Genomic DNA, 288,358 nt, shown 5'->3' on the forward strand with positions numbered 1-288,358 from the left:
CTTCATCCAGGGTAGCTACACTTTTTGCCTATTTTACATATTGAGTTTAATTTTTAGAAAGAGTTTCATAGCTAAGAGATATGTGAAAACCACTGCCCTAGTGGAAGTCCCTGGCCATAGCAGTGATTTGAGGCTCAACTTTTCTAAAACCACCTTTTTGAAATGATAAAGGAAGAGTTTGTGTGTTCAGGATTTAGCGCAAACAAAGTTCCTCTCATCCTAAAAGTCTTCAGGGAAAGAGATTCTAGAAGACAAAGTCCCTGTCCCCTTGGATATCTGGTCATCAGAACCTTTCTGCCTTTGATAAGGGCAGGGGAAGGGGTTACAGGGAGAGATAAGGGCAGGGGAAGGGGCTACAGGGAGAACAGCCGTGTGGCCTCTGTCCCTAGCTGTGGGCCCCAGCCACAGGACCTACAGGAAGGAGATGTGGATTTTGCAGAGAATGGAATTTCCTGAGTGGTCATGCCACAGACACCAAGCTGATGCCTTCTCCCTGGCACCCCTCTTCCCTTCTCTGCCTTTATAAGTGAGATGGCAGAGAGAATCAGGAATGCAAACTCACCAAGGCCAAAATGTGGTTAATTCCACTGATGGCTGGAAGTCAAGACCAAAAGTTTTAATGCAGAATGGTGCCTGTTTTAGACTGCTTTGTTTAGATGGGGAGTGCAAATTAGAAAAAAATAAAAGGGGTCTGTGGAGACTGTGTTTGGAAGCATATGAAGCACACAGTGGGAAAACATCTCCCCCAAGAGCTGCCTTCTCCAAGATTGCATTACTTTGTTTGCTCTTAAGGGCAAATGTGGGAACAAAGAATTTGAATTTGATTGGCTGAGCAACCGCCTCCTTCCACGGCCATCTCACCCTAAGCCTTGGAGAAGGTCAGACTGTGATAGTGGCCCAGTCTGAGCGGTGAGGGATAAGATAGGTGAGGGTATAACAGGAGTGAGGCACAATGGTTGACACGTAGTAAGAAAAGAAGCAATGGCTTGCTCATTCATTCATTCATTTCCTGAGCATCAATTATGTGTCAGGTACTGTGTGAGGTGTTGGAAATACAAAGACACGGGCACAGTCTGCCATCTTGGAGCATGGAGAAGTTATCATAGCTTTGTAAATTTTAGTTTACTCATTTATAAAGTCAGGTTAATCTGAGTAGCTCCCTCATGGGGCTGTTAACAAGGACATAGTGGGTTAAAGCCCAAGTATGCTCAACTGAAATATTTTGTAGATTTTATATTAAGAGCAGATTTTTCTCTACTCACCTGCTTAAGAGTTTATAAATATTCTAGAGAAAAAGATGGATATGAGGAAATGCAGCAGGAGAGGTCCAGAAATTGTTACTATGGCTATGGAATCTCTCCATAAGGATTTGTCCTCAGGGGCATCATGTCTATACAATAACTCAGGTCCTGGCTTCACCCAGAAGCTGCAATATTAGTGGTATTTTTCCCAAGAATAAGGACCCTCTGATCCTAAGGTTCCTGGGTCCTCCTTTAGTCAGAGTTTGCCCAATAAGCGTCTCTGTTTTAGTGCCCTTACCTGCCCTGTTGAACTCAGGTATGGCCATGCAACTTGGTTTGACCAATGAAATTTGAGTAAAAATGGCACCTGTCACATTCAGGCAGAGGCTTTAAGAGCCAGTGTGAGCTTTGCCACATTCCCTTATCCCTCTTCCATGTCAACTGCAATGTCCCTGATAGAGGCTGATCTATTAGCCCAGGTCCTGGAGTGAAGATAACACGGACCAGAGGGTCAACCAAGCCATGATGGACACATAGCATGAGTGAGAAATAAACCTTTGTGGTTCACAGGTGAGATGTTTTTTACTTACAAATTTTAAGCTGTTTGCAATTATCTTTAAACGATATTCAGATTGATGTTAGAATTCCTGGGCCATTTCTTCAGAATCCTTGGAAGGAAACAAAAATATTTACCTACATCAGCATTTTCCAAGCATCACTCATTTATATGCCACCTTCACTATTTTTGCTATTTCCATAAACCACCTGTCCCATTATTCCCTTAATATCTATCATCAAACTGACCCACTTTAAAAAAAATGACCTCACCGTAAGCAATAATATTTCTGAAATAATGAGTCTAATATAATATTTGTATTTTTCAAACATATATAAGAATAAATACACAAATTTGGAAAAAAAAGTGTCTGTTTACCAGCTTTCACTTTGCATTTGCTATTGGCAATAAATACCACACTTACAGAAATACTGACCACAATCTAAAGCAATCTATTTGGCTGTGGGTTTTTTCATATGATATTGTGATCATTTTTTAAAACAATACTGAATTACTCTGATTTACATCTGGATTTAGTACCACGTAGAAACAGCCTAATATGTTAAATTTCATTCAAACTTTTCCTGAAAAAGAACCAGAGTGTAGAACCAGTTTTCACCGGAGTGTCAAAAGAACCAGGGGAACAGATTTTGTGTGTGGAATGGGGCATGAGAATTGTTAGGGTAACTGAGGGATGCCTACTAGGCTTTAGGCTACACGTCTAAAAGGAATTCACAAAGTATGTGGTAGCAGTAAAGGACTTAATCTAAGAAAGTAAGGATGTCTTAAGAATTTAAACTGTAGTTTTTTTCAGACCAGCCACAATGCAAGGATGTCATCTGTAGATAAAAGAGTTGCATTGGTTCCTTGAGTTTTTAAGGACAGTGGCATCAGATACTTCTGAAATAGAGGATGTAATGAATAGAGGCCAAAAAGTAGAAAGCATCTCCATTATAAATTGACTTCAGTGATAATATCCACTGATGCTTCAAGACTTTTTTTGCCTGCTTTAAACCCTGACAATTGACAGGCTCTAGGAGTAGCTCTATAAACGGGGCAAGTGTAAACACATTGAGAAACAGAAAATCTTTGGGAAATGTTCTGAGAGAAAATAAAAACAAACAAAATGGTCCACATTAATGTCCAAACTGGCGAGTTTCTCACTGACTTACAGCCTGAGTCCTCCTCAGAAGAAACTCATAAACATCAGATGCTCTTTTGTTGAGCTCTATAACAGGGCAACAGCAGGAAACACCTGGAGAACAACTTGGAAATCCAGGGGTTGGCTAGCTTTTTGATTACCTTCTGCCTTTGCACTGCGAGACAGCCTGGGTTTGACTCTACCATCAGGAAGTCTCCTGCCACATGTGATACTTGATGGAATGACACTGCAACCTTTTTTTTTTTTTATTTTATTTTTTTTTTAAACATCTTTATTGGGGTATAATTGCTTTACAATGGTGTGTTAGTTTCTGCTTTACAACAAAGTGAATCAGCTATACATATACATATGTTCCCATATGTCTTCCCTCTTGCGTCTCCCTCCCTCCCACTCTCCCCATCCCACCCTTCCAGGCTGTCACAAAGCACCGAGCTAATATCCCTGTGCCTTGCGGCTGCTTCCCCCCAGCTATCTACCTTACTACGTTTGTTAGTGTGTATATGTCCATGACTCTCTCTCGCCCTGTCAAAACTCACCCTTCCCCCTCCCCATATCCTTAAGTCCGTTCTCCAGTAGGTCTGCGTCTTTATTCCTATCTTACCCCTAGGTTCTTCATGACATTTTTTTCCCTTAAATTCCATATATATGTGTTAGCATACGGTATTTGTCTTTTTCTTTCTGACTTACTTCACTCTGTATGACAGATTCTAGGTCTATCCATCTCATTACAAATAGCTCAATTTCATTTCTTTTTAAGGCTGAGTAATATTCCATTGTGTATATGTGCCACATCTTCTTTATCCATTCATCCGATGATGGGCGCTTAGGTTGTTTCCATGTCCTGGCTATTGTAAATAGAGCTGCAATGAACATTTTGGTACATGACTCTCTTTGAATTTTGGTTTTCTCAGGGTATATGCCAAGTAGTGGGATTGCTGGGTCATATGGTAATTCTATTTGTAGTTTTTTAAGGAACCTCCATACTGTTCTCCACAGTGGCTGAACCAATTCACATTCCCACCAGCAGTGCAAGAGTGTCCCCTTTTCTCCACACCCTCTCCAGCATTTATTGTTTCTTGATTTTTTGATGATGGCCATTCTGACTGGTGTGAGATGATATCTCATTGTAGTTTTGATTTGCATTTCTCTAATGATTAATGATGTTGAGCATTCTTTCATGTGTTTGTTGGCATTCTGTATATCTTCTTTGGAGAAATGTCTATTTAGGTCTTCTGCCCATTTTTGGATGGGGTTGTTTGTTTTTTTGTTATTGAGCTGCATGAGCTGCTTGTAAATTTTGGAGATTAATCCTTTGTCAGTTGCTTCATTTGCAAATGTTTTCTCCCATTCTGAGGGTTGTCTTTTGGTCTTGGTTATGGTCTCCTTTGCTGTGCAAAAGCTTTGAAGTTTCATTAGGTCCCATTTGTTTATTTTTGTTTTTATTTCCATTACTCTAGGAGGTGGGTCAGAAAGGATCTTGCTGTGATTTATGTCATAGAGTGTTCTTCCTATGTTTTCTTCTAAGAGTTTGATAGTTTCTGGCCTTACATTTAGGTCTTTAATCCATTTTGAGCTTATTTTTGTGTATGGTGTTAGGGAGTGATCTAATCTCATACTTTTACATGTACCTGTCCAGTTTTCCCAGCACCATTTATTGAAGAGGCTGTCCTTTCTCCACTGTACATTCCTGCCTCCTTTATCAAAGATAAGGTGTCCATATGTGCGTGGGTTTATCTCTGGGCTTTCTATCCTGTTCCACTGATCTATCTTTCTGTTTTTGTGCCAGTACCATACTGTCTTGATTACTGTTGCTTTGTAATATAGTCTGAAGTCAGGGAGCCTTATTCCTCCAGCTCCTTTTTTCGTTCTCAAGATTGCTTTGGCTATTCGGGGTCTTTTGTGTTTCCATACAAATTGCGAAATTTTTTGTTCTAGTTCTGTGAAAAATGCCAGTGGTAGTTTGATAGGGATTGCATTGAATCTGTAGATTGCTTTGGGTAGTAGAGTCATTTTCACAATGTTGATTCTTCCCATCCAAGAACATGGTATATCTCTCCATCTATTTGTATCATCTTTAATTTCTTTCATCAGTGTCTTATAATTTTCTGCATACAGGTCTTTCGTATCCTTAGGTAGGTTTATTCCTAGATATTTTATTCTTTTTGTTGCAATGGTAAATGGGAGTGTTTTCTTGATTTCACTTTCAGATTTTTCATCATTAGTATATAGGAATGCCATAGATTTCTGTGCATTAATTTTGTATCCTGCTACTTTACCAAATTCATTGATTAGCTCTAGTAGTTTTCTGGTAGCATCTTTAGGATTCTCTATGTATAGTATCATGTCATCTGCAAACAGTGACAGCTTTACTTCTTCTTTTCCGATTTGGATTCCTTTTATTTCCTTTTCTTCTCTGATTGCTGTGGCTAAAACTTCCAAAACTATGTTGAATAAGAGTGGTGAGAGTGGGCAACCTTGTCTTGTTCCTGATCTTAGTGGAAATGCTTTCAGTTTTTCACCATTGAGGATGATGTTTGCTGTGGGCTTGTCATATATGGCTTTTATTATGTTTAGGAAAGTTCCCTCTATGCCTACTTTCTGGAGGGTTTTTATCATAAATGGGTGTTGAATTTTGTCGAAAGCTTTCTCTGCATCTATTGAGATGATCATATGGTTTTTCTCCTTCAATTTGTTAATATAGTTTATCACATTGATAGATTTGCGTATATTGAAGAATCCTTGCATTCCTGGAATAAACCCCACTTGATCATGGTGTATGATCCTTTTAATGTGCTGTTGGATTCTGTTTGCTAGTATTTTGTTGAGGATTTTTGCATCTATGTTCATCAGTGATATTGGCCTGTAGTTTTCTTTCTTTGTGACATCCTTGTCTGGTTTTGGTATCAAGGTGATGGTGGCTTCGTAGAAGGAATTTGGGAGTGTTCCTCCCTCTGCTATATTTTGGAAGAGTTTGAGAAGGATAGGTGTTAGCTCTTCTCTAAACGTTTGATAGAATTCACCTGTGAAGCCATCTGGTCCTGGGCTTTTGTTTGTTGGAAGGTTTTTAATCACAGTTTCAATTTCAGTGCTTGTGATTGGTCTGTTCATATTTTCTATTTCTTCCTGATTCAGTCTTGGCAGGTTGTGCATTTCTAAGAATTTGTCCATTTCTTCCAGATTGTCCATTTTATTGGCATAGAGTTGCTTGTAGTAATCTCTCATGATTTTTTTTATTTCTGCAGTGTCAGTTGTTACTTCTCCTTTTTCATTTCTAATTCTATTGATTTGAGTCTTCTCCCTTTTTTTCTTGATGAGTCTGGCTAGTGGTTTATCTATTTTGTTTATCTTCTCAAAGAACCAGCTTTTAGTTTTATTGATCTTTGCTATTGTTTCCTTCATTTCTTTTTCATTTATTTCTGATCTGATTTTTATGATTTCTTTCCTTCTGCTAGCTTTGGGGTTTTTTTGTTCTTCTTTCTCTAATTGCTTGAGGTGCAAGGTTAGGTTGTTTATTCGAGATGTTTCCTGCTTCTTAAGGTGGGCTTGTATTGCTATAAACTTCCCCCTTAGAACTGCTTTTGCTGCATCCCATAGGTTTTGGGTCGTTGTGTCTCCATTGTCATTTGTTTCTAGGTATTTTTTTATTTCCTCCTTGATTTCTTCAGTGATCACTTCATTATTAAGTAGTGTATTGTTTAGCCTCCATGTGTTTGTATTTTTTACAGATCTTTTCCTGTAATTGATATCTAGTCTCATGGCGTTGTGGTCGGAAAAGATACTTGATACAATTTCAGTTTTCTTAAATTTACCAAGGCTTGATTTGTGACCCAAGATATGATCTATCCTGGAGAATGTTCCATGAGCACTTGAGAAAAATGTGTATTCTGTTGTTTTTGGATGGAGTGTCCTATAAATATCAATTAAGTCCATCTTGTTTAATGTATCATTTAAAGCTTGTGTTTCCTTATTTATTTTCATTTTGGATGATCTGTCCATGGGTGAAAGTGGGGTGTTAAAGTCCCCTACTATGAATGTGTTACTGTTGATCTCCCCTTTTATGGTTGTTAGTATTTGCCTTATGTATTGAGGTGCTCCTATGTTGGGTGCATAAATATTTACAATTGTTATATCTTCTTCTTGGATCGATCCCTTGATCATTATGTAGTGTCCTTCTTTGTCCCTTTTAATAGTCCTTATTTTAAAGTCTATTTTGTCTGATATGAGAATTGCTACTCCAGCTTTCTTTTGGTTTCCATTTGCATGGAATATCTTTTTCCATCCCCTTACTTTCAGTCTGTATGTGTCTCTAGTTCTGAAGTGGGTCTCTTGTAGACAGCATATATAAGGGTCTTGTTTTTGTATCCATTCAGCCAATCTGTGTCTTTTGGTGGGAGCATTTAGTCCATTTACATTTAAGGTAATTATTGATATGTATGTTCCTATTTCCATTTTATATACTGTTTTGGGTTCGCTACTATAGGTCATTTCCTTCTCTTGTGTTTCGTGTCTAGAGAAGTTCCTTTAGCATTTGTTGTAAAGCTGGTTTGGTGGTGCTGAACTCTCTCAGCTTTTGCTTGTCTGTAAAGGTTTTAATTTCTCCATCAAATGTGAATGAGATCCTTGCTGGGTAGAGTAGTCTTGGTTTCAGGCTATTCTCCTTCATCACTTTCAGTATGTCCTGCCACTCCCTTCTGGCTTGTAGGGTTTCTGCTGAGAGATCAGCTGTTAACCTTATGGGGATTCCCTTGTGTGTTATTTGTTGTTTTTCCCTTGCTGCTTTTAATATGCTTTCTTTGTATTTAATTTTTGACAGTTTGATTAATATGTGTCTTGGCGTGTTTCTCCTTGTATTTATCCTGTATGGGACCCTCTGTGCTTCCTGGACTTGATTAACTATTTCCTTTCCCATATTAGGGAAGTTTTCAACTATAATCTCTTCAAATATTTTCTCAGTCCCTTTCTTTCTTTCTTCTTCTTCTGGAACCCCTATAATTCGAATGTTGGTGCGTTTCATGTTGTCCCAGAGGTCTCTGAGACTGTCCTCAGTTCTTTTCATTCTTTTTTCTTTATTCTGCTCTGCAGTAGTTATTTCCACTACTTTATCTTCCAGGTCACTTATCCGTTCTTCTGCCTCAGTTATTCTGCTATTGATCCTATCTAGAGTGATTTTAATTTCATTTATTGCATTGTTCATCGTTGCTTGTTTCATCTTTAGTTCTTGTAGGTCCTTGTTAACTGTTTCTTGCATTTTGTCCATTCTACTTCCAAGATTTCGGATCATCCTTACTATCATTATTCTGAATTCTTTTTCAGGTAGATTGCCTATTTCCTCTTCATTTGTTAGGTCTGGTGGGTTTTTATCTTGCTCCTTCATCTGCTGTGTGTTTTTCTGTCTTCTCATTTTGCTTATCTTACTGTGTTTGGGGTCTCCTTTTTGCAGGCTGCAGGTTCGTAGTTCCCGTTGTTTTTGATGTCTGTCTCCAGTGGCTAAGGTTGTTTCAGTGGGTTGTGTAGGCTTCCTGGTGGAGGGGACTAGTGCCTGTGTTGTGCTGGATGAGGCTGGATCTTGTCTCTCTAGTGGGCAGGTTCACGTCTGGTGGTGTGTTTTGGGGTGTCTGTGGCCTTATTATGATTTTAGGCAGCCTCTCTGCTAATGGGTGGGGTTGTGTTCCTGTTTTGCTAGTTGTTTGGCATAGGTTGTCCAGCACTGTGGCTTGCTGGTCGTTGAGTGAAGCTGGGTGCTGGTGTTAAGATGGAGGTCTCTGGGAGATTTCCGCTGTTTAATATTATGTGGAGCTGGGAGGTCTCTTGTTGCCCAGTGTCCTGAAGTTGGCTCTCCTACCTCAGAGGCAGAGCCCTGACTCCTGGCTGGAGCACCAAGAGCCTTTCATCCACACGGCTCAGAATAAAAGGGAGAAAAAGTAGAGAGAATTAGTAGAAGTATGAGGAAAGAAAGAAGGAAAGGAGGAAAGGAAGGAAGGAAGAAAGAAGCAAAGAAGGAAAGAAAGGAGGGAGGGGGGGAGGGAGGGAGGAAGGAAGGAAGGAGGGAAAGAAGGAAAAAAAGACAGAAAGAAAGATGATACAGTAAAAATAAAATAAAGTATAATATAGTTATTGAATTAAAAAATATTTAGAAAAAAAAAGGGACGGATAGAACCTTAGGACAAATGTTGGAAGCAAAGCTATACAGAGAAAATCTTTCACAGAAGCATACACATACACCTTCACAAAAAGAGGTAAAGGGGGAAAAATCATAAATCCTGCTCCCTGAGACCACCTCCTCAATTTGGGGTGATTCGTTGTCTAAAGGAGGGAGGGAAGGAAGGAAAGAAAGAAAGAACGAAGGTAAAGTATAATAAAGTTATTACAATTAAACTTAATTATTAAGAAAAAGAATTTTTTAAAAAAAGTCATGGACGGATATAGCCCTAGGACAAATGGTGGAAGCTAGAGTATACAGACTAGATGTCACACAGGAGCATACACGTACACCTTCACAAAAAGAGGAAAAGGGAAAAAAATCATAGATCTCACTCCTAAATTCCCCCTCTTCAATTTGGGATCATTCCTTGTCTATTCAGGTATTCCACAGATGCAGGGTATATCAAGTTGATTGTGGAGCTTTAATCCGCTGCTTCTGTGGCTGCTGGGAGAGATTTCCCTTTCTCTTCTTTGTTTTCACAGCTCTCAGGAGCTCAGCTTTGGATTTGGCCCTGCCTCTGCGTGTAGGTCGCTGGAGGGCGTCTGTTTTTTCGCTCAGACAGGACGGGGTTAAAGGAGCCGCTGATTCGGGGCCTCCGGCTCACTCAGGCCGGGGGTTGGGGGATGGGGGAAGGAGGGGCACTGCGTGCGGGGCCGGCCTGCGGGCGGCAGAGGCAGCGTGACGTTGCGGCAGAGGCCGGCATGACGTTGCACCAGCCTGAGACCCGCCGTGCGTACTCCCGGGGAAGTTGTCCCTGGATCCCGGGAACCTGGCAGTGGCGGGCTGCACAGGCTCCGCGGAAGAGGGGTGTGGAGAGTGACCTGTGCTCGCACACAGGCCCCTTGGTGGCGGCAGCAGCAGCCTTAGCGTCTCCCGCCCGTCTCTGGGGTCCGCGGTTTTAGCCGCGGCTCGCGCCCGTCTCTGGGGTTTGTGCTTTCAGCCGCGGCTCGCGCCCGTCTCGGGGGCTCGCGCCCTCAGCCGCGGCTCGCGCCCGTCTCTGGAGTTCCTTTAAGCAGCGCTCTTAAACCCCTCTCCTCGCGCACCAGGAAACAAAGAGGGAAGAAAAAGTCTCTTGCCTCTTCGGCCGGTGCAGGCTTTTCCCCGAACTCCCTCCCGGCTAGTCGTGGTGCACTAACCCCTTCAGGCTATGTTCAAGCCGCCAACCCCAGTCCTCTCCCTGAGCTCCGTCCAAAACCAAAACCCGAGCCTCAGCTCGCAGCCCCGCCCGCCCCGGCGGGTGAGCAGCAAGCCTCTCGGGTTGGTGAGTGCCGGTCGGCACCGATAGTCTGTGCAGGAATCTCCCCGCTTTGCCCTCCGCACCCGTCGCTGTGCACTACTCCGCGGTCCCGAAACTCCCCCCTCTGCCTCCCGCAGTCTCCGCCCGCGGAGGGGCTTCCTAGTGTGTGGAAACTTTTCCTCCTTCACAGCTCCCTCCCACTGGTGCAGGTGCCGTCCTTATTCTTTTGTCTCTGTTTTTTCTTTTGCCCTACCCAGTTACGTGGGGAGTTTCTTGCCTTTTGGGAGGTCTGAGGTCTTCTGCCAGCCTTCAGTAGTTCTGTAGGAGTTGTTCCACGTGTGGATGTATTTCTGGTGTATCCGTGGGGAGGAAGGCGATCTCCGCGTCTTACTCTTCCGCCATCTTCAAGGTCCCCCCTCGCAAAGGTGGTATTTTAACTCACCTCTGATCTCCTTTATCATTGTGCTGTAAGTTCTGGCTTTTGAATCTGGAGACATATGCTTATTTTCATTAGCATGATTTCCCCCGTTCAGTGGCCAGAGCACTGGGGGCCGCAGACAGTCCTCGCTGGCGGCTGAGGCTTGGTCTCCAGTGTGGAACTGCTGGGTGGGCACAGAGGGCACCTGCGCCTTCAGACGCGTCTGTGACCTCGGGTGCAGTAGCAGTGAGTTTGGGAGCTGGAGCAGGCCATCCACCCTGAAAGTCCCCCTCGGTCACAGCCTTCCCAGCAGCTGCCTGCTCTCCCCTTCCCGACACTGCAACCTTTTAGTGTTTTGGTCACTGGGTCTTCCAGGAGGGGACTTTGTTCTTCTACGTGTGCCATTCTTATGTAGAGTGGAGTTCTATGAACATTGTTGGTCTAGGAGCTGAGCAAAGTAGCAGCATTAAATCTCTCTCATATGGCACCAGGGGACTGAACCAAAATGTTCCTTGCAGCATTGTTTGAAATAGTGTAAAATTGGAATCAGCCTAAGAAATCATTGATTAGTGACTGGATAAATAAAGTGTGGTATATTCTTATAACGGAAGAATATATAGTAGTACAAATGAATGAACTTGAAGTACATGTGTCAACTATGGATCCCACTTGAAAAAAATTCATAGTATCATGTCATTGATACAAAGGTTATCAACATGCAAAGCAATAGTATATATTGTTTAGGAATATGTTCATATATATACATTCATATGTAGTAAAAGTACAAAGAAAGAACATAGTCATCTTCAAGATAAAGGTTACTTCTGGGAACAAAGGGAGGAAAATGAGATCAGGGAAGAGTATACAAAGGGCTTTGACTATGTTTATAATATTTTATTTATTAAGCTAGGTGAGTTCATTACATTTTTCTCGACATCTTTTTAATGTCTCATATCTTCATAAATAAAAAGCATTTTTCAAATATGCTCATTGCAACAGCTCATCTGACAGAGATCCACCAACTTCTAAGGATCACTCATGTGAGCTGAACTGTTCTATGTACTTAGAACTGGAAAATTGTACCAACAAATTTGTGCTGATCCCAAAAACGGACAGGCTATTTGGTGTTGCTTCCTCAAAAGTGGGCTTTGGATTGTAAACTTTCTGGGAGGGGGAAGCCATTAACAACATATAACTGGATTAGACAGTCACCTGGCAGGGCCCTGAGGGGGATAAGACCTGAGACATGTTGGTTGGCTTGGAGAGGACAGAGACAATTCTAGAGCAGTGGCCAATCACTTTTTTTAAAAAAATGAGGGTCATTTCAGGAAAAATTAAAATGCTTACGAGCCGTCTTTGTTTCCCCTTATTTGAAATGAAAAGAGCTTTATTGAGTTCTGACTTGGATTATTCACTTTGTAGAGTAAAACAATGCCAATGAGACCATTGGTTCTGTCACTAGAACATTAATATCCAGCCATATTGAGGAACAGCTACCCAGAGATGCCTTTCTAATATTTCACCTTGAAATTAGGTTGTGTGTTACAAGGTTGGATAGCTGTGTGAGGCCTGTGTTTCTGTGGGTAACTCATCACAAGTCTAGAGTTCAGGGGATGACAAACTGCAGCTCATGAGCCAAATCAGGTCATGGTCCACTTTTGAAAAGAGTTTCACTGGAGAACAGCTATGCTCATTAATTTCTCTACTGTCCATGACTGTTTTTGCACTACAATGGCAGAGTTGAGTAGCTGCAACAGAGACCAACTGGCCCACGCAGCCTGAAATATTTATTATCTGGCTCTTTACAGAAAGTTTATCAACTAGACTAGACATGAGAAACTGACCAAGCAGGATGCAGCTGAGTGGAGCAGCGGAGGCACTGGGTTGCGGGCAGCAGAAGGGAGAGGCAGAAGAAGGGTAGCTCAGGACCGGCTGGGTCTATTTCCCCAAATCACTGCCAACCAGCTCTATCTGCAACTGCACTGAGGTCGTTCTGATTTTCCTCTGTGACTCATCCAGTGCAGCCACCAGTGACTACCTTTTCTCCTGGTGCCTCCAGACCTGGGCAAACGAAAATCCAGTAATTATCAAACTCTGATGTCCTCCCACCTCTCAAATCTGCTCCTCTACTTGTCTTCCCCATCTCAGTGCTGGCAACTTGATCCTGCCAATTTCTTAGGCCAAAAATATTACGGTCATTCTTGACCTCTAACTTTCTTTACATCATCCACATACAATCCATCAGCAAATGCAGTCAGCTCTACTTTTGCAAGGGTATCAGAATTTTGACCACTTCTCATCTTTCTACCACTACTTCAGTGGCCCAATTCACCATACTCCCCTGCCTGGATCACTACAGTCTCTCCCTAATGATCTTCCCACTTCCACCCTTGCTTCCTTAGAGTCTATCCTCCAAGTAGCAGCTAGAATTTTATTATTATTTTTTATTGAGGTATAGTAGATTTATGATGTTGTGCTAATTTCTGCTGTACAGCAAAGTGATTCAGTTATACATACATATATGTTATTTTTCGTATGATTTTTCATTATAGTTTATTACAGGATATTGAATAGAGTTCCCTGTGCTATACAGTAGGACCTTGTTGATTATCTATTTTATATATAGTAGTTTGTATCTACTAATCCCAAACTCCTAATTTATCCCCCGCACCTTTCCCTTTGGTAACCATAAGTTTGTTTTCTCTGTCTGTGAGTCTGTTTCTGTTTTTAAAATAAGTTCATTTGTAACATATTTTAGATTCCACATATAAGTGATATCATGTGATATTTGTCTATCTCTGTCTGACTTATTTCACTTAGTATGATAATCTCTAGGTCCATCCATGTTGCTGCAAATGACATTATTTCCTTCTTTTTTATGGCTGAGTAATATTCCATTGTATATATGTACCACATCTTCTTTACCCATTCCTCTGTCGATGGACATTTAGGTTGATTCCATGTCTTGAATACTGTAAATAGTGCTGCTATGAACATTGGGGTACATGTATCTTTTCAAATTAGAGCTTCCTCTGGATATATGCCCAGGAGTGGGATTGCAGGATCATATGGTAACTCTATTTTTAGTTTTTTAAGGAACTTCCATGCTGTTCTCCACAGTGGCTGCACCAATTTACATTCCCACCAACAGTGATGGAGGGTTCCCTTTTCTCCAAATCCTCTCCAGCATTTATTGTTTGTGGACTTCTTTTTTTTTAAGATTTATTTTATTATTTATTTAATTTATTTGTGGCTGCATTGGGTCTTGGTTGCAGCACGCGGGATCATCATTGAGGCATGCGGGATCTTTCGCTGCAGCGCGCAGGATTCTCTCTAGTTGTGGCGTGCGGGTTTTCTCTCTCTAGTCGTGGCACACAGGCTCCGGAGTGCATGGGCTCTGTGGTTTGCGGCATGCAGGCTCTCTAGTTGAGCCGTGTGAGCTCACTAGTTGTGGTACGCGGGCTTAGTTGCCCCGCGGCATGCGGGATCTTAATTCCCTGACCAGGGATCGAACCTGTGTCTCCTGCATTGGACGGCAGATTCTTTACCACTGGACCACCAGGGAAGTCCCGTGGACTTCTTAATGATAGCCATTCTGACTGGTGTGAGGTGATACCTCATTATAGTTTTCACAGAATTATTTTTTAAGACATAAATACGATTATGATATTCATTTACTGAAAACCTTCCAGTGGCTTCCCACCTCGCTCATAATAAAATTCAATCCTTAGTTTATAGAAAAGTCCACCATTTGGCCCCCTGTTACCTCTTCAACCACCCTCTCCTCCATTTCAACCGTTCTAGCCTCCTTGCTATTCTTCAACCACGCCAGGCCTTAGCTCATGACCTTCCCTCTGCCTGGAACAATCGTCCCACAGATATTCCCATAACTCTTTGCCTCACTTCCTTCAAGTCTCTGCTCAAATATTCCCATCTCTATGAGACCTTCCTTGATCTAACATGGTGAACCCCCCACTACCAACTCTGGTATTTCTCATCTTTCCAAACTCTGCTTTTCATTTCTTCATTCATTGTCATTTGGCACGGTATTTATTTAATAAGTTATCTTGTTTGTGGTCTGCCACCCCCTATTAGGGTTTAAACTCCATGAGGGTAGAGATGTTTGTTTTGTTCATGGTTACATTCAATCGGCCTAAGAAAGTTCCCGGCATATAGTAGGCAAATTTTTTGTTGTTGAATGAGTTACTGGGAACTAGTTTCTAGTAGGGATCCATGGGTCTTGAAAATCTCTGAGAACCTTTGCTAACATTAATTACTATGTTTTTCCAAGATAGTTTCTTATCCTACACACCTCTAAAAGTGAGCATCCAAGAAGAAAGACCCAGGACTTCAGATCTCTGAGCCTAAGGCATGATGAACTTTTGGTATTAGATACCTCTGGTCAAATGTGACACTTTGCTTTGCTTCTGGAAAGATTAATTAGCTTTGGAGGGACCCTATCATCCTTATTCTCTACTCTCCTTCTCTCCAAGCAGGGAGGTTAGGACTTAGTTTTCTTACTTGGTACCCCTCTGCCTTGTTCAGAGTACGCAGGGTAGCTGCTTTCTTTTTCTTTTCTTAAATAAATTTATTTATTTTATTTATTTATTTTTGTCTGCATTAGGTCTTCGCTGCTGCACACGGGCCCTCTCCAGTTGTGGCGAGTGTGGGCCACTCTTCGTTGCGGTGCGTGGGCTTCTCATTGTGGTGGCCTCTTGTTGTGGAGCATGGGCTCTAGGCACGTGAGCTCAGTAGTTGTGGCATGCGGGCTCAGTAGTTGTGGCTCACGGGCTCAGTAGTTTTGGTACACGGGCTCAGCCACTCAGCAGCATGTGAGGTCTTCCCAGACCAGGGCTCAAACTCGTGTCCCCTGCACTGGAAGGTGGACTCCCAACCACTGCACCACCAGGGAAGTCCCAGTTGCTTTCTTTTTGATTCCATGTGAGCATGCCCCATCAAGTCAGCTGCCTGAGAACAGGAACAGCATATGGGCAGCTGTGGTGGCAAAGCAGTGACAGCAGCACCTCAGGCAGCTCATTAGGTCCAACACACCCTTTCCCCTGCAACCCCATCTTTCAGCCCCAGGTCCTCCTCTCTTCAAAGGAGCAGGCTCTCTTTTGTTCAGCCCAAGCCACAGTTCCTGGGGGATAAAAGAATCTGTGGCAGCTTGAAGTCGAGGCCAGCATCAAGCAATGGAACAGGCTTAAAATAGCTCTATGAGGCCATAAACTCAATGATCCAATCTTTCAGCAGCCCTGGGATGCTGGAGCAAATCCAGCTCTAAAACCCCACTCGCTGGTTGCCAACCCCACCAACAGTGGTCTCTTTGTTCCTCTTATCAGCCTGCAAAATTACACTGTGGCAATTGGGCCATTTCACTATTTCCTTCCTTTAAAGGGCTCCTCAGAGAATGAGTAGGTCAGATGGGCATGAAGTGTCCTCTCACACTTTTCCACCTCAGACCTGGCCTTGTCTTTCAGGAATGATTGATTTCCCACGATAGAGGCTCTGCTCAGGAGATGCTCTAGAGGCACTGGTCTCTCTCTAGCTGAAATTTTCTAGTCCCATGCTCATCGCTACCACTTGCCTAGGAGATTCGTTGGAGACACTAATATCTTTGAACACTGAGACCCAGAGAAAACATCAAGATACCATGCTGACCATTCTGCTTCCAGACCAAGGCAAGCAGGATGGGTAAGAATTTCTGCTATTTAGTAAAATTTAAAAAAAAAACAAACCTGTTTTGGCAAAAGTGATTGTACAGCCTGCTCTACCCCTGTGTTGATAATCAAAATGGTGTTTCCCTCCAAGAACAAGAATTTCAAGCCCATTAGATACAGCTGGCAGCGATGCTGTCCACTCTTCTCTAAACAAGTCAAGTATGAGGTCAGTTCCAAGCATGCGAATGTCTTTCTTTCCAATGAAATTTAACGTTTATCACCACCCCCCAGTTTTACTGAGCTGTAATTGACATATACTATTGTATAAGTTTAGGTTGTACAGCATAATGATTTGATATTTGTATATATTACAAAATGATTACCACAGTAAGTTTAGTTAACATTCATGACCTTACATAGTCATAATTTTTCTTGTGTGAGAACATTTAAAATCTACTCACTCAGAAATTTTCAAATATATAATAGATTATTGTTAACTATAGTCACCATGCTGTACATTACATCCCCAGAACTTATTTGTCTTATAACTAGAAGTTTGTACCTTTTGACCACCTTCACTCATTTCCCCTACCCTCCACCTGCCACCTCTGGCAATCATCAATCTGTTCTCTGCTTCCATGAGTTAAGCTTCTTTAAATTCTACATAGAAGTTAGTTAGATCATATAGTACTTGTCTTTCTCTGTCTGACTTACTTCACTTAGCATAATTCCCTCAGGTTTCATTCATGTTGTCATAAATGGCAAAATTTCCCCTTTTTATGGCTGAATAATATTACCTTATATATAATACCTATATACGTTAGAGAGAGAGAGGTAACATTTTCTTTATCCATTCATCTATTGATGGACACATAGGTTGTTTTCATGTCTTGTCTATTATAAATAATGCTGCAATGAATATGGGGATGCAGATATCAATTTGAGATAGTGATTTTATTTCCTTCTGATATATACCCAGAAGTAGAATTGCTGGATCATATGGTAGTTCTATTTCTAAATTTTTGAGGAAACTCCATACTGTTTTTCCATAATGGCGGTACCAATTTACTTTCCCACCAACAGTGTACAAGACTTCTTTTTCTCTACATCTTTGCCAACACTTATCTCTTGTCTTTTTGATAATAGTCATTCTAACAGGTGTGAGATGGTATCTCATTGTGGTTTTGATTTGCATTTCCCTGATGATTAGTGATGTTGAGCACCTTTTCATGTACCTGTTAGCCATTTGAATATCTTCTTTGGAAAAATGTCTATTCAAGTTCTTTGCCCAGTTTTAATTGGATTTTTGGGGTTTTTTTTTCCTTTTTTTTTTTTTTTTTTTTTGCTATTGAGCTGTATGTGGTCATTATATATTTTGGATATTAACCCCTTAACAAATATGTGATTTGCAAATATTTTTTTCCCATTCTGTGGGTTGCCTTTTCATTTTGTTGATCATTTCTTTCACTGTGCAGAAGCTTTTTAGTTTGATGTAGTTCTACTGGTTTATTTTTGCTTTTGTTGCTTTTGTTTTAGTCAGTATATTCAAAAAATCATTGCCAAGACCAATATCAGAGAGCTTTCTTCCACGTTTTCTTCTAGGAGTTTTATTGTTTCAGGTCTTACATTTAAGTCTTCAATACATTTCAAGTTAATTTTTGTGAGTAGTGTAAGATAAGGGGCTACTTTCATTCCTTTGCATGTGAATATCCAATTTTCCTAACACCACTTATTAAGAAGAGATTGTCTTTTCTCCATTGAGTATTCTTGACTCCCTTGTCAAATATTAGTTGACAGTATATTCATGGATTTACTTCTGGGTTCTTGATTCTGTTCCATTGGTCTACGTGTAAAATCTTAATTAAAAGCCCGAGTTCTGAACACTGTTGGATGACAATCATATAACAAAGTGAACTTGAAAGCAGATCCTCCCTCAGTTGAACCTTGAGATGACTGCAATTCCTACTAGCATCTTGATTGTAGCCTCAGGAGAAACCCTGAATCAGAACCACCCAGATAAGCTTCTCTCTTGGATTCCTAACCCCCAGAAATTGTAAGGTAACAAGCTTGTTGCTTACAGCCAAAAAGTTTTGGGGTAATTTGTTGTCTAGCAATGGACTAATTCAGGAGTTGAACAGGTAAGGACTTACAGGTAACAGTAAGGAGAAATTCTCTAGACGTGAGGTTGTAGATACTACCTCTTGTCCAGTAGGGAAGGTGCAAATTTGGCTGATAGTAGGATGTGGGTATCATCTGCCTTCTGGCTCCACTTGACTTTAGGTTGGTGTTATAAATGTCTATAGTACCATTAGGAAGTAATATGGTCAAGAGGAGATAGCTTGTCCAGGCTCTGGAAGTTTGGAATCGGTGTGTTGGGTTTTAGAAGGCAGTACATTGTTCCTAAGTTTTTCTCAGTCTTCTAAACTATTGCTTCAGGATAGTCCTCAAGACTTTGCAGATGACTTCATCAGATAATGCTGACATCTCATCATGTCAATAAATATATGGTTATTTTATTCCCTTTGGTTTCAATTAAATTGGGTGATTGATTTAACAAGAATTATGAACCATAAATAAAGCGTTTCTATGAAGTCTCTTGGTATAGCCATATACATCTATATCCAATATCAAAATTCCTGATTTTTTAAGGCCATTTTTAGGTAACTCAAAAATCTTTTGGGTCACAGAGCAGATGGAAACCAAGTCATAGTACATTATCATTATCTTTGCCTCTTCTAAATTCTTTACTCAAGAGTTTGCTTTTTACAAAAAACACATAAAACACAAGCCTTGGTTTAACAATATAAAATCACCTGTGAAAAAGGTTTTTTTTTAAATGCTTTCTCCCAAAGCAATCTACAGATCCAATGCAATCCCCAAAACGTTTTTTGCGGAAATAGAAAAAATTCCTAAAATTCATATGGAATCTCAAGAGACCCACAAATATCCAAAATAATCTTGAAAAAGAAGAACAAAGTTGGATGTCTCATACTTCCTGATTTCAAAGTTAGCTACAAACCTACAGTAGTCAAATTAGTGTGATACTGGCAGAAAAAGAAACATACAAACCAATGCCATATAATAGACAACCCAGAAATGAACCCTAGTAATTATGGTCAAATGATATTTGACAAGGGTGCCAAGACCATTTAATGGGGAAAGAACAATCTCTTTAACCAATGGTGCTAGGAAAACTGGATAGTCACATGCAAAAGAATGAAGATGGAGTCTTACCTTACACAATATACAAAAATTAACTTAAAATCAATCAAAGACCTAACATAAGAGCTAACAATATAAAACTGTTGGAAGAAAACATAAGAGAAATGCTTCATGACATTGGACTTGGTAATGTTTTCTTGGATATAATAGCAAAAACACAGACAACAGAAGAAAAAATGAATTTGACTTCATCAAAATTAAAAAATTTTTACTACAAAGAGCAGAGTGAAAGGGCAACCCATGAAATAAGAGAAAATGTTTGCAAATCATATATCTCATAAGGGGTTAATATTCAGAATATATAAAGAACTCCAACAACTTAACAACAAAAAACAAACAACCCAATTCAAAAACGGGCAAAGGACGTCAACAGATATTTCTCTAAAGAAATTATAACGATGGCCAATGAACACATGAAAAGATGCTCAACACCCGTAATTATTAGAGCAATGGAAACCAAATCATGAGTTTCCACTTTGCACCCATTAGAAAGGCTCTTTTAAAAAAAACAAAAATAGAAAAAAAAAACACAAAACAGGTGTTGGTAAGTACGTGGAGAGATTGGAACCATTGTGCCTTGCTGGTGGGGATGTAAAATGGTGCAGCCATTGTGGAAAATAGTATAATGGCTCCTCAAAAAAATAAATATAGAATTACCATAGGATGCAGCAATTCCACTTCCAAGCATATGCCTAAAATAATTGAAAGCAAGGGCTCGAACAGATATTTGTACATTAATGTTCTTAGTAGCATTATTCACAATAGCCAAAAGGTAGAAGCCACCTAAATGTCCATCAATGGATGAGTGGCTAAACAAAATGTAGTATATACATACAATGGAGTATTATTCATATAGCCTGAAAAAGGAATGAAAATCTGATAATGCTACAACATGGATGAACCCTAAAGACATTATGCTAAGTGAAATAAGCCAAACAGAGAAGAACAAATAATGTATGATTCCACTTACATAAGGTACCTAGAATAGTCAAATTCATAGAGACAGAAAGTAGAATAGTGGGTGCCAGGGTCTAGGGGGAGGGGTAATGAGGAGTTGTTTAACAGATACAGAGTTTCAGTTTAGGATAATGAAGTAATTCTGGAGATGGCTACTGGTGATGGTTGCTTAGCAATGTGAATGTACTTAATGCCACTGAACTGTACATTTTAAAATGTTTAAAATGGTAAATTTTATGTTATATATATTTTACCACAATAAAAAACAAATTTAAAAATGCTTTCTGTCTACAGAAATGTTTCCCAGCCTGCCACATTTACACTGGCCTCATCCCAATTTCCCACTGCCCAGGATTAAGCAGCCTTCCTCCAAATCCCCCACCCCTGGCCCAAATCAGCTAAATCGCCATGACACCAACCCACTGGAAATAATTTCTTTGTTGGGATAAGTTTCCCAGAGATTGGAATGTCCCTGGTGATGCCACCGTGAACCAGACAGAGCCCTGCAGTTGCTCTGCAGGCCAAATAAGTCCTGAATGTCCCCGGACAGATCTCCCCTCCTCCCTACATCCATTTTGTTCCCCACGAAAATATTTATTATTACCATTTATTTGGCATTTTAAAATTTACATCATACCTTCTCACGTAAACTCTTACTTTTTTTTTTGCGGTACGCGGGCCTCTCACTGTTGTGGCCTCTCCCGTTGCGGATCACAGGCTCCGGACGCGCAGGCTCAGCGGCCATGGCTCACGGGCCCAGCCGCTCCGCGGCATGTGGGATCTTCCCGGACTGGGGCACGAACCCATGTTCCCTGCATCGGCAGGCGGACTCTCAACCACTGCGCCACCAGGGAAGCCCTGTAAACTCTTACTTTTGATAAAACCATCTTGACTAGCCCAAATTCTCATAGCTACTAAGTGGTAGAACCAGGACTTCCTGAACCCAGACCTCTCCCGTGAGACTCCTCCCTCCTTGATTGTCTCACAGGTATGTGGCAACATGTTCGAAACTGAGCTCATCAGCTCCTCCTCCAACCTGCTTCTCCTCCTGTGCTTCCCATCTTAGTGAATGGTACCACTATTCTGTCCAAGGCAGAAACCTTGGAGTCATCATTGCTATCTTCCTCTGCCTCTTTAAATATATATATATATATTAAATAATCTTTAAATATATATTCACTTTCTCCACCCCACTGCCATCTCCCTAGTCCAATTCACCATCTTCTCTCATCCGGACTCCTGCAATAGCATCCTAAATGAGCTCCTTGCCTTCAGTCTTGCCTCTTCACAATTCATTTTCCAAAGAGTATCCAGAGCAATCTTTCTCAAGTCAAGTCTGATCATGATTCATCTGGGCGTTTTGTTCATTTTTGTTATTGTTGGCAGTGGAGCTTTTTTTAAAAAGAAATATTTAAATAAACCCAGATAGATTGATAGATAATAAATAGATAGATAGACGATAGATGATAGATAGATAGATAGATAAAAGCAGAAGTATCTTGTTGAAGTGAAGGTCAGAGGCCTAAATCCCTGAATATTTTATGTCTCCTACCTTCCCCGAGGCACCAAGGATTCTGCAGAGCAAGAGTTAACAACCACTAAACCACTAATTCTACAGGATAAAGAAGTTCATCAGATGAGGCTGTTGTTTACCTGTCTAGTTTCATTCCTCGTTTCCGCTACTCTTCTCTTCTGTATTAATTAGGATAGGCTAGGTTATGCCACATAACAAACAAACCCCAAATCTTAGTGGTGTATAAAATAACAAAAGTTATCTCTCACTCATCCTATTTGTCTGATGCAGGTCATCAGGGACCCTGCTCCACCTCATCTTTATTCTGGGAGAAATGCTCACGGAGCCTCCACCACTTGCAGCATTGCCTGTCACCATGGTAAAGGGAAGACAGCCTGGTGGCTCTTACTTTGGCAATTAAATGCTCAACCTGGATATGACAGGCATCACTTCTGCTCACAATTCATTGGTCATCCCTGGACACAAGGGGGGCTAGGAAGTGCTATCTTACCATGTACTCATGAGAATAGGGTAGGAGACAACTGTATTATTTGGCAAAAAGCACCAATGTCTACCACACCTTCATACCCTTACTCTGAGTCAGAGTGGGATATCTAGAAGTTTTTAGAATGTATGCATGCTGTTCTTTTTGACCTCCTCCCCCCAATCCTTCTGGGAAGATTCTACTCGATCTTGTAGTTTCAGTTCAAGCAATATGCCTCTGGGGAGCCTTCTCTCTGTCTTATCTGCTTCTGTTTCTCCCTTCCCAGTCCAGGGCAAGTGCCCTTTGGTTGTGCTCTCCAAAGCTCCTTGTTTCCTTCCAGCATAAATCTTATCACATTCTCTGAATGTGACTGTTTATATAATGTGGTTTTTTTACCCACAAAATTGTATATTGCCTGATGTCAAGAACTGTATCCCCAGTGCCTAGAGTGCTTCCTGGCACACTGTAGGTTCTCAATAAAGGTGGAATGAATGAATGTTTAGAGCTTTATCTCCTTGGTCCTAAGCCTTTGCCCATTTGGCACACCGAGCTGCCTGGATCAGAGGAGGAGTTGAAGCGGAAAACTGCTTTCCACTGTGAGTCGAGCGGATCTGGAACTGGCCTAGAAAGTAAGGGTATGGCATTTGAAACTTGAGCTTCATTTATGAGCTAATCCTGGGACACACACTTCCTTGGGTGTGTTAACTGGGGTTAATGAGGAAAACTTGGCTATTCAGACAATTTTATGTTCACTGAGTGACGAGTGTCATGGAATTTAGACTTCTTCCACAACAGACTCTGTTAAGGAGTTTCTAACAGCCAGAAGATATATGATTTGGGAGGTAGAGTTGAAGCTGATGTTCTGAACTCTTGTTGTTTTGGGTTTTAGAGTTTTCATTGCAAATTAGACATTCGACATCCTGACTGTGCTTGCTCTTACAGGTCATTTGTCTGAAAATCTTTATTAGAACTCGACTGGCCTCTTTAGTAACAAAGAGCTCACCTCCAAGGGCAGTACTTAGATAAAATAAAATCTTTGAAGACATGCTAAAACTCATCAGTAATTAGAGAAATACGAGTTTATCTAAGCAGTTCTCAGACTGGCAAACATTAAAAAGCTGATAATGTGTTGATGAAGATATGGGGTTATAAAAGCCCTTACGTTCTGCGTAATGTAGGTTGGTTCAGCTGTTCTGGCAAAACACCTCTCACTCAATGAATATTTACTGAGCACCATCCATGCATCAAGTGCTTAGGATATAAGCAGTGAACAAAACAGACAAAAATCTGTTAAAATCTTATGATAATCACTATTATAAGATAATAAAATAATGCATAAATTATTTAATTTATTAGATAGTTATAAGTGCTAAGCTGAGAAGTTAAAACAGGAAAGAGGGATATGAAATGCTACATGGGGATTGAAATCGAAGAAAAGGTGGCCAAGAGAGGCCTCACTGGCTTGGGCTGTCATATAGCTAACTTAGTCATATTAAATAATCACACTTACTATGACGCAACAATTGTGCTCCTGAGTATATGTATCTAGGAAAATCCCCCCACAAGCCCATAGGGGGATGAATGAAAAATGTAAGAAACAGAATAAGGTATATAACATAGGATCGCTTATGTAGATTAAGAATCCATGCACACAATACAATACATAGTTTGAAAGAATAGATTCAAACAAAAAAGCGACATGTTAAACATGTTAGAATGGCTATGGGGATGAGGAGAAAAAGGGGAATGGAAATGGGTTATGGGGTTTAAAAATAAGATAAAATGAACACAACTCAATACATTGATTTGGTGTTTAGAGAACCCATATTTCTACAGCCTGAGAGTCAGGTGTCTAATTCACTTGCCTCGTGTGAGCTTTCGTTTCCTCAGCTATACGGGAACAGTATTTCCAGTCTAAGCTACCTTCTGGGGCTGTCGCAAGACTAGTTTGCTGATGTAGGAAGGGACTTAGACAAGTTTAAAGTGAACACACTTACCTCACACAAACAATCATTATTGTTGCACGGAATGAGCATTTGCTGTTTGCCTTCCTATCATGCATTTCTACTTTGTTCCTTCCCACCAATCCTGATTCCTATTTGGGGAGTACATGTAGTTCTGAGGCAGCTGGCTATTCCCAGGTGGAACACATGGCTTAGGATAAACCAGTCACTCATTCCATCCCCTGGCCACAGTGATTGATTTGGGGGTGGGCATTTGACCCAAGCTATTGAAATCCCATTGAATCTCAAGACTTTGGCTGGGAACACTGGGCGTCTTCCTTGTTTGGCATGAATGGGGTAGTATGGGGCTCTGGAAGTAGCAGCTTGGGCATGAAACTTCTTAAAATACTGCAAAGCACAAAGAAAAATGGATGTGTCCTGAGGTTGGGTTGGTACATATCTCTACACCAGATGGAAATGTTCCCCAGAAAGTGCCCTGAAATGGATTGTTCAAGGTTTTCAGCAGTTCCACACTGCAAATGATGTCAGCTGCTCCAACTTGGAATGAGGAAAAAAGATATCCGCTTTCATACATTTGTTTCCTGATCTGTGGTTGACAAGAGAAAGAATCCTGGAAATAAAATTGTTGCAGGTGCCTGATGATTCCAATCCTTTTGCCACATGTGATGAAATAGAGACCTTGGTTTGTAAAGAATGCCCCTCCAGAGGGTCGTGGGCTTCCGAATTGAATGCCGCAAGGGAGCACGAATAGCCTCAGTCTGGGGTGTCCTCTGCTCAGCACAGCTTCTTAAGATTCTCAAGGCTGAGTCTATGGAGCAACTGCTTTTGAAATGATACAGCAGCCAAAATGCTAACGAAGAGTGTTACATTCATCATCCAAACTGCTGCTTCCCTTCAGTGGCCTTGCCTTCTAGACAGAGGACTTTGACACCCCCAAGCATTCTTCGTACAGTTGGTTTCCCAGATTTGGGGTAACCAGGCAGGAAAAGGGGAGAATAAGCCTCCAGAATGGCAGCTCTTTCTTGTCACACATAACATCAGACTTGTCCAGGACACCGATCATGCTTACTGGGCATGATGGAGAATACAGAAGTTTGAGGCATGGGTTATGCCCTCATTCAACAGTGTGCTTAGTTAGCAAGACAGGAAGTACAGAGTCACTCATCATGCTTCTTCCAAAAACAGATTTTTTTTGCCTAATTTACTCCTACTTATCCTTAGCTCAAATATCACTTCCCCAGAGATGCTTTCTCTGGTCAAATCCCTGTAATAAAAACTCTCATAGCTCCATGTAAATCTCCTTTGTAGCACTTATCACACATTTTACATTTACTTGTTTTTACAGTTGCTTTTTTTTTTTAAGATTAAAGGCAGTCTCTCTCACTAGACTCTAAGTTTCATAAGGGCAGAGATGGTCTAAGTCTCTGTTGTTTAACAAGCACATATACAACTTTTACTATGTGTCAGGCAATTTTCTCAATAGTTTACAAATATTAATTTATTTAATTCTCATAGTAAGTCCATCAGGCATTATTATTGTTATACATACGGAGGAAACTGAGACCCAGAGAGGCAGGGTAACTTGCCCAAGCTCACAAAACTAAGAAATAACAGAGCCAGGATTCAAACCCAGGGAGGCTGGTTCCAGAGTCAGTGCTCTTAACCAGCAGTCCCCAGCCTTTTTGGCACCAGGGACCGGTTTCATGGAAGACAATTTTTCCACAGATGGGGTTGGGGGGGTACTTCAGGCGGTAACGTGAGCGATGGGGAGCGACGGGGAGCGGCAGATGAAGCTTCGCTCGCTCACCCACCGCTCACCTCCTGCTGTGCGGCTCGGTTCCTAACAGGCTGCAGACGGGTACCGGTCCTTGGCCCGGCGGTTGGAGGCCCCTGCTCTTAACCATTATGCTCTGCAATGCCTGACTCGTATATGCTCAATAAACATTTGTCGGATGAATCAATGGCTCTTGTCCTTTGTAACCCTAAGTCAGGCAACCCCCCAAATTAGCCTAATAATCACACATTGCTCTATAACTCATATACCTCAAACTTACATTTCAGTATGACAAGATGATACAGCCCCCTTTGTGATTTTTCGGCATTAGTTTGGGTTTTTTTTTTCTTCTTTAAATTTTATTAATTTGAATTTCTTTCTATTTAACCAATTAACATGGAGTATCTGAAAATTAATTAACTAAAACAGAAAATATTACATAAAGAAGTTTCAACTACTGGTATGGTCAAGTAAGCTCCTGTTAGACTTGGCCCTCTTGCAAATTACAGACTAGGGTTTGGCAAACTATGGCCCATAGGTCAAATACAGTCTACCACTTGTCTTTGTAGATGTAGTTTTATTGGAACACAGCCACATCCATTGGTTTATATATATTCTATTTCTGCTTTCATGCTGTAATGGCAGAACTGATTAGTTGTGATAGACTATATGGCCCACAAAGCTTAAAATATTTATTATCTGGCCCTTTATAGAAAAAGTTTGCCATCACCTGCTCTGGAAAAAATACAACAAATAATGACAGGAAGGCACTGAAGAGCAAGCAAAATGTTTTGACACTTGGAAAGAGGGAAGGTAGGGAGCATATTTCCCATTTTTTTACTCCTTTTAACCTGAGGGTGGACTAAAGGTGGAATTGTGAGTAAGTTAACACTCTAATAGAAGGCCAGCAGCCTTTCTGATACGAAGAATTGAAGGACAGAGTTCTGGGCAACCATAACCATTGGAAAGTGAGGGGGAAATTCCAGAAAGGACAGAGCCAGAGATGAGGAGCATCAAATTATGCCCAAGTCTCTGATTTACTCCTGAAGCATGCATGTGTAGGACAGATGCAAAACAGCCCAGCTAAATAGCCTGAGTTGGCAGTTTGAGTTAATTTACTGCCAACACAAAAGTATCCATACTCTTAAGGGAAATATATCAGAATCTCAGAGCCTCCATAATTTAGCATTCAGAATCTTGAGGTTATAATACAAAACTGCTTGACATACATATGAAGAAACAGGAAAATGTGATCCAATCTCAAAAAAAAAAAAAGACAACAGTGGAAACCAGCCAAGAGATAACCACAATATTGGAACTAGTGGACAAGGATTATAAAACAACTATTATAACTATGCTTAATGAAGTGAAGAAAAATATGCTTGCAATCAATGAAATGTTACAAAATGTCAGCAGAAAATTAATATTCTCATTTTGTTAAAGAACAAAAAGGAAATTCTAGAATTGAGAAATACAATATATGAAATAAAAACTCACTGGAGGGGCTTAACAGCAGAATGGAGATGACGGGGAAAGAATCTGTAAACTTGAAGATAGAATAATAAGAATTATTTAATCTGAAGAGAAGAGAGAAATAAGATTGAAGAAACTCTACAGAGTTTTAGAGAACTATAGAGCAATACCTGAAAGGTCTAACACAAATGTAACTGCAGTCCTAGGAAGAGAGAAGAGAATGGAGTGTCAGAGGGTGGGAAATAAATTGATTAAAATTCAGTGCCTTCTACCTCAGCGAAATCCCTAAGGGTCCAGTGATACGGAGCATTTTGAGATACTCCTTCCAAGGTAAAGGATAAGTTGTGGCATCTGGCCCCTCCTACAATCAAGAAAGAGATATGATGCCTAGTCCTCGGCAGATTTTCAAAGAAACATATTTCTCATTTGTAGATTACTCTGTCCCACTTGCCGAGTGCCCCCAAAAGCTGGTAGTTTTGAATGAGGGGCCCAGAACAAGAGAAGGCTCTGCAACTGGTCCAGAGTGCTAGGCACACCGCTCTACCACTTGGACCATATGATCCAGCAACTCCAGTGGTACTTGAAGGGGCACTGGTAAGTAGGGATGCTCTTTGGAGCCTTTGACAGGTCCCTATATGTGAATGGCAGTGCAGGTCCTTAGGATTTTGAAGCAAAGCCTTTCCATCCTGCGGATAACTGCTCCTCTTTTGAGAAACAGCTCGTGGCCTGCTACTGGGCCTTAGTAGAGACTGAATGATTAGCCATGAGCCGCCAAGTCCCCATGCGACCTGAGATGCCAATAATGAGTTGGGTGTTGTCTGACCCACCAAGCCATAAAGCTGGGCATGCACAGCAGCGTTTTACACAGAAGTGATACATGCATGATCAGGTCCAAGCAGGCCCTGAAGGCACAAGTAAATTTACACAGAGAAGTAGCCCAAATGCGAATGGTCCTACTGCTGCTACTCTGATCTCATGGGGAAAAGAAGACTTGGGCTTCGTTTACAGATGGTTCTGTATGATGTGCAAGCACCACCCAAAAGTGGACAGCTGTGGCACTACAGTCCCTCTCTGGGACCTCCCTGAAGGACAGTGGTGAAGGGGAATCCACCCAGTCAAGCAGCGCATCTGGTTATTCACTTTGCCTGGAAAGAGAAATGGCCAGACAAGCGAATATACACCAATTAATGGGCTGTGGTCAATGGTTTAGCTGGATAGTCAGGGACTTGGAAGGAACATGATCAGAAAATTAATAAGAAAGAAATTTGCGGAAGAGGTATATAGATAGATCACTCTGAATGGGCAAAAAACATGAAGATATTTGTGTCCCATGTGAATGCTCACCAGTGACCTCAACAGTGAAGGATTTTAATAATCAAGTAAATAGAATGACCTGTTCTGTGGACACCAGTCAGCCTCTTTCCCCAGCTACTTTTGCCATGGCCATTTGGGCTCATGAACAAAGTGGCCATAGTAGCAGGGATGGAGGTTATGCCCAGGGTCCACAACATGGACTTCTACACACCAAGGTCAATCTGGTTATGACCACAGCTGAGTGCCCCATCTGCTAGCAGTAGAGATCAACCCTGAGCCCCCAGTATGGCACCATTCTCTGGGGTGATCAGCCAGCTACCTGGCAGCAAGTTGATGACATTGGACCACTTCCATCATGGAAAGGGGAGCATCTTGTTTTTACTGGAATAGACACTTACTCTGGATACAGATTTGCTTCCCCTGCATGCAATGCTTCCACCAAGACTACCATCCGTGGACTTATGAAATGCCTTATGCACCATGATGGTATGCCACACAGCATTGCTTCTGATCCAGGAACTCACTTCACAGCAAAAGAAGTACAGCAATGGGCCCATGCTCACGAAATTCACTGGTCTTAGCATGTCCCTCCTCCCCCATCCTGAAGCAGCTGGCTTGATAGAACAGTGGAATGGCCTTTTGTCGATGCAGATGCAGTGCCAGCTAGGTGGCAATATCTTGCAGGGCTGTGACAAGGTTCTCCAGAAGGCTGTATATGCTCTGAATCAGCATCCAATATATGGTGCAATTTTTCTGATCGCTAGGATTCCCAGGTTCAGGAATCAGGGGGTAGAAATGGGAGTGGCGCTGTTTACTATTACCCCTAGTGATCCACTAGCAAAATTTTTGCTTCCTGTTCCCCAAATTTTATGCTCTGCTAGCCTAGAGGACTTAGTCCCAGAGGGAAATGCTTCCACCAGGAGACACAACAATGAATCCATTGAACAGAAAGTGAAGACTGCTGCCCTACCACTTTGGGTTCCTCATGCCTCTGGGTCAACAGGCAAAGAAGAGAGGTATGGTGTTGGCTGAGGTGATTGATCCTGACTACCAGGGCGAAATTGGACTACTACTCCACAACGGAGGTAAGGAAGAGTATGTCTGGAGTATAGGAGATCCCTTAGGGTGTCTCTTAGTATAACCATGCCTTGTGATTAAGGTCAATGGAAAACTACAACTCAGTCCAGGCACGACTACAGTACTAACGGTCTGAACACTTCAGGAATGAAGGTTTGGGTCACCTCATGATGTAAAGAACCACGACCAACTGAGGTGCTTGCTGAAGGCAAAGGTACAGAATGGGTAGTGGGAGGAGGTAGTTATAAGTATAAGCTAGGACCCCGTGGCTAATTACAGAAACGAGGACTGTAACTGTCATGAGTATTTTTCCTCCTTATATCACGGAGAAGAGCTAACATCATTCAAGGACTTTACCTCCTCTTCTGGGGAAGGAATTAGTGTATCTTCAGTTGTGTGCAGGATGGTTGTTTCATGTTAGGCAGAATTATGACTTTGTTAATGTCTTTGTTTGGAGATTAAGTATGGTTAAAGGAGATGCATATGGATACCAAGTTGACAAAAGGTAGACTTGTGATTAAAGGTTAATGTTATGCATTAGCTTGGCTGGCCATCGGTGGTCAGATTAAACATTATTTCTGGGCGTGTCTGTGAGGGTGTTTCCACATGTGGTTAGTGTTTGAATCAGTGGACTCAGTAAACTGCCCTTCCCAATGTAAATGGGCATCATTCGATGTGGAGAAGGTCTGAATGAAACAAAAGGTGAAGGAAGGAGGAATTTGCCCCTTTTTTCTTGCCTCACTGCTTGAGCTGGGTCATTTCATCTCATCTTCTCTGGCTCTTGGACTGAGTTATACATAATCAGCTCCCTGGTTCTCAGGCCTTCAAGCTCAGACTGAATTATACCACCAGCTTTCCTGGGTCTCCAGTTTGCAGATAGAGATTCATCTATCTAGCTTCAAAAATTTGAGCAAAAAGGGCGTATATTTTCCTGAATACATATCCTGAATATATATTTTTATTTTCCTGAATATATATTTTTCCTGGATATATTCAGGAAAAAACGCATACGCCCTTTTTGGCCCTTTTTGTCCGACCAAGCAAGCGGGCAATGCAAATCTGCACTACAAAAAAGTCTCACTTCTCACTGGTCAAAAGGGCCATCCGAAAAAAGTGTAAAAACCAGAGAGGCAGGCCAGGCCATGGAGAACAGGGAGCCTTGAAACTAATGTTCTAGTATGATGAATGTTAGAAATGGGCTCTTCTTTGTAAAGTGAAAGGTATTCAATATATGTGGATTAGCTATAATAAATTGAAGACACTCCCTATCTTTGTACGAACAGAGTATACGAATCCACCAAGGCTTTTACCCTATTAAAACCTCCGTAGGCTGACATGAATGACTGAATCTCAAATGCGTCCTGTGCTCAGCCATTAGGTGAGGAGGATTTCTGACTGCATGGTGTCAACTAGAGGATATGTGCTGTGTCTTTCATAAGGATGTGCTCAGAGCACTTAAAAGGACAGAGACCTGGGGCTTCATCAGGTTTATGGAACAGGTTTCATGATGTGTTGTGCCTACTGTGCTAATAAATAAGGTCTGTATGAGGCACAATTTTATCTAAGCCCTTGTTTTATTAAAATCTGGCATGGAGGGCTTCCCTGGTGGCGCAGTGGTTGAGGGTCCGCCTGCTGATGCAGGGGACGCGGGTTCGTGCCCTGGTCCGGGAAGATCCCACATGCTGCGGAGCGGCTGGGCCCGTGAGCCATGACCACTGAGCCTGCATGTCCGGAGCCTGCGCTCCGCAACGGGAGAGGCCACAGCAGTGAGAGGTCCGCGTACCGCAAAAAAAAAAAAAAAAAAAAAAAAAAGTCTGGCATGGAGAGTGTAGAGGAATAGCTCGACTTCTCTGCCTCAAACTTCTTTGCCAGCTATCATTATTTACCAAATAATAGTTGTGCATTACCAAGCGACATAGGTCAGTTTGCATCAGCTAGGTAGTATTCTAACCATTTTGTGTTCATTAACTCATTTATTTCCCAAAGCAATGTTAGGAGACGGGAGCAAATAATATGATAAAGCAGTAAGATGAGATGCAGAGAGATGAAATGACTTACCCAAGGTCATACCGCAAGGCCAGGGACCCAGGCTGTCTGATTTCAGTGCTGGTGTTTGAACCACTTCATTCCACTTCACTACCTGTTGTTTTTTAATCATCATCTTGGAAGAATATACCAAGTCAGATAAATGATATCAATAGGAATCAGCTTTCTGTGAAGCTGAGGACACCTTAAATTCATAGGCTCTGGGTATTAGAGGTATAAGGGGCTCAGATATGGGGAGCTTAATATGGCAACTGTACTGACCTCAATACTCCTGATGACATTTGTGGTTATTTTTTTTCAAATAACACCTTTATTGAGACATAATTCACATACCATAAAATTCACCTTTTAAAGTGTACAATTAAGAAATTTCTATTATATTCTGAGCTGTGTGTCTCTTTTCTGTTAGCTCTGTTTGGGGAATTTGGTTCTTTTGGATTTGTGACAGTAGTCAGACTTTGATTCACAGCCTATTGTTTGGCCATCTTCGCTCCCAAAAGTCAAACCCTGGGTGTTCCACCAGCTTCCTCAAGCATTGATCTTCCTGGAAGTCATCCAAATGAGCATTTAGGGTGACTCCCTGAAACATACGCATTTAAACTTTTTTTCTTTTGTCAGCTATTAACTAGCCCTACCCAGACCTCCTATGGAAAATACACCTGTGAGGTAGATGGGAGAAGCTCCACCCTATCTTACTGGCCCAAAAATATCTTTGGTATGAAACTTTTAAAGAGATTAAACTTCCTGTTTCAATCATTTCTTCTGGTTCAGACAGTGGTTCTTCTGAGGCCACAATCCTTCAGTGAACCAGGGAGTTATCATGAGGGACCTGAAAATCTACCTGTGGATGAGGCATTGTCTTTATTTTGGATAAATATGTCTTACACGTATATTTACTACTTATTTATAAAACGTACATGGATGCTGTTGTGATTAATAAAGCACAGAACCTTCCAGACATGTAGCTGAATTCCTAGTAACTTTTCCTTGTATAGTTTCTCAATCAGCAGATATGAAAGTACAACCACCATCAAGAGATAATCAGAGAGTTTGGAGCCACAAAAGAAGTCATGTAGATTCAAAAGAGTTGAGGAATCGCTGAGTTAAATAATGAACCTACTTCATAGGATACAAAGTTTTCACTTAGTAGGACATCAACTTATCAGCGGTCATTAGTATGGTAGTCTGAATTCATTGGATTGCTTCAGGGCAGGCAACTGAACAACTCCACCATAAAATCAGAGTGGGGATCAGAAAACACCTCAGGCAGGTCTAGTGGGCTAAAAAGGTCAGCCTTCGGGGTACCATGTGTGCTTGGGGAAATTGATTCTTTTTGTATTTATGACAGCAGTCAAACTTTGATGGATTATTGTTTGGCTGGTACCACTCTAAAAAGCCAAACCCCAAATGTTCTCCAGCTTCTTCCAGTGTTGGAAGACACTAAAGGATGCTGAGCACCAAGGGTGGAAGCTAAAAGGGAGGAGGGAGCTGCCAAATACGTGACCAAGACCAAATCTGCCCACTTAGTTTGTTGGGAGTGCCAGGAGATAGTAGTGTCTACCCCCAAACCTTAGCAGACTACTTGAGACTTCTTTTGAACTTCTCCTTTCCCTTTTCTTTCCCAGAATCTCCTTCCCCTATACTTGCTTACAAACCTTTCCCATCCCATCCAACGCAGAGTCCCACTTTCTCTCCAAAGCCGTTTAATGAGCTTGAATTGTCTCGTGTTTTTCTGGAGGGGTTCCCTCTTCAACATTGCCAGACTGTCTCAATATTCTTGGAGCTTGTCCTCAGTTTCCAAAACTTCAGGGCATCCCATAGGGCACAGCTCTGACTTCAAATGCACACTGACCTTTTCCTCTCAACCAAACATCCTTCTCCTTCCCCTTTGCATTGCATTAGAGCCTCCTCAAGCCTGTTGTCTTGCTCCAGGCATGCCCCTGCCTGCGGCTTGGGGTTAATATCTGGTCCTTTCCAATCCCACCCCATGTGATTGTGTCTTTGTTTCAGATCCAGGAGAGTAATCATACTCAGACTGGGTCTCCACTAGCCAAAGCAAAAGAGACATTTGAGGAAACAGTTGGCCAGTTCCTGCAGAAGGGGGTTTTGGGTTGCCTGACAACCAACTGATTGCCTCAGTTCTCCTTTCTGCCTGACATGACCTCAGGGCCATAAATGGCTACTTTCCTTGGTGCTAACAAGGCAAGTGTACAATGACTTTAGTTGCTTGAGAAGAGGCTGTATCCCAAGAGGTACTCCTGAGAACTTATTTTCTTAGAATTGCGGAGTAAAAGGTTCCTGAGAACTGGGTTGAAAACTTTGTGTCTGCCTCTCTCCAACCTCCGTCTGACTGCCACCTAGTGGCATATGAGGGCGGGGGGTGAGGGGGTAGGAGTGGGAGTGGTCCACAGGGTGCAGTCAGTAAGTGGGTGTTTTGTCTCTGGAGAATTTGAAAACAATAATAGAATCGACTAAAGATTAGACTTATTATCACCATGCTCCAGCAATTCTAAACAATGTCAGTGATAAAATACTTCTCACTTTGGTATGTCACTTCCCCCACTCCAGCATCTAAGCAGTTCCCTTCTCCCCGCTGGAGAGCCATACTTAATGCTGACTTCGCAGCTAATCCTTCAGATTCACATCTATTCCCTTCATCAAAATTTCCCTGTCTTGATGAAGGGAATAGATGTGAATCTGAAGGATTACCTGAAAAGTCAGCATTACATGTAAAACTAACACAACATTGTAAATCAACTATACTTCAATAAAAATAAATAAATAAAAATTTTTTTTAAATTTCCGTCTCTTGTGTTCCATCCCTTTAGGGCTCTGCTATCTACTTTCCTTGGTGGAATTTCTTTATAGGGGAGGACTTCCAGTGGCTACCCCGCGAAGAATCAGTGCTTTAGTTCAATGCTTATTTAAATTCTTTTAAAGCAGTGAAACCTTGTTTGCAAACAAAATACTGTGTGGAACTCCAACTCCTAAGTCTTCTTTAAGCCTGTCCTTTAATATCATTTCCTCAGGGAAATTTTCTTTGCTCCTCCATGATAAAGACAAGCCCCCATGATCTACATTCTCGTAGCACGTTGGACTGATTCTTTCATCCCACCCATCACACCTGGAATTACGTGTTCTCAGGTAGACCTTAATCTCAGTGTGTGCAAATGCCAGGTTTCTCTTGTTCACTGTTGAAACCCCAGAACCAAGCATAGCACCTGGCCCTCTGCAGGTGTTCCATAAAGAGCTGATGAAAGAAGGAAGCCTACCTATTACTATAGCCTATAAGTAAATGAACACTGGAAATGGCCAAGTCGCATGTCACACTGTGGCTTTTATTGACATCATGGTCAACAACAACCTCCAGATCATTTTTCAGAACCGAAAAAGTGGTCAACCACGTTTTCCTACCTTGTAGTCACGTGATGACATTTTAAAACTAAATGCAGCAGCCCCAGCTCTCAGTTTCTAGTGGGTAAATTTATTCCTCCCCTCCTTGGCATTAAAATCAGGTTCTTGCTCTTACTAAGTCCTGGCTGAAGTCCTGTGGGGACATGCCCTCTCCTTTTCTATACCAGGACCTCCTTTTAGCAATCCCAGGTTGGCATTTCCTTTAAAACCAGGCTCTGATTCCACTTTCTTCCTGAAACAACCCAAGCCTAGACTGTTTCCCCCTCTCTCTGAACTACTAGAGTTCAAGAACAAATGGTTCATCTAACTTTAAAAACCCCGGAATTTACTGTGCCCTTGTTACATGCCGGTCACCATCATGAGCACTTTACATGATCTCATTCAGATGTCACCACAACCCTATGAGGTGAGGATGATTCTTCTCCCCATTGTACAGATAAGGAAACTGAGAGTAAGAGGTGTAGGAAGCAAGGAGAAAGGGAAAGAAATGTGAATCGTTTGCATGTATTAGCTCCCTGTCTCCTCCTGGTTTCCTGATGGGAGTGGACTCCCTGCAAGGTTTGACCCCAAAATTCTTATTTTACTTTTCATTTTGCTGAGCCTTTAAACAGAGGAGAACATCTGGATCACAGGACTGAAGATGGCTAAAGCCCTTCTGCAGTGTTTCCTCGGGCAGCTATTCGGACAGGAACAGTAGGAACGCCTTGCTTACTCGGTGCCGCCTACTTCCTCCAGCGCCCCCCCCCAAAAAAAAAATCAACCCTCCCAACACACACACACCTCCCTCCTACCGTCTCCATTGTCAGAAGGTTTTCGCTCACCCCAGCCCTCTGCCTGTCATCTTGTAATTGGGGAATTCATTTCAGGGTAATAAAGAGTAGTAAAGTCTTTAGAAGTGAAAAGGTATCTGAGGGTTAATCAACTCTCCTTCACTTCACTGAACCTGCTTCCTTCTGAAGGCCCAGACAGCTGCCCTGAAGGAACTCAGGTTCTGATTGTTGAGTGAGGTAGCTCATGGTGGAGTCCAAGGTTCTCTGAGGAGCAGGCAAGCCTGGGTCTGGGACGGCGGGATATGAAGAGGGGATGACAGCACGGGGGACCCAGAGAGCATGTGTGATGAAATGGAGAGACGAGGCTGGCAAGTACAAGCTTTGCCTTCTTTGAGATTTTTGCCTGGAGCCTGCTCTTCACCCCCTTTTCACCCGCCCCGCCCAGAAAAGTGAAAGGAAACTCCCTGCTTGCACATCTCTCCACCCCTCTGCCCGTGCCCCCAGGACCGAGCTTAAGCAGGTACTAATTAGTGCTCTATATAATTTGGCTACGTTCAAAGTTCAAGAGGCTTGTGTGGACTGGCCTGGAGATCTGAGCATCAAATAGAATGTTTCTATAAGAAAATGCATGCTGGATTCCAAATTTTGGGCCAATATTTCATTCCTAGATTGGGGACTGCTTATACTTGGAGGCAACTCAATTCCTCTTGTCTGCATTAACTTAAAGCCAGGCCTTGGGTCTTTTGTACTGCCCATTTTGTGAAGGCTCTAGATACACCATGTGGGAGTCTAATTATTCACTCATACACATATAGACATGTAAGTTTTGTAATATGTACTGTAGCTATTCTAAATCTTGCACTACGATATAGATAGTATATATAGAAATATAGACGCTATACTTATCCACAATATTGAAGGGTAAGCAAGAATCCTTCACAGCTGTGAGGCTGATACCACAAATGCAGGGACATCTTGCTTTAAGCACTAAAAAAAAAAAAACTCTATGTGTAAATCCAATATTTATCATTGATTTTAAAAGATACCTTATGCCATAATGGAAAAGAATATAAATATAAATATATATATATCTGAATCACTTTGCTGTACAGCAGAAATTAACATAACATTGTAAATCCACTATACTTCAATGAAAAAATATAGAGAGATAAAAGAAATAAAAGACACCTTACAGAAAATCATTTTTCAAGGCAAACAAACACTTTTTCATTTGTATTTGTTAACCCAGATTTTATTCGTTTTCCTTAGGTACAGAGAAAATGTCCTGAAGGCTGGCCTCACCCTTGGATATTTAAGTAATCCCTGGACTGCTTTCTTTCCCAGCTGGAGAAAGAATCTCATCACATTGACTATTCACTTGGCAAATATTTATTGAATGTCTGGAAGTGCTGGGCACTGAGTCCCTGCCCTCTCAGAGCTTTCCAGACTTATCAGGGAGACTGTGGCTGGGCAAATGCTTTAAATTTTAACACATGAAGGCATGTAAAAGGTGAATGCACTCAATGTCCTTATCTCTAAAATAGGTCAATAATGGGACCTATCACATTGGGCTGTGGTGAAGATGAACTGGGAAAACATACATGTCAATCGATGACTACAGTGGCTGGCACAGGGTAAGTGTTTTGGTTGTTATTTCCTAGGAGAAGAATGAACTGTGCCTGAAAGAGGTGGACAGTCTGAGATGAGCAACGTGAGTTTTAAAAAATGAGTATGTGTTCGTGAAGGAGAGACATCAGAGGCTGAATGTTCCAGGCAAATGGAGCTGTGTGCCAAGGCACAGAAGTACTAAGGACACAGTAGGTACCTGGAGAATGGATTTGGCATGTTGGAGGATAGAGTACATAGGGAGAAATGGAAAATGGTGGCAAACTCCGGGGAGGAGCAGGGAAGGCTCCAGAGAGGAGGTGGCATTTGGACTGGGTCTTGAAGGATAAGTAGGAGTTTGCCAGGCAAAGAAGAGGGAAGAACATACTAGTGGTGGGAAAACATACACAAAGGCACAAACTTGTAAAGGTGTATGAAATATTTGGGAGACGTCATGCTGTAGCTGGGGCTCTGCATTCAAGGACTTCTCTCTTCCGCTTGGAGGTTTCAGAGGTATCCGAACTTGTTTGGCAGACTGGTGGGGTTGGGCTCCCTGAAGTCAATTTGAACAAGGGATTCATTGGGGAATAAAAGCAGTACATGTGCACCGAAGGAAAGAGGGATGAGGGGAACAGACTCACATCTGTCTTACAGGCTTATACGTGCAGACCTCAGAGATATTGCAGGTTCAGTTCCAGACCACTGCAATAAAGCAAATATGGCAATAAAGCATATTACACAAATTTTTTGCTTCCCTAGTTCATATGAAAGTTATGTTTACACTATACTGTACTCTATTAAGTGTGCAACACCATTATGTCTAAAAAAACAATGTGCATACCTTAATTTAAAAAGACTTTATTGCTAAAAACTGCTAACGACCCTCTGAGCCTTTGGTGAGCTGTAATCTTTTTACCATAGTAACATCAAAGATCACTGATCACAGAGCACCATCATAAATAGAATAATAATGAAAAAGCTTGAAATATCACGAGAATTACCAAAATGTGACACAGAGACAAGGCATGAGCAAACGCTGTTGGAAAAGTGGCACCGAGAGACGTGTTTGAGGCAGGGTGGCCACAAACCTTTAATCTATAAAATACACAATAGCTGCAAAGCACAATAAAGTGAGGGTGCCTGTGTTCGGCAGAACCTCTCCATATTGGCAGCTGAGCCCTGAGAAGAGCTGAAAGTGGAACCTAAAGGGCTTGTTAAAGGCTTGTTTCCTTGAGAAACTCCAGGAGACTGAAGCACAAGAAGACTGTGCTTTGGTCCATATATTATGTACTCATCAACTACGTGTTAACTGTTTAATGTAAGGTGGCAAAGTTTAACATCACAGGGGGAGAGAGGAGGGCCTTCTCTCCACTTGTGCACGGGATACGGTGCCACTGTGGAACACTGAGGACTCCAGAGCAGCACCAATGTGTTCTGATGGAGGCAGCGGATGGCCATTTTTTCCAGCAGTACCTCTCACAGAGGATGACCAAAGCAAGAATGAACTAAAAGGGTGGGTAATGTGGTCGCAGGCAGGACTTGTCCTTGTGCCCTTATGAGATGATCTTGAGGGCTTTCTGGGAATTCCTTGCAGGGGTGGGTAAAGACTATACAGGGAGGAAAAGACCCTGCGACAGGAAGATAAGAGCAAAAAGCAAGAAACATGGGCTACATTGAGGAGACCAAATTGATAGGACTTGCTGAAATCTGGATGTGGGCGATCAGGAAAAGGGAAGCCTGCCAGATGGAGCCGAGGCGTCTGGTTTACATGGGGTTCCCCCAACGGAGGCGGAGCAATATTGGGATTTACAGCCCATCATTCCAGAAGAAAGTATGTCAGGCATAAAGAGAGACCAAGCCAACAGAGATGACGGGAATGAGGTGTAGCTAATTCACAGTAAGGGGATGGCAACCGAAGGCTAAAAAGCTGTCCAGGCTGTGGGTCAGGAATTGAGTTTCGAGGGCTCCTCATGGGGGCGTGGTTTCTCATGTAACCCACACAGCAGGCTCACCCTCCTTTCCCATCATCTTCCACCTGTTCCTCTCTATAGGACCCCTCCCTGCACTATTCACACATGGCCAAATATCTCCCATATTTAAGACAAAAACTTTCCTTTGACCTCATATCCTTCTCCAGCTACTTCCATCACCTTTTCTCTCCACTCTCCGTAATTGAGCATCTCTAAATTGTGACCTTGAGCTGCTGTCTCCAATTCCTCATCTCCTCACTCACTTCTGGCCTCTGCTCCTCTCACTTCTCCAATATTTCACCACCAATGACTTCTGTGCTGCTAACACCAAGGCGTCCTTTTCTGTCCTTACGTTGTTTGACGCTGCAGCTCTCATATCTTGGCTTCTGTGATAGCAGAGATTTAGCTGGTGTTAGGGGTTTGAGGGACTTTAGTTTGGATCAACATATGCGACAACACTTTTACCCTGCTCCCTGTGCCAATTTGCCACTAAGCAGCGACCCAAAGTGAGGCCCTCTTGAAGCCCAAATCAATGGCCTTCTGTCCCCAAGCTCTTAAAGTCTTAACCCAAATAGAAGCCATAAATCAATGGCTGTTTTCAGTGCCATGCCAGTTTTGAACATCCACGGTCATGAATGAATGCTCACTACGCACAAGACCCTGGTCCAATCACCTCACACGAACTGACCAAATTAAATCTCACTGCAAGATTGAAGGCAAAGGGCAACAGTGCTACTATTATCCCCATTTTATAGCTGGGAAGACTGATACGGCTGCTAAGTGCAGAGCTGGGATTAAAAACCAAGGTCAGCTGACCGCAAAGTTCTTACTCCTAACCACAAGGTGGTAGTGTGAGAGGGGCGTCAAGCTGAGTGTGCAAAAGCCGGGCCTGCCCCTCACCTGTTACCCAGTCCAAGGTCAGTACTGCCCAGACTCAATCACTCACACAACACTCCTGGACAGGATTTTTCCAAATTAAGTTTTTTATTAATTTAAAAATCCAGAAATACAGTGACTACATAAATAAGTACCATATTTAGGTACATGTCCTGTGAGAAGAGTGAAAGGGTAATAATACTGGTATGTTACTCTTACTTGTTTACATGAGTTAACTAGAAAATGGCTATAACTGCTAAATGGTGCTTATGGGCTTTGTTGTTCCGAGTGTTTATGGTATAAATAAATACACAAGAAGAACCACATCCATTCCTCTCTACTAACTGCAGGCGGTTTGGCCTCTTCTCTCTCCGTCCTACTCTGTACGCAACACTGAACACTGGAGGGATTCTACGTTGGCCTCACACAGCGCCCCAGCTCCTGCTTCACACAGAGCTTGGCAAAGGTGTGTCCCAGGGCCTGGGGGAAGGAGTCTATCTAGGGAAGCTCCCTGGGTGTTCCCTTAAGGTTGAGCTTTCAGAGAACACCTGGGTGGGAAGGCTTTGCGGTGAGTCATCTGCAAGGGGAAATCACTGCTTTGCTTCGGGATCCGGTGACTCGTTTCCACACTACGGGGATATTGTCACCTCTGGGAGGGAGGCAGCAGCTACTTAATCACGCCCCCAACCCCCTCCTCCACCAATAATGCTCTGTGGCCTTTCAGCCCTGGATGTCCTCCTTCCTTCCCTCCCCTCCCCAATCCCCCGCCCTAGGAGAATATGTCTAAGAGGCTCGTCCCCTGAAGGCCTGACCACCAGGCCCCTGCGTCTCTTTTATGAGAATAGACTCCTTTATGCCAGCTTGCCATAAAGACTGGATCTTTTACATTTTTCCCTATTGGTGTCAAATAAGGAAAAAAATTTTCCTCTTACCTATGGTCACAAAGTAGGAAACATGGGACTTCTCGGTCCTTAATATTTAAGTACTCACTAGAGTTCATCCATGCCCCTTCAGAGGAGATAAATCTAGAAGGCAGGCTTGAGATCCCTGCTGTGGAGAATTTATAGTTTTCCCACAAAGATGATTTCTAAAGCCAGGCCTCAGAATGGATCATCTGGGCTCTGGTATTAGGCTGCAAAGAGACATTTTCGGAGCAGCCTTCTCTGGGATCCATGATTCAGATCCATGCTTGGTGCATGAGAGGAGAATGGTAGGAAGGTTTAGATCATTATCAGAATCCCCATTTCCCCAAATAAGCAATAATTCTCCTAACTGAAGCTCCTGAGGACAGAACCCCTTTGCCAAGTAAAAACCAACTCCCATAAATGGAGAAGAAGGGAAACCGCCCTCTTAAGAAGCTTCTAGAATTTTGTCATCTAACCGAAATTTGTGGACTAGAGAACTACGACTTCAAGAGAATAAGTGAGGATTGAGCTGTTAATTGGTGAGTTTTGTTGACTTGAAAACATACGGCTGGCCCTGCTGACTTCTATCAACCAACTCCTCTCTTCAATAACTATTTTGTCTTATATGGATTCAGTTTCTGAAAAGTTTACCCAATTCTAACTTCTTTATGGAGGCCCCATAGGTTCAGGGAGAAAAGAGAAGTGTGTCATTATGGAAAAGTTATTTCCCACCTCAAAGTGAAGGCAGCCAGGAAATGGTGTTCCTGCTCTTTCCCAGGGTTGGTGCCATCAACAACCATACCACAGACCCAAGGGCACAGGCTTCTGTTCACAATTCCTTATTCATCCTCCAGGGTACCAACCGCCTCCAAGCTACTTGAGAGCCAGGCAAGGGAAAGAAGGGGAGAGCCTACACTGGCCTTGCCTCCGAATGAAGGCTGTAGTTCACTGTGCATGCGTGTGTGTGTGCGTGTGTGTGTACGTGTGTGTGTGAAGATGGGGAGTTAATTTTTTTAAAACACAAGACATTCTAAAATTTGAAGAGCAGAATTTCATACAAATATTTTCTCTGTACTAAAAAACTCCTACTAAGCAATTCCCTTCTCTTTCTTTCACTGGAATAACTTCCTAGATAGAAACCCGGGGGTCTTGTTTACTCTTTAACCCGTAAAGAAATGTGAAATGCGATTCTCCCAGAAACTAGAGCAGGGTTGCGGCGGCGTTCTAGCCCTCTTCCTACAGAGAATTCAAGACTCTTCCAGTCTCTTTGGAGGAGACGTTTAAGGGCTGACACACCACTCCAATAAAGGAGCAAGTTATGCTGTGCATGGCGTGAATAACTGACTGCATTTGAGTTTGGGGTTTTAGGGCACTGTTGATTTAAGCAAAGTAAGCCTGCAGGTCCAGCCGCAGCTTGAGTTTTCTTGCTTTACTCTATCCAATACTGTCTGTCTCATCTAACAGTGGCCCTTTTCAGACCTTTCCAGGTACAAAACTTTGACCAAATCTTCAAGCTCCGTTCGGCACACACGACTTGAACACATCTGGCTGATCTGGGCTTCTCCTTCAGTGAAGATCTTCCACTGGCCTAAAAGGCAAACACAGAGTGGCCCAGAGACGTGAGAGGAGGGCAGAGCCAACGAGGTGTAGAACCGATATACCCCACCCTTCCCCACGCACTCACGGACCTGCCAGGGGAGCTGGAAGATGAGCATCACGTGATTTCAGCAAAATAGCCCCTGAAACACTTTTCTGGGGACAGGTACGGAAAATGGGCCACGGAGTCTTCATTTCAACACACAGCATTTGTAAGAATCCCAAGAATAATACAGAACTGCCTCCTCAGAAAAACCCGAACAAACTTTTTCGCCAACCCAGTATTGTTCTTGGGATTTTTACAGTTTACTTAGCATTTGCGAATCGCTCCGCTATCAGGTCGTTAGCTATTAGGAGGCTCACCTGGCAGCAGGTCAAATAAGGCACTTTGGAGACCAGTACTTGGTGCATTACCGGGGCTTTGCTTACTCTTTGAGGCCTGAATATTAGTTTGGGTTGCTTGATCATTTACTGCTCTTTTCCCTATTCCTGCCGCCCTCTGTTAAAAACTGCTCCCCTCTGCTTTGTCTTCTGCCCACACGCTGGCCTCACACCACCTTTAGCAGCCCTTCCAGCCTCCTATGGCTCCGCAGAGAGTTCCAGCCTCACATCCGCCACGTGATCCCTCTCTGCTCTGGTTGAACACGGCCGCATCCCTTCCGTTCCTTGTCATCCCTGCTCCTGTCCCCCTCCACTCCCTGTTGTCTCTTCCCCCGCCCCCTGGAACTGTCCATACTTCCAGCGTGTCCTCACCAACTTCTCTATTCCCCCTCCTGCCATGCTAACTGAGCAAGCGATTTTGACTGCACACCCGTGCTGAGCACTGGAAACCACCTGATGTCTCTGGACCATCCCTTTCTAACTTTCCTGGTCCCTCAGTGGTAAGACCATCCTTCCCCGGCTATCATCTTGCTCTGTCGAATAGCGTTCCTAACAAAATGTCTACCCTGGACGCCCTCTTCGGCCTTTTCAATCCTGTGCTCGTGGTGCTGCAAGCTGGAGAATTCTGCGAGTCCAAGGTCGGCAAGCGCCTCTTAATCCAGAACCGTTGTTGAACCTCTTTTCTTTCTCTCGCCACAGAAGACCATGCCCCGCTTCCTTACGGCCTCCATTTCTCTGCTCCTTTCTCCCTTGGATTCTTCACTTTTCCCTATTCTCTTGGATTCGATGAGAAAGGAGAGATGGGTCGGGCAAGGAAGCAGCTTCTACCAAAGCCCTGCGGTGTGCCAGGATCTGACAGGCACACTATATACAGGAGTCAGGCTTGCTCTGCTCTGTCCCCAGGCGACCCTGTGGGATCATCTCATTACCTACGTCCTTCAGAGGCACACATCATCTACCTCCATTATGCACCCTAAATCCTAACTGTGACAGGAAGACTTTGTTTAAATCATCTTTCAAGTGCCCCAGTGCCTAGCACAGTGCCTGGCCCACAGTATGAACAAATATATGTTCTTTGAAATTAATTGGTAATTTCAAGCCACATTATTGATCCTATAGACTCTGCCTTCTTATTCCTTCCAAGAACTTCCAGCTCCTCCATTTGAATTCTCCTACTGTCCAGTTGTCTACCTGTCATTCTAAACTCATTTCTCTCTTTGATCCTGATCGTGATGGTTTACCCTCAGCCTCTCACAGGGACCCCTCCTCCCCTGTCTAACCGACTTAATACGGTCTAACAGCTTCCTGTTAGACTATCACCAGCTCTCTCACTAAAAGCCCACCTGCCACTGCATCCAGCAAGTACCACTTTCTAAAAAACAGATCTGAATGCATCGTTCGCTTGCTAAAACCCCCCACTGGGGTTCTCCGGTCTGGAGACCAAGTTCAACTTCTCAGCATGGCATACTGGGCTCTTTAGAATATGGCTTCTCAAAGTAGGTGCTTAATAAATGCATCTGACAGCCGAGAGACATCTTTCTAAAGCCCCATTTTGACGCCACTACACTGTGTGTGTAAGTTTGCAGCAAGCACCCATGCTCCTTCCGGGCCCTCTGACTACTTCCTACCTCCAACTCTTCTCAGATTTCTGTGCACCCTATGTGGCCTTTGTAATTCTTCCTCACCCACACCCATCCACCCACCTCCACATTTCTTGTTTGCTCCTGTCGAGTCTTCTCTTACGCTGCACCTTCTCCCTAGACTGATTTCCTGACCTGTTGCCCAGTCACACCCTTCTCTTTCAAAACCCACCTCCTCCCTGAAGCCTTCCCCGACTAAGCCCACCTGGCTCTCATCTCATTGTTCTTTGCAGATTCCCCTGAGCACTTAGGTATTTAACTCTTCAGAAGTATACTAATTCATAATGAAGGCATTTTCATGTTCTGTCTCGCCCATTAGAATTCCCTGTGGATAGAAATTCTGTGCCTTTTATTCCTTCAGAAGTGCTTACCCCCACCCCCCCCCACGCAGTGCCTAGCAGGATCTAGTCCCAGGCTCCACCTAGCGTAGAAAGTGGGAGAGCCGCAAGTATGCTTAAGTGTCTGAGTGCTTTTAAAGAAACACGACCAACCGGGGCAGTTCCAAACAGTCAAACAGAGCTTTGATACAACACAAGAATCGATATGCAGTCATCTTCTCTCTTTCTCTCTCATCCCCACCACTGAGGACATAGCCTTCCAGATGTGAAGTCTCCACAGATAGACCAGACCTCCCACCCTCTTGAGAGTCTGGGTTTAGTCACCCACAGGAGAGAGAGAGAGTATCCTCTAATGCTGACATGGACCATTGCTCCTGTTCAGTGAGAGCACGGTGGGTACTTTATTTGGGGCTATGTGACATTGAAAACTGGATGTGTTTTCCAGGGAGGAGTAAAGAGAGTCACGACTTACTCAGGGTTGTCCTGGTCACCAGCTTGAAGTGATGGAGCTCCTCAAACATCCTCTTGGAGATCTTCTCAATATGGAAGTGCTGGAGGATGCCTGGGGCCAAGCACAAAGTGGGGCAGGTGGTCAGGCGCTCTCTATCTGGAACCACCAACCCCTTTTTCTGCTTGGGCTGAGCATATCATCTCACTACTGGGGCTTAGGAGTCTCGAGCGGGGCTGTGTAATGTGCTTAACCAGGAACTTGGACGGCTCGAGGGTTATAACTGACTCCATTCGTTTCCTTGGCTCACTGACCTCCCCCCTGGTTCTCTAGAGGACAGAGATAAGGGAGACAGAGCTGCTGACCGTGGGACCCGCTCCTGGAGAAAGCCACAGAGAATCAAGCATGGATGCTGGATGGAGTTTCTGCAGCCAAAGGCAGTATTAGACATTCTGCCCTTGCCCCTGGTCTGGGTAGACTATGTCCCTGCCAAGCCACCGGGCTACCCTCCTGGCTCGGCAGCGAGAACCAGCAGTGGGTCTTGCAGACAGGTTGTGTAAATGGAGAAGCCATCCTTATTCCTGAACTCACCAGAAAGCATCTTTCCCTTTGGGAAACAGTCACAGCTCCTTTCACTTTCCCTTATAAAAATGGGCAGAGTGAAAATAAGGGGGCTCCCACAGTCTCAACCTTGCCTGAATAGCTTTTATCGGAATAACACGTGAACAACTGAAAACTGCCACTTAAATAATCCTCGAGAGGTCTACAAGGAGCAACGGACATGGAGCCTGGGTTTTCCTCTATCCACTATGCACATATCTTGATTACCCAGTGCTGTGAACAAGAGCTTACTTAGAGGCGACACTAGCAAGTTGAAAAGCATCCATGCATTTCTGTGAGGCGAGAGATGTGGGGCGATGGATGCGTAGTGAGGTCACCGCTAGGGAAGCCAACAGAACAGCGCTTAGTCCTGGTGACCAGTTACAGAGGAGCTAGGGAGTTAGGGATGGCAAATCAACATTCCTGGGTCTAGAGCAAAAACAAACAGGGATGAGTCTCATATGTGTGTTCTAGCATATTTTTAAAGGGGTAGAGAGGAACTTGTTCTTTTGAGAAAGAAAGAAGGGAGAGAAGAAAGGCCCACAAAATACTAGAGCAGTTGTTTCTCAAAGGATGGGTCCAAGTGCCACCTGTATCAGCATCACCTTGCTATTTGTTAGAAACACAAATGTTTAGACCCTACTGGAGGCTGACTGAATTCACACTTCTTGGATGGGGCCAGGTAACTGTTTGTTTGTTTGTTTGTTTTAAAATAAATTTATTTATTTATTTATCTTGGTTGCGTTGGGTCTTCATTGCTGTGCGCGGGCTTTCTCTAGTTGCGGTGAGCGGGGGCTACTCTTTGTTGCAGTGCGCGGGCTTCTCATTGTGGTGGCTTCTCTTGTAGCGGAGCACGGGCTCCAGGCGTGCGGGCTTCAGTAGTTGTGGCACAGCGGGCTCTAGAGCGCAGGTTCAGTAGTTGTGGCGCACGGGCTTAGTTGCTCCGCGGCATGTGGGATCCTCCCGGACCAGGGATCGAACCCATGTCCCCTGCATTGGCAGGCAGATTCTTAACCACTGTGCCACCAGGGAAGTCCCGGTAACTGTGTTTTAAACCAGCTCCTTGTGTGATGCTGAAACTTACTCAAGTTCAAGCACTCTCGAGCCTTATGCGGGAGCCAATTGAAAAAGGATGTGCGTTATTTCCCAATTCCTAGAAAACTTGACCAGACTAGATCAGCCCTAGTCTCGTAGCTATGGGATGGTTTGAATAGCTGCAGGGATGATGGTTTAAATTTGTCTTACTGCAGAGTCCCCAGCATGGTTCGAGAGACTCAGCTGTGCACTGAATGATTGCATTTTCATGTTTGTTGAGCTTCCTCTGGGAAACAATGGTAGACTACAGTTTGGGAGTTTAAAACCCTGGGTGTACATCAGAATCACCTGCGGAGCTTTCCGAACAAACCCTTAAGCCCAAGCCCCACCTGGCCAATTAGTCAGACCCTCTGCAGGTAGGCTCAGGGATTTGGTATTTAAAAACCTTCCCGGACGATTCTGGTGTGCAGCCAGGGTTAAGAAGCACTCCTCCAGCCTTGGTTGTGTGAGAAAGACAACAAAACCCAACAGTCAATACTTACCTTTTAGCCCACGTCCTGGTTAAAGCTAAAGGCCACAACAGCAACGGTGGGAGTCATATGTTAGTTTCTAAGCAATCGGGAAATCTTCTGACCCAGAGGAACAGGTTGAAGCAAAATGAAGGTGAGTCTTCCATTCCTTCCCTGTGTCCCCCTTACAAAAATATTGACAAGAAATTAACGTCATCTGGCTCACCCTTTCGAATGGTCCAAACGTGGACCTCTACCTGAGGCGGTCTCTCTGTCTCCAGTGCTATTTTTCTGGTGGTCTCCCCATCCTCCATGAACACAGACTCATACACGGGCATGGTTTCTTCTCCACAAAAGTAGCCTTTGCTGTCAAAGCTTTGGCCAGGAAGTTCTTCTGGAATCAGGAAGCAAGTAGAGATTTGTCATGGTTTTCCAAAACTAGGAGCGAACCTCTGTATTTATGCATCTCTTTGTTCATAGCACCACACAAGCATCAAAAGTGGACAATCTACAAGAACATTCCTACAGAGATAGAAATCCCACCCATATTTCACTGGCTCAGCTGAGGCTGCCCCTGTAACAGCCACGAAATCACAAAGAAGCACATGACTTTTAAGTCCGCGTGATGACAGAACACTGGCCCCAAAGCTACACTGGATCCACCACCACCGCATGAGAAGTGGATCTTCACAAAGAGGAAGAATGTGACGAGGTACAAATCTGCTGGGCGCTTAAGGGAACACAGGATTTTCGATGCTGGGTCAGGATCATGGTTGGGCTAGCTCAGCGTTGCCAACAGAGACCCAAGGAATGGGCTGACAGAACGCCTCGGTTAGCTTCCCTGACGTCAATTAGGTATACTTAGAAAACATTTATGACACTCATTGATGTGCATATACTTGCCCAAAGGATCTATCCAAATTGGCTTGACATTTCTGAACGCTCTTTGATTCGTTTGTAAGCGGAATGCTAATACCGGATCAACACCAGTGCCAAAACCTAGATGTCAGATTAGTCATATGTATGCTATGCCAAATGAACGGTTGGAAGACACAAAAAAATTGGTCAAATCCCTCAACTATGGATCATTTAAAGTATAAACTAACTTGTTGGTTTTCAGCTTCCAGGCATAAAGGTACCAGCCCCCTCTTACTCCCCATTCTGCTCCACCCTCCTCTTTCCTCAGCCCGCTACTGAAAGAAGTTTCCCTTGGTTGGTTATCCATGACTTAACTTGCTTTGCTGGCCTTGTAATCAGCACCCTCTTCAGCTGTGCACTTAAAGTATAACACTCAAATCGGGAACAACAAAGACAAGCTGAGGACACCCTGAAAAATTCTGAATATGCGCAGAAGCCACCTGTAAGCACATCTGATGAAAGCGGTGGGTGTTGAGTGCTTTGGGCCCGTGACTCTAATTAGGGGGACTCATTGTTAGCCAATCAGAGGCACTTGGACTAGAGGTTGTAATCAAATTGCTATCGCATGTCTCTTGCTGACCTGATTAGCTCTCCCATCCCCACCACCATTTTGGCACTGGAAGGACAAAATCCTAGTCCTCTCTGGATGATTCCAGGTTGGATTACTCAATTCGTAGATTATCCTAGAGTCAAGCTTTCTTTCTCCTTGTGTCTTTCTTTTTAGTTATTTAATTACTCGGTGGGCTGGTCTTTGTTGGCGATGCATTAGGTGATGAAGGGACTTGCACGAGCACTTTTCAGTAGGTGGAGGGGGGAGGAGGCCATGGAGTATACAGGAACCTCTATGTATTTAATTACCACCTTTAGAATGAGAACCGGATTCCTGTGTTAAATCTTGCCCACCAGCTTAATACTAGCTATAGCTATCACAGCCATAAGAAATCCGTGATGGCACTGGAAGTACCTATCATATACTACAAGTCCTCCCAGTGTCCTGAAGAGTTATCCTGCCCCACCACCCCTCCCCTCCAAGAACTTAATTTACTCACCAGAAGGGACCTATAAACAACAAGATCCATTAGTGACTCACCCCTGGCTGGCACATGAAAATATTAAGAGTAAATAAACAGAGCGTGTCTTTCAAACTACCTACTCGGCAACCTCTTCATTCCACATGGTCCACTTCAAGGTGCTTCCTGATCACTGCACGTGAACCTACTTTCATTTCCTTCTGGGGAAGTATGCCATACCTGAAGTAATTTCTGGGCATTTCCACTTCCCACGAGAATGCTCCTGTCCTGAGCCCTCCAGAACTAAGAAATTGAGAAACCACTCCATATGGAAGTGGGGATGACTGATGCAGGAGATGTAATATCCCAGCCCAGGAAACAAACTTGAAGTCTTACCAGGGGCTTTTTATGCTGTAACCCAAAAGGAGTGTGTCATTACGGGAATTCCAGGTATATTGGGGTGGTATGGTGGGGTGGAAAGGTGAGTTGGGGAACCTTCAGGGAGTAGAAGTCCTACACAACCCTGCAGATGGCCACTGACACATGAAGCAAGGCCAGCCTCCACCAGAGCAAAGACGAGAGAGAGAGAGAGAGAGAGAGAGAGAGAGAGAGAGAGAGAGAGAGAGAGAGAGAGAGAGAGAGAGGTGGGAGACTTTCAATTTGCAGACATCCATGTGTGGCTTGCTGAGGGCAGGTGACAGAATGGGAGAGACACTCTCTCCTTCCACGTTGCCCAGTAAGTCCTCTATCTCTACACGTCTGAGCAGCACGGGAAAGCGGGAAAAGCCACTCTTCCAGAGAAACACATTGTCAATGAGGCTCTTCAGTATATTGCCAATTGGGATTCTGAGGGCAGTTTTTAAAATAATAGCCTCTATTACTTTTTCTAATTACAAAAGTCATACGCGTTTATTGTTGAAAATTTAGAAAATACAGATAAACAAAAAAGAAGAAAATAACTACCCATCATTCAGTCACCCAAAGATGGCCACTGTTACATTTTGCCATATGCCCTTCCAGTCTTTTTGTTTTTGGCTAAGCATATTATCAACGTTTTCTCTATTAAAGAGAAGAAAACTGAGGTGTATAAAGTGAAGTGACTTGCCCAGAGTCACAGAAATAGATAAGAAAACCAAGGTTTGGAACCCAGGTCACTTCCAGCCCATTGTTTTTTCCAGGCCAGCAGAAAATGTTGACTGATATTTTTTTTTTAAAAAAAGGCAAATCAGTTACTTAAGTGTTGGTTTTGACACACGAGCTTGAGAAAAATACAGTCTGTAGTATTGGGGTGACAGAGTACTGGATTGATGGTCAAGAGTTCTAGCCCTGGCTCTGCCACTGGTTTTCTGTGTGACCTAGATCATAATATACATATTGTTTTCTAGCTTGAAGATTTTGTACTTAACAGACATATTGCAAGTATGTTTCTGTGCCATTAAATCTTGTTCTATAGTGATTTTTAGTGGCTATATAATATGCCACAGTACAGATATACCGTAATTTATTTAACCATTTCCATACTGGTAGACTTTCAGTTTGTTTCCAATAATTCACTATTGTAAACAGCACTGCAGCAAAAATCCTTGTTTGTATATCTCTGTACGTCTCTGATCACTTTCTTTGGATTTCTACAAGTAGAACTGCTTAGCCAAAGAGTATGAACATAAAGGTTTTAATAAATGCCACCGCCTGAAAGGCAGTGCCTGTCCTGTGTACTGGGCCCACACCTTTTTGATTCCTTCGCTCTTATTTGGATCACGTACAGCAACACAATCCTAACCACACAAAGAAATGGGATGTGGTCTGAAGGTGTGAGATTCAAATTGGAATATGATATAGTGGGAGGGTTTATCTTACCTGGGTAGTTTAGGTAACTATTAGTTTGTGTACGAAATTATCTTGTATTGCTTTTATGATGATAGGCATTAGACCCTTGACAGGAGAGAAAATTGTGCTGGTAGAACTACTTCCAGGTGACACTAAAAGGCCTGGGGATCCAGTGAGGTGGCAGACTTGGAAGTTACAATAGGTCCATGGCTGGGTGGCTGCCATGTTCATATCCTCAGAATGTGCTCTCTCCGTGCCCCTAGCGAGTACATTTCCTCAACAATTTTAATGCCCCGATTCTCCACTCCATATCAGATAGCTCCTGTCCGTCCTACCCACACTCTGGCCCTACTCTGGAAGACGAAGCTTGTTACATTAAGAAAGATTTTGTTCGTGCCATAAATCAGTGCTTCCCAAACTTTAATGTGCATTGCACTCACCTGGGGGACCTTGTTAAAATCCAGGTTCTGATGCGGCAGGTCTGGGGTGGGACCTGAGAGTCTGGTTTTCTCACTAGCTCCCAGGTGCTGCCGGTCCATAAACCACACTTTGATTAGCAAAACCATGAGCTACCCTGGGCCTACAGCAGTGGTTCCCAAACTTGTCTGCAAATTAATGTTATGTGGGGATCTTCTAAAATTCCAAACCCCAGGCCACAACTCAAATCAATTAAATCATAATCTCTGGGGATGAGACACAGGTATTTTTTTTTTTTTTTAGTTTTAAGAGTTTATTTGAGCAAAAATTGGTTCAAATTGGGCAGCATCTAGTCTAACAGATAGAAAGGAGCTCCAAGGAGCTGTACAAAATGAAAGACTTTTACAGGCAGAAGGGAACAGGAACAAGGAAGTTATATTTGGAAAAAAAGTGGATTGGTTATTGCCAGGGCACTTTCCTTTAAGGGATGGCATGGGTCTATCAGGCAGGCGACCTCACTAGTAGTGCTGATCAGGTGACTCCTGATTGATTGGTGTAGGATTTCATTTCTGGGAGAGTGAAAATTAATTGTCTCGATTTGGTGACATGGGGCTTAGCAAAACTGACTCCATGTTGGGCCTGTTGTCTTGTTTTTAGCAGAAGAGACCACCTGGTCCTCGTTTCCATCCTCCGTCCATCCTGGCATCCTTCCACACTGCCCTCTGGTCCTTGGTGGTTCAGCCACACTGACGGCCTACTCATCCCCGGGCCTGTCTAGTCCTCAGTTGTTGGTCCAAGAGACACAGGTATTTTTAGAAGCTCTCTGGGGGATTCCAATGTGCAGAGAAGTTTGGGAACCATTGGCCTACATGAAGATGCTCAAAATACATATATACTGAATACGCTGACGAAGTTCATGTCTGTCTGCTACTCATGAGGAATTGCTTAAATTGAATAAATGATTTAGCTCTCTGCCTACACTTAAAAACATTTTTTTAAAAAAAAAATATTTATTTATTTGGCTGTCCCGGGTCTTAGATGTGGCACACAGGATCTAGTTCCCTGACTAGGGATCGAACCCAGGGCCCCTGCCTTGGGAGCGTGGAGTCTTAACCACTGGACCACCAGGGCAGTCCCTAAAAACATTTGGTTTTTCATCTGTGTTTACAACAGTGCTTTGCAGGCAGATATAAGAAATGATAAACTCATGTGCCTGGAAGTGATTAATTCATTCAGTCCTTGAATGTTAGAGCTGGAAAGACCCTAAGAAATCTACTCTAACCCTCTCGTTTTGCAGAGAAGGAAACTGAGGCTCAGAGAGATGAAGTGACCTGTTCTAGGTCACACAGGAAACCAGTGGCAGCGCCAGGGCTAGAATGCTTAATTATCAAGCCAGTACTCTGTCACCCCAATACTACGGACTGTATTTTTCTCTAGCTCGTGTGTCAAAACCAACATTTAAGTAACTGATTTGTCTTTTTTTTTTTTTTTTATCAGTCAACATTTTCTGCTGGCCTGGAAAAAACAATGGGCTGGAAGTGACCTGGGTTCCAAACCTTGGTTTTATTATCTATTTCTGTGACTCTGGGCAAGTCACTTCACTTTATACACCTCCGTTTTCTTGTCTTTAATAGAGAAATGATAGTATCATTATAGCATTTTAGAATTGGAAGGAAGCTTAGATATCAACTATTCCAAACTTTTCATTGTATAGATGCAGCCTAGAGAAGATCTGGCACATTTCCAAGGTCACCCAGCAAGTTAGTTATTAGGACCGGAACCCACTCTCCTTCCACTATGCCTCACCTGTCTCTAGTCCTATCTGAAAGAGAAAACGAAGGTGATTGTGCTTTGATGAGTTAAACGGTGATATAAACGAAGGGTGCTATTGTCCTTCCTAATAATCACGATAACCTAATTTCTCTACTATTTAGAAAAGCAAGGCTTAAGTTCGGCCCTTAGGGCTACGTGGGACCAAAGGTGTGGTAGACACAAGCAAATCCCCAGCCTGTTTCTCAGAAGTCACTTTCTTCCAAGCAGCCATCTTATCAGCCCTTCAAGAGAGGAGCGAACGTAGCTTGTTGTCAGTTATTAGAACTATTACCATTACAATTATATGGCAGGTTGTGGTTATGTTTCTGATACTCAAAGAACATTGAGAATGACTATGTGGGGATCTCAGTCAACCAACGGCAGGGCTTCCAACCAACGCACCTTTTGCCTTTTTACCTGGACACACCTTGCAGCACTTTCCATCTATTTTTTGAGGATACTTGCAGGGGTATCGACTGGGGCAGTGGATTTTCTTGCACTCTTGCTTGGTGACATTACAGGTGCACAGCACACACTCCACAATGCCAAATGCCCGGAGGTTTGGGTGCCAGGACTCGCCGTGGGAATAGGTCTTTCCATTGGAAACACACACTGGAAGAGAACACAGGACTGGAAATTAAAGGCTAGGGAGCTGAAATGGGCCCCGGTGCTCAGAGCCCAAGCCCTGAACCCCTTAAGACATCAAGCATCCTTTGTTCTTGTTGTGCCCGTGGAGATGTGTTTACAGAGCAGCCTCTGTAACCGAAAAACAGCTTGTGCCTTGCTCTCCTGTCAGCAACTATTCAGGATCTTCAGCAGAGGCCTCTGGATGCCCACAAGGGCCTGACACATAGTAGGCCATCCAATAGTATGTTTTAAATGGAGGAATGAATGGATGCATGAAAGCAGAGTTCTAGCTGTCCAGGGTGTCTGATAAGGAACATCTGCTAGAATGTAGTGTTCAGACCTGTAGTTCCATAGAGGATTGGGATGGCCCAAGTGGATGTGCTTCTAGGCATGAAAATCTCCCAGGAAGGTTTGCTGTCCAGGGAGACTAGTTGCAAAAACTACTGGTCTTCTCAAAGGGCCAAGTTTTTTCCAGATTCTGAAGCAAATCCATTCAGAATGTCAAATGCTATGAGAATCTGATCTGCTAACACAGATGGGTACGGAGCTCAGTGGTGCTGGCTTACTCTCTGGAGCGGGAAGGAAGGTGCTGAGACAAGACTGAGAAGGAAAGGACCCACCCCTCCCGGGTAAGTGGTGAAAGGTAGCCTTTTACGCCTCTAATCTTCTGGCAATGTCCTGTATCCTCATAGTAGCTGCAGAGATTTGGCTACAGCGAATCACTGACTGCTCTAGAGATACCCTTTGGTGGTCTCACATTTGCTGGGTGGAAGAGAAGTCACCGGCTCCATGTTTTCTGGGGGAGAGGTGCGGTTTGCAAGAGCAAGCATCCGGGCTGCAGGCTGAGGGGCCTATGAAGGGAAGGAGTCACAGGAACATCCTTCAGTGCAAACCAACCAAAACCTATCCGGCTTTGACTGTGAGGCACGGAGCTAAGCTCCAGTATAAGACCTGCACAGAGCCGCAAATAGGGAGGTCTGAGAATGAGTTCTCTCTTTTTTGAAAGTGCTGAGACATTCTGGAGATTTCCAGCCATGACGGGGACTGGGTGTGTTTCTCATTATTCCCATCACCTCATCATGCCCAGGGAGACCTGTCGGTATCCCAATCAACAACATCTCTAGGGTGGGTTGTATCACTTAAGGCGGGGCGAGGGTGGGAGAAGTAGCTCCACTTGGGGCGTTTCTTAGGAACTGACTGATTTGGCTGCAAGACAATGGCCTCAGAAGGATGAATCATTGGGCTATTTCTCTCATCAAATCCACTGGGTCACATTAGGAAATATGGACGATGTCGGCTGCCTTTTCCTGTCCTCTGCAAGAGCTGCTAGAGTACTAGACACTCTAACAGGTCAATCCATGTAAAGATTTCCAAGAACCTAAGCCAGAGAAGCTCCTAATCGTACAGTGAGATAGAATAGGGGCTTGAAATCTAAACTGTTGATGGAATCACAGGACAAGATGGACCAGATGTGTTGTTCTCTCTCCCGCCAACCCCTCTTCTCTCTCCTCCCCAGACAGTGACACACCCTTCTAGACAACGAGATCGTGTGGGTGCAGACTCTGCTTCAAGAAAGTTTAGGCTGGACTCAAGAATGGTGGGGTCCTACTGCTTCTCCTCTTGAACTCTAGCAAGGGACAAAGTAGATGTATCACAGAAGAACACATTGTTAGCAGGAGGGCTAAGGAGCGGGGCAGGCAGGACCCCCAGGGTTATATAGCCAGGTCCCCTGTCCCCTAAACATTTGGACTAAGGGAATAATCCAGACTGGGTAAGAGCCTACACTCTGAAGTGCAATAGGGTGAGATCAGCTCTCTAGGGGGAAACACAGCCTTCTCCCCACCAACAAATTCTCAAGATGATTTCGATCATCCAGCTGGGGTGCTGGGATTCGGAGACAGGGACAAGTGACTCTCCAATGAACTATAATAGAGAAAGGTCAGGAGAGAACAGCTGCATTCAAATCAGTGGGGTCAATGAATAAATGTAAACCAGCTGGGGCTTTTGTAGGACATGGAGAAATCAAGGGATGAGCCTCTGCCCTGAAAATGAAGAGGCCTGTGGAAATTATGGGATTTAGGATTTTCAAAGACCATTTCCCCACACGTTTTTTAAGGCTTTAAAATACTTTCAGAGCAAATGGAATCTATTGAAGGCAATTTAGGATTGAAAATCAAACTGCATCCTTACCTAACTCCTCCTCCTCATTTCATAAATTCATATCAGAATGCCTTGGAATTTAAAAATAATAAATTTCAAATCAAACCCAGATCAATAGTAAATATTTCCAATTCTTCTAATACCTCACCATTTTTTATTAAGAGTTTTATTTTGAATGTTCTTTTTTTAAGCCTGTTAGTTTCAAAAGCAATTTAATTTTTTTATCTGTAATCTGAAATTTACATCTAACTAGTAACAGATGTGATCAACTGGCTTTGGCCTGACCAGCTTTGTTGAGATTTATAGTAGGAGTTCTTTGTAACGGATTGTTTTTCACCCATGTTATTCAATCATTTGGTTTAATAATTTATTACTTTTAACCCATTCAGAGAACTGCCTTTGATTTGTTTTTCCTTTAAAGGAAACAAAACATGTTTGTGGTTTCATAAAAAGGAACCAGCTGAGCTTTTGCTCTGAAGAGCTGGTTGACAGGATGCCTAAAGGAGTAAGAAGCAGTCAATTGTTTGATCGAATTTCTCCTCCCCCCACCACCCCCGACCCCCGCTACTGGCCGGGAGGCGGCGGGGGTGGGGTGCACGCAGTGGCTGGAGAGCTCTGTGCAGGAAGGAACAGGCGGTGGACGTGCTTGGCCGAGTGGGTGCTCAGCCAGGAGGTTTCTGGATTTCTCACTGGATTACTCACTTCTAAGCATAATCTCCTCCTATGAATTAGAATCTCTGAGTGGGAAGCCTGGAATAAGTGCCTTTAACAAGAGCGCCAGGAGAAGCTGGGGCAATGAGGGGTGAGAATTACTATCTCTACGGTTCAGATGAGAGCTTTAGAGGCGTTTAAAGCCAACTACCTCTGAATATTGGGTGTCCTGCTGGAAAACAAACCGCCTTTCGTTCTGTTAAAGCCCCAGCAAACTTTCCCAAATGACCTTCAACCCCCAGAGGCAACGGAGAAAATGCTGGAGGGGGCATCAGGTCCACGGCTTTCTCACCTTTGGTCCTTAATAAGGACAGATACTCCTGAAATATAAACTATGGTCTTTGGACTGTATTTAGGAAAGTCCTAACAGTCCTCTGGAGTCACTTGTCCACACTCGCTTGGTAGACCGGATGGTGAGTGATCCACATGGGAATGTCTGATATGTATGGGAGAAAGGGTCCTTTCCCAGCTCTCCAAAGACCAGGGCTGCTGAAGCCCCGACAGGGTGCAGTACCAAAGAAGCACATCCCTTACCCTGGCCATGCTTGTGTTTGTTATTGATGACGATCTGCACGATGGTTCCTGACGCTTGCTGCGAATCCATGAGCGCTCCCCGGTGACTTCTGGCTCCGGGAAAGCGGGGCAGACCTCCAGCCTGTCGGCTTGCTGGGGGATCATAGTGCGAGCGGTGGTAAGAATGTCTCTGTGAAATGACAAAGGACAAATTCAGCCCCCCCCCGAATCTACCAATGAGAAGACTGAGATGGACTTAGCTACCTCAGAAGCTGTTTGACCGTTTTTAGTGACGAGCTCTGATCTTAACTGCGTGTCCACCAAAACCAACAGAGAGACTGGGATGTGGCGGAAGAACAGCGCTGGCAGCATGCCGAGATTTCTCTCTCTTCTGGCAGGAGACTGGACTAGATTCACAGACAAGCTCCTGAGGGAGAAAAATAGCCCAAAAGGGTAAAGTATCTTTCCTGCTCCCAAGAATCTCACCTTCAGGTTTAGGAATTTACATAGTCACCTGCAAGGCAAGGCAGAGTGTGACAGAGGCCACAGAAGAAGGATAAAATGCTGTGCAAATTAGGACGAGACAGAGAGCTTCTAGTTGGGGAGGGTTTGTGACCTGGGCCATGAAGCATGAGTAGACTTTTTACAGGCAGACTTGGTGAAGAATATTCCAGGCAGAGATTTCCAAGTTGAGAAGGTGTAGCAGAGAACATAGAGTCCATAAAAGGGAAGAGCCGAAGGATAACATTCCAAAAGTGGGTTAGAGCCAGATCATGGAGGACTTGCAATGACAGGCTAAGAGGCGAGGACTTTATTTGGTAGGCAACAGAGGTGAGGGTGTAGAAGCCTTTCAGGGATTTATTTTTTTTAAGTATGTAAAAAAGTCAGAACTGTGTTTCAAAAGCATTGAGCCCTGACAATGTGTACGGTGAACTGGATAGGAGGAAGAGGTGGGAGGCGAGTCTGGTCTGGATAACAGATACTGAGACTCCAAACGCAGGCAACGGCATGAGGGCACAGAGCAGGGCACAGATACCCCAGACGTTTTATAGACAGAAGAATGGACTGTGCAGGATGGCACTAGAATGTCAGCTCCACAGAGGTGAGGACTTTTGTTGTGTTCACTGCTGTATCTCCAGTGCCTAGAACAGTGCCCAGCATCTAGAAGGTGCTCATCAAAGCCTTGTTGAATGGACGAAGGAAAGCTGCAGTCCCTCATGAAAGTTTAGAGTCTTGTAGTACAGACAACCCCATCATTGCTCTTTCAGCAAGGGTTCAAGACACACGATGAGCCCACTATTCTGCTACCCACCCCTCGCCCAGGAGATGAAGTAGAATGGGGTTACAGGAGGATGGAACGGATGAAGAATAGAACCTTAAGGCTTAAAGCCCAATAACACTGTGCGTTAGGGGTAAGGGAAGGGGGTGGTGGGTCCCACGAAAGAAGCTTTTGCAGCAATTACAAAGGAATATCCTTATATTCAGTGACAGAAATAGCAAGGAACACTGAGAAGGTAGTTATGGGATTCCCCTGACCCCACCATCCCCTAAAACATTTATTTTAGTTGTGTTCCATAGACACACATGTTGCAAACTTAGCTTTGGGGATTATTATTACTCTCCTGGTTAGGGGGTGGGGAGGCATGGGTGAGAGGAGGCGAGAGCGAACAGGAGCTGAAGTAAGAGAAAGAGAACATTATCCTATATCTAAGGAGAGCCCATGCTGGTGCGTTGCTATAAAAACTCACACAAATAAGAGTTTGCACCAATTTATTATCATGAGCACAGACAGGATTCTCAGTGCAAATATTTTTCATTCCCACAATGGCTCATATGTCTCTTTCTGCCACAGTCACTCACATTCCACAAAGGCCATTACAGATTGTTCTGTCCTTTCTGGAGTTTGGCAAAGTTTTGCCAAAGGAACACAGAGAGGGACAGTTTGGCTGGTGGGTGTCCTACTGATGCTGGAAGGAGGGGGTTCGATGGGGCTAGAACTTGAAGGGGAAGGTAGCTGACCCAGGATAAACTGCAAGTACAAGGAGTTCTCTGATTCATGAGGGTGAACACGAATTGAAAAGCTGTTCTTCGGTACCGGGGACTCTGATCCTGGACATATGATAAGGGGAGAAAAATGATTCAAGACGCACAAAAAAGGAACACAGGGCTTTTGATCAGAGGCCAACCCAGCCCTCCCCAAATCTCATCTAAGTCTTTTATTTTACAGACAGAGAAACTGAGGCCAAGAAGAAAAGGGGTTTTATTTGGGGTGAGAGTGATAGTTGAGCTTTTGGAGACGGCAGGAGAGTGGGAGAGCGGGAAAGGAGAGAGGAAGGGGACGACGTGGGAGAGATCACATATGCTTAAGCTCAGGGATCCCCAAACATTTGCTTAAAAGCTGCTCCAAAGAAAAATTGTCTCCCATATAGAAGTCTGCTACAGTGTTCACAATCACACACGCCACTGGTCGCCATCTCGGCTGCACACAGAATCACCTGGGGAGCCATAAAAACACTAATCCCACCCCCAGGGATTCCGATGGAATTGGTCTGGGGTAAGCCCTGGGCATCAGGATTTTTATATACTCCTCAGGGGACCCTAATTTGAAGCCAAGGTTGAGAATAACTGACATAAAGGATCTTCTGTTTCAGCCCCAGGGTTGGGGTGGTGGTGTGGGATTTTGATTTAGGAGTAATGGCTCTTTCAGAGTTGCTCCCCTGAACGGTCAGGGGCTGTTCTGACCTTGGAACTTATAGCGAAGGAGAAAAAGGCATTAACGCCTTGGAGTTGTAAGTGAAATTGGAGCTTATCTTTAAAACCAGCTGTGAATAGGCTGTTTGAGAGAGCAGGTCAAAACCAGTTAGGTAGAAGCGATCACATGTCTAGGCTTTGTTTTCTTCTGCTCAATATTTTGGTATTATTTGATTTACTGACTTGAAGGACTGACAAATATCTCGGGCTTCTGAGATGGCTGTTACACAGTTCTTTCCTGGTGTTGGAAAATCTCCGCCATTGAAGAAGTTACCCAGGAGTTTCTCTTTACTTGTTCTAAGGTCTAAGATATAAGGGTTTTAATGGCAGAAACAGGAAAACATGGAAGTTTAGAAATGGCCTCAGAAGTGCCTTCCTCGTTCTGATCCTATGCTACAGTTTTGCAAGATGTTACCATTGGGGGAAACTGGGTAAAGGGTACATGCCATCTCTCTGTGTTCTCTCTTACAATTGCAAGTGAATCTACATTTACTCACAAAATTAAAAGTTTAATTTAAAAAATGTCTTCAGAATTCATTCGAATCCACACAGCCATGAGCACATTACACCTTAGTCATGAGTAACCTAGGACTATCCCTGTCTGGGAGATACTTAGGCCAGTTTCCTATCCAGAGCATTGTTCTGAAAATGTGAATGAGACATGGATTTTTATGTGTTTCATATTGTTTCTATGCCAAATTCTTTCACTCTTCTAATGGTAAATCTCTGAGTAATCTATTGGGGGCAAAATCGGAGTTTGGCTGTTGTCCAAAACAAAAGTATGCTTGCTTTCATGTTTTGGCTTTCCACCCTGTGCCTATTTCTCTCTCCTCACATTCCTCCCCCCCACCCCACCCCCCACATACACTTCCCCCGATGGTACAGGGACCCAGTTCATATGAAGTTATGATCTGGAAATCAAACAGAAGCCATTTCAGGTTTTTACAAAGTAGTCATCATTAAACCACTGGTTCTCCTTTCTGTGCACTTCGTAAAACTTGGTTAAAATGATGGTTTTGAGCCCACTTGGCAAAATAAACCAATCAGCTGTGTTTCTGTTGACCCAAGGTTGTGATGGTTCCCTAGGAATAGGAACAGTCTACTAAAAGGGACACTCTACTGAATCAGAAATGTGTTTTTTTCTCCCATATGGAAAGTTGGGCCTGCAAATGCTTTTCAGAAGGGATTCTCCTACCTTCTAATAAGTTGGAAGAATTTCTCTCTGATTTGGGACAAAGTCCTATGCATTAACATTAAGGAGAAGCCCCCCCACCCCCTGCCTTTGCAACACACACACATACATTTCACTCTACCTTCCACGCCCATTCATTCAACACATATTTATTGGGTGCCAACTATGTGCCAGGTACATACTTTTCTGTTACTACAGATGCTATTTATTATTTAAATCATATCCCGCAATATCTATCCCTTGTAGAACAAAGGAAAATATTTATTTATAATAAAGTGGAACCATCTGGACATTTTGGCCTACCAGGCGCAAATGTTCATTTCTAAAGATAAGTCTTGAACTGCTTTGAAAATCTATAACTCTTTCAAGGCCCTGCCTTCTATATCTGACCTCTTTTGCTACGGGAAGTATCAGATTAAGTCCAGCCCTATGACCAGCAGTTTAGGAAGAACAACGAGGCTGAAAGACAATGATGGAGGTGGGGACAGCATGAGACAAAGTCAAGAAGAAAGACTAATTAATGGCATTACCAGCAAGACCACTGAGGGGCCATAGTGCTTAGTGTTGGGGGCTAAGGCACCCAGCTTAAGGTGACTGAGACCTAACTTTGGCTTAGAATGGCATCTGGTTGACAGCTACTAATTTAGCCACTCTCGACTTCCTACCATGATTAAAAAAGAAAAAATTGGGGCTGAGGAAATTCACAACACAGAACAGGGAGACTGACATCATCTCCCATCAGGATCTGGAAGGAATCTCACTTAGTATAAAGCAGATACACTGCTGGATGGAGAAAGTCTTTCCTCGGGGTCTATGTAACCCACAAACTGGGAAGCCCACGCTCTCTTGCAGGAGTGCTGCTTTTTTGAGATATCCAGAGTATTATTCTCCACTCCACTCACAAATCTTTCTCCATTCATTTGGAAACAAGAATGTCTAGAAAAGAATATGACTAGACAATAAAACAAATACAAATCCTTTCATCTCCTTGCCGAGGGTGTTGGCAAGCTGGGGGCATGCAGGTCAGAAGTGGCATATGTGATGGCCTTAGCCACACTGTAATGTTGGTATTGATCATTTTATTAGGTCCTGGATCAACACCTTCTTCCATACCCTCATGATTCTTGGGCCTGACCTATGATTCCATAGACTCTTGCCCTAATATCCAATGTTTGCTGAGAACTAATTTCCAAGGTTTTAAAAATCATTTAAATTTGATTTATTACAAAACTAATTCATGCTCATTGAAAAATATCAAATAATACATAAGATACAAAATTAAAAATCAAACGTTACCTTTCCTCCTGCCCACTTGCACCCCTCTGAGAGTATCACAATTAATATATGGGTATGTGACCTTCTAGATCTTTTCATATGCATTTACTCACAAGCACACACAATTTTTACATAAGGAAATGATAGTATAAATTGTATCCTGCACCTTGTTTTGTTTACATACTATATCTTGGCGATCCCTCCACTTTACTACATTTTGACGTACCACATTCTTTTTAACAAATATATGGTGTCTTATAGATTGGGTGTGTTTAACCAAGCCCCTATAGATAGCATTTAGGTTGTCTCCATTTGTCTTGCTTTTATGAAAATAATTCTACGTTGAATGCCCTGTATGCTTCTTTTGTATGAGGGTATGATGAATACCCATTTATTTGCAACGAATGCCTTGGTACGTTTTGTACTTTTTGTATACTCTTTTTATTGGATGAAAGATTCTTTAAATTCTATAGTGTTTTACCATTTTCAAAAGTTTCACACTCATGATTTCATACAATCCCATATGGACTCATATAAAGTCCCTTAATGTGATAGATCCTTTGAACTGGAACATCTTCTTTTTCTGATTTTTAGAGGTTTGAAGTGTTGCTCTACTTAGACATATATTTCTTGGAGGGATTCTCTTTTGTTAATTACTTCAAAATAAAAAGGAATAAGAGACGCTACTACTATACATAAAGAGATGCCCACTCATAAGGCTTATTCTGAGATTAGCACCAAGAAGAGAAATGAGAAGATGTTGCAGGTTGAGAAAGGGAATCTGGCTGCTACCTTTCCTTTCTTCCAGCTGTATGACTGAGAGCCTAAGGCTTAGGGGAGGTTTCTATGGACATGTCCAAGGTACCTGTGCCCAAAGGATGGGCTGACCTACCTTATGATCCCACAGAAGGTCCCCACTGTTGAGGCTGGGGGTGGTGACTTGCCTTCCTTACAGAAGACAAAGATTTGGCAAGTCATCCCGAAAGGGTACCAACTTCTAATCTAGATGAAGGGTGCCTAAGGGCTGGGCTATGACTTCTTCATGTTCATGTCCTGGCCCCAGTTACCAATTATACAATGCACTTAAATGGTTCCAGGTTGGTGATGATGGCATTCACACTTCTGAGGAAAGGGAAGAAAAATGGTGTTAGAGATGGACCCTTTTATGGCATTGCTGGGACAGTACCCATGGAGGGAGGGGAAGTCTGGCCTGATGCTGTGAAGTATTGAATTATTTGAGCTATTCACACTTACTGCTTCTCTGTTGGCAGGTTGCCTGACGATATCACCATCAGAGTGTTCCCACGACAATTCTCCATCCCCTGTTTATTAAAAAGAAATAAAGAATTATACATACATAGAAGGGGAAAACATTAACCTGTGACCCAGTTAACATTTTGGGTTCTATGATCCCAAGGTTCTTTACATATTTTAGCTGTTGTGGCTGTCCTTCAAACAGCAATGTTGAAAGATTTCTCCCTGGGTGTGCCTCATTTTTCAAGACAACTCCGAAGAAAGTTGCCACTTTCTAAAACAGACCATCCAGCAATATTACACAGAATTTGGAAAATAAAAGGGAAAATAATCACTTTCCACTGTAATATAGCCATCATTGTCACATTTGCTTATTTTATTCTGAAGATAGTTAAGTCTTTTACAGGTCATATTCAACTTGTGTTTAAACTACCCTTCAAAAGTGAGAGTTTTGAGGATTTAGTCTGTCATGGTTTGTTAAATTCACCATTATGCCTCTGAGAAGTTATGACTTGATCTGAAAGTTAAGGTAAAACTTGCTGTGGCTAAAGTGTTTACATAACCCATATCTTCTATTTTTGTCTGAGACACCTTTCTCTGGGTCTCCACAACCCACTTTTTGAACAGCGAATCCCTATCATTGCTGTCTTCCAGACTAACTGCTTTTAGGGGGAAGATTTTACTTTCAGCCTTGAGAAAAGCAAACTCACAACAGATATGGATATTCCTCAGCTGATTAAAGATAAAAAATAAGAGGATAATCTCCAAAAATACTGCCTTGTATTATCTATGACCAAACAAGCAGATGGGAAGAGCTCGGTCTTAGAGATATTTGCACCACTCTAAATGAGTACTATTTGTGTGTGTGTGTACGTGTGTGTGTGTGTGTGTGTGTGTGTGTACCTGGTTGAGGATAACCCAGTATCTATTCAACCATATATTTCATGGGATAACACGGAATACAAAAATGTATAAAGATTAAGAATTTTCTCTTCTAATTCATCTCCCAAGCTTTCAAAACCTAACTCTAACTAGTAATGTGTTACTGGTTCAAGTACTGTTACTGGTTTAGGGCTGGAAAAAGACCTCAAGATTAATTTGATACCAATATTATCATCGGGTAGCGACATAAAACATAGCATGGCTTTAACCTCCATGATTCAAAGATCATCTTATGGAAAAAAATTACGAATTTTGAAGATTTAACTATGATTGCTACATTCATCTTCCTAAAACACCAGTTTGATTATATAATCGTATCATTTCCTGATCAAAAAACCCTCAGTGGGTCCCCATCTAACACTATCTATTATCAGCCCCCACCTCATCTTTACTGAGCACCTACCTCTGACCCAACTATCTTAGCTACTCTACAATGGGAACCCTTTGACCTCTTTACTCTTCATTGAAACTGTGGCCCCCATTCTTGGTTCCATGTTTTTGCTCATGCTGTTTTTCTTCTGAAATTACTTTCCCAGCTCCCACACTCTGTAGCTCCTGTATGACTATAAAAACCATGAAGGTTTTCCTCCTCTGCAAAGTCTTCCTCAAGTTCTCTCACACATTTCTGATTGCCTAAAGGACTTAGCATTCTGTAGCCTTCGAGATGTACAGGACTTCAGGCATAATTTTGTCCAACTGTTCCATGTAACAGGTGGAGAAACCAAGGCTCAGAGAGAGCAAGGAGCCATTTACTCACATAGCGAGTTGATGAGAGCTTACAACCCAAATCTCAGATTTCCTGGTTCCCAAATAAGTATGTCTATTCTATAAGAGCAGGGTTTATTATTTGTGTTATTAATGGCTGTATCACCATGATCTATAACGGTGCCTGACACATAATAGTCACTCAATAAATACTCATCAAATGATAGGTTTGGGAGGCCTTCTCTTATCACCTATCTAAAATTTCAAATCCCCTCTGATACTTCTTATTCCCCCTCTTTGCTTTTTGATCTTAGGACTCAACAGTATCTTACAGTTTATATATTTTATTTGTTGTCTTCTTTCTCCCACTATAATTCCCCTATGAGAACGAGGATTTTTGTCTATCATGTTCACTGATGTAACCCGCAGCACCTAGAACAGTGCTGGGCACATAGTTAGTACTTATTCAAAATTTCTTGAATGAATGCTTAAACAGTTTACAATATTTTCTTCTGTTAAATGTTTCTTGAGCCTGCCTTGTCTCCCTAAAGAGACTGTAAATCCCTTGAAACCAAGGACCATGTCCTAGACCTCCTTCTGTGTCACCTATATCACTGGTTCTCAACGTGTGGTCTCCGGACCAGCAACATCAGCATCAATTGGGAACTTGTCAGAAATGCAAAATTTTGGACCCCACCCCATACCTAGTAAGTCAGAAACTCTGGGGTGGGGGGTCAGTGATCTGGGTACACATCAGGTGCTCAGTATATGTACTGAGTTGAACTTCAGTAAAAAATACAGAATTAAGTACTTAGCCAATAGCATACTTGCCTCTTCCTGGTTATTCCATGTCTGAGTAAAGATGGTAGACAGAGATTACACTCAGACTATCTGGAAACCCTGACTAACTTTGTAAGAGTGAAGATGCTTTCACCTTTGTTTATGTCAAAAAATAATGCCCAAGTCATAATGGCCATCATTAAAAAGTCCACAAATACTAAATGCTGGAGAGGGTGTGGAGAAAAGGGAACCCTCTTACACTGTTGATGGGGAATGTAAATTGGTGTAGCCACTACGAAGAACAGTATGGAGGTTCCTCAAAAAGCTAAAGACAGAGTTGCCATATGATCCAGAAATCCCACTTCTGGGTATATACCTAGACAAAACTATGATTCGAAAAGACACATGCACCCCAATGTTCACAGCAGGACTATTTACAATAGCCAAGACATGGAAACAAACTAAATGTCCATCAACAGATGAATGGATAAAAATGATGTGGTACATATATACAATGGAATATTACTCAGCCATAAAAAAGAAGGAAATCTGCAGCAACATGGATGGACCTAGAGATTATCATACTAAGTGAAGTAAGTCAGAAAGAGAAGTCTAGACAAATACCATATGATATCACTTATATGTGGAACCTAAAATACAACACGAAACAGAAACAGACTCACAGACACAGAGAACAGACTTGTGGTTGCCAAGAGGGAGGTGAGGTGGGGGAGGGAAAGATTGGGAGTTTGGGATTAGCAGATGCAAAACAGTATACACAGGATGGATAAACAACAAGATCCTACTGTATAGCACAGGGAACCATATTCAATATTCTGTGATAAACCATAATGGAAAGGAGTATGAAAAAGAATATATATATATATATATATATATATATATATATATATATATATATATAACTGAACTGCTTTGTTGCACAGCAGAAATTAACACAACATTGTAAATCAACTATACTTCAATAAAATATTTTTAAAAGAAAATAATAATGCCCAAAAGTCAGTTAACATACATTGAACACTTCTTGGGTGGAAAACCTGATACTAAGGCAGAAGGAGAAGAGAAATCAGGGCTGGACCCTTGCCCTCAAGACGTTTACAACCTGTTTGGAGGTGACAGGAAATCAATATAGAAAAGAGCCTAAAAAACACACGCACAGAGTAGCAACTGGAAACACAAATGGAATATACGTGCTTAGGAGATATTGAATGTGTGGAGTGAGCAGTCAGATGTAATCGTGGAAAGCATCCCCAAAGAACTGTTAAGTCATGTTTTTAGAAGTAGATACTGCAGGGTATAAACAGTCATATGGGCAGAAGGTATTGCCAACTGGAGGGAAAGGCATTTGCAAAGGACCAGACCTTTGGAAATAGCAAGTCACACAGTGGACACAGCAAGCAAGGTGTGGCTTGAGTGGAAACTTCAGAAGTGAAACAAGAGAAAGGGGGCTGGTGGAGAGATAGAAAGGAAAGGAAGGAGGGTGGGAGGGAGCAAGGGAGGGGGGGACGGGTTGTTGAGATAACAGGGTGGTAAATAATTCCTGTGTGGACTTCGAAAAGATGCTGAAGGATTCATATTTGATCCCGTTACCAATTTTTGGGTAGAGGTGCATATGGTATAAATGATATCTGTGGAAGCTTATCCCGGCAAGGGAGTGCTGACTGGTTGGGGAGTAATTGGAATCTGGGAGGCCAACCAGGAAGCTATTGTAGTAACATGTGATAGGCCATGAGAATCTAGATGGAGAAGAAGGGGTGAATCACATTACTGCAGATAACAAGAAAATGGTAAGACTCTGATGGAATATTTGATAAAGGAGGAGGAAGGCAGAGGAGAAAGTATAAAATGACTCTAGGGTTGCAATCTGGAGAGCTGGGGAATGGCGCTGCCCTCGACAGTGACTGAGTGGGTATGGACTTGGATTTACTTGTTCCGTTTTAGCTGGCAGTGATGGGTCTAAGCTATGTCCTGAGCCAAATGAAAATATGGCACCAGAGAGAAGATTTGAAACCAGACAAGATTTGCCAGCAAAATGGCAAAACAAAATGTAAAGGCTATAGTGTGTGGTTTCAGGCCTAATCAAAGTAGCCGAAAGAGAACAAATAACAAAAGAAAAATGAGACAATAGCTCTCCTCATGAAATGCCCTTTTTAAATGTAGACTTAATGATTGGTATTGACATGAAATGTTTATTCAGCATGACCTTCTAAGAAGCTCAATTTATTGCATTTAGACCCTAGAGTCTTAAAAGGGCTTTTAAAGAGTATCTTTAAATACTTAATAGTCCAGACAGAATCTTAAAGCAATACAGAAGCATACAGTCCCTGTTAAATAAGCAGAGAGGCAAGATAGCAAAGCAACGAGGCAAGTCAGTTACCACACAGACTATTAAATACCCTGTAATACAAGTTCAGATGAATGTGTCATAACCACCTAAGCATTTGCAGACAGTTATGTGTACCTAAATTTGAACTATTTCACTTCATCAAAAACTACTGGAGCCATTACTTCCGCGCGCGCGCGCGCGCGCGTGTGTGTGTGTGTGTTCTCTCAGTATTTTCATTGCCTTTGAGCTTTCAAAGTCTTCAAAATGGCATTCTCTAAGCTTGCACGTTCTATAAGCAGCCACTAAAGGTTTCAACATTTTAGTTATTTTATACATGAACCATAGTTAAACTTGAATTATCTTCTTAGATGTTCACATTAGTGGTTCTTTAGACTGGGGCAGGGTCTATCTGGAGAGCTGAAAATAGGTTGGTCCATTTACAATCTTATACCTTATACCTTAGATATTATAACTTAGATATACATACATAAAATACATAAAAGAAAAAAGTAGGCACCAAAGCCCTAAAAAAAACCTGTTTATGTGCTTTTTTTCCTGATTCACTGGACAAATTATCTTGAGTGAGAGGAAGCCTCTTTTTTCAGCCAAGTCATTAAAAAAAAAAAAAAAAGAAAAACAATGATTCTAATGGAGACAGATGGATTCTAGCTAATTCCGAGAAGCAACAAGATGTAATTTTAACCAATTTTTAAAACCAAAATGAAAAACAACTCTAGTGTACTGTATGTCAAACAATATTCATTTAACCTTAAAAGCCACATGTGTTGTTTATTCAAACCTCAATTATACTCTGAGTGGTACCCTATGGAGATGGAATGGCTTGGCTTTCTGGTAATGGGAGAAATGGAGAACAAGTATTTGAAAAATGGTCAAGAGCTAGGCTAAAATTCAGACTGTTTATAACTCCCATTGCTCCCATTAATCTCTGGTTGGCCGAAGCAGGTCACAGAAGTAAACCCTGTTCTCTCAAAAGGACTAAGTGTACAATGAGATTATGAGATACCATGAAGATAAACCTCAGACAGCAAAACTACGCCAGCATGTGGCCACTTCTGAACCACACACAACATCATAAATAGGGTGCCCATAGGTCCTGATTTATCTGGGACAGCCCAGTTTTATGCCTGTTTCTCTGACAGGCATAATTATTAAGATTGCCTCTCTCACTTTCAAAAGTGTCTCGCTTTGGACAATAAATTATATGGTTACTCTAATCATAAGGCAGATAGAAATTTTAAATGAATCCCCGAGACAGGGGGAAGTGATCTCCGTGACAAGGGAAACTGATCTCTGTATTTCAGAGGAACAAGTTGAAATCAGCAGAATCAAGGCAAATGGTTAAGGGTTTTCGAGGAAAAGTGGGAGAGGGCAGAGAGGAAGAAACTGATGGTGAAGTCTCCACCTACTACGTGCCAGGTTCCCTGGTGGGCCACTTTACAGCCAGTATTCAATACCCAAGCTGGAGACGAAAGAGGGGATGGAAGCAGATGGCTCTGGGGAGGCTTCCGTCAAATATCTACTTCTACAAATTCTGTGGAGAGGGATCAAGCATGCTGAAATTTGAGGGAAGCTTTAAAGAACACTGGTATAAGGATTCGGCATTGGTAGACATGTGAGCTCCCAATGATACATAGTATTGAAGACGCCCTCCAGTGTCTCATAAAGTGGACAATTTTTTTAGAAAATACCTTGTTGTCAAATAAAGCACTTTATTGCCTGGGCTGCCAATACAAGCTCTTAGCATTTTAAACAAAATATCTGCTTGAGAAATACTAAGACGCAGACAAGGGAGGTGGGGGGACTCCTGCCCACAGTGGCAAGCCAAATCCAAAGAAGAGTACTAAAATATCTAGAAAAATCAGAAATGTGTGTTTTTTTAAAAGTGCATTGTGAGAGTGCATATGTTTGCAGGAGGGCATCATGGGAGAGGGAATAAAGCAACTTAGCCAGTGCCCACGACCCACATTCTGCTCTTTCAATGGAGATGTGGTTAAACAGATCCAAGTTCATGGTTAGAAATGGGGTCTTTGCGTCCCAGAGTGGTCCCAATGAATCTGCTGGAAGTGTTAGCATATCTGGCCCCTGGGAGCACAGTCATCACAAAGTCTGCTCCTCCCGGTAGCCTCAGAGTTAAGAGTGCCGGAGGTTGCTTCACATCCCCAAGCTGAGAGGCATCATAGTAATAACGGCGAAGAAAACAGCCTGGAGCCAGACTGCGTGGGTCCAAATCCTGGCTCTTCCCCTTCTCACCTGTGTGGCTCTGGGCAAGTGAATGAACCTCTCTGTGCCTCAGTTGATAAAATGGAGACAATAATACATATCCCATAGGGTTGTGAAGATAAAATGAATTAGTATATGCAAAGAGCTTAGAACAGCGCCCGGTACACTGTTATGTCAGTGTTAGCTATCATTCCCCCTCCCTCTTCTTCCCATCCTTTCCCTCCACTTCTTCCTTCTTCTCAAGAGTAGCTTACAAAGGGGAAAACCCAACTTAAGGGACCCTCACAAGGGTACTATGCGTTTAACAAAGGAAAGCGTCTGTATTAAACAAACAAGTGAAGCCTAGCAGAAAGAGAAAAGGAGTTTGCGTTTTAATTAAACCCCTTTTTCTCTCTTGGCTTAAAGTAATGCTAGAGAGGACAGATGTCTGCTTCTTTGGGAGGCAGTGCAATTTACATACTCATAAAGTGGAGTGGTAAAACTCCAAGTACCCAAATAAAGTACAGTCCTGTGCTACCACATTCATAAATGGAAAAGAGCAAGCACGATGGAAAAGGGAAACTCAGTGATCCACCAATGTTTACTGCCTTGTCAACCTGGAAATGAAAAGCAGTCAGTTTAAGGTCCTTCTTCTTTCCACTTTGGCTTCCTGGCCCCATCCAAAGAGGACTGGACTACTTGGTGGGAGAAGGAGACGTGGGTCTGGTTTTAATAGCCAAAGCTAAGGGAAAAGTGGATGTAGCTATTCCAGCAATTTGCTTAAACCAACTGGATAGTTATATCAATTTTCCACTTTGCTTGCACCATGGAGACCTGGACTTTGTAAGTTCTTACAGTTATAATGTAGATAATATTCAAATATGATTCCTCCGCCTATCACTCTTCTTCCTCTTTTTCCTCTGTTTATACTGTCAGTCAAGAAATCAGATTAATTTCCACAAATGTTGCAGTCTAATTTCGTGAAAACTATTCTAATAAGAGTAATGGGCATACCCAGCAGTGTGTTTCTGGGCAGTCATGGTATCCCTTGAAGTAGTTAGAAGGACAAGGCTGAAAGAAGAGTGGCTTTAACCACCCGTGAAGAAATAATTGCTCTGAAATGCTTCACTGGGAATTTCTTATTTTTATTGTAGAGCCAGACTCATACACACATGAAAAACCCTCCAACCCAGCAACAGGATGGGGCATTATTGACCTTGACAGGATATCCCAGATGGCCAGTTAAGAATCATCACTCTTAATTTGTTAAACTCAGTATGAAAGTCAATGCTGTCCCATCCACCGTCTGAGGGGTTTTCTGTCCAAGAAGAAACATTCTAGACATAAAAGACATGCCAGGAAGGAACATGATGACCTCAGAGGGGTGGGAGTCCTGTGATAGTCAGCAAGCATGTGGAGGTGAATTCTGAGTGCAAGGGATGGAAAGAGAACAAAAACCACCTGCAAGTTTCCATAGAAGGAGAAAGCTTCCAGTTGCGGTTTAGAAGAAGAGGAGAGGTAGACAAGGATAGAAAATCCCTAAGATGAACATGAATGACTCACTTTTGAAAAGGAATTACTACTGGTAGTCAGACTCTTCTATAGCTATGAAAAGACTGGAGTGTTTCAATACATTTTGAAGTTTAGGTGACACATACAAAGTAGTGTTTCTCATTAGCAATGTTTCCTTCCTATCATTATGACCAGGAGATGGTAGTGTTTCTGTAGAAAATGTGGGCAAAACCAAAAAGAGCTCTAGACTGATATGTGAGGATCTATATTTGGAGTGTTATTTTCTCTAGTTTCCTGTGATTTTGAAAGCTTTGAAAAATTTGGTAGATTTTTGTGATGTTAAAAAAATCAAATATCTCACATACCACTTCCCTCGAGATCTCTGGGTTCCAGCCAAGATGGCGTCTGAGGTGTAATTTTGCTGCTTTTTGGAAAGAGAAATCAAGAGTCTTACATGAAATGGCAGTTGTCTTGAACACTGACAAATTGCCTTTAAACAGTTGCTTCCAGTTTCAGTCACCTTGAAGGAGTTAGCAAAAATATCTCAATTTCATAAAAAGAGATTCAATTGTCATGCTGGGCTCACTGGAGATGTTTTGGAGAAATGGGCTTGGGATGAGTAAACTGTGAGGTCAGTTATTTCTCCTGCCTCCCTCCCTAGCCAGCACTGCACTTGGAGTGCTTGTCAAAAGCTTTTCATAACTGTGGCTCTCTTTCCTTTTAACAAATCCATCACAAGCTATATACTTAATACTATGCTAGGGGATACAGAGGAAGAAGATGGTCCTTTCCTTATAGAGCTTCCCAGTTGAGGAGCCAAGATCCACAAAACAGTGAACAGTACAAGAAATATTTTTAAATGCTGTATTCTACAATCAGACCAAGCCCTGAAAGTGGTCAAACAAGGAGACCAATGAGGACTAGAGTGATCAGGTAAGGCTATTTAGAAGAGATGCAATGTCAGCTGGGGTCTTGAAAGATGGGTAGGATCCTAATTGGTAGAAGGGAGGTGGGAAACTATTCCAAGCTTGTGGGGAGTAAGAGTCAAGAGAGGCACATAACAGGAGGTAGGATCAAGATGGCAGCGTAAGAAGATCCTGAACTCACCTCCCATGGGCATACCAAAATTACAGCTACTTACAGAGCAACCATCTCTGAGAGTGACCTGAAGACTAGCAGAAAAGATTTTCCATAACTAAAGATATAAAGAAAGAACCACAACGAGACAGGTAAGGGGGTGGAGATTCTGTCTAGTTGGGACCCACGCTCCTGGCAAGGTGACCCATAAGTGGGAGGGATATAAACACAAATGTCCTACCCAAGGAGTGAGGGCTCCACATTGGACTCCCCAGCCCAGGGTTCCCACACCACACCAGGAAGACAAGCACTCAAAACATCTGGTTTTGAAAACCAGTGGGGCTTACATTTAGGAGAGCTGGAGGGCTGAAGGAAACTGAGACTCTGCTCTTAAAGGGTGTGTGCAAAAATTCATTCACTCCAAGTACCAGCACAGAGGCAGTAATTTGAAAGGCACCTGGGTCAGACCAACTTGCTGATCTTGGAGAGCCTCCCAGAGAAGCAGAAGGCAACTGGGACTCTCCTGGAGACATAGATGCTGGTGGTAGCCCTTACTGTAAGCTCATTCTACTGTGCTGATACTGGCACTGGCAGATACCATTCTGGAATCCTCCCTTTAGCCTCTTAGCGCTGGGGACCGCCCAACCCACCAGTGCACCCACAGCAGTTGTGAGCTACCGGGTTGCACAACCAGCCATGCCTGAGGCCTGCCCTACCCACCAGTGTACCTGCAGCATTAAACACCACCAGATTGCACAGCCAGCCTGGCCAGGGTCCAACCATGCCTACCAGCGCACCAGTAGCAGTTAGCTTTGCCACAACGGCATGTAGCCCATACAGGGGACACCCCTGCATCATCTGGCTCTGGAGACCAGAGAGAACCATGCTGTTGGGTCCCATAAGACATCTTTTACATAAGGTCATTTCTCCAAGATCAGGAGACATAAAGTCCCTACCTAATACATAGAAATAAACACAGATAATTAGGCAAAATGAGGAGACAAAGGAATATGTTTCAAACAAAAGAACAAGACAAAAACTCAGAAAAAGAGTTAAATAAAATAGAGATAAACAATCTACCTGATAAAGAGTTCAAGGCAATAATCATAAAGATGTGCACTGAACTTGGGAAAAGAATGGAAGAACGCAGTGAGAACGTCAACAAAGAGTTTTAAAATATTAAAGAAAAACTATCAGAGCTCAAAAATACTGTGACAAAGCAAGAGAGAGGCATGGACATATACACACTACCAAACGTAAGGTAGATAGCTAGTGGGAAGCAGCCACATAGCACAGGGAGATCAGCTCGGTGCTTTGTGACCACCTGGAGGGGTGGGATAGGGAGGGTGGGAGGGAGGGAGACACAAGAGGGAAGAGATATTGGAACATATGTATATGTATAACTGATTCACTTTGTTATAAAGCAGAAACTAACACACCATTGTAAAGAAATTATACCCCAATAAAGATGTTAAAAAAAATACAATGACTGAAATGAATAATACGCTAGAGGAAATCAAGGGTAAATTAGATGATACAGAAGGATCAGTGACCTGGAAGAAAGAGCAGTAGTAATCAACCTAGCAGAACAGAAAAAGAAAAAACAATTTTTATAAATGAGGATAGTTTAAGAGACCTTTGTTACAGCTTTAAGTGTACTAAAATTCACAATAGAGGGGTCCCAGGAGGAGAAGAGAGTGAGAAAGGGGCAGAAAACTTATTTGAAGACATAATGGCTGAAAACTTCCCTAACCTGGGAAAGGAAACAGATATCCCGGTCCAGGAATCACAGAGAATCTCAAAAAAGATGAATCCAATGAGAGCTACACCAAGACATATCATAATTAAAATGGAAAAAGTTAAAGAGAAAATTTTAAAGGTAGCAAAAGAAAAACAACTAGTCACATACAAGGGAAAGTTATCAGCTGAATTTTTAGCAAAATTTGCAACCCAGAAGTGGGTGGCAAGATATATTTAAAGTGCTGAAAGGAAAAACTTTACCACCAAAGAATACTCTTCCTGGCAAGGTTATCATTCAGAATTGAGAGATAAAGCATTTACCAGACAAGCAAAAACTAAGAGTTCATCATCACTAAACTGGACTTACAAGAAATGCTAAAGAGTCTTCTTTAAGTGGAAAAGAAAAGGCCACAACTAGAAATAAGAAAATACATAAAAGAAAAAAAAATCTCACTGGTAAAAGCAAATATATAGTAAAGACAGTGGATCAGCCACTTAGAAAGCTAGCATGAAGGTTAAAAGACAAAAGTTATAAAATCAACTATAACTAAAATAAGTAGTTAATGGATACACAAAGTAAAAAGATGTAAAATATGACATCAAGAACATAAAACATGGTGGGGGGACAGTAAAAATGTATTGCTTTTAGAATGCATTGAAACTTAAGTGACTATCAGCTTAAAACAATCTGCTGTACATCTAGATCAATATATAAACCTCATAGTAATGACAAACCAAAAACCTACAATAGATACACAAAAAATAAAGAAAAAGGAACCCAAACACCACACTAAAGAAAATCATCAAAGCACAAGGGAAGAGATTAAAAGAAGGAAGGAACAGAGAGAACTACAAAAACAACCAAAAAAACAATTAACAAAATGGCAATTAAGTACGTACCTATCGATAATTCCTTTAAATGTAAATGGCTTAAATGCTCCAATCAAAATACATAAGGTGTCTGAATGGATGAGAAAATAGAACTCATCTATATGCTTCCTATAAGAGACTCACTTCAAACCTAAAAACACATAGGCTGAAAGTGAAAGAATGGAAAAAAGATATTCCATCCAAATGGAAACAAAAAGAAAGCTGGGGTAGCAATACTCATATAAGATAAAATAGCCTTTAAAACCAAGACTGTAAGAAAAGGCATTACGTATTGATAAAGGGGTCAATCCAACAAGAGGATGTAACACCCACCAATATTTATGCTCCCAACATAGGAGCACCTGAACATGTAAAACAAATATTAACAGACAAAAAAGGGAGAAATTGACAGTAATACAATAATAGTAGAGGACTTTAACACCCAACTTACGTCAATGGATAGATCAACCAGACAGAAAATCAATAATGAAACACTAGTGTTAAATAACACTTTAGTCCAGATGCACCTAATAGATATATACAGAACATTTCATCCCACACCAGCAGAATGCACACTATTTTCAAATGCACATGGAACATTGTCCAAGAGTGATCACACGCTAGGACACAAAACAAGTCTCAATAAATTTAAGAGGACTGAAATTGTACCAAGCATCTTTTCTGACTAAGCGATATGAAACTAGAAATCAATTAGACAAAGAAAAGTGGAAAAAAACACAAACATGTCGAGGCTAGACAACATGCTGCTAAACAAAGAAAATCAAAGAGGAAATTTAAAAATACCTTGAGAAAATGAAACTGACAACACAACTTTCCAAAGTCTATGGGACATTTCAAAAGAAGTTCTAAGAGGGAACTTTATAGTGATACAGGCCTACCTCAAGAAACAAGAAAAATGTCAAACAATCTAAACTTACACCTAAAGGAACTAGAAAAAGAGGAACAAAGCCCAAAATTAGTAGAAGGAACGAATAAAGATCAGAGTGGAAATAAATGAAATAGAGACTTAAAAAAATAATAGAAAAGACCAATGAAACTAAGAGCTGGTTCCTTGAAAAGAAAAACAAAATTAATAAATCTTCAGCCAGACTCATCAAGGAAAAAAAAGAGAGGGCCCAAATAAATAAAATAAGAAAGAAAGAGGCGATGTTACAATTGACACCACAGAAATACAAAAGATCGTAAGAGATTACTATGAACAATTATATGCCAGCAAATTGGACAACCTAGAAAAAATGGATAAATTCCTAGAGACACAAATCTCCCAAGACTGAATCCGGAAGAAACGGAAAATCTGAACAGACCCATCACTAGCAGTGAAACTGAATCAGTAATCAAAAAACTCCCAACAAACAAAAGTCCAGGACCAGACAGTTTCACAGATGAATTCTACTAAACACGTAAAAAGACTTAATACCTATCTTCCTCAAACTATTCGAAAAAACTGAAGAGGAAGGAACACTCCCAACTTCATTCTATGAGGCTAGCATTAACCTGACACCAAAACCAGACAAAGACACCACAAAAAAAGAAAATTACAGGTCAATATCCCTGAGAAGCATAGATACAAAAATCCTCAACAAAATACAAAATGCCCACTCTTGCCACTTTTATTCAACATGGTAATGGAAGTCCTAACCACAGCAATAAGACAAGAAAGGGAGACTAAAAACATCCAAATTGGAAGGGAAGAAGTAAAACTGTCACTATTTCCAGATGACATGATACTATAAATAGAAAACCTTAAAGACTCCACCCAGAAACTCTTAGAACTATGGCATTTTTCACAGAACTAGAAAAAATAATCCTAAAACTTGTATGGAACCACAAAAGACCCAGTATAACCAAAGCAATCTTGAGAAAGAAGAACAAAGCTGGAGGCACCACACTCCCAGACTTGAGACTATATTACAAAGCTATAAGTAATCAAAATAGTATGGTACTGGCACAAAAACAGACACATAGATCAATGGAAAAAATAAAGAGTGCAGAAATAAACCCACACTTATATGGGCAATTAGTTTATGACAAAGGAGCCAACAATATACAGTGGGGAAAGAGAGTCTCTTCAATAAATGATGTTGGGAAAACTGGACAGCTACATGCATGAGAATGAAACTGGATCACTTTCTTACACCATATACAGAAGTAAACTCAAAATATATTAAAGACTTAAATTAAGACCTGATACCATAAAACTCTTAGAAGAAAACATAGGCAGTATGCTCTTTGACATCAGTCTTAGCAATATTTTTTGGATCAGGCAAGGGCAACAAAAGCAAAAATAAACAAATGGGACTACACCAAACTAAAAAGCTTTTGCATAGAGAAGGGAACCATCAACAAAAAGAAAAGGCAAAAAAAAAAAAAAGAAAAGGCAGCCTACTGAATGGGAGAAGATATTTGCAAATGATATATCTGATATGGGTTTAATATCCAAAATATATAAAGAACTCACATATCTCAATATCAAAAAAAATAATCTGATTAAGAAATGAGCAAGGGACCTGAACAGGCATTTTTCCAAGGAAGACATAGAGAAGGCCAACAGATACAGGAAAAGATGCTCAACATCACTAATCATCAGGGAAATGCAAATCAAACCACAACGAGATATTATCTGACACCTGTCAGAATAACTATTATGAAGAAGACAAGAAACAGTATGTGTCGGTGAGGATGTGGAGAAAAGGAAACCCTTGTGCACTGTTGGTGGGAACGTAAATTGGTGCAGCCACTATGGAAAACATACGGAGGTTCCTCAAAAAATTAAAAATAGAACTACCATACAATCCTGCAATTCCACTTGTGGGTATTTATCAGAAGAAAATGAAAACACTAATTAGAAAAGATACATGCCCCCTTATGTTCATTGCCGCATTATTTACAATAGCCAAGATATGGAAACAACTCAAATGTACATTGACAGGTGAAGAGATAATGAAAGCATGATACACACACACACACACACACACACACACACACACACACACACACACACACACTGGAATATTATTCAGCCATAAAAAAGAATGAAATCTTGCCATTTGTGACAACACGGATGGACCTTGAGGGCATTTTTCCAAGTGAAACAAGCCAGACAGAGAAAGACAAATGCCATATGATCTATTCTATGTGGAATCTAAAACACAAAACAAACAAACAAAACAAAACAGAAGCTGACCCATAGATACAGAGAATAAACTAGTGGTCACCAGAGTGGAGGTGGGGTGGGGTATGGGTGGAATGGACGAAAGGGATGAAGGGGTACAAACTTCCAGTTATAAAATAAATAAGTCAAGGAGATATAATATACAACATAGGGAATATAATCAATAATATTGTAATAACTTTGTATGGTGATAGATGGTTACTAAACTTATTGTGGTGATCAATTCATAAGGTACATAAATGTTGAATCGCTATGTTGTACACTTGAAACATATAATATTTCATGTGAATAAAAAAGAGAGGCACATAACAGGGCTAAAGGTGGGGAGGAACATGGCATATTATGAAAAGAGAAGTGTCAGCCTAGTGGAGAAGGTGTGTGTGTTGGTGTCAGAGAAATGAGGATGGGAAGTGGGTTAAGGAAGGGTCCGACTGTTTGACAGAGGGCCTTTAAAAACAAGCTGCAGAACTGAGATTGGATAATATGGTAAGAAATGGTAGACACTGGCCAACATGATCAAGCAGTTCCTTAAGAAGTGAAGTCTGAACTTGAGTATATGCAGCGGGTGCAGTGTAGGAAGGACAGTATAGATACTCCTGCAACATAGAGTGGCTGGTTTCATGGTGGGATCAGAAGTCGAGGATCCTGGGAGGATAGGACTGCCACCAGTTATCCCCCCAACTTTTTTTTTTTTAAACATCTTTATTGGGGTATAATTACTTTACAATGGTGTGTTAGTTTCTGCTTTATAACAAAGTGAATCAGCTATACATATACATATGTTCCCATATGTCTTCCCTCTTGCTCCCCCCAACTTTTGAGTCAATCCTCCTACACCCTGCGATGCAGAGAGCAAAGAGGAATATGGTGTGAGCTGAGGCCGGAGAGATGGTCGTCTTTAGAGTCCTCCTTCACCTCTCTGAGTAGATCGACCCCTGTCCATTACTGGCTTTTGTAACACCTTTCCTTTGCAGCATGTGGCACAGTTGCGATTTTATATTTACTTGTCTCGACATTTGATAAATGTCTGTCTTTCCCACTAAACTCCGCAAGGACTGGTTCCAGTCCCGGTCTGTTTTGTTTACCACTGTATCTCCGGTACCAGCACAGTGCCAGGTACTCAATGGTTGCTCGACAAATGTTTGCTGAATGAAAGAAGGTAGACATTTATACTCGGGCCTCTCTGAGCCTAGAAAGAGAGAGTGTTCCCCTATGGTTGGGAATGGGTAGGTTGAGACCTTGATGGGGAAAGATGGGCAGTGTGGTTACTCTCTTGGGATTATCTGCCTATACCAGTGTGCCACGCATGTCCTCTCTTTCCCTTTACCCCCCTGCAGGAGGAGGGGCTCTTGTCACACTCCTCTGGATGGCTCCCACCAAACAGCATAAGAACCTGGGACTCCAGAGCCAGGCCAACAATGTTAAAATTCTAGCTCTGCCACTTATTACCACGTATCCTTGGGCAAATCACTTAACTTCTCTGCCTCAGTTTCCTCACCTGTAAAATGAGGAAAATAATAGTCCCTACTTTGTTGTGAGGAGCAAATGAGCTGTTACACACATAAATGCTTAGACCACCACTTGGCACAGAGTAAGTGCCACATATGTACACTGTCTACCAAATGCAGGCTTGGCTCTCAATACAGCCGATAGCTTACCGAAATATGTCTCCCTTGCCGAGAGTCCAAGAACACAGCCTTCCCTTTGCTTTGGCAAGATAGGAAGAAGACAAGCAGAAATGATCAACGGTGGAGGGAAGCTGGGTGTGGGTTTGGGTGTGAGGCCTGCCTGCCCAGAATGTGGCCGTGGTACAGTCTCTGAAGAGATTTTCTTCTGATAAAGTTTCCCTTAAGGTTCCAGTGGCTGTTTGCACTATGCTTCCAGTCCAGATGAGGTTTGCTGAAATGCCAGCAATGACACACACCCTGCCAACACTCTCCTGACTGTCCTAGCCTCAAAGACATGTCTAAACAACTGAGGCTAGGGTTTTGATTCAACACATGGCTAAGATTGCTGCCTGACCCAGGAAGTGACAGTGTGGAGAGCCCGCTTCAATGGGGCCCTTTATATGAAGGTTTGCAAGTTCAGCACTCACAAAGGTTATTTCTTCTGTGGTATTTTGCCTGCAATTAGGGCAGCCAGCATAGGGGAGAAGTGTGTCTGGGTTGTCTGCTGTATGAGTAATACGCTTATACAAGGTATACCTTTGTTAGAAATGTCATTTCAACAGAAAAAAAAATAACTAGGTGCTTCAGAAATACGGACTTCAAAGGAGATTCAATCACACTATATACAACTGAAACATATAAAGAAATTAAAGACAGAGAAAAAAGCATCAATTTTATGAAAGTGTAGGATTTAGTCTTTAGAGGGAAAGATGAAAGAGAATGGTTTATTTAGGCTGGAGGAGAGAAGGCAAAGAGAGAACTTAATGAATTGTCAAGTATGTGAAGGGGCAATACATGATCAATAACAACTAGCTTTTACCCGTTGCTTCTGAAGACATAACAAAAATAAAAGAAATTTAAATTGTGACAAGAGAACCGTTGAGAAGATGGTTAGTCCCACGATGTGTTGCCATGAGAAGGACTAGAAATATAGTTCTTTATATGGAGATTAAGTAAGTAAAAAGGCAAGACTATGAGAGATAGAGAAGGTACAATTCTACTTAACCCCAGGGTAATAAATAGAGTCATTATTATATAAAATATAATAATGATCACTTGTTAAGCAATAACTCTGTATTGGACTTTCTCCTAGCTTCTATGTCATCTCAGTTAATTTTTATCACCTTTCCATAGGTTGTAGATATTATAATTATCATCTTCACACCTGAGAGAACCGAGGTCTTGAATGGTTCAGTGTCTTGCCCAAGGTCACATCACTAGCGGACAGTAGCTCTGCCAGGTCAAATCTATGTCCTTCTGGCTTCAGAGCCTATCTCCTTTGCATTATATTGCCGATTGGATGCAATAATATGTCTTTTTGCAGTTTCCTTTCTTTTATTAATTGCTCTTCAGTTTAGATTTCACATTATTTTTCCCCAAGCAAAATCACCTTAGCCCAACAAATGGATTGTAGCAATTATCTGCTTATATTAGTAACTACGTGCACACCTCTGCTAAGAATGAGCTCTCCTGGGTGTGGAGAAAAGGGAACCCTCGTGTACTGTGGATGGAAATGTAAATTGGTGCAGCCACTATGGAGAGCAGTATGGAGGTTCCTTAAAAATCTAAAATTAGAGCTACCATATGATTTAGCAATCCCACTCCTTGGTATATATCTGGAAAAGACAAAAACTCTAATTCGAAAAGACATGTGCACTCCAGTAGCCAAGACATGGAAACAACCCAAGTGCCCATCAACAGAGGATTGGTTTAAAAATATGTGGCATATATATATATATATATATATATATATATATATATACACACACACACACACACGTATATACAATTCCATTACGTATATATAATGGAATATTACCCAGCCATAAAAAAGAATGAAATATTGCCATTTGCAGCAACATGGATGGACCTAGAGATTATCATAATAAGTGAAGTAAGTCAGACAGAGAAAGACAAATATTATATGATATCACTTACCTGCAGAATCTAAAAAATAATACAAATGAATCTATATACAAAACAGAAACAGACTCACAGACATAAAAAACAAACTTACGGTTACCAGAGGGGAAAGGAGGTGGGGAGGGATAAATTAGGAGTATGAGATTAACAGATACAAACTACTAACATAAAATAGATAAGCAACAAGGATTTACTATATAGTACAGGAAACTATATTCAATATCTTTAATAATAGCCTATAAGGGAAAATAATCTGAAAATTATATATATATATATATATATATATATATATAAAATATATAACTGAATCACTTTGCTGTACACCTGAAACTAACACAATATTGTAAATCAACTATACTTCAATTTTAAAAACCGGACTCTCTTCCTTTTGGAACAGACTCAAATTAAGTTGGGGCAAAGATTGAGAAAGGAGGCAAGGAACAAAATACCCAGCTTTACTGGCAGAAATGTCACAGCTGTACTGAGGGACAGTATACACACTGTGAGAAACAGGTATGGGAAGATCCCGGGCTTTAGTGAAGCATAGATCAAATTAGGCTGCAACTAAATCCACAGTGACTTGTGAGGGCTGGTACAAACAGCATAGTAAAAAGGATGAGCATGTACGGGTACTACGAATAAGGTAATTTCTTTCTAAAAGAAATATTAATTAGAGTGTGCTAAAGTGAGGTAGGGAAGAAAAAACAATGTGGAGGATCGGGAATGACAACAGGTAATTTCCTACTGACCATGAACCAATGTATAGCCAGTACCATCTACCACATTCAATCAGTAATTCAGAGGAAGAAAAAACACAAACAATATCCTAATTCAAACCATGACTAACTTTCTGGCAATATTTCCAAGCTAGTGTGCATTCATTCAAATAACACCTACTCTGCGCCCGGTGCAGTGGGGGGAAAAAAGATGAGCCCAAAAGAGTTTCTGTCTTACGGAGCTTACACATTAGTAGCGATGATAAGACATGGGCACACATAATAAAAGACAAAATGTGCCCGGGTGATTAACTCTACTGAAGAAGCACAGGTGAGGCCCTGAAGAGTCAGAGAGATGAGGGAGTTTACTCCTAAATGATAGGGTTAAAAAAAAAAAAAGCTTCCTGGAGGAGGTGGCATTCGAACTGGCCTCTGAAGGAGAAGCAGGATTTAGGGGTGGAGAAACCGGAATGAAGGTGGGAATGCAGAGAAGAGACAAAGGCCTTCCGGCTAGTATTTATTCAAATGTAACCTGAGGACTACCTGTGTTAGGATCCGAGGAGGCTGCATTTCAGCTAGGTCTTCAAGAACTGGCAGGATTTCTACAGGCAGAGATGGAGGAAAAGGATTTTCCAGAGAAAGGCAACATTCCCTCCTCTCAGGGTTACTGTACATGTTAGATATAACCTAGAAAGCCGTTTTATCTCCTTTTCCTCCCAGCCTTATCATGAAATGGCTGCTGTTCATTCACCCCAAACTGGCTTGCCATATGGTTGGAATTAGATGTTCTGACCAGAGATTGACATTGGTTACTCTTCTATTGGCTTACTCAGGCTTCAGACTTTTAATAGGCTCAGTTTAAGTGTACTAAATTCAGATGTAAAGCCATCACTTCAGGCCACTCCCAGTCATCTATGTGGTCTTAGGAATGGTTTCTCAAAGTCAAAGTCTATGGACCACCTGCATCAGAATGGACAATGGGCCCTGTTTAAATGCACATCCCAGGGCCCCTTCCCAAGGCCACCAAAACAATCTCCGCAGTTGTGCTCCAGGGATCTGAATTTCAACAAGTTCTCCAGGTGATTCTGAAGCACACTAAAGTTTGAGAGATATTGAGGGGCAGAGGAGAGAGTAAAGGCACAAAGGTAAGAGAACACAAGAACAACGTGGGTAGAACCTGAGGCGCAAGAATGGAAGAACGTGGGCCTATAAAGGTAACTTGAGGCTAGAGCATGAAAGGCCTTTACTGTCAGAGTCGGGGGTTGACAAGTATGCTGCTGGCAACAGGGAACCACTCATTTTAGTGGCAGAGTGCAGTAGTTAAAAGAGCCTGGAGTCTGGAGCCAGACTTCCGGGGTTCAAATCTTAGCTCTTTGCCTCACCGGCTATATGACCTTGAACAAGGATCCTAACCTCTTTCTGCTTCAGTTTCATCATCTATAAAAAATGTGGATAACAATCATACTCCCCACACAGGGTTGTCATGGGATTAAATGAGTTCATATCTGTCAAGTGCACAGAATTGTGACTGGCATAGAGTAAGCACGATATGTGTCAGCATAAAGCCTTCTGAGTAGGGGTGTAGCACGCTTAAGGCTATCTCTTTGAAAGATTAAGCCGGCGGCAATGTATAGGAGTCAATTACCGATTTGCTACCAGCAAATCCTATAATCTTTTCCCTCTAACTCAGTGGCTCTCAACCTTGGTTGCACATTGGAATCACCTCCCTCACCACCACCCCCATCCCCAGTCTGGACATAAATTTACCAAAATAATTCCAATATTCACCCATAGCCGAGAACCAATGCTCTAAATATACAGTCTTCTCTCAGTATCTGCAAGGAGTTGGTTCCAGGACCTTCATGGATACCAAAATTTGAGGATGTTGTGTCTCTTATATAAAGTTGCATAGTATTTTCATATAGCTTACATGCATCCTCCCACATACTTAAATCATCTCTAGATTACTTATAATATCTAATAGAAAGTTAACGCTATATGCATAGTTGGGAATACAATGTAAACACCATGTAAACAGTTGCCATCACATGGCAAATTCAAGTTCTGCTTTTTGGAACTCTCTGGATTTATTTTTTTCTCCGATATGTTGGAACCATGGTTGGTTGAATCTGTGGACGTGGCACTTGCAGATATGGAGGGCCTACTGGATTTCAAATTTGTCCAATTTTCGTTACTAGTTCTCACTATATGCGAGACAGTGTCCTAGGTCCTTTTCCTGCATTATCTCATTTAAACCTCACAACCATTTGGAGGTAGGTGGTAACATTATTGTCACTGTGAAGATCGTTAGAAAGGTGAGTACATCCTGTCTCCTGATCACCCAGCTAGAAAGTAGCAGGGCTGGGATTAGAATCAAGGTAGCCTGGTTCCAGAGGCCCCCAGTCTGAACCACTACCCTACACTGTGTCCCCAGACCAGAATCCCACTCTCTCATACCAGAAAGACGGCTAAACCCATCCTCCTGGTCTCTCCACTTGTCTTATTTCCTCCCTCCAATCTAGTCTGGACACAAAAACAAGTGAGATCTTTTAACACATCAACTAGATCATGTCATGCCCTGCGCACAACCTTCCCGTGGGTTCCCAATGCACTTAAAAATGGAAATCCAAATTCCTTCCCACGGCCTTGAAGGTCCTGCATGGTCTGACTGCTTCCCGTTCACCTCTCCAGTCTCATCGCATGCCAGTTATGACCACAATCACTATATTCCTACCACACTGGTCCCTAGGCTCCTTGAATGCTATAAGCTCTTCCCTGCCTGGTCCTTTGAACTTTCTTTTCTTTCTGCCTGGAACGCTCTCCTCCCAGGACCTTTGCATGGATGACTCCTTTTCATCTTTCAAGTCTGAGCTTAAATGTCATCTCAGAGAGGCCTTTCCGACAATTCAACCTAAACGCCTTCACCTCTTATTTTCTATCTTGGTCCTTTGTTTATTTCCTTCACAGTACTCACACTGTTTATATTTAGGTATTTGTTTGCTTGTTTGTTTATTATTTGTCTTCTCAGGTAAAATGTGAATTCCATAAGAGCAAAGAACATATCCTGGCTGCTATGTATGCCACATATGGTTGTACAGGTTGTGTCCTGCACAAGGGTGCCTCAGCTAAGGAGGTACATTCACAAGGATTTTCTGGTGAAATGGCAGTCAAGTATCTTAAGTAAGGGGATCCTTTCTGTAATTCACATAAAGATGCCATATAGTCTAGCAGTGCCCTGTATGTCTACTATATTTACCATTATGCATCCAGCTTCTAGCACAGTGCCAAGCATATAGTAGACATTCAATAAGCACATTGGATGGAAGGAAAGAAGACAAAATTAGGAGGGAAAGGGGGAAAAGGGGGGGGATATAGAGGACTGCTGATAGATTTGGTAATTTGAGAAGAGGCAATAAAAGAGAAATTAAAGGTGATTATGTTTGATCTTGGAAACCTAAAGAAAAAAAAATTGGTACTGTCATCAAAGAAATGAAACCCAAAGAAGAGAAAACTGGCTTGAGAAGATGATGATTCCATTTTGGATATAATTTGAGAAGACGATGCTTTCCATTTTGCTTTTATTAAGCTTGTCACCACTTTACTGTGGGATTTAAAAAATACACCTACATCTGCCCTGCCTAATCTTCAAAATGGTCACATCAGTGCTTTGGGAGGCCCATTCTTCCTTCTAAGGCTGTGTATGGAAATGCCCTGTGTTTTACAATACAGTAATGTAGGGGCAAAGCTAGAAGGGATTAAGGAAGGAGAGACAAAGATACTTTCACATTAGATGACTCTCACCCCTCTCCCCCGGCTGCACTCCAGCCCAGTGCAGTTTCTTTCAGGGAGTGACCCTTAAAAGCAGTGCTTTTATTTTTTCCTTTTGTGATTGAAAGCATCCTTAGAATCTAAGGCTACCATAGAAAATTCCCTTTCCCTAGGACACTGGACAGGTATTTTCCTCTTCTCAATCTTGCTACTCAGGATGGCGGCACCTGGGGTCTTGGGAAACAGGATACCTACCTCTGCACACCCGGCAGCAGGAATCAGGAACAGAGACTGGGAATGCACAGGTTAACTTGGGGCAAGTCTTGAGACCACAGTACACGTTGCCCTCCTGCCAAAGAGGAACAGAATTAAGGTCAGAAGGAGCTGCAGTACATGTAAAGGCTTTAGCTCAGTACCTGGGATGAGTAGGGGCTCAAACGTCCTTCCCCCATGCTCTTCCATAGTCAGTTATATGCACTTCCTAACTTTTATGATGCGTTATATTTTTTCTATTTACTATTTCTCCATGCCAGAGACTAAGTCACAGGAGATGGCAATTCTCATCAGGCATGCTGGTCTAAGATGAAACAAAGTAGTCAGCGTGAGGGCTGCCGTGAGACTCCAAACCACCAAATACAGTCTTGCCCCTCTCTTCTCTGTCCATTCTGGTCCCTATCGTGCTTCAGCTGGATGTTGGGGCTTTGGGGGAATGCAGATTTGCACAATAGCTGCCTTCCGTAACACTCACTAGAGTTCTCCCTTCCAAAACAAGTAGACAAGCTCTTTGGGGTGATACAAAGCTATAAAAGATCATCTGAATGGACAGCTCAGTCCAGCACAAGGCGAGGGAGAGGATCAAATGCACTTGCTGGTTATGTTTGTCCTTGCATAATATCCATTCCCCAAAACTCTGTGTTCCAAACATCATTCCTTGAGCCTTGATCTTAGTTCTTAGAAGCATACTGTTCTGGAGCTAGGAGGGTTCCTGAAAGGTCATTAGGGAAGCATGGCTACGACCAAATTCTCCCGAGCTACTGAGATGCTATATTTTTACTAAAAATCCCTAAGCAAAGAGATTCTTTAGCTTCCCTTGTCAATCCAGTGTTTCATACCCTTTATAGGCGGAAAAGTTGTTTCTACATCTAACTTCATCCCCTCATACTTCAGCTTAAACACCCATTTTACTCCATTTTTCTGGTTCTGTTTATTACATTCTCCGGGCCACACAATTAGATGATGATGTAATCAGTATACCTCATTCATGAAGTATACAATTCTTTTGACAAATAATGTCATGGGAATCATCATAATCAAGCATTTGTCTAGAGACTTTTCTGGTTAGTGGACTATTTCAGAGATGGGAACCAAGAGACACCCCATTTTCTTGTGAATTGGACTGAGTGGCCCCAGATGGGCGCCAGTGGCTTTTCCACCCATGGCATTTCCAAGGCTTATCAAATAACTGAGTTCTTCAGATGAAGGCTCTGGTGGTGTAATTATTGTGAAAAGAAGTACAGATCAAGATTATCAGCTCATTTTTGTCCTTTTAAGCAGTGCTGAAGTTTTAAGACTGGTAGATGACTGGGTCTGACCTCTTCAACAGAGTTGATCAGGGTTGATTAAGGTCAGGAAGGTCATGATTTAGATGCGATTCATCTTCCAATCAAGCACCCTACAGTGTAGGCTTAAACTAAAAGTACAAGTATGGAAGCGCTCTTATTTGGGTAGGGGATAGCAGAGACATTAAGATACAGGGTCTTACCGAACAGCTGCACTGTGTGCATTGGTTGGGTTGCCGGTTCTGAAAGAGCCCTTCAGCCATGAACAGCTCACCGTGTTGGTAAGTGGTCCCGTTGTACTCACACGACTTGCTGGTCACCTTATTGTTCGCTGGGGGTAAGGAGTCTTCTGGGACAGGGTGGAGAAAAACCACACCGAGTATTGGCATCATTGCAAAGAATTTCACAAATCCCAACAGCAGATGGGGCTGTACCACACGGAGAGAGTTAAAAATACTCCCTAATTCAGTGGCTGATGACTTCGATAATATTCAAGCAGCCAGACAGGAAAAACAAGTGACATGTGACTATCCATCCATTCCTTCAAATTTGGGGCACTTATTGAGCACCTACTATGTACCAGGCACTGTGACAGGCACTAAAGAGATATCAGTGAAGAAGGACAAGGCCCCTGCCTTGATGGAGCTAACAGTGTTAGATGAATAAGGTATTAACTTGCCTGGAAAGAGGGAGTCTTTTCTGATAAGGAACCACCTATTATAACTACCCTGGTAACTTTAACCCCTCCCATGTTTTATAACACTTGGTATACGCTTGTATGCTTGTTCTAGCCTCTGGAGTCTTTGCTTCTTTTTAGTCTCTCCACCAAGATTGCCCCCTCCTTGCCACTCTTTTCCATCAGTCCTGTCTGATTCTGAAGGCTTACCAAAAGTCCACTTTCCTCCATGAAGTAGTCCCTAACAGCTCCAGCCCACGATCTGCACCTCTCAAAGCATCTGATGTCTGAGGCACACCATTTGGCACTTGAATATTACTGTAACTCATATTCGCGAATTACAGTCACCTAGCCAACAGTTTACAAAGAGCTTTCACATACGTTATTACAATGGAGCCTCATAAGAACACCGTGAAGCAAGTAAGGCAGATTCTTATCTTCATCTTTCATTTGAGGGTGACAAGTCTCTGATGTTGAATGACTTATCTGAAGTCACAAAGGTAGTGAGTGATGAAAAAGGGAATTGATATCTGGTCCTCTGTCTCTAAATTCCGTTTTTTCCTACCAACCCATATATACATTTGTATATATTGCTTTTTGAAGACTTGGGACTCCGCCTTACACGTGTCTTTCTCCATGGAGTCTGGCACAGGGTTGCCATGTAGCAAAGAGGTCGATGCACTTGGTGAGCTGACTCTAAGTGAATGGTTTCGAGAAGTCTTTTCATTGGGCTTCCTTAAAGTACGTGCTGTGCACACACATACACACACATATACACACACCAAATATCAATGAACAAGTGCCCAGGTTAAACTAACCATCAGTGTACAAATTAACAATAGATAATTGTTATTATCTACCAGCAGAGCTTCGAAAGTACATGCTGTGGGATAGTGGAAGAACAGAAATTAGCGGAGTTGTGGGTTTCATTAGAGGGAGGCTTAAAAAGTTAGACCATCCTGGTAACTCTTCTACATTGCTGGTGGGAATGTAAATTGGTGCAGCCACTAGGGAAAACAGTATGGAGGTTCCTTAAAAAATTAAAAATAGAGTTACCATATGATCCTGCAATCCCACTCCTGGGCAGATATCCAGAGAAAACTCTAATTTGAAAAGATACATGCACCCCACTGTTCACAGCAGCACTATTTACAATAGCCAAGACATGAAAACAACCCAAGTGCCCATCAACAGACAACTGGTTCAAGAAGATGTAGTATAGGGACTTCCCTGGTGGCACAGTGGTTAAGAATCTGCCTGATGGGTTCGAGCCCTAGCCCGGGAAGATCCCACATGCCACAGAGTTACTAAGCCCACGAGCCACAACTACTGAGCCCGCATGCCACAACTACTGAAGCCCATGCACCTAGTGCCCGTGCTCCGCAACAAGAGAAGCCACTGCAATGAGAAGCCCACTCACCATAACGAAGAGTAGCTCCCGCTCGCCACAACTTAGAGAAAACCGGTGTGCAACAACAAAGACCCAACGCAGCCAAAAATTAATTAATAATTAATTAATTTTAAAAAGATGTGGTATATATTTACAATGGAATATTACTCAGCCATAAAAAGAATGAAATATTGCCATTTGCAGCAAGATGGATGGACCTAGAGATTATCATACTAAGTGAAGTAAGTCAGGCAGAGAAAGACAAATATTATATGGTATTACTTATATGTGGAATCTAAAAAAAAATTACTGTACAAATGAATCTATATACAAAACAGGAACAGACTAACAGACATAGAAAACAAATTTATGGTTACCAAAAGGGAAAGGTGGGGGGGAGGGATAAATTAGGAATATGGGATTAACAGATACAAACTACTATACATAAAGTAGATAAACAACAGGAATTACGGTATAACACAAGGAACTATGTTCAATATCTTGTAATAACCTATAATGGAAAATAACCTGAAATATAAATATACACACACACACACACACACACACACACACACACACACACACATATAACTGAATCAATTTGCTGTATACCTGAAAATGACACAATATTGTAAATCAACTATACTTCAATAAAAATTTTTTTTAAAAAGAGACCATTCTTTCTTTCCCATCACTCAAAACTATGATGAAAATGAGTCCATTTTATGGTGGGTAAATTATACCTCAATAGAACTGTTTGAAAAAAAACAATGAAATTGTTCTCAGGATCTCACTGGAGTGCATTAATGTACTCAACAAGAGATGGAGAGAAAGCAAAAAAGAAGAAGACAAAACAGAATCAAAGAAAAGGAAACCAATTATGGTTATGCTTAATGCTAATTTTACACAAGAAATTTATCTTAACTTCTTCCTATTATTATTGCATTCTTCTAAGATCCCTAATGGGGTGAGGGGAGAATTATGAAAATGAGGCTGCTGATACCTCAAAAGGTTTGGTCCATGTCACACAGCTATTAATAGAAGAGCCAACTAAGAAGTATAGTTTTCCTGCCTTGAAGTTTCCTGTTCTTTTCACACAGTGGGTGTCAAAACTGGAGGGCAGAAAGGAAATGAAATCAGTCCCTGGAAGAGATATCTGCATTCTCATGTTTATTGTATCCTATGTTTATTGCAGCATTATTCACGGTAGCCAAGATATGGAGACAACTTAAGTGTCCATCCCATACCCTTAAAAGGACATCCTGCCATTTGCAACAACATGGTTGAACCTGAAGGACATTATGCTAAGTGAAATAAGCCAGTTACAGAAAGAAAAAAAAAACTGCATAATCTCACTTAAACGTGAAATCTAAAAAATTTGAATATATAGAAGCAGAGATTAGAATGGTGGTTACCAGGGGCAGGGAGGTGTGAGAAATGGGGAGATATTGGTCAAAAGGTACAAGGTTGCAATTATGTAGGATGAGTAAGTCTAGAGATCTAAAGTATAGCATGATGGCTATAGTTAATAATACTGCATTGTATACTGGAAATTTGCTAAGACAGTAGATTTCAGGCGCTCTCATCACAAAAATAGATGGTAACCAGGCGAGGAGGAGATGATGTTAATTAGCTTAACTGCAGTAATCATTTCAATCTGTGTATGTATATCAAATCAGCATGTTGTATACCTTAAATATATACAATTTTTACTAAAGAAAAGAAAGTTTTTAAAAACTGAGGAGGGCAGCATCACTGAGTCATAATCCCAGCTCGGGTACCCACCTCCCATAACCTTGAACAAGTCACTTTACCTCTTTGGGCCTTGACTTTTCTATCTAAGAATAGGATATGGAACTCAAATCTCCCCTTGCGTCTTTGGAGGGCTAACAGCATGCAAGGAACTCCAGAGGCAAGAAAAGCCACCTCAGACTCTACACGCTCCCTTCCCAGATTTTCCAAGGTGGCTGGGCTTCTAACCAACAATCCTTGGAACACATTCTGTGTTCCTGGCCGAAATCTGGCAGAAAATCAGTCTGAAGCAAGGCTGGCTTCAGGAGCCCTCAGGGGAATGCTACAACAGAAGTGACCAGGTTGCATGGCTTCTAGCCTCTGCCATTTCCCATTTCCCATCAAATCCCACACAGCACTCCGAGGAGGAGTGGGGGAAGGACGCTGTCGGGTAAGCAGACCAGCACTCAGCCATCTGACTACAATTGTGTTGCCAAAAGGAACTGTTCCTTCTCCCCCATGAGCGATGATCTTATATGTAAGCAGAACTATAATTTCTGGGGTGCTCAGAAAACACTCCCTTATCCTAAATGTCTCTTACCACCTCTTCTCTCATGGATGCCTAAAATGCCATCATTAGAAGTTCATTCTTTTGGATTAGTGATTGCCTTTCGGCAATCAGATTTTATAATCCCCAAACTTCTCTGAGAGGATACACATCGTCAGTAACATCTCAGTGTGAATAACCTTGTGACAGACTTTTTCCCCCCCTTCAGAGCAACTGGCAAGTTTTACCAAAAAGTCTGTGGTCCTTTCTCACTTCCTTTGATACACCGATCTCTCCCTCCTAGTACTACCCCTCCTCCCACCCTCTGGAACCCAACATCCTCATGCTGGTGGCTCTCTTCTCCACTCCCCCTACCCTCAAATTTCTACTTCCTTAGTGGGCCAGTTCTGGGCTAGTCAGAAAGGCCACTTGTAAGTCAGCTCCCAGTGTTAATGAGATAAATGCAAACCTGTCCAGAGCTCCCAAGTATGGTTGCTAATCTCCTTGACTCCGAGCCCTCCCTTCTTTTGCCATTGCTATTGTTACTCAGGTTCCTATTTTATTCTTGATGGCTGAGCCTGATGCCAGTGTTTCCAGTCTGGTTCTCTCTCATTCTAGTGGTGTAGTCCCAGCACAGCCACAGTCCATTCTGGAGGCGGTGGTGGAGAGGGTAATATGGAGATGAAGGTAGAGGGCTTGGAAGAAGAGGTTATGTTCCCTTTAATTTCCTTGAGACAGACAGACAGACAGACAGACACACACACACACACACACACACACACACACACACACACACGAATACTATTCAGCCATAAAAAAAGAGAATGAAATCTTGCCATTTGCGACAACATGGATGGACCTTGAGGGCATTATGCTAAGTGAAATAAGTCAGACTGAGAAAGACAAATACTATATGATCTCATTTATACACGGAATCTTAAAAAAAAAAAATCTTGCAGATATAGAGAACAGATTGGTGGTTGCCGGACGCAGGGGGGTGGGGGGGTGTTGGGAATGGAATGTACATCATGGTGAGTATACTTAATAATACTGTACTGCATATTTTAAAGTTGCTAAGAGAATAAACCTTAAAAGTCCCCATCACAAGAAAAAAATTTGTAACTATATATGGGGACAGATGTTAACTAGACTTATTGAGTTGATCATTTTGCAATATAAACAGATATTGAACCATTACGTTGTACACCTGAAACGAATATAATATGTCAATTATACCTCAATTAAAAAAAACGACGCCAAGATAACCATTTTTCTTATCAGATTTGCAAAAATCCTAAAGTTTGATTAATAAACTCTCTCAGCAAGGCTGTGGAGAATTGATACAAACACTATGGAGGCAATTTAGCAATATCAATCAATTTTAAAATATATGTATTTTCTGAATGTACATGTATATAACAAAAATTAAAAGGAGGTCCAAGGAAGAGTGTGAGGGATACACTTGTCTTTTAAATAAATGTTTCCAAAGCTTATCATTTCGTCTAAAGTGAAAGTAAAACAGTTACTCTTTTGACATGGATTCTGTCATAAATATGGCTTTAATATTCTCTCTGCTCGTTATATGTAGATATATTTTATTTCCCCAAACCAGTTATAAACTATTTGACGTTGTAGTTTATGGGCTCTGTTCTTTTGTCCATACCATAGTACCCAGCACAAAGCTAGGTGGAAAGAAGATATTTAACATAAGCCTTAAGAAGAACTAAGGTTTTGAAAACGAATCTACTTTTCATGCTTATACCTGAATTCTATGAGAGAAAATAAAGTTGTTGATGTGGCAAATAAAAAATATATATGTGTGTATTTCTGACCCAGCAATCCTACTTTTAAGAATTCACGCTACAGATATACTTGCGTGTGTGTGAAAAATCTAAAAGTTATTCACTGCACCATTATTCGTGATGGCACTAATACAGAAAAACAGATTATTAAATGAAAAAAATCACAAAGTGCAAAATGATTTGGATAATATACTGCCTTTTATGTAAAGAGAATATAATTTTTAAGAGTATGTATTCATATTTGCTTATATTTTCATAAAGAAAATCTGGAAGGATACATAGGAAACTACTAAAAGTTATAAGGGGAGACTATGTTTTGAGGAGAAAGGTAAGAATTGAATGGATGTGGGACAGGGGTGAATTAGACATCTTACTGCATACTTTTACATATACCTTTATGAGCGTAAACATATATAATCATATATACACATACACACATATGCATTCATATTCTTGAATGACACAAATGTATTTCCCACTGAAAAATTAAATTTGAAGAGTGTATGTTTAAAAAAAACTCTAACTCAAGGCGAGGGGCTGAACTTGACGACCATTTTGGGTCCCTTCCAACCGTGGAGAATCAATCCTACAGAGCTGGTCATAGAAGCCAGCTCTATTCCTACTAGTGGGACAGACCCTAGCTAGGACTCTTGTGTTCCCAGTGTGACTACAATGAGACGGTTTTCTCTTACAGACACTATTTAGCCCCTTTGGGGAGAGTGGGGGGCTATTACACTGCTCTCTGAAACAAATTGTTTTAAATGAAGTCTGTAAATTTGAGCTGACATCTGGGTCTTGGCCCAGCTAGGAAGAAAGCAGGCAAAGAAGGGTGCTAATGGGAAACCTCCTGTGCTCCTCCAAGGAGGGAAGAACAGCTGGGCACTGCATCCTGGTCAAGCTAGGTCACAGCATACAGCAAGGATGTGACACATCTTGCAGAATTAATGCATCCCAAACAGTGGGTATGTATAGTTTCCCTCCAAGAACCTTGCTCACCCTCTGAGGTCATGTGGGTTCTTCTTTGGGATGCTCACTGAAATCAAAGGTATTGCTTCAGATGGGTCCATGAGCTAAAGCAATGATGCCTACCATTTAGATTTCTTCCTGTCAGCGCTCCAAACACTATCACTTCTTTTCGCCCTGGGTTGCTCAAAATGATGGCTTATCTAGACCTGCTGTCCTTAGGCAGAGACCTATGATTTTCATATCTTCCCCAAACTCTCCTCCTCCATAAAAACTTAACTCCTCTGTGTCCCATCACATTGAGGCCTTGATAGGGGGGCTTAGCACTCATCTTATTGACTAATTCATATCACGGTGAGAATGGAAGACAGTGTTTGAAAATAGGTTTTTTTTCTAGATAATTAAATTGTAACTTAGGCCTTTGATGCTTTATCTATAATGAGGTTGTAGAGCACAGGGCAAGGAGTGTGAAACGTTCCAGAACTTAAGGCTCAATGTAGGGGCGTTTACTAAAAATACGGCCTCCGAGAGCTGTCCTAGTGGGAGGAAAGGCCTTATTTCAGGGTGTCCAAATTGCGTTCAAATTCCACCTCCACTATTAATTAGATCCCACTTATTAGCTGAGCAAGTCATTTAACATTCTTGAGCCTCGGTTCACACATCGATAAGATGGGGCTGATAATAGTACCTACCTCACAGGTTGTTGTGAGGATCAAATGAGGTGAGACCCATAACGTGCTCAGTATAGTACCAGACGCATATTAGTGCTCAATGAATGCTGTTATTGTTACGTTACTATTAGCTGTAAATGATAAGAGTTTATGGAAAGCAGAAAGCAGGTTGGGGCTGCCTATTCCTTACAGTGCCTGTTACAGGCTGAATGTTTGTGTCCCCTTCACCAAATTCATATGTTGAAAACCTAATCCCCAATGTGATGGTACTTTGAGGTGGGGGTCTTTGGGAGTTGGGGCCCTCGTGAATGGGATTAATGCCCTTATAAGAAGAGACAACGGGGAGATGACCTCTGCTCTCAGCCATATGAGGACACAGGATGAAGACGACTATCCACAAGCCAGGAAGTGGTCTCTCACCGGACACCAGATCTGCTGGCACCTTGATCTTGGACTTTCTAGTCCCTAGGACTGTGAGAAATACATGTTTGCTGTTTAAGCCATTAGTCTATGATAGTTTTGTTACAGCAGCCCAAACTGACTAAGACAACCGTCTTTCACTATCCTGTAGAACTTCTCAAATATTGCCGGATTCTGAGTGGTGACTAGAGAGTCACTTCTGAGCCCATCACGTTCACTAAGAATCCTTATATAGCTCAACTTCCAGCTGACTCCATTTGCCCTATCCCCCTATCTCAATGGGGAGCCCACCAGGAGTGATTTCTTTAGCCAAGCAGCTGAGTTCTGGCCAGAGCCATCTATCCAACCTACAGTCTCTGCTTTGGACTTCCTGAGGGTCCCAGAGAGGTGAATTTATGAGTCAAAAGGGTCACGAGTGTATTTGTGATTGAGTGGTCTTGAAGGGCAAAGAAACCACCTTTCCCACTGCATTTTGGCCATCATTTCCAGCCTCCTCTCCTGCTGCATGCTTTCTAGAGCTGCTAAACAAAAGTCACCGCTGACTGGTTTGAGTTTCATCTTTGTTTTGGTTCTGTATCTGAGCTGTTCTTTGGAAAGTAGTTCATATTTTTCAGTTTAGAATGCTTCTCCCTTTCTCCCCTTCATCTATTTTCCTTCTGTCCGCCCTTCATGGCCCAGCTGCAGTGTCACCTCTTCAGGGAAGACTTGTATAACTACTTCTGCACTCAAAGGTCGCTTTGGGGGAAGGGAAGATGATTGGTAGAGCAGACTGCTCGTGCCATGCTAGAGCTTCCAAAGGTGGCAAGTTCACTCTGTCCCTAAACTCTCTTCTTCTTTGCTCTGCCAGAGTGCCTGACACGGCCCCAACTTCAAGCATTAGTTAGAGTAGGGCCCTGCCTTTCCCAGAGGTTTAATAAGTTCATAGTAATGAATAATGAAGGTTGGAGCAGTTCCCCAATAAACAGCAACATCTTGGTAGCGGTGAGGAGAACAAAAACCACGGTGAGACACCACTTTGCACTCACTAGGACAGTTATAATAAAAAAGAAAATAATAATAAGTGTCGGCAAGGATGTGGAGAAAATGGAACCTTTGTACGCTGCTGGTAGGAATGTAAAAATGTCAAATGGTACAGCCGCTGTGCAAAAAAGCTTGGCGGTTCCTCCGAAGTTAAACCTAGAGTTACCATATGAACCAGTAATCCCACTTCTAGTATATACTCAAGAGAACTGAAAGCAGAGACTCAAACAGGTCCTTGTACACGAATCTTCAGAGCAGCGTTATTCACAATAGTCAAAAGGCAGAAAGCACCCAGTGTCCATGAGTGGAAGAATTGATAAACAAAATGTGGTGTATCGTACAATGCAATACAATTCAGTTAGAATGGATGAACCTTGAAAACATTATGCTTAGCGAAAGAAGCCAGACACAAAAGGTCACATACTGTATGATTCCATATTTATGAAATATCTACAATAGGCAAATCCCATAGAGACAGAAAGTAGCTCAGCGCCTGCCAGGGGCTGAGAGGAGGGGAAAATGGAGAGTTCACTCCTAGCAGGTATGAGACTTCTTTTTGGGGATGATGAAAATATTCTGGAATTAGATAGTGGTGGTAATGGCAATATCTTGCAAATGCACTGAAGCCAATTTAACCGTACTATTTAAAAGAATAAATAGGATGCCAATTATATCTCACGTAAAGCTGTTGCCAAAACTCCTGGACAAAACGAAGGTGCTGCGTACCCTGGTGACAGGGAGGCAGGAGACGAATAGAAAGGTAAATGACAAAGGGAGAACCACAGAGGGGTGGAGGGGGTCGATCCCAATTCATAATCTTGTCCATGGGGTATCCACCCTGGGAGATGGGGTAGGTCTGCCAGACAGCTGAGCTAAAGGAGGGGCGATGGGGGGAGGACCTTCCCGTTTTGAATCGTCAAGGAGACTCTTCAGCACGACTAGTGGCCTCCCTACTCCGACCCCCCGGCCCAACCCCTGGTGGGGTCCCGGGCCAGGAAATTCCTGCAGCAGATTCAACAGATCACTCTGCAGCTCAACAGACAGACACAACACTCTGTCCCAATGAAGAAGGTGCCGAGTGAGAGGAAACAGTCATCTGCCAGTCCAGCTGGACAGAAGAGAGGGGAAGAGGGCACTGAAAGCTCACACCCCCGGTGTGATCCCAGCTCGTCCCCTCCTCATCTAGAACCCCTCTGCAGGCTGGTTTTTTTTTTTTGCGGTACGCGGGCCTCTCACTGTTGTGGCCTCTCCCGTTGCAGAGCACAGGCTCCGGACGCGCAGGCTCAGCGGCCATGGCTCACGGGCCCAGCCGCTCCACGGCATGTGGGATCTTCCCGGACCGGGGCACGAACCCGTGTCCCCTGCATTGGCAGGCGGACTCTCAACCACTGCGCCACCAGGGAAGCCCTGCAGGCTGTTTTTCATCCCACTTCCTTTCACGTTTCAACTGCTGTCAGTCAGTAGCTGACCCTGCCTGGAAATGCCACCTTGTCAGGCAGATGGGGAGAAGGATGACTTGAGGAAAGGCTTTGTGCAAGAGGTGAGCATCCCTCCGTGAGGCAAGGGGTGACAGCAGGCCGGGCACTCGATCTGGGGGAGAAAGGGAGCACGTGTATTCTTGGCTGGGTCGGGCCATTGACTTGCTGTGTGATGGGACTGCTGTCCCTTTGCATCTCTGGGCCTCGGTTCCTAAAGAACTTTCTGCATTCGTGAGTACGTGTGTGTATGTTGGGGGTAATCATTTCACTTGCTTCTACTTTACAGGGACGTGGAAGGAACAAACCAGATTCTATTTTTTGAAAAGGCCTGGGGAGAGAAGAAGCTACATGCAACGTGGACAATTGATTCTGATTATCTCCAGCTTACCAAGTGCAGTCTGTCTGAAGGCCAAAAGAGATGTATAACTGAGTCTGCTCCAGCGGTTCGGCGTCCAGAGCCTAAAAATCCCATGAGGGTTCCGCCAACTCAGAAAAGACCCCTCAGCCTTTCAGGTAGGAGTTCCAGCCTGGCTGTGTTAGTCACCTGCCTGTGGGCAAGCACCTGGAGCTGAAGCTCTGGGTACGAAGCAGCATCACAGCACGGCCCAGCCAGGGTGATGAAGCACATCTCAGAGACGCATCCCTTCGGCTAAAGAACACTCTACTTTAGACCAGCCGGTCCCCATCCCCACTGTGCCCCTTGCCAGCTCTGCCCTGACTCACGCTAGACCCAACCACGCCCACAGACTACCCTCTGCTTACTCACATCCTACCCAGCCCTCACTATCCGTCAAACACACTCTGATTCCTTGCAGCAACTCTAATGGTCTGCCTGTCTGTACCCTACAGCCTAGCACCTGCTAACAGGTAGACTGCTTGCCGAGTGATCACCAAGTACAGAGCAGGTGGGGCTTCTGTCTTGACCTGTCTATCTCCTGCTGGCTCTAGCACTGGAACAAAGGGACAAACACCCAAATAGTGACATGTACTCGAATACTGAGGGTCTATTATTAATTTTGTTAAGCGATAAGTGTGCACCTCCAAGAGTGAGGTCCTTCTTCATTTAAGTCCTAGAGAGCTGGAGAGAAATAAATAGGATTCTCGAAAGTGATTCCGAAGTGCATTTTGAGTGTATGAGGGTACGTGCATTCTACTGGGAGGAGGGTCCGTGGGTCCCATTAGATTCTCAAAGCATTCCATGATCCAGAAGAGGTGCCCCCACTACTTTAATACAAGCGAGGAGCCTGTGGGTTCCACCTCAGCATCACCGGATATCTGCAGGCAACTCAGTCCAGTTTCTAGGGCTCTAGGGCTAGGCACGCTTATTTTCAGCTTTCTGTGGGCTCAGAACTGTTACTGGTGAAAGCTTCCCATAATCCAATCTTCATAGGGAACCTCTACGTTCTTTCCTGTCAGAATGTCTTCTTCCACTTTACTGAACAGCTTTATCATCAGCTCCACTATTCAGCTCATGGACCATTCCAATCTCATTACATAAGCCTTCTAGGGTTTCCCATGTATATCTCCAAGAGGAAACTGGAAATGGCCTTCTCTTTTGAGAGATGGAAATGAGGCCTAGAGTTTCCAAGGGGACACCGTTATTTAGTGCCAAAGCCAGGATTCAAACTTAGGTTTCCTAATTTTACACAGAGCCACAAAACCTGAGGGCAAGAGAAGCCTGCTAAAATCAAGTCCAACAATTGAGGAAGAAGGTAAAACACAAATCCCTTTGTTTTCAGGGGCTAATTCCCAAATCTCCTATGTTCATCTGAACTTGGGTGTGTAGCCGAACAAAAAGAACCCCTTCTGCAGTGGATCTGATAGGTTTCTCTTATTCTTTTGCTACTATATGATTTTTTTTAAATTTTTAATTATCCAACAATGTAATAAATGGACTTGCAGTTGAGATGAAAATGTTAAATCGATTCTTCTGCATGACGCCTAATTGTTAATGACAGGTTTTGTGGTAGCATGTGTGTCACTCACTGCCTTCCTCTTCTCCCTAAACAAAGAATGAGTTCTACTATTACTTGGTTAGTTCTAATCCTTTGGGAAACAGGCTTTTTTTTTTCTTTTTTGAAGGTCAATGACCCTTTGAAATGGACAAATTAGTCACTACCCTCAAGCAGCATTTACAGAAACAATGTGAGGCATCTGGCTGAGACAGTGGGGAGTGCGGTCAAGCATTCCTTTGTATCGCCTACACCAGCATTTCCCAAGTCCGCTCTGCAGAGCACTGCTCGTCCACAAGACGCTCTGTGAAAACAAAATTCTGTGCTTCAGATAAAGCTGGGAAAAGATCCACAGTCTCTGTTCACAATATTCCTTTCGGCATGTTAAAAAGGATCTCAGAAATCCCACAGTAAAGAAAGCTGTTTAACTACAACCCAACATTTTATCCAACTGACTTTCCTGAGCCACCAGACCTCTTTTTTCTCATCTGTTTAACAGCTACGAACATCCCAGGAACACCCTTTGGGAAGCACTGTCCTATACCACATCCAATAACTAGATATTTTGAGAATCTGGATATTTGCTAGAAAGTACTGAATTCAGGACGCCTCTCCCACTTCCGGTCACTCAACCTTCAGCTGAGACCCAGCTGAATGTTTCTCCTACCCGGCTGCATAGCATCTCCTGCATCTTTTGTTTTCTTTCACGTGCGAGCACTGCAAACCAAGAGAAAACGCCCCGTGTGAAATACTGTCGAGTGCTATTAACTTGAAACATAGTAGTCTGGCCCTAGGAGTTGGGATTGTTCCTGTATACCACGAGAAGCCAGAAGCCAGTGAAGTGATCTGAGCAGTGCAGTTATTCGATGAGATTTACATTTCTGTAAGACTGTTCCGGGATGACCGGAGGAGAGGCCGTGAGCTTGGAGGCAGGTCCTGTCAGGAGGCTAGTGAAAGAGCCTATTGCCATCATATTACAGACTAAAGGAAGAAAAGAGGCATTCAGTACTTGAGGATTAATTGAGAAAACTTATCCCCAAACACGCTTTTTGTTGTGTTTGGAAAAGTGTTAGCAGCAGGCTTCAGAAAGTGGTCCCTGGAGGCCATTGGCAGAGGCTGCAGGGAAGGCGGTGGCAGATGAAGCCTCGGGGCTGCTGGAACATCTGCCATGTCACCGAACTACTAGAGGAAAACAGAAAAGAGCATGTTTCTCCTCCTAGGAAATCTTTTAAGAGCCAAAGCCAAAGTCCCTGCTGGGCAAAGAGGAACTTAGGTAAGCGTACGCAATACAGACAACAGAAAGGACGTGTTAGGGAATCTAGATTCAAAAGGACTCCACTGCTGACTGCCATAAGGTGGTGACTGTCCCTCAGGAGACGGAGGCATGAATAGTAAAGAAATGTCAAGGATTCATGCAAATTTCCAGTTTGAAACTGGGATTCTTCTTTTGGCAGCCAGGTGCTCATACGATGGCCCCTCTCCTCACTGTAAAGTTATTAGTGGGAAAGGTGATCGCAGGGGTCAGGGATTAAAAAGTAAGGTTTGTTACTTCTCAAAAAAGCGTCCTCAATTCTCAAGCAGACCACGGTCTCTGGTGGGAGTAATTTCAAGCTCCACCCATCGGCCCACCCTAGATTGGGAATCACTGAACATAGTGAGAAATGTCATTGATGGGAGTGAGGCATATGTGGACAATTTAGAGGCAGAAAAGAACTGACAGCCACAGTTCCAACAGCTGCAGTAGTAGCACCTAATAACATTAGCAACTGATCATTGACTCGTGCTTAACACTGTATGTTCACGTTCGTTAGCTCTCTTTCCCCTACGGCCACCCTATGAGGTAGGGATTGTTCTTATCTCCCTTTACAGATGAGGAAACTGTTAGGAAGTGGTCAACCCAGAAGTAGAGCCAAGGTCTTGGGCCCAAGACATGGAGCTGCATGGCATTGCTCTCAAAATCTAGGTTGCATTGTCTGAAACTACAACTGGGATAAAATAGCCCCCCCACACAAGATCTTTTTTGTCACTCTAATTGCTTTTCCTAAGTTCTTCTCACGGTTGCCTCTGAAAAGGAAACCACTCTCTCTCTCGATCGCACATTCAGGCACACAGAAGGTCTAAAACAAATAGAAGGCGGCTGATCAAAAGGAAGTACGCGGCCACCTCACCTCATGTTAGCCTCAAACGGGTGGTCCCTTCTTGAGAATTATTGATCCAAAGCAGTGATTCAGCCTCATACTGCTTCTCTAGCCTTGGTAAATCCAAAGATGGTAACAAACCTTACTTACTTTTTAATCCCTGACCCCTACGATCACCTTTCCCACTAGTAACTTTACAGTGAGGAGAGGGGCCATCGTATGAGCACCTGGCTGCCAAAAGAAGAATCCCAGTTTCAAACTGGAAATTTGCATGAATCCTTGACATTTCTTTACTATTCATGCCTCCGTCTCCTGAGGGACAGTCACCACCTTATGGCAGTCAGCAGTGGAGTCCTTTTGAATCTAGATTCCCTAACACGTCCTTTCTGTTGTCTGTATTGCGTACGCTTACCTAAGTTCCTCTTTGCCCAGCAGGGATTTTTGGCTTCGGTGGGTGGGTGGGTGGCGCTGTAACCTTGGGTTGCGTCTGCTTGAGAATGGTAGAGAAAGGGAATGTTTAAAAACTGCAGGTGACCTTATTAGTTACTGGGCCAATGAAATCATCTTGGAACAGAACAATTCCCTCTACAGAACCTGAAAATGGCATCGGATGGCCAGTTCCTCTTCTCACAGACCACCAACCCTCTGCCGAGATGTGGTATGGGGACCAGCAGCGTTAGTGTCACCTGAGAGCTAGTTAGAAATGCAGAATCTCAGGACCCCCCCTCCCCCCGCCCAGACCTCCTTAATCAACATCTGCAAATTCCCAGGGATCATGTGTACATTAAAGTTTGAGAGGCACCGCTTTAGGGCTTCTGGTCCTAGAGCTCATTTTCTTCAGAACCTTCAATAAACGCCCTAGAAATGAGGTGCCTTCTCAAAGGTTAATGAGTATTGAGAAGGCTTTTCACTCCCACTTCTGAATGTTTGCAGACGGTGCTTGTTCCACGCTGCCTCAATCTATGGCCCATGGGGGTACAAATGCAAGCGACCTTAGAACTGTGTTCCCTGCCAACCATAACCTTTGTCTCCAAATCCCATGTCTACAAGAAATGGCAAAATACATATAATTAAAGACCAGGATCCTAAGGCAGTGAAGGTATCTACGCAAAATCACAAATACTTTGGGACTACAGCAGTGGTTCTCAACTGAGGGGAATTTTCCCCCAGGGGACGTTTGGTAATGTCGGGAGACATTTTTCACTGTCATGAGTTTGGGAGGTGCTACTGCATGGAGCAGAGCCCCCCTCCCCACAGCAACCGCCGCATTGTGTTTAGCCACTAAGATGTGGGGATTGTTAGGGCAATTAGCTTATCCTAATTCTTTTGTCTTTACTCCCTCCTCTAAAATCAGGAGCCATAAGTTTCACGTTAGCCCATAATTTTGCATTAATATCACCTACTATCACTACGTACAATTCACTTTCCACCTCCCTCTTCCATCTTGACAACTGCTCTCCATAGCACGAAGGGCAGGAACTGCCCAGAATCAATACGCCGAGAACATCCTCTCAGATTCAAATCCCCATTAAAGGCAAACCCAGAGGCCTGAGAGGCCCAACTGTTCTCAGACCCCCTGCCCAAGGGCAATCAATCCTTGGATCCAAAGGCCTGAAGAACCTGTCCTGACTTTATGCTCATGGCTGGTCTCCACAGCCTTTTAAGGAATGATTACTGTCCCAGTGCTTTAGTTCCTAAGCTATCTCCCCATGTGTCAGTGCCAATGACCAGCAGGATGGAGGGAAGCCAGGCAGGGTTGGGCAAAAGAGACCTTAGGCCAGATCACCTAAGGGCTAGGCAAGGAAGGACATGAAGAAGAAACCTGGGAAGGAGTTCCTGGAGTGTGTAGTAGACATTAGGGCTAGTTATCAATATTCCAGCTCTCCTCCTGCCAGGCACACGGCAGCGCTGTACTTCCCTGTGCCCTAGAAGTCAAAGCGTGGCCACGTGGCTTGCTCCAGCCAACGATCCATGAGCAGAAGTAATCTGTGTCACTTTTGAGCAGAAGCCCTTAAGATCCAGGGCACAACTTGCTCTGTTCCCTTCCCATGCCGCTGGAATTCATCTCCAGATGGCAAGGCTCTGTCAGCCAGGGTCTTCGGGTGAGAATGACATGTGCTAAGCTAAGACAGACATGCAGTGTGAGTAGGAACAGACCTTTGTTGGTTCAAGCCACTGAGATCTATAGGTTGTGACTGCATCATAATTCAGCCTGTTCTGATTGTTATAGGGTATCCAACACTTGATCAAGAATGGACTTTCATATTCAAACTGGGAAAGATGAAAAATACTCTGATTTTTATATCTCTTCCCCCAAAGAACTGAGGACAAAACAGTAGTCACTTCCCCAAAGTGATACTCATAGGCCCTCAAGCAGCTGAAACCAGCTCTCCCCTACTAACTGGACTTAGAGTAGGTCTCTCCCCTACTAACTGGACTTAGCCCATTGTGCCTAGAAAGGGGATCATGGGCCAAATCTGACCTGCAATTTGTCTTGTAAATAAAGTTTTAGTGGACCATACCCATTCATTTATATATTGTTTGTGGCTGCTTTCGCACTACAGTGGAAGAGTTGCTGTCACAGAGACTGTATGGTCTGCAAAGCCTGAAATATTTATTATCTGGCCCTTTGCAGAAAAAAAAAATTCCCGACCCCTGGACTAGAAGAAGTCAAATGAAAACGGATCCATGGAGTGTCTGGAAAAGAAATCCAACATGCATTGCCACTCGGAGTGAAGAGTACATACTCTTGGTAGCTACGTAGCCATGAGCATACACAGATCAAGAGTTGGTACTGGCAGGATTTTAATGAGTGCTTCAGGCCTTTTAGGAGATAGAGAAGCAAAGGAAGCCCCGATACAAATGACTTCCAATAAGCACATCTTTATAGTTCTGTTGTTTAGTACCCCCTCTCCCCTAGCACTGGAGTGGGGACAGGATCAGAACAAAGGATATACACAGTATATGTCAGGATTAGTGAACCTGACAGTCCTCAGGATGACTCAGTGGAAAGTTGCTTAAGTGCTGGCTCAAAATGATTCACTGCCTAGAGATTCCATGGCAAGTGAGATGCTTAGGCTAAACTGGGCGGTACGGTCTGTCCACCTCCCTGAACTCAGCACAGGGCAAGCAGGCCGGCCCTAAGTGAGGGAGCAGGCTCTGGGAGGGGTTGATGAGGGTCTCAGCCCACTGGACGCAGCGTCTGCTGTGGCCACTGGCTGCCCTCTGGGGGTGGGGGTGTATATGGTGTGGCTGGAATGCTAGGAATTCTGGGCTGGCTTAGCAGGCACTCCAACTGGCTTGGTGTTCTACATGCTCCAAAGACTTTCTCCAGTGTCCTTGGCATCCAATGACTATACTTGGGCTTAAGATTTTTAGGGCTGGGCGGGTCCCTGGAAGCCTTCTGTCTCAGCACTGGATCACTCCTTCTTTAGGTGGTACCAGCAAACGAGCTGGCCATTCCACTGCAGATGGGACGCAGGCCACTTGGCTCCCTTCCTTAGCCTGGCTCTGGGCAGGGCTGCCTGGAGGAGCCAGCTGCTTAGCTAAAACTCAGCTTTAGGTGGCTGTGAACAGGTTTTGCTTCAGTTCAGCTATTGCTGAGTTACTGTTGGTGGCTCTGGGTTGGGGGTAAAGGCCTGGGCTGGGAAACAGGGAGAGAAGAAGGGAGATGAGCAGATACTTTGCTTGGACCTATGAGTTAAATTGTCTTCCTTTTCAGCTGTTGATTCTGAAGTTAGTTTGGAGGGGTGTTTTCTCGCCATTTCTAAGGTGACCAGTAAGATATGGGGCCCAAGTCCTACTTGTGGTACCTTTAGTTCTTAGGTGATTGTGTTTGGCCAGAGGAAAAGTGGAGAAGGGACGGAGTCATGCCCGATGTTCCTGGTTACCATGAAGTCTACAGAATTCAGAATGCAGATGGGGCCTGGAGTGCAAGAGCTACATCATTTTCACGAGCCTGCTAGGCAGCTTTGCAAGGTTCTCTGGTCTATACCCGAACACCTGCATAAGCCATGGCCACATCCGCAGAGCAGAGGCCCCGTCTCCCTCGGCTGAGATAACGTGAGCTCTGGCTAACTCAAACACACTGACTGAGACAACAGATTTTCTTGGAAAATATAACATAAAAGATAATACATAACAGGAAAGGCTTAGAGAATTAATTCATTCCCCAAATATTTGTCCAGAGCCTACACTGTGTCTTGGCACATGAGGAGATAAAGATACTTGGGTTCCAGATTATTTTCAGTTATCAGGGGATTCATCTCAGTTACAAGCAGTGAAGAGAGTGGAAAGGAAGTGGTTATTTGTTCTTTTGAAACTTCTCTGCCAGGGAGATGGCGCAGAAGCACAGTCCAGGAAGCAAGGAGACCTGGGTTCCAGTCTCCCCTAATTATAATGAGCACTGTGGCTTCAGGTAAGTTATAGAGTCTTTCTCAGTCTCCCCGTTTGTCCAATGTGAGGGGAGGGGGCTGGACGAAAAAAAACCCTTCAAGATATAATTTTCTGTGGTCATAGAACATGATTCCTGCCCTCAAGAGGTTTAGTTGCAAGACACTGAACAGACAAACGGAAGGTACATACTTAAATTTAATGCAGCAGAAAAGTATGCAATAAATGGTCTAGAGTCATGCCATCTACTACAGAAGCCACTGGCCACATGTGTCTACTTACATTTAAACTCACTGACATTAAATAAAATTTAAAATGCAGTTCCTCAGTCATACCAGTCACATTTCAAGTGTCCAGCAACCAAATGCGCCAGTGGCTGCCATATTGGACAGTTCAGATGTAGAATATTTCCATCATTGCAAAAAGTCTTACTGAGCAGCACTGGTATAGACAACACGCCCCAAGGATGTCCAGAGAACACAGAACTTCCCCTCCGTGACTCCTAGGCCCTCGGCTCATTGCGTCTGTTTAGCCATGAGAAACGCTGACCATCGCAGACAGTGGGACTCTGCTCTGGCCACCATGATTGCCCCACTCAGGGTGCTCAGCCACTCCACACTTCCTCCACTGACTGCTCCTTTGATCTTTCCCCAGGGCCTTTGGGAGAGCCAGAGCCTCCCAGCCCTCTCATGAAAACTTCCCTATTAAACAGAACTATGAATAATCCAGATAATCCAGCAATTCATGCATCTTTTAGAGCTCCCTGGGCTATTTGCCCAAGAGGTATGGTATGCAGAGTCTGACAGAGCCAGTGTGATTGATCAGTGAAAGTCAGAATTGTATTTATTAGTTGGGAGAAGCAAGCAAGGCCAGCACTGAGGAGAAAGTCCTTACATGCTCCCTCCACAGCACTACTAATAACATGAAAAAAATTATCCAATTTAATCCCAAAGACTGATTTCAAATCAAAACAAAGCAAATAAAGCAAAGCAAAACAAAAGGAACAGTGAGAGAGGCACAAGGGCTCCCCAGGGTTCCTCTGGCTTGTGCGATGGGTGTGGGTGTGAGTGAGTGAGTGTGGTGGAGTGTGTATATGAGGGTCACGGCGGTGTGAGGGGGGATGGTGAGGAGGGTAGGCAGGCTTGGAGGCTTTGGGGGTGAGGGCTAGGCGAATGTGCTCTGACTCAGAGGAGGACTCTCCCTCCGCTTGCTTCTCTCAGCGGGGTGAGGAGAATTTCACTTGTGTCAACCTCATGCCCAATTCCTCTGAAGGGGGGCAGGGAGGACAGTGTCTAACACAGAGAGTGTTAATGGCTGCTATTTTAACAATCTAAACTCACTGCCCCAGGGCGCCAGGAGAAACTAAACAGTCTTAACTGCAAAGGGTGCAATTTGATAAAATCAAATAAATAGCTGAAGGCACACTCACACTGAACTTGTGCCCAACTCAGTGTCAATCAACAAGTTTCCACTGAATGCTGGACAAGCCACCCCCTCTTCCAAAGAGAACACAGAAAACATTGCAAGTTCAGTTTGGGGGCAGCTGGATGATCTTATGTATCCTGTCCTTCCCAGTTTTTCCCCCCCCCTTTTGCTCATTCCTTCTTCAGCTAAGACTTTCGTTCCCTCATCCAGCCCCTCCCAAGTTGATTTCTTTCTAGTGCATCTCCCTGGCTCTGGCCCGCAGTGCTATGCTGCTTCTAGTCTGTGTTCCTACACATGAGGACAGACCTGCTGGCCTGGGCCTCCAGGCAGGGCTGCCCCGTCTGCACAGCAACAGCTTCCCACCTGCCACGTGCCCCAAGTGGAGACCGAGAAAACAAACCCAAATGGACACCAAATTATGGCTCCATTTGCCAAAATTTACATTTTGATAAGGCACATGCTGAAAAATTCTATTGTTCTAGGCTTAGGATGTGGTCTAGGCACCTACTTGAAACTAGCCAAACACGGCCACTAAGTCTTAGCATAAAAGCCTCATCTCCATCTTGGCCAGTGTGTTCCTACTTCCCCAGACTGAACCCTGGCCCTGTATTCTAAGATAATGATGAGAGCTTGCATTTATGGAGGGCTTACTATGGGCTGGGCCCCATGCTAAGCGCCTTACATGTACTAATTCATCTAATCCTCACGACAGTCCCTTGAGGCGGGAACTACTTACCTACCCGCTGGCGCACACACACACAATCTCACCCACTCAGACACGCACCTCACACACGCGCACACTGGCACTGAATGCGTGTCCACTCAAGGAAGCCTCTCTGCTGTCTCCTCAATGCTCGGGTCTTCAAAGTCCCCTCCCCAAAGTCTCTCCACTGGCATCTAGAATTCTATCGGTTGTGATTTCTTTTAGTTAAGCATTCACCGTACCTGTTGATAAAGAGTGAAGCCCCCCCCTCCGGAAGGGGTAACCCAGCCTCCTTCCCACCAGGTGACAGTGACAATGGGAGAGCTGAGTGGCTGGGAGAGAGGGGAGCATGTGGAGGACTGAGAGAGAGGAAAGGGGGTGCAAAAAGATGTTTGGGAGTACTAAACACAAATGTCTCCTCCTCCCAATGTCTGCAGTGGGCTGGGTGTATGTCAAACTCTAGGACATATGAGGTCCTTTGAGACTAGGCCTCCATCAACCTGACCTTTCCAGCCTCTTCCTTCCCGCACAGTCCATATTCACTCCAGTCATGCCCCCCCCCAACATGCCTTTGTGCATGCCCTCCCCTTCCCCCTTCTCCAACTGGCAAAGTCCCATTCATCTCTCAGAACCCAGCTTGGATATCAAATATGGACTCCTCTCTTAGGAGCTTGGCTCCCAGCTCTTGTACAGGGTCTCTCTCTCCTGTCTCTGCCTGATGGGTTCTCATCCATACCTCTACTGGGGTACTCATCACACCGTGTTGTAATGATTTCGTTATGCCTGTCTCCTCCACTAGATTGTGAGCTCCTTGAGGCAGGGACTCTGAAACCTCAGCACCATACGTGGGACGTGGCCCCAAGCTTGTACTCAGTGAAACGAATGAATGAATGAATGAGTGAATGAATGAATGAGTAGACGTGCACCATCAACTCTGGCTGGGAGGAGACTCCCTTTCCTGGGCTTCTCTGGGTGAGGCTGCTATCCAGTGTTTCTCAATAGGGTCATCACTGGAATTTCGTTGTTCCTAGTCACTTCTTCACTGCACTGTGTTCCTACTCACCGTGAAACATTTAGCATCCCTGGTTCCTGCCCACGAAATGCCAAGGACATTCCCCAATCACTGTGATGACCAAACAGTTCCTCAACATTTCCAAAGCCACGAAGGTGGTAGGGTGATCCTCCCTGGTTGGGAAGCAGCACTACAGCAATGGTTTCTAGCCCTGATCCCGGTGGTCTGAGAGGCCCCCTGCAGTACAGTCTTGCTGTGCTCCTGAACAAGGTGCTGGATGACGGGCTCCAGCCAGAATGTGAATTAGTAAGAAAGTGGCGAGTGAAGCAGCCCTGGCCTGCTAACAGGAATTATGGCAGCCTAAACAGCACACAACAGTACAAAGAATCCTGCTCAACGTTTTTACGACTGGGGGCAGCGGGAGGGGTCAGACCTAGCCAAAAAACTGAAAAACCCGTAAAACTTTCAAGGCAGCCCAGAGATTGTTACCTTGTCTCTGAGTGCATTCTCAGCACTGCCCCCATGTCTCTGGCAAGGCTCACTCTACTTTGAAAACATCAGCATTACTGGGCATCACCTTCACTCAGGGCACCTCTGAAAATCTAATTAGAAAGAAATAGAAAAGAAAGGCAGAGGTGATGCCATTTATTTTATCCTTCTGCCTGACACTCATTAAACCAGTCACCTGTTTCCTTTAGACACTCCACAGCTTTCTCTTTTTTTTTTGCTTATTTTTTTTAGTTTTATTTTATAACCATTTTTTAAAAATTGAAGTATAGTTAATTTACAATGTTGTGCTAGTTTCAGGTGTACAGCAAAGTGATTCAGTTTATATATATATATATATATATATATATATATATATATATAGTCTTTTTCAGATTCTTTTCCCTGAGGCTGGAGACATATGGTCAGTGCCTGGGCACGCGGCTACTGTCATTGGGCTCTACGGGAACAAGTACCGAGTTTCAGGCTTTGCCCGCATTCTCTCTTAGAGTTGCAATCTGGGGACTCAGGATTTAAGTTCTTTCTCTCCCCTGCTGTACACTGCCTTGCATATATATACCTCTTTATACTTTTCAAAGCAATTTCACACATCCACTTGGTTTTCACTGTCAATGCAAACCTTCAGAGAAGGTAGGAATTATCACTCGCATTTTGCAAGTTGAGAAAACAAGCACAAAGACGCTAGCCGGCTCTGTGAAAGTCCCACACTGAATTAGGGGGAGAGCAGGGTTAGACCCCATCTCTTCACTGGCTGTGTGCCTTCCTGCCTCCCCCACCTTGATAGCAGCCTCACCTGGGGGGAGGGAAAGCCGTACCCATACAACTGGAGCTCTCTCTCCATCCCAAATGTGGTCCTGATTCTGGAAGCCAAATGGGCCCTCGAGTCAGTGACATAGACCTGAAGCCAGATGGCCTCATCCAGCTGCCAACACACTGGTGCGCTGTGCAGCTTGGAAGTCAAAGCCCCAAATGCCTTCTCCCTAGTTCCAAGGGCATACCTGAAGGACAGAGAGCACACCCTTCTCCGGACTTTGGTATTGCTCTGCTTTGTGCAAAAACAAGCAGACAAAACCCAGACCAAACCAAACCACACAACAAGAAGACCAAAATAATATAGACAAGTAAACAAAAACAGTAGTCCCCAAACGGCCATATGCACATACACAATTTTCTGCTCGATTGTAACATTTAAAGGTCTTCTGGTCACCTTTTGCCTCCAATCATAACCACCAAGACAAATGAAATGTAGTGCCATTTAAAAATATGTTATGCTGGGAAATACAACTGACACACCTAAAACATAAGTGTACGGTTGAATTGAGGATTATAAAGCCAACACCCTTGTAACTACCGCACAGGTCAAGAAGGCTCCATCCCTCCCCACTGGAGGTAACCACCATCCTGACTTTTGGGACAATCACTGCCTTGCTTTTCATTATAGTTTTATTACATTTATGCACCTCCCTTAACAGTATAGTTTAGTTTTGCCTGTTTGGAACCTCATGTTAATTGAATCTCATTACATGCATTTGTGCACGTCGGTGCATCTCGCTCTTACTCAGCGTTAAGCCTGAGGTATGATCTACTGACTTTCAAAAGACTTCTGCTCCCCTTATTTAAGCCTGGAAATCAATTTCTTCCTTGTACCTAACTTTTTATGCTGAAGCTCATTTCTGCCCACTCTCCCCATTTGGAGATGGAAGGAGAAAGCTGGTTAGCATCCTCTAAGACCCATTTATCTTTCTGACGTTTGTTGAAGTCCCTTTAGTCGTTCTTTCACCAGGCGCAGTAATCACACTTTTCCTTCAACATTGCCTCATAGGTTTGATACTCTAATCCTTTAATAACCTTTCTAATAAAACCATACTGAATAGTTCCAGACATGATTGCCCTCAGAAAGCAATCTCAGAGGAGGCCTTTTCGGAGATGTACTTCTCCAGGTAAAGGGAAACAGGGATACAGGTCTACCCCTATGGGTTTCTCCAAAAGATAACAAAAGCTGCCAGTAATCAGCTCCTAATACATGATGCTCTCTGAAATTCCCTGGGAAACATTAATAATGAATATGTCTGTCTTTCAAAACCCAGCATTTCACACAGTCATTACTGGCGGTTACTGCTTGTCAGACCTGTCACTGTCAAAGACAATGCGGTCTCTGCAGTCTTCCTCATCCTCTGAAAACTATGCTCAGAAAACCAACATTTGCTAGATTCTTCTAAGACCCCTTGGTTATCTCCTGACTTCGCTTTCTCATCTCTACCACCAGCCTCTTCTCAAATTTCTTTTCCATTCTTGTCCCCATTTAAAAAAGAGACATGCTACAACATGGATGAACCTGGAAGACATTCTGCTGAGTGAAATGAGCCAGGCACAAAAGGAAATACACCGTATGATTCCATTTACATGAGGTTCCTAGAGGAGTCAAATTCACAGAGACACAAAGTAGAATGGTGGTAGCCAGGAGCTGGGGGAGGGGGAAATGGGGAGTGGTTTATAAGAACGGAGTTTCAGTTTGGGAAGATGAAAAAATTCCCGAGATGGATGGTGGTGATGGCTGCCCAACAATGTATGCGTATTTAATGCCACAGAACTGTACAGTTGAAAGTGATTAAAATGGGAAATTTTGTTATATACACTTTGTTACCGTAAAATTTTTTTAAAATAAAAAAGAGATTTTTTAAAATGGAAGGAGGAGAGGGAGGGAAGAGGGAGGAAGGGAAATAGAGAAAGAAAGCGAGGAAAAAAGCAAGCCACATTTCCCTGCCCGTCTTGTTCCCTAACCCTAACCCCCATTTCTCTCCTATTAAAATAGTAAAGGAATACCGCTTATAAAAGGTAGGGTGGTGAGCGTGGACTCTGGTTTGGCCTTAGATCCCTGAAGGCAGGATCTCGTGAATGTGAAGAATTCAAAGCTGCATGAATTTGCTAAAGGAAAGAAAATCGAGCTTCCAGGGACACTCACCTTATCTCTCTGTTTTAAAAGTAACCTCTACCCCCAAGTTTGAAGTCTTTCCTTTTCTCCCCAATTAAAAAAATATCCAACCAACCTTCTTCCTCCCCCTCCTGCAGACAACTTTGATTTATCCCTTTCTTTAAAGATACAGTACATATACTTCATAGACTCTCTCCAATTGAGGGAGTATAGCCCTAAAAAAAAACAGAAAAAAAACCCCTGTTTCAGCAGTCACATATCTATTGCTGGACCACTTCCCACACTCTGGGTCTTAACGTGTATGTGGCGAAGACAAAAGACAACACACCATGATATCTCTAAAACAGACTACTTTATGGCCAAAAAGATGGAGTTCTGTGAGGAGGTAGGTTTTGGAACAGACTTTAATAACTGTCACCCCCAATCTACCAGTTTCTAAGATCACTTTTAGGGAATAGCTGACGGTGTAAAAAAATCTAGATACAAAAATCAGAGGAAAATCAGCCTAATAAAGACTGCTGTTTATCTTAGTGGCTGCAAGTAATCTGGTAAATCTTTTGGGCTATAGTTATTTTGCATTCAAAACCCTGAAGTGAAACCCTTTGGCTCTAGACAACAGATAGCAAGGATATTTGGTTACTTCTGAAACATATTGGTTTTAAGTTAAGAACCCCAAAGTGAAAAACTTGAGAGAGTTAGCAGCTCATCCTAGAAACCACTGTGTCTTCTGCCATGAATACAGAACTTATCCTTGATGTTACAGAGAGGCTCCTCCTTCATCCCTACCCACCCCCCGCCCCTGCCCCTGCATAACTCTTCCAGGTACCCAGGTTAGTGGCCTCAGGATCTTTCCCCACTCACCCCCCATTCACTACCATCAGATTCTGCTTTCTAGATCCTGTGTGCTAGTTAAATTAAAAATGATTAATAAGAGTTATCACCTCCAAAGACAGATGAATTCATCAAGAATCAAAGTCTGAATTCAAAAGATGAAGCTGTAAGATTTTAATAGCATTTCAGGTATCAGGCAACTTGGCAGGGAAGCAGGGTGGGGTGGGAGAAGGGGAGCCTGACACAATGCTGGCTGGACAGGTCACGGGAAACTAAGGTAATCATCTCCTGCTCTGCTTACTCAGAAAGCAGGCCCTGGTTTCTGGATCAGCCCTGCAACCAGGAAGAAAGCTCACTAAAGGACATTTTGCTAATCCTTCCCTTAAAATACCCTAGATGTGACTCTTATTTCAAACTAAGTTGAAAACAGACTAAGCTGAAAACACTGATTTTATTTCAAACTATGTTGATTGCTTTTCCCTTTGAGAGTTTCATTTGTTTATCAACAGAAATTCCTGGGCTAATTCCGAGAAATGCCATTCATTTCTCGCCAACAGCAAGTCACAGACAATGGGTGGGGTAGAGGGGTGAGCTCCCCACGGAGGGTCCTTCTTTCTGGACCTGACAGCCAGGGGCTCTGAATGTGGACGACGGCAGAAGAGAAAGGCTCTGGGTGGGAGCTCTGGGAAAGCAGGGAGACCAGCCAGAGGGAACAGTGAGTACATGTTACTGCAGGGTTGGTCCTGGAGGAGTGTCACATAGGCAAAGTACGTTTCTGGGGGTGCCTGTGCTCCCCATTATCAGAGAAACAATGTTGTCAAGTTGCCCCCGGCTCTCTGCAGATGCACAGGGCTTTGCCCAGGATCTTGCCCAGGACTGCTCTATGCAGGCAATGCTCTCACCTCAAGACCTCCCCTGGGCCCTGTTACCATAGTGCCGTCCCCCATGCAAGTGCAACAGAATTACTTGAGGTGTTTGTTTAAAATGCAGAATACCCCCTACAGCCCAGCTGAATCAGAATTTTTAGTGTAGGGCCCGGCAGTCTGCATTTTATTAAATCCCTTTAAGCACACTAAAGTTTAAGCAACATTCATTTAGGGTCTTGTTCTAAAACGGTTGCTACTCTAATGAACTTCTCCAAACTAAGATACTGTATTTACCAATAGCTTATTGCTGTAATATAAACAACTTTTAGAAATTGAATGGCATAATCCAAGACTTCCTAAAACATATACTAAAGAACACTAATCCCGCTAATAAGTACTCTACAAAAACCAGGTCCCATGGCTGAGTAAGTTTGGAAAATACTTCGTCCCATACACTCACTTATAGATTCATAGTGCTTACTAACATACTAAAGGCTTTGCGAAGTCCTGCATTGAAAGAAACCTGTCTAACTTTCTCTAATCCAGAAACCCTCAAGTTTATTTGACCATATAAATGTTTTCTCTAGTTAACCCTATTAATTGTCCCATAAAATTGTGTTCCTTGCAGCAAACTTTGGGAAACAATGTCTTAGCCAAGAAGAATGATTGTAATGGTGGAGGTTTCTTAAATATAGCAAGCACGTGGGAGATTTATTTGGGACAAATGGGGTTTTTCAGTATCCCTCAATGATGTGCCACCTTCTTCACCTTTACATGGGGCCAACTTTGATTAACGTCCATTGAAAGAGTTCTGCTCTACCATGACGGAAAGCCATAGTTTTCCTAAATGTCTTGTTCTTGTATGGCATAAGGGCTTCTAGAATGCTAACAGGAAATCACATTCTTTTTAAAAAAGGAACTAAATCCCCAGGGTTTACCAGAGACAAATATCACCTCACCTGGCAGAAGGCAAGTGGGATGCCACTTTCCTGGAGAAGTTTTAACCCTTTATACCCTGCAGTGTTCAAAGACCAAGTGTATGAGGAAAACAATGGAAATAAACCATGGAAGACAGTGAAAGAGGTCTAAATGGTAAGACGGCAGTTAGTATAGACATGGAGGATCTACTCATCAACAGTGAACGTCTCTGTGGCCACCTCTCAATAATCAGTATAAGAATGCTAACAGTGATAATAATAAAGTAAAACCTCTGCTATCCAGAGACCAACATTCTAGAATCCTCAGGCTTCTGGATAGCTCTAGACCCAGAAAGAGTTGTTATTAATATACCAATCTTTGGGGAATTGCCTGGCAGTCCAGTGGTTAGGACGCTGCGCTCTCACTGCCAAGGGCCTGGGTTCAATCCCTGGTCGGGGAACTAAGATCACTCAAACCATGTGGCACAGCCAACAAAAACAAAGAAATAAATACCAATCTTTGGCAGGCAAAGAAATGACACTTGATCAATCATCTTGTATACTATGGCTTTTGTAGTTCCCTCACAAAAAAAGGGAAAAGAATATGCTAATTAGCTGTTACTATGTAAAAGGAATTGATCTTTTTCAATCAAACCCAGGAGGCAAGTGAATACAGAATTCAGAAAAGAGCAAAAGGAACGAGCAGAGCACAGTGGCGATTAGACATGGATGATGGCAACAGCAGCAGTCAGCAGCAACCATGAGGATGGCAGCAGATACTCAAAGAGATTAATCAAAAGAAGATGGGATAGCTTTAAAATCTGGGAGCGATTCCTCAGTAAGTTAAACACAGAATTTCCATACGACTCAGAAGTTCCACTCCTAGGTATATACCCAAAATAATCGAAAACATATGCCCCACAAAAACTTGTACATGAATGCTCATAGCACTATTCACAATAGCCAGAAGGTGGAAACAACTCAAATGCCCGTCAACTGATGGATAAACAAAATGTGGTATATCCATACAATGAAATATTATTCAATCATAAAAAGGAATGAATTACTAATACGTGCTACAACGTGGATAAATCTTAAAAATATTATGTTAAGTGAAAGAAGCCAGATGATGCAAAAGACCACATATTTATGGTTTCATTTATGTGAAATGTCCAGAATAGTAAAATCCATAGAAACAGAAAGCAAAGTAGTGGTTGCCAGGGGGCTGGAGCAGGACAGGTAATGGGGAATGACTGTTTAATGGGCACAGCGTTTCGTTTTGGGGTGGTAAAAAAATTTCAGGAACTAGGCTAGTGGTGATGATTGCAGCAATATTGTGAATGTTCTTAATGCCACTGAATTGTACACTTTAAAATCATAAGTTTTATGTTAAGTGTACTTTACCACAACTAAAAATAGATGAACCTCCCCCTTGAACTTTTGCCCTTAAAAAAAAACAAACAATGGGCTTCCCTGGTGGCGCAGTGGTTGAGAGTCCGCCTGCCGATGCAGGGGACACGGGTTCGTGCCCCGGTGTGGGAGGATCCCACATGCCGCGGAGCGGCTGGGCCCGTGAGCCATGGCCGCTGAGCCTGCGCGTCCGGAGCCTGTTGCTCCGCAACGGGAGAGGCCACAGCAGTGAGAGGCCCGCGTACCGCAAAAAAAAAAAAAAAAAAAAAAAAAAACAAACAACTGGAGGGAGCAAAAAAGGCCTGTCTACCTGATTCCTAAAACACTGGAAGTCACAGACATGGAGACAGACATAGTCCTAAAACTAGACTCCCTTTTTATATAAATGTACCGGAACACAATGTGCAGACAGGCCAGCGATTACAGACCAAAAAACAGATTCAGAGTGGCTGAGTGACTTGCAGTCCTCACTCTAAACTGTCCAAGGCCAAATGCCATATAGCTACCTCCTATCTTATGTAGTCTGCTTCTGCTATAGTATAGATTTGTGTAATCCAAACTTGCTCATATGTGAGTGGTAGATAAGAGAAAGATGTTGGTATAAAACAGAAATTGCATTGGTTCATACATAATTTTCCTTAGCAAACTCATATTTTGTACCATCAAGTGACAGCAACTGAATGCCAAGTACACTAGCACAACCGAAATCAGCGAACCATGAAGGAACACAGTACTCTATCCTATTCCTGTTCACCTCACATTCTCCCTCTTGGCTCAGTTTGGCCGTACGCTCGGTCTTCTAAATGCTTATCACATGATTCTTTCTGATCTTGTGCATTTCTCTCTTGTCTCTATCACTCAGCGGTCTCAACCTTTCCTTATACCCCCCTTCCTTCAAGCTAAAGTCGCCATTTTAAAGGATGAAGTCTCTGCTGACTGTAACATTCTTTATTAGAAATCTAAGGTGACTTTTTAAACCACGCTAGTATTTTATTAGTTACAGAGTTGCGTAAGTTTAGAGTTGTTTGCTCCAATCCTGTTTTTTCCTTAAGCTTGTTATTTTTCAGCGTACAGTTTTGAAGAATGGGAGGATTTTCAGAAAAGCACATACCGCATTATAGCAGAAATGCCTGTATTCACTAGCTAGCTCACTACCCAACTCCTGTTGAGAAATGGCATAGGGCTTCCAGCACCTCCTTATGGGAGCACACAGACTATAGTGCATCTGTGGAAAGGTTATTTCCTTACCCTGCCTGAAATGTGAAAGACTGGGGTGAGGAGTGCCTCTCTTGGCAAAACCGCACTGTCACTCTCTCTATTAAAACCATATCATAGAACTAAACCTCTTCATACCTAGCTGAAAAGGAAACACTGGATTAGGTCTCTGGTAAGAGATCGAAGCAGATATTTTGGCAAATTTAGAACAGCTCTTTAATGACCTGGGAATGTTGGAATACCTCTAAGGGAACCCAAGTTTATTCATTCTGAATAGCAAATTCTTAATGGAATGGCCATTTCAGAAAACTGTTAGTGGGGCTTCCCTGGTGGCACAGTGGATAGGAATCTGCCTGCTGATGCAGAGGACACAGGTTCAATCCCTGGTCCGGGAAGATCCCACGTGCCGCGGAGCAACTAAGCCCGTGCGCCACAACTACTGAGCCTGTACTCTAAAGCCCACGTGCCACAACTACTGAGCCCGCGAGCCACAACTACTGAAGCCCACGGCCTACAGCCCATGCTCCGCAACAAGAGAAGCCACCGCAATGAAAAGCCCACGCACTGCAATGAAGAGTAGCCCCCCGCTCACCGCAGCTAGAGAAAGCCCGCATGCAGCAACAAAGACCCAACGCAGGCAAAAATAAATAAAATAAGAATAAAAATAAATTTTAAAAAAAGAAAGAAAACTGTTAGATAATATCGTGATTTAGGCTCCTGGTCACTATAAAAGTCGTCTTTTGGTGATAAAAATTATACATGAAGAACAGAAGGAAGCAAGTCATATTCTTTCTCTCCCCCTTGCCCCGTTACCATTCAACTCCACCAAAAGAGAAGATATGGAATTCCATTCCTACAAATCTTTCATCAAGGACAACAGAGAGTCCTGCTTAGAGACTGGGATGAATTTAATGACCTTTCTCACTCCTGTGCAGTCTTGACTTTTTCATTATGAACGTTCTACCTTCCACGTAGCACCAGCCTCTGGACCCAGCAGAGCCCTGTGGTATGTGACCAAGACTTGATCTCTGCCATGGAGGCCTGGGGAAGTGCTGGAGAAAAAGTTTTCACTTGCTCTTCATGGGAATCGGTATCGATTTCTCTCTGGTAATTCTGGAAAAGCAGTCTGCATACTCTGATTTCCACGGGTCAGCAGGAGCTACAGGAGACAACCTCAAATGCAGGTGAGAACCTTGGAAATTTCAGGGGGTAAGAAGTTTAGAAAGCTAGAGCCCTGGGACACACAGAAACAGATAGGGGGTGAAGTCTCCTCTGTTCCCTCCAATGGAAGATGGGCTCTAAGCATGGCAGGTAGACTCTTCCCACAAAGTCCATCACTACACAGTAAACACTCCCTGAAGTTGCTACTGCTGTAGGATAGTATGTAAAACCTTGCATATATGCCTTCCTTGTTTGTTTTCCCTTTTTGATATAGAACTTGTTCATCATCTCGGCTTTAAACATTCTATTTTTCAGTGAAGACGGTTTCATCACGGTGCCTTCCATTGGCTTAAGACAGAACAGTAGAGCCCTTTCCTTTGACCGAACATTCCTGTGGCCCTGAAGGCATGAGTTTCCTCATGTCTAATAATCATTGGGGTGGAAGGAATACAGAGGACTCATCACATCCATTGCCCTGTCTCAAAGCAAAACTGTGCCAACTCTCTCAAATGGGTGGGTAGCTTTTTATTTCCAGAAATATGCAGTAAAGAGACTAAAATCCTCCTTAGTCATTTATTCTAGGATTTAACAACCACTGTGTCCCAAAGTTCTTTCTTTTATCAAACTCCATTCTTCTCTGCTATGGTTTAAACCTGTTTATTCTTGTTTTATCTTCAACAGAAAAAAAAATAGCTGGTTTGCATTCCAGTTCCATATGGCATAGAGAGCACACGAGAAAACGCCCTGCTACTTTCTAAACAAAGAAGAGTGAGAGACGAAATATAAAAGTAAACATAAATAAATAAATAAAACTGCAAAATCATCCTCAGAAACAAAAGTGAACTCTCTATGAAATAAAACACAAGCAAAAGTACAGCAATAAATGGGGGCCAAAGTGATATGGTCCACCGGCAGCTGGGACCAGATATAGACAGTTATATCCAGACAGCTGAGTAAGAACTATGGCCTATAAATGGCTTCCTATGTAAAGATGGGGACTCGAGTCACACTCCTCACATGTAAACAGGGGCTGACATAGCTCTGCCCACCCAAGGTGGTTCCCTCACATGGACAGATTGCCCAAGGTGGGCAGCTGCAGCTGAGGTCCCAATCCAAGGTCATTATCAGGGACTAGCCCTGCATAAGAAAACAGAGGTAGAAACAGACCATCTAGATATGAGGAAGCCCAAGGTGGGACACCAACTTATGACCTGGTTTAGTGCTAAGTGAACTACAAGGCCTGAAACAATGCTACCACAAGAAAGGAAGGACTTATGCAAGACAAAAACCCCACGGATGATGAGTTTTTAAACAAAAATTTTAGAAAACAAGCGGAAATCTGGAACTAAGAAAAGCTATGAAGAAACCCAATGAAAGTGAGAATTCACAGCTGAAAAAAAATGGATATCTGAACAATCAGAAATGGACTTTAAATAAGTATTTAAATACCTTAAAGAAATAAATAAGAGAATAAGACCCCAAGAAACAATAACAGGGGTTTATAAAATGGCAATTTGTAGATTTTTATATATCAATAATTCAAAATACAGTTATTGGGGAAAATACAGTTATTAAAAATAAAACAACAAATAAAACCCAACAGATAGTCTATATAGTAGGCATGGAAAAGCTGGAGAAAGAATTCATGAATTGGAGGACAGAGTTGAAGTAATATATCATTATAGGGAGTATTCCAATATATCATTATGGGGAAAAATAAAGGAGACATTAAGAGACTCAGAGTGTAAATTAAATGAGCTGCAATGACATATACCAAAGACAAGATTAAGAATGAACAAAAAGAGAGAAGGAGGGCTTCCCTGGTGGCGCAGTGGTTGAGAGTCTGCCTGCCGATGCAGGGGACGCGGGTTCGTGTCCCGGTCTGGGAAGATCCCACATGCCACAGAGCGGCTGGGCCCGTGAGCCATGGCCGCTGAGCCTGCACGTCCGGAGCCTGTGCTCCACAACGGGAGAGGCCACAACAGTGAGAGGCCCGCGTATCGCAAAAAAAAAAGAGAGAAGGAGAGGTAATTTTCACAAAAATAATGACTTAAAATTGAAGAGAAATTTGAGTCCTTTGGCTGAAAAAAAATCACGTGCTGAGCAGGCTAAATACAAACAAATCATACATCAAAACACCTCATTGTGTGTGTCAAAGAAAACAGAATATCTTAAAAGCTAGAAGAAGAAGAAGACGGATTACCTATGAAAGAACTATAATCAAAGAGCAGACTTCTTATCCACAAACAAAGGAAGTCAAGAAACCATTTATTAATATCTTCAAAGTGCTGAGGGAAAATAAACGTGCACCTATAATTTTATACCCAGCCAAATTATCATTCAAAAATGAGGGCAAGGGACTTCCCTGGCAGTCCAGTGGTTAAGACTCTGCACTCCCAACAGGGGGCCCAGGTTCAATCCCTGATCGGGGAACTAGATCCCACACGCATGCCACAACTAAGAGTTCACATGCCACAACTAAGAAGTCTGCATGCCACAACTAAAAAAAAGATCCTGCCTGCTGCAACTAAAGATCCCGTGTGCCGCAACTAAGACCCAGCACAGCCTAAATAAATAAATAAATAAATAAATATTTTTAAAACATGAGGGCAAAATAAAAACATTTTTGCATATAAGGATTAGGGAACTTCAGTATCACTACCCACAGAAAGAACTGTTAAAGGCTACAGTTAACACGAAAAATGAACTCACAAGGAAGTGACCTGCAAGAACAAGAAGGCAAAGGAAATGAACAGCTGGTTTCTATACTCCATAAAATGGGCTTTTAAAGTCTTAAAGATAATGGTGTTTATTTCTTTCCATTTTATCTTTTCTGGGACTTATGACCTCAATTCTTTTAACACTTTCTTTTTCTCTCAAAAGAACTGCTAGCTTATACTTTCCGTTTTTCTCAGTAATTGCTTCCTGTTATGCAGCTGGGGTAGATGACAGCCATCTTCCACTCTGTGCGCTTCCACCCTATGCTCTGTGTCTGGGCCCTGCCCCAACCTCCTTCCCAGGAAAGAACAATTTCTGCACAGCCATTTAGGTCAATTCCTATGACATTAGACCACTTTTAGAGACTTCTGGGATAAGCAGCTTTTATAAGGCTATTTGACAGGCAACCTGCCAGATGAAAAAAAAAGAAAGAATCCTCCCATACTACACCCTTGTAATCCAGTTTAAATAGAAGAAGCAAATAAACACAGACAAGAATGGTACACTTCATTTAGGGATTTATTTTATTTCAAAGAACAACTTTTAGGTTGATGATATGCCAAGTCAGTCTCTCATATCCTGAAGCATATACTATGGTCACCAATACTCAGAATGATAAACCTGTGACATGGCATGACCTTTTGCCATCTGGGAAAGGATCCCAAAGAATCAGAGTGTATTTACCAATGTAAGAAAGTATACGTTATAAAGGTGGTGACAAAAAGGGCTTGGGAGTTTCTTCTCTATTCAACAAAATCTCCATTCCTGTAACATTTCAGTTAACCGAGTTGTCACTGAACCTCATTCCTAGCCTCATTCCTACCATTTTTGCCCTGACACTTTTGGTTTCTCTAGTGGTTCTTCATGTTTTTAGGGTCATGAACACCCCTTTAGGAATACCAATAAAGCTATGGCTCTTCTCTAAAGGAATTTACACACATACATTGTTACACCAAAAACTGCAAACAATTTTAAAAGGTTTGCTAACCCCCTCCAAAGTCCACCCATGGACCCCAACTCTGTCCTCAAGGGAAACAGAATCAACTCACAGGACTACAAAGCTTCTACTACCTAGATGGCAAGATGATCACTTACCTAGGACTGCTGTCAGGCCCATGGGCATTCTCTGAATCATTCTGTGCTTGCATGCCTCTGGTGTGGGAGCCAAGCCCCAGACGTGAACAAAGTGTCACTGAGACAGCCCCTGCCTCAAACACCCTAGCCACAAACCATGAAGGTAGACGTCCTAATAGCCTTGGAGAAAAGTCTCTGCCTGCCTTCCCCTTAGCCTTGCTCTGAACAATGTATACATAATAACTGTACAGTCTGGAGCAGGCAGGCAGCTTTATACTGTCATAAACCCCACTGGTTCAGCTCCTTTGATTTTTTGAATAGCCCCTCATCATTTAGAAGCTATGCTCAAATGCAATTCCAGCACTAACTGTGTAGGACACGTGCCTTCATGCTACAACTCCCCTGGTGTCTGCTGCCCACGGCAGGAAGAGGCTGGTTATGGAAGAAAAATCTCTGGGCCACAATTCCCTTCCCCCAGTTGACATCCACCTTCAAATGATTAAAAACCTATGAAAATCTGTTACTGGGTACCCAATAACTTATTAGAGCCTTGAAGAGCCCACTTGGGCTATAAACAGTATTTGGAGGCCGGTGCACGCGCTGCCTGAAAGTGTCCTATTGTTATTCCTGCCTGGAAGTTTCCCCTTCTGAGGAATTAGGGGAAAGGGGTGGGTTGGTGGAAGAGGGAGAGCCAGGAAAGAAAGAGGCGAACTGGTTTACCTGGGCAGCGCGGGCAGCAAAGATGAGGAATATGCACGGGAGAGAGGCAATGAAGGCTTGGACATCTGACTCGGCTGCAAAGCACATTCCCGTTCTGAAAGACAGAGGCAACAACAATAACAAAATAAATGTTTTTCAAGGTCACTGGGATCATGCCAGTTTGGGAAACAGTCATGCAGGGACTCACCCAGACAGTGAATAACACATTCCCGAGAAACTGAATGAAATCAGCATTTTCTTTCCTTTTCTCATCACTAGCACCTCCGCTGGGTTGGTTGATAGCTTACTGGCATATTTTTCTAAGGATCACTACTGCCACAGTTTTCAAAGCCTCCCACAATTACTGGGAGGCTTCTTCTGACTTGGCTCTGTGACGTTTCTACCACTCCCCAGTTCTTCACGTCTTTTCCAAGAGCCTAGTGTGATTTCATAATCACCTGTCCAATGTCATGGAAGGAAGGGATTAATGAGCAATGGGTCCCTTGAGCTGCTACCCACCCCTGCGCAAGGAGATAGCCCTAGCACATGGACCCTGGATTCCACATAACTCTTCCTTGGTCCCGAAGACTGAGTGCTCCCTCTTCTCATTTCCTTTTCAAGTCAGAATTTTACTGAGAACAAGCTAGAGTGTGGAATTGAACTGATTAGCTAGTATGACTGGGGGAGGGGGCGACTGGGTCCCTGCCTGATTTACAGTGACAAGATCCCTAGCTCTGACGGCTTTCAGCCATTGCTAGAACAAAGGAAGACTTTGGAAATCAATTTTGCATTAACATTTTCCATCTATAATTCATCGGAAGTATGGGCTACTTGTATCCATCAGGGTTTTGTGGGGGAAGAGGGTAATGAAGAGGATGTAGAGAGAAGATGCCTAACACTTGAGCCATTGGCATTGGGATCACAGTAACATTTTCACTGCCCTGCAGATAGCAAAGCCTCATCCCCCAAGGGTTAGCTGTCCATTTATAATGCGTTGCGTCAAGAATCTGACACATTCGTGCCATACCAGGCAGTTAATCAGTCTCCAGATGCTCTATTTAATAACTGCCCTAGCTATTTAAAGATGCAGGCTTCTTTTACCCCAATTTGAATCCCCTTACCACAAATCTTTTTCTTTTCTCATGTATTTTCTAGAATAAATTTTTGGAGCACTGCGTTTGGAAACACCACGGAGCCTCCTTACATGTCACGCTCCTCAGAGCCAGGTGGTGTCATCTTGAAGCGAGATCACCAAAGCATATCAGAAATCCCTGCACCTGGCTGAGGTCTCAACTGATTCCTCCTTAATGCCTTATACTGATTTCTGTTCTAGAGTTAATAGGTTAATAAAAATAATAACCACAATGATAGTGATGTTATGCAGTTAGCATTTCTCGAATATTGACTGTGACCAAGCACTGTTTTAGGTGACTGAGATGGATTAGTGAATTTAATCCTTACCATAACCCTATGAAATAGGTAATACCATTATACCATTTTAAAGGAGAAGAAGTTGAAGGAATCTCAGAGAGGTTAGATAACTTGCTGAACATAACACAGCTCAGAAGTGGCAGAGCCAGGCTTGGAAACTTGGTCTGTCTTGATTCTAGAGCCCTGTGGCCTGTTAAGACCACCTAATGTTGCCTGAAGGTTAGATTTCCACATGCTCAAAATTCTGAAAGCCCAAGTTTCTATTCAAATGGCAAAAGAATCAGGCTTGCAAGCGAGTGTTCCTGTTCTACCTGGGCGCTAGCGAGGAGTTGCAGTTCATCCATGAGGTCTCAAGTGAGAGGCTAGTCTTGAAAATTCTTTCTATATGTTCAGAATTCTCAATCCTCAAGGCCTAGTACAAGGCCTCCTTTCCCAATTGGCTTAATGCATTGGTTCTCTACCAGGGGCCACTTTGCTCCCCAAGTAACTTTGGCTATGTCTGGAGACATTTCTGGTTGTCACAGCTGGGGTTGGTGCTACTGGCTTCTAGTGGATAGAGGCCAGGGGTGCTGCTAAATATCCTACAATGCACAGGACAGCTCCCTACAACAAGAAATTATCTGTCCCCAGGAGTCAACAAGGGCTGAGGCTGAGAAACCCTGGCCTAGTATATGATGGTAGAGGCTTGTTTGGAAAGGTGCACCATAGCTGTGGTCCTGGGTCAGGGCCATGGAAAGATGGGACTACCTGCTTTGGCTATTGCAAAGATGGCATTTAAGCTGTCCAAATGCCTCTCTGAGTGACTGGACTGGAGCCAAGACCAAGCCAAGAGAACTCTAATCCTCACAAGGTACAGGCCAGGGTTTCACAACCTCAATCCTAATTACAGTTGTTGGCTGAAATAACGTAAAATACACTCTCCATATGAACCAGTTTATAATCTGTCCTAATCTCTTCTCTAAAGGCCAGGCTTGAAAGTGGTATTCAAAAATGATACTGTCTCACAATCCAGGCATTATATTGAGCTTTCTCCTCCACTCCACTTTTTCCATGTCCTATATCATTTGGCTAAGAGACCATTAAGTATCCATCTATAGCAAATACTCATCGAGAGCCCATGAAAATCAAGCCAAAAGGCAACAGAAGAAAAAGACAGGAAATGTGTATTTTTCCTTACAATCTGCTTCCTAACTTCTTTTACGTTTTTATCACTCATGCTCCCTGGCCATCTAGGCACTTGAAGGCATCTCTGCACGCTGAGGAGCAAAGTAGGAAGTCAAATGCCATCGGAGATTGTACCTCAGAGCAAATGCAGTTCACACAGTAAACCAACCCATAAGGTTCCAGGTAAGGATGCCATCTCTCACCCACTCTGTACTTCTTGTCTTGAAACACACAATATGTCTCTGAATCTGTGAGGGAGGAGACAGAATATGCCGGTTAGAAAACATGGACCAATCACAAAATCCAAAGGCAATCACAGGTTCCATCCACTTTAGTGTACATGAAGAGAAGAGGCATAGGGGATATTTCTAGAACCCCTATGATGGCTCAGTATTTTACATGCTTTCCTTATTTGATTCTACAATGACCCAGTAAGGTAGGCACTATTAGTCTCATTTTATAGGTGAAGGAACTCAAGAGTCATATAACTAGTTAGTAACTGACATGAGACTCAAACTCAGGTCTGCCTGACAGTGAAGCCAAAACCTTGACTACTGCTATTATAATGGTAAGATAAGGGAGCATGCCGTGTGTCTTTTTGGAAAAGGCTGTGCTACCTTGCTTTGGAAATGGAAGCTAATGTCTGAAATGCTGATCTATCAGAACATTCTCAGAGCTGCCTGGTGGTGGTGTAGAGTGATGAATTAAACACATTGTCTTAGGTCCCTATAAAAGGCTTTGCTCACACATGCTAACATCATTCCATCATTGAACAAATATTTGGGCACTTGATCTTTGTTAGGCACTATGCTAAGTGCTGGGGATAAAATGCTGAGCAGAAACACACACAGTCCTTGTTCTCATTTAACGTATAGACTTCTTGCTTAAACAATTCTCAATTAACTAAAAGTAATGTCTCCTTCCCCTTTGCTGGAATATAATTTTTGACAGCCACAGCTTATCTTGTACCATAGTTACTTGAGCACATACTGTGTTACTTGTCTTATTTTACATCTCTCATTTCTCCATTAAGGTAAAAGGTCCTTGAATGTAGAAAACATTTATTCTTCACTCTCCATCTATCACATGGCCCAGCACACTGTGGCCAATAAACGTAAGCAACTGACAAATGACTAGTAAATGAATTTCCAAATCATGTGGTTTGTCTTCCAATCCCACCCTCTTCTGTCTCCTGCTTCCCATCCTCCTTCCCATCATACAAGGTCAAAATAAACTGAGACACCTCTTGTTGCAAACACATTAATTTCCCCACACACTCCCCAGTAGATACTGCCTTGATGATCAAAATGGAAAGAATAAAGAAAAGACAGATAAGCAAGAAACAGGAAGAAGATATCTCCCACAAATAAATTATTAATATAAATACAATGTTAGCATCTGGAATATTTTCCATTCATTCAAATCGATAAGTAAAGGACCAACCAATCCAATAGAAAAATGATCTAAGCACATGAAGAGCAATTTAGAGAAGAAACGAGAGCAGGCAATAAACAGGAAAATATGTTCAACCTCATTAGTAATCAGAGATTCAAATTAAAACTACACTGAGGCTTCCCTAGTGGCGCAGTGGTTGAGAATCTGCCTGCCAATGCAGGGGACACGGGTTCGAGCCCTGGTCTGGGAAGATCCCACATGCCGCAGAGCAACTGGGTCCGTGAGCCACAATTACTGAGCCTGCGCGTCTAGAGCCTGTGCTCCGCAACAACAGGGGCCGCGATAGTGAGAGGCCCGCACACCGCGATGAAGAGTGGCCCCCGCTTGCCACAACTAGAGAAAGCCCATGCACAGAAACGAAGACCCAACACAGCCATAAATAAATAAATAAATACATTTAAAAAAAAAAAAAACTACACTGAGATAAATGCCTCAAGTGTTACTTATTGCTTCAAAGACCCTCTGTGGTTCTTTCCAGCTTCCCACAAGATAAATTCATTTTTACTTTTCAAATCTTTATTTCCAACTTCTTCAGGACGATGAACTGGGAGTCAGAAAATCTGGGTCTGAATCCTAACTAGCTCTAGTTGTGTGGCATCGAGCAAGTCATTTAACTCTGTCAATCTCAATTTTCAGCATCTATGAGACATGGATTATATGTTTCTCAAGCAAATGTTGAAGAATTAGATAAAGCTCTTTGTAAATTATAAAGTGCTACAAAACGTAGAGTGTTATTTTATACTAATTGATTATTTTCTAATTAGAAAGGTAATGGCTGCTCAGTGTAGAAAATTGGAAAACACAGAAAAAGAAAAAAGAAAAATGTAAAAGTATATAGAAAAAAAAGAAACATTCCATTCACACAATTCCAGCACAAGAAGAAACCACTTTTAATATGTTGGTAATTCATACATTGCCTGTGGATTGAAGGAAAAAATCAAAAGAGAAATTAGAAAGTATTTAATAATTTAATAATAATTATAATAATTTAAAGTATCTAGTAATTTAAAAGAAAATAAAAGCACAGCATATCAAAATTAGTGGGATTCAACTAAAGAAGTACTTAGAGGGAAATTTATATCACTAAGTACCTATATTAGAAAAGGGGAACAATCTCAAATCAGTGCCTTAAGAAACTAGAAAAATACAGAACAAAATAAACCAAAAGCAAATAGAAGGAATGAATAATAAAAAACAGAAGTCAGTGAAATTGAAAACAAAATCAATAGAAAAAAATGAATGAGACCAGAACCTGGTTCTCTAAGACAATCAATAAAATTGATAAACTTCTAGCAAGACTAACAAAAATAAAAAGAGAGAAGATGCAAATTACTAATACAGGGACAAAAGAGAGGTCTTTATTATAGATGCTACAGATACTAAAAGGATAAAAGGGAGATATTATGAATAATCTTACACCAGTTAACATCTTAGATGAAATGGATGAATTATTTGAAAGACACAATTACCAAAGCTTACTCAAGGAAAGATAATCTGAATAGTCCTACATCTTCTAAAGAAAGACAAAGAAGCAGCATATCCAAAACAATTTTGAAAAAGAAAGATGTTGGAAGACACACACTATGTTATTTCAAGGCAATATAAAACTAAAGTGTTCAAGATAGTGTGGTGTTGGAAAAAGGTTAGACAAATATGCCAATGGAATAGGATGGAGAGTCAAAAAACAGACAAGGACCCACACTTATGGGTCTACTGATTTTCAACAGAGGCTTACCAAAAAACTGAGTAGAAAGTACACAAAGTTCCCATGTATCCCCTCTTCACGTCACCCCCACTTTTTCCTGGCATTGAGGTCTTGCATTAGTGTGGTACATTTGTTACAATTAATGAACCGATACTGATATATTAATATTAAATAAAGTACATAGTTTACATGAGAACTCACTCTTTGCATAGTTCTGTGTGTTATGACAAATGTATAATGATATGTATCTACCATTATAGTATCATACAGAATAGTTTCACTGCCCTAAATATCCCCTACTCTGCCTATTCATCTTTCCCCCACTCCACTCCCACAACGCCCGAAAACCACTGACTTTTTACTGTCTCTATAGTTTTGTCTTTTCCAAGACGTCATATAGTTGGAATCATAGGGTATGCAGTCTTTATAGACTGGCTTCTTTCACTTAGCAGTATGCATTTAAGATTCCTCTAAGTCTTTTCGTGGCTTGACAGCTCATTTATCATTGAATAATATTCCGTTGTATGGATGTACAGCTTGTTTCTCAATTCACCTGTTGAAGGATGTCTTGGTTGCTTCCAATTTTTGGAAATTGTGAATAAAGCTGCTAAAAACACTTGTGTGCAGGTTTCTGTGTGGCATAAGTTTTCAACTCATTTGCATAATACCTGGGAGTGTGGTTGCTGGATTTTAGAGTAAGGCTACATCTAGCTTTTTAAGAAACTACCAAACTGTCTTCCAAAGTGACTGTACCATCTTGCACTCCCACGAGCAATGAATGAGAGTTCCTGCTGTCTCCACATTCTAACAGGTGTGCAGTGGTATCTCATTTGTTGTTTGAATTTGCAATTCCCTAATGACATTTGCAATTGAGCATCTTTTCATATACTTGTTTGCCAGGTATGTATCTTCTTTGGTGAGGTATCTGTTTAGCTCTTTTGCCCATTTATTACTTGCATTGTTAATTTTCTTATTGTTGAGTTTTAAGAGTTACTTGTATATTTTCAGTACAAGTCCTCTATCAGATATGCATTTTGCAAATATTTTCCCTCAGTCTGTGGCTTGTCTTTTTACTCTCTTAACAGTGTCTTTGGCACAGCAGAATTTTTCACTTGTAATAAAGTCCAGTTTATCAACTTTTTCTTTCATGGAGCATACTTTTGTTGTATCTGAAAACTCATTAACAAACCCAAGGTCACCTAGATTTTCTCCTATGTTACTTTCTGGAAGTTTTATAGCTTTGCATTTTAGGTCTTTGATCCACTTTGTAAGTTATTTTTTATGGTCATTTTTTGCATGCAGATGTCTAGTTGTTCCAGTACCATTTGTTGAAAAGAGTATCCTTTTTCCAATGAATTGTCCTTGATCCTTTTGTTGAAGATCAGTTGACTATATTTGTGTGGGTCTATTTCTGGGCTATGCTCCACTGATCCATTTGTCTATTCTTTCAATGACATCACATTGTCTAAATTACTATAGCTTCATAGCAAGTCTTGAAGTTGGGTAGTTTCAGTTCTCTAACTTTGCTGATGTTCTTCAATATTGTGTTGGCAATTTTGGGTCTTTTGCCTTTCCATATAAACTTCAGAGTTACTTTGTCGATTTCCACAAAGTAAATTGCTAGGATTTTGAATGGTATTGTATTGAATCTGTAGTTCAAGTCATGAATTACTGGTATCTTAACAATACTGAGTATTTCTGTCCATGAACATGGAATCTCTTTCCAGTTATTTGACTTCTTTCCTGAGAGTTTTGTAGTTTTCCTCATATAGATCTTATACACATTCTGCTAAATTTATATCTAAGTATTTCATTTTTGGGTGCTAATGTAAATGGTATTGTTTTTAATTACAAATTCCAATTGTTCATTGATAGTATACAGAAAAACAATTGACTTTCATATATTAACCTCATATCCTTAAACCTTCCTATAATTGCTTGTTAATTTTAGGAGGGTGTTTTGGTTGATTCTTTGGGATTTTTAAAATAATCATGTCATCTGCTAGCAAAGGTAGTTTTATTTCCTCCTTCCAAATATGTATACACTTTATTTCCATTTCCCACCTTATTGCATTAGTTAGGACTTCCAGTACAACAATGAATAGGAATGGTGAGAGAGGACACCACTGCCTTGTTCTTGATCTTAGGGGCAAAACATACAGCTTCTCTCCATTAAGTGTGGTATTAGCTGTAGATTTTTTTATAGATGGTCTTTATGAAGTTGAAGAAGTCCCCCTCTATTTCTCGTTTGCTGTATAGTGTTGGCTTTTGTCAAATGGCTTTTCTGCATCTATTGATATCATCCTGTAGTTTTTCTTTTTTAGCCTATTGATGAGATGGATTATATTAATTGATTTTTCAATGATGAAACAGCCTTGCACACCTGGAATAAATCCCACTTGACTGGATTTGTCCTACATTGTTTGATTCAATTTGCTAAAATTTTGTTGAGGATTTGGGCATGGGAGATATTACTCTGCAGTTTTCCTTTCTTATCATGTCTTTGTCTGCTTTTGGTATTAGGGTAATACTGGTCTCATAGAATGAGTCAGAGAATGTTCTCTCTGCTTCTATCTTCTGAAACCGATAGTAGAGTAGTACTGGTATTATTTCTTCCTTAAATGTTTGGTAAAATTCACCAGTACATCACAGCGTGGTGCTTTCTGTTTTGGAAGATTGTTAGTTTCTTTAACAGATATAAACCTATTCAGATTGTCTATTTCTTCTTGTGTGAGTTTTGGTTGGTTGTATCTTCCCAGGTACTGGTAAGTTTCTTCCTAAGTTATCACTATGATGGCATGGAGTTGTTCATAATATTTTTTATTATGCTTTTGGTAGTAGTGATGGCCTTTCTTTCATTTCTGATATTAGTAATTTGTGCCTTCTCTCTCTTTTTCTTAGTTAACCTGACTAGAGGTTTATCTATTTTATTGATCTTTTCAAAGAACCAGATTTTGGTTTCATTGATTTTTCTCTATTGTTTTCCTGGTTCACTTTCATTGATTTCTGCTTTAATTTTTAAAAATTTATTTTCTTCTGCTTACTTTGGGTTTGATTTGCTCTTCTTTTTCTAGTTTTCTAAGGTGGAAGCTTAGATTATTGATATTAGGTCCTGTTTTTTTCCCTAATATATTAATTCTATGCTATAAATTTCCCTCTAGGCACTGCTTTCACTATATCCCATGAATTTTTTTTTTTTTTTTTTTTTTTTTTTTTTTTTTTTTTTTTTTGCGGTACACGGGCCTCTCACTGTTGTGGCCTCTCCCGTCGCGGAGCACAGGCTCCGGACGCGCAGGCTCAGCGGCCATGGCTCACGGGCCCAGCTGCTCCGCGGCATGTGGGGTCTTCCCGGACCGGGGCACGAACCCGTGTCCCCTGCATCGGCAGGCGGACTCTCAACCACTGCGCCACCAGGGAAGCCCTATCCCATGAATTTTTATGAATTATATTTTTATTTTCATATAATACAAAATATTTTGAAACTTCACTTGAGACTTCTATGACCTATGTGCTATTTGGAAGTATATTGTTTAATCTCTAAATATTTTGAGATTTTACAGGTATCTTCCTGTTATTGATTTTTTAGTTTAATTCCAGTGTGTTCTGAGAGCATACTTCGTATAACTTATATTCTTATAAATTTGTTAAGGTGTGTTTTATGACCCATGAATGTGGTCTATTTCGGTGAATGTTTCATGTGAGCTTGAGAAGAATGTGTATTCTACTGTTGTTGGATGAAATACTCTGTAGATGACAATTAGATCCAGTTGATTGATGGTGTGGTTCAGTTTAACTATACCATTACTGATTTTCTGCCTGCTGGATCCTGTTAATTACTAATAGAGGGGTGTAAAAGTCTCTAATTATAATAGTGGATTTGTCTGTATCTTCTTGCAGTTCTGTCAGTTTTTGCGTCACATATTTTAATGCTCTGTTAGCTATACACATAATTTTCCTTGCTCTGAAGTCTACTTTGTCTGAAAGTAATATAGTTACTCCCACTTTCTTTAGATTAGTATGTGTTAGCATGCTATATCTTTTTCCATCCCTTTACTTTTTTTTTATCTATATATATCTGTACATCTAAAGTGTGTTTCTTGTAGACAACATATAGTTGGGTCTTGTATTTTTATAATCCACTTTGATAGTCTGTCTTTTAATTGGTGTATATAGACCATTCACATTTAAAGTGATTATTGATACAGTTGGATTAAAACTGATCATATTTGTAATTATTTTCTATTCATTTCCCTTGATTTTTTTTCTTTGTGTGTGTGTGTATTCCACTCTTTTCCTGCTTTCTCTGGCTTTATTTGAGCATTTTCTATTATTCTATTTTCTCTCCTCTCTTAGCATATCAATAATACTTATTTTTTCAATTTAGTAGTAGTCCTAGAGTTTACAGTACACATTTACACTAATCTAAATCCACTTTCAAATAACACTATACTGCTTCACAGTTACTGCAGGTACTTTATAGTAGAGTATTCCCAATTCCTCTCTCCCATCCTTTATAAAATCATTGTCATTCATTTCACTTTTCCATCAACTATAATCACTCAGTACACTGTTGCTATTATTATTTTGAACAAATTTTATTCTGTGAGATCAATAAAGAATGAGAAAAATAAAAGATTTTTTCTTACCTTCATTTATTCCTTCTCTAACACTCTTCCTTTCTTTATATAGATCTGAGTTTCTAACGTATATTATTTTCCTTTTTCCTGAAGAATTTCTTTTAATATTTCTTGCAAGGCAAGTTGATTGGTGAAAATTTCCTTCAATTTCTGTTTGTCTGAGAAAATCCGTATTTCTCATTGACTTTTTTTTTTTTTTTTTTTTTTTTTTTATTTTTTTGCTGTACGCGGGCCTCTCACTGTTGTGGCCTCTCCCGTTGCGGAACACAGGCACCAGACGCGCAGGCTGAGTGGCCATGGCTCACGGGCCCAGCCGCTCCGCGGCACGTGGGATCTTCCCAGACCGGGGCACGAACCCGTGTCCCCTGAATTGGCAGGCGGACTCTCAATCACTGCACCACCAGGGAAGCCCTCTCATTGACTTTTGAAGGACAGTGTTGCTGGATACAGAATTCTAGGTTGGTGGATTTTTTCTTTCAACAATTTATTTTTTTTTTAATAAATTTATTTATTTATTTTTGGCTGCATTGGGTCTATAGTTTTCTACAGTTTTAGAAGTTTTAGCCACAACAATCAGGGAAGAAAAAGAAATAAAAGGAATCCAAATCGGAAAAGAAGAAGTAAAGCTGTCACTGTTTGCAAATGACATGATACTATACGTAGAGAATCCTAAACATGCTACCAGAAAACTACCAGAGCTAATTAATGAATTTGGTAAAGTAGCAGGATACAAAATCAATGTACAGAAATCTCTTGCATTCCTATACACTAATGATGAAAAATCTGAAAGAGAAATTAAGGAAACACTCCCATTTACCACTGCAACAAAAAGAATAAAATACCTAGGAATAAACCTACCTAAGGAGACAAAAGACCTGTACGCAGAAAACTTTAAGACACTGATGAAAGAAATTAAAGATGATACAAACAGATGGAGAGATACACCATGTTCTTGGATTGGAAGAATCAACATTGTGAAAATGACTATACTACCCAAAGCAACCTACAGATTCAACGCAATCCCTATCAAACTACCAATGGCATTTTTCACAGAACTAGAACAAAAAAAATTTCACAATTTGTATGGAAACACAAAAGACCCCGAATAGCCAAAGCAATCTTGAGAAAGAAAAATGGAGCTGGAGGAATCAGCCTCCCAGACTTCAGTCTATACTACAAAGCTACAGTCATCAAGACAGTATGATACTGGCACAAAAACAGATATATAGATCAATGGAACAGGATAGAAGGCCTAGAGATAAACCCACACACATATGGTCCCCTTATTTTTGATAAAGGAGGCGAGAATATACAATGGAGAAAAGACAGCCTCTTCAATAAGTGGTGCTGGGAAAACTGGACAACTACATGTAAAAGAATGAAATTAGAACACTAACACCATACACAAAAATAAACTCAAAATGGATTACAAATATAAATGTAAGGCCAGACACTATAAAACTCTTAGAGGGAAACAAAGGCAGAACACTCTATGACATAAATTCTCTGGCATCTTTCAAGATGTTCTCTTTGTCTTTGATTTTCTGTAGTTTAAATATGATATGCTTAGGTGTAGGTTTTTTCATATTTATCTTGCTTTGTATTCTCTGAGCTCCCTGGATCTCTGCTTCGCTGTTTGTCATTGCTTTTGGAAAATTCTCAACCATTATTACTTCAAATATTTCTTTTGTTCCTTTCTCCTCTCCTTCTGGTATTCCTGTTACATACACGTTACACCTTTTGTAATTTTCCCACAGTTCTTGAATATTCTGTTGAATTTTTAAAATTATTTTTTTCAGCTTGGGAAGTTTCTCTTGGCATATTTTTAGCTCACTGATTCTTTCTTCAATCATGCCCAGTGTACTGATGAGCTCATCAAAAGAATTCTTGGGCTTCCCTGGTGGCGCAGTGGTTGAGAGTCCGCCTGCCGATGCAGGGGACACGGGTTCGTGCCCCGGTGTGGGAGGATCCCACGTGCCGCGGAGCGGCTGGGCCCGTGAGCCATGGCCGCTGAGCCTGCGCGTCCGGAGCCTGTTGCTCCGCAACGGGAGAGGCCACAACAGTGAGAGGCCCGTGTACCGCAAAAAAAAAAAAAAAAAAAAATTCTTCATTTTCATTTCTGTTACAGTGGTTTTGATTTCTTACATTTCTTTTTGATTGTTTCTTAAAGTTTTCATCTCTTTACATTGCCCATGTACTCTTACATTTTGCCTACTTCTTTCATTAGAGTTCTTAGTACCTTAATCTTATTTATTTTAAATTCCAAGTCTGATAATTTCAAAATGTCTGCCACATCTGAGCCTGGTTCTGACGCTTGATTTTTCTCTTCAGATTGAATTTTTTGTCTTTTAGCATGCCTCGTAATTTTTTGTTGAAAGTCAGACACGATGTACTGGGGAAAAGTAACTGAGGTAAGTAGAGCATTAGTGTGAGATTCTATGTTAATCTAGCTAGGAGTTAGGCTAATTTTACTGTTTTTTTGTAGCCATGGTGTCAGAGGCTAAAATTTGCCTAATGTCTTTGTTTATCCCCTCCCCACTGTTTTTGGGTTTCCCTAGTTCTCCTTCTTAAATAGTGTCTAAGGCTTGCAGTCCTTTCAATCTCCTGTTATTATACAGGACTCCAATTGATGTGGTAGTAAATTGTGGGGGAAGGAGAAGTGTTCTATAATCGTATAATTAGCTCTCAATCTTTTAGTGATCCATGTCCCTGAGCTGTGACCTTCAAAAGTGCTAATTAACTTTGCTCCTCCCCATCAATGTAGGTGAGACAGGATGGTTAGTGGAGTTGGGTATATATTCCTTCTTCCAGGTTGGTTAGGCTCTGATAAAACCCAAATCAGGGACTTCACTGGTGGTGCAGTGATTAAGAATCCACCTGCCAATGCAGGGGACATGGGTTTGAGCCCTGGGCTGGGAAGATCCCACATGCCAGGGAGCAACTAAGCCTGTGCACTACAACTACTGAGCCTGTGCTCTAGAGCCCACAAGACACAACTACTGAGTCCACATGGCACAACTACGGAGCCCACGTGCCACAACTACTGAAGCCCGTGTGCCTAGAGCCCGTGCTCTGCAACAAGAGAAGCCACTGCAAGGAGAAGCCCATGCACCGGAACAAAGAGTAGCCCCCACTTGCTGCAACTAGAGAAAGCCCCTGTGCAGCAACAAAGACCCAATGCAGTCAAAAAATAATAATAATAAATAAATAAATTTATTAAAGAAAAAAAAATCAGTTAGGCTCTGGTAAAATCACTTCCCTTGAGGCCAGGCCTTAGTTATGGAGAACAAAGAGCTCTGGGCTTATTTCAAAATGGTTACCTTTTCCCTCCTCTCCCGGAAACAGTTAGGAATTTTTCACCAAACCTGAGAACCTGATGGGGATTCTGGAGGTAAAACTCATGAAGAAAGAGTTTTTCTCTACCAAGCTAGAACATGCTCCTTTGCCAGCAATTAGTCAATTACCTGCTAAGTGCTCCTACCAGGATCCAGCAGTGGTAACTGTATTAGCCTGTCTTTCCAGTTTTCAGAGTAAAAAACACAAGGCAGTTTGCCCTGTGACCTCAATTTTCTGATTCATTTAAGAGGAGTTGTTGATTTTCACTTCCTTAAGCTTTTTGCTTATGGGAGTGACAACTTCGAAGCTCTTTACGTGTCAGACCAAAAACTGGAAGTTCCTTCTAGTCTCTAGTCTCTTTTCTGTGCATAAAGGTGTATAAAGTCTTTTATCATAAAATTAACAGCATATACAATATACTGGGTTGGCCAAAAAGTTTGTTCCGTTTTCCCATTAAAGTTTTCCCATTATGGGAAAACCCGAATGAACTATTTGGCCAACCCAGTACATTTTGTAAACTACATTCTAAAATTAACACATTGTGGACGTTTTTGTGCCATTAAATATTTCCCCCATACCACATGCCTAGTAACATGATTCTCCACTAACACAGCTGAACCATAATTTCTTAACCCATCCCCTATTTGGGGGTATCAAATTGTTTCCTTCTCTTTCTTTTTAAAAAAAGTCCATGAAAAATATCCTCGCATATAAGGGCTTCCCTGGCAGTCCAGTGGTTAAGGCTCTGCACTTCCACTGCAGGGGGCCCGGGTTCGATCCCTGGTCAGGGAACTAAGATCCCACATGCCATGCGGTGTGGCCAAAATATAAATAAATTTTAAAATATATATGTTCTTGGATATAAACCAGTGTATGCAATACTGGTTATTTTCTTAATATAAATCCTTAGAAGTAGATTTATTGGGTCAAAGGTTTTCAATGCTTTTAAACTCCTGATCTACATTGTCAAGCTGCCCTCCAGAGAAGCTACACTAATTTACTTTCCAATTGCAGTGTGTGAAAATGTCCAACACAGGATATTTTAATTGCTTAAAACTTTTCAAATTTGGTGAGGGAAGTGGAAACAATATTTCTTTTTTTCTTTATCAGGAAGGTTGAATACATATTCATGTCTAGTAAGTATTTTTATTTCCCCTTTTATGATATTACCATTATTATTATTAATATTGTCATATTAAGCTATATTCCTGGACCAAATGCAAGTGCTCAAAACCATTTATTAATTAAAAGAACTCAGAAAAATCAAAATTACTTTGCAGACATAACTTGTATATTTTTCAGCCAAATCTTAGGAATACAATTTTCTTGGTACACACACAAATTAGACTTCTGCTCCATGGTGTTCTAGAATGGAGTAGGAAAGATTTTTAACAATCCCTGCATCTTTAACTGAGGAGAGACAATCAAGAATTTTCCAAAACAAACATCGAAATGAGGCACCTTTTGCAAACTTCCACATGTTGGTGAGAGGAGAATGACTGTTCCTCTATAATAAATTTATAATGTAAATGACAAACACCTAAGTTATTTCTATTTCATGTATACAACTTATCTAGACATTTCAGAAAGAATCTGAATATATGCTTAGAAGCAAATCCATGAAGGAGCCTACTTAAGTGGCATTATTACGCTTGTATAAATTGCCTTACTTGTATGGTTCTTCAGCCACTTATCTTGGATGGAGGTAAGCTAGAAATTACTTTGTCGATTTAAATCCGCATCGCAAAGTAAGATGGAAGCTTGTGTATTATGTATTTGATTCTGGATTATTCTGTCAGAAATAATTAGCTCAATCAGAAGTTGACATCAGATCTACCTACTAAAAATATGAAGTTGGATGAGCTTTCATTATCAGCGATGTGATCTACATGGCTGTGTGATTTATTCCTTTCTTGACGAAAAAGAAATGGGATAATAAAAGATAAGGACCCCTGAAAGATTAAGCAAGCATTAAAATAAGACATGCTGTCAAAATATGGGTTTCAAGTGCATTTACATATTTTTAATACTCACATCCAAATTGTTAAAGATTCTAACTTGCAGGAAAGTCTGTTTCCAAAGGAGCAGTATACAGCGATGCCACAAGGAGGGTATTCTTTTATATATACCTTTTAAGCAAGTTGCTATCATTTCTCCGAAATATCTTTAAGACAGGTTATTTCATGGACACTATTAAATGGATCCTTTCAGTATACCTGAGCTCACCACTATTCATGAAAACCACAGATAGGGCTTCCCTGGTGGCACAGTGGTTGAGAGTCCGCCTGCCGATGCAGGGGACATGGGTTCATGCCCCGGTCCGGGAAGCTCCCATATGCCGCGGAGCGGCTGGGCCCGTGAGCCATGGCTGCTGAGCCTGCGCGTCCGGAGCCTGTGCTCCGCAACGGGAGAGGCCACAACAGTGACAGGCCCGCGTACCAAAAAAAAAAAAAAAAAAAACACCAACAGATAATTCGAATAACTTGCTTCAGCCAATAGATTCTGTTTGTCCCAAATTCAGCCTCTAAATAGTATTGGTAGACAATGTGTGAAACTGAGTGATCTAAATTTTCCTGCTCCAAATTTGGCTCAAAGGCTAAGGAAGTAGATGATAAATGTGAAAAGGAGCCAAGGAACCAGATCCTGAAAAACATAGAGCCAGATGAGAATGATGATAATAGTAATAATGAAAACAACAACAAAATTTGTTGAACACTTCCTATGAGCCAGGCTCTGCTCTAAGGGTTTTACATCCATAAATTCACTAAATTCTCACCACAACCCTACAAGGTAGATCGAATTATTAGCCCCATTTTACAGATGCGGAATCTGAGGCACAGGGAGGTTTGGTAACATGCCTAAGTTGACATGACTAGTCAATGTATGGAGCTGGAATTCAAACCTAAGTAGTCTGGCCTCAGGGCCAAGGACTGGAACCACTATAGCATTTTGCCTGTCCTGCTACATGGTTGTAAGGTGCGTGTCACCCACTTTTAGACCTTGAAAAATAATGGGCTTCCACACATTCTTGCCTTTTTCTCAAAATACCTTTCCACCCTACCTCTGAGACGCAGCTTTGCTCACCTTTTAAAGAATAAGGTGCTGTCTGTAGTGAAGTCAAGTCATGCTCAAATAGATTATATGAGATGGTACAGCTGGCAGACTGCATTTTGCATTTTTTTGGTATCCATCTCAATGATAAATCATAAAGTATGAAATAGTGCCCATGCTCTCAAAGGCTATGAAATCTAGTTGGGAAGCCAAGAGTACCCCAGCTAAAGGTTCTTTTTCATTCTCTTTATACGTATCAGCACTTTTTATCTCATATTACGATACTAGCGTCTTACAAACTATGCATCTTGAGGATGAAAATATCTTACTCAAACACTAACTTCGGAGAGAAACCCGACCATAAATGCAAATATAATGGTCTTCATCAAGTACGTTGGTCCTATTACCTCAGAAACATGGGATTTTGCCAATTATGCCCCAGACAGAAATCCACTTATTCCTGGAAGGAGCAAATTCAGGAACTGAAGGCAGAGACAAGGAGCTAAACAGTAACATCACTGGTGCTATTAAACAATGCTTCTGTAATTACTGACACTGTTTTTTTTCTATTACATAGCAAAAGTAAACACTATAATCTTTAAGACATATTTTTACCGTCGCTGTCCAAGATTGAGCAGTTAGCACAATTATAGTTGATCTCTCCGTGAGTACACCGAACAATGATCACTTTTCAGAAACTACGATAAAGTCCATTTCAGCACATGCTTATAAGTCTGAACTTTTAAAAACTTTTTGCCGTCACCCAGGAGTGAATTTCATGAGTTACACAGCATCATTGACCACACCTAAAGTTCCAGTATATCATCTTGGACAAGAAGCACAAGTGAGCTGATTTTACTGAAACAATGATGCCTCGCCAACTTTTAGGAGATATAGGCAAGAAAAGCAAGCTTATCACTTGCCAGTACCTGAGAGATACCAGCTGGAGAATTCATGACTTACCACTAACTCATGGTATCTGTTGAGTAGAACTTGATCCCAAAGGAATTCCAACTAACATTTGAGATGGACCTTCAACCTGCATCATCATAGCTATTTTTCAAATGGTTCAGCTGGCCCTAATTAAAAGTGGCAATCCCTGCTACTTTAGGGGGCCCTGTTAACAGAAACAATGACTACAAAAAGTAAACAACAGGGATGTGCCACTATGCCATCAATGTTTTGCCCAGCCATTACTGTCTAGCACCCAGGACTAGGTCAAAAGGTCAATAACTTCATCACCAGTCTAAAGGCAAGAAAACATTCCCATGAGCTGTTTTCAATAAGAGCTATTACCGTAGACACATCATCATGTAAGTATAACAATAATATTTATTTTATTATAACACATACAGTCAGTAGAAAGGGAGAGATGGATCTTTGCTCTTCATTATATGAGAGGACAAATCAAGTAAACAAATTCCTTAAGAATATATTTTTTTAAAAAAAGACTACAATAATAGTGAAGGAAAAATTAAAAGCCCAAGTACTTTCCTTCTGCCATTCATCAAACTTGAAGCAGAATGGAGGAAGGGCAGGATGTAGTAGTTACTACAGAAAAAAAGGGTCCTATTTCTCTAGAAATTGGGTTTCTAGAATTGAAGTCTCAGTCAGATTTCCTCAGGGCTTTAAGACTTCATTTCCAGGCTGTGGAAGCCAATGAAAAAGGAAAGCCAGGAAAAAGCCAAGTTCTTCACTTTGAGCATACAGCTTATTCCTCTTTATCTGGGGGTTAATTACCTTATTCCTATTTGTTGGATCATTCGTCCAAAATCAATTCAACTTAATATATATTGAGTGGCCTATGCACACCACGGCCTTCCCACTACCTGCCTTTTCTACTAGCTTTTCTATTAGCAGGTGGGCAGACTCAACGAGAAGAAAAGGGTCCATATTTCAAAGAGGTTTGACAGTTGAACAAGGCGACATTATTGGCTAAGTTGAGAAATGGAGATTTTCCATGAAATTTCAATTCATTGTGCCCTTCTATCTCCCATTAACATGGATAACTGGGACTTGATGGTATTCTCATTAGTCTTCACTATGAGGCCACAGGAGATCCTTTTACAGAAAGGCTGTTCAGCTGGTGAAACCTGATCTGAATAATTTTTCTGGCCAAAAATCATCTCTTACTTGTCATCTGGCATAGGACTTTGGGCAAAAATCAAAGCTGTTCTTCAAAAAAAACAAACTGTTTTTTCTATCAGCACCTCAGCTGCACACGTCTCTGATAAAAGGGGTTTACTTTCCGCTTGGTCAAGAATTCAAGTTGTGCTCTTGAACTTTTCACAACAGGATCAACTTTGCATGTTCTGCAACTGGCATCTAAAATATTCAGCTTTCGCTTTAGACAACATGAGTTATATCTCCACTGCAGGTGCATTTTAGAGAATCAGTCGTTAATTCACTACAAGACAGTGCTTCATTTTTATAAAACAATATGTATGTACAGCTGAGCACAGAAAAAAGCACTAGAAGCCTATATGCCAATTAACCATGATTAACGTAAATGTTGAGATTACCAATGACTTTTGTTTTCCTAATACTTTTATGTACTTCTGAATGTTAAAAAATGAGCATATGGGCCTTCCCTGGTGGCGCAATGGTTAAGAATCCGCCTGCCAGTGCAGGGAACACGGGTTCGAGCCCTGGTCCGGGAAGATCGCACGTGCCGCGAAGCAGCTAAGCCCGTGCGCCACAACTACTGAGCCTGCGCTCTAGAGCCCGCAAGCCACAGCTACTGAAGGCCATGCGCCACAGCTACTGAAGCCCGCGCGCCTAGAGCCCGTGCTCCGCGACAAGAGAAACCACTGCAATGAGAAGCCCGCGCATCGCAACGAAGAGTAGCCCCCACTCGCCACAACCAGAGAAAGCCCACGTGCAGCAACAAAGACCCAACAGCCAAAAATAAATAGAGTTGCCTCAGGTATATATATTTTTTAAATGAGCATCTGTTTTTAAATAGAAAAAATAACGTTAATATAAACTTTGCTTAGGGCATCTGAAAATCGACAATCCAGTCTAGTAGACATATTAAACAACCATTTGTATAACGTTTATATGTTCTAGCCTTCAATTAACTTATATCATCCAAAGTTAAAATATCTGGGCCACTTTTCCTTAGCACTTACAGAAAGACTTTTACTGAGTTAAAATTTAATACTTGCCCTCTTCCTTTACAGAGGGTTAATAAAGAAATGCCGAACACAATTCTTCTCTCTTCTATGAAATTAAGGTTACAGTCGGTGTCTTTGTACCACCCAGAATGTGCTTCATGCAAACATCCCATCATTAATACGGTTTGAGTAAGTGGGAGGTGGGAAATAAATCTCTATAGATGAAACTATAATTTTCTCTTGCCCACCAATGGAAACTTTCTCTTTTTGTCTTTTCAGGAATCATAAGCCAATTTAGAATGTGAATAATGTACCAAAGCAGGTGTTAAGAACATCTACCCTTTCTACTTTCCTCAGATTGCCTCCATTTTTTTTTCATCTTTTAGAAAGTCATCTTGCAACTATTGTTTCATGTATAACCTGTATCTAATCTTTTTAGAAGTAGGCAGGCTATAAATCTTAAATGCACAAAACACTCTTTGCAACAATCTTGCGTCAATGATAAAAGTCCGGGTGTGCTCCAAGTATCTAAAACCAGAGCCTTGGTTTCCCTTGTCCCACCTCCCCAACCCCTATTCTGGCATCCTTTAGTTTGCTGTCCAGAAAGCAAGAATTCCTCTCAGTTAGAGAGTAGAGAATCTTTAGTTCAGAGAGAGCATGAATGACTCAACCAATACCACACAGCAAGCAACAGAACTGACCAGAAACCAGGTCCCCTGACTTAAAGCACAGTCCACTCGCCATTAGACTACGAGGACATTCCAATCCTACTGAGAAGTCAGGGAAATCTAAGAAGCGTGGACATAAAGGCACATATTTTTAAGCTTCCTCACAAATTTCCTTTGGCTTAGCTTATTTAGGTTCCAGAATAACTTTAGTCCTAGTCTCTGTCTTTTAACTCCCAAATAGTATACTGCCTCTCTTAGGAATTCTGGCTACAAAGTTCTTTATTCACTTACTCGGATCATCTCATGTGCTAAGTGGCTGCCATGTGCAAAGGACTGGGCTTCTCTTCAAGAGAATGCACTGGCTTCCTCAGAGAACTGCTAGACACAAACTGGTGTAGTGAACAGAACACTGAATTTGGAGACCTGGGTTTTCATTCTGGCACTGCCTTGGACTTACTGTCTGGCCTTGTACAAAGTCACCTGACCTCACTGTGTTTCAAGTTTCTCATCTGAAGATTAAGGGGATAATATCATTTGGCTTGCAAGAGAGTTACTTGAATCGCTACCACTTATTAAAGACTGTGTGCCAGCCACTGTCACAAAGCACTCCATGTGAACAGTCTCATCAGTTCTTCAAATGACCATGTTGATGGTCAGTACACAACTGTACTGATAAGTACACAACTGTACTGATAAGACCACTAAAGCTGGAAAGATTAAGCAACGTTCCCAAGGTAAGTAAGAAAGTCATGGAGCTGGGGTTTGTATCTACGTGGACTCCAGAGCTTCCATACCCAACCCCACTGGCTCCCCCCCAGTATAAAAAATAATTATGAACATACTTTGAAAAGCATTAAGCTATCGAATTTTAAGGTATTCTTCATTTATTCTACTTCCATCTATTTAAACCCCTAAGATGTCAACAGGTCTACTCTTCTGCTAGCTTCTTTCTCTTGTCAAAAAAATCACCTCGAACGTCCAAGTGAGAATCTACAGGTGGAAAACTCAAGCCTTCTTTCTCTTGTCAAAAAATCACCTCGAACGTCCAAGTGAGAATCTACAGGTGGAAAACTCAAGCCTTCTTTCTCTTGTCAAAAAATCACCTCGAACGTCCAAGTGAGAATCTACAGGTGGAAAACTCAAGCCTTTCTGGTTGGCTTTCACAATAAAGAGGCTGGGTAGGCTCCATAAGGCCATGATCCCCATGTCTCAAATTTTCTAAGTATCCTCTTCCTTCCCTTCACTCTTCTGGGGACTCGCCCTTCCTGGGAAGTTCAGAGGCCCATTTTCAAACAAATACAAATGTTGGAAGCTTTTCTCCTGAGGAGAAAAATGAATGAGAATCTAGTCCCTTGGAAGATCCAGCTAACTCACCTTATAAAGCAGGAATGGACGCCATGAAATACACGAACAATTTCTCTCCCCAGGATGACTGCCAGCCTTGGCACAGGCTGGTCCATTTGAAATACATAATTGAATATTCTTAACAACTCAATTCTTCTACCTCACTTTGATCAATAGTTCATTACCTAAGTCAGAATTGCCAGAAGAGGCAAACCCTTCAGCCTGTTTGTCCTGTATTTGCATGAATATTAAGCACTGAATGTTATGCTTCTTTGAACTTCAAAAGAGCTTCCTGGCCTCTTTTGACTACAACTTTAACAACAGAGCATAATGGAGTTACACAAAGACCTTATCCCGGCTAAAGACCTCATCCCGGCTAAAGACCTCAAACCTTGCTGCTTCTGGACAGTAACAAACTTTTATATAAGCCATAAATGACTCATTCATCCACTGTGATGCACGTTCAGTATTTCCTGGGTTCCTGAACCTGTCTTCCCTCCTGTGAGAGCAAGGGAATTCTGGCTAATTAGCTACTAGTAAGTGGTAGCACCCACTTCTACTTTTCCTTGTGCAAACAGCTTTCTGCAATTAAAGCATTTTCTGCAGACCTCCTCAGATTCTACACCAACTGAGTGAGCATCTTTGACCATAACAGCATCCCCTCTCATTCCACCCTGATGCCTAAAACAGGAGAGCAAAACAGGCTACAGAGCATCTGCCTTGACCTAGAAACTTACACTCGAACCAGCCTGTGAAAAATCAAAAACCTTGGCTTCCTTGGGTAAAATGGTATCAGGGAACAAAGAGAGACGGGAAGCTTTATTAACTTTACACTTACATGTTTCCTGAAGTTTTTCTAGTGTTTTTTTAATTAAAAAAAAAACCCTCCTTTTACTCCTTCCACCTCCATACCTATACCCTTCTCTAGAACTCGACGGTAGAAATATGGGAAACAAGATGTCCTTTTACTTTAAAGGACTTTTACCTGTTGTAAAAGTAGTATTTGCCAATTGTGGAAACTTTGTAATAAAGAGAAGTACAAAAATGAACAAAAGTAACAGTCGTGCACCTACCACCCAGAGATAAAAAGCTAGTTCCCGGGGCTTCCCTGGTGGCGCAGTGGTTGAGAATCTGCCTGCTAATGCAGGGGACACGGGTTCGAGCTCTGGTCTGGGAAGATCCCACATGCCGCGGAGCAACTGGGCCCATGAGCCACAACTACTGAGCCTGCGCGTCTGGAGCCTGTGCTCCGCAACGAGAGAGGCCGCAACAGTGAGAGGCCCGCGCACCGTGATGAAGAGTGGCCCCCGCTTGCCACAACTAGAGAAAGCCCTCACACAGAAACGAAGACCCAACACAGCCAAAAATAAAAAAATAAATTAATTAAAAGAAGGCTCAACATTTAAAAAAAAATAGTTCCCTATTGCACACCATGCATGAATATAAATTTCAGATAGAACAGAGAATTATGGGTAAAACCCCCAATTATGGAAGCAGTAGAAGAAAATACAAGAATATGGAGTAGGAGGGAATTCCCTCATGGTCCAGTGGTTAGGACTCCTCGCTTCCACCGCAGGGGGCACGGGTTCAATCCCTGGTCAGGGAACTAAGATCCCGCATGCCGCACAGTACAGCCATAAAGGAAATGAATGACAGATCTGACTACAAGAAAATTTAAAACTTCTGTATGGGAAAATACAACTTATACAAAGCTTAAATCAAATGGCAGACTGGGAAAATAATACGTGAGATACAAAAGTTAATAAAAACATTTGATGTTATGTTAATAAATATGCTTTTGCAAATCAGTAAGACACACACCCAAATGAAAGCCAATTCAGTGAAGAAATACAACTGAATTAAAAGTAATTGAAAAGATACTCCAGTAATAGGAAAGTATCACAACAAAACTGAGATATTATTTCCCCTATTAAACTGGCCCTAAAATACAAAGCTTAATAATTCTTTCAGTGAAGGAATTAGAAATGGACATGCATACAAAGATGGTGGAAGCATAAATTGATACAACTTTTTTTGAAGGAAATTTGACAGTTCTTACCAAGATTAAAACTGAACATACACTTTGACCTAACAGTTACTCACAAATACTTGCCTAAGTGCCTTAAGGCATCCATTAATGCCTTACTTATAGTAATAGCAAAAACTGGATACAACCTAAATATCTACAAAAGGGACTGGTTAAACAAACCATGGCACACTCATATAATTGGGAACTATGTAGACATTAGAAAGAATATGGTACTGTTACACTGCAATGTTCTAACATGGAAAGACGTCCTGGACACACTGCTGAATAAAAGCAGGTTACAGTAAAAAGTATATATAATATCCAATTTTTGTAAAAGAAAAAACCCTACAGACATGTATATATGTTTTTATAACACACAGAGAAAAGAGTTTGGAAGAACACACAGCAAACTATTAGTAACGGTCATCCCTGGGGAGTGGGATGGGTGTTGAGAGATACAGGTTCTTTATGAAGTTCAGATACTTTCATATCATTTTGTACAATGAGTATTATTTTTATAATTTAAGAAATTTTAAAATAAGTTAATATAAGTATTTTCCCGGGCTATCAAATTTTCAATAAGCAGTGTTTGAATGGTAGCATAATAGTACATTACATGGATCATTTACGTGACCATTCCCCACTGCTTCTAACTTCTCTTAGAGCTGTAATATAAATCTCTGCGCATGTAGTGTGTGTGTGTCTGTGTGTGTGTGTGTGTGTGTGTGTGTGTGTATCAAGGCAACATACCTAGGGCATATGCTTTGAGAGTTTCCTTTTAGTGGAGGTAAATTTGCACATGTCTTCGAGACAGTTAGCTTGGGTGTGGCCACAAAGAATGATGCTGAGTGGCTCATTCAGGGAATGACCATGACCATAGCCTCATTATCTGACTATAAGCCTGAAACACTAGACCAGAACTGGTCCCCTAGGCCATCTGTTACATAATCATTTTGACACCAACTGAATATCAAAGGGGCTTGGGACAGATTCATAAGCAGTAGGAAATGTCAGCGTGATAGTTTTGGGAGTCTGTCAATCGTTTTTCAATCATATTTTTCTTTGGTTTGTCAGTTAAGTTCTATCTAAGTTGCATGGACAATATTCCTCAATTCTTCACGAATATGGAAGGCTTCCCAGAAGAGATGGTCTTCTAACAAACAGTTGCAAGCTTCCCCATGCTACCAGTAAGTCCATAAGGGAAGTTTCTTCCTGAGAGAGGAAGGATTTTTAAGCCCAGCTGCTTGTGAGTTTAGCTGAGAATGGATGGACAACTTTTCTATCATATCCACTTAAATCAAGGAGGACTTCTGGAAGAGGAGGGTTCTGAGGTCGATTACACATTCAAGTAGAAGGAGAAGGAGGTCCGTTGAGGACTGCAAGAGAAGAGGCTGATCCAAACTTCCTTAACGATACCGTGTCCTGCTAAACTTCCTGCTGTGCCTCGATCATACTAGATATCACCACGGATTACTCACGTTTAAAAGCCTAATCAAAAGCACTATTTCTCCCAGGAAGGAGACTCACTTTACTATGAAAATCGCAGTGGGGCAGAAACACAGGTAACAATGGAACAGGTTTGGCACTGTTCTCCCTGTCAGCAAGCCTCATGCCTGATATATTTAACTTATGCTGATAAAGGAGATAAATGTTTAAGTGATGGGCTTCAGATGCTGTTTCAGCTCCTACCAAGCATATTTGCACAGTTCCTTCTCATGAATAAGCTCAGTGGAGCAGAGAATGCCCCTCTTGGACCAGTTCCACTTTGTGCTTCTTTTGATGCAGCCAAAAAGGGGAACTAGAACGATGGCTTTTCCTTCAAATTTAGGGCCAGGGTCCACCTCAGAGGTGGCTGCAAGTGCCCAAAGAAGGTGAGGCTCACAGTGGGCAAAGGCAAGCAAAAAGCTCCTAACAAGAGCAGCGGTGTCAACGGTTACTCATAAATCTCCCAAATGTGGCTGCGAAGAGGGTTAATTACCCCCCTTTCCTGCCACTCTGCTTTCTCCAATGTGTCAGCCCATCACACGGATCGCTGACTTTCTAGAAATATTCCCTGGCTTTGCGGGGACGTTCCTTTCAATAAATGGCATCCAATTTGCTCACGGTCCCTGGAATCTCAATTTCCTCAAAGGATTTTTCATCTCAACCCAGTTCATGTGAAGGTTTTTTCCTTCTTCGTTTTTCAGCAGAAGGGAAGAGGCAGAGTCTGCTTTACATTTTTCTTTTTTTTTTTTCTTTTTCTTTTCGGTGTTATTCTTTTTCATAAACTGAAAACCTTTGCTGAAGAGTCTGAAATTTGGGAAAAAATCCAGCTCATCTGTCAGATATTTCAAGAATTACGTAAAATGGAATGAGATTTGTACAGTTTAGAACAGGTAAAGGAAAATAGGCTAATGTGTCATGTGTCCTATGAGATGAAAACTATATGATAATCAGAAAAACAGCCCCAAATTTAGTTAGCCCGAGTCAAAGCTCTCATTCTTTCACCAACTCAGGCAAAAACCAGTAACATTCACTTTCTTCTCTTAGAATAATGGCACGGCCACATTTGGGCTAAATCACAATCTCTTCAGATTATAATCACATTTTCAAAGAAATTACAAGAAAGTATCTTGTTTTTTAAACTCAAGACACTTACGTTTTACTTGCTCTGCTTTGCTTCCTTCTAGGAAAAGAAAGAACAGCAACAAGGAGAAGATGTATCTCACGCCTCCCATCTTCCACTTTTTTCTTATTCTGGCCACTGCAAAAGGCAACTTGAAACTTTCAGGGCCCTGGGTACTCAAGCTGTTGGGAAGAAAGCAGAAAAAAAGACTTAGAACAGATCCTCTGGAACTGATGGAGATCTCTGATGCTTAGGCTCCTAACTTGCTGGGGGAAAAGTGCTGGAGAATTTACACAAGTGAAAGCATTGTTTTTCTGCTAAGAAAAGAGAACTTGCCTCTCCTGTCTTGCAGAGACTGTGGGGAGAAATTCAAGCGGATGAACATACATTCCTATACAACGCTGAGGCTAAATCCTTGCAGGCAAGTCATAGGAAAGTAAAAATAAATTTTGAAATCCTCATTTCTAAGGGAATTAAAGTTGATTTCTCAAGAGATTTTCTTTGGGAGAAAAGGGAAACTGGGGTTTGCAAAATGGCCATTTTGGCAAACAAAAATAATAGGCAGTGACCCAAACAATTTCTGAAATGAAAGTTAACTGATCTTAGCTTCAAGACTACCGTTATTATTAATCCTTCAGGGATGAGGCACGACTCATCAATGTTTCTCCTGTGTCTCCTATGAGATCTATAAGGAAAAACTCTTCCAATGGGTGATTTGAAAATATTTAAATAATTCGAGAAACACCACATTTCAATCTGGGGTTAACATTGGATGGGAACTGAGCTCAACGATCTTTTCAGAGGGTCCAACCTAAATATTGAGTATAGAGAGCTGGATGGAATGCAAGATGATCATTCTGGAGAGCTGAATTGTCTTTGGGTCGTGATGTGGATGCCACAGCTCTTACTTTAAACGCTATGAAGCTGGCCAGGTAATTTAAAATCCATTGTTTCAAATTACGAGTATGTAAGTAACCAAAGAAAAACTGTCCATGGAGAATAAGTTATGCTATCAGCCAGGATTTGCAGAACTGGTCTGCCTCTCTACGTCCTCCCTGCTCCTTAAACAAGGATAAATTCTCCCGGGACATGTTCCTAGCCTTCCAAAGACCTGGGTTCTCATGTCTTGGTCCCCTCTGTGAGCTTTTGGCCCAGCTTCAATCACTGGAATGTCTACCTCTGTCCTCTGAGAGTTACCAGGTTCCACTGAAGCAAATCATTTCCACGAATGCTTTAACACAGCTACTCATCCCAGTGAGGTTTCTTCCTGAGCCTACTTTAATAAGCTTATCCCCCAAGCCTCCAAATGAGAAAGATTTTTTTTTAACCGCTGAAATCCAATTTATCACAATCACGTATGGGTCTCAGGGGGGATTTCTGAAACCACGGTTTTCGGGTCTCCCCATGCAAGAACCAACCGGGTTGTTTTTCTTGTACAATGGTTGGGTGATTCGGTGAACAGTAGCATTGCCTCATAATTCAAGCTGGCAAGAAAACAGATCTTAGAATTTTTTTGCTTTTCTTGGGTCTCAACTAATGGTATGAGCAAAGAGAAAAGTTGGTGACTAGAGAGCAATTAATCTCTTTTGGCGTTCCTGTCATCTGTGTGGCCTCCCCGGCTGGGATGTAGAACATCAGAAAACGAATCTCTTTATAAATAATCACTTTTGATTTACAAGATCCTGAAGTCCTGCCTTTGTATTCTGTGCGGAGCTAGAAACCTGGAAGAGTTCCCTCCCCAGGTCTCCGTTCAATTTCTCTTTATCGCTTTAACTTTTTCTTTTGGGGGAGGGGGGCTGTTCAAGACATTTGTTAGGGCTGCAGCAATAAACACCAGCAAGCATTGCTGAGCAAGCATGCCGACTCTTACACTTGCAAAGAGCCAAACTGTCCTTAATTTTTCAAATTACACTTTGACCCAGTTAACTGGAGTTATTTCGGTATTAACTCTCTGTCTGCTTCACACAGGCCGTTGTGCCATTGAACTTGCACTGGCTCTTTTACAGGTTACTTAGAAATGTAGCCATTGACATATTTTGGGGGCATCCAGGCCCCAACAAGAAAACAACAAAGAAAACAAAATTCTGGGACAAACACTGCAGAGTGGGAGAGGGTGAGTGCACTTTACAAGAGAACAAGAAACAGGTCAGAACCTAAAGAAATGTATCCATTAAGATGCCTCCATGAAACAAGCATTCACAAAGTTCATTTGCGTCAAGCAAAGGGACCAAGGCTGGGACTGCAAGGCAATCTGGGCCATCAAGTGTCAGGGGTCTGTCGGTTCACAGAAGAGGTCTCCTGGGTAGAACAGAATCAGAGACGTTCCCAAAGGAAGGCTAAGGGATGAGCACATGGGCCAGCTCTTCAGGACCCACAGTGTTTCTTTAATCCTGCCGAGAGGCTTCAATGCCCTTGCAATCTCACATTCACTGTCATCTGTGGGGCAGCCTCCAGGGTAGCAATCCTCTTTCCAACAAACAATAAGAAGACACTGGATTCTCAGGCCCGTGTCCATCAGCTAAAATCCTCTCCCCGGTCTACCACCCAACAAGAAAAGCTCGGTTCACTGGTGGCAGGTTGTCACTGAAAAATGGCAGCTTCAGGCCAGGGTGTCTCTGGTCTGAGTCGAGATGCCTTCATCGCTGCTATGACTGAAGAACAATGCCCCGCCATTTGGCTTGCAAAACACCTTTGCTATCTATCATTTCATTTTATTCCCCACAACAACTCCACCTTCAAAATGGGCATCCTGGAGCCCAGAGAACTCAATTGCCCATTCTCATAAAGTTAGTGGCAGGGCCGGCAGGCACCAGAAGCCAGGCTTTCCAGGCCCTAAGTTCTGGCAACACTGCGCTGCTCCCCGAGCCTAGCGTCTCCAACCCAGACGCCAGTGGTCCGGGCCGGAAAATGAGGCAGATGTCCAGAGGGAGCATAGAGGAGCCTCTCGCCCAGTCCGCCCTGTTTGGTAAACCTGAGCACGTATGAACTACCTACGGGTCCAGGGCACCTCAGCAAGCCAGCAAAAGGCTCGGGACACATGCGATCACTAAGGGGACCGTAGAAACCCGTTACGTAGCTACCCAAGTGGCCTCCCCGCAGCTCCAGAGCCTGGAACTACACAGGCCGAGCGAGAGTGGCGAGTGGTGAGTTCGAATCCGGGGGCCTCCGACCTGCCTTGGTCTGGCGCCCTGGGCTCCACCTCCAGCCGGGCCGCGGGCAGCTGTGGCGGAGAGCGGGTTAGGGTGGCAGGTCGGGGAAGTTCTGGGCGCCCTGGGGGAAGACGGCCCACCTGTGCAAAGGCTGGAAAGGAAGGGAGGGGAAACGGGCGCCGGACACCGCTCACTTACCTGGCCACCGGCCTCCTCCGTCTTCCACGCGTGCAAGCGCTCCGAGCTCCCCGGGGCGCTCCTCCGAGGACGAGGACTCGCAGGTTGTGGCGAGAACTGGAGTGCGCGCGAGGGGGGAGGGGGGACTCAAAAGTGGGTGGGAGGAAAAACATCACCGCCCTCACACCACGAGGAAACAGCGGCTCGCTCGGCTCCCGGGGGCAGAGACAAGGCGCGGGCGCGGCGGCCCGGGGCCACCTGCCCGCCCGCCGCCCGCTCCCCACTTGGCCCGAGAGGCCGGCCGCTCGGCGCGGGCGGGAATTCCGCGAGCAAGCAGCCGCTGCAAGCCCGCACCCTTTCTCCGCCCCGGCACCGCCGCTCTCTTCCCGCTCCCCCGACCCGAAAGTTAAGAAATCGGGAGAAAGTGTGAGGCTCAGCCGGCGACTTTCCCATCACGCAGCGCCCACAGGGCACCCCCCTCCTCTGGCTAAGCGAGCGTTGGGGTCTTAAAGGGACCGCACATCTCCTCCCGCCCCTCCACCCCCTCTGCGCTGGATGCACCTAGGAGCTGCCCGCCGCTAGCGCGCGGCCTGAAGACCCCGGCTACCCTCTGACTTCCCCGCTGGAAGCCCGCAACCCCCTCTCCTCCCGCACGACGGCCTCTCTGCGTGCACCTGGCCTGGTCCTGAGCCGGTGCGCGGGACGCAGGATGAGTTGGCCTCGAAAATTATGCCCTAGCAGGCTGCTTATCATTTCCGGGCATCTCCCAAACCCACGTCGCGGCTAATGAAGTGACCAAGCGTTGGTGCCCTTAAAGGCAGGATGGAGGTGGGTGTGTGTGTGGAGGGACAGGGGACAACTTAGAAACCTGCTTTCGCCCACAGAGGGCTCCTAAGCCCCACGGAAAGGGCCTCTGATAACTGTTAGGTGTCTTGAAGAAAACTTAAGAGTGGCTCATCACAGCCATCACTGTTCTAAGAGTCCTTAGGATTTTGAGTTGGGTCAAGAACCCATCCTTGAAATCACAATAGCACTGCTGATGCCTTGGTGAGCCTGGGACAGACTAGTCCAAATTTGTGTTTATTCGATGAAGTATAGTTACAAAGAATTACCAGAATCCTCTAAGGGCCTGAAAGCGTTGCCTTGAGAGACAGTACCCATTTATATTTAAGCCCCTAAATTTAGAGAGAGCTGCAGGGCTTTTTCGACATGAAACTGCATAATATGGATACTCCTAACATCTACATGCCATGTTATGGCTTACAGAGCACTTTCATATACATCTTCATTACTTTTTAAACTCTCACAACAAACTGAATGATCTCTGTGTGGCCTCAAGTGTTAGAGTTGGTGGGGACCCTCTGGACCATTCAGCTCAACCTCTTCCTGTCACAGAAGAAGAAATTGATGGAGGAGGTGGCCGGAGAGGTGATGTATCCAAGGTCACACAGCTAGTAAATGATAGATTTGAGATTCCAGTTCAGATTTCCTGACTTTCAATCTACTACTCTCTGGCTGTTATCTCCAGTCTATAGATGAGGAAACTGATGCTCAGGGAAACTGTAGCTTGCCAAAAAAAAATCATACATCAGGAAGAGAGAACAAAGGAAATTTAAAACAAGAATAATTGTCCCTGGAAGTTGCTTCCTTTTTCTTCCTTCACAAGTGTTAATATCACCCAACTAGCCGCTGAATTGCTGGAGATGATTATTTCACTGTTAACAAAGAAAGGGGGGCCCTTTCTGAAACGTTGCCTTCAGGGCCCAAAATGTCTAGCTCCATCCTGCTGCTTGGGTAGCCATACATTTACATTGCCACATGCGTTCAATCTGTGCTGTCCTATATTAGTTCGAACTTGCTGATTTGTTGCCTTATAACTGTTCTCAAGCCATTTAAGGCACTGATGTTTTGTCTCACTGCACTGAGTTCTTCAAGGCCAAGGACTGGTTGTTCAATTTCCTTTGTATCTACATCCCCCAACCCCCATCATCACTCCCAACGTGCTGAGAGAGTATTCAGGAAAATGGGTTTCAGGGAACAGCCCGGGACAAACATGGATCTTAGCATTTAAAATCAGTAGACTCACTGAGATTTAAGAGCTCGTCTATTTGGCTACAACCACTGGCTCCCCTTGCTTGATGTAATACTCTGATTACTGCATAACAAACCATCCCAAAACCTTAAAAGCTTAAAATGATTTATTACGATCGAATGGTTCTTTTCAACTGGGCAGTTTTTGCTCAGGATCTCTTGTACACTTGGCAACTGTGTAAGTGGGGTGCTGGAATTCTCTAAAAGGTTCTTCATTCGTGTAAATGCTGGTGGTCCTTGTATTAGTTCCAGTCTTGATTTCTGAATTGGGAACTCCAACATGGGTCCTAACCTAAACTTCCTACCAGATCTTATAAAAGCTAAACTGATGATTATCTCTATGCCTTATTTTTCTCTACTTATTAAATGGAGATTAGAGCATAGATCATCTCATATTCATTCTTTAAAAATGTTTTATTTTGAGATAATCATAGATTTATGTGCAACTGTAAGAAATTATTCAGAGGGATCTCAAATACCCTTCACTCCCAGTAGTAACATCATGCATAACTATAGTACAATATTACAAACAGGAAATTGACATCAGTGCAATCCATCCACCTTACTCCAATTTCACCAGTTTTATATGCACCCATCTGCCTGTGTGTATAGCTCTGTGAAATTTTTTCACGTGTGTAGGTTGATGTGATCATCACCATAGTCAAGATGCTAAACAGTGCCAACACTACAAGGGGCTCTGTTACTCATCACCTCTCCTCTTCTTCCTACTCCCTGGCAACCACCAAACTGTTCTCCGTCTCTATAATTTTGTCATTTAAGAATGTTACGTGTGGGCTTCCCTGGTGGCGCAGTGGTTGAGAGTCCACCTGCCGATGCAGGGGACGCAGGTTCGTGCCCCACATGCCGCGGAGCACGTGAGCCATGGCCGCTGAGTCTGCGCATCCGGAGCCTGTGCTCCGCAGCAGGAGACGCCACAACAGTGAGAGGCCCGCGTACAGAAAAAAAAAAATAATAATAATATTACATGGAATCATACATAGGTAACCTTTTGAAACTGGCTTTTTTCACTCAACATAAGTCTCTGGAGATCCATTCAAGATGTTCCAGTGTCAAGAGTTTGTTCCTTTTACCGCTGAGTAGTATTCCATGGCATGGCTATATCACAGCTTATGTAACCATTCATCTATTGCAGGACATCTGGATTGATTCCAGATTTCGGCAGTTACAAATAAAGGGGCTATGAACATTTGTCTACTGATTTTGCATGAACCTGAGTTTTCATTTCTCTGGAATAAATGCCCTAGAGTATAGTTCCTGGATTGTATGGTAAGTGCATGTTTAGTTTTGTAAGGACCGCCATATGCTTTTCAGAGTGGCTGTACTATTTATATTCCCCACCAGGAATGAATGAGAGATCCAGTTTCTCTACATACTTGTCTGCATTTCTTGTTGTCATTATTTTTTATTTTAGCCATTCTGATGGGGTATAGCGATATATCATTGTGGTTTTAAACTGTATTTCCCTAATGCTTAATGATAGCTACCATCTTTTTGTGTGTTTATTTAACATCTGTATATCCTTTTCAGTGAAATATCTCTTCATGTATTTTGACATCTTCTAATTGGATAGTTTTCTTACAGTTAAATTTTAGGAGTTCTTTATATATTTTAGGTACTAATCCTTTGTTGCATACATGGTTTGCAAACACTTTCCCCCAGACTGCAATTTGTCTTTTCATCCTCTTCCCATAGGATTTTATAAAACAAAGTTTTCAATTTTGATGAGGTCCAATTTGTCAGTTTTTCCTCCTATGGATTCTGTTTTGACATTAAGTCTAAGGATGCTTGGCTTAGCCCTAGATCCAAATTTTTTTCCTATAGTTTATAGTGCTATAGTTTTAAGTTTTACATTTAAACCTATGATCCATTTGGAGTTAATTTTTATATAAGGTGTGAGATTTAGATCGAGGTTCACTTTTTTGCCTATGGATGTCCAATTGCTCCAGCATCATTTTTTGAAAAACTATCCTTCCCTCGTTGAACTGCTTTTACACCTTGGTCAAACATCAGTTGGGTATTGTATGGGTCTGTTTCTGGTTTCTCTCTTTTGTTTCATCGATCTCTGTGTCTATCCCTCCAACAACAGCACCCAGTTTTTATCATTGTAGACATTAGTAGGATTAATATCAAGTAGAGTGGCTCCTCCCACTTTATTCTTCCTTTTCAAGATTGTTTTAGCTATTCTGGGTCCCGTACCTTTCTGTATAAATATTAGAATAAGCTCTTCTATGTCTACAATACACCCTTCTCAGATATGGATAGGAATTGCATTAAACCTATAGATCGATTTAGGAAGAATTGACAGCTCTAATCTGTTGAATCTTCCAATCCATGAACACAATATGTTTCTCCATTTCTGTAGGTCTTTTCTGATTTCATATAGCAATGCTTTCTAGTTTTCAGCGTATAGATTCTGTATGTGTTTTGTTAGATTCATACCTACGTATCTCATTTTCTTTGGAGCAATTGCAAATGTTATTGTGTTTTTAATTTTGGTTTCCAGGGTTCACTGCTAGTATATATTAATGCAGTTGATCGTTGTGTGTTGATCTTGTAATGCAGCGTGTTGCAGAATACAGTCATTTTATTTTTTTCCAGCTTTATTGTGATTTAATTGACATAGAACATTGTGTGAGTTTAAGGTGTACAACATGATGATTTGATATATGTATATATTGTGAAATGATTACCACAATAATGTTAGTTAACACGTCTATCACCTCACATAATTACATTTTTTTTGTCTGTGGAGAGAATATTTAAGATCTACTCTCTCAGAAACTTTTAAATATATAATACAATTATATTGTATATTTAACTATATGCTAACTATAGTCACCATGCTGTGCGTTAGATCCCCAGGACCTATTTGTCTTATAACTGGAAGTTTGTACCCTTTGACCAGCATCTCCTCATTTCCCTCATCCCCCAGTTCCTGGCAACCACCATTGTACTCTCTGTTTCAAAGTTTGCCTTTTTTTTTTTTTAAAGATACCACATATAAGTGAGATCATACAGTATTTGTCTTTCTCTATCTGACTTATTTCACTTAGCATAATGCCCTCAAGGTCCATCCATGTTGTCAAAAGTGGCAGAAATGAATGTGAAAATGGAGGCATTACAGAATGATTAATGCTGAACAATGTTTTGAGAATACATATTTTAGCCTTTTTAAATGCTTCTTATCCCATTTGAACCTGGAAAACTCTGGTTATTTGATTAACTTTCAAATAAAATAGCAGGACACATAAAGATTAATGAGGAGTATATTACGGTGTATGTTTATTTCTTTATACAGAAAATCAGACCAACCTAAAGTTTGTATTAATCAAATATTTGATTCAATATTTAGAAGTTGACCTTTTAGGACCCTTAAGCTGTATTTAATATGAGCCCCTTTATCACGTGTATGTATTCATGTTTGTTAACTGAGTTTTTGTCCTTGTTGTATTTTCTTCCTGTTGATCGTTTCTAAAAAGTGCTATAACACAGAATTGGTTGTCATTAGTGCGGTTCATCTAATATTTCCGTCTTTCTTCCTTTCAGGTTCATGGTAGAACTTTACCGCCCTTCCTGCTATGGGATTGAGCATGACCAACTGATTTGCTTTGGCCATTGAAATCTTAGGAAAAGCGATGCGTTACTTCAGGATGGAAACCAGGAGCTAGTGCGTAACAACCTGCCCCGTTCCCTGCCCACTACCACAGGAATCATGAATGCATATATTGAAATGAAGCCTGAGTTTCTGAGTGCCTAAGATGAGCAAAGCCCCCATCAGAATTATTTTGGGAGTCTAAAGTGAGTGGTAAATGGAACTTTGTGTATTAAGCTTGTGAGATTTGGAGGTTGCTTCTTTTTGCAGCATAATCTGACCAATCCTGACTGCTGATACCACCAGTAAAAACAATTCTGTTTCCTCATACTTTATAAAAACCAGAAAAGTAAACAGAGCAGCTTATAGAATCTTGGAAATAGAATTAATAGAAGCCATTATTTTTTGGTTCAATATGTTCCTTCTTAGTTAAGCTGTCATTTTTCCATTTATGCCTTTCAGTTACTGTACCAAACAAAAATAACCCAAGATATTTTTTAATTTGTGCTTTGTGGTATATCTGAATAGTATTTTAAGGAAATGATTTTCCTTTGAACTGATTTTAAGATATTTGCGGGAGCATTTTATGCGATTCTCTTCCCAAAGGAGCACATCTCCAGATTTATCATAAAGGCCCATGAAAAAGCAAAATTTGGTTTATGGAAAATTTCGGGAACATACTTATTTTAAAAATTGAGGTAAACTCATCATACTGTGCAGGATTATAGTAAATATCTAAAAGATGAAAGGAAGTGTATTCCTTGATTCAAAATTGTAGCGTGCTCACAATAACCGTGAATGAGTCAAATGGGCAGAGCGTAAAACACATTCACTTCTGACTGAGGATTTTTCACGTAGTTTTTGTTTGTTTGTTTGTTTGTTTTTTGCGGTACGCACGGACCCAGCCACTCCGCGGCATGTGGGATCTTCCTGGACCGGGGCACGAACCCGCGTCCCCTGCGTCGGCAGGTGGACTCTCAACCACTGCGCCACCAGGGAAGCCCTTTCACGTAGTTTAACTACATTTTCAAGCAGTCTCACAGAGGTATGTAAACTTTGTTAACTAGGGACATTGTAAAAACAAACTGGAGATCTAGTATGTCCAAGTGTTATACCGTGCGTAGAAAATGCAATATGGCGGAATAGAAACTGCTTCCCTAGAAGCTCTATTGCTATAGAGCATTTAATCACTTTAAATTGCCTCTGCTTAGATAGCTTACTATAGAACCTCAAGGTACCCACAGCTCTTTAGAACTGCCGTGAACTTCCCACAGTCTTTGCCTTTATTCCAAAGCTAGGTAGCAGAGCATCCACTATTATTCTTCAGCAGAACCAACAGAAGTGCCTATCTCATTGTCTTAACCACGGTTTTAGAATCAAGCATTCCTGAGTTTGAGTCCCAACAAGTCGTATAACTTTTCCGAGTCTGTTTCCTTCTATGTAAAAGGAGGATGATGATGCTGCTGCCGTGGAGGTTCAGTGGCCTAATATATGGGGAGGGTCTGGCTCAGCGCCTGACATATAGTAGACGCCTGCTAGTTCTTTCCAGCCTCACTTTTCCTTCCTGCCCCCATTCCTTAGGCCAAGTGTGAGAGCTTTTCCACACTCGGTAAAGTCCTTTATTAGCTACTCAAGCTTCAGTTTCCCTGTCTTTAGAAGAGAGTGGAGAGAAAAGCAGGAAGAGAAAACCAATAATTAGCCCAGTTTTCCACCCTTTTCTTCTAGGCAGGGAGTAAGTTGGGGAGTAGAGTGCCAACCTGCCTTTAAGTAGAACAGTCAAGAGACTGATGCCAAAATGGAAGTCACTCTGCTTTCACACACATGTGCATCAGCACCGGGTAAGGTCCTGGTGCCGGGAGAACATCATAAAATATTAGATGCAGATTTGGGCCTAACATCCTCTTCTCCATCTTCATGGCACATGGACTAGGAAACAAGACACAAGCCAGAGTAGAATCGTGAGAAGCCACCTGGATATTCTCACATTCAAATTCCCTGATCTTTCAGTTCTCAAGGAAAGAGAGTTTGTTTCTCATTAGGAAATGATGCTGACAACTCAGCATCAGCGTTATAACCCAGGGAATAAGAGCAGGAAACAGAGGATCTAGAGAGCAAAGATGGCAAACTGCTGACCCAAAGGCTGACAAGAGCCTGCACACGTTTTGCTTGGACTGAACAGGGATTTTTTTTCAAAATTTGAATTGGTTCCAAACAATCTTTAATGTTTATTATTAGGAGATTTCACACAAAAACCTTGATTTCCAGTTCCTCTTGAAAAATTAGAATTGCTGGCAACACTGGGCTGACATCTCTGCCTAGTAACATAGTCTGGAACAGAGGAGTGGCTGCTGCTTTTACATAGCATACGTGCCCATCAATTGCTACAGTCCCCACCACGCCTTACTGTGTCCCTTTTGTTACCCTCAGGCCTGCTTTACTCATTCAGATTACCTTTCTAGCTTCTAGGGCCATTTGAATTTGAACCGTGGTGTACAGTCATAACTGTCTAACAAGTGGCTCTCTAGGGAGAAAAATAATCCTGATTCATAGCAATTTCCAATTTCTGATATATAAATATCCCCAACATGGCTGATTTCAAGCTACCAGTATGTCGTCACTTAACGCAGAGCTGGTAAGAGATGCGCGCAATTGCCTCTCCCAAGCTGGTGAGACCTGGTACCAGAACACCACTCGAATCCGCTTTAAAAAGGTTCAGCAAAGTAAGTGGGATGGTCAGGGGTGTGAGCCAGGAGATCTTATTCACAGGCTAAGAGTCAGAAATCAATGAGAAAAAGTCAGATTCAACACCTGACATGGAACCCATCATTAAGTCAACACTACGTCCTTGTTCCCTACCTCTTTTTAAAAATCCCACAGGCCAATTATCCAGTTTGGGGGCATGGGTAATGTGCGAGGGAGGTGTGGACTGATGAAGGGTTGGCACTAGCTCGACGAGGTCAGATGACAAACTACAGGCCCCCTGACCGTGCTGCTGAGTCCTGCCTGTCAGTCGAATACTACGCTCCTTTTCTCCCTGTGAGAAGGGAGGGGACGAGGGAGAGCAGTGAGCTGCCTATTTAGAAGCCAAGTTGGGAGTGAAATGGAAATAGGCTGTGAATTACATCCAGAAATCTCTTCTCACACTAGAACTGCAGGGCTGCTGACCTCAAATGCAGATGGCAAAGACCACAAGTAGGGACATCCTCTTCTCACATCCCATACTGGAAAATGACTGAGTGTGCGTAGAACAGTATTCTAGAAGGTGAAAACTCTACAGCACCTTTGGGACAACTTAGTCCAAATCTGATTAACTTACACAGGGAGAAACTGAGGCCCGGGGAGGGGGCAGGGGGTGAGTAAGTTGCTCAACCGGGTCTGGAAGCCTGGCTTTCGGACAGCCAGTCTCAGACATTTTTTTCTACATCATACTGCGTCTCAAGGAGTTAAAAAGTGGACGCTTCAGTCCACAAATGGGTTGTGTTGCCAAACCAGCAACATGAATAATATTTTTTGACTGAATCAACTGTCTGTTTAGGCATCATGTAGACACAGTCAGACACTCATCTCCAGTTTTCCCTGTGTTTGGATGGTTTTAAAACCTAACAGAGAATCTGCACGCCCAGGGAGTTTTGCCAAGAAAATCTGAAAATCTAAACAGCCACTCTCACATTGGCCCTGTAACCAAGTGTCCGAATTTTTTTTTTTTCCTTTTTCATATTAGAGAAAGTATGTTCTTGCCACAAGAGAAGCAGCATCAGAACCTGGATGGATCCTTGAACTGAGAATTAGGATTCTTGGCTCTGGTCCTGACTTTGCTTTGGATGGGTCACATCCTGACCTCCCTGTGGGCCTCAGTTTCCCCATCTGTTCCTTCACGCTCTAGCAGTCTTTGATTGTAAAATCATATTCCAGGTGCCCAGTCACTAAGCTTGTTGGTCCCTTCCAACCTGTGTTTTTGTGGCCACAGAGCATTCTAGAACCCAAGTGCCAGAGACATTGCCGAGCCTCTGAAATCCTGCAGGACTTGCTTGTTGGGCTTATTCTCCACAGCAGCTAATTTACATACGCAGCCCCAATGTCTATACTCATTAGGGACCCCTCATCTCGCTGCCTTTGAATTTTCCTGGTAACCTCTCAGTCATAAAAGCTGCCTGTAATCGAAAAAAAAAAAATCTCCAAGAATCATATCTTTAAAAATAAAAAGCCTAAACCCAAATGAACCTTTTACTAGATTATGGGCTCCAGTGCTTATTCCTCGGGGGACTCTTGTGAAATCAGAGACAAAAACTTGAGAACAATCAGACAAAGAGAAATGTCAAATGAAGGTTTGGGTTTATTTAATTTTAGTGTTTTCAAATCCACCCTGGGTTGAGGGGAGGGTGGAAGAAGCACAGAGAAACCCCCTCCCAGCTGCAAAGTCCACGTGCTCAGCCATGCTTTTCTGTCACTTAGAGTTCAGCTTTCCCCAATATTAATGGAACTTAAGCCAAACAAGAGTTCCTTTTATGCTTTCTCCCCCCCCCCCAACTCCGTGCTTGCTAAGTCCTGTGCAAACTTGCCACAGTTCCCAAGCACACAGCTGTGAAATGATCAGGGCTGGACTAATGCCAGTACAAACCAATTTATTGGGGTCCTGAAATTAACTAAAACCTAGAAAGCCTGATTAATTGTGGCACAGCACAGCAAGGAGCATTCAGGGGGCCACAGCACACACGGGGACTCTGTCCTGCCCCTTGATTGACACGACGCATAAAGAGTTCCTTCTGTGGATGGGGCTGTGCTGCTCTCACTACTTATTCATCCATAACCAAAATGTCATTGAGTCCAGCAGGGAAAATGGTAGTTAGTGGGTCTTAGCTACCTATGGAATCAGCCAATCCCATAATGGTAGTGCTTGGGATTAATTTCATTTAATTTAATTATCATCTTCTGGCCGCCCATTTGACAAGCTCGACTTTTTTCAAAACAACAGGGACTAAATATGCCTTCGGAGAGTCATCGTCGACAGCTAGTGCTACTGCCATTTCTTGGAACACCTTACCACATAAGACAAGGAGAAGGAGAGTGAATCTAGGGCAAATCATCAAGGTCAAAAGATATTGGTGTCCCCTACAGACCAGTGCTTTTCTTCTCAGTTCCAGTGCAAAGCAATAGCAGACCAATGCATTGCAAAAAGAGTCCTCCTCTACTGGGGAGGAGGGATAAATTAGGAGTTTGGGGTGAGCAGATGCAAACTACTATATATCAAATACATAAACAACAAGTATCTTGTACAAGTATCTTGTACAAGATACTTGTTGTTTATGTATTTGATATATAGTAGTTATATAAACTATATATGTTATATAAACTATAATGGAAAAGAATCTGAAAAAATATATATATACACATACATAACTGAATATATATATATTATATATATATATATATAACTGAATCGCTTTACTGTACAGTAGAAACTAACACAATATTATAAATCAACTTCAATTAAAGTTGATTTAAATATAAAGTTCAGGGCTTCCCTGGTGGCACAGTGGTTGAGAGTCCGCCTGCCGATGCAGGGGACACGTGTTCGTGCCCCGGTCCGGGAAGATCCCACATGCCGCGGAGTGGCTGGGCCCGTGAACCACGGCCACTGAGCCTGCGCATCCAGAGCCTGTGCTCCGCAACGGGAGAGGCCACAACAGTGAGAGGCCCACGTACCGCAAAAATAAATAAATAAATAAATAAATAAATAAATAAATAAATAAATAAATAAAAATATATATATATATAAAGTTCAATTAAATATATTTCAATTAAAAATAAAAATGATAAAAGACTCCTTACCTAAAAGTAGTAAGTACAATGTCAAGACTCCTGAGGTGTTTGCGAGTGGAAGCTCTTGAAGGCAGAGGCAGTGGCAGCAAGGAGACTTCTCAACCTTGGGAACAAGGCATTGCTGTAAAGTGCTCACTTGTCAGCACGTAGGGGGTTTCCCCTTCTGCCCAGATGTCTTAGAGCCCTGGTGTGGGCACAGTTGTCTAACATGTAAGCTTCTAGAGTGCCAGACCCACCTCTGGCGGGTTCTCTTTGTCAGCCCCAGGCCTAAAGCCTGCCCTGAGTACATCCAGGCTGACTGAACAGTGCGCTCTGATGCAGTTGTGCCATTGTTAAGGCACTGAAAGAGTTCCTTGCCGTTGGGTAAAGTGCTGCTGTCTCAAGCTTCCCCAGGTGTCCCCTGCAGCCTCCACTGCTCCTGCCCCTCCCCTGGGACCCTCGGGCATTCCCCACGATCCATAGCTAAAGAGTTAATGGCTGGCACAGCAGAAGGCCTTCAGTACCCTGTGCCCATGGGCCTCTGGCATCTTTTCTAGTTGTTTATTACCCAAACTGGACCAGAAAGTAACTATTTTAGAAATCACCCTAAGTACATCACAAAACGATACCTTCATTGCTGGTGGTGATGAGGAGAAACTTACTGATAAAAGCACCCCAGGATCTTCATGAGAAAGACACCAAGCATCTGTTTCATTCCTCATGGCAGCCCTGAAGCCGTGAGCACTGGCGTTGCCGCAGGTTCCCTGGGTAGAGAGCATGGCATCTAGTACAAGGGCTGGCAGGAAGTGGGTGTGCAGGAAGTGTGCAGGGAAGCAGGTAATTCCGGCTGCTGACGAAGTTGCTCTTGCCACTCTCCTTGGCCGTGATCTTCCTTCAGGATAGGCCAGCTCTGGGAGATTGAAATCTCCCCATGGGAATAATCATCGTTATTAATAATCAGAACACTACCTACAATTTATTAGGTACTCACTGTGTGTGGACATGACGCCAAGCACTTTTCCATGTATTCTTTTGAATGTATTCAAAATGTATTTCGAATGATTTACATGGATTCGTTTACATGTATTATAAATGGCCTCAGAACAACACTGTGAGGTAGGTATTATTATTGTCATCCCATCTTTTACAAATCGGAAGGTCACATACATAGTAAGGAGTACAGCCAGGACTCAGATTCACGGCTGCTGAGTCTAAGACCCATGCCCTTACCCGCTCACTCTCCCACCAGTCTGTGGCTCCATGCGTTCAAGACTGCAGGCCATATGCCTACACAGGTCTTGGTTTGAATTACTGCCTCTATTTTCCTTTTCCCCACACTCTCTGATAGTGAATCCTCTGGCTCGCCTGTCCCTAGATTCCCCACTCACCACCTCCCCATCTTCATGGTGTTTCACAGGCAAATAAATAGAATAGGCAGGGAGCCAAAAATTATACACTGAGTCCTAAAAAAAATAAATAGACCCACCTTCTCTCTTTAGAGGTTGGATTAGAAGAAGAGGGCTGTCTGATTATGTTCATGACCCTAGAAACCATTCTCAAGCAGAGACAGCCAAGCCAATAATATTTAGAAAAATAACAAAAATTGACTGTATTTAGCTCTGCAGAGGAATCCTGCTGCTTATTCATGGTTAAATATTAACATCTCAGCTGTTTCTGGCCATCTGAGTGACGGGCCATAGATGTGGATAAATGACCTTCTACAAACTCAATCTGGCTGTCAGCTTCTTAGAAGAAAATAAGAGTTATCTTCATATTAAGAGTTAGTGAAACCAGGGGATATTAGCTGTACCTGGTGCATTCAAAGTCCAAAGAAGCCCATATGAAAGTTAAGTTATAGATGGTTGGAGCTAAAAGGAATGTATAGATTGCACCTCTTTCCCTTGTATTGCAGATGAGGAACTGCAGACCCAGAGAAGGAAAGAGACATGTCCAAAGTCACACAGTGAGTTACTGTCAGGGTCTAGCCATCACCCTTATTTTATATGAATGAGACTGAGGCCCAGAGATTTGTCAAAGGCCACAAGGCCAGTTATGGTGAAAAGGCTGGGCTAATCAATATGTTTTGCCTCCGTATCTCATATTCCCAGATATCCAAAGGGAGTGACTAGATAGCTTATACCTGCAGGGGTTTCTTATCTCAGGCCACGAGCTCAGTTGTGTAGGAAATGTAACTTAAATCTTCCATAACGAAACCTCATTTCTACATCAAGTCTTCCTTCAGGCAGGTAGTAGACTCTCAATCTTAGTCACTTCTGGTCCTCTAGATCATTTCTGGCCCCTCCTCTTTCTTCTGAGTTGTATGTAAGCTCTGAAGAGTTTCGAATTTGCCCAGAATGGCGTTGGAAAGATACGGGGGCTGGGGGCTGGCGGTGGAGATGCTGGCATCTACTTGCACCTGTAGCATCTTCTCTGGTCCTTGGCTGTAGATTCAAGCAGGCCACTGTTGCACTGGCCTTTCTTCTCCACCACAGGGCTTCCCCAGTTCCAGCTCTCCCTCAACCACTTCCATGCCCCTCGGGCCCATGGGACACAGGACATCCCCCCGTCTCTTTGGAGTTGCAAGAAATTCAATGGGGCTGCCTCAGACCCATCTGTAGACATTTTTTCCAATTCCACATAATCTGGACTATGGTGAGCTACAGGACCAGACTCCTCTCGGGTTCCCTAAACTAGCTCGGAAATTCATGGTTCCTCCTGCCCCCAGGATCCCTCCCAGTGAAGTGTCAGACACGGAACCCTCACTTGGGGCTCGTTATGCTGACTCATTCCCACTTTCCTTGCTGCCTCTCTGACTACCCCATTTGAAAGATCTTTACATCGATGTAGGAGTGCAGAAGACTCTTTTCCTCACATCCTCTGTTTGATGCCCAGAGACTCAGGCTAAGGGATAAGGAAACTCAAAGCCTGTCGCTCTCAAATGATTATCTCTGCTATAAGTTTGTTGCTGTTTAATATTTTTTAATGAGTCCTCAGGTTCACAGAGATGGAATCATCATCATACTTGCTTTAAGAGGATGTGTTCCACACATGACCCTCTTTGACTTAACTAGTTATTTAGTTTTAATAATTGTAATAGACACCCGAAACAACCCCACTCAAAACGAAAGCTAGAAATTTAGAACCTTAATAATAACCTACATCTAACCGTGTGTTCCTTCCCCCACCACACCCCTGCACCCCCCTGCCAACCCTACCCGATGTAATCATGATCCTGAATCCCATGCTCACCGTGCTTTCGCTTTCGTGTTGATTTAACGTTAATACATTTACATGTCTTACAGAAAGTACTTCTTAATCTTTAAAACCATGGTTGTCTTCAATTCTATGAAAAGGGTATCATGTCTTATGAAAATCGCCTTGGACTTTGTTTTTTTCACCTAATGTCATATTGTTGACTTCATCAACACTGTCGCGCATGACTCTAGATCATTTATTTTGACGGCTGTACAATGTTCCACCACATGAACATATCCCAGCTTACTCATCCAGACTCACATGGACAGGCATTTGGTTTGTTTCTATGTGAACTTTAAAAGCCAACAATTGACTCTTTCCTTTCTCCCGTTATTTATGCTGTGATGGCCCTACTCTGAAGCAATGGATGCTGATGCTGAGTGAATCAGCCTGAATAGGAGACAGGTAATGGAATAACAGGAAACGCCTAGAAGGAAAACGTAACTTTGGTTAATATATCAAAAATTATGTAGATGCAAACTCGAAGGCTTTTTACCTAATTAGACCCTAAGCATGGCATTCGTTGGTCAAAAGGAGCAGTCCGAGGGGGAGAGCAGGGTGGGGATGGTTCCTTGCAGCTGAGCCCAGGTACTGAAAGAGCATCTCAAAGAACTTGTTTTGTAGGAACAGAGTCTTTATAGTAAAAAAAAAAAACAGTCTATCACTTAGCCTATTTCCTCCTCCTCTTTCTCCTGATTAGTTTTGCTCAGAAGTCAGGATAGGTGGGGTGGAGAAAATTTAAGAGAGATTGTGGCTCCTGGCTCAGCAATACCATGAGTATCCTTTAGTCATGTTTTAGATTATCTCCCCATTTACTAAAGAACATTGACTCTGCTGAAGTTAACACCACCATTAGTGCCAAAGCGACCCAATCTAGATTTCTTAACATATTTCCCTTTCTCTGTCACAATTAAGTACCTCATGACACTGACAAGTGCCACTTAGAGGCAAAATGCTGAAAACGAAGAATTTTACTGGAGATTCAGGGTATGAAGTGTGTTTATAAGAAGAAGGAAGGTGGTTTATAAGTTTACAAAATTATTTAAAGGTGGGATTTGCTTTGAGGATCTTCTTTCCTCTCAGTCTATGGCTTATGAACTGATTTAGGGAAAAGATCAGGCAGCTTGTTGGTAGGGAGGGGTGCGTGATACTCACTGTTCATCTTCTTTAGCCAGTGGGTAGCCAGCTGCTGACTTCTACTCCTTTAATTTAACTTCTAATGTCAATACAAAGCTTATTCTTCAGACTGACACCATGTGCTTACAGCTCCAAGAATCATTTGCTGGCAACTATGATCGATGTTTCAAAGGAGAAAGAAAGGTTGAAAATTATTTGGGGATACTGTTTTTTATTCACCCCCCACCAACATGGGAGTTACCAAAAAAATATAGGAAAAAGTAGAAATATGCTACTGATAATGTTTAAAAAATACAAAAAAAAAGATTAAAAAATACATATGGTTCTGGGTGAGATATACTACAGATTAATTTCAGAGTTACTGTACCTTTTAAAAGCACAGTCTTTTAAACACTTTTTATTATTTTAAGTATATATATATATATATATATATATATTTTTTTTTTTTTTCTTTTTACTACCCCATTTCTCCAGGACTCACTTCTCCCGTTAGGTGTCACAAGAAAACAGATAATATATATTTCATGCCCTCCATGGACATCACTTATCTTTTTTTTTTTAACTTTAGTACAACTCTCTTTATTAGCTGTATTTTTGTATATTTCTTCCCATTGATATTTTAAGTATATTTTAATACACTTTTTATTTTGGAATAATTTTATATTTACAGAAGAGTTGCAAAGACAACGCAGAGAGTTCCCATATACCTTTCACTCAGTTTCCCCTAATGTCAACATCTTACACAACTATAGCACATTTTCCAAAATTAAGAGATTAATGTTATTGGTATATTACTCTTAACTAAACTCCAGCCTTTATTCGGATTTCACCAGTCTTTCCACTAATAGCCTTTTTGGGTTCCAGGCTTCCATCCAGGATACAACATCACAATTCAGAAACTGTATTTTAAATGGGAAGAACCAACCAATTAGAGAGACAGTTGAGAGAAAGCCCATCATGCCTAAAGCAATTAGTTATTAGATTTTGCAGTTGCATGAGTTTCTGAGGGAATGACAGTAGGGAAGGGCAGGTGGTGGGAGGCTGGGAAGAAGAATTAATTAATTAAAGGAGGCTTTTTTTCATATTTTATTTGTTATTATTAAAGAGCTCTAAGCCTCATGCAAATGGAGAAGGAGCCACAACTGCTATCAAGAATACAAAAGAACACAGAGACCCCCAAAATGAACCCAAACTGCACCTGACTTTCAGAGCACCCGTCTCTCATTTCTGCCTACCCTGACTCTACTCCCAAATCAGTTAACAATATTTTCTTAACAGCAAAAAGATTTCTTTTATTGGGATATATCCATCTTATCTTAGCAGGGAAATAAATATCAGGAAATCTCCATCTCAGTAGCCATGTGAGAGAGAAAAAAAATCACCATCAACTCAAGAATAAGAAACCAAAATATATGTATCTTTCAGTCTGTAACACCCCGGATTAGGCCCGAATACAGTTTCTTTTTTTCTCCCTCCCTCCCTCCCTCCCTCCCTCCCTCTCTTACCCACCTTCCCTTCTTTCCCTTTCTTCTATCCTTTTTCTCTTTTTTCCTTTCCCCTGTCTCTCATTTTCTTGTTCTTCCCTTCTATCTTTGGGTCTTTAAAGGAGGCTTTTAAAAAAATATTTATTTATTAAATAAATGTGCCGGGTCTCAACTGCGGCATGCAGGCGGGATCTAGTTCCCCGATCAGGGATCAAACCCAGGCCCCCTGCACTGGGAGCGTGGAATCTTAGCCACTGGACCACCAGGGAAGTCCCCTAAAGGAGGCTTTTATAAGAGTCAAATAATTTTGTACAGTTTTGTCAGAAAGACTTTTTATTTCCCTGAGGCTCACCATGATGGCCAGGTTCAGGAAAATGTGTAAAGTAGTCATGGTGTAAGGAGGCACTGTGGTTTAGAGAAATTTTCCTAATTTTAGCAGTTAGGAAATTTGGGCTCTAGTCTAAACACTATCACTAGACACTTCTGTGACCTTCTGGAATTCACTAACTGGCTCTCTGCCTCCGTTTCCTCATCTATAAAATGGGAGGAGAGTTTTACTTAACTCATCTCAAGGAGGTGTTTTGAGAAGCGAATGAGATAATGCGTGTGAAAATTCCTTTGGGGCAAAGGGGACAAAAAGCACTATTCATATGCAAGGTGCACTTATTAATAAGAATAAGAATGTGATTATGTGCAAATCAGAGTGAGCTGATTCTCCATCGAGAACGATTCTGAAAGCTGAAGGTTGGCATTCTTGGTTTCATTCAAAACGTCTCCAGCCTTCTGGGTTCTTTGCGCTTGGATGACAAATTGATTGTGACCTATTGAGACTCAGATGTTTCCATTTCCAAAAGTAAGGCATCAGATTTTTTAAAAAATGAAAAGAAAAGGAAAGCAAAATTGGGCTTCGTCTTCCCCGTCACCCAAGGAGCTGGCTGAGAAGTGAAAAATTAAATCAAAGACATGTTTTGACTATGTGTAACCAAGCAAAGAGCTCCAAGTGACTTTGTCATTGTATTGACTAGATCTTCTGGTTGTCTGGGCGTCATAAGGGCAGTCTCAGAAGCAATTTTATATCAATTTTCCTATTTGTGTACCAGTTGGGTTTTGACACATCAAGGACACTGCGCCCCCAAGAATTCCCACTGAAAGTGGACTCCCCGTAGCCAAAATATATTTGATGCCGGATAGATTTCAACTGAATTGAAAATACTCTAATTACAGTAAAACATTTGGTCTTTACTCTGTACTTCCTTGGTCTTATCTCTTTTCCAGAAATGTTAACAAATTGATCCATTTTTCAGCTGCTTCAGAAACATAAATAAAAATGCTGACTGTATTATTCTCACCATTTTCCTGCCCTCCAATGCTCCTGAGAAGTACGTGTGGTGTCTGTGTTACAGCTCATATGTGCCAAAGAAAAAAAAATTCTGCCGATGGGCTCTAGATATGTGTTAATAAGCAGCTCAACCTGGCTCAAATTGGAATTCCTTCGTACATTAAAAAATATTTACGCAGCATCTAATATTTATTAGGTAGTAGAGTTCCTTAAACCTCAAATAAATGCATATGTACTTGAATGATGGTTATTGAATAATGATAATTATAATAGTAATATGTGCCAACATTGAGCTAAGTATGCTTTATTTCGTTTACTCTCACAAGTCAAAGAAGTTGGCTTCTGATACTTCGTTCCAGTTAGGTCAGATGTTCATTCAACCTGGACATCTAAATTAGGAGCTCTTATCCTAATGGTTTTGAGCTACCTTGACTACTTTGTTTCTTCACATTTGCAAAGCACACCTTTTCTTCTTTGTTGGAAAGTTTAAATTAAGGAATCAATTTATTTTACAGTTATGGGGCTATTCAGTATTTGGGGTTTTTTGTTGGGTCTTTCTTTTAGTTTTTATTTTATTGTGATAAGAACACTTAGATGAGATCTACCTTCTTAACACATTTTTAAGTGCACAATACAATATTGTTAACTATAGACACAAAGTTGTACAACAAATCTCTAGAATGTGCTCATCTTGCATTACTAAAACTTTACACCCATAGATTAGGAAGTCCTAGGAACTCCCCATTTATTCCTCCCCACCACTCCTGTCAATCACTGTTCTGCTCTCTGCTTCTATGAGTTTGACTATTCTAGATAATTCATATAAGTTAAATCATACAAAGCATACTTTGACCCATTTTGCAGATAGTCTTATCACTTTAATGAATTATCTCACTTGAGGCTCATGAGTCCCATTAGGAAACTGAGGCTCAGGAAAGCTGAGTAGCTTGCCCAAAGTCATGCAGCTTGTAAATGGAGCCTGTTGTACTCCAGCACCCATGCCTTTAACCACTTTGATAACTGCCTTGATCCAAAAATAGAAGGAGATCCTAGGTTTGAGCTAGTTCATTCAGTAAAGATCAAATGTCGCCAATAAAAAACTCACCCTCTACTCTCTTTCATTCATTCATCCTTTCAACAAGTACTTATTGGGCACCAGCTATGTGCCAAGCATTGTTATAGGCTGTGGAGAGCATCAGTTAACAAAACAGGAAAGAATGGACAAAAATCTCTGCCTCCGTGAGGCACACATTTTAGTGGCAGGAGGGGAGATAAATAATAGACAAGATAAATAAGCAAATATGTACCATGCTGGATGGTAATATATACTGTATTAGATCAAGCAGAGAGGGAGATAGGGAATGCATATGAGGAGGGTGGGGTGAGGTTTGCAATTCTAGGATAACCTTATTGAGAAGGTGACAGTTGAAGAGGCCAAGAAAGTGAGCCATGCGGATATCTAGGAGAAGAGTGTTCCAAGTAGAAGGAGCAGCAAGTTCAAAGGCCCTAACATGGGGCAGTACCTTGTGTGGTCAAGGAACAGCAAGGAGACTGGTGTGGCTGGAGAGGATAGAGTGAGGGGGAGAGCAGTAGGGAGATGAGGTCAAAGAGGGAACAGGGCCAAATCCTGAAGGGCTTTGAATGTCATAACCAGGATGTTGGTTTTAACTATGAGGGAGATGGTGAACTGCTGGAGGATTTTGAGCAGAGTGTTATCTGATTCGTGTTTTCATAGGGTCACTATGGTTCCTATGTTAAGAATATACTTATGGTGGGCCAGGACAGAAGCAAGTACATCAGTTAGAATCCTACTGTAATAATTCATGAAAGATATGATGATGACTTGGGCCAATGTGGCAGAGTGGTAAGAAGTGGTCAGGTTCTCAATCAGCTTCGAAGGTAGAGTTGACATAACTTTCTGATAGATCGGATGTTAGGGGAAACCCCAAGGTTTTGGATCTTAGCAGAAGGAATAAAGAGTTGCCATTTACTGAGATGTGAAAGACTACAGTTAGAGCAGGGAGGAATATCAGCAACTGAGTTTGGACGTGTTAAGTTTAAAATACCTAACTGACATCTAAGTGTGGAAGTCAAATAGGTAGTTGGAGTCACCGCTGTTTTGATGGTATATAAAATTAACACCCTGGATGAGATCCTCTAAGGAACAAGTGTAGATAGAGAAGAGAAGAGGTACTAGGACTGAGCCCTGGGCACTCCAACATTTAGATGACAGGAAGATGAGGAGAAATCAACATAGGAGACTGAGAAGAAGTGGCCATAGCAGTAAAAGGATAAAGAAGTGAGTGTAGCATCCTCGAGCCCAAGTGAGAAAAGTATTTTAAGGAAGAGTGAGTGACCATCTGTGAAAAAGTGTGCTGAGGGGTCGAGTAAGATGAGAACTGAGAATTAATCCTTGGATTTAATAATATAGATGAGTGACATCACCAGTGAGTGATCTTGATCAGAGCAGTTTTGGAGAAGTAGTGGAAGCCAATGCCTTATTAGAACAGGAGGAAGAGAATGGGAGACTGAGAGTATATACGATCCTTTCCAAGGAGTTTTTCTATAAGGGGGAAAAATAGAGCCATAGCTGGAGGGAGAAGTGGAGTCATGAAGAGGTGTTTTGGTTTAAAGATGGGAGAAATAGCATGTCTTATGCTGTTAGGAAAGATCCAGTAGAGAGAAATTTCTTAGTGTCCTCATCTGTCAGGTGTTACTAGTTTGTGACATTTGTATCAAGCCATGTGCAGTGGTTCTCAAGCTTTGCTTTGTGTTAGAAAAAAATCCCAATGCCCAGACCAATTAAATCAGAACCTCTGGAGTTGGGGCTTAGCAATTAGCATGTGTGTTTGGGGAGCTAGGTCCTCTCTTAGGTGATTCAAGGGACTGTAGAAAAGCCATTTGCCCCCATCTAGCTTCTTTCCCATCCACTAGATCTTCAGGGTTAAGTCAATGTCCTGTACAGTTGCAAAGGAGATAAAATAATGTGGCATTATCAATCTTAACAGCTTAGAGGAAACTGTTCCAGACCCTTGCCAGTGTGACAGCTAGTGTAATACACGATCTGGCAGAGATGAGACAGCACAGATAATTTTTGCTTGGGGCTGGAAAGAATAATTCCTCATTTCTCATTCTTTTGATTGTACATTTTGATTTTAGTTGTTCTTTTTGAGTCAGAAATGCCCTTTGCTTTTGCAAGCAGAACATCGCATAGGTGGTAGAGCAGCAGGCACTGCTCACCCAAACTACAGTGCCTTCTCAGGGTTCAGGATAGGAAGCTGAGGCTTGAGGTCTCTGCCCTTTCCCCCTTGCTGCTAGGAATATGGACATACTAATAGATACACAGTCCTATAGCGTCCTTTAAAGAAACCACATTCAAGGCCCAATACGCTGTGTGACCTGAGAGATCTAAACCAGGTGCTATGGAAGCAAGGAGAAAGGAGCCATTAATTCTAACAGGGATACTTCATTCACGTATTAATTCAAGAAACCTTTACTAAGCACCTATTAGGTGTCAGGTACTATTCTAGGCATTAAGAATAATCAGTGAACAAAACATGCCTTTGTGAAACTTATATTCCAATTGAGGAAGACAGAAAATAAACAATAAACACAATTCGTGAGGTAAATTTAATTACTGTTTTCAAACTTTCACCCTCCTTCTATCTATACTTTTTGCCATGTAACTCTGTAGTTCCTCCTACTAGATATAAAGTATATTATTGGTCTATAGTATCCCATTTATGTTGATTTTGGCCATGAGACTTGCTTTTGCCAATGGGATATTGGTGGAGGTGATGTGAACAAAGGCTTGCGCAGTTGGGCTTGCTTTCTTGTGCTTTTGCCATAAGCTTGAGAAAGATAAGCTCCGGGTAGCCTGCTGGTCCAAAGATGAGAGGCAAGCGAAGGAGAATTAGACCCAAATTGCAGTTTGCAGCCAACCCACAGTCAACCAACAAATACATGATTGAGGGTAAATGATTGTTGTTTTAAGCCACTGAGATTTGGGATGGTTTGTTAACATACAATTATTTGGCAATACTTGACTGATATGTCATATATATAAAACTTCATATATACATATGAATACACACACATATATATATACACACACGCACATATGTATGTATAGGTATGTTAGAAGATGCTAAGTGCCATGGAAAAAAATTAAAAGTGGAAGTGGAAGGGAAACCAGTGCTGGGGTCAAGGGGTGATTTACATTATTAAATAGGGTGAGCGTGACAAAAGAAGAACGAGGGGTGGGGAAAGTAATGGAGCATAAGGACCACAGGGAGACCAGATCTTGCTGGGCCTTGCAGGCCATTGAAAAGGCTTTGATTAGCTCTTTCTTCAAGAAGTCCTATTTTCCAAATAAAGTGTTATTTCAAGACCACTTTCTGAGCACTAAAAATGCTTATTACTACTGGATTGGTCATTGTGTATTTTGTTTAAGTAAAATACCCTGTGAGTTTATACTGGTCATTCTAATTCATACTCAGGATGACATGGGGTTCTATTAACCTCTTCTACTTTACATCTATACCTCCCTTTTCCCACACCGGGTATCCTTGTTGTCAAGGACAGCAGTGTTGATAGAATTGGAATATCACTCAAATATTCATTTGCTTTGTCCCACATTACATTCAAAGCTGAAATGTACACATATTTTGGCCCAGCAATTCTAATTCTAGGTATTTATTCTTAGAATAAAGCTCTTCTGTGTGCATAAAATAGGCATGTATCAGGATATTCATTGTGGTCTATTTCATAAAAGAGGGGAAAGAGTGAAAACAACCTGAATGTCCATCAGTAGGGTAATAGGCAAAAAAATCTTGGTGCAGCCATAATATGTAATAATATGCAGCAGGATAAAAATATTCAGGGTATTATTAAGGGGGAAAAGTGAGTTGTAGAATAACAATAACGGCTAGCATTTACTGAGGGCTTAATATATGTTGGATGTTGTCCCAAGTACTTTATATGTATTAATTATTGCCATCATTGCAACCCTGCCTATGAGGTAGGCAATATCATTATCCCCACTTCACAGATAATAAAACTGAGGCACAGAATATTTGAGGAAATTCTCTAAGGTTACATAAGTGGTTAAGTGCTAAAATGGGGATTTGAATTCAGGCAGTTTGACACTAGAACCTATGCTCTTAACCTCCATATTATACCACCTATATCATTTACACAAGTAAGCCCCCAATTTTTATATTAGTATATATACATATATATTTTACTTCATAGAGAAATATTTGGAGGGACATGTATCAAACTGGTAGAGGTGGTTACCTTGGGGTAGTGTAGTGAGATGAGGAAGGCCAAGAGGGACCTTCGCTCTGTCTATATGATTTGAAATTTTAATAAGGAGAATAAAGAATATAGCCATGCATTATTTCTGTAACTTAAAATATTTTTGGAGAAACTAAGAGGTTCTACTTCTGGTAATGACCAACTAAACATCTATTGGACCAACCCTCCTGAAGATAAAAATATAAACTCTGGACAAAATTTGAGAAACAACTCCATCAAGAGACTAGAATGCAGTAGAATGCAGGCAGATTCTGGAGGGTGGGTCAACACTTGGTCCAAGAGAGTGGCAGAGGATGTTCCTTTTTTCAGCTTCTTGCTGAGGGCAGGCCATCGTCCTTGCTGTATTGAGCCAACTAATGCTCAGATAGAAAACTGGCAGGTTTTCTGGACTGAGTAACCACAAGGTAGAGTTTGGGGCATCCACAGCTGCTGGAAAGTGTGGGAAGACTCTCAGAAAGGAAAGCAGCAAAGAGGAGAAGGTACAAATTCTGTGTATAAATTCTTCCCAAATCTCTCGACCTCTGAACTTTAGAGGTGCAGAGTGGACTCCAAGAAGTTCAGCTAAGGATAAAAGAATTGATCTGAGATCAAGCTGCCACCCAGGAGTCAGAGTTTGTAGTTGAAGTCCAACCAATTTAACTGCCTGTTAAAACAAAAATATCAACATTCCTCAAGGAAATATAACATTAACCAGAGTTCCCACAATATAACATTCATGAAGCCCAGGTTACAATCCAAAACTATGTGATGGATGCAGTATCAGGAAAATATGACCCATTCTCTAGAGAAAAAACCTTCAGTGAAGACCGACTCTGAAATGACTCATACTGAAATTAGCAAGCAAGGGCTTTTAAGCAGCTATTGTAACTATGCTCAATGAAGGAAAATATACCTAAAATGAATGCCAAGATTGGGAATCTCAGCAGAGAAATAGAAACTATAAATGAAAAATTTTAAACTGAAAAATACAATACCAAACAATTTTTTAAAATAGTAAATGGGCTTAAGAGCAGAGTGTAGATGACAAAGGAAAGACTCAGTGAACTTGAAGATTGAGCCATAGAAACTATCCAGTCTGAAGAAAAAAGAAACAAATGAAGAAAAAAAAAACACCCAAACTAATATGTAACGCCAGGGGTCAGTAGGGTGATATCAAAAGGTCTAACTTGTGTGTAACTGGAGTTCCAGAAGGAAAGGAGAGGGAGAATGAAACAGGGAAAAAACTTTTTTGAAGAAATAAGGGCTTAAGGGGCTTCCCTGGTGGTGCAGTGGTTAAGAATCCACCTGCCAATGAAGGGGACAGGGGTTCGAGCCCTGGTCCGGGAAGATCCCACATGCCACGGAGCAACTAAGCCCGTGCACCACGGCTACTGAGCCTGTGCTTTAGAGCCTGCGAGTCACAACTACTGAGCCCGTGTGCCACAACTACTGAAGCACACATGCCTAGAGCCCATGCTCCACAATAAGAGAAGCCACTGCAATGAGAAGCCCACGCACCACAGCGAAGAATAGCTCCCCCTTGCTACAACTAGAGAAAGCCAGCATGCAGCAACGAAGACCCAACGCAGCCAAAAATAAATAAATAAAATTTTTTAAAAAAGAAAGAAGGGCTGAGAATATCTAAAGTTTGGTGAAGGATATACATTTACAGATTCAGGAATCTCAGTGAACCCAAGAAGGATATATACAAAGAAAGCCATGCCTAGGAAAATCATAGTCAAACTGATTGGGATCAAAGATAAAGAGAAAATCTTGAGAACAGGCAAAGAAAACGTTACATTATATAGGGCAGCGGTCCCCAACTGTTTTTGGCACCAGGAACCGGTTTTGTGGAAGACAATTTTTCCTCGGAAGGGGGAGCAGTGGGATGGTTCAGGTGGTAATGCAAGCGATGGGGAGCGATGGGGAGTAGCAGATGAAGCTGCTCACCTCTTGCTGTGCTGGCTCGGCTCCTAGCAGGCTGTGAACCGATAGTGGTCTACGGCCCAGGGGTGGGGGACTCCTGATATAGGGAACTAGTGATTCAAATAATCTAGAAATGATCCAGATGTTGAAATTAGCAGGAAAAAAATGGAGTGCAGCAGACAGTTGAATAATATCTTTAAAGTGCTAAAAGGAAAAAAGAACTCTTAACCTAGAATTCTATATCCAGAGAAATTATCCATCAAGAATGAAAGTGAAATGAAAATAGTTTTACATAGAAGAAAACTAAGAGACTTTGTGTCCAGCAAATCTGTACTACAAGAAATTATAAAAGGAGTCGCCTGAAGGGAAATGATACCAGATGAAAACTGGAATCTTCAGGAAGGAATGAAGAGTTTCAGAAATGCTAAATATCTAGTAAATGTGAAAACTATTTCCCTCTTAATTTCTTTAAAATACATATAATCGTTTAAAGCAAAGACTATAACATTATTGTGCTGGATTTAAAACGTATGGAGTAATTATCTGACAACTATAGCACACAGATGGGAATTGAGGTCAATTGACTTAAACAACTGAAACAGTTCTATATTTTATATGAAAAGATAAAAGATTAAGTGCACAATGAAAAGTTAAGGATGTATATTATAATCCCCAGAGCAATCACTAAATGAGTAATACAATGAAGTATAACTAAAATGCAAATAAGTGGATTTTAATTTAGAATGGAATTCTAAAAAAATATTCAGTGACACAGCAAACATAATCCCATCTGGCATTTTGTAGAAATGTACAAGCTAATTCTGAGAATTTATTTCAAAATTCAAAGGACCTAGATTTCCAAAGCAATCTTTAAAAGAACAAAGTCAGAAAACTTAATACACTTGACTTAAACATTTACTGTAAATACTGTAATCAAGACCATATGGTATCGACATAAGGATTGACAAATAGAGCAATGGAACAAAATACAGAGCCCAGAAATAGACCCACACTTACATAGTCATTTGATTTTTGGCAAAGATGCCAACACAATCAAAAAGAAAAGGTAAAGTCTCCTCCACAAACAGTGCTGGAAAACTGGATATCCAAATAGAAAAAAAATGGACTTCCATCTTGTCTCAAGCCATACACAAAAACTAATTTGAGTAGGAACATACATCTAATGTAAAAACGTAATCCATAAATCTTTTAGAAGAAAACACAGGAGTATACCTCTATGACCTGGGGGTAGTCAAAAGTTTCTTAGATAGGACACAGAGAGCAATAATCATACAATTTAAAAATTGATAAATTAAACTTCATCAAAATTAAAAACATTGTTTAGCAAAAGACACAACTAAGAAAATAAACATATAAGCCACATACTAGGAGAAAATATTCACAAAGTATGTATCTGATAAAGGACTGGTATCCAGGATATATAAAGACAAATAATCGAATAAAAATGGGAAAAATATTTTAACAGAATATTCACAAAATATGTGAATGGTCAATAAACACATGAATATGTAGTCAATATCATTAGTCATTAGGAAATTGTTAATTAAAATCACAATGAGATACCACTACACATCGATAAGAATAGCTAAAATTAAATAGACTGACAACACCAAATGCTGTCAAGAATTTGGAGCAACTGGAACTTGCATACATTTTTGGTGGGAGTGTAAAGTGGTATAACCACTTTGCAAAAACACCTTGCAGTTATTTATAAAACTAAATATGCTGCAACCCTAATACCTAAAAATTCTATTCCTCAGTATTTTCCCAAGAAAAATGAAATAATTAGTCCACACAAAAACTTGTATATTAATGGTCATAGCATTAGTATTCATAATACCTCCAAATTGGAAATAAATCATGGGTCCAGTAATAAGTGATGCGGGGGACAGGGGTTCGTGCCCCAGTCCGGGAAGATCCCACATGCCGCGGAGCGGCTGGGCCCATGAGCCATGGCCGCTGAGCCTGCACGTCCGGAGCCTGTGCTCCGCAACGGGAGAGGCCGCAACGGGAGAGGACACAACAGTGAGAGGCCCTCATACTGCAAAAAAAAAAACCAAACAAAAAAAAATTATGCTGAATGAAAGAATCCTAAAACAAAAGAGCATAAACTGTATTATTCCATTTACATAAAGTTCTAGAATAGGCAAAGTGAATCTATGATAAAAAAGAAAACAAAACAAACAAAAAACAGTGGTTGCCTGAGGCAGGGATAAAGGTAGGGATTGACCGCAAAAGGGCATGAGGAACTTTCTGAAGTTTTGGTAATGTTTTATATCTTGAAAGGGGCCTGGGTTACATGTGCATTAATTTTTCATATCTCACTGGTGGTTCAGTGAAGATGTATGCATCTTATTTTTATGTAACTGTAATCTCAAAAGAAAAAAATGACCCTAAACCAATGCTGAACTCTAGTTCATTACAGGCATGCTGAAGTATTTAGGGAGAAGTGTATTGTCATCTGCAATTGACTTCAACATGTATCAAAATAATAAGATGGATGATAAATGGATAGAGGGATAGGGAGATGAAGTGCTTGATAATGCAAAGTACAATGTAAATTGTAGAACCTAGGTGTTTGGTATATAGGTGTGCACTGTGAAATTCTTTCAACTTCTCTGGATGTTTTTAAATATTAATAAAATATTGGAGAAAAAAATAATGGTGGATGTGATTTATCAAGAAGTATCCCTTATCTCCCCACATCTCTTCCTGTGTCTGATTTTTTCATGCTCACCCATATTTAGTATCTGAATTTCCCCCTCCTATTTTGTTCCCTGGGTTATAACTTGTCCCCTCACACTTCTCCCCGCCACCCCCACCCCCCGCCATGTTTCCATAACTCCTATCTCTATCACTAACTCCACTTCAGAATATCCTCAGATAAGGGAGGTAATCAGCTTGTCCACTGGACCTTTTCAAGGGCCCTGCCCCATCGGATGGGACCTCCCATCCCAGGCTCCAACACCCCTCCCTGGCTCCCACTGAAAAGGATTAGCTTGCAGAGATCAAGCTCACAGTGAAGGGGAAATTGCAATGGACACACAAAGGCATCCATCCTGGCTTGTACGGTTGAAGATGGCCTTGTGTGGGGTTTTTGTTTTACCTTACATCCAGATCAAACGTGATGACCTCAGTTTATTACAGAGACAGTTTGCACAGAAAGCAGGCCCAGGCAGTGTCATCAGGGCCTTCCCAGACAAACCATGATATATTTGCTTAGGAACCAAGATGAAATTCAGAGGTCTTGGAAGAAGTCCAACAGGCTTGATCACTGGTTCTCATCTTAGTTATGTTCCTGAGTGATGGTTGTGAATTAAGCTTAAAAGGAAATAAGTCTCCAAAACCTCCAGAACTAGATGTCAGAACATCTAGTCCAATGGTTCTCACCCTTGGCTGTACATTAAAATTACCCGGGCACTGATATTTTTAAAGGCTCCTCAAATGATTCTAGTGTGCAGGTCGAGCAAGTTGGATTATCCAGTCAGGATTCACTGGGATAGGCATACCAGTTGTGAAGATATTGAGAAATACTTTCTTCTTTTTTTAAAAATTAATTTATTTATTTCTGGCTGCGTTGGGTCTTCGTTGCTGCGCGCAGGCTTTCTCTAGTTGCGGTGAGCGGGGGCTACTCTTCATTGCGGCACGTGGGCTTCTCATTGCAGTGGCTTCTCTTGTTGTAGGGCACGGGCTCTAGGCACGCAGGCTTCAGTAGTTGTGGTACGTGGGCTCAGTAGTTGTGGCTCGTGGGCTCTAGAGGGCAGGCTCAGTAGTTGTGGCGCACGGGTTTGGCTGCTCCGCGGCATGTGGGATCTTCCTGGACCAGGGCTCGAACCTGTGTCCCCTGCGTTGGCGGGTGGATTCTTAACCACTGCACCACCAGGGAAGCCCGAGAAACATTTTCAATGAAGTTGGTAAATGTCCTGATACCTGAGTGCCCAGGACACATCGTCTCTTCCAGTCCAGAAGCCCCAGACATCCCCACAATCAGTTACTAAACGCGTAATGTCTGCCCAGCAGGAGTCCTCCAGAACCCTGCTGCAGCATTTAGCCAGATTCCATTCTAATTAGTGCCCAGTACTGTACCCATTTTTAAATATTTCAAGTACCACTTCTGCAGCCAGTGTTGAGAACCACTGATCCGGTCAATTCAGACAAGCATCTGAATCTTTTATCTGTACCACACCAAATAACTGGTCTGACTACATTTCTACCTTTGTCCGCGCATATAACTCGCTTATGATCTTAAGCAAGTCATTTCCTCACTCTGAATGCCATCTGAAAAATGACAGGGTTGAACTAGATCCTCTTTAAGCATGCTTCCAACTCTGAATTGTGTGGCACTGTGATTCTATGACTCATGAGTTCAGCAAAACTAAAAAAGTCTCCAAGAGAAGTGAGAGCCAACCGGATCCAGCCTCCTGTACCCAAACCAACCAAAGAAAACCCACAGTGCGTGCTAAATGTATACTGCTCTTCTTAGCAGACGCGAATCTTTCTTAAAGCTGCACACTTCTCCCAGCCCACCAAGTTATGGGCTTGGAACTTGAAGCGTGGAGATGAATTCTACCTAACCTGAGCCAAAGATGCAAATGTTATTAGAGCCGATTATGAAGTCATCCCGTCCACGTTTAAAGCATGGTCCCAACAGTTCCATTTACAACTTCTTGCAGTAGTGACTTCCATAGAGGGTGACGTACTATAGGAAGACATAATCCATTTTACTTGTTCTATGTTTATTTGCCATCCATTTCATTGAGTAACCCCTTGTTTGTGGATTATAGGGAAGAGGAGAAGTCAGTTGGTTTTTATTGGTCCCTCCAGAAATTTAAACAGCTTCAAGCTGTCCTCTCCCAGTGTATGCCTCTTTTGGCCAAGCGTGCCTTTGATTTTACAATCTCACAGCAATCCTCAGGGCTATGGCTTTTCAAGCACAGCTCACTTTATCTGGATCTTTTCACTTTCCACTTGATCTTTCCCAAGGCAATGTTCCCAAGTGGTAACTGGAACCATGTTTATGATAATCTGAAGTGAGATGGTGAGTTGGCAATTATGTAGGCCATGCAATCATTGTGAATGGCCTGAACTATCCAGGTCACTTGTCTATACTAACAAATAAATAGCGTAGTTGCCAGATCATTTCATTTCATGTAGTGGAGGTATAACTTATCATCTATGCTAATATCTCTGAAATGTACATCTATAATACTGATCTCACCCCAAGTGAGACCAATATCTCTCAAAGTTCAATGCAAAACTCAGAGCCCTCATCTCCATCTCCATTCTAATTGCCCTTATCGCAATGCACCAAATACTCCCCTGTGCCTCAGTACTGATTATTCCCCATATCCCCCAAGCCAGATACCATCAAACAAAGATGAGACCATAATACAACAGTGCAAGGAAACATATGATTTATTTACCCAGTCAGGCCAGAGAAGACTGAATTGGAATGGAAGGAAGGGACTGGACCCACTTATCAACCAAAAGCCTGGTTGGCCTGGACTGGCTTGGTCGTTGACCCACTTCCCTTTACATCATCTTGGGACTCTACCCTCTTCCCGACATGAAATTCCCTCCACAGTGTGTATTTGAAATATTCAAAGTGTGCTCTGTGAAAAGACCACTGTGGCAGAGCCACTTGAAATACTATTTTATCTTTTTTTTTTTGCGGTACACGGGCCTCTCACTGCCGTGGCCTCTCCCGTTGCAGAGCACAGGCTCCGGACGCGTAGGCCCAGCCGCCATGGCCCATGAGCCCAGCCACTCCACGGCATGTGGGATCCTCCCGGACCGGGGCACGAACCCGCGTCCCCTGCATCGGCAGGCGGACTCCCAACCACTGCGCCACCAGGGAAGCCCTGAAATACTATTTTAAATGCAGATTCCTGAGTCCTATCACAACCAATGAATACAGCCTAAAATTGAAGAACCAATGCTATTTATTTTGACCGTATGACTTCATTTGCCTGATCCTTTATTTGCTCAACTAGCAAATGGAGCAATTACCTTCCTGCTTTACAGAGCTGCTTAGAGAGCGTTTTCATTTACATAGTCATTCACCATCTTCAGCTGAAAGTATCTAAACTTAGAGGCATCTTTCACTCTAAATTGTTTGCCTACATCAACTTCTTCATGTATATCAGTGGTACCACCATTACCCTCAGGATTCCAGAGTCAAACCTCGAAGCCCACGGCAACAAATTAGAATGAATCCGTTGTTTGTTTCTGTTTTTTGTTGTTCTTTGTGGTTGGTCTTTCCCCGCCACCCCAGGGGAGAAAAAGAGTGGTGGATTAAAAGCTTGCTTTGTTACCATTGCATAGACATTGTCACAGCGTCACCTTTTTACAGCACAACCTCCAAGCCCTCATCAGGAGTGTACTCTTAGATGGAAATTTGAAGGAGTCTGCAGAAGTTCTGTAGCAAGAATCAAATACCTTGTAAGATACAAATTGGAGTAAGGCAGGCCCCAGGCAACTCCTACTTGGGGTCAATTTCACCCAGATCCGTGAAATCTCTTCTCCTATTGGAGTCCCAGAGACTGCTGGCTATCTAGCTTAAGCCTCTTGGTTGATTTCAAAGTAAGAAGGCTTCCACCTTCATTATCTAGCAAGTGCTGTTCACTATTACTAATCAGAAGCTTACATTTATGGAGCACTTCTAGGCACCAGGTACTGTTCTGAAGACTTTACAAGCTTTCATAGCCAAGAAGTACAGCACTGGGATTCAGACCCAGTCAGCGTGGTTGCAGTGTCCATGCTCTTAACTACCACACTCTCTGCTAACCATTGGCAGGTTTCAGCATCTAGACTGTGGGTGAGGCTGAAAGCTGCCTGCCTCGAAGAATCATCAAAACTTCCTCTTTCTGTCACCTCTGCCCAACTGATGAGAACATGCTACTAAGGATTTGGCAAAGCCCTTAAAAAGGCTCCTGCAGCTACATACATATATAGTAAAAGGATAAAGAAATCCATGGAATGGTAACGACCCCATTTAGGATGGAGGTAGAGGAGGGGGTGTGATCGGAAAAAGGCACACTGAGAGCTCCAACTGCACTGATAACACTTGATTTCTTAAGCTGGGTATGTGTTTAAACACATACCTTTTGTACATCTGAAATATTTCACAATAGAGATTTTAAAAGGACTCCTAGGGGGACTTCCCTGGCAGTCCAGTGGTTAAGACTCAGCGCTTCCACCGCAGGGGGCACGGGTTCAATCCCTGGTTGGGGAACTAAGATCCCACATGCCGCTTGGCATGGCCAATACATAAATGAAATTTTTTAAATTAAAAAATAGATAAAAGGACTCCTAGGGATTGCACTGCCTTAGACAGAGGGGAGAGTTCAGCCTACAGCATTGCGTTTACTGTACTAAGGCCTGAAGAATCTAGAAGTGGGTGTGCATCATCCTTTCTCACAAGGGAGGATATAGTCTGTATAGTCTGTATTATAGTCTGTATTTCCTCTTGGCCATCCTAAATCCCTTTCAAGGTCTGGCAATGAGCAGTATCTTAATATTATAGATACTCATATTCCCAAATCCTGGAACTTCATATTTCTAAACCTGTGAGGGATTGGGGCCTGTATATATGGGGAGGTGGGAGAGCAAGGTAGGCAACCAGGCAGAGGGTAAGGAGGGAAGAAAGACTGGAAGAAGAGTAAATACTTGAATAAGCTCCAAAGATGGAGAGAAAGGGGAAGAAAGAGAATGAAAGGAAATAAGAGCAGAAAATAAGGAGAATGATAGAGCCTAAACACACACACACACACACACACACACACACACACACACACACACACACACAGAGACACAAATGGACAGAGAGGCCAGGGAGAGAAAAAGAAGGAATGGTATAAGGAAATGGAAAGAAGGGAGGCCGAAAAGCAGTGGAGAAGATGTAAATAAGAGCAGAAAGATAATAAGTATTATTAATTGAGGGCCTACTACGTTCCAGACACTGTGCTGCATCCTTTATAAACATTATCTCAAGTGACCATCGCCGTGCCCCCCCCCACCAGTAAACCCATGAGATAGGCATTAATAGGCCCATATTCCACAGACGAGAAAAGTGAGATTCAGAGAACTTAAGACATTTGCCCTAGGTCACACAGCTTGCTAAAATGCAGTTTGACCCCAGATCTGAGTGACCTCAAAGGTTGGGAGCTGAACAAGTGGGCTTACTGCCTCCCAGCAGAAGACATGAGAAAGAAAAAGAAAAGATGTTGGAGAAGGGAACTGAAATTCTCCTACGTACAGGGCCCCACCAGGGAGCAGATGTGCGGGAGGAGGCTGGCTGGGCCTGTGGCGCCCTGAAGGGTGTCCGCCTTGTCAACGGCGGCCCAGCTCAGCTCTAGCTGATCGCTGCTTTGCAGGAATGTGGACCAGCTTCACCAGATACTCTGTTTTTTAGGTAAAGTTCAAAATCCAGATTTTTTAAAAAGGAAGTCTCATGATTGTTTAATGTTAACAACAACAAAAAAATTATTAGGGGAAAAAAACCACCCTGTGGGCCAAATAAAACCCAATTATGGGCTGAATTTGGCTCACCGGCCACCAGTTTACAACCTCTGGATGAAGAATGGCAGATAAAACAGAAAGGAAGAAGAGAGAAATAAGGATCAGAGAACAAGAAAGAGAGGAAAAGAGAAAGTAGGAGAAAAGGAGAAAGATTAAAAAAAAAAAAAAGAAGTCGGGAATTCCCTGGCGCTCCACTGGTTGGGACTCTGTGCTTTCACTGCCCTGGGCCTGGGTTCCATCCCTGGTCATGGAACTAAGATCCTGCAAGCCCAGCAGCGCGGCCAAGTAAATAAATAAAAGTCAGAAAAGAGTGAAGGATCAAATAAAGGGCAGTGCAAGAGGGAAAGGAGCAGGGGGTCGAGGGAAGCCCAAGAAGTAGAGGGGAAGCAGAAAGCTAGCAGAGAAAGAAGCAAAGAGCTCAGAAGACAGAAGTAAGAGGAAGATCAAAGGATGAGAGGGGAAGAAGGACACGTAGAAGAGAGCAGCCTCCACCCAGCAATCCTGGGGGGACCCTGGACCAGTAGGTGGCAAGGGCGAGGTGAGGTGGGAGACCCAGCCAACCGCCTTTCTTGGGCTTGCTCTCTCCCATTGAAAGGTGGAGCTGTTTTCCTCTCTGGAAGCAATCGCTCCGCCTCCCCGAGACACAGGGTGGTAGCAGCTGCAGCATCGGCTACATGGCAGGGTGAGGCCCCTCAGGGCCGTCTCTGGGGCTGGACAGCAGGCCGAGTGGAGCCCTCTGCTGGCCAGCACTGTCTAGCCTATTAGGGAGCTTTCAAGGCGGGGTTAGAGCTGCAGGGAATGGGCCGGCCACACCCTTTCCTGGCATCTGTTGGGAGCTTGTACAATAGAGCAGTAGCCATGGTAACCCAGTGTGCCCGCTACCCTGTTTGGATTCACAGAAGGGGTTGAATTTTGCATCAGGACAGCCACATTCAGAAAAGACTGATCCAGTCTGTTCCAGCCCCCTGGGCCCCCTCCCTCTGGAAGCCCCAGACAAAACGTGGAGAGAGAAATATTGGGCAGAAGAGGTTCTACAGTCTCTAGTCCTTCCCCTTCCTGGGCCTCATATTTCTCCCCCAGGGGGCTTTATTGGGTCAGATGGTCCCTAGACCTCAAGGTTAGAAAGGAACTCAAAGATAATTCCTGCATCAAACTCCAACATTAAACTTAATGCCCCACGCGTCCCCAGATGATAGGTTTTACTACCACCTGTGGCTTCTCAGAGAGCCAAACTCACAGTGGCCATTTCCAGGTACTAAGACTCTTCATACATATACATTCTAAGTACCAAACAGGTTGCTCAAATTGGGCTATATTTTCAATGCTTACATGGCACACAATTACACTTTGAACTAAAAAAATGCACATCAGTTCGCTTCTGTCTGCTCACTAAGAGTTAACGATTCATGTATTTTTTGACAGATACCACAGTTTGGAATCTTTGCAGCTAAATAATGTCACAGAGTCTTTAATATACCAGTGACTATTATGTCAATTAGGAGTTTGGCTGATGACCATGAATCACTCATAATCTACAGCCTAATTCTAATTTAAATGTTCCGTGGCAGATGGCAGTGTTCTACAACATTATTGTGCTAGTCACAAGATAATTGCCAGATTTATTTTTAAAATGAACTCACAGTACAGTACAAGTAGTGGGCTGGGTGAAGAGACAGAAGTTCAAAGTTATGTGATGAATATCTTCTTTTCAGTGCACACTATACAGTGTACAGTCATGACTGTACACTGTATATCGAGAAATTCATTCAGTGATGACTTCAAAAGTCTAAAGTTGGAGCCTTTTGTGAATACACTGCCCAGGTCAAATGCCCTCCTTTCTTGTCCCCCATCTCCATGCCTTTGGAGGCATTATTTACTTTTCAGTAGTGGACTCTTGGAGGTAAAAGACTTCAAACATCTTGACTCGGGACATTTTAGACATTAGAATGGGGTAATGGGTTTTGGAGATTTAGTGCCCTTCAAATGACATCATGATATGGTTCCCTACTCCTACCTCTTGCAAAATCTGAATTGAGGTGGCAGCATGGTAGGGGGACTGGTCTTTTTAATGATCTTTCTTTTGAATTATGAAATAATAACAATTTTTAAAATGAGCTCCTAGATACAGAGAACATATAGGTAGTTGCCAGAGGCAGGAGGTGAGGGGTGGGTGGGCAAAATGGGTAAAGATGGTTAAAAAGGACAAACTTCCAGTTTAAAATAAATAAGTCCTGGGCATGTAATGTACAGCATGGTGACTATAGTTAATAATACTCTATTGCATATTTGAAAGTTGCTAAGAGAGTAGATTTTAAAAGTTCTCATCACAAGAAAAAAATTTTTGCGACTATGAATGATGACGGATGTTAACTAGACTTATTGTGGTAATCGTTTTGCAATACATGTAAATATCCAATCATTTTACTGCACATCTGAAACTAATATAATGTTATATGTCAATTATACCTCAATTTAAAAATAAATACAGACTGGAAAAAAATTACAAAATATTTCAAACATGCTGTTACAAATGACCACCCAATTTAGCAGCTTAAAACAACCATGATTTTATGCTCATGGAATCAGCAGGTCAGGAACTTAGAAAGGGCACAATGGGGAAAGATTTCTCTGCTCCATGATGTGGGAAAACTTGAAGTCTGGGAGTGACTTGATGGCCAGGGGCTGGAATCATCTAAAATCTTATTCACTCACATGCCTGGTGCCTGGACTAGGAAGACTCAAAGATTAGAAGTGCCAACCAAAGTGCCTACATGTGTCCTGTCCACACGACTGGCTTCCTCACTGTCCAGTGACTTCAAGGTAATCAAACTTCTTCCATGGTGACTCAGGGCTCCCAGAGTAAGCGTTCCCGCAAGCGAAGTGGAAATGAAAGCACCTTTTCTGATCTAGTCTCAGGACTCACATAGGGTCACTCCCACAACATCCTATGGGGTACAGTGAGCCTGCAAGATTCAACAAGAATCCTAAAATCCATATGGAACCACAAAAGACCTCAAATAGCCAAAGTGAGCTTGAGAAAGAAGAACAGAGTTGGAGGCATCACACTTCCTGACTTCAAACTATATTACAAAGCCATAGTAATCAAAACAGTATGGTTCTGGCACAAAAACCCACACATAGACCAATGGAACAGAATAGAGAGCCCAGAAATAAACCCATGCGTACGTGGTCAATGAATCTTTGACAAGGTGGCCAAGAACACACAATGGGGAAAGGATATTCTCTGCAATAAATGGTATTGGGAAAACTGGATATCCACATGCAAAAATAATGAAACTAGACCCCTAGCTTATACCACTCACAAAAGATTAACTTGAAATGAATTAAAGACTTAAATGTAAGACCTGAAACTATAAAACTTCTAGAAGAAAATATAGGGGAAAAGCTCCTTTATTGGCCTTGGCAATCATTTTTTGGATATGACACCAAAGCAGGGGCAATAAAAGCAAAAATAGACAAGTGAGGGCTTCCCTGGTGGCGCAGTGGTTGAGAGTCTGCCTGCCGACGCAGGGGACACGGGTTCGTGCCCCGGTCCGGGAAGATCCCACATGCCCACGGTGCGGCTGGGCCCGTGAGCCATGGCCGCTGAGCCTGCGTGTCCGGAACCTGTGCTCCGCAATGGGAGAGGCCACGACAGTGAGAGGCCCGCATACCGCAAAAAAAAAAAAAAAAAAAATAGACAAGTGAGATTACATCAAACTAAAAAGCCTCTGTACAGCAGAAGGAAACAATCAATAGTGTGAAGAAGCAATCTATGGGAGAAAATATCTGCAAACCATATATCTGATAAGAGGTTATAAGGAACTCCTACAATGAAATAGCAAAATAATAATCATCATAATCATCTAACTAAAAAAATGGGCAGAGGATCAAAATAGATATTTTCCCAAAGAAGACATACAAATGGCCAATAGGTACACAAAATGATGCTCAACATCACTAATAATCTGAGAAATGAAAATCAGTCACATCATAGCTCACACCTCACACCAAGAAAAAACAAGAGTTAGCGAGGATGCGGAGAAAAGGGACCCCTTGTGCACTGCTGGTGGGAATGTTAATTGATGTAGTCACTACGGAAAACAGTATGGCGGTTCCTCAAAATGTTAAAAATAGAACTACCATATGATCCAGCAATACCACTACTGGGTATTTATCTGAAGGCAAAGAAATCAGTATCTTAAATCAATTATACTCCAAAAAAATTAAAAGAAAAAAAGAAATCAGTATCTTGAAGAGATATCTGTACTCCCATGTTTCTTGCAGCATTATTCATGATAGCCAAGATATGGAAACAACCTGTAAACAGATGACTGGATAAAGAAACTGTGGTACACACACACACACATCATGTGTGTGTGTGCATATATAATTCTGCCGAAAAAATGAAATTCTGCCATTTACATGAATGAAACTAGAGAACATTATGCTAAGTAAAATAAGCCAGAGAAAGACAAATACACTTGCTAAGAGAGAAGATCTTAAGCATTCTCACCACACACACACACACACACACACACACATACATACACAGGTAAATATGTGAGGTGATGGATGTGCTAATTAACTTGATTGTGGTAGCCATTTCACAATGTGTACATACGTCAAATCATCACATTGTACACTTTAAATATACAGTGCAATGTTATTTGTCAATTATAACCCCATAAAGCCGGGAAAAAATAACCAAATGGCACAAATTCAAAATACCAACAACTAAAAAAATGCTGTAAGAGGGGACAGAGTCACCCCCCCCATCTATAGGAAAAGTGTCAAAGATTTACACATTTAGAAACTACTACACATATTAAAATATAGGGAATAATATAAAAATAAAACACCAAAGTATCCATGACCCAGAATTTATGCATTAACATTCTTGCTAGGGTTCTTTCGGATGATTTTTTTAAACAAATAAAATGCCGCTTTTAAAGAAAGGACTCCAGCCTATTGAATTTCCTGTTCCAGTATCTGCAGACTGTTGATATAGAAATTCTCCTTTATAATAATAGGGAGCATTTTTTGAGCTCCTGCTAGGTGCCAGGCACTGTACTTTTTATGTAGATTTCTCTCAACAACCTATTAAGAGGGTATGACAACCATCCCCAGTTGATAGAAAAAGACCCCAAGACTTAGAGAGGTAAGTTGCCCAAGGACACAAAGCTAAGGGTTCTAGTCAGTTCTACAAATATTTATTGAGTATCTACTATATGCCAAGCCAGACATGGCCCCTTGCCTTATCCATAGAACTTATAACCTAGTGGGAGCCAGGTCATAACAATAAAGATTAAAGAAAAGGCTATGAAAGAACTATATAGCTAATGTCTTAGAGAAGTCAGGAGAACACAGAACAGAGTCAATCTTTGAACCCAGGCAGCCTAGTTCTAAATCTGCATGCTCAACCCTTGTACTATACAGATTCGTAATTTTTAGTCTGGTTTAGAATTAAGACCTAACAAAATTAGGTGTGTGGCACGTGGCATCCTTTCCTCTAACCACTAGGCTGTACGTCCTCCCCTTTGCCTTCATTTAAATTACTCTTCCCAGCGTTTACTGCTTCGTGCTTATTTATTTTGCTTCTCGTCTCAGATTTTCCTGGTAGAACTCTCTTGGCAATAAGCAATCTTGTCACAGAGAGGTTCTATAAAGCAGACATGTTTAGACTATCTTTAATAAAATTAAGTGGCCTCCTCCACCACAATGAACGATGTTGAGCATATATTGAAACCTCAAAAGTCCCCAAGTCCAAATTCATCCATCCTATATTATAAAGGCATTAAGGCTGCTTTTATCATTCGGTAAAATAATCGTTGAATGATTTTCTTGGAAACTCTAAAAGCTGGGAGGGGAAGTTAAGTGCTTTGGGTCCTTTGGGGATATAATTAGATCTTCCAGGACTATTTGACTAGGTTATGTTGCCCGAGGCCTTTGGAGAGAAAAAAAAAAAGGTTGATATTTTCACCCACGTTGAACTCAAGCATGTGACACACATGTTTGTGAGATTCCCCATTATGTGCCAGTCTGGGGTTGCACTTTTATTACAATCAGGTTATGCTTTTCTCTTGCAATTTAATTTTATGCCATTGATATGGTGGGTCTTAATGAAAACGTCAGACTTTTTTTATGTTTAGAAATAATGACACAGGAAATGAGTTGGGTGCCCCCATGTAGCAAGTAAATAAATTAGAACAAAATCCAGCTACGAGATTCTTTCTTTCCTGATCTCAGTTCTGCACCTGCTCAGTGCCTGGTTTCCTGGGGCTTAATGGGAAAGAAAGGCAAAGGTCCTGACTTCTCTTTTCAGATTGACCAGGCTTATTTGTTTGTTTGTTTTTTTAACAGCTTAAAAAAATTGAGATACAATTGACATACCCTAACATGGACTCTTTTAAAGTATACAATTCAGTGGTTTTGAGTATATTCAAGGAGTTGTGAAAACATCACCACTATGTAATTCCAGAACACTTTCCCCACCCCAAAAGCAATCCCCATACCTACAAGCCGTCACACTCCACTCCCACCCACCAGCCACCAGCCACCCCTGGTGACCTACTTTCTGTTTCTATAGATCTCCCTCTCCTGGATAGTTCATGTAATGGAACCAGGCCTCTTTTTCCTCTTTCTCCTTTCCCCTTCTCTCTCTCTGACTCCCTGCAAAGTCAGGCTCCTAGAATGCTAGGATGGCCTGTAGGGCGGGGCTGGATCTGTCTGAAACGGGTTTTCTTTTCTTGTTTTCTCTGCCTTGCTAGCTCATCTGCCTTTTCATTCTCTCCTCTCTTTGTTTAAACCTACTCTCATTCAAACCATTCACGAGTATTGATTGGACATCAGGTACAACTAACTCATAATATATAAAACTGAGTACTTGAGTCAAGAAAGCTGTCCTAATAGCTTTATTTGCTTTAACTCTTTTGATACAGCTGAATGAGGTGGGTATTATTATTATCATCAGTCCCATTTTACAGTTGATTAAACTGGGGCATGGAAAGATTCAGGGACTTACACGCAGCGAGTCAGCGCCAGGGCTGGGATATGCATGGTGTTCCGTGCCAGGGGCAGGAGGTGGGGATGGCAGGCCGGGTGAGCAAAGAAAAGACATGGCTCCTGACCTCAAGGAGTTGGGGGAGGAAATGAATCACACACACATATGATATTGAAGCAACAGTGTAAGAGAGCGGTTTTCAAGTGTTAGTATGCCTCAGAATCACCTGGAGGCTTGTGGAAACCCAAATCGCCAGCCCCTCCCTCCAGAGTTCCTGGTTCGGTAGGTCCCGGATAGGGCTGGAGAAATTGCACTTCTAACAAGTTTCCAGCTGAGGACCTTTGTTGCTGCACGCGGGCTTTTCTCTGGTTGCGGTGAGTGGGGGGCTACTCTTCGTTGCGGTGCGCAGGCTTCTCATTGCAGTGGCTTCTCTTGTTGCTGAGCACGGGCTCTAGGCGCGTGGGCTTCAGTAGTTGTGGCACGTGGGCTCAGTAGTTGTGGCTCACGGGCTCTAGAGGGCAGGCTCAGTAGGTTGATCTTGCTGGGCCGGGGCCCTCACTGGGAGAACCACTGTCTTCGAGCATAGCTGTCATAGTTGCACCTGGAAATGTAGCAGCTACAAGTACAAGTATTTAGAAAAAGTATGAGCTTTGGCCTGATGTCGGTGTTGCAGGATGAGTTACCTGAAGATGTTGGCAAAAGGAAGAAAAACCTCAGGTCAGGAGGATTAGATCTCTTCCCTCTTACATGTCTCCTGTGTTTCCCTGCCTCTTGCTCCTTGCATGTCAAGTTCAAGCTGCACCCAAGGCCCTTCACAATATGGCTGCGGCGGGTCTCTCTAGCTTCACAGTCCCGACCTCTTAGCAGCCCCTTTACAGTTTAGCAATTCCAAGTTGCTCTGGGTTCCCAACCTTCCACGGCAGTTCATGCCCTGCTGTTGTTTCCTCTGCCTGAAATGTCCTCGCTCATGTCCCCTACTCACTGGAAGGCCTCCTGGCTCTACCAGGCTCTGCCACATACCGACCACGTGACCTTGAGCGACTTAGTTACCTTCTACGTGCCTCAGTGTCCTCATCTGTAAATGAAGATAATAATAGGGCTATTGTAAGGATTAAATAAGGTAATACTTATTAAACACTCAGGACAGAGTCTACGCATATTCAAAAATATTAAGTATTTTCACTACTACTATTATTATTATCCATTTTACTAAACCCAGCATAGGCATTACCTCCACCAGAAAGTCTTCCTTGTCATTCTCAGCCCACGCCTACTGATGTTATTAGTGATTCTCTCTCTCTCCTGTACTTCCTCTGTACCTAATACATGCTTCAGTTCAAATTCCTGCTCCGTCACTTGCTGGCTGTGTGATCCTGAGTAAGTCACTTAATCTCTCTGAACCTCGGTTTCCTCATCTGCAAAACGAAGATAATAATAGCACCACAGTATCCATCTCACAGGATTATTACATATATGAAAGAAGGCAACGCGTGAAGCAGCTCTAAGCACAGTGCTCAGTACTTAGTAGAGGCTCAATAAATGTTTGCCAGAGTTATTTTGAGTTGCACAGTGGGATTGTGAAAAATGAAGAGATTGTTCCTTCTCAAGGTAAGATTGTGATGCTCTTATCTCAGGAAGCAGTTGGGAGAAGCAGCTGGTTTTATGTATGTTCCCAGTTGTGACATTACTATTGCACTCCTAGACTGGACCTCTACCTACCCCACACCTCAAATCACGTTCTCTTATTGTGCCCACCAGCTCCCACCTGGTTCCTCAGCACACACCACACTGTTGCAAGCTTCCTGCTCGGTCTGTTTCCTCTTCCCCAAATCCCATTTCCCACATTCTTTCCTGGCCAATATCTGCCCATTCTTCAAGATTCAGCTTTCAGTGTTACCTGTTCCAGAAGGACTTCCCTGAGCCTCCGGATTGAGGTGGGTGCTGCATCTCTGCTTACCCCATCACAGAGCTTATGATAGACCGTGCCTGTTTTGGTCACGTTGTGCGGCTTGCGGGGTATTAGTTCCCCGAGCAGGGATCAAACCCAGGCCCCCCGGCAGAGAAAGTCCCGACTCCTCACCACTGGAATTCCTGACCATGCCTTTCTTAAGAGCCAAGCCTCTTCAGCTTCATCTCTGTACCCTCAGCATCTAGCACACCATTTGCAACATAGTATGTGCTCAATGAATATTTGCACTAAAACAGAGGAGACCCAGCTGTACTGGAACAGGCGTTATTGTTCAAATGTCAATAAGTTGCCAAAGGCAAGTTACCTTTCCTGGAACTGCAGCATGGAAAACATCCGGGCATTCTTCTGGTGGCAGGAAAGATGGTTCATTTGACCTATGACATTAAAAAATGGCATTAAACAAAACTGTCCTTTTTCTGCCACTCAAAGCTTGGAAAACGCTGCCATCTAGTGGTAGACTTCAGATATGCTGGAGCATGAGCTCTGCAGTTCCCCCTGGGGGCGTGGAGAAAACCACTGAGGCTGCACCTACACAGAGCACGATGAACGGCTAATTTCTCTGAATGAGGCAGACATGTGACATGCATTTTCACCCGGTATATCTTGTTAATTGAGAAAGATAAAGGTTTGGGTCTCCCATTTAGTAGTCCCCAAGTCCTATGAAGGTGGCTGGTTGCTGATGGGATAGGGATTTCAGAGTCCAGATGGAACCTCTTTGGTCCCTTTGCTACATTCAGTGCCAGATAATGCACCTTATTTTTTCAAATGGAAAGTATGGTTGGCAAAGAGCTGCTCTCAGGCCTTATACAATCTGATTGGATGCAAGAAGCAATTAAGGAATAAGACACCATTCAACTTGACTCAGGCCATTTGACTGGCTGTATGAGTGTCATGCAAACATACCCAGATGTATACACGAGTATTTGCCATCCTCCTGGGGCTCTCTGTACTTTTTCTAGGAACCTTCAAAGAATTTTGGAATAGATGATTGCCCTTAGAATTGCCCTGAGTCTAACACTAATAAGAAACATGACAGATAATCTACCACATATCCAGCAAGTGAATGCGCACTGCATTTGAAGTCAAACAGATTTGGGTTCGGGTTGCTGCTCTATCACTTACTACCTGTGTGACCTTGCTAAATTACTTCGCCTCTGTGTGTCTCAGTTTCTTCATCTGCAAAATAGAAGTGAAAAATAAGCCTCATCTCGCTTGGTTTTTGTGAGGATTAAGTGAGATATACATATAAAGAATTTGAAACAGTGTTGGGCACTTTAGTAAGTGCTTGCATTTTTAACAACTAATTCGCTATCCTGAAAAATGAAACTAGGAAAGTCATGGACAATGTAATGTACTTACTATATACACAATTTTATGTATCTGTGTGTGTGTGAGAGAGAGAGAGAGTGAGAGAGAGAGATAAAGGCCTAATTATAGTGTTAAGGAGAAATGAAAGGAAAGTGTTTGTAATTAATCCATCTGTAAAGGTTCAGGCCACACCATGTTAGAAGACCTAAGGAAACAGGCAGGAACTTGCACCTTTGTGTAGAAACCCCACAGGTGTAAATTATGCTACAAATGCAGACCCTTACAGGGCATTGCATTAATGACTCAATTACCATGAGCAGCATTGCTGTCAGCAATTTGATCTTCAAAAATGGTAAACTACTCTTGGGAGAGTTCCGAACAAAACAAAGTTCAATTTTCTTTCAATTTACATGGTAGTTGTCTTCCTGGAAATTTCAAGCATATACTAAAACCATGCAAATAAATATTTTGTGTTCATGTGTAAAGCAGAGTTATGTTCTAGGCACAGATGATTATGAATAGATTTCTCAAATCTACATGAATAACTGGGTAAGGGGAGGGGTGGCATTCAAAAGTTGGGCAGAATCCAGGGCATTCTTCACTGTGTGGGACTGTCCAGCAAAGTTGGGGACATCTGACCTCTGTCCACTAAATGCTAGTAGGGCTCCACACCTTGTGGAACCAATCTCTACACACTCGCATGCACCCAGAGCACGGAATTTGAGAATCCCCCGATACAAAGTTTCAAGGGGAAAGTGAGTCAGGGCCCTGCTATTCATTACAGGACGAGCCTGGAAGACAAGAATCCAGGGATGGAGACTCAGCATTGGGTGGGAAATAGAAAAGGGTCTTAAAACTTGTAGATTCGATTGAGTCGTGAGTCTGGATGAAGCATGCACGGGAAAAGGGTGGAGTTGGGGCTCGAGGGGGATGGGGCGGAGGCAGTTATCCAGACACTGCAGATTGAAGAAAGGATGGGAGTCATGGCCAGGTAGGCAGCCAGGGTCAGAGCCTAAGCCAAAATTAAGGCTCTAGAAAGGCAGCAAATCAGGAAGCATGAAGATAGACGGCAACCAGGGTTAAAGTAGCAGGCGGAGCAAGGGAAGGGGGTCTGAATACAGGCTGATGGCCTTCCATCCGACTGGTTAAAAGTGCAGACTTGGAGTCAGAGGTACCTGGGTTTAAATCCCGACCCTGCTACTCATTGTGTGACTTTGGGAAAGTTCCTTCAAATCTCAGAGGCTCACATTCCCTCGTTGGTAAAGCGGGCACAGTGATCAGTGCCTGCTATCTCCCTGGCATGGTGTGTGCATCATGAATGCCTGCTGTTATGACTACCGTCCCTGCCGAACTGCTCTTCCTTCTGTGCCCACATCTCAGTGAGTGGCATCACCACCCACATGCCCAGTCATCCAGGCCAGAAGATGATCCCTTGAAGAAGCCTGGAGATGCTCTTTGACCCCTGTATCTCCTGCCTCACAATCTCACTGATTTTTCCTTGGAAATTCCTCCTGTATCTGCTGTCTCTCCTCCTTTCCCGCTGCCAGGATATCATGGCCAGATATCATGCCACTTCAGCCTGTCACCACCCCTCACCTGTGTTTGGATCCCATCCAGGGGGCTTGGCTACACCTGGAGGAGGGGAGGGACTACCAGTTCTCCTGTGGTGATAGGCAGGACATTTATCCAGACTGGGTGGGAATAAATGAAACACAAGGGGGCGCTGTGGACTAGAACTTAAAAGGGGAGTCAAGTATATTATCAGAAGCATCGACTGGTGGGCAGTGTGGTGATTACGCCCTCGGACTGTGGCGCAAGTCTTCCTGGGTCTGAATTCTGACTCTGCCGTTTACCAGCTGTTGGACCCCAGGTGAGTTACTTAACCTCTCTGTGCCTCAGTTTCCTCATCGCTAAAATGGAAATTAAAATAGTATCTCTGTTAGAGAGTTGTGATAAAGACAAAATGATTAATTATATGTAAAGGGCTTAGAATGGTGCCTGGCACATAGTCATCATGAGAAGTATTTGTTAAAATACTTAAAAATTTTAAAGATAGGGTTAAGCACAGGTTCATCAGCTGTCTGAAAAGTTGAGATGTTGTGCAAGCTGCAGACTGTTATCAGATGCAGGAACTGTCTGGAACAGATCTGAAATAGAGGAGGTTTTTGGTCACCCTCTTGGATTTGATCAGGGGTGTCGATGACCTGGAAGTTTAACTTTGCATTGCCTTGGATCCCATGGGAGTGGTTTGTCCGGGAAGCTGGGAAGGGCTCCATATGGTTACAGAACTGACGCTGCAGAGTCCTGGCGGAGCTAGAGTTCTCGATTTTTCTTTCTACAAAGAATATCGAGTCCCTTCTGGGGAGCTAGGTGGTCTGGTGCAGCTTGGCCGAAATTCACGCTGGTACGTTTGTAGAGGAAAATGCAAGCAAAATCCTGAGATGTACAGGCTGCAGTTGCCCTGAGGATGGTAGGAGTATGACTTTATAGTCAGAAGAAGCCAGGGATCAAGAAGCAGGGTGACGCTGAGAGGTAAGGTTTGCAAGTGACATTATATCTGGCCAGAACATTTGCATAGTGCCATGTGTGGACTTTTACGTGTACCTCAGTGCTTATTCTTTTTCTGAATCACAGAGTGGGTTCATCCATGCTGGGGCTGGCTTAGGCCATGCAAATTGGCTGGGAAGGGCCCTCAGAGTTTTCAAAACCCCTTTAGTCTATCAGAAATCTGAAAGTAGTTACCGTATGTCCTGACAATTTGCCAGGGTCCAACACACAGTGCCTGGGGGGAGGGATGCTAGGGCTCAGTTGGGGTCCAGAGCAGGATTTGGTTTGGTTACCCCTTTACCAGCATGCCGCGCTGGGCTTCCTGACAGGCAGACTCACTACATCAAGGGCACAGGAAAGGTCAACTTCAAAGACCTTATCTGGAGTTTCACAGTCAGGAAAACTAGAAATGTCACAGGAAGGAAGTTCAGCAAAATCATCTACGGTTTAGTTTTGCTTTTGTTTTACATTACATATGAGGGAGACGTACATATAGTCTTTTCAGTGCTTTCAGGCCTCTGAGGGTCCTAACTGGGCCTTGACAACAAGCCCAGCAGCTTGGGAGCAGTGACTGTGTTAGACTGTATTACGGTTATGGGACCCTTTGGCGCTGAATCCCTTCCCGGCCGCTGGCTCCTACAATGGCGCCATCTGGTGGCATATGCCGTGCTGTGGGGAATGCGTTTTAACCTGCTGCAGACTGTTCCAGCCTCCCCGTGGAGGGAGGGTGGGCTTCTGTGGCAAAGGCGAGGAGGTGAGGCCTGGCCTCTTGGTGTGGTGCTCAGCTCCACATCTACGTTTCTGTTCTGCTCCGCCTGCGGTTTAGCAGCCAGACTCGTTCCTTTCATAGCATCCCAGCACTCAGCCTTCCCGCGTGGACCCTAGGCACAGATACACCCATCCAATTCCTGGGCCAGAGCCAGACAGAATTCCTAAGAGGTGGGATTTTGACCTTGGGGTGCCACAGAGCCCTTTAGTAGGCCTATGAAGCCGACAGAACCCCCTTTTAGAACCATTTAAAATTTTTATTTTATGGAAGTACAGTTGATTTACAGTGCTGTGTTAGTTTCTACCGTACAGCAAAGTGATTCAGTTATACATACATATACCTTCTTTTTCATATTTTTTTCCATTATCGTTTATCACAAGGTATTGAATATTGTTCCCTGTGCTATGCAGTAGCACCGTGTTGTTTATCCATTCCGTATATAATAGTTTGCATCTGCTAATCCCAAACCCCCAATCCATCCCTCTCCCAACACCCCCTCCCCCTTGGCAACCACAAGTCTGTCCTCTATGTCTCTGAGTCTGTTTCCGTTTTGTAGATAACTTCATTTGTGTCATATTTTAGATTCCACATATAAGTGACATCATATGGTATTTGTCCTTCTCTTTCTGACTTACTTCGCTTAGTATGATAATCTCTAGGTCCATGCGTGTTGCTGCAAATGGCATTAGTTCATTCTTCTTTGGCCGAGTAGTATTCCGTTGTATACATGTACCACAACTTCTTTATCCATTCATCTGTCGATGGACATTTAGGTTGCTTCCATGTCCTGGCTATTGTAAATAGCGCTGCAATGAACATAGGGGTGCATGTATCTTTTTGAATTAGAGTTTTGTCTGGGTATATGCCCAGGAATGGGATTGCAGGATCATATGGCAACTCTATTTTTAGTTTTGTGAGGAACCTCCATACTGTTTTCCATAGTGACTGCACCAATTTACATTCCCATCAGCCATGTAGGAGGGTAGAGCCATGTTTTAAAATGCATAAGGCAAACTATATAGAAATAAAAAGGGAACCTATTATACTGAAATACAGTTATAAAATATTAAAAAATGGAATCTGTGATATAGCAATATAGATGCTTTTTTATTACGCATGAAATAACAAGATCTAGTGGCAGGTCTCATTACCTCCATAATTTCGAAGCAGTGATGAGCATAAACATTACTTGAAGAGATCTGCAGCTGTTGAAATGTGATATGCAGCCATCTGTGACTTCCACTGACGACAAAGTCACAGGTACTGCTAATACCACCGAGGGTTGTTGCTTACGTTTATAATTGAAGGAGACGCTACATTGAATTAAAGGAAAATGAAGTTAGAGATTAGGAATGACAAACATGTGTTTTCTGCATTCAAATTCTCAGATCCTCTCTGTGGATGAACCCCACGTGTGGAGGCCAAGTTAAGAAGCCCCGCATTAGAACACGCCTGAGCCAGGGGGCGACAGATTGCAGCCCCGGCTAACCCCTCCTCTCAGTCAGGCTCTTAGAAGAGGGGGATCTGGAAATCCACAGAATGCCCTGAAAGGGAGCTTACCGGTTGCTACAGCAGCGCCCCCTCTCTGCTTCTTACTCCCTCGTGTTCAGGCTCCCACACAAAGCGGGAAAGTTGGGGCAGGGGGCCAGACATTGCTGCAGCTTTACATTCTCTCTCTCTCTCTTTTTTTTTTTTTTTTTTTTTTTCTGAGATCACTTCCTCTTTTCTCCAGAGGGTGGCGTAGGGGCAGGGTTGAGATCCCTTGGCTGCTGTACCCTGAGGCATCACAACCCACAGAGGAGCAGCTCTGGCCAATCCGCCGCCAACTTAGCTGCCAGAATGAGCACCTGTCAAGAGAAATCGGCCTTTTCTTCTCCCCAAACAGCAGGTGACAGCTCTGAAAAACACCCCTGAGTTGGAGGCGACTTGTTTGAGTCCCCGCTACAAGGGGTTTAGAGACTGAGACTGGCCCACCCAGGAAGAGGGGAACACAACCAGGGTTGAGGTTTGGTCCTGCAGTGCTAGAGGGAGAGCGGGTATTCCTACTGAGACAAGCTGGACCACAAAACCTCGAGGACCAGCCAAGGTGCATTCCTTTGGAGAACAATAAAGATGGGGTACTAGAAAGACTCGGTCCCAAACCCAAGTTTAAGGTCCAGAGGTTGCACAAGAAGCCAATCAAAGGATTGAAATGCCACAAGGCCATAGCCTGGCAGAGCTGGAGTGGAGCAGTCTGCAGAGTAATTACCGTGATGCGATCTGGGTCATGCGGCTGGCCGCTGAGGTTTAGCATGAGGGATTCTGGGGGTGCGGGAAAGCTCTCGGGGGTGTCAAACTTGCTGTGACAGGGGATGTTCCAGACAGGGGACACCAGGAGTGGTTATGTGTGAATTCAACAGTGGTGAGGTCTGAAACTTTAAGACTCTTATTTATGTGCTCCTTCTGCCTAAAGAAGCCGCGTACATTGTGTGTAAGCATGCCAGCACTGAAGCCACACTGCCCAGCTTTATATCCCAGCTTTGCTTGTTACCAGCTGTGTGATCTTGGGCAAGCTGCTTAAGCTCGCTGTGCCTCTGCTTCCTTATCTGTAAAATGGGGATAAAAATAATACCCTTTTTATCCCCTGGTTATGGTAAGAGTTAAAATTAGGCAATGCGGGTAGAGTGATTAAGGTAGTGTCTGTCACATAGTATAAATTTAATATATATTAGCTGCTATTATTACATGCTGCTAAGAGGCAGTAGGACTCACGGAAAGTTAAGTCCCAGCTCTGCCATGTGTTTTCTGAGTGACTTTGGGCAAATCAAATTATTTATTCTCTCTGAGCCTCCGTTTCCTTATCTGTAAAATGGGAAGAATAATACTACCTAGTCTCACAGGGTTGTTGTGAGGATTAAATGAGAGAATATGTATGAAGTGACTGGCACATATGTAAAGCTCACTCGGTATGAACTCTAATTATTGACCCATGGGCAGCAAACAGGTAGATTTGAAGAGTGCCCTCCAAAGTCAGTAGTTGACAAGGAAAAAAATATTGGAAGGCCATATAAGATATTATTGATGGGGGTGTCCTTTAGAGAGAATGAGTAGGGATAAGGGATGGGAGGTAAGAAAGAAGTCCCTACAATTAATTTTCTGCTCTTTTGAACTTTTTGTACTTTTTTTTTTTTTTTACCATGTGTGAATTACAAAATACTAATGGGTTATCAGTAACTATAGACCATCTATGATCAGTTTATACCTTTTTGTATTAAGGGGGGAAAGTCCAATATCCTGTGATAAACCATCATGGAAAAGAATATGAAAAAGAATATATGTATATGCATAACTGAGTCACTTTGCTGTACAGCAGAAATTAACACTACATTGTAAATCAACTATACTTCAGTAGAGTTAAAAAAAAAAAAAAGAGGGAAAAGCCCACGAGTCGGGGTCTTTGGATGGAAGCATTTGTTTCTGAATACTCTGAGCTGCAGCTGCCTTCTGGTGAACAGTGTGGTGGTGACCAGGCTGAAGACATCAGGGTGTCGGGCACAGCAGGCAAGGGGGATGTGGCTCGTCTTGGCATGGATGTTGACGGCGAACACTGTTTTGTGGCCTGGGAATGGTGTTGATCTGTTAGAATATCCAAGATAGTAAATCTCAGATTATGAGCCCTGGACCAGCTGCAGCAAAATCCCTCGGAGGGGCTGGTTGAACCTCACCCAGGACCCTCTGGATCTAAATGTCTGTGGGTTTGACCTGTATTTATAACTAGCCCTCCAGGCCATTCTGAGGCCCAGTAAATCACGAGAACACCGATGTAAAGTTAACAGCGGAAGCCTTAGCTTCAGACAGATGTGAGCTCGAGTCCATTTCAGCCACTCCTGAGCTGTGTTGAAACCCGCACCCCTCAAATGCATCACTGCCAACTTGCTGCTTGGGCCCCAGGACCCCCTGTTACTTAACCCTGTCCCAACTGCACACACACATACCCCCTTCTGGGCAGAGGAAAGCCTCCTTGGTGTGTGGGGTTGCCCCCTTCTCCCCCTTACTGCACATGTGCAGTTATCATGTGGGCAGCCATTTTCTCTCCTTTCCTCCCCAGGCCCCAGTCATGAAATGGCTGCCAATCTTCCTCCCCAAACATGGTTGCTAGGTGGCTGGAATTCAGTACTGTGACCAATCAGGGGGCTGATACTGTTTACTTGGCTATTGCTTTCTCCAGCTCACGCCCTGGTAGCAACCTCTACCCAAGTGTACACATACACCCGGGTGTAAAAACCTCTCTAGGTCTTAGGGTGGAAGGGGGATAACAGTAGTGCTTAGTTAATGAGACTGTTCTGATTATTACAGGAGGTAACGTATATAAAATGCTTAGCACACTACCTAGCTTCTAATATTAGATCACGTGCAGGACCCCTTTTCTGGCAAAGTTGTGGTCTTTTATTATCTCCTTAGTCCCTTTCTCTCTCTGGGCCTCAGCCTTCACATCCCTAATGCCATGAGGGGAAGCTAAGTGCATGATCTCTGAGGTTCCTCTCAATCCTGGCTTCTTAGAGTTCTCTATGAGGGATTGGACAAAAGACAACTTTGAGTTGGCCCTGGGGAAGCCACCAAGGTCAGTGTCAGGCAACAGATGCTTCAGAGCAGGGTCTTGAAGGATGAATAGGAGTCCTCCTGTATATACCACTATCAGAGCAGTTCTTGCCCAAGTGACTAAAAGTTGGCAGACCTTGCCTGGGCCTTGAAGCTACTTAACTACACCCTCCTCCCCACTACCTCTACCTGCACAATGGCCCTTATTCTCAAAAGCAGTTCTCTCAAAGGCCTTTTCCATGCAAGCTCTCACTAACTGATGTGGATATCCTTTCTCTTTACAACTCCTGGTTATACCTTACAAAGACAGGTAAAAGCTGTTTCATCAGTCCACCTAACTGATGACAGGATAAACCAACGGCTTTCAACCTTGACTGTGCATTAGAACCACTTGAGGGCTTGTTCAACACACGGATCCTTGGGCTCCACCCCAGAACTTATTCAACCAGTATCTTCAGGGACAGAGTCTAGACAACACAAATACCAGGCATCACAAAGTGTGGCTGGTCCATAGAACACCTGCATCGGAACCACCTAGAGTGTTTGCTGAAAGTGGAGATTCCTGGTTGGTCCCCAGACCTACTGAATCTGATTCTCAGGCTTAGGGATGATTACGTGGTTGGACTAGATCAATGGTTCTCAAAGTGTGTCCCCCAACTCCCCAGCCACATCATATCACCCGGGAACTTGTCAAAAATGCACATTCATGAGTCCTAGACCAGACCTACAGAATCAGAAACTTTGGGGGTGGAGGTCAATAATCGAGTGGCTGCTGGGCATAGAAGTCAGTTACTGCTGCCTCCTGATGAAATTTCAGCAAAGTTAGGCTCACAGCATTTCTGGGAAGATCCCACTCGGGGATTACCTTGAGACAGGATGGTCACTAAGGCAATGAGTCATGGGTGAGCCAAGTCAAGGTGTGCAAGGATTATGTGGAGGTGAATAGGCTTCAGACATAGCTGGAGCCAGAGGAAGCCTCATCTCTTCTTCTAGAGATCATGCCGAGGGGTGTCTAAACTGGGAAAATGGACAAGACCCCAAGACCCCCAGGAGATACCTTGTAGCCCCCAAGAATCTGTTATTCCTTTGCTGGTTCAGGAATCTTGCCATTGTACATCTGAGGATGCCATGTCCAGCCTCAAACAGACATGGCTGAGGAACTCATCCTCTTTATTTTCACATATGCATTTTAGAAAATATTGCATAATTATTCATTTTATACGGCACTTATACTCTCTATCTGCCAAGAACTATACTAAGGGCTTTACGTAGATTATCTCATTAAAATTCTTACATCAGCCCTGTGAGTCATGCAAGAAATTGAGGCTCAGGGAAACTTGGCCAAGGTCACAGTGCTACTAAGTGGCAGAGCTGAGATTTGAGAATCGGTTTGTCTGACTCTAAGACTCATGCTGTGAACTGTTCATTCAATCATTCATTCATATATTCCTTCACGTGTTTGTTGAACCCCTACTATGGGACAGACATGTTCTAGGTATTGGGTATGCAGAGTCAACATAAGCCAAACGTAAAAATCCCTGCTCTCGTGGAATATTCACTCTAGTACAAGAGACAGACAATAAACTAGATAAATAACTACAGAGTATATAAGGTAATTGTAAGTGCCAAAGAAAAAAATGAAGCAGAGGGGTGGTGATATGACATGTTGGGAGATAAAAATAAGGTGGTCAGGAAAGGTCTCATGGAGAAGGTGACATTTAAGCAATGGCCAGAAGGAAGTGATGGAGCAGGCAGGCAGCTATATGGGAGAAGAATATTTAAGGCAGAGGAACATCACGTACAAAAACTCTGAGGTGCAGGAATACCTGGCGTATTAGAGGAATAGGGAAGTGGACATTGTGACTGCAGCAAAGTGATGCAGGGGAGAGTAATAGGAGATGAAGTCAGGGAGGTAATTGAGGGACCAGATCGTAAAGAGCTTCTAGGATTTTGTCTCTTACTCTAAGGGAGACTAAGGGGTGACATCTGAATTAGGTTATAACAGAATCACACTGGCTTCTGTGTAAGAATAGACTGAAGAGGAGTATAGGCAGAAATAGGGAGAACAATTAGGAAGCTATTGAAATAATTCAGGCAAAAGAGGATAGAGTTAGAAAACAGTCTGACAGTTTCTCAGAGTTACCACATGACCCAGCAATTCCACTCCTAGACATATGCCCAAGAGAAATGAAAACATATGTCCACATAAAAACGTATACATGAGTGTTTATAGTAACATTATTCACAATAGTCAAAAAGTAGAAACAACCCCAATGTCATCAAGTGATGAATGGATAAACAAAATATGGCATATCTAGCTAATGGAATATTACTCAGACATTAAATGAACTTAAGTACTGATTCATGCTATAATATGGAAGAATCTTGAAAACATTTTGCTAAATGAAAGAAGCCAATCACAAAAGACCACATAGTGTAGGACTCTATATGAAAAGTCCAAAAGGGCAAATCTATAAAGACAAGAAGTAGATTAGTGGTTGTTTAAAGCTGCAGGGAGTGGGGGAATAGGCAAATATGTGGGTGATAGCTAAGGGTTTCTTTTGGGGCTGATAATATGTTCTAAAATTGATGTTGGTGATGGTTACAAAACACTGTTGACATACTAAAAAGCATTCAGTTGTGTACTTTAAATGGGTAAATTGTATGGTATATGGATTGTATCTCAATAAAGCTGTTTTTTTAATGATGACGGAGGGTTGGACCATGGTGAAAACAGTAGAGGTGGTGAAAACTATTTGGATTGTGGATATATTTTGAAGGCAAAGCAGACAGGGTTCGCTGACGTGCTGGATGTGGGGTGAAAAAGATAGGAATCAAAGATAAGCCTAAGTTTTTTCACTTGAGCAACTTGAAATGTGAAGTTGCCACGAACTGATATTGAGAAGGTTCTTTGGGATAGAGATGGAATTCTACTTTGGACATATTAAGTTTGAGATGCTTATTAGATATCCAAGTGAAGAGTTGAGGAGGCAGTTGGAGATATGAGTCTCTTGTTGACATGAAAGGTCCGGGCTGAAGATACAAATTTGAGAGTCAACCGTATAGCAATGGAATTAGAAGCTACTATAATGGATCATCTCACCAAGGGTATGAGTGTAATTATGTCATATTGTCTCCCGTGTATTTGGTGGCCCTTCTGAAGTCACTCAGGAACTGCCTAAACCAGGGTCTCATAGAGACCAGATCTTGGGAATATATCAATATGTTCCCGAAGAAACCAATCAATTTCAGTTTCGTGGATGATGTCATTCATCAAGTGTGGATATACCATTGGGATACTGCACATTTCAAAGGGAATCATCAGATAATTTAATTACCTCCAAGAAAGTCTGAAATTCTGCCTTTCATTCATTTCCTCCTTGTTTTAGACGGTATTGTGTGCTCCCCACTAGGTTCAGGATCATGAACACCCAACCCCTTAAGTTGATCTGAAACTCTGGGGCTGAGCAAAAAATGTTGTGATCCTGTTATCACTGTTTTGATGGTCTAAGCATTCCGGCACCGCCTCAGTTTTAGTCTCTTCTTTTTCATAAAAAGTACTAGGATCTGGGGAGGGTAGGTTAGAGAGTCCCATTCATAGGTTTACATGCTTCTGGAGGAGTGGGACTGAGTCTTAGTCATTTTCATATCTATGAACTTCCACTCTCTAGGGGTTAGGGTGATTCCAGCATGGGAGTGTTAGCCAAGTGAGCCAGTGTTAAGGCTGGAGTCATGACGAGCAGATAACACTTCCATCCCTCACCCTGAGATAGTCAGGAATATAAAGGGCCAAAGCAGAGCTCAGATCTATGGAGTGCAGGTCAAGCCAAGGATTTCAATCGCAAAGGGTAAGAATGGAGCCCGTTCCAAGAAATAGTGTCCAAACTCAGAATGGTACTGACTTGGCAAACTTGAGCCGACTATAATGTCCAACCCAAGTGTCCCAGACAGCACCATCTGGGTCTATGGCATCTTCTCTCCAGCCCTTAACCATATGGGGCAGAATACTAGAACCAATGGTAAATGTATAATATGGAAGAAAATGTATAAGAACTCACCTTCTATTCCAGCAATGCATGGGACGCATTAAGTTCTTCCACTGGAACACAAACCAAGTCTGTCCTGTTCATTAGTGAGGGTTGAAAAATGGGAACCACAATGAGGGCACCTAATGATGCCCAAGGATCACTGAATGTCTTTGCTAGACAAGAAAGGGCCAAGAATCTTCCATTATTCAATGTATTTATACCCCCCACCTTGTCAACCTCGTGGACCTATATAAGTAAATACAAATAACACACTTTGTTAAGGATTCCAATAAAGGATGCTGATATAGGGTACTGAAGAGTGGGATGAGGTAGACCCAGAGGAGGAAGTCATCACTTCTCCCTGGGGATGCCAGCAGCTTCATTGAGTCTTGAACTGAGTTTTCAAAAACAAATAAGTGTCCTACAGGTGGTGGGAGCAATATGAATAAAGGTGAGATGGCATGGCATATAAGGGGACCTGTGAGGAGCTTAGCATGGTTTTAGGGGCTGGAGATGGAGTTCAGATCACATAGCACTGTGTTTGAACTGCAGCTTGTAAACCACTCCTATGTTGTAAAATCAATTTGGTGAGTCATGACCAACATCTTATTAAATGAGGTGGGCGGGCTTCCCTGGTGGCGCAGTGGTTGAGAGTCCGCCTGCCGATGCAGGGGACACGGGTTCGTGCCCTGGTCCGGGAAGATCCCACATGCCGCGGAGCGGCTGGGCCCGTGAGCCATGGCCGCTGAGCCTGCACGTCCGGAGCCTGTGCTCCACAACGGGAGAGGCCACAACAGTGAGAGGCCCGCGTACTGCAAAAAAAAAAAAAAAAAAAAAAAAAAAAATGATATGGGCTATAATAGAATAGAAAATATAATGCATTGACTATAGTAAAGGTAAAAAAATCTTTTGTGAAAAATTTTAAGTCGTTTATATACATATTTATAGCAGTGGGTACTGGGTTGCAACGTAAAATCTATTTTGTACCGTGGGTCACGGTCAAAATGTTTGAAATTCACTCACAGGGGAACTTGTCAACCCTGCTGACATGTTTGGACATTTTCCTGTAGGCCATGGCAAGCTACTGAAGGATTTTAAGCAAGATAATGACACGATCCAATTTGTGTTTCATCAAAAAGTTTAACCACCTTAGATCAAATTAGCCATGGAAAAGGTGTTAGAATCAAATTAAGTACAGATTGACAGCTGATCTTTTCAAAATTAAATGTTCAAGCTAATTTAATCTATGTGTCATAAGGAAGACACTCCGAATTGTACACATTCCTTTATTTGGAGAGCATACCATGTGTCAGGCACCATGCTGGGCACAGAAGAGACAATATAATAGGGAACAAAAATCAACACCATTGCGTCAGGACTTCCCCGGTGGCACAGTGGTTAGGAATCTGCCTGCCAGTGCAGGGGACATGGGTTCGAGCCCTGGTCCAGGAAGATCCCACATGCCGTGGAGCAACTAAGCTCGTGTGCCACAACTACTGAGTCTGCACTCTAGAGCCCGTGAGCCACAACTACAGAGCCCACGTGCCACAACTACTGAAGCCCACGTGCCTAGAGCCTGTGCTCTGCAACAAGAGAAGCCACTGCAATGAGAAGCCCATGCACCGCAATGAAGAGAAGCCCCCGCTCACCGCAACTACAGAAAGCCCACGTGCAGCAATGAAGACCTAATGCAGCCAAAAAATATATATAAATTAATTAATTAATTTAAGAAAAACAGCAAAAAAACACCATCGACTCCTTCGCAGAGTTCAATCTAGTGAAAGAGACAGGAAACAAACAAAATCTGAATGAGTGTGGTAAGTGCTACAGGGAGAAGTACAGGGTGGTATGAGAGAGAGGAGTGGAGTTGGGGTACGGGAGAGAATAGTGATTTAAGCCAGGAGGTCAGGGATAGGCTCTCTGAGGAAGTAATCTTTAAGCTGAGCCCTGAGCCCTTAAGGATGAACAGGAGTGAGAAGTGTGTGGGGAAAGAGGGTCTCAGGAAGAGGACAGCAAGTGCAAAGGCCTGGAGGCAAGAAAAGAGCTTGGCATGTTCAAGAACAAAAAGGAGACCATTGTGGCTGGAGTATCACGATCAAAGAGAAAGAGTAGCACTGGATGAGACAGGAGACACAGGAAGGGCAGGGGAGGCCGCTGTGTGAGCTTTGAAGCAGGTGAAAGGCAGGATAAAACCCGGAAGAATTGGCATGCATTCAGACACTTGTCAGGGCCTTTGGCATAGGCATGCTGGGAGCAGTTAAAGACACTGATGTGTAAAGAATACCACTCACCCTTTACAGGCTTCTGCTGCAGATGGAATGAGCCATCGCTCCCTCAGAATTTGCCTGCTAGAAAGTTCTAAAGTGTGAGAGGATCCAGAGATTAGAATGTGCGTCTGCTAGCTGTAAAGGCATGGTGTGTACTGCACAATGCCAGGGGCACCATTCAAATTCTTTGATGGTTTCTGGGACTTTTACCACTTTCTGGGTGCCAATTCCTAGAGCTTTTCTTGAACCCAGCACCATTTGCTTAATAAACTCACCTTTCTCAACTCAGGTTGTTGACCCTTTGCCGGCATGCTAGCAACAAGGCAAGCCTAGCTGGATATGCATAGAGGACGTGTGCTTGAGCTGGAGGACCTTGGACTTGACAACCCCTGTCACCACAGTTCCAAATAGCAGCCCTCTGGATTCTAGAATAAATGAGTAGAGAGTAGTGGCTGGAAGAGGACCATATGGTATGGTCCATTCAAATGTCCTTCCTTGCGGTTTGGTACTAGTTGGCATTCTCTTTTTACCAATGTTTTACAAAGTGGATGTTGGGGTTTTGGGGGGGGTTTGTTTCTGTTTTTGTTTTTAGAGCAGTCCTTAGTTCCTACAAGGATCATCTGGCTCCAGTGAGTGTGGAATAGTAGCAGTGGAAACTGTGGTTACTAAGAAAGAGGGTGTTTTAAGGGATGGGCTGCAGTGATTTGAGTGCATCTCTGTTGTGCTGAGGGAAGCCATGTTTTGGTAGGAGGTATGGTGGAAGCGGTATTCCTCTAATACAGTGGTTCTCAACCTGGGGTGAACTTGCCCCCCTGGGGCACATTTGGGAATATCTGAAGGTATTTTTGGTTATCATAAATGGGGTGGGGGTAGGAGGTGCTACTGGCTCCCACAACAAAGGGTTTTCTGGCCCAAATAACCATAGTGTTTCAGTTGAGAAGTCCTTCTCTAAAATCTCATTGATATGCTATATGTCAATGTAGCATAGCTACATTGTAGGAATTAGCTACATGCTAATTCCAGTCTGCTGGAATTAGTCTACAAAGTGGTAAAAAATGGAGCAGAACCCCCCACCAAAACCAGGAACAACTTAGAGGTGCAGCCAGTGATCACATGTGTGGGTTGAAAAAGATAGAATGACTTACCTGGTACAAGGTGATTCTATGGCTTTGTGTCTTAACCATTTTTTATTGAGGTATAATTGACATACAACATTATATTAGTTTCAGGTGTAGAACATAATGATTCAATATTTGTATTTATTGCAAAATGATCACCACAGTATGTCTAGTTAACATCTATTACCACATATGTTTACAATTTTTTCCTTGTCATGAGAACTTTTAAGACCCACTCAGCAACTTTCAAATATACAATACAGTATTATTAACTATAGTTGCCATGCTGTACATTACATCTCCATGACATTTATTTTAGAACTGGAAATTTGTATCTTTGGACCGCCTTCACCCATTTTGTCCACACCCACCCCACCGCCTGCCTCTGGCAATCACCAGTCTGTTCTCCGTATCTATAAGTTTGGAGTTTTTTTTTTTTTGATTCCACATATAAGTGCAGTCATATGGTATTTGTCTTCCTCTGTCTGACTTATTTCACTTAGTATAATGCCCTCAAGGTCCATCCATGTTGTCCTAAATGACAAGATTTTATTCTTTTGTATGGCTGAATAATATTCCATTGTGAATATAAATAAATCTATATATATAATATATTCTTTATCCATTCATCCATTAATGAACACTAACATAAGTGTAAATAATGCTACAATGAACATGGGGGTGCAAATATCTTTTTGAGTTAGTGTTTTTGTTTTTTTTGAATAAATGCCCAGTAATGGAACTGCTGGATCATATTTTGAGGAATCTCCATACTGCTTTCCATAGTGGCTGCACCAATTTACATTCCCACCAACAGTGCACAAGGGTTCCCTTTTCTCCACACCCTCTCTAGCATTTATTATTTCTTGTTATGACTCCATCTCTTATGCTCCATGCTGCAGTGGTCTGAGAGCACACCAGCATCAGGTGACCTTGGTGATCAAACAGCTCTGACTCCAAAAGAAGCTTCCCAGAGAAATAAGTGTAGAAGTAGAGGTCACTTTTGAGATAAGATGGCTCTCACTGCATTGTGAAAGGCTTTTGTCTGTCTAGAGTCAGGTGATGATAAAACTGGACAGGATAATGGGGGTTAATACAAAAGGTCATGATACAGATAAATTCCTCTCCCGTTTGATGAATCTGGTTATCTAGACAGTCATGGTGGAGAAGTAAGTATTGAACCTTTGCTAATACCCAAGTAATCCCAAGGAATAGCTAGATTGTCTCAGGTGTCACATGTCACTTGACCCCTGATATCATAGCTGAATAAATCTTGGCTCAGGAATTAGACTTCAGGGCTTTTAAATAAGTACATCTCATGGTTGGTGCAAAGGGAGGGACAATTGAGAATGTCATCTATCTAGACAATAACCTTCTGTCTGGGTAGTGGTGTAGAATACTGGTTATTTGTTGATGGAGAATGACTGGGTGTTAGAAAGGTCAAAGGGCATGGTAGTGTTTTCAGACTAGCTGGAAGATTCTTATAGGCTATTTTCCATTGTCAACTTTCCAAACAAAGATGAGATTATAGGTGACAATATTAGAATCAAGGTAGTCCTGAAAGAGGCAGAGTTTTGAAATATTTTTCTTCAAGAGAGCATTGAATGTCTATATACTAGCAGTGAACAATCTGAAAAGGAAATTAAAAAAAGCAATTCCCGGGGGCCTTCCTTGGTGGCGCAGTGGTTGAGAGTCTGCCTGCTGATGCAGGGGACGCGGGTTTGTGCCCCGGTCTGGGAGGATCCCACATGCCGCAGAGCGGCTGGGCCCGTGAGCCATGGCCGCTGGGCCTGCGCGTCTGGAGCCTGTGCTCCACAACGGGAGAGGCCACAGCAGTAAGAGGCCCGTGTACTGCAAAAAAAAAAAAAAAAAAAAAAAAAAATCCCATTTACAATAACATCAGAAAGAATAAAATACTTAGGAATAAATTTAACCAAATAAGAGTAAGATTTGTACACTGAAAACTATGTAACACTGGTGAAAGAAATTAAAGAAGGCCTAAATAAATGGAAAGACATCATATGTTCATGTATTGGAAGACTTAATATTGTTAAGATGGCAATACTCCCCAAAAGTAATATACAGATTCCATACAATCCCGATCAAAATCCCAACAGTCCTTTTGCAGAATTGGAAAAGCTGATTCTCCATTCACATGGAATGCTTAGGGGTCCCAAATAGCCAAAATATCTTGAAAAAGAAGAACAAAGTTGGAGGACTCACACTTCTCGATTTCAAACTGATTACAAAGCTATAATAATCAAACCAGTGCGGTACTGACATAAGGATAGACATATAGATCAATGGAGTAGAATTGAGAGTCTAGAAATAAACTCATGCATCTATGGTCAATTGATTTTTTAATATAGTCATCACAATCATTCAATTAAGAAAGAATAGTCTCCTTAACAAATAGTGCTGGGGCAGCTGGATATCTACATGCAAAACAATGAAGTGGGTCTTTATCTTATACCATATACAAACATTAACTCAAAATGGATCAAAGACCTAACTACAAGAGCTAAGACTATAAAACTCTTAAAAGAAAACATACAGATAAACATTCATGTCATTAGACTTGGCAGTGGTTCTTAGATATGACACCAAAGCACAAAGAATGAAAGAAAAAATAGGTAACCTGGACTTCAAGAAAATGAAAAACTTTTGTGCACAAAAGGCAGTAACAACAGAGTGAAAAGACACCTACAGAATGGGAGAAAATATTTGCAAATCATATATCTGATGAGGGTCTTTATCCAGAATATATAAAGAACTCTAACAACTCAAAAGGTAAAAAAGGGAAACAACCCAATTAAAATAAAAGATGAGCAAAAGATTTGAATAGACATTTCTCCAAAGAAGATAAACAAATGGCCAAGAAACACATGAAAAGATCTCAATAGCGTTAGTTATTAGGGAAATGCAAATCATAAGGTACAATGATTTGGCTACACTTTATACCCACTAGGTGGCTATAATAAAAAAAGTAGAAAACAAGAAGTGCTGGGTGCTTTGTGACCACCTAGAGGGGTGGGATAGGGAGGGTGGGAGAGAGAGAGACGCAAGAGGGAAGAGATATGGGAACATATGTATATGTATAACTGATTCACTTTGTTATAAAGCAGAAACGAACACACCATTGTAAAGCAATTATACTCCAATAAAGATGTTAAAAAAAAAAGAAGTGCTGATGAGGATGTGAAAAAATTGGAACCCTCCTTCGCTGCTGGTGGGACTGTAAAATGGTATAGCCGCTGTGGGAAACAGTTTGATAGTTCCTCAATAAATTAACCATGGAATTATCATATGACCTAGTAATTCCACTCCCAAAAGAATTGAAAACAGGTACTCCAAGGAACACTTGTACACAAATGGTCATAGCAACACTATTCACAATAGCCAAAAGGTGGAAACAACCCAGTGTCCATCAACGGATGAATGGATAAACAAATTGCAATATAAACATACAATGGAACATTATTAGCTTTAAAAAGAAATGAAATACTGATCCATGCTACATGGATGAACCTTGAAAACGTTATCCTAAGTGAAAGAAGCTGGTCACAAAAGACCACACGTTGTGTGATTCCATTTATGTGAAATATCCAGGGGCTTCCCTGGTGGCGCAGTGGTTAAGAATCTGCCTGCTAATGCAGAGGACACGGGTTCGAGCCCTGGTCCGGGAGGATCCCACATGCCGTGGAGCAACTAAGCCCGTGCGCCACAACTACTGAGCCCTTGCGCCACAACTACTGAAGCCCATGCTCTGCAACAAGAGAAACCACCGCGATGAGAAGCCCGCACGCCTCAACAAAGAGTAGCCCCTACTCGCCACAACTAGAGAAAGCCCTCACGCAGCAACGAAGACCCAATGCAGCCAAAAATAAATAAATAAATATATAAATAAGAGATAAATTCTAAAAAAAAAAGAGAAATATCTAGAATAGGCAAATCCATATAAACAGAAAACAGATTAGTGTTAGCCACGAGCTGAGGGAAAGGGGAATGGGGAGTGATTGCTTTATGGGTGTGGAGTTTCTGTTTGGGGTGATGACAATGTCCTGGAACTAGATAGTGGTAATAATTGTACAACGTTGTGAGTGTACTTAATGCCACTGATTTATACACATTCAAATGGTTACTATGGTAAATTTTGTTATGTGGATTTTCCTATGATAACAAATAAAAATGAAAAAGAGAAAGCATTGAGCCTTTTTTTAGTGGGGGTGGAGGGCTTGATGACTCCCTCAACACATCACTATAATAGTAAAAACAACAGTAGTGATAGTAATGATAACGATTATTACAATTATACTAATAGCTAACATTTATGGAGTGTTTATTATGTGTCAGAAACTATGCTGCGCACTTTTCTAGGCATTATTTAATCTTCCCAACAGCTCTCTTATTACTTCGATTTCACAGGGAAGAAGGACTCAGAGGTAAATAGGTAATGAGTGGCAGTGCTGAGATCTGAACCCAGGTCTGTCGGATTGCAGAGCCTGCATTCTCACTGATAAACACTAGGGAATCAAGCTAAATGACTGGTAAGACCCTGAGTGATTTATGTACATTAATTCATATAATTCTCAGAACAACATTATGAAAGAGGAACGATTATTATCATCATTCCCATTTTACAGAAGGAAATTGAAGCAGAGACCGTCATATAACTAATGAGAGGCAGAGCCAGGATTCAAACTCTGGTCTAAGTGACCCCAAATTTCTGTGCTTAACCATTAAGCTGTATAGTACCAGTTGCCCAAGTACTTATGGAAAGCTTAGGTCTTTGGTTAAGAGAGGGATATGGGTACATAGGGACCTGGGTTCCAGAAGCAGATCTGCTATCATGGTAAAATTACGTCCAAGGTTCCAGACTGTTGACTGGAAAAAAAATGCACAACGTAAAAGTTGAGGGTTATGTTTTATTCAGCAGACTTTCTGAGGACATCAAGCCCGGAAGGCAGCCTCTCAGATAGCTATGAGGAACGGTTCCAGAGGTAAGGGAGGAGCCAGGATATATAGGAGTTTTTGCAACAAAGACCAGGTAGTCGGAACATCAGATTTACCGCTGGTTAAAGAAAACCAGACGTCTCAGGTAAATGAATTTAGCGCTTTTCTACGTACGGGAAGATGCAAGAGTCTGGGCTCATCGAAATCATTCCTTTGATATGCACCTTTAGATGAGTCCCCTAAGGGTGCAACGTGGGGGGCAGTGGGTGGCTGCAGTGGCTGAGGGCCTGGCAGTGGGCAGCCCCTTTGTTTCCATCCGGAGTTCCCTCAAGGCTCACTGCTGGGGGGGAGGGGGGAGCAAGGATAGTGGTTAATGGCTTGATGGCCGCATCCTTTGTTTGCTGATATGGCAGGCAACATTTTTCATTCACAAGGTCTAGGAGAGATGGATAAGCTAGAGCCCAGGAGAAGGATAGACAACATAAAGGGAAGAACACGGTGTTTCCAGAAAGTGGCTTAAAGTTGTGGGCTTGCAGCGCCAAAACCCTGGAGGACCTAGGGGAAAGGTGAACCGTGGGTAAAATGTAGTTTTTACTGCCGATCCTAAAAAAGCATTTGAAAGCTACTGTCATACAGGGCCTTGGAAGCTGTATGAACTCATTTGGACATTTCCACATAAGCAAGGGAGAGCTATTGAAAGATTGAAGCAGAGTGCTGGATGACCCATTAGCGTTTCATCAAGAGTTTAACTCTATTGAGCTATTTGTAGTGAGGTGGATGGACCTAGAGTCTGTCATACAGAGTGAAGTAAGTCAGAAAGAGAAAGACAAATACCGTATGCTAACACATATATATGGAATCTAAAAAAAAAGGTCATGAAGAACCTAGGGGTAAGACAGGAATAAAGACACAGACCTACTACAGAATGGACTTGAGGATATGGGGAGGGGGAAGGGTAAGCTGTGACAAAGAGAGAGAGAGGCATGGACATATATACACTACCAAACGTAAGGTAGATAGCTAGTGGGAAGCAGCTGCATAGCACAGGGAGATCAGCTCGGTGCTTTGTGACCACCTGGAGAGGTGGGATAGGGAGGGTGGGAGGGAGATGCAAGAGGGAGGAGATATGGGGATATATGTATACATACAGCTGACTCACTTTGTTATACAGCAGAAACTAACACATTGTAAAGCAATCATACTCCAATAAAGATGTAAAAAAAAAGTTTAACTGTATTTGATAAAATTGGCCATGAAAAATGTCTTTTGATGCGCTTCCCCCCCCCCCCCCCCCCCCCCCCCCCCCCCGCTTTCACCTTTATATGGCCGTTTTGTGGCTCATAGGCGTGGCCATCAGGGGTGAGCTGTCATTGCTAAGTCCTCATATGACGGTTGGAGGAACAGGTTGTTAATTTACAGATAGGAGAAATGGCAGCCATGCTCTAGGTACCTGCAGAAAACATGAACAGACAAACTGTACTACAAACACAGACACTCAGCTTCAGTGGTTGCCAACAGAAAGCCATACAAGGTCCCTGGTTCCAGTGGTTCCTGCAGGGCAAATTATGGTACCCACACCCTATGGCATGTGGCGTGAGAGTCATATGCCTCGGCTAGATGCTGGGATAATAATGCTTCTCACCTATGTTGTTGGGGTTTTTTTTTAACATCTTTATTGGAGTATAATTGCTTTACAATGATGTGTTAGTTTCTGCTTTATAACAAAGCGGATCACCTATACATATACATATATCTCCATATCTCCTCCCTCTTGCCTCTCCCTCCCACCCTCCCTATCCCACCCCTCTAGGTGGTCACAAAGCACAGAGCTGATCTCCCTGTGCTATGCGGCTGCTTCCCACTAGCCAGCTATTTCACATTTGGTAGTGTATATTCACCTATGTTTTTAAGAGGCTTAACCTACAGCCAGTAACTGGAAGTGATAATATTTAGCGCTACAAGGTCACTAAGCACAAATGGATCTGGATGAAAACTGGAAACCAAGATACAAAGGGAGCCAAAAGAGAGGCCAAGACAGGAGGTTTGCAGAGGTGAGAGGAAGGCAAACCTGGAAGAATTTCCCTTCATTCACTCAGTAGCGGCCTTGTATGCAGTGCCCATGGCCTTAGGTATGATCATGCTGGCCGCATTTAGAGAGGATGCAGTGTTGAAGGTGGCTGTGGTGTGTCTGACTCCCCTTCTGTGCTGCAGGGCTGGCTGGGCGTGTGGCAGGGACAAAATATGGCTGAGAGTAGGAGTTCTGAAGTCAAATGAATCTGGGCTGGAAACTTAGCTCTGTGTGTCTCTGGCCACCAGTATGATCTCGGCAAGTCACTTAACCTTGGTGAACCTCAGTTCTCATCTATAAAATGGGGATGATGCTCAAAATGGATTAAAGACCTAAATGTAAGGCCAGAAACTATCAAACTCTTAGAGGAAAACATAGGCAGAACACCCTATGGCATAAATCACAGCAAGATCCTTTCTGACCCACCTCCTAGAGAAACGGAAATAAAAACAAAAATAAACAAATGGGACCTAATGAAACTTCAAAGCTTTTGCACAGCAAAGGAAACCATAAACAAGACCAAAAGACAACCCTCAGAATGGGAGCAAATATTTGCAAATGAAACAACTGACAAAGGATTAATCTCCAAAATTTACAAGCAGCTCATGCAACTCAATAACAAAAAATCAAAGAACCCAATCCAAAAATGGGCAGAAGACCTAAATAGACATTTCTCCAAAGAAGATATACAGACCGCCAACAAACACATGAAAGAATGCTCAACATCATTAATCATTAGAGAAATGCAAATCAAAACTACAATGAGATATCATCTCACACCAGTCAGAATGGCCATCATCAAAAAATACAAACAATAAATGCTGGAGAGGGTGTGGAGAAAAGGGAACACTCTTGCACTGCTGGTGGGAATGTGAATTGGTACAGCCACTATGGAGAACAGTATGGAGATTCCTTAAAAAACTAAAAATAGAACTACCATATGACCCAGCAATCCCACTACTGGGCATATACCCTGAGAAAACCATAATTCAAAAAGAGTCATGTACCAAAATGTTCATTGCAGCTCTATTTACAATAGCCCAGAGATGGATATCATCATCAGATGAATGGATAAAGAAGATGTGGCACATATATACAATGGAATATTACTCAACCATAAAAAGAAACGAAATTGAGCTATTTGTAATGAGGTGGATGGACCTAGAGTCTGTCATACAGAGTGAAGTAAGTCAGAAAGAGAAAGACAAATACCGTATGCTAACACATATATATGGAATTTAAGAAAAAAATATGCAATGAAGAACCTAGGGGTAAGACAGGAATAAAGACGCAGACCTACTAGAGCATGGACTTGAGGATACGGGGAGGGGGAAGGGTAAGCTGTGACAAAGTGAGAGAGTGGCATGGACATATATACACTACCAAACATAAGGTAGATAGCTAGTGGGAAGCAGCCGCATAGCACAGGGAGATCAGCTCTGTGCTTTGTGACCACCTAGAGGGGTGGGATAGGGAGGGTGGGGGGGAGGGAGACGCAAGAGGGAAGAGATATGGGAACATATGTATATGTATAACTGATTCACTTTGTTATGAAGCAGAAACGAACACACCATTGTAAAGTAATTATACTCCAATAAAGATGTAAAAAAAAAGAGCTAACATTCATCCAACAACAAAAAAAATGGGGATGATGATAGTAAGTATCTCATAGGGATTTTCAAAGATTAAAGAGATGATGAACATAAAATGCTTAGCACGCCTGATACTTAGTAGTAGCTCAGTGAATGTTAACTCCTCCTCCTCCTTTTATCCTTCCTCATTGTGATTATTGCACTGAATGGAGTTCAGAAATTACTTGAAGAATTGTCCTAAGGGAATTCCAGGTCGGAGTCATGAAGGCAGTCCAAAATCAAGCTTCTAACCAACATGGGTGTAAACCAAGAGGGGCAGTCGACGTATGAATTTGAGAGAAATGGAAATAGAAGGAGATCAGCGAGAGAGGTTGTGTACACAGAGGGGGTGGGAAGGAGGCCTGGGGTAATGACTGTGCCAGGATGCAGATGACTTCCGTGGCTTTTCATCAGGTCTCATGACCACCATCATGGTTCTTCCAGAAGCATTAAAATGGACAACAACAGAGTGGACACTATTTTCTTCCAAACTTCTTCTGACAAGGGGTGGATACCAGGATTTTCCTGCATTGGCCTTATGAGTTCTGGCCTCTTGCTGACCGGAGATGTGAGGTAGAATCCTAAGACCAGGCCTTTGACTGTTACCCTCCCATCAGGCCAGCTGTAGATCTAGCCATACTGTCAACATGAGCCCTATATCTTCTCTCTCTGTGAGATATTAATATTTTTCTTCCTAGGTTATCTGGGAGGGCCACTGAGTGCAAAATGGAAGATGAGATCTTAGTGGGTCAGGTGTAGCCGGGAACTTGTCTGGAAAGCTTTGATGCTCACCAAAGGGCATGGAGTCAGGAAGATGCTGGTGTCAGAGAGCTACAGGGTTGATAATAGATATCCTTTGTCTTTTTTTTCAATTGAAGTATAGTTGATTTACAATGCTGTGTTAATTTCTGCTGTATAGCAAATTGACTCAGTTATACACATATACATATATGGATTCTTTTTCATATTCTTTTCCATTATGGTTTATCCCAGGATATTGAATACAGTTCTCTGTGCTATACTGTAGGACCTTGTTGTTTATCCATTCTAAATGTAATAGTTTGTATCTACTAACCCCAAACTCCCAGTCCATCCCTCTCCTTCCCACCCCCCCCCCCCTTGGCAACCACCAGTCTGTTCTCTATGTCTGTGAGTCTGTTTCTGTTTTGTAGATAAGTTCATGTGTGCCATATTTTAGATTCCACATCTAAGTGATATCATATGGTATTTGTCTTTCTCTTTCTTACTTACTTCACTTAGTATGATAATCTCTAATTGCAGCTAATCTTCTTAAAATGTTATAAGCAGTGATCCCTGAGCTTCCATGGTGCATACATGCCTAGAGGCAACCCAGACATTGTCTTCCATATCAAGTTTCCCACCGATTCTCTCTCACCCCATGCCCAGAACCAGCAGGTCTATCTTTTGTACTGGTCTTTGGCCCAACAGAAGGTGCCCTTTCTAGGCATCCTACAGCTCCCCAGGGTACAAACTGGCTACAAGGATGTCTCTCATATTAGAAATGAAAAGTAGTGAAGGCCAGGATAATAGTTGCTATGAAAGGAGGTGTTTCCAAACCAGGAATACAGTGAGATGTTGTAGGCAGCTTCTGCTGTGGTGAAGTAGGTGGATCACGTGGCTGGTAGGCGGAATAGAAGCAGAGAAATTCTTCTCGCACTGGACTGCTTCTACTCTTTGACTCAGTCTGTGGGTGGATGGTACACAGATGGATGAAGCTGGGCCAGATGGCTGGGAAGTCCACAGAGGTAAAGGATCTTGTAAGATAAACAAGGTGGTGGTGATTGCTGCCCACCTTTACATCTTCATTTTGTACCGGTCTCGCCCTCATTCACCATACTTCAGCCTCTTCTTTCTGTTTCCGAAACCTAGGCCCTTTCGTGCCATTGGGCTTTTGCACTTGTTCTTCCCTCTGCTTGCATGTTCCTTGCGGGGTTTGTTCCTTTTCATCTTTCAGGTCTTACCTCCTCAAAGAAGTCTTTTCTGATCACTTTGCCTAAAGTTGACCCCTGCCAATTACTTTTTTTTCACATCACTCCATTAATTTTCATGTTGGAATTTATAAGCCTCTACAGACTGTTTACTTGCTTCTTTTCTCCTCCTTCCCAGACTATAACGTCTACGTGATGGACCTTGTTATCCCTTATCAATACTATTTCAACAATACCCAGCATGATAAACACTTAATACATATTTATTGAACAAATGAATGAATAGCTCATATGGATGGGAATCAGAGTCAGGATATAACATAAATTTTTTTGTTAGGATACCCACTGCCAACACAAGGAGGGCTTTGTAGCTATGGAAAAGGCCAGGTTGGGAAGGAGCTTGAGTGTGAAGGTGTCCCAGGAACACTTGGTGTCAGGAGTGGAAGAACTGGTCTTTGAATTGCTTGGACCTATCTTTGACCTGGATACAGGTGTCAGAGTTCATGGTATTCTGGGGTGTGTCATATCAGTTGCAGCACTGCAACTGTAGGCCCTGTATTTAGGTTTGGGATAAGCCACAAACAACTAGACAGTTGGAATAATGTCAGGAAGTGGGCACTCCTCACTTCCCAAGGCTATCTATGAATGACCCTGAAACTCAGTGAGGTGCTTCTTGCATAGTTAATCCCTTGCGGCCCCTGCTGAGTCACCTCTGCTAGTTGTGGCTGTGTCTTGACAACCACAAAATCCCCTGTTACCTACATTTCCTTGGATGCCTCCCCATCTCATAGTACTCCAGATTCTAGGACTGCCTCAGAAATTCTGGCCGCTTGGGATGTAGCAGATGGTAAGCTCTAACCGCTTGAGTCATAAGGCACACAGGGGCTAGATTAAAACCTTCAGAAGCCCTAAGCACAGAAATGTGTATGTCCCCCACTTCTAATTGAAAATACAAACAATAACAAACCGTAAATAGGTGTTAGAGAAGTCCAATGAAGTGCAAAGTTGTTGTTGTTGTTTTGTTTGTTTTGTTTTGTTGTCGTACGCGGGCCTCTCACTGCTGTGGCCTCTCCCATCGCGGAGCACAGGCTCTGGATGCGCAGGCTCAGCGCCCATGGCTCACGGGCCCAGCCGCTCCGCGGCATGTGGGATCTTCCCAGACCGGGGCACGAACCCATGTCCCCGGCATCGGCAGGCGGACTCTCAACCACTGTGCCACCAGGGAAGCCCTGTTTTTGTTTTTTGTTTTTTTGAGATGCTATTTTGGTGCTTTTTGTAAAAAAATCAATTTTTTTCCAAATACATTTCTTAGTCTATTGGAACTACTCCTTTGCTACTCTCCTAGGTAAATGCCTAGTGTGCCTAGAGGGTAAAGCGGCAGTAAGCAGCCACTGTGTTTAAGTTGCACTAGACTTCAGTAATCTGAGTATTCTGTCACCATGCACTCACTGGGACCCTTGATGAAGTGACAACATACCTCTAAGGGAGTTCTGATGGTCAGTCGCTTTCTTTTGCAAACAAAGACGTTGAAGATGTCCACAACAAGCTTCCTAGAGAATCAGACAGAGGAAGTGGGCACTGGTACTGAGATTCTTCTGTGATAGAATGGCCCCATACAACGATGCTAGAGGAATCAGCTTCACTAAGTTATGGCCTAGTTGGTTGGACCAGAACCTAACAGAGGTGAACAGAGCCTTCGTGGCCATGACTGTGGTCAGAGATTAGAGGAAACCATTTCCTAGGTAAGAAGTCCCCTATTAGCCATGTCAGGGCAGAGACATGGTGATTCAAAGCTCAGCAGTATTTAGTGAACTTCAGGCATTTATAGACATGATTGATTGACCTAAGGGGTTATTTCACCTGGGTGGTTGGCATCTAAGCCAGATAGGATTTTGTTCAAGAATTCCACCTCTGGAGGGACTTCCCTGGCGGTCCAGTGGTTAAGACTTCACCTTCCAATGCAGGGAGTGCAGGTTCAACCCCTGGTCGGGGAGCTAAGATCCCACATGCCTCGCGGCCAAAGAACCAAAACAAAACAGAAGCAATACAGTAACAAATTCAATAAAGACTTTTAAAATTGTCCACATCAAAAAAAAATCTTTAAAAAGAATTCCACCTCTGGAAACTAAAAAAGTAGAACTCATAGAACAAGAGAGTAGAACAGTGGTTAATGGGAGCTGGGAGTGGGGGAAATGGGGAGATGTTGGTCAAAGGCTATAAACTTCCAGTTATAAGAGGAATAAGTTCTGTGAATGTAATATACAGCATGGTGACTATAGTTAATAGTACTGAACTGTATACTTGAAATTTTCTAAGAGCGTAGATGTTGTGTTCCTACCACACCAAAAAAAGAGGTGACTATGTGAGGTGATGGATGTGTGAATTAACTTGATTGTGGTAATCATCTCATAATGTATATGTACATTAAACCATCATGTCGTGCACCTTAAATATATACTTTTTTTTCAATTACACCTCAGTAAAGCTGGAAGAAAAGAATTCCACCTCTGGACTTGGAATCTGCTGTGTGGGCTCAAGGGTGATGCCACTACAGGCAGCACTAGACCTGCCAGACTATATATTTACCTTCTTATTTTGCTTTGTTTCTAAAAGCAGGTCAGAAAATAAGATACGATGCGATCCAGATAAAGAACAGACTGTCTGTGCAGGAGGTCATATAAGCTGTTGATCATTAAAATAATGGATAACATTTACTGAGCACTTATTATGTTCCTGGTTCTATTCTTATCCTTATTTTATAGATTACAAAACTAAGACACAGAAAGCTTATGTAACTTACCCCAAGGTCATATAGTGATTGGAAGAGTTGGGATTTGAACTAAGGTAGTCTGACTATAGAGGTCATGCTCTGAAGAAGTATGGTAAACCACTGTCCAGTGCTGTGCTCGCTTCCATTCCGCTACGTGCTAGAAGATATTCACGATGTTGTTCAGGCTAAACCGTATGGCAGTAATTTTGCCTTGGCTGAGGTGCAACTTCTATTTGTCACCTTCCAAGAAATGAAGACAACTGTGGGCCTCTAGAGGTCCAATTTCATAATGATGCATCACAGAGCTGGTCTCGGAGATCGGAAGTCAGCAGGTGCAGATAGTGGTGATCATGTCACGATTGATTATTGTCATTCAGGTGAAGGTAGAACTCTTCATTTTTCCAAGTTAGAAAGAGAGCTGGGGTCTCATTAAGGGAAGCAAACGAATGCCTGCAGCAAGTTGGTGTCTTATCCTTGGGCTCTAACACAGAATATAAAAATTGAGTGGTGACCTGAGCCCTGGAGTCCAGGCTGGAAGGAATGGCTGTTCCCTCAGTGTAAGGACGGTTTCTCTACTTGCTGCCCCCGACCCCCTCGGGGTGGGCAGTGTTCTGGGTGATCCAGGGCTGAGAGGGCACATGAGGTGCTGGGTAACTATTGTTTTGTTATAATCTGGACAGCCTGAGTTTTAAAGGAGAAGTCTACTTTGAGGATTTCTAGCCATAAAAAGCTGAGGGCCCAGGGGAAGGGTATACCCAGCCCCTGGGCACTTTCCCCGATTCACAGCTTAATGGAAGGTCTCCATAGTTACTGATCCCCTCCACAGGCAGTACCTATCTATCGGTGGTGTCAACAATAGCAATAATAAGATGAGAATGTAAATTGGTGCAGCCACTAATGGAAAACAGCATGGTGATTCCTCAAAAAAAAGAAAACTAGAACTACCATTTGATCCAGCAATTCCACTGCTGGGTATATATCCAAAGGAATTAAAGTCAGGATCTGAAAGAGATACCTGCACTCCCAATGTTCATTGCAGCATTATTCACAGTAGCCAAGATATGGAAACAACCTAAATGTCCGTTGACAGGTGAACGGATGAAGAAAGTGTAGTGTGTACACAAAGTAGAATATTATTCAACCTGAAAGAAGAAAGACATTTGTGACAATATGGATGGACCTGGAGGACATTACGCTGAGAGCCCGCGTGCCACAAACTACAGAGCCCATGTGCTCTGGAGCCCAAACGCCACAACTAGAGAGAGAAAACCCACACACCACAACTAGAGAGAAGCCTGCGCGCCGCAACAAAGAGCTGCAAAGAGCCCTCACGCTGCAACGAAAAATCCTGAATGCCTCAGTGAAGATCCTGTGTGCCACAACTAAGACCTGATGCAGCCAAAAAAATAAAAAGAAAGAAAGAAAAAAAGAGAGTATAAGATCTAGAGGCCAAGTGCCTGGATCCACATCTTAAGCCTGCTGCTTATTGGCTATGTGACCTTAGGCAAGTTACTTAACCTTTTCATGCCTCGGTGTCTTCATCTGTAAAATGGGGATATAATGGTACCCATTTTAGGGTTAACGTGAGGATTAAATTAGTTAAGTGTATGTGAAACAGAATAGTGCCTAGTACATAGTAAATACTATGTGAGCATGTATTACCATTTTTGCTATCTGCCAATCAAGTCCCCAGTTATGCAGTAGGTGCACCATTTCCTGCAATCCGGAACAGAATGTCTTCCATGGAAAGTAGGACAACCATTAGCCATCACCAGTGATTTTCTATAGGAGTTGTAGTTTTGGCGGCAAAGACTTAGGGTTGATACTGAAACTCCACAGTTCCAACGCTGGGCTGTCACTTAGCAGGATGTCTACGTACACTACTGCCACAGCCCTCCTCTGGGAAATGCATATAGAAGCCCCAAGGAGCCAGGTGGACTTTAAAGCTTGTATGATACCTTGCCTTTGACTAGTTGAGCCAGAGGGATTACTGGATTACTGTAGTTCTGATCAGAAGGATGTCCCTTATACTCAGGCCAAAGTGGAGGGATGCCTCTTGCCCCTTGGTGTCATTATTTGGAATCAAAAAGTACTTCTCTAAAACAACATCCTTAAAAATCGTAGGAGAAACAATCGGAGAGAAAGAATCTGTTCCTCAAAACCAATTAGGACTTATCAAAGATGAGGAGGTAAGGTATAAGCAGGGGTTTGGTGGTCAGTGTGTAACAACTGGCTCTCCAGTGGGGGGAAAAACTAATTTGTAGTGTTTGACAATTTTCATGGTGTAAATTCTCCTATTATGGATGATTTCAAGACACCAATGTGACATCACTGAGCACAGAGTTGGGAAGGTATGTGCACACTTAACTCTCAAGAGGCAGTGGTAGGGACTTCCCTGGAGGTCCAGTGGTTAGGACTCTGCACGTCCACTGCAGGGGCCAAGGGTTCAATCCCTGGATGGGGAACTAAGATCCTTCATGCCATGTGCCACGGCCAAAAAATAAAAAGAATAAAATAAAATAAAATAAAAGAGGCAGTGGTAGCCGGTTCCAGCCAATAAAAATGGAGTCTGAAAGCAGCGAAAGAGAAGAGAGGTTAGAAGCTGGTGGTGAGGTGTGAAACCTAAACTCATTCCGGAGCCTCAAGGCAGGTCACTGCAGTAACATGGACACGCGAGAAGCTTTCAAGGACATGGCAACAGAACGGGTGATTACCTTTCCCACAATACATTCCATTTCTTGCCTTGGGTCATCGACCCAGTTGAGGAGTCACCCAGAAGAAACAGAGAGAATGGGGAAATATGCAGACAGAGTGGAGCAGACAGAGTAGAAATGCGATGTATGGTCAGGCCACTCAAGATGGCTGTTCTCTTGCTCTCTGTACATCCCCTGCTTGACCAGCACCTGCTTCACCTACACCCTACTCACACGACTGACCTTCCTAAGTACCTGCCCCTGCCCCAGCTGGTGGTTGTCTTTAATCAAAGGGGCGGTGAGGGGCGTGCCCCTTGGCTGGTTTCCCTGGAAACTGATGAACCCACCTGACGTCAGTTCCCCTATAACTGGCAATCTCCCCTTCCCCCTGGGAGCGAAGACTGCCACCATGTCCTGCCTGGCACTGTTGGCCGCACACAGTGGGGTGTGGCTCCAGGACCTTGCTTCAGATGGGTAAGCTTCCCCATCCATTAAACCACTGATGTCTCTGTTGCAGACTCGGGCTCTTTCTTCGGTCATGAAGCTGGGCAAGCACAGGCCTTGTAGGCCTGCGGGGTGCAGCCCAACATGCTATCAAGCTGATCATCTCTTTTAAGGGCTTCGGGTAGCCACCCTTCAGTTGGGGGCAAAGGCAGGAGGAAAAGCTCCCCCTGGACTCAGATACTAGCCAACATCCTTCTTGTTCTCATCCTAGGCCCACCGGAGGGGGAGCCTAGAAGTTCTACTGGTTGGCCTGTCTAGCCTCTAGGTTCGACCAGCCATTGGAGTGACGGAAGTGCCAAACAGAAAACTGATTTCTCTGTATCCAGAGAAAACTATAATTCGAAAAGATACATGCACCCCAATGTTCACTGCAGCAGTATTTACCACAGCCAGGACATGGAAGCAACGTAAATGTCCATTGACAGAGGAATGGATAAAGAAGATGTGGTACATATATACAATGGAATACTACTCAGCCATAAAAAAGAAGGAAATAATGCCATTTGCAGCAACATGGATACACCTAGAGATTATCATACTTAGCAAAGTAAGTCAGACAGATAAAGACAAATATCTTATGATATCGCTTATATGTGGAATCTAAAGAAAACGGTACAAATGAACTTATTTTACAAAATAGAAATAGGGTCACAGATGTAAAAACACAAGCTTATAGTTACCAGGGGGGAAGGCGGGAGAGGGATAAATTGGGAGATTGGGAGTGACATATACACACTACTATATATAAAATAGATAACTAATAAGGGCCTACTGTATAGCACAGGGAACTCTACTCAATACTCTGTAATGACCTATATGGGAATAGAATCTAAAAAAGAGTGGATATATGTATATGTATAATGGATTCACTTTACTGTAAGCCTGAAACTAACACAACCTTGTAAATCAACCATACTCCAATAAATATTTAAAAAGAAAAAAATGGATTGCTCTGAAAGAGAGCGTTCCTCTGGGGGAAATGCAGTGACTTTCTCCATGCAAATCTCATGTCCACTAGGTTGGGAAACACATCCCTGCTGTACGTAGGAGGTGTAGCACAGAGGGATGCCTCCAAGAGCTCATTTAAAGCTTGCACCTGGCCACTCATCTATAGATGGTGATTGGTGGATGCAAAAGTGGAGGGCTTTGAATAGTACCCTCCAAAGCAGAGATACAAACGTGGCTTTCTAGTGAGAGATCCGGTAGATGTCAAGTCCTTGGAGACAGAAAATTTCCTTGATGATTTTGGTAGCAGTGGTTGGTATAGCTGGGGTACTATTGCAAAGTCAGTAATATGCCACTTGAATAATAGCATTCTTTACCGTTAGAATTATTCCCTAATCCCAGTTCAATAGTGAGGTTTCATAAGAAACTGGCTTCCACAGCAAAGAGGTATTAGTGGCAACTCAAGATTGGCTTGGGCTGCGTGGTCAGCTAGATCAAGTCTTCATTCATAAATCTATCCAATAGCCAGGAGTCTACTGGGGCCCAGACATGAAAGCAGGTGCCACTGCTTGTAACTCTATAGGAATAAAGCAGGGAGCATGAATGGTCCAGGCTTAGGCCCAACTAATCCCACAGGTTAACACCTCTCTTCCAGCTGTTTCATATACTGACCCACCTCCTGCCCACTGTTTTAGTAGGTGATGGGGCTGCAGTAAAAAGTGTTGGTGGGTGACAAAATAACACCATGGAAAAGTCTCCGAATTCCCAAGAGGCTGAGAGACTTGGGCACATTGTCTATTCACCGTGGGGGGGGGGGGGGTGAAGGCGGGGGAGGGATAAACTGAGAGACTAGCTAGGCACCAGGGTGGGTCAAAACTTGCCCATGGTGAAGGGCAGTGTTTGAAATGTGGGTGAGTCATCCAACTCTTCCAAAGACTGAAACCAAATGCAGGCATATTGATGGTCCATCTAGGTTGTCGAGCAAAGGAGAGGGTGGAGGGGGAGAATCCAGGTACGAAGGGAACCAATCAAGAGTGATAGGATGCCAAGCAGATGGAGTCAGAACCTGAGACAAATTTCTTGAGCCAAAGAAATGCGACTGGAGCTGCTTATGTGGAAGACCTACAGCCTCGCATGCGGAAAAGTGGGAGCTATTACAGGCAACCACACTACACTGACTTCATCCCTTCTCTGATTTCCTCTGCTGTGCAGGATGTGGCAGGTTGTGTTTCCCCGCGTACAACTGATAAAAGGCCTACCTCAGTCCAGTGCTTTTTGGAAACACAAGCCAGTTTCTCAGGACCAGTTTTCCAGCCAGTACCCTTTCAGGTGTTTTATTCACTCAACAGTTACTTATTGAGTACTTGCTGCAACCAGGCACTGTAGCTAGACACAACGTCTTTGGGATCTTTTTTTCAGCTACTACTTTTTTTCAGTAGTTTAGTTGAGGTAGCAGAGCAGGGCTTTGATGTCCCAGACAGAGTGAGGTGCAATGAAGGATGGGATGGATGCATAGGGAAGAGGGAGGCTTGGTTGGGGAGACCATGGAGTTAATCTCAGCTACTTTAAAGAGTCTCAGATAATGGTCCTAAAAGTTCCAACAAGGACAGGTAATGGACCTATGTTTGGCAGAGATTCAGCCAGCAACAACTTGGATGCCTGCCCTTAGAACCTGGTGCCCTTTGAAATACTCCGAATCAGCCCTTTTTGTGTAGGAGAACATCCTACAGGTGCTTCTAAGGGGTTCATGTTCTCACAGGTACTGCCTGGCTGCTGGGTGTCCATGGTTCTAGGGGTAACAGAGGGCTGACTGTACTGTTGGTATTGATAAATTGAAGAATACTGGCTGGCATATCTTTTCAAGTACAGTAAGTCCCATACATATGAACGAGTTCCATTCCGAGAGTGCGTTCATAAGTCCAATTTGTTCATAAATCCAGCAAAGTTAGCCTAGGTACCCAACTAACACAATCGGCTATATAGTACTGTACTGTAATAGGTTTATAATACTTTTCAGACAAATAATGTGTAAAAAACAAACACAAAAAATGAAGAGAACATTTTAAATTTTACAGGACAGTACCTTGAAAAGTACAGTGGTACAGTACAACAGCTGGCATACAGAGGCTGGCATCCAGTGAACAGACAAGAAGAGTTACTGACTGGAGGAGGGAGGGGAGGTGAGAGATGGTAGAGCTGAAGGATCGTCAGCAACAGGAGAAGGAGGGCAAGCTGCAGTTTCATTCACGCCTGACGTGGATGGCACAGGTTCTGGTTCCTTGCCGGATTCAATTCTATCTACCCTCTTAAAAAAATAATCCAGTGATGTCTGGGTAGTAGCCCTTTTTTTCTTATTATAAATGACACAGTAGCAGGGGATTGCATTCTGAACGGCTGCTGCAACCTTCGTGCACCATTCTACATTTGAGTCCTGGGCCTCAAAAACTAACAGTGCCTCCTTACATAAAGAAACCCCCCTTGCCATTTCCTGCGTCGTGAATCTCTTTGGTCTTTCAGTTACTTCTTCTTCCTCTTGTCTCTCTTCGTCCTTTCTCTGGGCCTCCAATTCCATCAGGTCTTCATTAATAAGCTCCTCGTGTTGCACAGTAAGGAGTTCAGTGAAGTCGTCCTCTTGCAGATCTAGCTCCGGCTTCTCGCTGAGGGTCACCAGGTTGCTGAAGACCTCTTTGGACTCCTCATCCACCTTCTCAAATCCACAAAAATTGTGAACGAACTGCGGGCAAACGTTCTTCCAAACCCCATTTGTGGTGATGGCCATAACCTCACACCAAGCAAAGTCAATGTTTTTTATGGCCTTGTAGATGTCATAGTCCTTCCAAAATTGTCTCAAGGTTGTTCCCCATCCATCACTTGCCTTTACTGACTGACAAAAGGTGTGATGTAAATAATATTTCTTGCAAGTTGCTGTAAATCCCTGGTCCATAGGTTGGATGAGCGATGTAGTATTTGGTGGCAGATGCGCTACTTTGACGTTGGGATGAAAGTCGTCCATGAATGGGGGGTGGCCCAGAGCACTGCTGAGCAGCAAAAGAATGTTGAATGGGATGTCCTTCTCCAAGCAATATTTCTCTACCTCCGGGATAAATTGGTGGAAAAACCAGTCCTGGAAAATGGCCTGTGTAACCCAGGCTTTGGGGTTACTCTTCCACACAACAGGAAGAGAGCCCTTGGCTATGTTTTTAAGGGCTCTTGGGTTCTCTGAATGATTAACTAAGAGAGGCTTCAGCTGCATATCGCCAGAAGCACTGCCACCAAACAACAGAGATAGCCTATCCTTTGCTGCTCTATAGCCTGGCATCAACTTTTCCTCCTTACTGATGTAACTTGGGTCTGGCATCCTCTTCCAGTACAGTCCTGTCTCATCCATATTAAAAGCCTGCTCAGGTAAATGGGCACCTTCATCAATAATTTCTCGAAGCATTTCAGGAAATTCTCAGGCAGCTACCGTATCTGCACTCGCTGCCTCCCCACTTACTTTTACGTTGTGAAGTTTGGCACTAGCTTTCAACTGATGAAACCAGCCATGGCTGGCATTAAAAGATGCGCCCAAAGCACCGAGCTGATCTCCCTGGGATAGGGAGGGTGGGAGGGAGACGCAAGAAGGAGGAGATATGGGGATATATGTATATGTATAGCTGATTCACTTTGTTATAAAGCAGAAACTAACACAGCATTGTAAAGCAATTATACTCCAATACAGATGTTAAAAAATTAATTAATTAAACAAATATGCGCCCTCTGACTCTTTGCTGTGTTTCCTCTTCAAGTCTTCATTCATAAAGTCTTTTAGCTTTCTCTTGAATCAGCTTTACGCTGAGCGGGACTCGACGCTGATGCTGACCCTGCGTCCACACACTGAGAAGTTTCTCCATCTCCTCCATCACTTTTCCACGCTTCTTCAATATTATTGTCGACATCATCGGCACAGCAGACTTCACATGTTCTAAGATCTTGTCCTTGTTCTTTAGAATTGTGCCAATGGTTGAACAATTCATGTTATGAGAACGAGTGACGTCTACCATCTTTTCAGGTCGCTCCTCTCTCTCAATTACTTTCACTTTTGTTTCCATCATTATCACTTGCAGCTTCTTAGCAGTACCAGCTACATCACTGCTGCTTTTACACTTGCTTCCAGACACCCTGGGCTTGAAATAAAGACACTGTACTAGTGTACTCTATACAGTAGTGTACAGTAAAGTACACAAAAGCACAACCACTTGTAGAGGGTGCGCGCACGTGACAGTGGACGCCAGACGTGAACTAACTTATGTGACTGGACATGTGAACGCACATTCGCATCTCTGAAAGTTCACAACTTGAAGGTTCATACGTAGGGGACTTACTGTACTAAGTGTGCTGGTCTGGGGCCTGCATTACCTTACAATGTATTCCTTGCTCATCTCCTGATCTGCTCTGTATCACAGGTGGACTGAACTCTGCAGACTACATTTCCCAGACTTCCATATTGGTGGGTTTCCAGCTAAATTTCAGCGAAGGGTAAGTGAGACTGGAGGATGGGAAGTTGGTCCTGGAGGTAAAGATGAGAAGGCAGGGTCTCTCCTCCCTGTCCTATGTGCTTCTAGTGGCATCTAGACGCAGTAGCAGCTATGTCTCTTCCGTGATTTCAGCTCCCACTGGACAAGACCACCTTGGTTCCAGCTTCCTTTCAGTGATCCCAGCCCTAGGACTCTGCTAAACCTGTCTCCCCCTACCATATCTCTCCAGTTTAGTGATAATAGAGGTTCTCGATTTGCAGTCTTAGGGTTACTTCACTGTTTCTTGCTGACTTTTCAGTTCTTCTATCACCCGTGTAACCAATTTCTTGCCTTAAAGGCATCTCAACTTTAAATACTTGAGTGCTTTTCCCTCTTCCTGGCTCGACTCTGATTAATACACCTGATTAATATGATTTGCTTGAAAATAAGTATGGAGGGCTTAGATAGTAAAGCCATTTGGTGGACGTGGAACGGAAGGGCCAAGAACTGTGTCCTCAAAAGCATAATAAGGTTGAAGGAAGACATCAGGGAGCTCTTTATCCTATGGAAGCAGATGTTGTTAAATGGGCTGCATTGCCTTCTTTAGATGGGGCCACTATCGGGATAATATGGGGTATTTGGTGAGGGCTTTCACCATCACCAGTAGGGTGTGGTACCCATGTAAAGGGAGAAACTTCGAAATAATATATTGGGTGATTGTGTCACAGGGTTACCTGGAGATCAGACAGGAGGGTGCATCAGATATAAAGCTACCAAAGACTAAGATATTGGCTAACCTAAATGCTGCCATTGCACAGATGAAGATCTGGGATGTTAGCCTCTCTGGCTGGGATGGACAGTAGCCCACCTTTGTAGACCCAGTATCCTGAACATTTTGTGCTCTCTTCTAGAGATGCCCTTCACCAGCTCTGAACCTTAAGCACATTTTAATGAGAAGATCTTCCCATTGTTCATGCTCATATGCTACCTTGGTTGGCTCTAGCTGAGCTGGGATGACTGCAAAATTCTCAGTCCAAAGAACTTTTCACCACGGAGTTGCCTCTTATACCCCTTGACGCTCTGTCTTCTGGAAAGAGGAATCTACTAGGCAGTTTTTGTATGAATTGAGCTTCTATATCTCACAGAGCTGCTCCAGGCTCAATATTCTTAGTGCATTGTCATGAAATACCTAGCCACTTTTTGAGCTAGTACCTCCAAGACCAAATTGGCCAGTTAGTATAATCTGGGTTCATCTTCCTGGAGGAACAAGAGATGGAGGGGCAGAGATCACAAGTTGGGATTTTCCTGGGACTGAGTAATTGCTAATAGTATCTGGAGAATCCCAAGGTGTGTTAGTTGGCCCTAGAGAGGGACCTCTCCCTCACTGACCACTGACAATTTGCCTAGCATTGTATGAATTCCTTGGCTGGACAAAACGTGATACCCATAAACTCAACCATAGTGCTTGCCAACTTTTATTTCTTTTTTTCTCATAAATTTATTTATCTGTTTGTTTGTTTGTTTGTTTTGGCCTCATTGGGTCTTCATTGCTGCACGCAGGCTTTCTCTAGTTGCAGCGAGTGGGAGCTACTCTTAGTTGCGGTGCACGGGCGTCTTGTGGTGGCTTCTCTTGTTGCGGAGCGTGGGCTCCAGGCCTGCAGGCTTCAGTAGTTGTGGCATGCAGGCTCAGCAGTTGTGGCTCACGGACTCCAGAGCACAGGCTCAGTAGCTGTGGCACACGGATGTAGTTGCTCTGCAGCATGTGGGATCTTCCTGGACCAGGGATCGAACCTGTGCCCCCTGCATTGGCAGGGGGATTCTTAACCACTGTGCCACCAGGGAAGTCCCCCAACTTTTATTTCTCAAGGTTGGGCCAGGGATGGTGTTGCAACGAATGGTGTAGGACTAGGTGAACTAAAGGGTACAAGTGAGCTCAGTTTAAGAGAGCTGAATGGGTGTTTTCCAGATTAAAATATTTTTCTTTCTAAGAAGTCACAGAGAATATAATTCATAAGGACTGGGAAATGGCTGGGGTACTTCAAAGGTGAAAACACATCATGCTATTCTCAAGTTGACATAGGCACACTTGGAAGGCCGTTCATCCCTTTATCCCACTGTTATTTATGGCCTGCCTAATATTAAGCTAGTTTAGGAAATTAAGGATTAGTAGTTATGGGCAACAACATGGAGACTGCGATAGTGCTGATGGAAACGGGGTTCCCTTGGAGTGCCACGTTAGGGAGGCCAGTTCTATTATTAAAGAGAGAGCTTTAGGTTCCCTCCCACAGGAAGAGTGATAAACACTGTAATGATCATTTACAGCTTGTCTCCTCAACGTGCGCTGCCTCTTCTTCCAATGATACTTGAGTTTTGCTTGAGGACCCACCTCTACCCCATATCCTGTCTATATGGATTAGATGAGTCCTATACCATGGACTCTAGGTATAGCCATAGAACCTGAGCCTAAGTCAATGCATCTCATCTCCTTACGCCAAGATACTGGTTCAAGATTGCTCATATGACCACATCAGACCCCCTGGGTCTGAATTTTACTGAGAATATTGGAAAACTGACACCTTTCCTCTCCCCTCACCTTTTGACTTGAATCTGGAAAGCCGGGAAGTAGGTGATTATGCAGCTCTTTTGCCACCATGACGGGCTACCTGGAACAACCATGAACTACCATCTTGGGCTACATTGATCACTATGTAGCCACTAGCCATGTGTGGCTACTTGAATTTAAGTAAGACTTCTAATGCTTGGGTTACTCCAACCCAAGATGGAGGAACTGGGATTAGTTTACCCTTCCTCTTCAAACAACTAAAAACAAGGCAATATAATAAACAAAAGTTTTAATACAATAAATATTAGGCGCTGAAAGATAGTGATCCCCAAAAGATGGGGGAAAGTGAGGTAAGCCCTATGATTGACTGGGTTTAATACCTTGAGAAGGGTTCCAGGCCATGGCACGGAGCAGGGAATCAGGCACAGCCAAGTGGAATCCCTGAGTTAAGGAGATGGAGCTGAAAGTCCAAGAGACAAAGGTGGCAACAATACCAGAGAGGGGAGCGTTGTACCAATCAAGAACCACAAGCACAAGCATCTATGGAGAGTCTCCCTAGCAGCGTACTAAGGGAAGAGTGCCCCAAAGAAGTGGAAAACATTCAGGGCCAGGAACCATGGCTTTCCCCATCAACGACAGAGGAGAATTTCATCATTCACGGTCATTGGGTAGAATCCTAAGAAGGTATTGCCTCAGTTGTGGAGAATAATTAGACTGAGCACTGCTTCAGACCCATCCCACGAATCATAAAAGCGTGACCTGGAGGATCAAACTCTTTCCAAGTAATGACTGCATCCCAGAAGAAAGCTCAAGAATATTTACAAAGATGCAAACATATACAGCACTGAAGTAAAATTCACAGTGTCTGATATCCAGTCAAAGATTACCAGGCATGCAAAGAGGCAGGAGAACAAGACTCATTAAGAAGAAGAATCACTCACTTGAGGTCTTTGTTTTTTTTTATTGGGGTATAGTTGTTTTACAATGTTGTGTTAGTTTCTACTGTACAGGGAAGAATCAATCACTTGAAATCAACACAGAACTGACACAGCTATTAGGATTAGCAGAGAAGGGCACTGAAACAGTTTATTATAACGGTATTCCATATGTTCAAAAAGTTAGAGACATGAACTATACAGAAAGGATATAAACCTTATTTCTATAAAGCTTCTTATAAAGTTAAACATACACTTTTCATTTGACCCAGGAATTACATTCCTAAGTATTTATCCAAGAGAAGTAAAAAAGATATGTCCGTGCAAAAATATGCCCATGAATGTTCATTGCAGATTTATATAGAATAGCCAAAAACTGGACATAGCCCCAATGTCCACCAACAGGTAAATGGGAAAACAAACCGTGGTGCATCCGTCCAATAGAATATGCTCAGCAATAAAAAGGACGTAGTACTGATACATGGATGAACGTCAAATGTATTACGGTGATTTAAAAAAAGCCAAACAAAAAAGTACACAGGTACAAGATACTATTTATATAAAACTCTATAAGAGGTAAATCTAATCCATAGTATAGAAAATAAATCATTAGTTGCCTGGGGCCAGGCATGGGGCGGGGGACTGACAGGGAAGTGGCATGAGGGAATCTTTTTGGGTGATGGAAATGTTCTAGTTTTTAAATTGTGGTTGTGGTTACACAGGTGTATACACTTGTCAGAATATCAAACTGCTTGAAGCAGGTGTATTTTATTATGTTTTATATTATATGTGTCATATATGATATTACTGTATTTGTTATATGCAAGTTATACCTCAGTAAAGTTGGCTTTTATAAAAGAACAAGCTGTTCTACACCAACCTTGGTTTCTACCTCTACTACCTTCTCTGTCTCTGAATACATGGGCAGAGCCACGGGGCAACCTCTAACATTCTAAGGAATAGTACAAAACATAAGCCATCTTGGGTACCTGAAGCTATAATCAAGCTAGAGACACCATATGCCCCTTCTGCTACAGCTGTATAACCAACTAAATGATTTCTTTTCCTAGGCTTTTCAATATCGTTAAGTTATTCAACACTGTGCTATTCGGTCTCTATCACAGTTTGTGCACATTCAGCGTATCTTCTACTTTTTCCTTATATTCCTTTCCTGTCAAGATTTCTCTCCCCTCACTCTTCACTCCTGTGCCTTTCCCCCACCCTTATCCCAGACACACATATTCTCCCAGCTAGTCCTGGCATCCCAAGATCGTAGATTCTTGTTGACCCCATGAACTCTCAAACTGGGTCTACAAGGAAGGGTTTTTTTTTTTTTTTTAAACATCTTTATTGGGGTATAATTGCTTTACAATGGTGTGTTAGTTTCTGCTTTATAACAAAGTGAATCAGTTATACATATACATATGTTCCCATATGTCTTCCCTCTTGCCTCTCCCTCCCTCCCACTCTCCCTATCCCACCCCTCCAGGCTGTCACAAAGCACCGAGCTAATATCCCTGTGCCTTGCGGCTGCTTCCCCCTAGCTATCTACCTTACTACGTTTGTTAGTGTGTATATGTCCATGACTCTCTCTCGCCCTGTCAAAGCTCACCCTTCCCCCTCCCCATATCCTCAAGTCCGTTCTCCAGTAGGTCTGCGTCTTTATTCCTGTTTTACCCCTAGGTTCTTCATGACATTTTTTTCCCCTTAAATTCCATACATATGTGTTAGCGTACGGTATTTGTCTTTTTCTTTCTGACTTACTTCACTCTGTATGACAGACTCTAGGTCTATCCATCTCATTACAAATAGCTCAATTTCATTTCTCTTTATGGCTGAGTAATATTCCATTGTATATATGTGCCACATCTTCTTTATCCATTCATCCGATGATGGGCACTTAGGTTGTTTCCATCTCCAGGCTATTGTAAATAGAGCTTCAATGAACATTTTGGTACATGACTCTTTTTGAATTACAGTTTTCTCAGGGTATATGCCCAGTAGTGGGATTGCTGGGTCATATGGTAATTCTATTTTTAGTTTTTAAGGAACCTCCATACTGTTCTCCATAGTGGCTGAACCAATTCACATTCCCACCAGCAGTGCAAGAGTGTTCCCTTTTCTCCACACCCTCTCCAGCATTTATTGTTTGTAGATTTTTTGATGATGGCCATTCTGACTGGTGTGAGATGATATCTCATTGTAGTTTTGATTTGCATTTCTCTAATGATTAATGATGTTGAACATTCTTTCACCCAAATCCTCCTGTGGGGGAGGATTGAATGGAGACATAATATGTTACCAGTCAAGTTAATATGCTAGTCATCTGTATGGTCCAGATTGGATTGGGTTCTGCAGAGCCAGTTTGGAGTCCTATCACAGCTAGGGGTCCCAAGAACTAGAGGGACAGCTAAGCCACCATTCACTGGGAAGAGCTGAAGGACCAGGCCCAATGCTTAGCAGAAATCAAGACAGTGGTTCCAGCAAAAGTGCAGAACTGGGTGGAGATAAAATTAGAACAAGGTTTGAAATGAGTAATCAGGATTAAAGAGTGATTTCTATGTACACTAGTAGGGGTTTGTGGCTTGCCTCTATGGCCAAGTGGGGAAGTACCACATGGGAGGGTTAGGTTGGGTTAAAGGGCTGTGGAGAGGGAAGACAAGAGGCAAAGAGGGGCCAGAAGAGCTACTGTAGGTTCCTGTCTTCCACCAGACATACCGAAGGAAGCCCTATAGCCCTTCTTGGCAAGGAGGTTTGATTGTGGGGAAGGGTGGGAAGAGTTTGCCCTGCTTTCTGTCTTTTAAATCAACTCAACCCACTCACATTCCAATCACCAGCCAAACTAGAAAATCAAGGCCCAGACACTAAAAGACGTTTGCGGTAATGTTCCCTCATCACTGTTCCTACGTCCCGGCCCAATCGTATCTCAGCCTACTCTTGCTTTGATCTCATCTCAGCCTAATTTTGAAACCCTTGCTTTGTATAGGTCCTTCAATCCTAACTCAGACCCTTTGGATTTGGTATTTATAGTTGCCAAATACTTGCTGGGCACCCCAGCCAGGCTAGCTGCAGACTCCTCTGTATTTGAGTATATGTTGAGGTGGGTGTTGAGTCCAAAAAGCGGGAATGCTAGTCCTACTAGTGAAGTCAAGTCCAGTGCCTGAGGGATAATATCAAGCATCAGGTTCAAGGATATAGAGGAAGGGTCTAAATAGGAGATAAGACAAGGAGGTAGGAGATAAGACAAGGAGGTAGGAATTAAGGAAATGGGGCACAAGTTCAGAAGTGAAGCATAAGAGACTTCCCTGGTGGCGCGGTGGTTTAGAATCCGCCTGCCAATGCAGGGGACGTGGGTTCGAGCCCTGCTCCGGGAAGACCCCACGTGCCATGGAGCAACTAAGCTCGTGCGCCACAACTACTGAGCCTGTGCTCTAGAGCCCGCGAGCCACAACTACTGAAGCCCACATGCCTAGAGCCCGTGCTCCGCAACAAGAGAAGCCACCACAATGAGAAGCCCGCGCACCTCAACGAAGAGTAGCCCCCGCTCGCCGTAACTAGAGAAAGCCTGCGCACAGCAACGAGGACCCAACACAGCCAAAAATAAATAAATTAAATAAATTTAAAAAAGAAGTGAAGCATGAGACAGGACATAGAGGAACTTCCCTGGTGGTCCAGTGGTTAAGACTCCACGCTTCCTCTGCAGGGGACATGGGTTTGATCCCTGGTCAGGGAACTAGGATCCTGCATGCCTCGTGACACGGCCAAAAAATACCTTCAAAGACAGGACGTAGGGAAGTCCTTCAGGATGTGGGGAGCAAAAAAGATCAGGGATGTAAGATGCCCCTATTTATTGATTGTTAGTGTCATGGTGCTCCCCTCCAACTCACACCCTGTGCTACCACCAGAAATCGGGAATCACGGTTCTGACTATGGCTCTGTAAAACTTTTTACTGCTGCTCCACTGCAAAATGTGACTCCAGGGGGGACCTTGAAGATGGCGGAAGAGTAAGACGCGGAGATCGCCTTCCTCCCCACGGATACACCAGAAATACATCCACACGTGGAACAACTCCTACAGAACTCCTACTGAAGGCTGGCAGAAGACCTCAGACCTCCCAAAAGGCAAGAAACTCCCCACGTAACTGGGTAGGGCAAAAGAAAAAACAGAGACAAAAGAATAAGGACGGCACCTGCACCAGTGGGAGGGAGCTGTGAAGGAGGAAAAGTTTCCACACACTAGGAAGCCCCTCCGCGGGCGGAGACTGCGGGAGGCAGAGGGGGGAGTTTCGGGACCGCGGAGTAGTGCACAGCGACGGGTGCGGAGGGCAAAGCGGGGAGATTCCTGCACAGACGATCGGTGCTGACCGGCACTCACCAGCCCGAGTGGCTTGTCTGCTCACCCGCCGGGGCGGGCGGGGCTGCGAGCTGAGGCTCGGGTTTTGGTTTTGGACGGAGCTCAGGGAGAGGACTGGGGTTGGCGGCTTGAACATAGCCTGAAGGGGTTAGTGCACCACGACTAGCCGGGAGGGAGTTCGGGGAAAAGCCTGCACCGGCCGAAGAGGCAAGAGACTTTTTCTTCCCTCTTTGTTTCCTGGTGCGCGCGGAGAGGGGTTTAAGAGCGCTGCTTAAAGGAACTCCAGAGACGGGCGCGAGCCGCGGCTAAAAGCGCGAACCCCAGAGACGGGCGCGAGCCGCGGCTGAGGGCGCGAGCCCCCGAGACGGGCGCGAGCCGCGGCTGAAAGCGCAAACCCCAGAGACGGGCGCGAGCCGCGGCTAAAACCGCGGACCCCAGAGACGGGCGGGAGACGCTAAGGCTGCTGCTGCCGCCACCAAGGGGCCTGTGTGCGAGCACAGGTCACTCTCCACACCCCTCTTCCGCGGAGCCTGTGCAGCCCGCCACTGCCGGTTCCCGGGATCCAGGGACAACTTCCCCGGGAGTGCACACGGCGGGTCTCGCGCTGGTGCAACGTCACGCCGGCCTCTGCTGCTGCAGGCCCGCCCCGCACGCAGTGCCCCTCCTTCCCCCATCCCCCGGCCTGAGTGAGCCGGAGGCCCCGAATCAGCGGCTCCTTTAACCCCGTCCTGTCTGAGCGAAAAAACAGACGCCCTCCAGCGACCTACACGCAGAGGCAGGGCCAAATCCAAAGCTGAGCTCCTGTGAGCTGTGAAAACAAAGAAGAGAAAGGGAAATCTCTCCCAGCAGCCACAGAAGCAGCGGATTAAAGCTCCACAATCAACTTGATATACCCTGCATCTGTGGAATACCTGAATAGACAAGGAATGATCCCAAATTGAAGAGGTGGAATTTAGGAGCGAGATCTATGATTTTTTTCCCTTTTCCTCTTTTTGTGAATGTGTACGTGTATGCTTCTGTGTGAGATCCTGTCTGTATACTCTTGCTTCCACCATTTGTCCTAGGGCTCTATCCGTCCATGACTTTTTTTAAAAAATTCTTTTTCTTAATAATTAAGTTTAATTGTAATAACTTTATTATACTTTACCTTCGTTCTTTCTTTCTTTCCTTCCTTCCTTCCCTCCTTTAGACAACGAATCACCCCAAATTGAGGAGGTGGTCTCAGGGAGCAGGATTTATGATTTTTCCCCCTTTACCTCTTTTTGTGAAGGTGTATGTGTATGCTTCTGTGTAAGATTTTCTCTGTATAGCTTTGCTTCCAACATTTGTCCTAAGGTTCTATCCGTCCCTTTTTTTTTTTTCTAAATATTTTTTAATTCAATAACTATATTATACTTTATTTTATTTTTACTGTATCATCTTTCTTTCTGTCTTTTTTCCTTCTTTCCCTCCTTCCTTCCTTCCTCCCTCCCTCCCTCCCTCCCTCCTTTCTTTCCTTCTTTGCTTCTTTCTTCCTTCCTTCCTTTCCTCCTTTCCTTCTTTCTTTACTCATACTTCTACTAATTCTCCCTACTTTTTCTCCCTTTTATGCTGAGCTGTGTGGATGAAAGGCTCTTGGTGCTCCAGCCAGGAGTCAGGGCTCTGCCTCTGAGGTAGGAGAGCCAACTTCAGGACACTGGTCAACAAGAGACCTCCCAGCTCCACATAATATTAAACGGTGGAAATATCCCAGAGACCTCCATCTTAACACCAGCACCCAGCTTCACTCAACGACCAGCAAGCCACAGTGCTGGACAACCTATGCCAAACAACTAGCAAAACAGGAACACAACCCCACCCATTAGCAGAGAGGCTGCCTAAAATCATAATAAGGCCACAGACACCCCAAAACACACCACCAGACGTGAACCTGCCCACTAGAGAGACAAGATCCAGCCTCATCCAGCACAACACAGGCACTAGTCCCCTCCACCAGGAAGCCTACACAACCCACTGAAACAACCTTAGCCACTGGAGACAGACATCAAAAACAACGGGAACTACGAACCTGCAGCCTGCAAAAAGGAGACCCCAAACACAGTAAGATAAGCAAAATGAGAAGACAGAAAAACACACAGCAGATGAAGGAGCAAGATAAAAACCCACCAGACCTAACAAATGAAGAGGAAATAGGCAATCTACCTGAAAAAGAATTCAGAATAATGATAGTAAGGATGATCCGAAATCTTGGAAGTAGAATGGACAAAATGCAAGAAACAGTTAACAAGGACCTACAAGAACTAAAGATGAAACAAGCAACGATGAACAATGCAATAAATGAAATTAAAATCACTCTAGATAGGATCAATAGCAGAATAACTGAGGCAGAAGAACGGATAAGTGACCTGGAAGATAAAGTAGTGGAAATAACTACTGCAGAGCAGAATAAAGAAAAAAGAATGAAAAGAACTGAGGACAGTCTCAGAGACCTCTGGGACAACATGAAACGCACCAACATTCGAATTATAGGGGTTCCAGAAGAAGAAGAAAGAAAGAAAGGGACTGAGAAAATATTTGAAGAGATTATAGTTGAAAACTTCCCTAATATGGGAAAGGAAATAGTTAATCAAGTCCAGGAAGCACAGAGGGTCCCATACAGGATAAATACAAGGAGAAACACGCCAAGACACATATTAATCAAACTGTCAAAAATTAAATACAAAGAAAGCATATTAAAAGCAGCAAGGGAAAAACAACAAATAACACACAAGGGAATCCCCATAAGGTTAACAGCTGATCTCTCAGCAGAAACCCTACAAGCCAGAAGGGAGTGGCAGGACATACTGAAAGTGATGAAGGAGAATAGCCTGCAACCAAGACTACTCTACCCAGCAAGGATCTCATTCACATTTGATGGAGAAATTAAAACCTTTACAGACAAGCAAAAGCTGAGAGAGTTCAGCACCACCAAACCAGCTTTACAACAAATGCTAAAGGAACTTCTCTAGACACGAAACACAAGAGAAGGAAATGACCTATAGTAGCGAACCCAAAACAATATATAAAATGGAAATAGGAACATACATATCGATAATTACCTTAAATGTAAATGGACTAAATGCTCCCACCAAAAGACACAGATTGGCTGAATGGATACAAAAACAAGACCCTTATATATGCTGTCTACAAGAGACCCACTTCAGAACTAGAGACACATACAGACTGAAAGTAAGGGGATGGAAAAAGATATTCCATGCAAATGGAAACCAAAAGAAAGCTGGAGTAGCAATTCTCATATCAGACAAAATAGACTTTAAAATAAGGACTATTAAAAGGGACAAAGAAGGACACTACATAATGATCAAGGGATCGATCCAAGAAGAAGATATAACAATTGTAAATATTTATGCACCCAACATAGGAGCACCTCAATACATAAGGCAAATACTAACAACCATAAAAGGGGAGATCAACAGTAACACATTCATAGTAGGGGACTTTAACACCCCACTTTCACCCATGGACAGATCATCCAAAATGAAAATAAATAAGGAAACACAAGCTTTAAATGATACATTAAACAAGATGGACTTAATTGATATTTATAGGACACTCCATCCAAAAACAACAGAATACACATTTTTCTCAAGTGCTCATGGAACATTCTCCAGGATAGATCATATCTTGGGTCACAAATCAAGCCTTGGTAAATTTAAGAAAACTGAAATTGTATCAAGTATCTTTTCCGACCACAACGCCATGAGACTAGATATCAATTACAGGAAAAGATCTTTAAAAAATACAAACACATGGAGGCTAAACAATACACTACTTAATAATGAAGTGATCACTGAAGAAATCAAAGAGGAAATAAAAAAATACCTAGAAACAAATGACAATGGAGACACAACGACCCAAAACCTATGGGATGCAGCAAAAGCAGTTCTAAGGGGGAAGTTTATAGCAATACAAGCCCACCTTAAGAAGCAGGAAACATCTCGAATAAACAACCTAACCTTGCACCTCAAGCAATTAGAGAAAGAAGAACAAAAAAACCCCAAAGCTAGCAGAAGGAAAGAAATCATAAAAATCAGATCAGAAATAAATGAAAAAGAAATGAAGGAAACAATAGCAAAGATCAATAAAACTAAAAGCTGGTTCTTTGAGAAGATAAACAAAATAGATAAACCACTAGCCAGACTCATCAAGAAAAAAAGGGAGAAGACTCAAATCAATAGAATTAGAAATGAAAAAGGAGAAGTAACAACTGACACTGCAGAAATAAAAAAAATCATGAGAGATTACTACAAGCAACTCTATGCCAATAAAATGGACAATCTGGAAGAAATGGACAAATTCTTAGAAATGCACAACCTGCCAAGACTGAATCAGGAAGAAATAGAAAATATGAACAGACCAATCACAAGCACTGAAATTGAAACTGTGATTAAAAACCTTCCAACAAACAAAAGCCCAGGACCAGATGGCTTCACAGGTGAATTCTATCAAACGTTTAGAGAAGAGCTAACACCTATCCTTCTCAAACTCTTCCAAAATATAGCAGAGGGAGGAACACTCCCAAATTCCTTCTACGAAGCCACCATCACCTTGATACCAAAACCAGACAAGGATGTCACAAAGAAAGAAAACTACAGGCCAATATCACTGATGAACATAGATGCAAAAATCCTCAACAAAATACTAGCAAACAGAATCCAACAGCACATTAAAAGGATCATACACCATGATCAAGTGGGGTTTATTCCAGGAATGCAAGGATTCTTCAATATACGCAAATCTATCAATGTGATAAACCATATTAACAAATTGAAGGAGAAAAACCATATGATCATCTCAATAGATGCAGAGAAAGCTTTCGACAAAATTCAACACCCATTTATGATAAAAACCCTCCAGAAAGTAGGCATAGAGGGAACTTTCCTAAACATAATAAAAGCCATATATGACAAGCCCACAGCAAACATCATCCTCAATGGTGAAAAACTGAAAGCATTTCCACTAAGATCAGGAACAAGACAAGGTTGCCCACTCTCACCACTCTTATTCAACATAGTTTTGGAAGTTTTAGCCACAGCAATCAGAGAAGAAAAGGAAATAAAAGGAATCCAAATCGGAAAAGAAGAAGTAAAGCTGTCACTGTTTGCAGATGACATGATACTATACATAGAGAATCCTAAAGATGCTACCAGAAAACTACTAGAGCTAATCAATGAATTTGGTAAAGTAGCAGGATACAAAATTAATGCACAGAAATCTCTGGCATTCCTATATACTAATGATGAAAAATCTGAAAGTGAAATCAAGAAAACACTCCCATTTACCATTGCAACAAAAAGAATAAAATATCTAGGAATAAACCTACCTAAGGATACGAAAGACCTGTATGCAGAAAATTATAAGACACTGATGAAAGAAATTAAAGATGATACAAATAGATGGAGAGATATACCATGTTCTTGGATGGGAAGAATCAACATTGTGAAAATGACTCTACTACCCAAAGCAATCTACAGATTCAATGCAATCCCTATCAAACTACCACTGGCATTTTTCACAGAACTAGAACAAAAAATTTCGCAATTTGTATGGAAACACAAAAGACCCCGAATAGCCAAAGCAATCTTGAGAACGAAAAAAGGAGCTGGAGGAATAAGGCTCCCTGACTTCAGACTATATTACAAAGCAACAGTAATCAAGACAGTATGGTACTGGCACAAAAACAGAAAGATAGATCATTGGAACAGGATAGAAAGCCCAGAGATAAACCCACGCACATATGGACACCTTATCTTTGATAAAGGAGGCAGGAATGTACAGTGGAGAAAGGACAGCCTCTTCAATAAATGGTGCTGGGAAAACTGGACAGGTACATGTAAAAGTATGAGATTAGATCACTCCCTAACACCATACACAAAAATAAGCTCAAAATGGATTAAAGACCTAAATGTAAGGCCAGAAACTATCAAACTCTTAGAAGAAAACATAGGAAGAACACTCTATGACATAAATCACAGCAAGATCCTTTCTGACCCACCTCCTAGAGTAATGGAAATAAAAACAAAAATAAACAAATGGGACCTAATGAAACTTCAAAGCTTTTGCACAGCAAAGGAAACCATAACCAAGACCAAAAGACAACCCTCAGAATGGGAGAAAACATTTGCAAATGAAGCAACTGACAAAGGATTAATCTCCAAAATTTACAAGCAGCTCATGCAGCTCAATAACAAAAAAACAAACAACCCCATCCAAAAATGGGCAGAAGACCTAAATAGACATTTCTCCAAAGAAGATATACAGAATGCCAACAAACACATGAAAGAATGCTCAACATCATTAATCCTTTGAGAAATGCAAATCAAAACTACAATGAGATATCATCTCACACCAGTCAGAATGGCCATCATCAAAAAATCTAGAAACAATAAATGCTGGAGAGGGTGTGGAGAAAAGGGGACACTCTTGCACTGCTGGTGGGAATGTGAATTGGTTCAGCCACTGTGGAGAACAGTATGGAGGTTCCTTAAAAAACTACAAATAGAATTACCATATGACCCAGCAATCCCACTACTTGGCATATACCCTGAGAAAACCAAAATTCAAAAAGAGTCATGTACCAAAATGTTCATTGCAGCTCTATTTACAATAGCCAGGACATGGAAACAACCTAAGCGCCCATCATCGGATGAATGGATAAAGAAGATGTGGCACATATACACAATGGAATATTACTCAGCCTTAAAAAGAAATGAAATTGAGCTATTTGTAATGAGATGGATAGACCTAGAGTCTGTCATACAGAGTGAAGTAAGTCAGAAAGAAAAAGACAAATACCGTATGCTAACACATATATATGGAATTTAAGGGAAAAAAATGTCATGAAGAACCTAGGGGTAAGATAGGAATAAAGACGCAGACCTACTGGAGAACGGACTTGAGGGTATGGGGAGGGGGAGGGGTGAGTTTTGACAGGGCGAGAGAGAGTCATGGACATATACACACTAACAAACGTAGTAAGGTAGATAGCTGGGGGGAAGCAGCCGCAAGGCACAGGGATATTAGCTCGGTGCTTTGTGACAGCCTGGAGGGGTGGGATGGGGAGAGTGGGAGGGAGGGAGACGCAAGAGGGAAGACATATGGGAACATATGTATATGTATAGCTGATTCACTTTGTTATAAAGCAGAAACTAACACACCATTGTAAAGCAATTATACCCCAATAAAGATGTTTAAAAAAAAAAAAAAAATGTGACTCCAGCACACAGAATGCAAAGCCCTCCATCAACCGCTTATGTCTCCCAACTTTCACTCTGTGCTCTAGGGTCACTGAACTATTTGATGCTCTCTGCAAATGCTGTTCCTTCTCTACGTACCTTTACAGGGGTTACTTTGTCTGCCTAGGGTGATCCAGCCACCTGTTTGCCTGGCATATTTCCACTCACTATTCAATACTTGGCTGGAGCATCTGCTCTCTGAGGCCCTCTCTGCCTACTTTCCATGCAGAGTGAATTATGCTCTCCTTTGTGTCATCCTTCTCAGATGTTGCAAGAGATCGAGAAGACAGGATCTATAGGCCTTGATGACTGAATGGATACTAAGGTTGGTGGAGAGGTAGGAGATAGGGATGGTCCTAAGTTTCTTGCTTGGACAGTCAGGTGGATGGTATTGCCATTTGCTGAGGAGCAGACTGCAGTGGGGTGGGTGATGGGCTCAGCTTTGGACATGTTGGGTCTCAGGAACCTAGGAGACATCCAAGTATAGATGCCCAGTAGTCACTTAACACAGTACTGTAGAGCACAGGAGGGAGACCTAGGGTAGAGAATATGAATTCAGGAGGCTAAAGTCATAAAGCACATGGATACTGTGTGGAGGAGGTTGATAAAATTGCTCAGAAAGACCTGTAGAGTGAGAAGAACAGGGGACCCAAGGCTCAAGAATCACTAACACTTAAGGGGCAGAAGAAGAAAGGCTTCTCACAGACAGAATCTGTTAGGAGTTAAGGGATTTGCCAAAGGGAGGCTTTTTGTGACTCAGATTTGGGCGTTATAACCAGAAATGTTTGTAAGAAATGGTCTCTTTTGTGTGTATAAAAATCCCAAGGAAGTGTATGATTCCACTTCTATGAAGTCCCATTTATAGAGGCAGAAAGTAGAATGGTGGTTGCCAGGGGCTGAAGGAAGGGGGAAATGAGGGCACAGAGTTTCAATTTTGTAAGATGAAAAGAGTTCTAGAGATTGACTGTACAATAATGGGAATCACTTAATGCCACTGAACTGTACATTACAAATGGCTAAGATGGTATACCTTATGTCGTGTGTATGTTCCTACAGCTTTTAAACATCCCAAGGAAAGAAGAATTTCAACATAGACTCAGAGTAGAAGAGTTTAGGGCTTTCTTCTCTTTTCCTCAGTAGTTCTTTAAACACCCGAGAATACTCTATGTCCTTTCTCACCCCACAGGACTCTACCCCACCATCCTCTAGCACTTGGGTACCTAATTCAGTGCTTAATAGAATCAATTGTTTGAAAATCCTTCCAGCTATTGACCACAGTCTAACTCTGAAATAAAATGGCCTTCCATTTCAGCTGATTAATATAGATTCCCTCAGTGCCCGCGAATGTAGTTTCAAGATATGAACCTTGCCATTCTCAGGAGTATTCATTTCCCTGAGGTATTCTCCTGTTTTACAGACAGAGCTTGTGTTTCCTGCTGCAGTGAGCACCCACAGAAGCGGTTGAGTTACACCAGCCCTGGCGGGAGGAGGTTCCTGTGCCTATTAGCAAAATGCCAATCACTCAATCACTCATCCCTGGGCTCCAAAGCGAACAACAAAAGACACTCAAATCCACTTGATAAGAGTTGGGCCGGTCAGTCTTTGTGGTTCCAAAGGAGAATTGGCCTTTAAATAAGGTTTGGGTTTTTTTTTTTTTTTTTGCTCCCTGTGAAGTAGGGAGACTTAGGTTATATAAGAAGGCTGAGCCTGGGCGTCAGGGTGTTACATAATGGGTGTGGCACGTGGGGTGGATAAGGTATAGGCAGATGCTTCTGGATGTTCATGCAGCATCATTTCTGGGCACAGGCAATTAACGTTTTTGTGTTTCCCCTCTCCCCAGACCACAGTTCTGTCTCTTTCTCTATTTATTATTGACTGGTTTGTGGACACCCAGACCAGGGCTAGGTCCTGTGAGGAGTATAGAAATAGATACCTGATCAATCTTGCTCTCAACAGCCTTATTATCTAGTTGCGGAGTAATTCAGGGATGATTTTACCGTAATCCATTTTTTAAATCTCAAATACACAAAGTGTTCTTAGGAGGGCAGTGGGACCTGAAATCCACTCTGCTATCCCCATTTCCCAAACTCAGCGCTCTGGCTTGGGAGAAAGGGGCATCTTTCCCCGAGTTTGTTGTCCTAGCGGGGCTGCATTTTTGTAATTCACCCAATGATGCTTTATGTGCTGGTGGAGCCCCTGGCCTGGAGATAGATGATGACATAGCTCAGGGCAGAAAGGTAGAGGGGCAGAGCTGGGAAAATCAGGAAGCTGCTCTCTGGAGGAGGGTTGAAGTGCAGACTTAGAGATTTACAGAGGCAGCTCTTACACCACCAGGACTTCATTTTGACATAGTGAATATCAGCCTGTCAACGGGTTGTTTTTGTTTTCAAGCTAGCCCATAGCACCCCTTTGTGCAAGTGACAAAAAGACTCCCCCTTAGGTGGGCAAATTACAGAAAAGCCCCCTTCCACTAGCCTGACAAGTGGAGCAAGGGCTTTCTTTCTGTTCCAATTTGCCCCCTGTTCTAACTTGGCTGGGTGCATTTGTGGAATGCAAGAAACGCACATCTATTTGTGGTGGCCCTGGCTAGCCTGTAGCCAAAAGTGTGTCTGCTGGGACTTTCCCAGCCTTATTTTTAGCAATTTAAGGCCACCCAGGAAGAAGCTGAGGAATGTCAATTCTTTCTTCTGTGCCCAGGGGAGTACACTGTCAGCACCAGATATGAAGTGTACCACTGGGCTCCTGGAAAGCATGGAGGAAAAAGCCGTCTGGGTTTACATGATGGGGAAAGTCAACCTAATAGTGATGGGGCTAGAGATTCTAGGGTCAGACTGGCCAGTGTTCAAATCCCACAGCCACTGCTTGCTAGCTGTACAACCTTAGGCAGCTTTACCACCCTCTCTCCCCCGAGCCTCATTTTCCTCTTCTGTAAAATGGGTATAGTATCTCCCAGGGTTGCTGTGAGGATTAAATGAGACAATATATAAGGTGTCTGGCGTGTAGTAAGCACTTGACAAATGTTAGCTATTGTCGTTTCCCTGCAATTTCTTCCGACATTACACAATAAGGCACTGCTACTTTTACAATGAATGGTGTATTTTCATCCCAAGGGAACCCAGGAACGGACAGGCAGAGGCGAGGGAGAACTCTGTATCACATTCTCAGATGGGACTTTCTCTCACTCCAGTTAGCACATGCCATATGGCAGAAGGCTCGATTGCAGCCTTCTTCACCCCTCACTAGGAGAGATACGATTGTCACCTGGCAAGCCGATTTCCAGATGTTCTCCTAGGTTGCGTATGTCCCACAGCAGATCTTATTTCAGCAGTACGGTTGGCTAACTCTGGAGAGTTGAGGTTTTTTTTTTTTTCTTTCGTTCTTCAGAAAAGCATTTCTTGCTAAAAATAAAATAAAATAAGATAGAAAACATGAAAGCACTGTATTTATGTCAACGGGGCCGGCTTTCAACACAGCTGAGAGTTGGTTGAGAAGTGTGTCTCTGGCTGCTTTTCATTCTCCCTTTCCATTTCTCTCCTCTCTCCCACATTCCAGGATCCCATGGTTTGTTCCCACAAGTCCTTCATCTTTGTTCACTTTTTTTTTTTAACATACACATTTTAAGATGTGGCCCCTTTAAGACCTCTTTTCCCAGATAGCTTGACAGCTGATGGGAGAAACCTGTGATAGGAATTGTGCCTACCTATGGGTGCCGCTGGGTCTGGGAGGCCCCTCAGATCACCTCAGGTGTAGCCCATGCTGCCAAACCCACGTAAGGTTTGGACTCCCGAAGCAAATCCCATTCTGGGCCCCTCCAGCTTCAATACCTGGCTCCACCTCACTTTTTTCTTTTAAATCCAAGTGCAGGGGGTCCAATAAAAACAGAAGAATAAAATAAATCACCAGCTATAAGGCCTGAGAGGAGAAAAGACAATGGCACAGTGGAAACTGTCAATTAGCATCTCTTGAGAGAATACTGTGAATCAGGAAATGCCCTTGGCACTGTCTCACCCCTCACCTTATTTACCCATCCCAGCACTCCTAGGAGGTGAGTACTTTCATCCTGTTTTTACAGATGGGGAAATCGAGGCTCAAAGCAGTTATGAAGTGGCAGAGCCAGGGTCTGAAGCTCAAATCCACATACTGGGCCACCAGACAGGAGCCAAAACCGGGAGTACCTGCTTCACTGTATCTTACAAAATGCCTAGCAGTCGTTCAACTCATCCATACTTCTTTTTTTTTTTTAAACATCTTTATTGGAGTATAATTGCTTTACATGGTTGTGTTAGTTTCTGCTGTATAACAGAGTGAATCAGCTATACGTATACACATATCCCCATATCTCCTCCCTCTTGTGTCTCCCTCCCACCCTCCCTATCCCACCCCTCTAGGTGGTCACAAAGCACAGAGCTGATCTCCCTGTGCTATGCGGCTGCTTCCCACCAGCTATCTATTTTACATCTGGTAGCGTATATATGTCATGCCACTCTCTCGCTTCGTCCCAGCTTACCCTTCCCCCTCCCCGTGTCCTCAAGTCCATTGTCTACGTCTGTGTCTTCATTCCTGTCCTGCCCCTAGGTTCTTCAGAACCTTTTTTTTTTCTTAGATTCCATATATATGTGATAGCATATGGTATTTGTTTTTCTCTTTCTGACTTACTTCACTCTGTATGACAGACTCTAGGTCCATCCACCTCACTACAAATAACTCAATTTCGTCGACTCATCCATATTTCTTGAATAGCTACTCCATGCCAAATGTTGTGCTAGGTCCTGGGTCTATTACTGGTATAACTTGAATCAGCCTAGGGTGATCGACCACCCTAGTTTGCTCAAGATGTGGGGTGTTGAGTGCTAAAACTTTCAGTGCTGAAAACAGAGCCCCGCCTTCAAATCACTTGCAATCACTTCCTTCCTGACTCTGGTTCAATGCCATCATGTTGATAATCTAAAATCGGCCATAGTCAGAGGATTTATTCCACAGAAATCACTAAACTCGACAAATTAGGGCTTTTTTTTCTTTCCCAAGAGAGCTCATTGCTAAGCATTCATTGGCACAGCATTGCTTACAGTCTAGTAGGAAATACATCCAAATGGATGTGCAGTATCTATACCTAGCACAGTGTCTGATCCACTGTAATAACGAGAGCTAATGTGAGTTGAGAGCTTACAAGGCACTGTTCAGAGTGCCTCTAGATTAACTTCTTTAATCCAATCTTTATAGCAACCCTATTAAGTCGGAACTATTGTTATCCCTGTTTTACAGATGAGAAAACTGAGGCACAGAAAGCTTAAGTAAGTTGCCCAGAGTCATACAGCTACTAAATGAACAAAGCCCGGACTCAAATACAAGTGTGCCTGGTTCCAAATCTGTACTCGAGGTAGCCTGTGAAGACAGAAGATCCCAGGTTGAACAGAGTAATGGTGTCTGATCCAGGTAGGCCCTTGAGACTGAGAGGCAGTAAGCCAGTTTTGTGAGATGGTATTGGAAGGCACACGCATATACCTATTACTTAAGACTGTGCGTGGGACCTACTAAGTGCCATATCAAGCATTGGTGTTATTTACTATTGTTGTTGTGTCGGGGTCCTAAGAGGAAAAGAGGTCAGAGTTGAAGTCCATGGTAACAGTGACAGGGGCACACAGATCTCTTCTTACTGGAGCATGGTTGTTTCTGTACGGGCATATTGAAGACTGCTGGCTTGGAGTGAGGACAAAAAGAATCCATGCAGGTTGCGTTTGGGGCATTGAATGAGCTACTGAGATCTGCTGAAGTAGCCTCTGGGGCCTGTGGTTGTGTCTCTCTGATGCAGCAATATAAAAATCCCTTGAACCAATTAAAACCCAAAGTCTTCTTTCACCCTAAGAGCTCCAGGGCCATTCCTCAAAACTCTGGACCTGCTGGGTATACCAGACTGTTTCCAATAACTAGAGTGGGCCTGGAGAGCCTCAAATTTCTTAGGCCAGAGGTTTTGGCTCTCTGCTAATCCAGCTTCTCAGAGAGAACTACCTTTGGTCCTTGGCTTCTGCTGGCTAGAAAACCATATTTCATCTCCTTTCGTTATGAACATCCATATTCTTCACTTTACCTCTGTATTCTGTCGCCTGAACACCTGGCCCCAGAGGTGTTTGGGAGCACAGAGGAAGAATAAGTGTTGCCTTCTCATGAATGTGACTGGAGATCATCGCAGTACTCAGGGCTCATTTGTCTGTCAGGCACGTACGCTTTAGAATCCCACACCCAGCCCTTCTGAATGACTGTAGCAGCCAGTCTGTGGGAGGGGTTCACCAGGTCTCTTAACCCCGACTAAAGCTCTGCTGCTCCTTGTGAGAAAGAAAAACGGGATGTGACATCTCTGCCAGAATTCCTGCAGCTGTAAGACACTTACTCCTCTGATGGCTGACCTCTCAGAGCATGGGGCCGACCTTGGGGAGGCGTATAACAGACACAGCAGGAGCGAGAGGTGGAGGCCGACTTTCCCCAGGAACCTTGACCAGTTCGAATGTCCTGTTAAGCTTTTGGGCTTGTGTGATGCCTGATCCATTGTGTATATAGCTCAGCGATTGACAGCGTGGGTTCCAGAGGTAGACTGTGGTCCTGGGTCTGCCACTTCTTAGCTTTGCATCCTTGGGCAAGTTATGTAACTTTTCCGTGCTTCCATTTTAACAACTGTAATGGGAACATAATCAGAATAATGGCTATAGGAATACTGTGAGGAATAAATATGATAATCCATGTAGACTTAGAATGATGCCTGAGTATATAATAAGCACTCAATAAATATTGGCTAGCCTTATTTATTATTACTTTTATTTTCTTACGCAGGGGACAACAAACCTTTTCTTCTGCGAAGGGCTGGATAATAAATACTTTAGACTTTGCAGGCCAAGAGCAAATTCAAGGATATTATGTAGGTGCTTACATCATTAGAAAGTAAAAGGATTTCCACAAACTTTTATTGAAAAAATTCCAAATATGATAATGATTGGGTATAATTTTTGATAATATAAACCTACTAATGAGAAAATGGAAATCTTTTTTTTTTTTGGAATAACATTTCACCTAATTGGGTTTTTGTAAATTGCAAATGTTTATCTGCAAAAACGATTCTTTTTTTTTTGTTTTGTTTTGTTTTGCGGTACGCGGGCCTCTCACTGTTGTGGCCTCTCCCGTCGCGGAGCACAGGCTCCGGACGTGCAGGCTCAGCGGCCATGGCTCACGGGCCCAGCCGCTCCGTGGCACGTGGGATCTTCCCGGACCGGGACACGAACCCGTGTCCCCTGCATCGGCAGGCGGACTCCCAACCACTGCGCCACCAGGGAAGCCCTGTAAAAACGATTCTTAAGGAATTCCCTGGCAGTCCAGTGGTTAGGACTTAGCACTTTCACTGCTGTGGACCCCGGTTCCACCCCTGGTCAGGGAACTAAGATCCCCGCAAGCCACCTGGCCCTGCCAAAAGGGGAAAAAAAACCCCAAAAACCCCGATTCTTAGCTCATGGGCCAAAGAAAACCAAAGAGTGGCTTGATTTTGGCCCATGAGCAATAATTTACTAGCCTTGGATATTATACAACGTCATTGACAGAAGGTTTGTTATCTACCTGGAGGATATCCTAATTTATTCCCATGATTTGACCTCAAAAGAATCCCAAGTCTGGGCAGTTCTGGGCCATCTGAAATAGCACCACCTCTGGGAAAGCCTTGAAAAGCCCAGAGGTAACTTTCTTAAACAAAGGCCTGGCCACCCCAGTTGTCTACATAGTGCCTGGCAAAGTGCCAGCCACACCAGATTGGGGCCCCCAGATCAATCAAAGTGGTCTATTGATATCTGACCTCCAGATTAACCTTCTCAAAAGAGGAAAGTTTTTATCTGGTTCTCATCATGGCCCTAGCTCTCTAGCAGTTGGAGCCACTTTTCATCTCTGACCTCATTCTGGCCTCCTAGGCATAGATAGCCCTACACCATCCAAACCAATACCATAAAAATGACAATCGATGCCTATCTGACTTAAGAGAACCCTGGCTGCATCACTGTCATTTTATGTCCTTTGTTCTCTAGGAAGGAAGTATCTCTGCCTGTGTTCCACCAACTGTGTGTATGTGTGAGGGGTACTGGCCACGAAGGCTAACCTAGAGATCTAGAGGTGTTACTTCAGGGGTATCCAACACCCATGACTGATTGTCGTAGACTCCAATAGGCTAGAGCAACTGAGAAAGACCCAGCAGCTCAGCCTTCCAAGATGAAGAAGGTCGAAGGTCATCTTTTTTGAGCAGTTCAGTATCTCCATTGTGGATACTATATCCACATTTTGAACTGTTTCCACCTGTCATTTTATATCAGGCATCCAGGACAGCTGGGAGGATACTCTGTCTGTACAAGCTGAGTCAGTGCCCTTTCTAGCCCCTTCTGCTCATGCTGTGGTCAAAGGCATCCTATAAAACTTGTTTGTGTGTATGCTCCACAGCTCAGGGAATTTTCCCAGGCTTTTTCTCTGCTTTCTGTTTAACAGCAACAACTAATATTCATTGAGAACTTACTGTGTGCCAGACACTAGATATACTAAGCACTTTATAGAAATTACCATATTTAATTCTCACAAGTACTCTGTGACTTATGTGTTCTTTTCAATCTGTATTTTCACAGATGAGAAAACTGTAGAACAGAAAGATAAGTAATTCATCCAAGGCCAACAGCTAAGGAAGTGGCTGAGTCAGAATATAAACCAAATTTAATTAGGATGTTCAAGGCCATTCAACTTGTATGTGGTGGAGCTGAGTTATAGCCAGGCCCTCTCTAGCTCTTAATTTTCCTCCTTTCTGCTCTGTTACCTACATACATCACAGATTCTCCTGTTCTACCAGCCTTTGACTGACATCTAGATTTGACTGTTTGCCTGGCTTTGGTTTCAATTTTTCACCAGAATGTTGCCTCTTGGATTGCCCACCTCTGTTCCACCTTCTGCAGGCTGCATTCCAGCCCAGCCCTACCCCTGCGGCCAATGCAAGTTCCAGTGACAGCACACTCCAGTCTAAATCCAGCGCTCAGGAGTTCTACTTGTCTGGAAGGAGGAATCCAACATTGCCTCAGACAAAAACTGGAGTAAAGGGGGAAAATGGAGGCAGCCTCACCCTGGTAGTTTCTCCCACAGACCTGGGTTATCCAGACCGAAGAAAAATAATAACCAATGTTAATCCTGTGCTCCAAGCACTGGTATAAATGCTTTGCACAAATTATTCCATTTAAATTCTCACGGATGTTCACTAAATTTATTGTGATAACCATTTCATGACATATCTAAGTCAAATCATTATGCTGTACGCCTTAAACTTATACAGTGCTGTATGTCAATTATATCTCAACAATACTGGAAGAAAAAATTAAAAACAAACAAACAAATCCTCATAACAATCCTTTAGGTTAGTACTGTTATCACTCCCACTTTAGAGATGTGGAAACTAATGTTTGAAGAAATTAAGTGACTTTAATTTTGAAGAGCTAGGTTCTGGATTCAGATCTCTTAGATTCTAAACCCCACACCACTACCCTCTACAATTAGCTGACACAATCCAGAGCAGGCTGCAGATGGATACCTACTCATGGCAGCACCTGGATGAGATCCAGGCCTGTGTAGTGACAGCACTGAGAGGCACAGAACATTGGAATTGCCTACTGAATGAGAGTGGGCAATTATATTTCCTAGCTGGAGAAGCTCACGCACATGTACTTCTCTTGTACCATGACCCTACCCTGATGGCCACTGTGATCCATTCAAGTCAAGACCTCCAACGTGGTTTTCAGTAGCGGTTCCATCACTGACACAACATCTCCAATGTGTCATCACATGTTATAGCTGCTTCTAAGTCAAGGAGTAGACTAGGAGATCCAAAAGTCTTCTGCATCCACTGCAGATCTCCAAACACCTCTGGGATACCATCTCACAGTCAGCTATTTCTAGCATATTCCCCTTTTTAAAATTAATTAATTAATGTTTGGCTGTGTTGGGTCTTCATTTCTGTGCGCGGGCTTTCTCTAGTTGCGGCGAGCGGGGGCCACTCTTCGTTGCGGTGCGCAGGCCTATCACTGTCGCGGCCTCTCTTGTTGCGGAGCACAGGCTCCAGTTGTTGTGGCTCAGCAGTTGTGGTGCACAGGCTTAGTTGCTCCACGGCATGTGGGATCTTCCAGACCAGGGCTCGAACCCATGTCCCCTGCATTAGCAGGCAGATTCTCAACCAGTGCGCCACCAGGGAAGCCCCAAGCATATTCCCTTTTTATAACTTCACAAAATCCTCATAGTGGGAGATGCTCTGAAAAAAAAAAGTCATTCATTTTGTACTCAGCACCAGCTCCCCTTCTACTCCAGCTATGTTTATTTTGTTTATCAAAAGAATCTTCTGGATCTTGGGACTTCCCTGGTTGGCTCCCTTTTGACAAGCTGGGTCAGCAGATATATTTCTCAGATGAGTTAAGAGGCCCAGGTAGTTTTTGAACTTACAAGAAGTATAAAGCTTACTCACCCATGTCTATAGGCATACAGGATTTAAGGAAGTCAAGAAAAGCAGCTTCCTTTGATTCCACTGTGAGGGATGCCTGAATATGTTCATATATGCCAGCATTTGGAGCCCAAAGCTGGCAGCATGAGTCTCTATCAAGCTATGACATGTGCCAACACAGTGACCAAAGTCTCATCCTAGTAGCTGATAGATAAGCATGCAAGCCCTGAATCCATACCCAAAGTGAAAGATGTCCTTTAAATAAATACTGTCTGATGCTTTTCTCATAATGTGGAGGCTAGGAAGGAGAGTAGCCCAGCAAGTTAGTCCCACAAGACAAAGATGCTTCTTCCTGAAGTCCTTAGTCATGGATCTTGAAAGAGGAAATAACAAAATTATGTCCAAAGGAAAAAACTATCTAAAATAAGTGGTGATGCAAGAGGATCTTAGGAAAGCAGTAGAAGTTGAGGGGCAGTGCCAACGGGGGAGAGCTAAGAAAGACAAGAGGAATATCATCAATCAGGTAGGAGTGAGAAAACCAAATGTGCGGTGTCTGAATGAATATCAAAACCAGGCACTCAGTGATGACAGACACTGGGATTATACCTGGTCCAGATATTACTTGCATGAAGGAGCCAAATCCCTTTTAATGGGGCCAGAATGACGATCACATTAAAAATTCAAATAACTAACTAAATAATTTTTTAAAGTGTACATACTCTCTAACTCAGCAATTTGACTTCAGAAATTTATCTTACCAATATACTTGCACAAAGACCTAAGTGCAAGGATGTCTATTGTAGCATTAATTGTATTAGTAAAAGACTGAGAAGAACAGAATGCACATCAATACTGGACTGGTTAACTAAATTATGGTACATTCATACAATGTAATATTATTCAGCCACTAATGAGAATAATAAATCAATTGAAAACAAACCCAGAACTAACACAGATATTAGAATTAGCAAAGACATTAAAACTGTTACTTTAACTGTAGTCCGTATATTCGAAGTGTTCAGTAGAGACATGGAAAAAATTTTAAGTGACCCAAATAGAAGTTTAGAGATGAAAACTGTAATGTGTGAGGTTGATAATATACTAAGTGGGATTTACAGCAGACTAGATGTTGCAGGAGAAAATATTAGTAAACTAAAAAATACAGCAATAAAAACTACCTTTAAAAAACACAGGAAAAAAAGAATCAATATAATGAAAACACATCAGTGAGCTGTGAAACAACTTCAGGCTGCCAAATATATGAGTAATTGGAGTCACCAAAGGAGAACAAGGAGAGGTTAGGAAAAATGCTTGAGGAAACAATGGTTGAAAAATTTCCAAACTTGATGAAAACTATAAAGCCACAGATTCGGGTAGCTCAGAGAATCTCACAAACAAGAAACATGAAGAAAACTACACCAAACCACATCCGAATCAAGTTTATCAATACCCAGGGAAAATATCTTTTAAAAGGGAAGATGATATAAAGACATTTTCAGACATACAAAGTTTAAGATCACCATCAACCATCACCATTAACCCCCCACTACAAGAAATGTTAAAGGATGTCTTTCAAGTAGAAGAAAAATGACACCAGATGGAAATATGGATCTACATAAAGGAATAAGGGGTACTGGAAATGATGACTACTTGGGTAAATATATGTTTTTTTCCATGTTAGTTAAATCTCTTTAGAGGATAACTGATTCCTTAAACAAATATAATAACAATGAGTTGTGGGGTTTATAAATAAGTAGAAGTAAAATGTATGACAACAATAGTGTAAAGGCTGGGAGGGAAGAAATGCAATTATACTGCTGTTAAGTTCTTATACTACCTGTGAAGGGGTATAAATTCTCTTGGCAGTAGACTGTAATCACTTAAAAATGTTTCTATAGGACTTCCCTGGTGACACAGTGGTTGAGAGTCCACCTGCCGATGCAGGGGACACGGGTTCGTGTCCCGGTCCGGGAAGATGCCGCGGAGCGGCTAGGCCCGTGAGCCATGGCCGCTGAGCCTATACATCTGGAGCCTGTGCTCCATAACAGGAGAGGCCACAACAGTGAGAGGCCCATGTACCGCAAAAAAAAAAAAAAAAAAAAAAAAGTTTCTATAAATCCTGAATCAATCTGTAAAATAGCAAAGCAAAAGCTATAGCTAATAAGCCAACAAAGGAGATAAAATATGATCATTAAAAATGCAGAATAGGGCTTCCCTGGTGACACAGTGGTTAAGAATCTGCCTGCCAATGCAGGGGACACGGGTTCAAGCCCCGGTCCGGGAAGATTCCACATACTGCAGAGCAACAAAGGCCGTGCACCACAACTACTGAACCTGCACTCTAGAGCCCACAAGCCACAACTGCTGAGGCCGTGTGCACAACTACTGAAGCCCGTGTGCCTAGATCCTGTGCTCTGCAACAAGGGAAGCCACTGCAATGAGTAGCCCGTGCACCGCAACGAAGAGTATCCCCCGTTCACTGCAACTAGAGAAAGCCCATGAGCAGCAATGAAGATCCAATGCAGCCAAAAATAAATAAATAAAACAAATAAATATTTTTTAAAAATTAAAAACAAAATGCAGAATAATCCAAAAGAAGGTGGGAAAAGAATAAAAGGGGAAGAAAGAACAGATGAGACAAAGAGAAAACAAATAGCAAGATGATACACTTAAAACCAACCATAGAAATAATCACATTAGAAGTTAATGGTCTAATCTCCTTAATTAAAAGGCAGAGATTGTCAGATTGGATAAAAATAGTAAGATGCAATTATATGCTGCATTCAGCATACAGGCATACCTCAGAGATATTGCAAGCTTGATTTCAGACCACCACAATAAAGCAAATAACACAGTGAAGCAAGTCACATGAATTTTGTGATTTCCCAGTGCATATAAAAGTTATGTTTACACTATAATATAGTATATTAAGTGTGCAATAGCATTATGTCTAAAAAAGGTACATACCTTGATTTAAAAATAAAAAACAAAAAAATTGCAATAGTAATATCAAAGATCACTGATCATAGATCACCGTAACAAATATGATAATAATCAGAAAGTTTGAAGTATTGCGAGAATTATCAACATGTGATACAGAGACACAAAGTGAGCAAATGCTCATTTTTGGGAAAATGGTGCCAATAGACTTGCTTAATTCAGGGTTGCCACAAACATTCCATTGATTAAAAAATGCAATATCTGTTAAGAGCAATAAAATGAAGTATGCTTTACACACTTTAAAAATAAAAACACAGATAGGTTGAAAGTGAAAGGATGAAATAAGACATACCATGCTAACAAACCAAAAGAAAGTTGACATGGCTGTATTCATATCAAACAAAGTGAATTTCAAAGCAAAGAATCTCATCAGTGATAGAGAAGGTAACTTCATAATGATAAAGGGATCAATTCTTCAAGAGGACATGGCAGTCCTAAATGTTTATACCCCTAAAAAAAGAATACATGAAGCAAAAAATTATAGAACTACAAGGAGAAATAGACAAACCCACAACTATATCTATATTCAACATTATCTCGTAATTAACAGAACATGTACACAGAAAATCAGTAAGGATACAGCAGGCTTACACAGCACTATCAACGAACTTGATTGACAAATATGGAACTGTCCACCCAACAACAGCAGATGTGATAGTCTTCTCAAGTGCAGATGGAACATTTATCAAGATAGATCATATTCTTGAACAAAATAAATCTCAATAAATTTTAAGGGATTCAAGTGATACAATGTATATTCTTCAACCACAGTAGAATTACATTAGAAATTAATAACAACATCTGAGAGGGAATTCCCTGGCATTCCAGTGGTTAGAACTCTGTGCTTCCACTGCTGGGGGCCCGGGTTCAATCCCTGGTTGGGGAACTAAAATCCCATGAGCCATGTGGTGTGGCCAAAGAAAAAGCAAAAAAAAAATCTGAGAAATGTTTAAATATACTTAAAAACTGAACAACGCACTATTAAATAACCCATGAGTCAAAGAAGAGATCAAAGGGAAATTAGAAAATATTTTGAACTGAGTGAAAATGAAAACATAGCGTACAGAATTTGTGGTATGTAACTAGAAGTAGTTTAGAAAGACCTCAAATCAATGATCTCAGCTTCCACCTTAAAAACTAGAAAAATAAAAGCAAAGTAATTAGAAGAAAATAAATAATGAAGATTAAAGTATAAATCAATAATATAGGAAACAGTAAAAAGAGACAAGCAATGAAACCAAAAGATGGTTCTGCAAGAAGATCAAAGAAACTGATAGACCTCTACCCAGACTTCTCAGGAAAAAAAGGACACAAATTGCTGATGTTAAAAACAAGAATCAGCACTACAGATCCTACCAACATTAAAAGATAATAAGGGAAAATTATAAGTAACTGTGCCAATAAATTTGGCAACTACGATAAAATGGACAAACTTCTTAAAAGACACAAGCTACCAAAGCCCCCCAAGAAGAAATAACCTAAATAGCCATAAATCTATTAAAGAAATTGAATTGTAGTTAAAAGCCCTCCCATAAATATATCTCCAGGCCCAGATGCCTTCACTTCTATCAAATATTTAAGGAAGAAAAATACGAATCCACTATAAATTTTCTTCAAGAAAATCGAAGAGGAATGACTATTTCCCAACATATTCTATGAGGCCAGAATTACCCTGATACCAAAACCAGAAAAAGTTATTACAAAAAAAGAAAATGACCAACCACTATTCCTCATGAATATAGATAGAAAATGCCTAAAAAATGTTTGCAAATCAAATCCAGCCATATATTAGAAGTATAAACATCATTACCAAGTAGAACTTATTCCAAGAATGCAGGGTTGGTTTAAATATAATTCACCATATTAACAAACTAAAGGAGAAAAACGATGTGATCATCTTAATAGGTGAAGAAAAAGCACTTGATAAAATCCAACATCTATTCTTGATTAAAAAAAAAACTCTCAGTAAAAGTAGGAATAGAAGTGAACTTCCTCAACCTGATAAAGTGCATCTAAAAAACCTATATATGACATCATATATAATGATGAAAGACTAAATGTTTTTCCCATTAGATAAGGAACGAGGCAAGGATGTCTGTTTTCACCACTTCTATCCAACATGGTACTGGAGCTTCTGGATAGTGCAATTAGGCAAGAAAAAGATATAAAAGGCATACAGAGTGGAAAGGGGGAGAAATAAAACTGTCTTTATTCACAGATGATGTGATTGTTTAGAAAATTTGATAAAATCTACGTAAAAGCTATTAGAACTAAATGAGTTTAGCAATATTGAAAGATAAGGAGTCAATATGCAGAAATCAAGTAAATCAATCAGGAGCTGAAAATTCAGAATATATATTTATAATAGCACAAAAATATGAAATACTTAGAGATAAACTTGATAAAAGATTTGAAAAACCTGTACACTGAAAATTATACATCATTGTGGAGAGAAATTAAAGATGACTTCAATAAATGGAGAAACATACCTTCTTTATTGGTGAAGTCTTAAAATTGTAAAGATATCAAGTCTTCCCAGATTGATTTATAGATTAAATGCAATTCCAATCAAAATCTCAGCAAGTTTTTATTTTGTTGGTAGATATTGACAAGCTGACTCTAAAATTCTAAAATTGACAAGCTGCTTCTAAGATTCACATAGAAGTTCAAAGGAACTAGTATAGTCAAAATAAATTTGAAAAAGAAAAATGTTGATGTGCTAACCCTAAATGATTTCAGGACTTTTTTTTTTTTTTTGCGGTACGCGGGCTTCTCACTGTTGTGGCCTCTCCCACTGCAGAGCACAGGCTCCAGACGCGCAGGCTCAGCGGCAATGGCTCATGGGCTCAGCCGCTCCGTGGCATGTGGGATCTTCCCGGACCGGGGCACGAACCCGTGTCCCCTGCATCGGCAGGCAGACGCTCAACCACTGCACCACCAGGGAATCCCAGGACTTATTATTAAGCTACAAAATCGTATGGTATTGACATAAAAAATTTGATCAGTAGAACAGAATGGAGAGCCCACACTATATGGATAGCTGATGGTCTTTTTGCAAGGTGCAAAAGCAGTGCAGTGGAGAAAGTATAGTCTTTTTATCAAATGGTGCTGAAACAATTTGATATTCACATGTAAATCATGAACTTCAACCCACATACAAAAATTAACAGCGGATCACAAACCTAAATGTAAAATCTAAACCTGTAAGATGAATAAAAGCAAACATAGGAGAAACTCTTTGTGACCTTGGGTTAGGCAAAGAGTTTTTGGATACAACACCAAAGATGTGATCCTTAATAGAATAAATTGAAAAATTAGCCTTCATCAAATTAAGACTTCTGCTTTTCAAGAAAACATTCTTAAGAGAATGTCTGGGGAAAAAAATCTTTGTAAATCACATATCTGAGAAATGACTTGCATCCAGAATATATAAAAAATTGTCAAATCTCAATATAAGAAAAAAACAACTCAAAAATAAACAATGGGTGAGGAGAAATTTATATGTATAAGTTGTTTGTTGGTATGTAATTGGATATAGCCCGTTTGGAGGCCAATTTGGTAGAATCAAAAAAAATTAAATGTACTTTACTCTTCAATACAGCAAGTCCTTTAGAGGGACTATATTTTTTCTAGAAAATTTCTTTCCATGTGCACAAATAGGGATGTACACAGATGTTCCTGAAACGTTTATAATAACAAAAAATTGGACACAATCTAGGTGTCCAGAAATAGAAGAATGATGAATAAACTATGATTCCTCCATCATCCACATTGCATTGAACTATAATACAGCAGCTGAAATGAATGAGGTAGAGCTATGTGTCCTGACATGAAAAGAATTCTGAACTCCATTGGCAGATGAAGAAAGCAAGTTGCAGAACAAATGCACAATGTTATCCTAAGCAAAGTAAAACCATATATTTGCATATGTACACATAGGTATGAAAACTTATTTAAATGGTCTGGAGCGACACATACCAGACTTCCTACCAAAAGGAGGGAAATATGGACACATGATTGTGAAGGGGCTCTTTACTTTATATGATATATATATATATATATATATATATATATATATTTATTTATTTATTTATTTATTTATTTATTTTGTCGTACGCGGGCCTCTCACTGTCGTGGCCTCTCCCGTTGCGGAGCACAGACTCTGGATGCGCAGGCTCAGCGTCCATGGCTCACGGGCCCAGCCGCTCCGCGGCATGTGGGATCTTCCCGGACCGGGGCACGAACCCGTGTCCCCTGCATCGGCAGGTGGACTCTCGACCACTGCCCCACCAGAGAAGCCCCACGCTATACATTTTTATAACAGTTTCATAGAGATATAGTTCACATAAAATAAAATTCACACATTTAAATGTGTGATTTAATAGTTTTTTACTATATCCACAGACTTGTGCAACCATCACCACAGTCAGTTTTAGAACATTATCATCACCTCAAAAAGAAATACTTTACCTGTTAGCAGTCACTCACCATTTCCCCTCAACCCCAGTCCCATGCCCAGCCCTAGGCAGCCACCAATTTACTTTCTGTCTCAATGGGTTTGGCTATTCAGGACATTTTATAAAAATGGAATCATACAATATGTGGCCCTTTGTTACTGGCTTCTTTCACTTAGCATAATATTTTCAAGGTTCATCCAGGTATCAGTGTATCATTTCTTTTTATTGCTGAATAATATTCCACTGTATGGATATACCACCTTTTATTTATCCATTCACCAGTTGGTGGGCAATTGGGTTGTTTTCACTTTTTAACTATCATGAATAATGTTGCCATAAATGTACAAATTTTTGTGCATGTACTATGTATTTTTAAATTTTTCCAATTTTTTTTACAATGAGAATATATTCATATATTATTTGTGTAAAAATTGAACATATAACAAAGAATGCTTTACACATATTATTATATGCAGTTCTGTGAGGTAGGGACTGTTATTATCTGCATTTTACAGCTGAGGAAACTAGGCTTAGGAAGGTTAAGTGGCTCACCCAAAATCACAGCTAATAAAGGAGAAAGCAGAGATTCAAACAACTGCTGTCTGGCTCCAAAGCCCATTCCCCTAATCATTATGTAACACTGCCCACCGTGAGGGCCTTCTGGTAAGGGTATCGACACTACACTACAACCAAGATAGTATTATGATCATGAAACAAGGAGTAGGTTTATGATCAGTCCCACAGCAATGGCATCAAGAGTGTGTTCTACAGTTGGTAATGAGTATATTAGTCTGTTGGGCTTTTCAGATCTATTTTTAATCGGAATGTAAATACTCCAAGTGCTGATGGCAGATAAGGGGACATCATAAGTGCTTGCATTCAAAGTTTTGAATAGGGCACTGTGTCGGAGTCAGTACTTCTCCCAGAACGTATTGGCAGCTTATAGTTAGTATCCCCCTTGCATTAATTAGAATATTCTGGCCCCTTGCCAGTGCTCCTGCATAGGGGCATCTGCCTGTTGTCTGTTTCACTTGCCTCAATTAGATGCAACTGACTATAATGGCAGTAAAACTCCCAGGTCAGAGGCTCTCTTAGGGTGGGGTCTTGGCTGCACCCAGACCTGCTTGACTGGGCATCTACTCAATGGGAAAGAATGGATGTGAAAAGTCTACCTTTTCTAGAACAGTGCCGTTTCACCTGGCAAAACTGAGCATTCAGTTTTGCTTCAACGACATCATAATGCACAGGTTGTGCTACATCATTATAGGTGCAGAAACCCCATGCCTCAAAGGTAGCTCTAATTGCCAGCAGTTCCTGTTCCTACACCAAGTAGTTAACCTCATCTGGGGCCATTTTCTTTAAGAGAGAGGCCATTTTCTTTGAGAGAGAGGCACATAGGTGGAAGTACTTGGGCTGTGATCTTCTTGTAGTAATAGGATCACTCTACCTCAATACTGGAGGTGTTAGTTTTAGTTATGTAAGGCTGGGTTGGCTCAGGTTAGGCCAGGATCAAGGCAGAAAGTATTTTTTACACTGCTTTATTGTAATAATAATTAGTATACAATATACTGCACAAACTTCAACTACTTACCAGTTCTTTCCTTTTCCTCCTAATCTTTCTTTTTTCTTGTCTCACTGTACTTGCTGGAACCTCCACTGGCTGAACAAGGGTTGTCCTAGGAAGCATCTTTGTCTTGTTTCTGATGTTAAAGCGAATACTTTTGGCATTTCCCCAGTATGATGTCTGCTATACTTATTGGCACAGATGCCTTATCAGGTATAAGAAGAGCCCTTCTATTCCTAGTTAGCCAAGGGACTTTTAAAATCATGAATGAATGTTTTCTATATTAGTAAAATGATCATATGGATGTTTTCCTCCTTAATACGATGAGTTATGTTAATTAATTCTCCAAACCAACCTTGCATTCCTGGTGTAAATCCAACTTGGTAAATATTCACTATCTTTTTATACATTGCTAAATTTAGTTTGCTAAGTTTTAAAATAATTTTTACACCTTATAACCATGAGTGAGACTGACTTGTAACATTCCTTTGTATATATAGTCCTGGTCAGGTTTTGTTATCAAAATAACTCTAGTGTACTATTTTTCTTTTCTCTGGAAAAATTTGGATAATACTGAATGACATTTTCCTTGAATGATTGGTAGGACTAGCCTGTCAAGCGCTGTGAGTCTGGTGTTTTTTGTTGTTGTTGTTGCTGTTTTTCATGGGAACAATTTTATGTACTGATGTTTTCTTTAGTGGTTAGAGGACTTTCTGAATTCTCTATTTCTAAGGACACTTTTAGTAAAATGCATTTCTCTAAGAATATACCCACTTTTAAATCCAAGTTTTCAAAACTATCGATATGAAGTTCTTTGTATTATCTTATTGTTATATGTTTAATCTCTGCAGCATCTGTATTTCCCACTTTTTAAATTCCAAAATATATAATTGCATTATCTGTCTTTTTTCCCCCTTGATTAATCTTTTTTTTCCCCAGATCTTAGGTAAAAAGCATTTATTCTTTCATCAATAAGTATAATTTAGACTTTTGTGGTTGTTGTTGATCATATTAAAGAAGTTTTCTGTTATTCTTTTAGTTTGTGGAGAGTTTTTATCATTAATGGGTGTTGAAATTTGTCTAATGTTTCTCTTGCACTTTTTGAGAGTATAATATGTCTTTTTTTTTTTTTTACTATTTTTTAACATCTTTATTGGAGTATAATTGCTTTACATTGTTGTGTTAGTTTCTGCTGTATGACAAAGTGAATCAGCTATATGTATACATATATCCCCATATCCCCTCCCTCTTGCGTCTCCCTCCCACCCTCCCTATCCCACCCCTCTAGGTGGTCACAGAGCACCGAGCTGATCTCCCTGTGCTATGTGGCTGCTTCCCACTAGCTATCTATTTTACATTTGGTTGGTAGTGTATATATGTTCATGCCACTCTCTCACTTCGTCCCAGCTTACACTTCCCCCTCCCTGTGTCCTCAAATCCATTCTCTATGTCTGTGTCTTTATTCCTGTTCTGCCCCTAGGTTTTTCAGAACCATTTTTTTTTTTAGATTCCATATATATGTGTTAGCATACGGTATTTGTCTTTCTCTTTCTGACTTACTTCACTCTGTACGACAGACTCTAGGTCCGTCCACCTCACTACAAATAACTCAATTTCGTTTCTTTTTATGGCTGAGTAATATTCCATTGTTTATATGTGCCACATCTTCTTTATCCATTCATCTGCCGATGGACACCTAGGTTGCTTCCATGTCCTAGTTATTGTAAATAGTGCTGCAATGAACATTGTGGTACATGACACTTTTTGAATTATGGTTTTCTCAGGGTATATGCCCAGTAGTGGGATTGCTGGGTCATATGGTAGCTCCATTTTTAGTTTTTTAAGGAACCTCCATACTGGTCTCCATAGTGGCTGTATCAATTTACATTTGCACCAACAGTGCAAGAGGGTTCCCTTTTCTCCACACCCTCTCCAGCATTTATTGTTTGTAGATTTTTTGATGATGGCCATGCTGACTGCTGTGAGGTGATACCTCATTGTAGTTTTGATTTGCATTTCTCTAATGATTAGTGATGTTGAACATCCTTTCATGTGTTTGTTGGCAATCTCTGTATCTTCTTTGGAGAAATGTGATTAATCTTGCCAGAGGTTTTTGTATTTTATTAGTCTTTTCAAAGAAATAATTCTTGGTTTTGTTGATACTACTATATATTTGTTTTATATTTCATTGACTCTTACTTATATCTTTATTATTTCCTTCCTTCTGCTTTCCTGAGGATTAGTCTGATATTCTTTCTCTAATTTCTTAAATTAAATGTTTGACCGATAAGTTCTGAGCCTTCCGTTTTTTCTAGTGAAAGCTTTTAAGTCTATTAATTTCCTTCTAAATATCATTTTAGCTCATCTCAGAAATTTTGATATGCAATATTTTCATTATCTTTCACATCTAAGTATTCAGTTCCAAATCTAATTTTCATTATAATTTTTCTTTCACCTGTAAGTTGTAAAATATTGTGTTTCAAGTTGCTAAACAAATGGATTTTTTCTAGTCATTTAAAAATGTTGATTTATAATTTAACTGCATTGTAATTAGAGAAGGTGGTCTGATACAATACTAAATCTTTGGAATATGTTGAAGCTAGCATCTGGTCCATTTTTATATGTGCTCCAAATGTACTTGAAAGTAATATATATTCTCTAATAGTTGAAATTTTCTACATATATATCTATTATATCTAGCTTGCTAATTATGCTGTTCAAGTCTTTTATTTCTTTACTGTTTTTCTTTTTTGCTTGATCTATCAGTTCTGTAAAAGATGTGTTAAAATCTCCCACTGTGATAGTGGGTTTATCAATTTTTCCTTGTAGATCTGTCAATTATTGTTTTGAAAAAATCCTTGGCCATGTTAATAGGCAATTACACATTTAGAAATGATATATCTTCCTGGTTGAATTTACTTTTTCCACTATGAAGTGACTCTTTTTCCCCCTAGTAATGCTTTTGCCTTACATTTAAAAACATTATATTAAAACAACTACTTCATATTTCTTTTGGTCAGTTTTTGCCCAGTAATATTTTTCCATCCTTTGACATATAGTCTTTCTATGTCTTTACATTGAAGTCCAAATGAAATTATCTCTCTTATAAACAGCATATAACTGGGTTTTGTTCTCTTATTCATTCTGACAATCCTTGACATTTTAATTGAGTACTTTAGCCCATTTATATTTAGGGTGATTACTGATATATTTGGATTTATTCTTATCCCTTATTATGTGGTTTTTACTTAGTTTTTAAAATATTTGTTTATTTATTTAGCTGCACCGGGTCTTAGTTGCGGCATGCAGGATCTTCCTTGTGGCATGTGGGACCTTTAGTTGCGGCATGAGGGATCTAGCTCCCTGACCAGAAATCGAACCTGGGGGCCCCCTGCATTGGGAACGCGGAGTCTTAGCCACTGGCCCACCAGGTATGTCCCTATTGTGTGATTCTTATTTGTCCCTTTTACTGTTTCATTTCACTCCTCCTCTTTTCTTGGCTTCTTCTTCTTCTTTTTTTTAATGTTTAATATGCCTCAGTTTATCTTTTTTTTTTTTTTTTTTGGTTGTAGCAAGTGGGATCTTAGTTCCCTGACCAGGGATTGAACCCATGCCCCCTACATTGGAAGTGCAGAGTCTTAACCACTGGACCACCATGGAGACCCAGCTTCTTTTAAATTAAGCTTTTTTTTCTTTTTTTCTTTTGTATTCACTTTTCCTCTCTACCAATTTGAAAGTCATATATTTCATGTCTATACTTTTGTTGATCACTCTTGCCATTTTAACATGCATACTTTAATTAGTCTAAAATTAATCATTTTCCATTTCCTTCATAATTTAACTTTCAAAGGACCATACACATTACCCACACTCACCATATTTTGCTTTCTGCATCAATATTTGAAAACTATGGATTATGTAGTACTCTTCCCACAAGGCTTTCATCTTTCCTAGTTTTACAAAGAGACATGTGTTTAAAAAATTATTACCAATTTTGTAGATCAAGAAATTGGGTCCTAAAACAAAGAACTTGTCCATAGAAATAACTCATCTAATCAGGAGGGGAAACCAGGCCTCCTGATAATTTCTCCAATTATGGAATTCAGGAGATTGCCTGGGGAAACTTCTTTGCCACACTTAATGTTTAAAAATTTTGATATACATTGCCACCTTGCCCTCCAGAGAAACTATACTAATTTACATATAGCAGTAATTGAAATCCATGATCAATCCAATGCTGAATTCCTTCCAGTTCTCAGAGTACAGGAACCATGTCTTTTTTTTTTTATACTTGTATTATAGGAAATTTCAAACATATATAGGAGCAGAGAGACTAGTTAATAAATCTTGTGATAACTTTTATTTAAAAATTTTTACTGGAGTATAGTTGATCTACAATGTTGTGTTAGTTTCTGCTATGCAGCAAAGTGAATCAGTTATACATATATTGTGATAACTTTTAAACCCCAAGTAAATGTCAACAGCTTAGATAAGAAACATGGCAATAAAACAGAGGAAAGTAAGACTAAATAGTGTTGTGTTTTATGTTTTATTTTTTAAAGGTCAGATTCTTTTCAATCCTTTCTGTGTTTTGAGATTACAGTAAAACTTTAATTAACAGGACCCCAACAAACTGGAAACTTTCACTAACTAGATTCTTTCCTGGTACCCTATTTTAAGTAGAGGCTCATTATAATATGCTCCTAACAAGGATTTACTCTAAAAATGCAAGAATCATAGAATGACTCCTAAACAACCAATGGATCAAAGAAGAAATCAATGGGAAATTAGAAGCTATCTTGAGACAAATGAAAAGGAAAACACAACATACCAAAACTTATGAAATTCAGCAAAAGCAGTATTAAGAGGGAAGTTTTAGCAGTAAGTGCCGACATTAAAAAAGAATAACTCAGGGCTTCCCTGGTGGCACAGTGGTTGAGAGTCCGCCTGCTGATGCAGGGGACATGGGTTCGTGCCCTGGTCCGGGAAGATCCCACATGCTGTGGAGGGGCTGGGCCTGTGAGCCATGGCCGCTGAGCCTGCGCACAATGGGAGAGGCCACACAGTGAGAGGCCCGCGAACCGCAAAAAAAAAAAAGAACTCAATCAACATAACTTTACATCTCAAGAAACTAAAAAATAAAGACAAACTAAGCCTTAAGTTAACAGAAAGAAGAAAATAGTAAAGATCAGAGCAGAAATATACAAAATAGAGAATAGAAACACAATAGAAAAAAAATCAATGAAACTGAGTTTTTTAAAAAGATAAACAAAATTGACAAACTTTTAGCTAGACTAAAAAAAGAAGAGGGAGAACTCAAATAAATAAAATCAGAAATGAAAGAGGAGACATAACAACTGATGCCACAGGAATAAAAAGGATTGTAAGAGACTACTGAGAGCAATTATACATCAATAAATTGGATAACCTAGAAGAAAAGGATAAATTTCTAGAAACATACAACCTACCAAGGCTGAATTATGAAGAAATTGAAAATTTGAACAGATTTTTAACTAGTAAGGGATTGAATCAGTAATTGAAAGTCTCACAACAAAGAATAGCCCAGGACCAGATGGCTCTACAGGTGAGTTCTATGAAACATTTAAAGGAAAATTAATGCCAATTCCTCTCAAACTCTTCCAAAAAATTGAAGAGGAGGAAAAATTTCTAAACTCATTTTATGAGGCTATCATTACCCTAATACCAAAGCCAGACAAAGAAACTGAAGAAAAGAAAATGACAGGCCTGTATCCCTGATGAACATAGATGTGAAAATCCTCAACAAAATATTAGCAAACCAGAATCAACAGCACATTAAAAGGATCACATACCATGACCAAGTGGGGTATATTCTTTAGATACAAGGATGGTTTGACATATAAAAATCAATTCATGTGAGGCACCACATTAACAGAATGAAAGATAAAAATAACATGCTCATCTCAATAGATGCAGCAAAAGCATTTAACAAAATTCAACATCCTTTCATAATAATAATAAAAAAAACCTCTCAATACACCAGGAATAGAAGGAAATTACCTTAGTCAAAGGGTACAAAGTTTCAGTTATGCAGGATGAATAAGTTCTGGGGATCTAATATACAGCATGGTGACCATAAATAATACTGTATCGTATACTTGAAATTTGCTAAAGTAGATCCTACGTGTTCTTGCCACACACACAAAGAAAGGTAACTATGTGAGGTGATGGATGTGTTAATTAGCTTGATTGTGGTAGTCACTTCACAGTGTACACATATATCAAAACATCGCGTTGTACACCTTAAATACAATTACAATTTTACAATTGTACAAATTTACAATTTGTACAAATACAAAATACAATTTTAATTTGCTGATTATACCTTAATAAAGCTGGAAAAAAAAGACGGAAACCACCTCAACATAGTAAAGGTCATATATGAAATGCCCATAGCTAACATCATTCTTAGTGGTGAAAAACTGAAGACTTTTAAGATCAGGAACATGGCAAGGATGCCAACTCTTGCCACTTTTATTCAACATAATACTGGCAGTCCCAGCCAGAGCAATTAGATGGAACAAAAAGGCATCCAAATTGGAAAGGAAGCAGTAAAATTATTGCTGTTTGCAGATGATATACACAAGTCAGTTGCGTTTCTATACACTAACAGTGAACTATTCAAAAAGGAGTTTAAGAAAACAATACCATTTATAATCACATCAAAAATAATAAACTGCTTAGGAATAAACTTAATCAAAGAGGTCAAAGACTGGTACGTTGAAAACTACAAAACATTGATGAAAGAAATGTAAAAAGAGACAAATAAATGGAAAGACATCTCATATTCATAGATTAAAAGACTTAATACTCTTAAAATGTCCATATTACCCAAAGCGGCCTACAGATTCAATGCAATTCCTATCAGCACCCCAATATCCAGAGAGTAGAATGGTGGTTGCCAGGGATTGAGAGGAGGGGGAATAAGGAGGTGCTGTTCAATGGGTATAAAGTTTCAGTGATGCAAGATGACTAAATTCCAGAGATCTACTGTACAGCATTGTGCCTATAGTTAACAGTACCGTATTGTACACTTACAAATTTGTTTAAGCAGTAGATCTCATGTTAAATGTTCTTACCACAATAATAAAAAAAATGATTCAGGGAGTGACCAGGACCTCTAATATCATTTCCAGAGTCAGGTGCCTGGCATCACATAGACCATCCTGCATGTCAGTCTTGTTTGAAATAGCTACTTGTGAGGAGCAAGCTAAAGAAAGAGGATTGCACCTTCATTTTGGTCCTCTATTCTTATTTTCATGCCATCCCTATATACCTGGAATAAAGTCTCAAATATCAATTCTAAGCAATTGTTCCTGGTTTTCTTCCCGGCTGATGGAGTAGGACAGTGTAGTGGAAAAAGATCTGTGATTGGAATTCAAGTCCTGGCTTTCCTTCTTGGGAGCTATGTGGTCTTGGAAGAGTCATTTAACCATTCTGAGCCTTGGTTTAATGGCTTGTAAAACAAAAGGGTTGGACTGGAAATAATAACTAATGCCTCTTCTTGTTCTGGGTTTCTGTTATGATGTGAATTTACATTTCCAAGGTCTGGTCTTATTCATGGAGAGTCTCATACCTAAATGATCTGAGGGCACCCAAGCTATCTTTACCGCTCCAAACGCCTGAACTTCTACCATTAGTGATCCATTTCATTGGTTTTAGCATTGCTTCCTCCTGTTAGTCTACCTTTTGAGAAGAGAAGCATGTAAAGGCACTTCATTGTAAATAACTAAATCAGGTCACTTTTGCACGGTTGGGAAATGCAGGGATTTTGATGTCCAGAGAGTTTAAGTGGGAAGATAAGGGTGTAACACAGAGAAACTGGAAGAGTGTCGGAGACAGATTTCACCTCCTTCACAATTTTTCTGCATCTTGGCTCTGAGCATTGTTATGACTCAACCTCTCTTTGCTTGGCAAGGCTCAAATAAGAATAATCTCTATTTGGTACCAAATCAGAACAGGGAGTCCCTGGCCAAATGTCAGATTCAGGTATTTCTGACAGACTTTGAATGGAGTTCTTTCTTAGGTCTTTTGATAAACAGGAACTTATTTAGAAGAGCCAAAACACTCCTTTGAGTAAACCATGGACATTGTACATTGTTACTAAACCGTTAACCGGTATATACTCCCAATCCTAGATGCCCACTTTTCATCATCCTCTTCTGATCCTGTTCTCTTCTTAGTTCCATGCTGGTCCTCATCTCTCTTTGTTTATCATGCCTATCTCCTATAACCACCACTTGATCTCTCCTGTCCTGGAGAAAAGCAATCTCTTCCTCTGCATTCTCTCAACATTGAGGTACCACTAGTAATAAAGGATTTCTGCTTTTAATGGAGAAAACCAATTAATGTAGTTGTTGCTTTTTTTCTCTCTAACAATAATACCTATCATTTATTGAGTCTTGCTATGTCTTAGGCACTTGTATTGTTACCAAACGCAAGTTCGTATGCCCGACGCACAGTGAGGCCAAACAATACCGAAACTTCGAGGTTTGGAGCAGAGAAAGGTTTATTGCAGGACCAAGCAAGGAGAACCGGGGTGGGGGTGTTCATGACCCTCCCCAAACCCCAAACTCCCCAAAGGGTTTCAGCAAAGCTTTTTTATTTTGGTCGCACGGAGCTGCATGCGGGATCTTAGTTCCCCAACTAGGGATCGACCCGGGCCTAACCACTGGACCGCCAGGGAATTCCCCCAGCAAAGCATTTTTAGAAGCAAGGTGAGGGAGGGGGTCTTAGGGTATGTGATTATCTCGTGCACAGTTCTCTGATTGGTTGATGTTGAGGTAACAGGGCAGTTAACATGATCAATCCTTAGGCACCAGTGAGGGGGGTGGCCTACATGCTCAGGATCAGGAGGTAGTTAATTTCTTCCATTTCATTCTCATGACTTAGAAGACAAAGATCTAGCTCCTGGGGGAAACATTCACAAGATCACCACCCCAGGAAATTCAAATGTCTATGTCACATGCCTCTTCCTACTGTACTTTCTGTACCAAATTATTCTTACAGTAGCTGTTGGTAGCAGAATCAGAGGAATGATTTTGTCTGCTGATTGCGTACTGAGGCCCAAAAGTTGTTAACTCTTTTCTACTTAATAACTTGTGAGTTGCACCTGAATATATAGACCTAACTGAAATACTTTTTCAAAATCTCATTTTAGTTAATTTCAATTTAGCCAAGGCACTAAACCATTACCCTCCAACATGGAGATCAATAGATGCATCTGAAATTTCTTTCCAAGATGTCATTTAAAAAGGAGCTTTGGCATCACAATTCTCCAGGAATGTTCTGTAGAATTCTAATGTTAATGATGAATATGTGATCCCAAATCGTTCACTTGTATTGACCTTATCTCATTAATTCTTCTCCCAACAATGCCATAACTAGAGTTGAGCTCTGAAGTGTACCTTCCTCTTTTCCAACAGAAATGGTCCCACAATTTCAGAAAGTTCTCAAAGGTGAAAAAGTGCACACGGCGTTTATCACGTTTGCAAACGCCAATGAAAATGCTAAGGTAACACTGTCCGAAATGCAATATTCTTCTGTGAGGGCACCCAACTTTAAACAAATACACATATTCTAAATACAGCTTAGATCTGTGACATGTTTTGGCCAATGAAGTGTGAGCAGACATGATGACCTTCAATGAGCAGCAGAGGCCTTAAATGGGCTTGTGCAGTTGGGCTCACCTCCTATGTTTCAGTGAACTTTGTGAGAAGACAGGGCCTGGGAGCTGTGGCCTCACAGTTGGGCTCCAGAGGAAGATGTGTATTACAGACCTCAAACTGACCCAAAACACGGAGCAAAACCAGCCATCTAGAGGTCTAAAAGAGAGCCACTGCAGCTAGCCAATAGGTCCAAGAAAAATAAATTCTTGTTTATGTAAAAAAATAAAAATAAAAAGGAGCTTTGTGAATTCCCGGCGATCCAGGGGTTAGGACTCGGTGCTTTCACTGCCAGGGTCTGGGTTCGATCCCTGGCCAGGGAACTAAGATCTCACAAACTGCACAGTGCAGCAAAGAGAAAAAAAAAAAAAAAAGAAGAAGAAGTTTTGCCCTAGAAATCTGAAGACCTGAGTCCCAATTCTGGATCTGCTACTTATTAGCCTGTAATGTTAGGCAAATCCACTTAATTTTTCTGAATCTGTTTCCTCTTATGTAAAATACAAATAATGATATTTTCCTTGCCTAATTCACCGAGATGATAGTGTAGGGATTCCACTATGAGGAAGTACTTTGTAAATCCCAAAGTGCTGTACAAGCAGAAGCCATTAGGCAAGATGAAGAGGAACGCTCAAAAGGTCACTAGTGGGAAGAGGATTTTCAGCAGGGCTCCAAGCAAGGGGTTCACCAAGGATGACATCATAGAGAAAAATTATGCCTCTCACAATTGGTTTCCCTTTATCTTCGGTTTAGGGGTGCCAATCCAAATTGAGTCTCCAGCTGGATCCATGATGATCTTCAACCCACTGACTTCGAGGAAACCAGTCTTGGTTCTCATCTAAACTGAGTGCCCCACTCCTAAAGGGAGAGTGGCATGAGGGTTAAGTGACCCCTTGACACCAGTGAAGCCAGGGATCTGGATAATATTGGCTTGGTGAGCAGACTAAAGCGTAGAGAATTGATTGTGTGCCGCCTTGGTTACAAGCACAGAGATTTTGCAACGGAATGAGAGACAGGAGAAAAGGCAGAACTCAGAACCTGTATGAAATTATGGGTACCTCAACGCGTGAAAGTAAATCCCAAGGTAGAACAGCAATTGCCCTCTTGGTAGTCCAGACAGCACTGAGCATAGTACTAACAGCTCACTCAGTAGGATGTGATGGTGATTGTCCTTGGTCTCTTGGTCTCTTTCTATTCTCCTTAGCTATAGATTTCCCAAAGATATGTGTGGATGCAATTTACCAGGGCCCAGAAGGAAGACTGAAGGGTAGGGATGTGTTGTTCATTGATGGCAGGCCTGGCGCCCTGGTACTGAACCCCTTCTTGCTCCCTCACCCCCAACTCCCATCCCCTGGCCGGCATAGTCAGGCTTGGGAGACTGAAAGGGTTTCACTTCCGCCCGGCTGCAGGAACCACAAGTTCCAGACTAGGTCGGAATTGTAATAATCACAGTCAAAATACACCCAGATGCTCTTACACACCCAGACGCGCGCGCATCCCCGGGCCATGGGGCGCACGTGAGCCCACGCCCCGCGCACCCAGCCCTGCCCCTCGCCAGAGCATCCTCAGCAGCTGCCACAGAGGCCGCCGCCGCCGCCGCCTCCGCCTCCGCCTCCGCCTCCGCCTCCGCCGCCTCCTCCGCCTCCTCCTCCGGCCGCCGCCTCCGCTGCTGCCGCGCCTCCGCTGCCGCCGCGCCTCCTGTCGCCTCTCGTTCTCCTTCCTCTCCCAGTTCCTGCTCCCCCTCCCATCCCTTGGCGCCTGCTGCCCGGCGGCGAAGCGCAGAACCCTCAGCCGCGGCTCCCCTTCGCTCGGGCCAGTAAGAGGCTGGTACAGGTCTGTGTCGGGGGCGCTTTGTTGCAGGCTGTTGGAGCGCCAGTGGCTCCAAGAGCCGTTAGGAGGGCATGGGGCGGACGGGAGGGTAGATTATTTCTCAGTTTTGGGTCTTTTTCTATGAATAGATGGGGTGCGGTGGGGTGGGAAGGCAGTTCGGTCCCTTTGCCAGTTCGCCGTCCCTGTCGCTTCATGGCGAGATAGCTCGGAAGCTGCCCGGACTCCTGCCCCCGCCCACCCCTAAAGCTCTCTTTCTTTTCGCCCCCGCTCCCCGCATCCACTTCCCAGAGCTGAGCTTTCTCTTGTCTGGGAGCTCATGGATGGGGGAGGGGAGAGATGGATGGAGTCGATTCAGCGGGGCACCTGGGTGCATGGGGCTTTGTTGCGTACAACAAAACCAGTCCCCACCAGCTTCCAGTTCCAGGCTAGGCTGCAGTCCGCCCGTAGAGTGGGGTGTGGGCTGGGCAGTCTAGGGAAGTGAGGGAATGTGAGGGGGCACTCCCCGTGTGTGACTGGGCACACAGGAATGCAGATGTGGGAGATGGTGCAGGTTTATGTGGGATTCAGTGAGTGTGAGTTGGAGTAGTGTGTGTGTGTGTGTGTGTGTGTGTGTGTGCGCGCGCGCGCGCGCGCCATGGGGCTGGGCTACTCCTGGCATTACATGTCCTTGGGTATCATCCCATGCCAAGCCAGATTGCAGTAATACGCAGGCCGATCAGGTCCAACCTGTTCTGCCCATGTCGGAAGGGTGATGACGGTTTCAAAGTGATGGAAAGCCCCCAGCTGGGGCTGTTGCTTAGGACATTCTGGATGTGGAATTTCTAGCCGCATTGGCCAGGTCTTACTGGACATCATTATTTTTCCCCAAAGATGCCCAACTTTCTTGGCAGGCTTCTCTCTCTCAGCCAATGAGGATACAAAGCTCTTACAGTGATCTCTGCAGTAACTCCCCCCCTCCTAACTTCCTCACCCCACCCCTTTAATTAGTGGATCCTCATGTCTTCTTTACTGCAGTTATGTTAGTGGTGGGTTAGGTTGTAGCTGTATGTTTGGAGAAAAAGGGGCATACTAAAAGCACTATGTCTTAGTTATGAATTTGGTTGAGAGATTTTGTTGTTGTTGACCCATAAGGTGTGAATTGGCATGCTCTTTTTTTTTTAATCAAAGAGAGAAGGTATCAATAAAATGAACAAAACTGGTAAACCTCCTCTTTGACATTTTAATTTACGGTTTTAATAAAACGTTTTTCAGCGTTCAAAAATGTACAGTTAAGGACAGTGATCATTCACTCAAACAACTGGCATTTATTAAACACCTGCTATGTGCCAGTAGTGTTAGGTATTGGAAGTATAGCAATGAATAAATGAATAAAACATCATCTCAGCTCTCAGGGAGTGCATAGTGTGGTAGGCAAGAGAGAATGTGTAAACAGATCATTACAGTAGAGTTTGACAAGGGCCGGGCAGTTTACTGTGAGAGCATGGAAGAGGGATGCCTGGCTGGAGGAGGGGGGAATGATCAAGGAAGTCTTCACAGGGGAAGTGACATTTGAGTGAGTGTTGAAGAATTAATTCACCAGATGGCTAAGTTGAAGGGACAGCATATATAAAGGCAGAAGGGTCATAGTTAAGTAAAACTGCAGGGAGTCCTTGGAAGTGTTACTGTCACATTCTCAACAAACTCAGGATGAATCTTCCTGGACTGGGATGGTGATTAATGGTGAATCAAAAAGGAGCCAGTGCTGCAGACGGATAAGGATCAAAACACATCCCCATTTAAAAAAATGTCTAGCTTATTTATTAATATTAGTGTGTTTTGCTTTAAGCAAATCTGATATGTGTAAGTATGGATTTACAAGGCAAACGAACTAGATGGACAGTATTCACATTGCAGAATTCGTTGCTTTACAAAAGGATTCATAATCAAATCATCTTAAATAACAGTGCCCCTGTGACCTTTACAGTGAATATTTTTACCAAAAATCCATTTACACAGAATTGTTCGCATAGCCAATGGATGGATACAGAAAGGTATACTTGCATTACACTGACTTTTTGCACACAAATTTACCAATTTCAGTGGAAGCATTTTCCCTCATGGTGTGGATGTTTAATAAACACTAAAAGAAAACATGAAAATGTCAGTAGTAAATATTAAATCCATTGTCTGTGATCTTTCATCATTTGAATTGTATAATACAAATTAATCAGGACAGGGTCTTCAGGGAGTTTTACATCTTAGGTAATTTTAGTAGTGTCACTGGTAATTAATGATAGCACAAGATTTCTGTGCTGTGTGTTAGTTCTGAAATGGATATACAATGACTACTCTAATACTCATGCAGTGAAGCCAGAACAGGGGCACGTTCTCTTGTTTTGTTGTGTTGGCACTGATTGCACGGGCTGATGAATGGCACTGGAAATGAACCTAAGAGATGGATGATTTCTACTGGAAGTGCCTGGTGGGCACAAAATTCTGCAAGTTAAGAGTGGGGCTCTGAGGGTTTGGACCAGCATCCCGAGTATCTCCTCCCTTAAATGAACACCAAAAAGAGCCCTGGGCTCTATTAAAAAGGAGTGCCAGCAGAAGTGGGTGAGTTTGAATTGGCTTCTTCCCATCTGGCCAATGCCCTGCTGCAGAGGAAATGATGGCCTGGGGTCCTTTGGGCGCATCAAGTTCCTTTGTTCACTGGCTGTCAATACCAGAAGGTATCAGGCAGTAGCTCTAAAAACACCCCCCGCCCCCCAGCTTGGGCTGGAATGGAATTGATCTGTTGCTGTGCTAATACTCGGATTAGTCTACAGGCTAGGGCAGTGCTTCCCAGTGTGGGTTCCAAAAAAGACTAGTTCCATAGGATGTTAATAGGTGTTACACACACACACACACACACACACACACACACACACACACACACACACAGAGTTTTGTGGTTAAGTTTACTTTGAGAAATTCTTGCTTAAACAAAAACGGTTTTGCTTATTGCAAGGCTTCTAAAAGCTTTTACTAGGCTAGGGTATATTGTGACTCTCCAGGAGAAGAGAATAAGCAGCATTTCCCAGATATATTTTCCCACAGAACCTGGTGTTCCAACAAGCATTTGGCTGGGCTGGTGCGGAGAAGAACATTCTTTGGGCAATGCTGGGAAGAGCATTTTGTGCTGAGTTTGGAGGCTGTCGGTGTCTTGCTGGGTAAACTTGGATGACTCGCTTCAGCCCTCCAGGCTTTCCTTCCCCCATGTGTAAAATGAAGTTGATAATAATCATTGACTGTGATGGTGTGATGACAACTAAGATAATATCTCTGCAAGTATTTTGAGCTCCTTAGAAGAAAGGCTGTATATAAACTCAAGGTTATTATGAAAGGGAAGTGAAGAATTAAGGCAATTATCCTATAGTTCCAGCCCCGATCCTGTTTTTCTGCTGCATTATTGGGCAGACTGCCTCAGTTCTCTGCTCTGCTTTGACTGCAAAGACCTATCCTCATTCAACCTTGAGTGACTCAGTTCTCTGGGCTTACTTCCTTTCACATCCTGGCAATTTCAGTGTGGCCTTTAATTTCCTGGTCGAGAGGTATCATCAGTACAGCTTCAAGAAAAGTCCCATCAATCTGAACACACCCTGCTGACCAGAAAACCCTGGAGGTGGGAATTAAATGTAGTTGGGAAGTTGCTTTTATCCTTCACACTCATCCTCTTGCAGAAGCAGTTCTAAAGGACCATCTTGGAA

General features: G+C 42.3%; 1 protein-coding gene and 1 pseudogene across 4 annotated transcripts; one reads left to right on the forward strand and one right to left on the reverse strand.

Annotated features, from left to right (window-relative positions):
- The first annotated feature begins 28,096 nt into the window (after nucleotides 1-28,096).
- On the forward strand, nucleotides 28,097-30,209 carry LOC116747161 (annotated as a pseudogene).
- A 10,808-nt stretch (nucleotides 30,210-41,017) lies between these two features.
- CHRDL1 (chordin like 1) lies at nucleotides 41,018-156,833 on the reverse strand. Of its 4 annotated transcripts, none has more exons than XM_032620620.1 (12): nucleotides 156,412-156,833; nucleotides 153,098-153,246; nucleotides 129,254-129,366; nucleotides 126,545-126,638; nucleotides 90,077-90,219; nucleotides 88,570-88,663; nucleotides 64,855-64,922; nucleotides 58,404-58,572; nucleotides 54,774-54,983; nucleotides 48,614-48,781; nucleotides 46,268-46,357; nucleotides 41,018-43,428 (listed from the first exon to the last, which is right to left on the reverse strand). In XM_032620620.1, exons 1-12 carry the CDS (start codon nucleotides 156,561-156,563, stop codon nucleotides 43,298-43,300), a joined length of 1,581 nt encoding a protein of 526 aa, XP_032476511.1. In that variant the 5' UTR covers nucleotides 156,564-156,833; the 3' UTR covers nucleotides 41,018-43,297. The 4 variants fall into 4 exon arrangements, with proteins under 4 accessions (XP_032476511.1, XP_032476510.1, XP_032476513.1 ...); XM_032620619.1 differs by having other exon boundaries at nucleotides 90,077-90,222; XM_032620622.1 differs by having other exon boundaries at nucleotides 41,024-43,428; nucleotides 54,789-54,983; nucleotides 90,077-90,222.
- Nucleotides 156,834-288,358: the final 131,525 nt, after the last annotated feature.

This window comes from Phocoena sinus, chromosome X (genome assembly GCF_008692025.1).
Source record: "Phocoena sinus isolate mPhoSin1 chromosome X, mPhoSin1.pri, whole genome shotgun sequence".
NCBI classification, from domain to species: domain Eukaryota; kingdom Metazoa; phylum Chordata; class Mammalia; order Artiodactyla; family Phocoenidae; genus Phocoena; species Phocoena sinus.

What these genes read in the sequence shown, in the direction of transcription:
- CHRDL1 (XM_032620619.1), bottom strand. Translation starts at nt 156,563, where the DNA reads ATGTTTTTCCTCCCACCCACTTTTGAGTCCCCCCTCCCCCCTCGCGCG. An exon ending in TGAACTGCATTTGCTCTGAG is followed by an intron (nt 126,639 to 129,253) that starts GTACAATCTCCG and finishes TCTGTCTTTCAG; the next exon opens with AACGGGAATGTGCTTTGCAG. An exon ending in AACCTGCCAACAGAGAAGCA is followed by an intron (nt 58,573 to 64,854) that starts GTAAGTGTGAAT and finishes GTCATTTCACAG; the next exon opens with AGACATTCTTACCACCGCTC.